General features: G+C 41.4%; 10 protein-coding genes across 22 annotated transcripts in view; 4 read left to right on the top strand and 6 right to left on the bottom strand.

Annotated features, from left to right (window-relative positions):
- TERB1 (telomere repeat binding bouquet formation protein 1) overlaps positions 1-29,432 on the top strand; it is a 50,849-nt gene extending 21,417 nt beyond the window's left edge. For 3 of the 9 annotated variants that reach the window (XM_075189015.1, XM_075189017.1, XM_075189023.1), the window contains 9 exons: positions 6,737-7,038; positions 10,410-10,459; positions 14,045-14,134; positions 16,329-16,508; positions 19,379-19,441; positions 25,591-25,665; positions 26,480-26,562; positions 27,765-27,842; positions 29,165-29,432. In XM_075189015.1, coding sequence (XP_075045116.1) covers positions 6,737-7,038; positions 10,410-10,459; positions 14,045-14,134; positions 16,329-16,508; positions 19,379-19,441; positions 25,591-25,665; positions 26,480-26,562; positions 27,765-27,842; positions 29,165-29,365 — 1,122 coding nt within the window. In that variant the 3' untranslated portion in view covers positions 29,366-29,432. Of the gene's footprint in view, positions 1-6,736; positions 7,039-10,409; positions 10,460-14,044; positions 14,135-16,328; positions 16,509-19,378; positions 19,442-25,590; positions 25,666-26,479; positions 26,564-27,764; positions 27,843-29,138 lie in introns of those variants that run through there. The other 6 variants (XM_075189016.1, XM_075189020.1, XM_075189018.1 and 3 more) reach the window with 6 other exon arrangements.
- A 3,150-nt stretch (positions 29,433-32,582) lies between these two features.
- On the bottom strand, positions 32,583-38,767 carry LOC142104385 (uncharacterized). Of its 4 annotated transcripts, none has more exons than XM_075189011.1 (2): positions 38,517-38,767; positions 32,583-34,914 (listed from the first exon to the last, which is right to left on the bottom strand). In XM_075189011.1, exon 2 carries the CDS (start codon positions 34,901-34,903, stop codon positions 33,023-33,025), a length of 1,881 nt encoding a protein of 626 aa, XP_075045112.1. In that variant the 5' UTR covers positions 34,904-34,914; positions 38,517-38,767; the 3' UTR covers positions 32,583-33,022. The 4 variants fall into 4 exon arrangements, with proteins under 4 accessions (XP_075045112.1, XP_075045113.1, XP_075045115.1 ...); XM_075189012.1 differs by having other exon boundaries at positions 32,583-34,911; XM_075189014.1 differs by lacking the exon at positions 38,517-38,767 and adding an exon at positions 38,190-38,319 and having other exon boundaries at positions 32,583-34,911.
- A 17,841-nt stretch (positions 38,768-56,608) lies between these two features.
- Positions 56,609-85,320, top strand: DYNC1LI2 (dynein cytoplasmic 1 light intermediate chain 2). Its single transcript, XM_075189010.1, has 13 exons — positions 56,609-56,712; positions 60,292-60,365; positions 60,735-60,851; positions 63,830-64,060; positions 70,722-70,891; positions 71,781-71,874; positions 72,297-72,432; positions 74,835-74,946; positions 75,027-75,086; positions 75,839-75,880; positions 77,495-77,612; positions 78,575-78,694; positions 79,759-85,320. Exons 1-13 carry the CDS (start codon positions 56,627-56,629, stop codon positions 79,860-79,862), a joined length of 1,464 nt encoding a protein of 487 aa, XP_075045111.1. The 5' UTR covers positions 56,609-56,626; the 3' UTR covers positions 79,863-85,320.
- A 4,784-nt stretch (positions 85,321-90,104) lies between these two features.
- Positions 90,105-218,331, top strand: CMTM4 (CKLF like MARVEL transmembrane domain containing 4). 2 transcript variants are annotated; one of them, XR_012679565.1, is made up of 5 exons: positions 90,105-90,705; positions 106,610-106,786; positions 110,810-110,908; positions 111,550-112,345; positions 218,317-218,331. XR_012679565.1 is itself a non-coding variant. In XM_075189007.1 (4 exons), exons 1-4 carry the CDS (start codon positions 90,520-90,522, stop codon positions 111,721-111,723), a joined length of 636 nt encoding a protein of 211 aa, XP_075045108.1. In that variant the 5' UTR covers positions 90,105-90,519; the 3' UTR covers positions 111,724-115,488. The 2 variants fall into 2 exon arrangements, 1 of the variants encoding a protein (XP_075045108.1); XM_075189007.1 differs by lacking the exon at positions 218,317-218,331 and having other exon boundaries at positions 111,550-115,488.
- Positions 116,327-133,910, bottom strand: CMTM3 (CKLF like MARVEL transmembrane domain containing 3). The gene is made up of 5 exons (XM_075189008.1): positions 133,723-133,910; positions 123,629-123,784; positions 122,326-122,421; positions 121,679-121,802; positions 116,327-117,849 (listed from the first exon to the last, which is right to left on the bottom strand). The coding sequence occupies exons 1-5, from the start codon at positions 133,837-133,839 to the stop codon at positions 117,821-117,823; spliced, it is 522 nt and encodes a 173-aa protein (XP_075045109.1). The 5' UTR covers positions 133,840-133,910; the 3' UTR covers positions 116,327-117,820.
- On the bottom strand, positions 159,673-165,548 carry CKLF (chemokine like factor). The gene is made up of 4 exons (XM_075189005.1): positions 165,329-165,548; positions 163,989-164,147; positions 162,031-162,126; positions 159,673-159,907 (listed from the first exon to the last, which is right to left on the bottom strand). Exons 1-4 carry the CDS (start codon positions 165,398-165,400, stop codon positions 159,833-159,835), a joined length of 402 nt encoding a protein of 133 aa, XP_075045106.1. The 5' UTR covers positions 165,401-165,548; the 3' UTR covers positions 159,673-159,832.
- On the top strand, positions 166,018-186,331 carry TK2 (thymidine kinase 2). Its single transcript, XM_075189003.1, has 10 exons — positions 166,018-166,225; positions 167,790-167,830; positions 171,110-171,184; positions 171,479-171,532; positions 171,986-172,075; positions 173,902-173,975; positions 181,342-181,430; positions 182,742-182,821; positions 184,233-184,313; positions 185,408-186,331. The coding sequence occupies exons 1-10, from the start codon at positions 166,126-166,128 to the stop codon at positions 185,483-185,485; spliced, it is 762 nt and encodes a 253-aa protein (XP_075045104.1). The 5' UTR covers positions 166,018-166,125; the 3' UTR covers positions 185,486-186,331.
- Positions 190,755-198,148, bottom strand: LOC142104378 (uncharacterized). Its single transcript, XM_075189004.1, has 2 exons — positions 197,816-198,148; positions 190,755-193,153 (listed from the first exon to the last, which is right to left on the bottom strand). The coding sequence occupies exons 1-2, from the start codon at positions 198,116-198,118 to the stop codon at positions 191,828-191,830; spliced, it is 1,629 nt and encodes a 542-aa protein (XP_075045105.1). The 5' UTR covers positions 198,119-198,148; the 3' UTR covers positions 190,755-191,827.
- Positions 204,164-224,606, bottom strand: BEAN1 (brain expressed associated with NEDD4 1). Its single transcript, XM_075189006.1, has 5 exons — positions 224,241-224,606; positions 221,141-221,273; positions 213,761-213,964; positions 212,120-212,243; positions 204,164-204,784 (listed from the first exon to the last, which is right to left on the bottom strand). The coding sequence occupies exons 2-5, from the start codon at positions 221,163-221,165 to the stop codon at positions 204,493-204,495; spliced, it is 645 nt and encodes a 214-aa protein (XP_075045107.1). The 5' UTR covers positions 221,166-221,273; positions 224,241-224,606; the 3' UTR covers positions 204,164-204,492.
- Positions 224,607-241,695: 17,089 nt separating this feature from the next.
- On the bottom strand, positions 241,696-285,874 carry CDH5 (cadherin 5). Its single transcript, XM_075189002.1, has 12 exons — positions 285,632-285,874; positions 257,245-257,449; positions 255,673-255,961; positions 255,442-255,561; positions 254,067-254,234; positions 252,364-252,551; positions 250,555-250,808; positions 249,799-249,926; positions 248,142-248,266; positions 246,383-246,491; positions 244,236-244,484; positions 241,696-243,591 (listed from the first exon to the last, which is right to left on the bottom strand). Exons 2-12 carry the CDS (start codon positions 257,428-257,430, stop codon positions 243,101-243,103), a joined length of 2,307 nt encoding a protein of 768 aa, XP_075045103.1. The 5' UTR covers positions 257,431-257,449; positions 285,632-285,874; the 3' UTR covers positions 241,696-243,100.
- Positions 285,875-288,358: the final 2,484 nt, after the last annotated feature.

Here is a 288,358-nt window from a genome sequence, read left to right as displayed (position 1 = left end):
GATTACATATCCTCTGTACGGTGCTGCATAATATGATTGGCACTATATTAAGAAATTATAATAAATAGGACACATTTAAAAATAAGGATAATCCCATACTCGAGGCATAATGGACCAATTAAATCGAATATGCAGCATTTGTGATTTTGGCTTTCATATGAAAAAAATATTTGGATTTCCAAATTCTGTTTCTCATGCAGATCAATTAAGCCTGTTTTTCTCTTTCATCCAGTCTGGGGGACACTGCTTTACCATGGGTTGTGGAGGGGAGCTGGGAGTTGGCACCTAACTAGTTAACTTTAGTGCTGCTGATAGACCCCTCCCCTCTACAATCCCCCTGCCTCTTCCTGTACAATCCAGTTTTTTTTTAGGTGCCCTGGAGTTGGGCAGCCTTTTTGTTTAGTGCTTAGTTTAATGTTAAGAAATTTTATTTTTTTCTTTTACTTTTTACTTTTTTCTTTCAGTTGGCAGCGCTGGAGTGTGTTCTACTATAGAGAACACACTCACAGCTTGGCAGCGCAGGCATTCCCCTGTCAGCTGAGAGCCAGTGGTTCTCACTGACAGGGACCAAAGTACAGAGTGCCTGATTGAAGGGAGTGACAAGCGGTCTCATGGACCGCTGCACTCCTACAGCCTCCCCGTTAACCGGCGCTGCCATTACAGGCATAGAGCGCCAGTTATCGGATAATGAAAATGGCGGCGGCCATCTTGGATTTCTGCAGCAGCGCTGAAAAGAGGAGAAGGAGGCTAAACCAAGATTCCCCCCTCAGACATAGGGGGGCGTCGGAAAGGTACCGCTGCGGAGACCTCTGTCCTGGGAAGAGGAACTAATAGAGGTCTCCACAAAATCTGCCACCAAAAGCCGTTTTTTCCTATGGATTTTAACAAGCAGGAACATAAACGGCATCAGGGAAGAGGGGGGAGCTAAAACATAGAGTTCCCCCCCTTCCTACAGAGAAAGAGAGAGATGGACTGTCCCAGGGTTCTGGCGCCAAAGCAGAAGCCCGGGAACAGGAACAGAGCGGAGGGAGAGCACAGACTGCTGTTGGACTTCTCCCTGTCTTGGTGGCCCTTGGGCTAAGTACAAGCTTCTTTAAACACATATTTGCTGTTTTATTACTGGCTTAGCAGGTTTACATTATAGTCTCCTGTTAGCCTAAAATATTATGGTGTTTAAAATATTCAAGTACAACTTTTTCAAAGACATTAGTTGATTACTTGTAATTTACTCTGTTCTTTTATATATATTTTTCTCTCTCTCTCTCTCTTCCTTTATCTCTATCTGTATATTCAGCTAGATTGATTTTGTGTGATTGGTGTGCCTTCCTTTATATAAAATGTCAGATAAGGGAAAGGGCCCTATTTCACATGTTCTAAATGTCATGTAAAATTACCGTGTGGGCAGAAGGACCCTTTGGCGCTCTGCGCTGCATGCGAAGCAGGGGCCCCCTCTGTGCAAAGCCAGCAGGTTACAGCCCTTTCGTCTGAGGAACCGGCCTGGGTAACCTCCCTAACACAGTCGGGTTACCTCCCTAGCCCAAATGGTTTTTCAATCAAATCAGTTGCTATCAACTGTGGCAACTTCGGTGGCTAGCAATACTAATACGCATTCAGACCCCCAGGCTTTCTCAGATGCCAGTGGATCGAGTTTGCCGGGAGCTTCCACATCACAGGCTGACCCAGCCCCTGCTAATACAGACCCGGCTTGGTCTACAGCCTTTTTGAAGGGATTAAACAAGCTTAACCAGTTGCTAGATTCCTCTAATACCCCGCCTGCTAAGAGAAGGAGGTTTAGAGCGGTAAATCCCCTTGTGGTCCTTTCAGATTCGGAGGAAGAGTCTGAGGAAGAGGGGGAAATCCATTCGGATGCTGACCATAGTCATTCCTCAGAGCAGGAAGTGTACCCTAGAAACCAATTTGTTAATGATTTGGTTTTAGCGGTTAGACAGGCGCTGGACTTCCCAGAGCCGGAGGAGGTTTCCCCCAGGGACAGAAATCTGTTCAAAAAAGGCCAAAACAAAAGCCAACCGTTTCCCTCCTTCTGCAGAACTCAAAGAAATTGCTGAAGGGGCTTGGAAACAACCTGAGAAAAGGTTTTTCATTCCCAAAAGGTTCGCCTCTCTGTATCCTCTTCAGGAGGAAGAGGCGACTCGCTGGGAGTGTATTCCCAGGGTAGACATTCCTATTGCTCGCCTGGCTAAACATACTCTACTCCCAGCCCCGGGTTCAGCGTCTCTCCCAGACGCCAATGACCGTAAGGTAGAATCCCAGCTCAAATCAATATTTGCGGCTGCGGGTTCTGGCTTTAGACCCACATTTGCTTCAGCCTGGGTAGCAAAAGCCATGGAAGCATGGGCAGACCAGCTGGCAGAAGCTTTACAGGACTCCGAGCTCCTTCCCCTTGCTTTGCATTTAAAGGAAGCTTCGGGGTATCTCTATGAGGCGGCCCAGAATTCAGCAGCGGTTTCCTCTGCTATTCAGGCGGCCTCCATTTCAGCAAGGAGAACACTATGGCTGAAATCCTGGGAACGTGACGCTGAGTCAAAGCGCTCTGTTGAAACCATCCCCTTTTCTGCAGCGGGCTTATTCGGCCCGGAATTGGATACCCTCATTTCCCAGGCTACGGGGGGCAAAAGCACCTCTTTGCCAGTATACGCTAACAGAAGCCGCGCTCAGAGGAATAGCTCCTTCCACCAGCCCTTTCGAGGGACTTCCTTCCAAAGGGGTCAGTCCTTTAGAGGAAGACAATCTAATTACCGAGGCTCCTCCTCTAGGGGAAGATCCTCGTTTACTACCAAGCGCCAGGCCGCTAAGACCCAGGAAAAGCCTGCGTCCTGACGACCAACCTGTACTACAGGGGGCGCCAGTGGGAGGACGTCTGTCCCTGTTTCAAAAACAATGGACAGCGTCTTCCCAAGATCCTTGGATTCGGAGAATAATTGCAGAGGGGTACAGAATAGACCTATTGGGCCCGGCTCCACAGCATTTCTTCCAGACCCCGCTACCTCAGGATCTTTTAAAAAGACGGGCTATACAGGATTGTGTCGCTTCTCTTTTACTCCAGCAGCTCATCTGCAGAGTGCCAGATGGGCAGAAAGGAAGGGGTTTTTTATTCAAACCTGTTCCTAGTCAAGAAGCCGGACGGCTCCTTTCGGCCCATCCTAAACTTAAAGGGCCTCAACGTTCACTTAAGGGTGGAAAAATTTCGGATGGAATCTCTGAGGTCAGTAATAAACGGCCTAGAGATAAATCAGTTCATGGCGTCCATAGATGTAAAGGACGCTTATCTCCACATTCCCATCTGGATCCACCACCAGTCTCTCCTCAGATTCTCGGTAGGATCTGCTCACTATCAGTTTCGGGCCCTCCCCTTTGGTCTCTCAACTGCCCCAAGGGTCTTCACAAAGATTATGTCAGTTATGGCAGCATGTCTTCACCTGCAGGGAGTTCAGGTCGTTCCTTACTTGGACGACCTACTCATCAAGGCTTCCTCAGAAGGTTGCCTGCGTTATCACCTGTCCCTCACCCAGGCAGTTCTCGAGGGCCACGGTTGGCTAATAAATTTAAAAAAATCCCAGTTGATCCCGTGTCAGCGCATGGTATTCCTGGGACTCATCATGGACACCAGGAGGCAGAGAGTGTTTCTCCCAGCAGAGAAAATCTCCTCTATTCAGTCGGTAACCTCCCAGGTTTTGTCTTACCCCAGACCCTCAATGCACTTGTGCATGAGGCTACTCGGAAAGATGGTGGCCTCTTTCGAGACCATTCCCTTCGGGCGAGCCCATTCTCGATGTTTCCAATGGGATCTGCTATCGAAGTGGTCAGGGTCACACCTACACCTGAAAAGTCAAAGGATCTCTCTATCTCAGAAAGCGAGAGAATCTCTTCAGTGGTGGATGTGTCTGCACAACATGAGCGTGGGAAAATCCTTTGCACAATGGTCATGGATCATAGCCACGCCAGACGCCAGCCTGAAGGGTTGGGGGGCGGTAATCCTTCACCTCCGACTCCAGGGAATTTGGTCGCCTCAGGAATCAACTCTACCGATAAATGTTTTGGAATTGAAGGCCATTCTCTTGGCTCTCCGGGGAGCCCAGTCTTTTCTTCAGGGCCAACCGGTCAGAATTCAGTCCGACAATGCCACGGCCGTGGCATATGTCAACAGACAAGGAGGAACCAGGAGTGCATCGGCTATGGAGATTGCAGCCCAAATATTTGTTTGGGCAGAGCAATATGTCCCAGCAATATCGGCGGTTTTCATTCCAGGAATAGAAAACTGGGAGGCGGACTATTTAAGTCGAAACCAGCTGATGCCGGGGGAGTGGTCTCTACACCCGGATGTCTTCCAGTCTCTGGTTCTCAGGTGGGGTCTTCCGGACATAGACCTCATGGCCTCCAGACACAACCGGAAGGTCCACAAGTTTTGCGCAAGGGCAAGGGATCCCTTAGCGGCGGCAGTGGACGTTTTGACGATGTCATGGGAGTTCAGGTTGGGATACCTGTTTCCCCCAATTCCCATGCTTCCTCGAGTACTCAGACGAGTTCGGCAGGGCCTTCTGCCAGTAATTCTAGTCGCTCCCTCTTGGCCGCGCCGAGTGTGGTACGCAGACATCATATCTATGGCGGAAGGGCCGGGGTTCCGCCTTCCATATCGAATCGACCTGCTTCTGCAAGGTCCATTCCATTTCCAGAATGTACCTCAGCTCAATTTAACGGCATGGCTGTTGAAGCCAGCCTCTGGAAGGCTAGAGGTTTTTCACCCAGTGTAATTCAGACCCTGATGCGAGCCAGGAAACCTGTCTCTTCTCGTATCTATCACCGGATTTGGAGGGCCTACATTAGATGGTGCGAAAATAGGACGTTCCACTCGTCCTCTTTTCGACTTTCCCGTCTATTTAACCTTCCTTCAAAATGGCCTGGAAACAGGCCTTAGGTTAGGTTCTCTAAAGGTCCAGGTTTCGGCACTTCTGTATTTTTTCATAAGAAATTAGCCGAATTGCCAGATATTAGGACTTTTTTCCAGGGAGTTTTACATATCCAACCTCCCTATGTCCCTCCTACTGCTCCATGGGATCTCAACATGGTCCTAGAGATGCTCAAGGGTCCCCCCTTGGAACCTTTGAGTAAGGCAGACCTAAAGTGGTTGACCTGGAAGGTCCTCTTTCTTTTGGCTATCGCTTCGGCTCGTAGAGTTTCCGAATTAGGAGCTCTGTCCTGTAGGGAACCATATTGGTTTTCCACAAGGACAGAGCGGTGTTAAGAACTCTCCCTTCTTTCGTACCAAAAGTCGTGTCTGCTTTTCATCTCAACCAGGAAATTGTAGTTCCGGTTTTCTCATCTTCTTCCCATACGGATCAGCAATCGATGGAAAAGTTAGATGTGGTTAGGGCTCTCCGCATTTATGTGAAGAGAACTTCCCAGATTAGACGTACAGATTCTCTATTTGTCCTTTATGACGCTAATAAGAGAGGCTGGCCAGCCTCAAAACAGTCCATTGCAAGATGGATTAGGTCTACCATCAGACAAGCTTATATAAGGGCTAGCCGTCCTGTGCCGGAGAGAATCACAGCCCATTCCACCAGATCGGTTGGGGCGTCGTGGGCAGCAAGGAATGGTGTTTCTGCGGACCAGCTTTGCAGGGCAGCCACTTGGTCCTCTGTCCATACGTTTACTAAATTTTATCAATTTAATGTCTTTGCATCAGCAGATGCAAATTTCGCTCGTAATGCTTTACGAGCGGGATTTTCAGAGTAGTCCCACCCTTTAGGGGCTGCTTTAGAACGTCCCCATGGTAAAGCAGTGTCCCCCAGACTGGATGAAAGAGAAAAGAGGATTTATGTACTTACGTTAAATCCGTTTCTCTGATTCCGTCTGGGGGACACTGCGATCCCTCCCTTCTGTTATTCTTCTGTGTGCTCTTGTTTGACTGCCCTTTTTTCTCCTGGGGCTTTTTAAAACTAACTGGATTGTACAGGAAGAGGCAGGGGGATTGTAGAGGGGAGGGGTCTATCAGCAGCACTAAAGTTAACTAGTTAGGTGCCAACTCCCAGCTCCCCTCCACAACCCATGGTAAAGCAGTGTCCCCCAGACGGAATCAGAGAAACGGATTTAACGTAAGTACATAAATCCTCTTTTTTTAGCTATGGGGTTACTTTGTGCTTCAGCACAGCACGTAAAGTGCCCATGTGTATGTAGACTAATGCAGGCCATAAAACCATAAACCATATTATCAGGCTTGTTTTAGTTTTACACATTCGGTGATATTGGGCCAATGTTCCATTTTCAGAGCAAAATCGCTCCCATGTGACCGGAGGAGCGCTCACCATTTACTACACCTGTCACCGTGGAGGTGATCGAACACCGGCTAGAAGGGGCTGGCATTTAAAGCAGCCGTGTGATATCATCCTAAGTCTGGTCATAATATCCCTTTATTTTGTGGGAGAGACTGAAACAGGATTTGCATTTTAAAGACCTCTTGTTTCTCACACCAAGCAATTAGATAATTTATAATATTTCTATTTATGTACACATTGTATTTACCTTGTATTTATGTGCACCTTGCAGCTAACAGCTGGTCGATATAGAATATGTGGCATCCTGTTGATCAAGCCTGTGAGCATTTATGTCCATCCCACCCTAGAGAATAGTTTTACAACACTGTATTACAGAATATATTAATGTTTACAGGTAGTATAGCTCAGTATGATTTTACATGAATGAATGTTTCTGTACATAGGAAAAAGTAAGAAGGCAGATTTTTACCGACCCGGCTACATTACACAAATCCTCAGCGTCAGGTTCCATCAATAAAACTTGCAGTAACGGCGGCACCACCTTACAGGAGACTTGTACAGATTTACCCTGCAGAGATCAGAACCTCATGTCAGACTCTTCCAGAAATAATCTATCTTCAAGGGATGCAGTCACTCAGACTGTACCAAACTGTGTGACAGAGAACTTGCGTGATGACTTGCTCCGGTCACAAGACGAGCCGTTAGAGGAGCAGACCTCTCAGTCATGTTCTGGCAGTAATTTAAGGTACAGTTCGCTGCATGTTAGACACTAACTGATACTAGATGTTAAGCACTGTAATGTCATATGTTTGTTCTTTATAATATAAAATTTGTTTTTTATAATATAATTGGTTGGTGATTTAGGATACAGTCCAATTTAAGGTCATAAACATTCTTTGCTTGTATTTCTTGGTTTCAGTCAACAATTCTTGTGCAGACCACCCTGACTGTTAATTTAGATAAGGAATACAATATCCAACTTACATTCAAGTTGCAGTGCTAATTTCTGGCAGTGTAGAAGTGCTACTCTCCCCTGGCTAAAAAACATGCAACAACCTATAGACTTATACCGAGAAACGGGCTATTTTGGCAAATGCACCACTGAGCTAAATCCAACAATATGTGTGACGACGTAAAAGTATAGAGTGTGATTTTACATATTTTTAGATGGTTTTGACGCATTTTCTTACACAGCTAAGAGCAGCTGACGGGGTGTGTCTGCAGTGAGCCCCTCCGTAAGGAAGTCCTGATGATGTCATTGTGTTTTCACAGCAACACGAAGTTACGTTGAACAATCATCTGGCCAGACACCAAATCAAATGTGCTGGACACGTACTGGAACCAGAGTCTATAAGTGCCAACCTTTATTCTAGCACTAGCATGATAACACATGCTGCATAGCCACCATTTCGCCAGGGTGCCTACCTTCTCTCTGTCAGACACAGTGAATTCTGACAATACATATATTTGCAAGTAGTTGACTAATTAAACTAAAATGGGTTTAGTTTGAAAATAATGCATGCGGTACAAATTTATTACAGTACTTAAAGTGCAATGAAAATTATTGAAATGTGTTTTTGTGGTAGCATTATAATTCTTGTGAATATGATGTCTGTCTTCAGAATTATGTAAATGGTTTATTAGTCAGACCAATTCTCAGCTGTCTTGAAAATGTAAAGTTACCTGCTGAGAAAGTAAATTAAGGAAGTAAAGGAAATAAATCATAGCAGTTAGAGATGTTTTACATGCAATAGTTCTAAGAAAAACATTTAGTGCCGAATTCATGTTCAGACATAAGTCTTTGTGTGCCATATACACAGGGCCGGATTAACCACAGGGCTTTATGGGCTATAGCCCAGGGGCCTCAGACAGCTGGGGGGCCCCTAAGAAAGACGTGCCGACAGATATATATATATATATATATATATATATATATATATATATATATATCATTTTTTTCATACTGCCAGCGATGACTGTCAGTGCACTGCTTAGTGAAGACGTCACGTGAGACTTTGATCTCACATGACCTGACCACACTAAGTACTGCTGGGCGCGTCATGCCCGCACTGACATCAAGAAGACAGAGGTGCCGCTGGAGCCTGCAGTGATGAGCCGGAGAGGAAGAAGACAGTAATTAAAATATATTCCAGCACTCCCTTATATATATATCAATATCTATGGATTAATGTACCTTATGTATGTTCAACAATTTGTAGGAGTGCTATAGTTTGAAAACAAATGATGGTTTATGTAAGGTTAAAACAATGCTAACTATTTATAATTATAACAACTATTTATTATTTACCTATGCTAAAACCAGTTAGCATTGTTTTAACCTTAATAAACCACCATTTGTTTTCAAACTATTGCACTCCTACAAATTGTTGAACATACACAAATAACATTAATCCATAGATATCTTTTTTTGCTTTTTCGAAAATACAGAGTAGGTATATTAAAATAAACATTTGACAAGCGACGTATGCCCAATCCGATATTACTGGGGGGCCCCCAGTAATTCTGGATTGGGCATACGTCGCTTGTCAAATGGAGGCCTCACAGTACCCTTAGCCCAGGGGACTACAGTGTCTTAATCCAGCCCTGTCTGTACAGGCTCAGAAATGGACATTACGCCAATGTATACAATTGCATGTAATTCATGTTTGAATGCAAATGACGCTTACGACTACCTACAACTTGAGAGGTGGAACAGGTTGGGGGAGGGGCTGACCATTTGCACTAAGATGCAGCCGATTCAAGTGCTGGGTTCTCGCGAGTACCCTTGGGTTCAGCCGTATCACTTGCACCTGGTACAGGGCAGATGTATGTGCCCATCGATAGTGATGACTGACACTGTATAGACTTTGAATTAAAAGCTACACACAGACCTGCCACTAGCTAGCAGTACAACGTGTATGCATGTAAGATAGACTTATAGAGATAGATGCATTGTATATACAGTACATGTTAAAAGTACCTTTATATATTTAAAAAAAAAAGTTTTTCATTTAAAATCCATTTTTTTTATTAATAATTATACTGTTAAGAGTTGTTCATTTAATTTATGTGTTCTGATGTGACCTTCTATTGAACAGACAGAGGCTTGTGCATATATTGCAGTCTGTTCTGTCTGTCTGCATATGGCGAGTAACATTTAGGCCGTGCGTACTTACGCCCAGATGCAAAACTGAAATTATCTTGAGATACACTTGTATTTGAACACGGTCGGAACTACGCTTTAGCTTTGTGTTCTTTTTTTAACACACAACTTGTGTGCAGGCTGTGTCCATACCTGAATCAGGCCCTTAGTCTGTTAGGCATGTATATGTGGGCTCAGGTATGGTGTATATGCCAAGGCTGCTATTCAATCTCATTCCGGCCCTTGCGTCTGCAGAGCTGTATCGCTCCCATGTGATGGGAGGAGTGTTCACCCTTCACTTTCAGCATGAGAGCATTTGACATTTTTGAACACTAGTGTTTTTCTAGCTGGTAAAGTGCAAGTGTTCAAAACATCTGTGTAATGCCACTCACAAAGTTCATGGGAGAGTGCAGACAAACCTTGGCAACATATTTACTAACATTATCATAGAAGCTATATAAAGTCCTAGAACAAGAATATTTTATACAATCATCCCTTATTTATTGGATAAAAGTACAAAGAGAAAATAATAAAACAATAGTGCTCTGTTCAACGTACATGAGTATACCCTATCCATTGACTAACTAAGCCACACAGTGGAAGCAGCCGTTTGGCAGGCTGAACCAATATTTCAGTGCTGTTTTGGATTCACTAGGAACCAATGACATCAATGAGGCAGCAAGGTAGCTGGTTCCTAGTGAATTAATAGACTGTCTTTTCATAAAAAAATGGTTGTCTCCATCGTTTGTAGGTGGCAGGTACACTTTAATGGCACAGGTTTCTTAAATAGTATTGTCATGTAAAAGACAAACTATCTCTAACCATTTGGTACATCACCAAATGAATATAGATGCCAAATCATTATGTAAGAAATGTATTTACATTGAAGTATGTTTAAAAAATAATTGAGATTAGCCTCAATCTCTTTCTGTATAAATATTTGTACTAGTAAATGTACGTTTTTTTCTCTACAGAGTAAACACAGCCAAACATTCAACTTCATATACTGGAGGAAACAATATAGGTAAGGTGGAAAATGGCTCTGATTCATATATTGTTAATTAAAAGCACTTTGTGCCTCCTTTCTTTTTACAGATACGTTTTATTGTATGTCCCTTTATTGTTTATACAGCATTTATTTCGAACAACAGGGTGTAAGGAATAAGGACCACCTCCCATTACAGTGTAATGTACTTCACTGTCCTGGACAGATTTTGCGCTTTGTGTTTGAAACCCAGTGACGTTGGGCAAGTTTTGTTTCAATGGGACTGTCTGAATGCGTCACCTATGAGTTTTACCTTTATGGATAGTAAGCATTGCGGAGCAGGCAAAAGGTGTGTCTTCAAACTAAAGGAACTAGGTAGCGCGTTTCATTTGCTTATTATACTGTCTTATTCAGATTACCATTCTACCCATCCTCTCATAGACAGCCATATAATACACCGCCCCTCTCAATTCTCCTGCTGTTATTAGTTATCAGTGATTGATACAGGAGCTGCAATTACTGATAGAAGCATCCTGCACTGTTATTAGTCAATAGTAAAGGTTGTTTCTTTATTATTGTACTCTGAACTGAAGGACACACTACAATGACCATTAATTAATAACACCACAGATTGCTGGCAGCAGTGTTATGTACTCTTAGAGCGCTAGGCCCAGTCTCAATACACTTATACCGCTAAGAGGGAGAACTCTTTACTCCCCGTTAATGCTTCCAAGTCTAGGGGTCCTAGGTTCTGGTCCTTTTACTTCCCAGGAAAAGCTAGTGCGTCTTATTCCAGAGGATCAACCTCCTGGTCCGTGTGGAGGGAAACAAGTGTGGTCTACTAAGCGTGGTCTTTCTGACTGGTGGGTTCAGATGTGCTGAGAAAAGCTGGCAAAAGTTTGTCACAGGGTATGGAAGATTTATATCTCTTGGTGTGAGAAGAAGGGGTTTCCTAGCTTTTCTTATAAATTTACCCAACTTCTACTGTTTTTGCAGGAGGGTTTTGACAGTGGTCTGTGACTTAGTTATTTGAATGTTCAGATCTCAGCCCTGTTGTTCTTCTTTCAAAAGTAAACTGTGCCAGAAGTACAGACTTTTGAAGTGCGTTCTGCATGTGCAACCGCCATACATTCCTCCTATAGCTCCTTGTGACCTAAAGTTAGTCTTGACAGCCTTACAACATCTTCCTTACAGTCTGTGGAGTTAAAATTTATCATATGGAAGACTTTTAGTGATCAATACGGTGAGAAAAGTTTTGAAACTAGGGGCTCTGATTTGCAGATCTCCATATATCATATTTCATGAAGATGGGGCTATTCTTCAGATAAAGACCTTTCAGCATAAGGTAGTGTCAAAAATTCATTACTCATAAATCATTCCGACTTTAGGTCATGATTGATCTTCTGATCCTTTCTCTTGTTGGATGTTGTCAGGGCTCTGGATAGGACTTTAAACAGATGACCTATTAGTCTTGTGTGATACACAAAACAGAGGTGGCTTGCATCTAGGAGACTATTTTTAGGTGATTATTTCTGTAATTCACTAGGTATATATTGGAGTGGAGACACCTGTTCCTGATAATAGGGCACATTCTACCAGATTGGTGGGTGCCTCCTGGGTGGCATGGGTCCTCAGCTCAGCAGCTGTGTCAGACAGCCACCTAGTCATCTGTCCATAGTTTTGGATGGAAGGTATTGCACACAACAACTTCAGGGCGTACCTGAAAAGTAGAGGTGGCTTTGGAACATCCCCATCCACCTTTTATGCTTGTTCTCCCCGTTTTATTTTAAGTTGCTTGTTGTAGGAGGACATTATCTTCATCTCTTTATTTATCTCTTTATTTCTGTGGAGCTTGGTTAGTGAAACAGCTGGCTCCGAGCAGACATGGGGGATATAGACGGGGAGGAGTTCAGACGTTGTGTGTCAGGTTCTTAGAGTGTCTGACTCCTGTCTCTGCTCTATATCCCCAAGGCCCCAGTGTTCCCCAGTGGATTGAGAGAAAGGGATTTAACATAAGTACAAAATGTTTTAAATCTTTTAAAAGTTTAAAGGAAATGTGACTGGATCACTGGTAAAGAACTTCTGGTATAAATGTATTCAAAGGAAATAGGGCAGGGCGCTTATTTATATTGCACATGCACTTATTTTTGATATTGTGTATATTTTGAGATAGGAAATCGTTATTTCTGAGACCAGGGTAGAAAATTTTTAAGGGCATCATCTGTGGGGGAAGGGGCCTGTCGGCAGCTTGTAAATTAACTATTTTAGTGTCAAACTCCTCCCTACCTACTCAACCTCATGGTTAAGCAGTGCCCCCCAGAGGGAATCAGAGAAACCGATTTATTGTAAGTATAAATCCTCTTTTCTAAAACCTGGGTAGAAAATTTGTTTCTCTGTTTTAACCTTTCTAGAGGAAATGCCTTTTTTCTGATGTATATACCTGATACAATAAGCCTTTGTTTTGAAAGCCTTTTGCATATCTTGGTGTAAGGAAATGCTTTGTTTGGGGGTTGTACCTGTCTTTGGGAATGTGTATTCTGCGACTGTCTAAAGAAAGGATTCATGTTGATTGGATCTTTTGATGTGTGAGGGTTCACTTGAAGACAAGAAGGTTTAATTAATAACGTGCTGCTAGATTTCCTGCGTCTAAAAACAAGATGCAGGACATCACAGCGTTTCTAGAATTTCACAGATAAGTGTAAATATTGTTAGTTTTGCAATGCATGTAAATCTATGTTTTGGTAAACAGGTTATATCCTGATTCTAAAAATAGCCTATGTCTAAACTGTATAAAAGGCACTGGCTTGTATTGAAACTTGTTCTTCTTGTTTCTGACCTTAGCACTGATATGTTCAACCAGTGCGAGAGCAAATAAACATCACTTGCTTCAAAGACCTGCTTGAAAACCTCTTCAATATTGCTGTATTCCTGTGACCTGCAGATTAGACCCTAAGGGGCATATTCAATTGTTGGCGGGTTCCGCTGCGGAAAAAGTATTACCGTTAGTACAGTAATACTAAGCCGGATTTCAGCTCGCAGCTCCCTGAGCCACGAGCTGAAATCCAGCGAGAAAAGTACCGTAGTAACGGTATTTATGCGCACTATTACCGTAATGACGGTAATAGTGCGCGCGCTTCGTTTCTTTAGGCAGTAACGCCAACAATTGAATATGCCCCTAAATGTAATCCGTTCTCCGTCTGTTTCTGAGGTTGGACCCAGCTTTTCCGGTACCACCCCTCTGCCTGCTACCCTGCAGCCCTGGTCAGTGTGATAGGACAGGGGGGATCCATCCACAGCATCCCTGATCCATAGTAAGAGGTCAGGAGTACCAGCCCAGGTACACCAGTAACGGGGAACACTAGCAGCGTCAGTTACCCAGAAGAAACCTGGTTCTGGATGCCGGTATAGGATTCCAGTGGTGGCAGCCTTTGTAAGCCCCTCCTACTGCGGCATGAGGGCACATTTGGGATAACGAAAGGGAACGGTGGCAAACTAAGCCCAGCCGGTTCCCAGCAACAGCAAACAGGGTGGCATAGACGGTCCATCCTGTGACAGGAACATTATAAAAACACAAAAAGTTAAGTTCTTAAAATTTTTGTTTTTCATTTTTCTGTTTACACTTAGATCCCCTGACCTTATGTGCTGATATAATCAACAAGGAGATAAGTAGCATTCTTGACACTCAAGGCCTATGGACTGAATTGCGGTGTTCAGGTAATTGCATTTATGACTGTAAGTTTGTGTCTTCAAAACAGAAACGGCAGATGCCAAGTAGTGATGCCTAGCATTGCTGTTTTTATTTAAATTCAGTGTTTTTTTTTATTAGTTTTGTAAATAACTTTACAAACATTGCAGCCTATATTACTGGCTGCAACACATTGCAAGTATTTGGAGTATTACATTTACAAGGTATCAGGATGCATATTAACCTGGTACAACACCACACATCAAAATGCAGAGCATTACTTTAAACATGAATTGTCATTTATCTAAGGATACTTTCTATGGATGTTTTGCTACGAGTTCCCATGTAATATTGTAATACAATCACAGGCAGACATCTAAAGTGTTTCTTTTTGAGAAGGCAGATAGGAAGAACAAAGAGTGATGCACTTGGGAAGAAGTATGAAAATCAGATGGGCTCTATATCTATGTAATGGCTAATACCACACACAACTCAGATAGGCTGCATTTTGTTTTGGGTGGAATTACATAACATCAATTAAACCATATAATCTACACTTCTGTAATTCTCTAGTTCGGTGGGTCCCTCTTCTTCTCCCTTCTCAGGTGGGCTTGATTTATACTGAATGGTTACATGAGAAGCTTAAACTGGTGTAGGAGATTGGGTGACATTAACCTGTAAAGAAAACAATGACTCTCTGTATCCTCAGTGTAGTCTATGCAGCCTGACCTAATGGTTCAACATATTAGACAATTTTATATAAATGTACAGACTGAGCATTTTTACTGACACATTGTTATTTTATATAAAAATGTGTCCACAACAGAACGTAGAACCAGTGTCTACTAAAAAAGTAAATATACTTAAATGAGGGTAGGCGGTATTATTTTTTATACTGAACTTTATTTTTGTGGGGGATACACAAACATGAATTTTATTTTAGGGGGAAGAAATGTAGCTCAATAGATTTAACACAAGGGGCTTTATTGAATGGAAAATACTTTATTGTAGTTAGTGAGGGTTCCCCTTCAAACACCCCAGTCTGGAGGTGCTGGTAATTGTGTCTTCCTATGCTTTCAATGGGACTTTTATTCCACAATCCAAGCACACTTAAACGAGAAAGTTCACTTTTATGCACCCAAATACCCATTGTTACGAGCCGCGGCAATGTCCATAGCCGCCGCGGCTCGCTCTCTGTACTGCCTGGCATCCCGGCCGTCTCCTTGACGACCGGGACGTCACTTCCGGTTCCGGCTCGTCCGTTGCTAGGACAACGGTCGGACGCCAAAACCTCTCCGCGCCGAGTCCCGGCAATACAGGGCACCTGGGCACGTGTGCGATAGTTACACAGCCTGTGGGCTAATTAATTTTATGGCATTCAGTAATCAGGCAGTGCCTGGGGGTAATTACAGGGTAAAACCGTCCAGTTTGTACTGTTGCTGACCTGCTCTGGATTCCTGTGTTGCTGATTTACTGTTGTGACCCTCTGCCTGTACATTGGACCTTGCCTGTGACCCTGACCCTTGGCGTGTTATCTGACCATTCTACCTTGCTGGTGACCCTTGACCTTGGCTAACGTCTGACCATCCGATACCATCTACTCAGCCTCCTCTGGTCTGCCACTGCGGTGTTGTATAACGAACTTGCACTACGCTAAGTATTAAGTCCTGGGGGCATCCGAGTACCTGTGAGCACATAAAGCTCTACGGGAAAGGAGGCTGCTAAAGGTGAAGACCTCTATCATCGGTTCTGCAAGTTAGTTATCAAACGGGCAGCCTAACACCCATGCAGCATAACAGAGTTTATACATAGAAATAATGGATGAAAGAGTACAAGCAATATCATAAAATTGTTCAATTCTACAGAATGGTTCTTAGCTAGGCAGTTATAGATAGCTTTCACCCTAGACCCAAGATCTATTGTTCATACTCATGTTCATCTTACTCTTTTCCCAATTCTTGGGTCTTCCTTTTCCTCTTGTTTGCTGTTTAAGAAGGAGGAAGGAGAAGAAAAGCAAGAAAACACAATACGCCAGTTTATTCATATGTTAATTGCCTTTATTTTATTTTATTTTGTACAATAACAAAAGTGATAAAAAAAAAGTAATCATTATGTTGATTTGTGTAAGTAATGAGAAGGACACTCATGTAGCAGATAGGGCCACATTCAAGACAGACTGGTGTAAATACAGAACACTGTACAATGTTTCCGTCTGTCTTGCAGGCTGCTTAGTGACAGGTTTTGTCATAAATAGCAGGAACTGCAACAAGATCTTGCAGGAATGTCCACATTTGTGTGATCGTCATAGAATCATTCTAAAGGCGGAGGAGCAGTATAAAAGGGAATTCAAGAAATTACTACATGGCGCCGGATACTCCACAGCACGGAACAGTAATGAAAAATGTATATTTCATTTAAAGCTATCGAAATGTGTTTTTAAATTCTATCTTTGATACAGCGCTGCTTGGAAGCAGTTTGTGAACAATTTAAGACAGTCTGCTTATTAGCACAATTTATGTTCATAACATGAGAAATACCATTCTGTAAACCTTAGCAAAGGAGTATATGTTGAATAAATATATCAGAAAGGCTGTATATTCATTATTAATCCACCCAAAGGATTATGTAATAAATTAACGCAGTGCAGCTGGAGGCCCAGAGGCTGCATCTGACCGCCACACTGTCCCTTGCAGCCAATGGCACAAATTCATTCATACTTTCACAATTGAAGCCACACAGATCACTTTAAATGTAACAAAGCTGATCAGTTTCACTCTCTGAAACCACAGCAATGTTACTGCCCACATCTCTGTTGTTTCATTGTTTGAACCTCCGCCCTTTAATTGTCTGAAACCAATGCAATGTCATTAGCTGCAATCTTTGCAGTTACCATGGCTGACCCCCAGCAATTTCATTGGTTGAAGCCTTTGCAATTGCATCAGCTGTAATTGTAGAGATTCCATTTTATTGGCCTGCGTGGAAGACAGGTGTATGTGCCACCCTATACAGTCAGGAATGGAGGAATAATTTGTAAATATAAAGCAAAGGGGTGGGAACTAGGGAAAGGGTCTAAAGTGAATACATTTTAAAAGAAAAAATAGTGATAAAAGGAAATTCTGAAAGTTTAAGAAAGCTGTTAAAGCACATTGATGTTAGAGTATTTTGGGTAGAAATGTTAATTGCCTAGAAAACTGCTGTGTAAATGTTCTTTTGTGATGTTATATGCCTACTTTTGTGCAAATAAACCCAGTTTTACGTGGAAGTGCATGGATTTAACAGGCCAAGCTGGAGACATCTACAGGGTTCTAAAACATTTCACTGGGCAGCGCAAGGAGCAGTTCTAATTTAATCCACTTTTTATTTGAATAAGCACTTACTTAAGTGGCATTTATGCTATAATTCCTCTATAGGCAATAAACATTGCCATTATTATAGGTGCGATTCACAACTGGTATTACAGCGCTATATGCGGTATAGTGTATACCTTATAACCATTTTCTGAAGAGACTGTGTCTCTTGGAATCAAATCCAGCTGTTCTTCTTTCCTTCTAAATGTATTTCCTGTTTGATCTAATGTATACACCTGTAAGCATAAAGTAACATTTTCCTCCAAATGTATGTGCACAGGTGAATCCATTTACACTAGGTGTGACAGTGGTCATAGACTATTACTGCACACACGTTGCATTCGCATTTATTGAAAAATAATTACGTTAATATTAAACGACCATTTCTCATATTATGAGTTCTACAGGTGATTGTATTAAATCTATTGTCACCCATACATCTTTTGATTTACTTCTAATTAGATCAAAACTAATCACATAACATGTATGGTCAGCTTAAGTGTCTTTCTTGGCCATTTTGTATTGTTAACCTTATCTCCAAAAGACAAGGTCAGCACTAATTTTAGATTTCTCTGTAAAAGTCATTGGTAAGGAACTATGTGTACTGTAGGCATACAGATTTCTAGCGCACAATGACTATGTACCGGTAGTTACTTACATCCAAATAACCATTAAGGAGGATTTAGAGGCCCAGCTATGAATGGTCAGAATTACTGTGTAATATTCACTTGTCAATACATCATTGCAGCCAGTTTCCATGGTTACTTATGGATGCTGGAAGGAATAAGTCTATAAACCCCAGCGGGAGCAGGCTCACCCTAAATACTTCCTGTCTAAGAGAACAAGCACTCAGTGCACATTGTCACTATATAATGTTCTATTCTATATCTATAATCTGATTTACCCTAAGGTCACCATAGGCAGGGTGTCATGGCCTCCCCTCCACGACTTCCTGCTATTCTTTATTCCAACCATATGGGGATTAGTTCATAATCCCCATCATGTTATACATAAAGGGACAACACAATACATCAACATTACTAGATAAATGCATAAAAATACGATTCAGGTAATTAATGTGGAAAATACGTACAGTCAGTATTAGGACATTAAAGAGAGGATTATGGTTTAACAGAGTAGTATCACAGAGACTCTATCAACAGTTGAATACAATTTCCAAATATAAAACCACTATGTATATACAATACGTAAGTTAATATATACCATTACAATCCCAACATGGGAAGATCATGATACATTTCTGTTGGTATGCATTCTGCAGGTCGTGTAAGACAAGGGCAGGAAGAAACAATGCAATTGTGTGAATGAGATTAGGGAGGCCAAAATTCTAAGGCTGATGTTACACAAGCGATAAATACACCCACGTCTTAAACAAGGTATTTAATCGCTTCTGTACTGACATATAGTGATGAATGAAATTTAAGAGCTAGTGCTTGTACACAGTACAAACAGTGAGTGCAGAGCAGATATGACTAAACTCTACATATAAAGGTAGACAGAATAACCACTTGCCTGACACTATACTAATCTAAAAATAAGGACTTTTTATGAAATTTGTAAAAACTGCAAAAACATTTTGAATTTACTACTTAGTAGACTCAAAGGGGTCTTTTTTTGTAAATAGAAGTTCCTTCCAAACCTGCATTGTTTCTTAGGTGTACTCTCTAGCAGAGCGAACAGTACTTGAATCTGATGATTCTCCTCTTTGGTGGGATGGGGATCTAAGGCCAGACACCCATCTTCTACTGGTTCATAATTACTGGAGCATATCTCAACAGCTTGGAAAGTAAATGCTGGGAAGAAGAAATAATGTTCACTGTAACACCTAAACCTCATGTTTTATATAACAATAAATGACAGTAAATCCCACTTAATAGAGTATATTTGTTCCTTAATATTTTACAGATAAGCAGTTGACACCTTTTAGAAGAGCAGGGACAATTCTTCAAAATGACACAAACTCCAGACGTGAGTAGTTTATTTCCACCACTTACAATTATATCACATACAATACTTTGTATAATCGAATTATTGCAGTGTTTTAAGTAACTCTGGGGCTGAAAGCATATAGGCATAAACTAAATATAGGGGGTACATGGTAAAATGTTTTGCAGTGGTTTTGTTATTACATACTACAAACTAAAAATCACGTGACTGCCAAACTGCATGAACACTTGAATTAAAAACTCCATGTCCTTCTAGTTTTGACTTCATTTCATAATTAACTGAACAGCCAGCTATGAGTGAATTCAAGAGAAATCAATTAATCAGTTAATTTATGTTTCCATCCTGTGTACTAGGAAACTCAAATTAACTGTGCATGCCGCCAGATTAATACATTTATCCAAGATTGGAGATCCCCTGTCACAGCTCACACTTTATAACTCAGGAGTCAATGGCTTAACCATATTCTGAACAAGAGGATGCATGTATTGCTGTAGAGGACACCGATTTACTGCCAATGCAATACCTGTAATCTCTTCCAACATAGCAGGATTTTACATTTGTGCTATCTGATGTGAGGCTGTTAGTAAGAGAGCAATTATCTGAAATGAAAGCAGAACAAACACAGATGACACTGCGAATAATGGAGCTGGAGAAAGAGACACACACTAACATTGACATGGTACATAAACTATACCGTCATGTGTCAGTTCAAGACAAACTAATACAATGCCTACATTCTTATATTGATGACACTGAACAGAGAGCACGTAAATGCCATTTGAGAATTAAGGGTCTTCCTAAACTATCACTGCAGGCACGTTCAAAAGACCTGATCACTTTATTTAAAGACGTGCTCTAGGGAACAATGAAGGATTTCTAGAGGGGAGTTTCCAATTGCTCCATTTCTGTAAAAGGGGTTGCTGTTAATAAGCAGCTGGAAGCACCCCCATCCCTAAATGTGCGTCTGTGATGTAGTGATTGGTATTGCTAACCATCCGACTCTGCTGTGGTCATACATCTTATACATGTGACTTTCTCTTAGCTTGTCAAACAGCTGACAGTGGCAAACAATTTTTTACAGCAATCAGCAACACAGTTAACAAATGATAGCCATTAGCATCAGCACTTAATGTGTGAGAGGCTTGCGTTGTATACATGAATCCAATTTAAATTATAGAATTAACCCAAGAACAGACTAGCAAACCATGAGGTCATGTGTTTTTTAGAGACATGCACGCAGGCGGTCTACAAGAGTCCAAGCTGCACTGAGCCGTTTGCCAAATGTTCTAAGGTCTGATCCAGCATACAGGAAACACGATTTAGGTGTTGGGGGGAAGTTTCTGGGCAACTGGAAACGCCCCTAAAGGCATGCATGTGTGCTCAACAAACAAACGTGGACCTGGGACTTGACAGGGCACATAGAATTTCTATCTTTAGAGACATTGGAACACATGCTGAGTTGGACGTATGTCCATTTGCTTAGTGTAAAATATGCAAATTTGAAACTGCACGCAGTAGTTATCACAGAAAAGCTAGACTACAGCTGACAGGACATAGATCCATAGTGATGGCTTCTCTATAGCTCCTAGCAGGGAAGAGTGTCAACCTAAAGTTTTTGTCAAAGACCAAAACCATCCCTATTCTGAATGCAGTGGAGCAGTTTTAAAATCTGTATTTGTGGCTGTCCGTTCTTAGACCCATTCTAAATTTGGCCTGGTTTAATGAAGTGGTCATTAAATCTGCTGAGCAGCTTTCAGAGGGTCTTTTCTCAGGTAGACCCAGAGCAGATTTGATGACCTTCGGGATCATATAAGGAAAGCTTCTGAACACCTAAGGAATGTGGCCTTGGATGCTGTCTTATTTCAGCCAGTATCTCAACTTCAGTTGTGGGAGCCAGGTGGAGTTTTGGCTCAAGGCATGGGAGGCTGATCCAGAATTAAAAAAAACTCTGGAGAGACTTTTGTTTTCAAATGTCATCCTCATTAGTCCTGATTTGGAAAAAATTATCACCCTGGCCATAGGGGGGAAGGAGCTCTTTTTTCCCCCATTCATGCACTCAATCCTAAGGTGACTAGGTTTTGGTCCTTTCGACCTTCAGGAACAATAAAAGGAGCCCTTCTCTTTGGCCCAGCAACAGCGCACATCATTTTTACAAAAATCATGACGGCAATGTCCGCTCTCTTGAGAGCCAGAGTACTGAATATCACACTTGCTTGGACAACCTTCTTTTTAAAGAAGATTATTTTGCAGTTCTCCAAGTCATCGGATGATGACCCAGATTTTAGAATCCCACGGTGTTCTTAGGTTAGCAAAACTCCAATCTGGCTCTATTTGCAGATGAATTTCCTAGGACTTCTATTTGATACTAACAAAGAGCATTCTTAGCAGAGAACAAGACCCTCTGTCCAAGAACAAGGGACCAAGAGTGTCTCGTGTAGACACCATGTCAGTTCCATGGAACTCTCGTATGCTTTACATCTTTATGCTGTCAAGGGTTCAAGAAAAGTTCAATAGACAAAGGGTCCGGATAACCAAAGAGGTCTTGGCATGCAGAAATAATAATGATGGCAAGAGGTTCGTCATGGCACATTCCACTAAGATGTGACTGTTATGCCAGGGTCCATTCCATTATCAGAATCTCCATCATCTGGCTTTAATGAAGTGGCTAGGGAGCCAAGATTTTGAAATCTAAAGGTCTATCTTATAGGGTAATAGAAGTTATGCTGAAAGCTAGAAGGCCATCTTCAGCCAAAAAGGAAAATGTACATCTCTTGGTGTGAGAACAAAGGTCTGCCTACTTCTTCCATGAAACTACCGAGATTGCTTTAGTTTTTAGAGGGGGGAATAGAGGATGTCTTAAGATTAAGACTTTGTTCCTTAAAAGTGCAGGCATGAGCCCAGTAAGTCTTTCTTCAGAGAAGATTGGCACTAGTCCCGGAGATTCAGACTTTTCTGCAGAGAGTTCTGCATGTCCAACTACTGTATTCCTTACATTCCGCCGTTGAATCTTAACCTAGTTCTAAAGGTCTTCTGGCATTCCTGGTTTGAACCTTTAGATTCCGTAGAACTACAGTTTCTTACTTGTAAGACTGTTTATACTAGCCATTCCCACTGAAAGAAGAGTCTGAGTTAGGTGGTCTCTCTTGCAAATCTGCTTTCATTGGTTTTCATGATGACAGGGCAGTTTTACGTGCTTAGCCCTCATTCCAACCAAAGGTGGTATCAAAATGTTATCTAAATCAGGATATAGTCATCCCTAGACTCAGGACTGAACAATTTTTAGATTAAGAATATTTTGTTTCTTCCTGTGCATGTGGTCAGATTCCTTGAAATGCATTTGTGTAGGACCTCTGGTTACAGTAAGACCTCCTGAACATCTATGATGCTCAAAAGAGAGGTTGGCCTGCAACCAGTCTATCACCAGATGGATTACATCAGTAATTCGGCAGACATACATAGAAGGACTGCCTGTTCCCAAAAATGGAAGAGCACATTCCACCAGGTCAGTGAGTGCCTTGTGGACAGTGTGGCATGGGGCCTCGGCGGAACAGTTGTGTCGGGTCGCTGGTCTTCTGTTCATGCATTCACTATGTTCTACAAATGTAATGTCTTTATCACTGCTACTGCTTTCCATACTACTAGCAGACCCTGTTCCTCATGGGTCAGCTACCTGGACCTTATTATTTACCTGTCCTGGTTCGTTTCATTCTCCGGCTGTTGCTACAGTTTTCCCAAGTACCTTCTGGACTCACAAGTTCGCAACTGTCATTCTATATATCTCTACCAGTCCTAACCTGTGCGGTCAGCTTATCAGGACCTCAGGATACTACTACTGCAGACCATCGCACTCTTCCTCACTCCAGTCCCCTTGTTTCCAGCACAGTCTGGACTCTCTTGTGCTAACTGCAGTTCTGTATCTCTCAACCCATTCGGCCTCCTGCTGTCACTATATCCGGACTCCAGTGCTGTTCCTGCTATTGGGTTATCTTCCTGTTGCTGTTGCATGGTCTTTACTTCTCCACTAGGATTCCCTGGCACCTACTTCAAGGGCCACGGTAACAGCTAAGCGCATATCCCCTTGCGGGGGTCACTGGTGAATACCTCCCGTGTTGTTAGACTCCGCTCTTCCCTGTAGGTGGCGCTAAGCTAGGCAAACCTAAGGATTCACCTGACCTTTGGCTGTGACATTTTCCTACTGGGGGATATAGAGGGGGAGGAGCTTACACTTCATCAAGTTTTCCTTAAAGTGCCCAAACTCCTGCACGCAACTCTACCCCATGGCTTCAGTGTTCCCCAATGGACTTTGAGAAAAGGATTTAACATGCCGACTATACATTATTGATTTTGACAGATGGGAGAAATAGAGATAATGGAGGAACAAACATATACATTGATAATGCCAGGTAAAGTGAATATTGTTTCATACTGTCTGATGTATTAGGCCATTAGTGATTGTAATGGGCTAATTTTCTATGGGATACCTGGGAATGGAGTTTGAAATGTGTTTGTGATCTACACTCATTTGTCGGTTGCTAATTATTATTATTGGTTGCACTTATCAGATAGATCTCGCAATGCACCCCGCTGCCCTAGGCTAATACGCTTATAGAGCCCTCTTACTTTTCACATCAGGCTAATATGTAAACATTAAAACCTCACTACATGTTTCTTTCATATTTTCTTTTTACTTTGGAGAACATCTATTTTCTTATATTTTAAACTGCATTTCAGTTTATACCTCTCGCTGTCACAATTTTGCACCACGCCCTAGTCAACCTTTTAGTTAATCAGATCCTGAATGCACCCGCTAATGACCTGACAATTCCTGTTAATATACATTGTTTTGTATTTGTGCTTTGAAAAATAAGAGTATATAAAAAAATAGTTGAATGGGGGAATAAACATAACTCTCTTTTTACAACAAATGATTTTGTAATTTACATACCCATTAGCAATTTACCCGTCCCCTAAAACACAATGGAAAAAACCAGTGTTCTGAACCAATACTGGTGCGAATGCAACCTATTAATTCACTAGAAGCAGTGACATCACTAAGGCACAGACGTCATACTGTTGCTGTGCTGCTTTGCTAGGCTTCCTCCGCTGTGAGTAGGTAACGTACACTTCCTGCTCTCCTACAGCTAAGGTTGCCGGGTGTCTTTCTCATTTTTTTTTATTTTTACCTAATAAAAGTATGTCTGTGGTACCGGATGTGGAGGGTATATTTATTGATAAGGCAAAAGTGGAACAGCTAATAGTAAAGACAGTTCTCTAATTTCCAGGAACATTCAATGTTTTTAAAGATTTGTCCCTGGTAATGTATCTGTTTTCAATATCCTTATTTTACAAATGTTATCAGTTGTTACTCCTGAAGAGGAGAATCTATAATGCAATAAAACTGGATTATAACAAAGTTTAGTAAAAGTGGCCTAATGAGGAGGCAGCATCACACATGACAGCCCAGCAGCACGGTGGCACTACTAATTATTTTAGTGTTGCATTTTTCGTTTATGAATTTAAATTCTCTTCTAAATTTTAAACTGCACTACCACCTAAGTGAGCGAATATTTAATATTGCTGCTTTAAATGCCTGTGGAGAGGGTGTAGGCAGGAGGACCAGCCAATCATCTTGGCTTCTGCTCGGTCCTTCCGTTCACACCTTTGTTTTGCAGCAGTTTTTGGCAGGGCCGGTGAGACTACCCATCGAGCCTCAGGAGAAATGGATGCATGGAGCAGCCCCCGGGGATCCTGGGAAGGGAAGGACCATTTATATATCTTAATGTAGCTTTTAGTATTCTTCATCACCTGTTAGATACCAGTAGGTGGCAGTATTTGACTAGAGGGAATCTTTCTGTTCCCTATTTACAACTTGTTACATCAGTGGATCTCAAACTTTCTCAGTTCGAGGCACCCTTAGGGTCTCCATATTTTTTTCAAGGCAACCCTAAATTAACTTAAACTATTAAGTTAATAGCTATTACATTTTAACCAAGTAGTCCCCCGGCTTGCTTACCACCGACCCTGGTCGCGGCACCCCAGGGAGCAGCAGTGCACAGTTTAGGAACCACTGTGGTATGTTCTTTAGCTGTTCGGACAAATCATTCAGTAAATAGCACTATGTGATACTTCTCCAGCTTGCCTAAGTAAAAGCTTCTATCTACATGTTACAGGTATCCTGCTGACTCCTATAAGGAAGGTAATTAAAGAGGGCGAGCTTCACAAAAAAACAGTGTGTTTCCGGCATTGTAAGTACTGTGATAAACATACAGTAAATGCACATCTAAAGCCATTCAATTATTTTTCTTTTGCATCATTAATTTATTGAATAACGCTTTATTTTTGCTTGTCTAGTTGATTTGAAGCTGAATTTTATCCTATTTTGCCCCTGTTTAGTATTTTAAACAGACTGTATTTTGCCCGGTAACAAAACAAGGCCCCATATACCTCACAAACTGTGTCTAACACATTTTCCTCATTCCAGTGGAGAACACAAGTATTAATAGAATATATAGAAAACAAAGAGGAAACAATACTGTGTGTTGTAAAAATATGTTTATTAGTATTTTGTATGCTATAAATCATAACAAAAACAAATCTGGGAAGCAAGGGGGATAATATAGGATGTATTTATTGTATGTGTCACTGGATCAGCTTATACTTGCATGTAGAACCTGGCACATAATCAGGGGTAATGAAATATAAAGCCTTTGCATTCTTGGCCACCTGTGCACTACGCACAGCTATCTTATCTCTATTATTACAGAAAAATTGCAAAATGTAAAATTCATAATCAATCGGTCTTTGTTTAACCAATTTGATAGATCAGGAAGACATGCCATCATGCATTGTTGTGGGAGGGACAGTTCTAAAAAAACAAAGATCACTGTAGTATTGTGTTGAAGGTGTAAACCACCTGCCTTATGTGTGTACACTGCAAGACATCCCTTTGTTAGTAACAATGCAGTAGAAATAACGATTTGCTGTAAGGCTGCCAGGACTTGACACATGAGAAAACTCTGCCGTTGTTTTAATTAGAATTTATTTTGATAATTAAATCAGGTTTAGAGAAGGCCCACGGCAAAGGATCACATGGAAAAAGACAAGAAACAATTAATGATACACCTCATTCTTTGAAAGTTCAGGTACAGTAAGTGTTTTATACTCAGTACATAGAATGATATCTCTGTAGATCAGGTTCAGTTATTTTACGTTATCCTGAACTATCTCTGATATAATTTTGGGTTTTAGAAAAATCGTTTAATGGGTTAGAATGTAGGATAACTGTAGACCTCTCTGCATAATGTAATGACTTGTGCACATGCCTCAACAATGTGGCATAATCGGCAGAAAACATGGAGATGATTATAGATGTACAAATGAGGAGACAGATCTCCTATTGGACAATTATAAATGGTGCTGATCACCTGTGCCCTCCACCCTATGGGTCTTAGCTGCCAATGGCTGCATGTCCCAGCTCCTCCATCACTGGATGTAGTGTACCACTGTGTAAGCCAATGCAGACCAGTTAGGCAATTCACAGTATCAAAGACTATCCAGTGACCTCACTAGGGATCTCCCTGTTGGATTCAGACAAATGTGACACAAATCAGGATCCTTCTGGCAGGCACAACTGATAGAACCATTTTTATGAGTTTGATTCACACTTTATTTTCTTTCTTTAAAATTACAGTAGTTTTACTACTATACTATAAAGGGTAACTCCACAAAGAGCTGAATTAGGTGGTGTTTTCTTAATTAATGATAAATGCTAGATATTACTTACCGGTATATCAGCGTGACATGCGCCGTCAGTTGATACTGTCCACACTGTAGCTGAGGTTTGTTTAACTAGGATCTGACCACTTTATTAAGTTGTGTTTGACTGGGGTCTGACCACCATACTGTATTCAATATTTATTTCCTGGCCCATGTGTATCCTGTTTATCAGGTTATGGGAGTGCTGGCAGCAGTAGACTGGGGCGGCAGGATCCTGGTTACATGTGGGAATAACTTATTGAGGACAGATGCAGTGTGATGATGTGAGGAGGGGAATGGTGTAAGAAGCCACAGACTGTGAGTTAGATAATGGGAGGAGCAGAGTCCCCCAACAGGACAGAATTGTCATGTGAGACTCCACACAGAAAGATTTATATCAGTGTTGGCTAACCTGTGACACTCCAGGTGTTGTGAAACTACAAGTCCCAGCATACCCTGCCAGCAATAAGCTGCTATATATTGGCAAAGCATGTTGGGACTTGTAGTTTCACAACACCTGGAGTGTCACAGGTTAGCCAACAATGATTTATATGAAGCACAGCTCAAACACCCAACTTGTTTCATACAGGCAGTATGTGGTCAGCAGGAACAAGGACAGACTTCCTTGATTGCAGCGGAGGGCGGGGAACCCCACACCAGAAGACAGGTAAATAATATTTAGGTTTACCTTCTAAGATTCCAAACCAAAAAATTAAAATGAGACTTCAAAAATTGATCATATTAATCTGAACGGAAAACCAATTTAACATAGAAGCTAGTTCAATAGCACAACAAATATTAAAGTGTAAAATAGATAAAGATAAATACAGAAAAACACTCATCAAGAATTACTGTCATTCTGTGCTAACGGTGCCTGTCTGACTGGTGATTAATCCCCAGCTGCCATGTCTTCACATACATCGCACACGGCTGCCTCTTTTTCTAAACAACATCATTTATTCCGATCACAATGTGTGGACAGCAGACTCTCTGATATTTGATCTCATGCCTCTTAAGATTTAAAAGCAATTTCCTTGGACGTTTTTGCTAGACGGGTGCAAGATGTTGCAGAAGGTGCAAGAAGTTACGCATTGTACAGTTATCACCACTAGCAAAACTTAACACATACGCACAATCACAACACACTTTTATTTAAAAAAATGTCAAATCCTGTCAATCATAATTTGCATATCACTCAGGCTATGAGAGGATAAGGTTGTAGAATACAGAAGAAGAAAAGGGTTATTTGGTGCTTGGTCGCTGCCTACACACAACTGTGCTGTGCTTTGGCACAACTACTAAACTACCAGATCACTAAGCAACTTTGTTGTTTCATGTGCAGCCAAGTTTCATTGATTTGGCTTCAAACAGTGAACCACACACTCAGAAATGTGTTTCATCGGTATCAATTTGTACTGAATCATTGCCAAACTGATCACCTTTTTATCGGGCATGGTGAGCCTAGGCATGGCCCGGTAGTTGGCCAATTTATTCAATTTGAAAATTGGTGCATGATAAATCCAAAAAACCTGAAGGATTACAGTACAAACACTGACATAACTGCTCCTGTGAACTATGTCCCCTATTTTTACATTATATCGATTGAAGATGTATTTACTCTTATTGAACTGATAAAAGAATTACCATGTTTACAAACCATTATTTTTCTGAATTTACCAGCTCACATCATTTCCCGCTGAGGGGGTGGATGTTTTAGTTCTCTGTACTTGGGTTTATTTACATTTGCGGAAACCTAAAAATTTGTAGACCCTGACTGCGGTATATAGAAAGCATTTAATTTGAGACGACATAAGCACCTAGCACAATCTTCAACGTTCCTGGTGTTATTTCAGACCCAACTGTGTAGCATCCCAGCATATTTTATGTTTTTGTTAAATCTAGTATTTCTAGAACACCAATATACAATGTATTTTATTTTCCTACAACAATTGCTTTTGTTAAGAAACCCTGATGACGTTATACATGCAGAATCCCCAGAGTCCTGACCAGAGCAGACTACAGAAAGGACCTCGCAGAGATTACACCCAGAGAGAGATTGCAGATCTATTGGACGGGGTAAAAAAGTTTGGCCGGCGCTGGAATGCTATTTTGTGGTCATACCCATTTCAGGAAGGAAGAAGAAATGTCGATTTAGCTAAAAAGTACAAACAGCTACAGTTGCAACAGTGATCTTTATTAACGTGAACATCGCTGGAGATATACTGCTGCACAGCCATAAATAAAGTATACAAAATAATGACGACTATTTTTTTTGCTTTGTGAGACAGGTGACGATGTGTCCCGAATGTGAGCTTTTTATTCAGATTTTATCAAACTAAAACACCAGTGGTCATTTTGTCTAGACTAATAGTTCAATAAATATAAATCATTGCTTGCGAGTTAAAGGCCAGTCACAGCCTATATTTGGTCTGTGAAGTCACTTACTGTAAAAGGCAATGACTGCAGAACAAAGGCTTGTAAGATCTATTGCTAATCTCTCCACGTTCTAAGCAAGAAATGAGATCAACAATATTTCAGTCACAAAGACGATCTGTTGTATATAATGTATGTCTGCATAAATACTATGGTACAATATGATTTGCTCTTTTTTTAAGCCAATAAAACTCCTCTAGTAAATACTAAATGTTATGAAGCTGCAATACATTATAGAAAATATTTATTATATTAAAGACCTCTTCACAATGTATTTTTTTTTTTAATAAGGCTTGTGAAGTGATGGGTTTAAGCTGGGTCCACACTGCAGGTTTGTCACCCAATTATCGTGCCAATCCCACGATTGACCATTAAGTTCAATATTGCGTTAGTGTTTATGTTCCCACGATCATGTTTTATGGTAGCAAAGCACATTGTATCGTTTGATTTTCCAAACGGACTAAAAATTTCTATAAAAGATGTTGGGTAAATTCTGCAGTGTGTACGCACTCACAACCAGCAGTGCAGGCAGATCTTCATAGAGTTTACAGAGGTCCGATCTTTTTCAGCAGATGGTTATGACAGATGAAGAGCACAGATCTGAAGGTAAATCTTGCACGTCGTGCATAGTGTGTACACATGAATCTCCATCCTGATTGGGACTTTCAGTCGCTGGTAAAATCATTAACTAAATCGCATCAGGAGAAATTTCCTGTAGTGTGTACCCAGCTTTAGTCTGCCCCCCTGACATGGGGAGAGGTTTTACAGATTTTTCTCGAGGTTCCTCTTAGTTTACATAACCTGACCGCACCTAGTGTCTGCAACACCTCTTTTCTGGTGACCGCTTAATCTGGATCAGTACTAGGCAGCGAGCAATGTATGGGCACAGTCCTGGTTCAGTCACTTCTCTTGCACATAAAGCAGCCCTGACCATGTCTTTCTTTAAATCTGCCAAACTAATCTTCCAGGGGACCTGCTTTGGGCTCTAGCACCTGCAGGATTCATTACAATCTTACCAGCTCTACGGGAGAGCTCTTCTGCCCTCTTGTGGGGAAACTTGCAGCACTGTGAATACTGCTGGGCCACTTCTCAGATTGTCTCCTGCAGGATTCAATCAAGCCCTGAATGACGGTACAGTGGTAGTTCCCAGTGCTGCTTCACCGATTCCCAACCATTGGGGAGTGTGTAAGGCCAGGACCCACACTGTACAGAACATGTCCATTGGGTTTGTAATAAACGAGTTTTTTTTTTTTAGAGGTTTTTTTTAGTGGATATGTAAATACAACAGCAGGCAGTTTGCTCTATCACAGCGTGTGTGTGTGTATATATATATATATATATATATATATATATATGACAAATATTAGTGCTGAAGTGAAGCCATTTAGTGTAAATGTTTTCCCAAACATAAATGTCTACAAATCTCATCAATTGGCAATATGAATGTGCATGTTTCTTGGCTAAATTCACAAAACTATGGTTAAGTGTGTCCAAATATATCCACTTATACCATGCACTGCTAAGGAGACGGCAGGCTGTATGAAAAGGATTTTTAACAGCACTTTACAGCAGAGGTGGAGATTTTTTTTTTTTGTAATGTCTCTGATCATCTCTACTTTGAATTCATTAATAAACTTTGCTGACTGCATTCTGTCCCTGCACCTCATAAAAGTCAGACTAAATAGATTTAAACTGCACCGTTAGCAGTGAATTGACCAAGGTGCTTTAATTATTCTGGTTTTGTTTCTTTTAGATTTAAAATATACTGTGGTTACCTCTTGATAATTATCTACCCAAAGATATTTCATGTTTATTGTCTAGTTTAGAAATGTACAAAAAGCACAGGATTTGATATGTGCATGTGTAATTTGGATGCCTTACTCTTTAATTCTCCTTACTGATGAACAAAAAGGATTAGATGTCAACGTGTGCGCAGATGAAGGGGGAGTGTGGACAGTGAACCTAAAATACCACCTATAAGTATATAATCACTCCACTCTAAGACCCCTTTTTACAAGCAGGTAAATGACTTATCCCACATTTATGGATACCTATACCTTACTGGTTAGCACAAATGGAAGCAGTAAGGATTATGGAGAAACACTCATATCTATTGTGATTGATACATTTACTACTCTGTAGTTTTCATGTTTTTCAAAGAATCCAATATATATAAATTAGTAATCTAGGAGAAAACAAACATTGTTTGCTTCAGTCTGATTTTAGAGTAGATTGCAGCGGATTCCCTTTCCCTTGAACACGAATATCAACATGGCCTTTGTAAGTTATCTATTGGAATAGTGATTGTGTTACTCTGTTTAGAATGTAGTATTTGTGTATATCAAGGACAAAACGTTATTAAATGTAAATAGTAGCTTTTCAAGATAATGCAAGTTGTTTTGAGTCTATTGGAATTCTCAGAACATTTGTGTTAAACTGTGTTAACCTCCTCAGTAACAACCACCCACTAGAGTAGTATTTTCAGAATCACTAGAACAGAAGCTCAACTTGAACAACCTTTGCACCCCAGCTTCCACAAGAACCACTGCATAATGTATTCAATAGGGTCATAATCTCATTTAGAACATCTATAGAGCCCTACCTGTGAAAATTTGGACAGCACTGCAGAAGAGCTTTAAAAGCTCCTTATCATGCTAGCCATTTGTTCCATAAAGACTGTCCTTATCTTGTAGCCAACAGCTCTTCATTTATGAAGGCGACACAAGGCGGAGACCAATTTTTTCAGGTTCTCAAGCACTTCAAAAAGGTTTTCTTTTTAAAGAAAGCACATTTAAAAAAAGAACCAATATAATTTTAATTTACAGTCATCTTGTGTCCAATGCAACAGAATATCCTTTTAAAAAAGTTGTAATTTTTACTTCAATCAATTTCCCTTTCTCAGATTATCTTAAAATAGCCCTTTAATCTAGACCACTTCATTGGTCAACATTAAACTTATGAATCCACAACCAACTTAAATATGACATTTTATTTGTGGAAAACATTGTGAAGTTCATGCGTTAAGACATTTTTAACATCGGGTTAAGCTCACATCAATTTTTTTTCATGGGCCTTGGTCACATTCTTACATTTGGCTTTTTGGAACATCAATAGTAAATAATTTTTGTCCAATGAGAAGATAGAAAACATTGATATAAATAAGACTCCTATGCGTAGGAGCTTAAAATTAATAAATTAAGCAATATTAATTTGGTAGCATCAAATGGTTCAAGTCAACAATAAAAAATTTGGCCTGGGTGATTAAATTTTACTTCCCAACTGTAAAAGTTTTTATGAAGGATTTGGTCACAGACAATGTATACAGTTCACCAGATTGTGGATATTTTGCATTATTTAACCTTTGATCCAGAGGAGGGGGAGGGGGGGGGTGGTGGAGAGGGAAACCTCATGCTTTTATTCATTGCATACTTGAATTTCATGACCTTCACCGTGACTGTTCAGCTCATGGAGGTCTTTATCAGAGCCATTCTCTAGATGCACCATAATTTCTTCTTTGAGAGGCAAGCCATTGCCGACAACATGTTTGTCAATGATCTGTGGAGCAGAGGACTCGTTCTCACTTTTCTGTTCTTCAGCAGGCGTTTCCTGGTTTTCAGTTTTATCTTCAGATTTACCATCTTGAGCTGGATCATGGATTTCTTTAGTATCTTTAAAGGTTGTTTGATCAGTCTCAGTCTTTGAGGTCTCCAAGATAACATCTGCTGGAGGCTTGCAATCATTCTCCCCCACCTGATCTGCCTGCTCTGTTGATTGTTGTTTATCCAAGACATTGTCCTCTTCTTTTGCTTCATTTTTTGCTCCCTCATCTTCTACCTCCTGCGCTGTGGAGATAGTGATCTGCACATTTTGTGCAAAGTGCTCAGAAGGTCCATTTTCCATTACAAAAGCCTCTTGATCGGCGTTTTGTTCAGCCAAGTTCACAGATGATGGCTGCTCTGTTGGTGCAGATTCAGTAGCATGGATTTCTACAGTATTTGTAACTTGATCATCACAGCCTAAAGATTCCTTATTCTCAGAATTTTCTTCAATTTCGGCAGTTTGGTCAGGCACTTCATTTGATGGCAGTCGTTCGGATGCGCATTCTTTCTCCTCCTTAGGTTCACTTACTTGCTCAGACTCAGGACAAGGTTCAGGGTTTGTCACTGGTCTTACATTCTCAGCCACAGGATCTGCAAGCTGTTCATTAACCACCGATTCTTTCACCAGCACAGACTCTGATAATGCAGGCTTCGTTGGCTCTGGCACCTGATCAGACTCCGACTTTACCAACTCTGTTCCTGGCAAAGGTGTTTCTACTGGTTCTGAATCAACTACCTCTGACTTTTTGACAGGCTCGGGCTCTGCCAATTCTAGTCCTGGCACAGACACAGACTCTTGCAATATAGGCTCTACCACCTCTATGCTAGGCACTGACACAGGCTCTTCCAGCTTTATATCCGGCACAGGCTCTTGCAGTGCAGGCTCTTCCAGCTTTACATCCGGTAGAGCCTGTGTCAGAACATTTTCAGAGCCAAATGGCTTCACCACCTCAGGCACTTTTTCAGATTGTTCTGGCTCTACCACAGAACTCACTGCCCGTGCAGCGTCTTTTGTTGCTTGCTCCGGAATTTGTTCTGTTTTCGGCACTAGCACCGGAGATTTCTCCACCTTCTCTACTTCCATCTTGGTCACTGACTCAACTACCTGTTCAGCCACAACTTCTTTCTCATCCGCTGCAGAGGCCGCTAGCTTGGTCACAGATTGGGTTGGCTGTATAATGCCTGGACCTTCCTGTTCCATTACTGGCAGGGATTCCTGAGTTTCCTTATCTTTAGCCACAGACTCTTTTTCCTTCAAGTCACAATCAGTTTGAGGCTTGTCACCAGACAGACTTTTAACATCTTTTGTCCCTTCACACGCCTGCTCCTGAGCGGTACTTGAACTCTCAACATGTTCTGGTTTATCTTGGGACTGATTACTCTCATCTGCCGCCTTTTGTTCTGTACTAGGGTTGCTCTCTGGCTTTTGGTCTTTGTTTGAATGGTCTTTGGTAGTGTCACCAGATGTAACATCCGCACTGGACCTTTTTTCATCTTGCAATTTTTGTTCCTCATTTACATCATTGTTCGGAGTTTGGTCAGTGGAAGGTTTTTCACCATTTGGTTCTGCTGCATCTTTTTGTCCCTCTTGAGTCCCTGTTTCCTTCTGTTCAACTTCCGTTGTTTCTGTAGACTCTCCATCTTTACCAGCACCAAGACAGTATCCCTTCTTCTTCTTACTTAGCTTCGCTCCCATTCTTATTACTGCTGGAGAAAAAAAAAAAAAAAGGGATGGACAATTGTAAGACTCATTTTTAGCTTAATATCTCTACATTATTAATCTTTTCTTTGACTGTAAAATAAAACTACTTTCACAAAGCTGGCTGCAAAAGCAGTCTTGCCTTATGTTCATTATATGGTCAGGGTGCCAAGTGCGTCTCTCAAGGTACCACAGGGTACAAGTCCTATAACGGGAAACAATCATAATGGAAACGCACACACCCACTCATTCAGATGTTAGTTTGCTTAATGAGCAATAAAAATGCCACAGATGGCCAGCTTTACTCTTCTAGATAGACAAGAAACTGCACTGGGACATTCTTGGCTGAGCAGCCCTTGGCAATCTGCAACAGAAGTATTCTCTTGATATTTGCTATGCATGTGATGTTCCAGACATTTTGTTGGACAATCTCAGAAGGATATGCTTTATTTATTTTTTTACCTAGTCCATCACCCAACGATAGTGGATTTCCCCTTTTGTTGGCTAAAGCAATAACCATGAGCATGCAACCTATCGATTCACCAAGAATTTGATATTACTAGTAAATTGATAAGTTACAGCATCAGGTAAACACACAAAATGTTTACCTCCGGGTGTGCAGTTACAGTCCATGGTTTTTTCAAACCATGAAGACCTCGCCCCAGGAGCAGACTATTTGGTGGGGTTTGTCAAATGATGGCCATGCATTAAGCATAAAATTTGCTTTTGGCAATAAGTAAAAAATGTGTATAGCCAGCAGGTGGCACTGTGGTGCTTGTGATCACTTGAGGGCATTTGTTATAAACTAAGGTTACTAGAAAGACCACCAGAAAGTCACCCCTGACCTAGCACAGGAAAAGGGCAAGAGTTCAAATATAAACATATTTAGCACAATAGAGATTAAATCTTGACTTGGATTCTAGATAACTAAATCCTCCCACCACATACACTCAAAGAAGCTACTCAACTATCTATAATAGGCACCTCACAAAGATGGAATACCCAGAGGAAGCACACTTCATAGAAGTATTCTGTACACCAGTTTTAATAAATGCTGTGAGCATTTGCATTGTGGTTGCTGAGGTCACTTAGTGACATCATCATGGACCACATCCAGCCAGGAGTGGCTAAGTCAGGGGAGAGCAGGTCTAATGCTAGGTCAGCTAGCATTAGATCATAATTATATGTGCTTTAGGGCACATGCACACAAGCCTTCAATACACATTGCCCCCATGATTAAAAAATTCTGTTGAATGGAATATATTTCAAACGGAATCATTAACCCTTTGGTTATCACAAAGATCGTTCACACATCCACTTAGATGGGAAAACGTGCTGCATCTATATTATGTTAAGAATTCACCCTATGTGCTGTAGAGCATTCAACCTACACTTGGGGCAATGGTGGATAAATGCTGGATGGACGATGGTCGCAGCTTTCTATCTATTCTCTGTGAAGCATTGCCCCAAGTGGCTGCATGAACATTTATTACGATCACAGTAACTTTTATCTGAATTGTATTTTGTTCTATGGAATGTAAGCTGAACAGAACACAGCTTCAAGCAGAGGGCAACACACACACACACACACTGACCACCAGAGTGCATGTACCCTCAATAATGCCCAGGTGCAGGGGGGGGGGCCTGGAGCAGAGCCTTCTGCACAGATCTGATGACTGCTGGTATTACATAAGTTTCCCCCAGGCCTAACACAGTCATACCATGCAGTTGCCATTGCTGTCAGACACATAATTAATAACCGCCACATTGAATGTGTGATGAAAAGGTTTTTGTTTGTTTTTTTAAATTCACCATTTTAACCCAAAATTTTGTATCCCCACATACATGCATTCTAAAGACTTGTGCACATAGGTATCAAACAAGATTATAACAAAAAAATATGTACATCTTTATTTCCCATCAACCCCTTGATTTAAAATAGATTTTAGCCCAAAAAATATGGTCATGAAGTTCATTTCTTCGTCTTTAGAAGCTTTTGTATTGCAAAGACCATTTAAAAAATAAAATAAATTTTTTTTTTATAATATATATATATATATATTATAGTATTTTATTCATGGCATGCTAGTTTGGGGATATTTCAGAATTAAGAGAGAAAACAAACAGAATATTATTGTATAATCAAATTGTGTTAGCATGGTAACAACTCCACACATCATTGGAAAGCTTTAAAAAAGTTTACTTTTTCCTTTAAGTATAATTCTGATTTATGGTACAACAAAGTGGATATATCACAAGTCCATTGTTTGTTGGATGTTCTTTGTTATGCAAAAGAATCTCCCTCCGGACCTATAATTATCTCAAACAGAAATGCTTTGATATGCGTCTGGATGCAGTGTTTAAAAGGTTGGGAAAATGAGATCAATACCCTTTTAAAATAGCCCAAGTAATGCTGTTCTTGGCTCTGCTTCATTTTAAATTTCACAGCCGATAAAAAAAAAAAAAAAAAAGTCTTGCATTGAAAGTCTTAACCTATTATTTGCCACAAAAGGCAACAGTGCCTTCTGAACAGTGTTACAGGCCCACACAGCACATCATTAGTTAATCCCTGAACAATAGACATTGAGACATCCCATGGTACATGTGCATTAGATACGCAGTGTTTAACCCTTCCATTGTCAAGACTGGGGCGGTGACCAACGGGAGATAAAGGGTTAAATTGCACTGTAACAAATTGGAAAAAAATTAGATATGCGGATACCAGATGCAAATTGACCCAATTATAATTATTGCATGTGGGGGAGTTAATTGTAGGTTTTAATGCTTTTTGTCACGAAACACATCTGCTCTGTGACTTACAATAAAGGAACAAAACTAGTGTTACCCAAAAAAACTTGTCATCTTAAAGATTAGACAATGTGCTAATCTGCAGCTGCACTACATTAACCCCCGATCCCCCGCATGCCTAGCTGCTTCCCTTTAAATCGGCAAACGCATTGCTACAGTCATATGGCAAAGCGTCACCTGTCGGTTTTATTGCACAGAATGCCACAAAGTAGCGATTACAATATTATTGGCTCTTTTTCACAGAGCTGACAATCTATGGGGGCGAGGGGTGGATTAAATATATCTAACGTGTAGTTAAGCATATAACAGCCTCTGATTGTAAGGCTATGGTGAATGGGAGAGCCGGGGGGGAGGGGGCGGCTATTAACCATTCAAAAAAGCTGGAATTTACAGATATTCAAAACAAAAACATTTTTATTTTAACATTTTAGACGTCACCAACAAGAAAAAAAAAAAAAAAAAGCATTTCTCCTACCTTATGCGTAAAATGAACAAGCAGCTGGGAATGCAGATGGCAATCAAAGCTTTAAAGTACAAGTGTACATAGGCTGGCTTCCATCAGCCTGTGAATATATTGACTATTGCACTTAGAGGTTGTGGTTTTGCTGCAGTGAGGTTAGCAGCAGTGTGAGAAAAAAAAAAAGGCAGCAGAGGGTACAGAACAAAGGAGCTAGCTGCAAGCTCTGCGCTCACTCAGCATCCCCTCCTATGCACACATGCTACAAGCCAGCTAACCACATACCCAGCCACCAGCTACATTCTCAGCTGAAACACAACGTGCAGCCAAAGCGGCATTACATACCTCAGAGCTGTAGCCAAGCTGGGAGTCGTAGATGCAGCAGAACCAGGAGTGGTTGGGCTAGTACTGAGAGCAAGATGGAGAGTGACAGATGCTCCCCTCTCAGAGGTACAATCTGGTGCTCACCATCCCCCCTCCTCCTCTCCTTTTACATTCACTCCCCTCCCTGCATCTGCTGTATTGAAGACCTGAAATGCATTGAGTCTACCCCCTTGTCTGTGGCTAGTCCATTTAAAGAGGCAACTGCTCTGTGTGTCACAGCCCCGGGGAATAAAATACATTTTGACTCTACACTGTCTATACTCTGCGGTGATATGTAATTTCCTGCGATTAAACATATACCATGTGACCTTCCAATATAACTGAGTATAAGTTTCCGTTTTGGTCTGTGTGTGGGTAGCCTCAATTTTACATTAAAATATGAGAAATGTGTATCATGATAGATCAATTAGCATTCATAGGGTTAATGCCCCATATCATTCTATCTAGCTCAACAATCCCAGCAGTCATTCGGTTTTAACTCTGTTATTGCCAAATGTATTCATATATTTGTTTGAAGCATACTGGTGTTAGTATTGGACGGAAGCCTTATAGAAGGGAGTTTGTATATCTGTCAAGTTTGATAATATTCTACCCCTGAGATTCGCCCTATTATTTTACAGATCTGCAGAATTAAGTATTTTAAACTTTAGGGGGGCATTGGTTAAGGGGTACATAGGCAATTCTGACCCAGGTCAGCCAAGCTGACTCCTTTCCACTGTGAGAAAATAGTCTACTTCTGCTTTTCACACTTGTTTTCCAGCTGCAGTTACTTGGGCTGAGTTAATTAAGGGAATTTTTAACACGTGTTTACCAATTCATCCCAGGTTATAGCAATTAGAAAATGAGTGTGAAAGGCAGGAACAGAGTATTATCTCACTGTGAAAAGGAGTCAGGTTGGAAGGTCTTCTGACTAGCAATCAATTACAGCTTATACATATGTCAGATTAGTAAGTGTAAAGGAGCACATGGGTGTAGATATAATGGATCAGAACTGCTGGTGTAGTCTATTCTACAGCAGTTCCTTTTACCCAGCTTGGCTGAATTATTTACTCCTACTGCTCAACCAGATTTTGAGAAAATTATAAAACAAAATTTGGTACATTTCTCTGAAACCCAGATAGAGAAGTTGTGTTAAAATTGACATATTTAGTATTTCACATCACAAATATTTATTTGAAATTTTTTTAAACATTGGACCACTCTTTCCTGGCAAGATAAATTCATACGTTGTATATTTCTGACGTTTCTCATGCATATATTACATACAGTGGCTAAGTGGTTAGCACTTCTGCCTCGCAGCACTGGGGTCATGAGTTCGATTCCCGACCATGGCCTTATCTGTGTGGAGTTTGTATGTTTGCCTGGGTTTCCTCCCGGTGCTCCGGTTTCCTCCCACACTCCAAAAACATACTGGTAGGTTAATTGGCTGCTATCAAAATTGACCCTAGTCTCTGCCTGTCTGTCTGTCTCCCTCTCTACCTGTCTGTCTCTGTGTGTGAGTGTGTGTCTATATTTGGGAATTTAGACTGTAAGCTCCAATGGGGCAGGGACTGATGTGAATGAGTTCTCTGTACAGCGCTGCAGAATTAGTGGCGCTATATAAATAAATGATGATGATATTGAGGAGGACTGAGGTACACACTACGGAAAATTTCTCCCGATGCGATATCATTAACGATTTTACCAACGACTGAATGTCCTGAACAGCAGCCGATTCATGTGTACACACTAGACACATTTTACATGATTTACCTTTAGACTGTGCTCTTCATCTGTCATAACCATTGACTGAAAAGATGGTCACTTTATATACTCCATAGAGATCTATGAACACTGCTGGTCCTGAGTGCATACACACTGCAGAATTGGAATGACATCATTCCATCATTGAACGAGATTTTTAGTGTGTTTATAAAATCAAATCAAACAATACAATGGGCTTTGGAACGATAATCGTTCATCATTGGAGTGTACACACTAATGCGGTATCGGACTGAACGGTCGTTTATTGTGTGACTGGCCTGATAATCGGGTGAAATACCTGTAGTGTGTACCCAGTCTAAGGGAAATGTAAGTCCTCTGACTTTCTAGATTACAGTAGGCTTAACACTAGACAAAAGTCTGTTTTTTTCATGCTACAATTCAATGCAGGTGACTGCATGAAAACCACATTGAAACAGTAAGTGGACGCAAAGACCTTTACTCCTTATAACCTCAATAAAAAACATCTGCCCTCAGGGGCAAACGCAGGATTTGTAGAGGGGGGTTTCCGCACCACGCCACCAGTGGGCGTGACCAGCATGTATGGGGGCATGACTATTATTTTAGACAGTGCTTGGCTGCTCTCCAACTCTCCCTATCCCAATAGTATACATGGGAAATGCTGCGTGCACTACTGTTAGGTGCACGCAGTTCTCCCTTTCAAAGCAGAGCCTTGTAAAGCTGGGGCAGGGTCCAGCCACCTGAATTATATAGTGCACCAGGCTTGGAGGGGGGTTTTCCAGGCACTAGGAAACCCCCTGGGTTTGCCTATGTGCCCTCTCTATACCCACTTGGGTCAGGTTAAATATATCCAAGTCAAAAACGCAACGTGCTACAACCACCTACATTTTCAATGTGACTTTTCATATGGTGATCTGCACGGCATGTAAACAGAATGAGCTGCAGCATAGCCCATTGGGTAAAAACCAACCTGAGCATATCTTCCTTGTATCCGATATTATCAAAGTGTATCTTCCTATAATATAATGTATGTATTATCCAGGACTGTCTAGTGATAATGCATTTATTATATACGATGAGTAAAATGCACATGATGTAATTAGCTAATTAGATTAAGCAGGAAATGAATGCAGTTAACATTTGCTGTGTACGTGAGATCCTCAATAGTTTCTTAAAAAAGATGTCCACCCATATCGAATGGTAAAACACTAACTAGCAGAAGAGCAGGAGACCAATGTCCTAGACCACTGGTGAGGAATATTCACACCCCCGCTGATGACCCAGAGAACTGATTGGGGGGCTGAAAGGGGCTTTTGCAATTCACTTTTCCCTGTCCTCAAAACCTTTTTCCATTAGCAAATGCATGTGGAAGCTGCCTCTGTTATATATATATATATATTTCCATAGAATGCCACTGCTAATACAAAAAGGCTGCCAGCAAAGAATAATACTGATATAAAATTAAGGGGTCAATTTATCGAAGGAAAATGTGAGTTTTTCGCCGGACTTAGGCCCCTATTTAATAAGGGAGAATCCTAGGTGAAGACTGTCGCAGGGTATTGCCAGCTTTGCATGGGAAGCCTATTTAAAAAGGATAGTCCTCCTATCACCATCTCAGGCTGGCGATACCCGCAGGTCAGCAAAGCAAAAAAAAAAATCCCTGTTTGTGTTTTTTTTTATGTTTAGTTTTTTGATTTGTTAAAATTTTTCTAAAAGTTATTTATTATTTACATTAGTTATTTTTTTGCAGGCCCCAAGTCCGGGCTTCCAGTTCCAGTGTGTATCTGTAAGCTGACTCATGCACAAGCAGCATACACTGGTCTGGTCAGCAGTAAGACTTCTTTTGCTGCTGCCAGCCAGTATGACGTGGACGTACCTGTTGGCCGAAGGTGTTATGAACACAATCAGATCAGCCATGCTTCTTAGTGCCTTAGCAATGGTCACTCAGTTATTGGCTACATGCACCATTCTCCTTTCCCTTTGGTCAACAATCCCATACTCTCTGTCTCCTATTGGTCGGTCTGGTTAGAGAGTGCCTGCCAATGATTAGTCTGACCTTCTCTGAGCTCAGCCATTGGCCGAAATGAGCATAACAAGAAGACACGGTCAGTAAAGGGTTGGTAGAGTAGTGCAGTGGATGAAGAAGTGGGAGTCTGAGAAGTGGGACACCAGATGGCTAACAGTGGGCAGTGTCACTCCCAGTGGCGGAGGGGGTGCCATCACGAACAACAAAACTATACATCATTTGTGTAGGAGTAATGTAAGGCTGGTCATAATATGTCTGTCTTTACTGTGCCATAGCTCCCAACAATCAGAATCCCGAAAGCGGGACAAAATAAGCCCCACCCCTGCCCATCCATACCACACTCTGTTACGACCAAACTCCGCCCACAAATGGCCATATTTGGTCAAGACCACACTCACTCTCCCATTAAGTCCCACCCCTTTTGTGGGCTGATAATCAGGATGTCACTTTCTCTTTGTGATTGCACCAATAACATGACATATTCTCCCATGCATATTACAGAATGTTTGATACCAGCTTGAGCACTTACAAGGGACTTCAATTCCCTGAGGTGTCTTTAATCATCACCAACCCTTGATTTTCCTGGGCTTCTCTACGGGGCGCGAGAAGAAATTGCGGAGTGTGCTTTCAGAGGCACTCCGCGGGGAATAAAATTCCCTCATTTAGAGTGTTGTTCAGTTCAATGCCTACAAGATAAATATTATATGAACGCGGTCTGCAAAAATATAAATACTGTAATATATAATCGTTGGATATTTTTATTGTTTGTGATCTATTGTGATAAAAGTCTGCTTCTTTTATTCTATACATTCTGCCGCCTGGCCACATCCCTTAAGTGGCGGCACATACATTATTTCATGGGCCCCTACCATTGCATTCCCCTGATAGGTCCTTCGTGGCCCAGTGTCGACACTGATTTGGGCTTTCAGTTCTGATAAAAAAAAAAAATTGCAAAACAATCTAAAAAACTAAAAAATAAATAAAAAAATTGAAAAAAGTAAAGACATTTCAACATTGAAATAATGCTTTATTTCAATAATAAAGCATATTTTCAATCATTTTCTTCTGTTACCACCATTCTGATATGGCAATAGGGTTTTTTGCCATTTGATAAATATACCCCATAAAATGGTAATTCCAGGGGGTAAATGTATCAAATAGTGATTTTTGCAAATCGCTGATATCTGGCGACTTTGCGTGGTAAATTTAATAGCTTTAAAGGCAAGTTTTGCCTAAAAGAGGAGGCCCAGAGGCAATGCATAGTTGCCTACATCTGAGTCTGCCCTGAATCTAGAAGAGCAGGACCCTCTTTCTTTATGTTCTCCATCTAATATTCCATCACCCCCTGTACCTCTTGGCCTGCTTCCTTAGCCCTGTTTTCTTAAGCTTAAGCCAACTTCCCACTGATTACTACCACCACTCTCACTCACTGTCCCTCATATAATCTGATCTACATTACTGTGTTACCTGCATTTTTATTCATTTATTCAGTATGTCTGTTCTTTGTATTTTGTTCTTTATGTATCATGTTATGTGTTATGGATCACTGCATTCTGTATATGTCATGTACGGCGCTGCGGACCCTTTGTGGTGCTTTATAAATAAAAGATAATAATAATAATAATATACTATTACATCTAAGGGGTAGATTCACTAAAGCTTCTAAAGAGAACAAGTGGAGGCGTTGCTCGTAGCAACCAGCCAGATTCTAGCTACCATGTTCTAGAATGTACTAGATACATGTTTGCTACAATCTGATTGGTTGCTAGGGGCAACAGCTCCATTTTTAGAAGCTTTAGTAAATTTCCCCCCCGAAAGCTGTTAAAATGAACATATATGGAAATATTCCTGATGTTATTGCCTTTCCTGCAGTTTAGGTTGAGAAAGGAGTGTAAATGGCTTATAAGCAGGATTAAGAGAACCTATGGCTTTCATGAGACAGGGTTCAGGACCAATCACAAGCTAGAATATTTCTTTGTCTCTTAGGGCTCTATGTGCAGTCAGAAGGAAATGTCAACTGACAACATTCATGACAGTCAACTCTCCTGGCTGTGCCTGGGTTATGTAATCCAGACTCTCCACGACAAGCCCTGCATCTCAATCCATCGTCCCCTGTAAAAATCCCTTCACTAAGAAGTCATGGCAATGCTGTGGCTGATCTGCAGGCTCTATGCCTGGATTCCACAGCCTGGCTCCATAAATCTGTATACGTGTGCCCAGTTCTCTAAATATTTATTCTATTGCGTAAAGGCTGTTTATACCACAGACTATGCCTGTGGTAAATATTAATGGCAGGTCCTTCACTCTCTCTGCCTGTCTGTGATTTTCTGTGTAGCCTGCAGGCAGTAAAAGGTTACAGGAAGGTCCCATAAATTGTTCTCATTTCACAAGCTGCGCCTTGTTAATGTATGAAATATATGCACCTCACATAACCTGCTTAGGTACTGATACTGTACACAGACAGCTCACAGAATTCATAGCTGTTTCCATAAAGCACAGCGAATGCAGCATACTTAAACATTGAAAACCTCCAAACCTCCCCTCTGGGGCAGTTGGCAAGTGTGGAGGAGGGGCATGATGGTTATATTGCATCACCGTAGCCCCACCCCCTGCAGTGCAATGCTGTGATTTGCTGCAGCGGGGGGTTGGGCTTTCATGGCGCGGATCACGTCACTAAGCCCCGCCTCCACCCACTTTATTAGTGAAGTGGATGGGATCCAGGAGGGAGGCCTGCTCCTCTGGAAGTCCAGGACACCACCCGAAATTCTGGGAAAGTAGGGAAGTATAGGAGGCAGCCATTTTGTGGGCGAGGCTATGAATTAACTAGTGAATACTTGCCAACTCTCCTGGAATGTCCGGGAGACTCCCGAAATTCTGGTAGGTCTCCCAGACTCTCGGGAGAGCAGGCAAGTATTCTGCATACTGCAACTTGCTCGTCAAAATGACGCGATTCACTGTGAATCGCGTCATTTTGGCTCCACTCCCGCAACAAAAACGGCATTTTGCCACGCCGGGCGGGGCCAAAAGATGCGATTCACCGCGCCCCGCCCCTCCCACCCTCCAATCAAAGGTTGGCAAGTATGAACTTGTGATATCATTATCAGTGAAACATTTCCATAAATGTTGCTTCATCCCACAAAACCGATGTCCCCACTGTGTGTAGGGGACAATGACACTTGAGACATTAACCAATGTTAAGCATAATTATTCCAAGGGCACAGAAGAGTTAAAGGAACAAAAACCTTCCATTTCTTTTTTATTCTACTCATCATCATCATGGTTTATTTTTATTGATTGCTATAAGAAACCAGAAACCAATATCAGTTACTCAAAATAAGAAGTTCACAGGAGGAGTGGCTTTGACAACCACAGGCAAGGCCAACCCAATCAGGAGAGAGAATTTCCTGCTTGGGCCATGACCAGCATTGGGTGACCTGCCAGATGCATGGAGCACAGTAGAGTAAAATTTATTAATTTACATGAACACACCTAATTCCACTTATTTATCTCTCAGGTAGCATGTCCTATTCAGGTCTCTGAAATATTGTGCATCCCAAAGATCCCAGATCCCTGCATCAGAGCCGTAACTTAAAATTTTTAGCGCCTGGGGCATGAAGAAAAAATTCCACCCCCCTAGACCTCAATTTTAACCAAATGGACCTAAAATATTAATAAGCTGCGCCTCCCTTCAGCGTTGCGTCCTGGGCGGTCATCTCTCTCGCGCAGCCCTAGTTACGGCCCTGTCCTGCATTACTCTCAACGCAAATGTTTAAATCATGGTATCTCTAAGGGGATCACTTCAGGAACACTATTGAATATGTATGTTTCAGCTATAAACCCCTACTAAAAACTATTATGTAAACACAGAGGTCCCAGGCATGGAGATTTAATGTACTGCAGAAGGTACATGCTGTCATTCTAGCTGATCCACAGCTTACTTTCAAAGTTTTACGGAGGCCGATAGGGCTTAGGTTCTGTCTACACACAAATCACTGGTTTTTGCTGGTTAAAGAGAGAGCGGTTTATTCAATTCTAAACATTTTCCATAGAAATCATCTTTAGGACACAGCTGCAATGTTTGATTTTAGTCAAAACCTTGTGGAAACACCTAGGATCCCAGCCTCCCGAAACATTTGAGAAAACAACGATTATTTATTTTCATTTTGAACCTTCTGTAAACGACGTTGGGGCTTATTTCTCAAAGAGCCCTATTGCCAGCGAAAATGGGTGGGCGATAACTGACTGCTGTAAGATTCGTCACTGAAGGCTTCCGCGTAACACCTTTTCTATTATCAACATTTCAGAATGTTTTAAAACATTTTAATTGTATACATATACTTAACTTTTTTTTTTAATGTTTAAAATAAATTTTTTTATTGATTTTTCATGCATGCGCACATCAGGAAAAAGTGGCCCATCGGAGTGGTACATTAGCCTTTACCTCCCCGGGGCAGAATCGCTGGGGCAGCTCTGACAATATTTTGTTTAATGGCGATGGTGACTGATATTTTTAAATTGCTATGATAAGCATCAATAAAAAAGAAAAGCACTTATCACCGCAATGGGGCGTGTCTTAAGCCTTTTTCGCGAGGCAGCTTGGATGACGGTTTATAGTCAGGAAACCTTGACTTGATAATCTAGGCTTGTATTATTAGTTATTCAATTGCCTATGTAAACTTTATCCTACCCATTAGTTCCAATGACTCCTTAAGCTGGGTACACACTACAGGGTTTTTGTCCAATAATCGGCTCAACCAGCCGACATACGACCGCTCGTTCAAAAGTTGGGTCAGTGTGTGCAGTGACACGATGGTCGAAAGTCTGCCCAAATGGACGATTGTCGCCTCATTTGGTTGGTCGTAGTGTTTATATACTTCCGACCGATCCATGATGAAATTGCAATTATTGCTCACGACAACATGGCTGTAAAAAGTCGCTAACGGGACAGCCGCTCTTCCCTTTATCGTCTAAAACAAGGCTAGTGTATATGCAGTCCATGGACCGAGCGATCAGACCATCGATCGAATGTAAAATTGATTGGTATAAAAAGTTGGTGGAAAACTCTGTAGTGTGTACCCAGCTTAACTCAGTTGCAATGTGACTTGTGTTTGACAGCTGTGCCGCAAGTTAAACACATTGGGACAGATTCAATTCGGCGCAAGGGCTCTTCGGAACAGTTCGCGGAGACACATTGTGTCTGAGTTTTTACACTAATTTTTCATTGTGTTCCCTAGAGGTGCGCAGAAAACTGAAAAGAGATTTCATACCCTAATAGCTGGTAATATGCGCATCTGTGAGAGTGAAAACTGCAAGTTAACAACCGCAAGGCAAAAATGGTTTTCTGATGTTTCATCTGGCGTTATTTAAATGACAGTGGGTACCTAGCCTTATAGCTAAATTACTGCTGCCATGAAGACCCTTTTACATACTAAAGTGTTAAAGCCTTCCTTGCAACCTATAGGGATGTCTCTGTCTATCTGCTAATGAATAGGTCGTTAAAGAACTTTCTGTATTGACCCTATGTGCAAGATAATTAAATCCCCTTATGGTTATATTATAAATATTTTTTTTTTACTTTAGTAGAGCAAACACTAAGCAGCTTCACGTACACGTTGTTGTAAATATGGACATACACCAATCGGTCACAACATTAAAACCACCTGCCTAATATTGTGTATGTTTCCCTCGTGCCGCCAAAACAGCTCTGACCTGTCGAGGCATGGACTCCACAGGACCTCTGGTGTCCTGTGATATCTGGCACCAGACGTTAGCAGCAGATCCTTTAAGACCTGGAAGTAGCAAGGTGGGGTCTCCATGAATGCCAGGACCCAAGGTTTCCCAGGAAAACATTACCCAGAGAAACACTCTGCCTCTGTCGGCTTGTCTTCGTCCCATAGTGCATCCTGGTGCCATCTCTTTCCCGGGTAAACAACGCACATGCACCCGGCTGTCCACATTATGTAAAAGTAAACGTGCGTCATTCATCAGACCAGGACACCTTCTTCTATTGCTTCATGGTCCATTTCTGGTCCTCACATGCCAGTTGTAGGCACTTTCGGTGGTGGACAGGGGTCAGCATGGTCTCTCTGACCGGTTGGCAGCTACGTAGCTCCATATGCAGCAAGCTGCAATGCACTGTGTGTTCTGACACCTTTCTATCATAGCCAGCATTAACTTTTTCAGCAATTTGTGTTACATTAGCTCTTCTGTGGGATTGTACCAGACGGACTAGCCTTCCCTCCCCACGCGCATAAATGAGCCTTGGGCGCCCATGACGTTGTCACTGGTTCACCGGTTGTCCTATCTTGGATGACTTTTGGTAGGTACTAACCACTGCATACCGGGAACACCCCACAAGACCTGCCGGTTTGAAGATACCCAGTCGTCTAACCATCATAATTTGGCTCTTGTGCTTGCCAATTTTTCCTGCTTCGAACACATCAACATCAAGAATTGACTGTTCACTTGCTGCCTAATATATCCCACCCCCCGACAGGTGCCATTGTAACGAGATCATCAATTCTATTCACCTCACTGTCAGTGATTTTAGTGTTGTGGCTGATCGGTGTATATTCTCCAATACCTATAATGTTTTCAGAATGTAGTTGTTTGTAAATCTTATCAACAATTCAATAAAGTTCTTAACTGCACTTGCAATAGACAGGAACAGTAATATGTAACTAAAGGGACAATTTATGAAAGGGCAAAAAGGTGATAGGGCTTTTTTAGCCTTGCCTTATATTTTAAGTGTGGTTGCTCCAGTGTTAAGTACAGATACAATACCTGCCCTGATAACCCTTCAGGGGGTAAATGTATTAATGTCCGGATTCTTCAACTCCGGCGTGTTCAGCGTCTTTGGCGATTAAATTTAAAACGGCGCTGCATTGTAAAGGGAAACTTCCCTTAACAATGCAGCGCCGCTTTAAATTTAATCGCCGAAGACGCTGAACACGCCGGAGTTGAAGAATTCGGACATTACTACATTTACCCCCAGGATGGCATTAACAGAGCAAGAGGATGGAAAATAATGTGTATATTACCTACTTGTCTAAAGAGGGGTGTGGTGAAATCGGGTGGGGCATGGCGAATCACATCATTTTCAACCCCGTGACAAAATCAGCATTTTGTCCCGGGGGCGGGGCGAAAATAATGCGATTCAACATAAATCGCGTCATTGAGGCCTGTTGGGGACAGGATCTGGGAGTTATACCCAGAATTCAGAAGTCTCCCGGACATTTCTGAAAAATAGGCAAGTTATTTTTATCACTCTGGACCAGCATCGTTGAGCTTCCCTGGTAATAAAATATGAATAAATTGCTGAATGAACAGCAGCTGCAAATAATTATACTGTTTGCGATGAAAAGAAGATTTGTAATTAATAGGCCTCTTAATTTGCTATAGAAAAGTCTGACAAGATTGCCCTGAGGCCTGAGAACAAGCCACAACTTGTCTGCTTATAGCCCTATACTATGATGCAAAGAGCACCCTCTATTAGAAAAGACACAGCGCCACCCGTTGGCAGATATAGGTCACTGAAGCCAGAACGAATTTCTGGAATAGTTGAAAACAAAAGTGAAACAGATTTAAATGTATGGGTTTACTGACAGTGTTGGATAGCTGACAATCCCTCAGATGCTCTAAATTTTGTTACGTAAAGACCTTACTAAAGCTGGGTACACACTACACGGTTTTCGTCCAGTAATTGGCTCAATCAGCCGACATACGACCGCTCGTTCAAAAGTCGGGTCAGTGTGTGTAGTGACACGATGGTCGAAAGTCTGCCCAAATGGACGATTGTCGCCTCATTTGGTTGGTCGTACCGTTAAATATTTTCGTTCCAATCTCGTTTCCGTTGTGTAGTGTGTATAAACTTCCGACCGATCCACGACAATCCTCCGATACTTCCTCGACCTGGGGGGCATGTGTATGTAAATTTTTGATGTCTGTCCCAGTCCCATGTGGTGCGGTATCTGCACATCACAGGCTTGTGTTTTGTATAGCTGTATATTGCACCTGTCTGGCTGCTCCTTGGCACCAGACAGGTTCCTCTGTCATTTTATACACTCATGGGCGTTCGTTTCTGCTGTGGACCAATCAGCGATGATGCACGCTGAGAATAGAGTATTCCATTACATACGAAGGGATTTTATTATTAGGGAATATTCATTGCATTCCACTTTACCACTTAAATGGTTTTCTAAATTTTATGTATGTTACTAAACTTATATTTAATATTAATGAATGAAGAGACAGTGTTGCCTTCTCTTTTTATGTGGCTTTGGGTGTTAACTATAGTGAAAGCTCTGTCCCTTTAGGCTAATGTCTTTGGTATATCGTTACATGCCCTACAAATGATGCTTCAGTGTGTACGAAATTTAAATTATTGCTCACGACAACATGGCTGTAAAAAGTCGCTAAAGGGACGTCCGCTCTTCCCTTTATCGTCTAAAACAAGGCTATTGTGTATGCAGTCCATGGACCGAGCGATCGGAACATTGATCGCATGTAAAATCGATCGGCATAAAAAGTTGGTGGAAAATTCTGTAGTGTGTACCCAGCTTAACACAGTAACGGATGTTAAAAAACATAGGTCTATCTATCCTCTATGCAAATTAGCTGCCCTTGTAACTTTAAGCTATTCTTGAAGAGTTTAAGTAAGGCTTGGGTACACACTGCAGTGTTTTCAGCCGATTATCGGCCCAATCAAACGATAAACGACCATTCAGCCCGATATCGCATTAGTGTGTACGCAACAGCGAAGAACGATTATCGTTGCATAGCACATCGTATATTTCATTTGATTTTTGAACCGGACTATAAATTTCGTTCAATGATGGAACAATGTCCTTCCAATCCTGCAGTGTGTATGCACTCAGGACCGGCAGTGTCCATAGATCTCTATGGAGTGTGCAGAGTCACAATATTTTCAGCTAATTGTTATGGCAGATGTAGAGCACAGATCTGAGGGTAAATCGTGTAAAACGTGTCTAGTGTGTACACATGAATCGGCTGCTGAAAGGGACTTTTATTTTCTTATCATTGGTAAAATCGTTAAAGATATCGCATTGGTAGATGTTTTGAATGGTGTGTACCCAGCCTAAGGCACTGCTGCTAGTTAACAATGTCTACGTATGTGTTCTGGTGTTATTTACTCAGTTCAGCTGCATGTGTGTATATATACACATTTGTCAAAGTGGAAATTTAGGAGAGGCGGTATGGAAAATGTAAGTGAATGGGATTTCATTCTGGCTGCCAGAATAAGGTTTTGAACATATTAACTATCCATTCTATTTGACATATGTGGCAAAGTCAATTAGAGTGCTGGGAGGAAGCGCTTTTGTAAAATACTCTTAACAAATAACCAATATCAGAAATATATCACTCTCACTTAGTACTTGCTGGAGGCATGAGGATATTTCGGGCTTATCGCAACATAGACACAAAATGGGGATGTGCGACAAGCAAATGCTTGGTAGGCCAATATATATATATATATTATATATATATATAATATATATATATATATATATATATATATGTATATATTATATATATAGAAGCAATATAATATGTGCAATATTGTGTGCCAAACATAGGTGAGATATATAACTTAGAAATACTACACACATTACTGAGAACATATCTCTGTAGCAGAACAGAATGAACTATACAGGGGGGGGGGGAGGGGGGTCACAGTAATGGGCCGGGTGCAAGGGGAATTACCCTTTGATCCTCCTGGTCAATGACAGCTATAGTAGAAACCTGACATTAGGTAAGAAGCAGTGAGAAGGCAAGCGTTCAAGCCTGCCCAGAGATGGGGTGCTAGCCTTGTAACCACTGTGCATCACCAATAAAGATTGTCCAATGCGATTAGCATGGTTCCAAAACACAAAGAGATTTAATAGCAAAATAAAACAACATGTAACCGATACATACGCTGAGCACTGGATCCAGTAACAGCTCATCAATCCTGAAGTCTGTGTAACGAGATAGACTTACTGTACCCAGTGACCTGTTTATATACAGTTTGAGTTGAAAGAAAACAGTGATCATGTCACAATGTACACAATAACACTAAGATTATTCTTAATTGGTTCAGGATTTAAGATCCAGTACAATGCAGGTCATAGGTCTGTTCAAATGATGCTTCTCCAATGGTGGGGGCAACTCACTCCAAGAGCTGCGTACGTGTCTTGCCTCAGGAAACCCGCCAAAATTCTAGTTTAAACTAACCTATTAACATATTCAGTACACAGCATTTTAAGTATTAATCATGTAATAATTATAACTAGCGATCACAATGTGCGATCGCTTAGCCGAAGATACCGGATTCCTGCTGGTAAAATGTAGGTTAATATAAGACCAAACACAATACATTTCCTATGACCTGAACTCTACATGTGTCAGTACCAGCAGTCTTAGACATTACTGGCCTACCTCCAACACTCAGCAGCCACTGATTGCTGGCCTTCCCAATTAGAATCCTTAACAGAACCCAGCTGGATTCAGCCTCAGACTACAGATGATATAACACCTCATCACCAATCAACCGGCCAGTATAAGAACCTGCTCGGTGCACTCCTCAGTGCCTGGTTATCAATTGTGTCCAACATCAATTCTCCCACTCCAGGACTATATTAGGAAGTAAAGCAGTTATTAGTGTTTATCCAACTTCTTTGTCCAACACATCTGTGTGCTTTAGTGCATGCTACGTGCTGTCCAATCTGTGCCAACACTTTCAGGTACCGTATTCCATGCTATATGCTGCCATGGCAGTGCCTACACACTGTGTACTCTGTTGCATGTTACCAAACCCAGAGAAAGTCCCCCAGCACACTGCTATAACCAGCAAAGGAGCTGCCATTTCTACTTGTACATAAAAATGAAAAAATTTCAGTTGCACACATTTGCAAACGTATGTTAAGCCACCCTCCACTCCACTGCGCTTTTGCTAATAGGGTGGTCCTAACTCTAAACAATGAGAGTCCCATATATTTGGGCCATACATATGTATTTTTAAATTGAGACCTAACTTACCAAGAGGTACCCCAGAAGCCTCCAAATGGCAATACAGCGCCAGTACTCCCCCTCAGCTACTGACACCAACATGCCTCTCAAACAAATACAGAAGTGGAAATTGCTCAATCAATTTATAGGCTCATAGCAGGTGCTTGAAAGAGTGGGGTCATCCTTAAAAACACATTTATGTATGGCCCAAATATATAGGACTCTCACTGTTTAGAGTTAGGACCACCCTATTAGCAAAAGCGCCGTGGAGTGGCGGGTGGCTTAACATGCATTTGGCTTATTGTATAAATTTATTTAAAGAAAATAGCGCAGGGCAAATGTACTTATTTTTGATATTGAGTGTATTTTGGTAAAGGAAATATCTTTATTTCTGAGACCATGGGAGGAAATTCATTTTTGTTTTAACTTTGCTAGAGGAAATGCATTATTTCTGAGGTGTATATCTGATGCATTGGTTGAGGAAGTATTTCGTGTATTTTGGTGTAGAGAAATTACTTGTTTGGGGTTTTGTAACTTTTCTTTGTGAATTCTCAAGTGGAGGAAACGTGTATTCTGCAACTGTCTAAAAAAAGACCCATGTTAATCTCATGTTAATTATACCTTTTGATGGGGGATGTCCAAACACACCTGGAGGCACAGAAAGGTTTACTTAGACTTGCTGTTAGATTTCTACTCTGTCTAAAACAAGATGCAGGAAATCACAGCAAGTTTTAGGATATCACAGATAAGTGTAAATATTGTTAGATTTCCTTTGCATGTAAATCCATGTTTGGGTAAACATATTGCATCCTGATTCTAAAAATAGCTCAGACCTCAGAGGGCTGGCTTACCCTGTGAGGCTGTGTCCAAAACTGTATAAAAAAGCACTGTTTTGTACTGGAAATTGTTCTTCTTGTTTCATCTGAGCTGCTCACTGGTACCTTCAACCAGTGTGAGAAAATAAACATTACTTGCTTCAAAGACCTGCTTGGAAACTTCTCTATCCCTGTGACCTACAGATTAGACCCAACTCTAATCCGTTCCCGGCTGTTTTGAGGTTTGGACCCATATTTACGGTATCACCGCTCTGCCTGTTACCCAGCAGCTCTGATCAGTGTGATAGGCCAGGGGGGATCCATCCACAGCAACCCTGATCCATAGGAAGAGTTCAAGGGTACCAGCCCAGGTACACCAGTAACAGGGTACACTAGCAGCGTCAGTTACCCAGAAGAAACCCGGTTCTGGATGCCAGTAAGGAGTCCAGTGGTGGCAGCATTTGTAAGTCCCTCCTACTGCGCAAAGAGGGCACATTTGGGATAACAAAAGGGAACGGTGGCAAAGTAAGCCGAGCCGGTTTCCAGCAACAACAGACAGGGTGGCATAGGCAGTCCATCCTGTCACAAGTATTATTATTATTAATTTTTATTTATAGGGCGCCACTAGGTGTCCGTGGCGCCGTACAGGGACAAACAAAATTACAATACAAGGTGAGACAGCACAGTACAGAAAACAATAATCACAGTAACTCAATGAGCTCAACGCTATGGTAGGGGGAGGGGAGAGTTCGCATACGACGGAGCCCAGGATGGAGGGCACGGGTGACAGGGAAACTCCCAGAGGGAGAGGAGGAAGTGAGAGGGGACGAGGGGGGAGGGAAGAGGGTCCTCGAGGAGGAGGGCTGATAGCTGGAGAGCAGAGTTAAAAGTGGTGGAGACAGGAGGAGAGATAACCCTGCTCAAAGGAGCGTACAATCTAAGGGAGTAAAAGTAAAAACTATCTTATAAAATTGTTATTGTAGGTTAGAGTAGGTTTTCCTGTTGATAATGAGAGAATATACTAACATCTGTGTGAAGGAAACATGAGTGGTTAAAACCTTTTGGGGCGTAGTTTTCTGTAATACGTGATTTTTGCTATATAGATAGGAACTTGTAACTAATAAAGCAGAGTTTATTGTACACTCAAACCATGCAGTGTATTTAATTCTCTCCAGCTGATGAGCTCATAACTGATAAACTGACACTTACAGGTGAACAATCTGATTTAGATTCGACAGTATTTAGACAAAACCCACTCTGCCTATAGCTGTCCCCCTTTTAGTGGGTCTGGTCTACTTCAAAATAATTGGATATATTTGTAAAATAATAACAAATATGTATATACTACTGCTGACTGGAAAAAAATTCTTAATTCAAATAACACTTTTTTTTTTTTTTTTTTTTCTGGACAAAGATTGCAGCAATACTTTTTAAAAAGGTTTCCCTGTGCTGTACAGTCACATTATGGAACCATAAAGCATCTTGATATAACTATATATTATATTCTCATTATGTGACTGCATGATGATATCATAGTGCTGTATCTACTATATAAATGCCTAGTGGCGTGTGTGAAAAAAAAAACCAAGCTGCAGCACCACCTGCTGGGCAGAGTTATACACTGACCTATATATTTCTTGAAGGAGAAGTGACAGTTGGGAGTGGTTGGTGGTTGCCGGGGGTGACAGTGGGGAGTTTTTAACACCTTAAGTAGCTTGATGAAGGATGTGGCGATGAAGATGAAGGATGAGGTGATGGAGAAAAATGATGAGGTGGTGACATGTGGACAAAACCACGTTAAAAAAGGTCGCTTGCGTCAGGAAGTAACGCTCTTCCCCTGAGGATGCCTGGGCTAGGCCCAAATGCATGACAAGAACCTTTTTAACACCTTAAGTAGCTTGATTTGACTAAAATGCATGAGTATCATGCACGGGTTAACTTGTATAATATATAATTGTACGATTCCTAATAAGCCTGGGAATATTCTCAATGTGATTGACAATGTGCAGTACATGAAAGTGGCTATGATGTACACTAAAATACATTGTTTTTGCTGTCACCCATGCTATTTACATATTTGCTCACTATAGCTTTCATTGTCCAAGGAAACGAGTTGTAACTTTACCTAAATATAAGTAATGACACATTTACAATATTGTCTTGACAATAGTTCATGCAGTGACACCAAGCTGCCAGCAGATGGCAATGTGTATGCAGGGCGTCTCCACCAGCCATGACCTCACCCCTGGCCGCAGGACCCAGACGTTTAGCTGTTTTCATTATTGCCTGACGGTAACTCCCGACACGTCTGATTAATATCCCGCATTTACCACACGGGGCAGCATCTTAACAGAGTCACCTGGGTTTTGTCCAGGTCGTTTTCTCTGGTTGTTGCTACGGGATGCTCCCGGGCTGGTCTCTGGCACATCCAAGGACACCTCAGGCCGGGGTCCTCGGGCGTGCCGGGTGATGTCATTCTTTGTGGTGGCCGCAGTGGCAAGATGGCGGCGGAGAGGAAGCTGCTGGGCGCTGACCGGGGGGAGGCACCGGGAGCGGGGGGCGATGAAGACGAGGGGCAGAGCTTGTGGTGAGGAGGATGCTCTGGTGGGAGCCGGCCTGAGGCCATGGTGCAGCTCTGTGGAAGGGACATGGGGGGGGTGGATGCTGTCAGCTGCCCCATGTCACTGTCTGATGGGTGATGACATTACCCACCCTGTGGCTGCTGGAGAGAGAGGGTGGTCTGGGGGGCATAGAAATGCTAATAGTGCCACAAGGAATACCATATGCATTGCTCTGGCACTTTGTGATTAATGACACCTGCTGGGCATGATGGGACTTGTAGTTCCCCAACACCTGGGAGCCACCTAATGCCCTCTTATGTGTTAGATTGATGGTACTGTCTGATCAGTGTACTTGTAGTTTGGCCAAGGCACTGCAGGAACATGCACAGTGAATGATAAGTCATTTATAACCTGGTGCTGTCACTTGTTTTATAAAGGGATTGTTTTATGTATTTATGTAACACATGGGTGTGATTATATATTGGTATGCTGAGACTAGCTTAAGCTGGGTACACACTACAGAAATTTCGACCAACTTTTTATGCCGAGCGATTTTACATGCGATCGATGGTCCAATCGCTCGGTCCATGGACTGCATACACACTAGCCTTGTTTAGGACGATAAAGGGAAGAGCGGACGTCCCTTTAGCGACTTTTTACAGCCATGTTGTCGTGAGCAATGACTGTAATTTCATACTCACTGTTGTGGATGGGTCGGAAGTTTATACACTACACAGCAGAAACGAGATTGGAGCGAAAATATTAAACGGTACGACCAACCAAATGAGGCGACAATCGTCCATTTGGGCAGACTTTCGACCATCGTGTCACTGCACACACTGACCCGACTTTTGAACGAGCGGTCGTATGTCGGCTGTTTGAGCCGATTATTGGATGAGAACAGCGTAGTGTGTACCCAGCTTTAGTATGCTCAGTGTGAGAATGTATTGTCCTGCATTCTTGCAATGTATGAAAGTGACAGGATAAATGAGTTGTGTCACATTATGCATGGATTTATAGTTCTTCTTTCATTGTGATGCTTGTTTCTTGCATATATTTACTAAGGTTGTCTTGTGCAGAAGCAAAAAAAAATAGCTTCTCCATTGTAAATATTTAGTATTATGTCAGACAATATTATTAAAATAGAATAATATAAAAGGACAACAAGTTTGGGGTTCCTTTTCCATTGCTGTAAATGTGTTCAATCTGATTTGTTCTTGGTGCAGCATAGTAAATCGTCATCTGAAGTTAAGGGGGGATTTATGACCTGCTGTCAACTTAGTAGTGCAGACTATTACAGAGTATTATCCCTACACATACCTCTCCCATCAGTGTGTCATCACCAGCTCCTGGTGCTGTTGAGAAACACATGGTTTGAACATTTGCTGACTTGTCTTGTATCCTAAGTTTATTCTGCACTGCAGACAATATGATCCCATAGTGTCAACACAGCAATCCGTATGTAACCGAGATGCCTCTACTGTCTGTGTCTGTTTGGAATGTGTTAAAATAAGAAGTGTCAATTTGTATGTTTTAAAATGTTTACATTTAGATGCTATAATAATACATTGCTGTTTAGATCTTTAAAGCAGTATATACTGTTGGGGATCAGTGGGTTTTAGAGCTATACAATATATGGGTAAACTCAGTCCTTTGTTTATCACAAAAGCACAAATTCTAGACTTGTATTAATCAAACTAGTCCTGACCATGTAGATGCCATCTGTGGTCTGAGAATAAACAGGGAGTGCGTTTTTATGCAGACTCTTGATTTGTCTTTACCCAACTTAGATTATAGTTCTGCATGGTTTTATTGGTGTTTCATGAACATTACAGAGCTCTTCACCATTTTCTGCCTTGGGAAATGCCACACCCTGGCTTGTCAAGCTGAGATGATCCTGCTATTGTTTTTTCATTATTTAGATTTTGTGTGATAGCTGTATGTGTGGAAGTGTTACTTTTATGTTTTAATTGCTCCATAATTTAATGCACTTTGTGTGTGTTTTGTGCAGTACAGCAGCTATCAAATAGTATTGCAGGACGTGAATGGCACAATGAAAAATTGTACTTTCTACTTCTTATAGTTTAATGTAAACTGCAGGCTTTATATGCAACACAAAATGTCTTAATATAATCTTGGGGTGTACGCAATCCACTATTTTATGATTTTGAACAATTCTATTCATTTGCCTATTTGTTTGTTAATATCCTTTCAAAGCGTGCATATATGTATGGAACAGCATAAGGCCATTATAATCAGCAGACATATATTGTATGGGGATAAATAATCAGTAGCAGCCACATATTTCAGAGACATCCACCAATCACCTTGCAAAACATGCTTTATAGAGAAATACCCCTCCCCAACATTGCAAAACATTTATTGAAGTGAAATCCCCCTCCCTACATTACAAACCAAACACAGAACCTCCCCCCCCCCCCCCCCCCATAACTGTTAGCCACCTGCTGCACAGAAATTCCCAACAACAGCAACTTTTCAATCGTCTTCTGAATCTCCATGTCATTTTGTACATTTTCAGAGGTCCTTCAGGGCTGAGTGAGAGCTCATTAGTCTTGAATGTGATGTGAAGTGTCGCTCTTGGGGTATATCACTCATATAGTACTTTCTTCTCAAACGCTCCGTCCTGCAGTCATCCTGCAATTCCTTAAATATTGATGTGATTGGCTCTTGTTCTCCTCCTATGGATCGCTGTTACCTTCTCTGGGTCCTCCGTTGCAGGTGTGCTCCTCTGTTCAACAGGAACTCTGCTCAGATTGGTCGGGCAGCACAGGGTTAATGCCCGTGTCAATGTTTTTGTTCAAACTTAGTTTTGTAGTTTACCCTGTAAACATGACTTGTATGTGAGTGTTTACTTATCATTCACAAATTCAGTTTTAATTAATTACTTCTAACCTTGCACCTGATTATATTTGGTATCTGTACAGTTGGAATAACATGTTTAGAAAATTGATTGTAATTAAATCTGACTGTAGTAGAATATCTGTATAACTACTATTCTCCCAATACATAACCATAAGCAAACTACATCAATTGAGGTATGTGATGAAGGGAATTGATTGCACCTACGATCATAATTCAGTGAATGCACCAATAAGATAATACTGCAATTGATTGAAGTGGTTATATACTCAGCCATGTTGGTATTGTCCTTTTATGCTAGTTGTGTTGCAATAGATTGGTGATGCTGTCTGTATCCTTCACATAGAAATTGGTGGGTACTTAGATTTTATTGTCTTCCTTTGAATATTTCCGTAAAAAATAAGAAATATACAAGGTTGTGTTTTTACTATACAGCAGTGAAATTACTCTGAGCAGCGTATTTGTACGGAATGCTGATCATTAAATGACATGTAGTAGTAATCTTAAGATTCAAAACTAAAAAAGTGCCATCCAATGTGTTTTATTTCATCTGATTTTCCAGAGTCCTCACCTGCAGAGACTAATGGTTTAGGTTTGGGAGAAAAAGCTTGTTATAGTAAAACATGATTAAATCCCCAAATGTCCAGTCCATTGCATATATCAATCCTGCTCCGTTTTATTATCTGGATTTACAGCGAAATAACCCGTCCTTGTCCTTTGTCTAGGTCATCGATTCTCAGCGATGTTTCTGTCAGGGCAAAAACCAAGTTACCATCTGGGAAAAACATCCTGGTATTCGGTGAGTAATCAGTAGCTGTAAAAATATGCAATATCTCTAGTGTTATGGTGTTAATTATTCGTCCTGTGCATTTTATTAACTTCCTTGCTATCATACATTTGTGTGATCATGAAGATCACTGATGATATTTTTTCTAATGGTTTATTTTGCTCTTTAATTTATTTAATGCATTTACTGCATAATCTGGTATAGACTTTAAAGTTTCTAGTAAATGGATGTTCTTCATTGGAGGTGGAACATTGGATGCCTCCATGGTGGGCTGACAAATCCTGTTTTTAAGACCATGTCTTCAGGCTGCATTTTCGTAATAGCCCCCAAATACATAATACTGTGATATTTGGTGTATTTACTGCTCTTCTGTCTGTGCAGGGGAGGACGGCTCAGGAAAGACGACTCTTATGGCAAAACTACAAGGAGCCGAGCACAACAAGAAAGGCCGAGGCCTGGAATATTTATATCTGACCATTCACGATGAGGACAGAGATGGTGAGCAATCAGATTACCAATACAACTCAACTCCCCAACTTTAAATGAGCTCTAAGCAGTTGGTTTTTTATTCCACACCCCCTTGTTGTGTATGGATTTTTTGAGGCCCTCCTGGGGTAACGCTGAGACCTCATAGTGACAATAGCCCCAACGTCCAATGAACCTGAGCTGACCAGGTTAATATGCTCGTCCCTCTTATAGACCAGATGGGTCATTGGAAACTACAGAGCAGCATGATTTCCTTGTGTGAGTAATGCAGGTCTCATTCAGAACATTTTATAACCTTATCACAGATGGGGCTTTCCACAAGTGTTCAATTAATGTTTAGTGGTTCAGTTGTATCCGCAGATTAAGATCTCTTCAGTTCTCTATCCATTTGTACAGTGCCAGAAAGCACATGTAGGGGTAGTTTGTTATTTCTGGGCTCCTCCTTACAGAAACCCCCACTGAGGTTTATATAAAGGGGAAGTAATAGTTCCCTGTGTGATTCATCCCACCCAGCTCCAAGATCTTCTTAGTAATATTTGTTTGAAGAGCCAGCATTAGTTAGTATGCAGTTTGCTCTTTTGCTTCAACTTTAATTTGTCCTCTTTGCTGTCAGAAACTGTGCTGACACAGGACGTGAAGCACATGAATTGTCCAATATAGCTCCCATTTTTTTCCAACTAGTCTGCCCCAGTCTTCTGTTTATTTTATTAATTTCTTTCCCTGTTCATCTCTGTCACTTCAGACTTGTAATGTCTAGGCACATTTTTTTATATAGCACGATGTAACATGGTACTTTATAAATACGGAACAATAATATATGAAACTGTCTGCAGCTGTCCTATGTCACCATTCCTAAATATATATTATATAATGGGCTAGCAGGTTGTAACAGAGGTGACCTGCCCCTTGTAATGGACCACTTACATAAAATACAACTTGATTTATAAAAGCAACTAGTATAGTACAAATGTATAAGGAAATATTTAGTATTATGTCAGACAATATTATTAAAATAGAATAATATAAAAGGACAACAAGTTTGGGGTTCCTTTTCCATTGCTGTAAATGTGTTCAATCTGATTTGTTCTTGGTGCAGCATAGTAAATTGTCATCTGACGTTAAGGGGGGATTTCAGGAGCGTGGTGGCTCAGTGGTTAGCATTTCTGCCTCATAGCACTGAGGTCATGAGTTTGATTCCCGACCATGGCCTTATCTGTGTGGAGTTTGTATGTTCTCCCCGTGTTTGCGTGGGTTTCCTCCGGGTGCTCTGGTCTCCCACACTCCAAAAAAACATACTGGTAGGTTAATTGGCTGCTATTAAATTGCCCTTAGTCTCTCTCGGTCTGTGTGTATGTTAGGGAATTTAGACTGTAAGCTCCAATGGGGCAGGGACAGATGTGAGGGAGTTCTCTGTACAGCGCTGAGGAATTAGTGGCGCTATATAAATAAATAGATAATGATGCAGAGGAGGAGCTGACGGGATGGGGTGAGGGGGTAATTTCCCTATGTATTCCTGGATTCCCTTACACTTGCTGGTTATTTAAAAAAAATAAAAATGATGACACATTGTCTTTGTAGGTGTGACTCAAACATCTGGAGTAGTTCAAACAAACTTATTATCAGCCACGCCGTGAATAAGCCAAAGCTTTTATGTCTCGTGTGTCTGAGCTATAGACGCTGGTTCAGAGGCGGTGAAAGACGGCAGGGAGGTGACAGTGCTTTCTGCATATATATCAGCAGTCATCCTGTTTGCATACATTTCAATAGCTTCTGTCACTGAAGCCGTTACTTAGCCAGCCTAGTGTATGTTTATCGCACTGTCGTAGCTGTCTATCCATAAATTAGTATTTCTTTTTCTTTTGACGAGACATTTACATAATCTAGCAGCATCAGGTCCTAGTTTAGTGAGCCAGACTATTTCTGTGGCTCTCCGCCTCTCCGCAGCAAATTGCCAGCTATTTACGACACCCGTTGGTGCCAAGCAGCAGCTGCGTGACAAATTATGGTCGATATTGTCCAAAAACAATGAGCTTTTATAGTAGGATCCAGCTCACGCTTGTGCGCCAGGCACATGAGCTACATGTTATTCTGTGTGCTTTCCATCTGTAGGATGCTGAGAGAAGAGCACATCAGGCAGCTTGTGTAGTGGTTTACAGGACTGTGTTGTAATATTCCGCTAATCTCTCTGCTACCATTGTGAGTCATGACATCACCACGTACTTATAAAGGGAAGTGCTGACCCCTCCCTTTAATGTACCAGTCTTCTCCACAAATTCTGTGTACTGAACCCACGTTCATGAGAATTCAGTAGGGACCAGTCACATTGCTGAGGCATGAGGCATTTGTGCCTCATTGATTATTATTGTTACTCATTGAGATAATGGGCTTCCTTTTCAGCTCGCAAAATTGCTCCTTCCATGTGTGGAGGCAGGGGGTGGGTATACTTAAAGAAACACGCTTAAACATATAGATATGTTTCCTTTAAACTTATATACCGTCTAGTTAATCAAACTGGTTACTATAAATTAAGTTATAGGTAGAGTAGATTCACTGCGTTTACCCAAGAAAAGAAAACTAATATCTTGAAATATGAATCTCATCTGGTGTGGAATTTGCGGCTCCCTAGCTGTTCCTGAACTACAAGTCCCAGAGTGCCCTCCCATGTCACTTGCTGATTGTGCATGATGGGACATGTAGTTTAACAGCATCTGAGGAGCCACAGAGTTTGTCATCCCCAGCAGGTTTGTGGCTGGCTGGCATCGTCCCTGGCAGGTTTGTGGCCATCCCCGGCAGGTTTGTGGCTGGCTGGCGCCATCCCCGGCAGGTTTGTGGCTGGCTGGCGCCATCCCCGGGAGGTTTGTGGCTGGCTGGCGCCATCCCCGGCAGGTTTGTGCCTGGCTGGCGCCCTTAGTGGGTAACATTCAGCCTTGCCTATAGACATAGAGTTTGTGAAGGAACTAATGGTGATATCATTGTGCTTTTGTTTTCAGATCATACGCGCTGTAATGTGTGGATTTTGGATGGAGACTTGTACCACAAAGGCCTTTTAAAGTTTGCCCTGTCTCTGGAAACAATCCGGGACACACTGGCTGTGTTTGTGGGGGACATGTCCAGGCCCTGGACTATAATGGAATCATTGCTGAAGTGGGCCAGCGTCTTACGAGAGCATATAGACAAGCTGAAGATCCCACCCGAGGAGATCCGAGACCTGGAACAGAAGAGTAAGTGATATAGGAAGTGTCTGGTGTGTGCAGACATTATATTGGTGGGGAGGACAAAGTAATGGAGAGATTCTTTACTAAACAAGAATGTTATATAATAATAATAATAATAATACCCTGCTTAAGAAACAAGATATGGACAGAACTTTTGCTGTGTAGCGAACATCTCGTACATATTTATAATGAGCCTTTCTGATTGTGAAAAGAACACTATACTGTGTGTATATATCCTCGCAGTCTCTAGCAGAAGTACGAGAGGACTGCAGGGTAACGGGCTGCAGAAAGAAAGAGAGATAGTAACGGAGAACTGCAGAGGAGGAGGAGAAGGAGGACTGTGGTTTTCGTTCTTGTTTTTGTTCTGTATTTTACATTACCGCCCCTCAATCAAAAGTCAGGTTTAATCAGTGTTGTTCTGCTGCCCAGACGAAGATAACCAGCTGCCGAAACGTTGGCACTGTCTGCCTGACACTTTTGTTGATTCAACCGTACTTGGGGTTTAAATAAAATTTAATATTTTATTGTGGTTTTTAACTCAATATATTTCTTAGTAATGTTATAGTTTGGATAGTTTTGTGACTGCTTACCTTCTCATTCCTTCTTGCTGGGGTTGTGTTATATATATTGCTATACACTCTGGTATCCGTATAGCTATATACACTACATTGCACTAACCGCTCAGCGGCTTTATGTCAAGCTGCTGGAGATGTGTAGAGGACGGTACCAGGACCTGCAACTTTGTGCTGTTTGACTGAAGCAAACGGGATTTCTCTTCCAGTATTCCCAATAAATAGGCCCTTCAGGGCACTGCCACTTTGTAGTCTATTGATTGTATTTAAAAAGACACAGTCCTCAAAATTGTATCTTTTTTAATTGCTTTACATGTATGTAAAGGAGGTAATAGTTGCTTATTTTGTGTACATAAAGTCTTCCATTGGAGTCTCAATGTTTCTCTTGTACGTCTCAGCATGGTGGTGTTATTTCAGTAGGCTCCAAACACTCAGTTTCTATGGCCTGTTACTTTAGGTTGGCTACCCATGATAGGTAGCTATATTACTGCTAATTATGCAATAGTGGTGTCTTTAGCTTAATGATTTATCCCGAGGGCAGCACGGTGGCTAAGTGGTTAGCACTTCTGCCTCACAGCACTGGGGTCATGAGTTCAATCCACGACCATGGCCTTATCTGTGGGGAGTTTGTGTGTTCTCCCCGTGTTTGCGTGGGTTTCCTACGGATGCTCCAGTTTCCTCCCACACTCCAAAAACATACTAGTAGGTTAAGTGGCTGCTTTCAAATTGACCCTAGTCTGTGTGTGTGTCTGTGTATGTTAGGGAATTTAGACTGTAAGCTCCAATAGGAGAGGGATTGATGTTAGTGAGTTCTCTGTGCAGCGCTGCGGAATTAGTGGCGCTATATAAATAGATAGTGATGATGATGACCCCTGGCCCGGACGCCTGTACACACAAATGGTGTCCAGATTGGTGACCTCCAGCTACACCAGGGCCTCTTAGTACAGTCAGGAAATGACCCCAAACACTGACGGATAGGAGTCTTCTTCCAACCGTATTTACAAAGATGAGGTGATGACTTCCTATCTGATTATTATTAGGGATCCTTCTTGCTTTGGGTTTGACCAGTTGTTGCCTAAATCGCAGTAGGCGAGGCCAGCTTTAGTCTGACAAGCCCAATGAGTGTAGGGCCACTGACCACTGAGCCACTGTAAGAGATATCGGTGAGACTTTATTGCTGTGTAAGGCTCTTGTAGACTCACGGTTGTGGTTACAAATCAACAAAACCAGGCTAAAAAGACACATTGAATATTTTGTGTACTAATCCTTTCAGGGCAGATATTTAAAAGAATACAATCTATTTTTTTTTTTATGATATTGTCCCCTTTATGTTTAATAGAAAATAAATGTGTAAAAATAAGGCCTTGTGTCCTGGTGCTGATTGGACGGATCAGGTGACTTATGAGGTCATTAGTTTAGGTGTTTTGTACCTGTAGGGAAGTGACCTGATATATTCGAGCGGGGTTTCTCTCTATCCTGGCGGGATCTGTCTCTCTAGTTACTAGGTATTTACAAAGGGAGATTACATTACAGGTGTAAATATTACGCCCTTATAATAGAAAGACTGACGGCTTCCTCTTCAGTGCAAACTTAGATCTTCTGCTGACCTAAACCAGAGGAAGGAAAAGGCTGGCTTTCCTGTTGCTGTGGAACTACAAGTCCCAGGACATCTAGTTCCAAAGCAGTCGGGAAGCTCAGGGATGTCTAAACCTGCCTAAATAGCATCTTCATATAGTGGGGTCTATTCCGTTTGTGTGTGTGTGTGTTACCATACATTGAGCAATGTTTATGTAACCAGCGTGGCTAATGAAATTGAATGAAAAATATTAAACTGCTAACCAGTGTAACATGTTGCAAAGTGCAATATACATAATGCACAGCACTGAAATACACATACATGAGTTTTCTTAAAAGTAAAAAGTAGAATACAAAAACCATACAATGGGGGTGCGAGGGAGATAATGAGCAGATGATTCAGCCCCACCATCGTCGTGACGTGTCCCTGTGGTCTGATCCAGTATTGCAGGAGTTAACGTGTTTTGTATTCTGCTCCAAGGCGTGACACCTCTTGTAACATGACATGGCTCCCGTCCAGGGCTTACACGTCCAGGGCTTACACGGATGGTTTTACTCTTGAAGTGCTTGATAACATCATTTAGAGACTGGATTGTAGACTATAAACCTCAGCCATTGTGGGTGCGCAGGCGATGTGTGTCTGGGAGTGGCGGGTGTTACGTGATCGTGATGTGTCTGTGTGCAGGGACACGCGTGTTTGTGCTGGCTGTCAGTATGATGTGTAGTAGATGGAACAGTCCTCACTGATTCTGTTTAATCCCATAGAAGTCAGTGAGACTCTTTCACTACCATGTCACAGACCTACATGTGTCTACTAGAACACTATGTGTGTGGATGTCTGGAGTGGATTGTCCACCGTTTAAAGCCTTTACTAGAAACCGTCCTTCCCGTCCTCTGGATCATGACAAATGTTATACTTGTGTGCGATTAGCAAACTATAACAGCTGCAAGCGACTCTGTTATGGGCATTTATTGCTGTAAAATAAACAGAAGATCATCTAAAAAACAAATATTTATAGAACAAATTATATATATATACTTTTTAAAATAATATTTATTATGGGAGCGCAATATCCACACTGATTACGCTACACTGAGATCTTTCTGGGGCGCTCTGTTCCCTGTGGTTATGGGAGAATATTGATCACAAGGAACCATCTGATCTTCTTCTTCAATAGAGTTATTGTCTGATCATCTGCGGTGAACGGATTACAAAAAAACAAAACTGGGGAAAGAAAAAAGTCCCATCACGCAGCTCTATTAAAGCATTATATCAAATATCGAAATCCTGTTTTGTTTTTGAAATTCATACTTTTTGTGAATTTTGTCCTTAGGTCTTTCATGTGAATTAAGTTACAATTAATTTGATGTAATGTTCTCTCTATATAACAATACAATGACGCAGCTGCGTTGAAGTAAATCTGGTAGTTTTAGCTGTTTCTGAAGATAACTGACTTGAATACTATCTTGGACACTGGTGGAATCTGTAGTTTCCTTCCTGGGTCTGTTATCAGTTGAACTTGGAGCCTATTTTGGGCACTGTATTATTTTTCTGTTTGCCTTTCGCATGTTAGTCTTTCGCTCTTCATAGGTCTCCCATCTATTTGCTCCCGAGTTTATTTCCCGAGCTGTCGGGTCTCTGAGTAGCTGAATTAATGCATGCACTTGATGCGGGAACGTAAAATGTGTTCTTCACCTTCAGATTGGTTCTATAAATCCCAATCCCAAATATTTGAAGAAGAAATAAGATGTATAAGATACTGTGTAAATATTGCAGTTACAGGACCTGTCTGTGCAGACATACAGGGTATTTGTCTGTTATTCCTAGGGGTTAATAACCCATGCAGCGCAAGCTGCAGTCCTGTGTTTCTTTGGTCTCCCAGCCTGTAACACAGGAAGATCAGGTGTCCGTAGTTTATTTACAACCCCGGCTTCAGTCTGTTCTAGAATGTGATTTATAAATAAAGGGATTTCCTGATTGTGTTTTGGGATGATGTTGCCACCAGGAATTACAATACCTGTAGGCTGTTGTACACCATGTGTTGTCACGTAATACATTTCTCCCCAACTACTACACTATGGGTTCCCTTGTCAGAATTATCTATACTGACAACCTGCATCCGCTGAAATTTACCTCCAGACTCCAGGCTTGTGAGAATCAGGTGACTACATGCACTACTGGGGGGATAATGTCAACATTAGACGACAACTTCTGACATTAACTGTAACATGTATACTGTAATTAATTGTCCCTCCCTGGAAAGTAATTTCCCATACCTTCCCCTATAATTAATGTAGAATCATTCTCTCCTACAGTCCTCTCCTGTAATTCATTCTCCCTCATATACAAGCAGCCGGCAGAGAGAGAGGATGTCGCTGGTATCGCACGCCATGCTGCTGCGTCAGACCATCGATAGGCTGTGAGCACAGGCAGCTTGGTGGTGATGTTGGGACATTGCTGAGAGGCAATAAAACGGTATTACGGTAACTGACTTGGGGTAGGCTGTTGTTTTCTGCTCTGGAACTGATGCAAATTTGCTAGTTGGGTTTACTGCAGACATTTTTGCATATGGTAATTCTTCTTTAAAGTGAAATGTACTTGGTCGGCCAGTAAAGGACATGAAGACTCTCCAGCCTAACCAATAAGACCCCTGCAGCAGGGCATGGTGTTTATGTAGCCAGTGAGGGAGAAAAGATTCAGGGACTTATGTTATTTCTATCTTGAGATTATTTAGATTAGTTTCTCTGCCTGGCCCTTCCTTGTATGTATGCTGCTCTGTTTTCTCAGCTACTCGGGAGTTACATAATGCACGCTGCCATATTTCTGTGTGAACTTGTCACCTATTCTTAATCACTGATTCAGATCTATATATGAACTGTTCTGTTAGCAGCAGCGGTTTGTTGTGTTTTGTAACCTCTTTTACCTGTTTACATCCATACTCTGTAAAAAAAAAAAAAGAACCCCCAAAAAACCAAAGGGGGACATATGTTTACCATTATATCATCTTCCTTGTTCTCAGTAGATACAACACAGAACCACTCACTTTATAACTGGTCAGACAACAAGATTAATGTCCAGGTTGACTACACATGCAGGTGTAGTAGTCTGTGTGGCCATAAGACGGCTATACACAAATCAATACGAGCCACCTGTGGTCACATGATATAGGCTGTGATATTATATATGACCAGCATAAGGCTGGGGTCACACGGGTGTTTAAATGCTAGCACTTACACGGCTAGAAAAGTGTCTGCGTTCCTATTACTCAGATGTTCCTGTGCTGACACATGAAAGTGAGGAAGGAACATTTCCCCTGTCACATAGGAGCAAATAAGCTCGGAAAACGCTGCATGCAGCTTAAAAAGAGCTAGTGTGCAAAGTGCTCATCTGACACCAGCCATTGTCATGGCAGCTCCCTGTCAACAAAAGCGCCACTAATTCTGCAGCGATGTACAGAGAACTCGCATCAGTCCCTTTCCCATTGGGACATAGTCTAAATTCCCTAACATGCACACACAGACTAGGGTCAATATGATAACAGCCAATTAACCTACTAGTATGATTTTGGAGTGTGGGAGGAAACCTGAGCACCCAGAGGAAACCCACACAAACACGGGGAGAACATATAAACTTCACACAGATAAGGCCATGGTCGGGAACTGAACTCATGACCCCAGCGCTGTGAGGCAGAAGTGCTAACCACTGAGCCACCTATATATATCAGCACAAGTTTTCACTAGTAGATAAAGCTGTATTAACAGATAATGGTTAATGACTGTGCAAATAAGTAAATTGGAGATTGTTTTTTTTGTGCTATTGGAGGCTTTGAGATTTTCTGTATCGTATATTAACATGGATAGCCTCATTGTGTATATGTAATGCACCATAAAACTCTGCAGTTACAAGTCATACATAATAATACAACAGCACATAGAATGAGAACAAGCACAGAGACAGATGAGGAAGGAGATACAGACATGAGACAGAGGGTAGAGAGGACCCTGCTTGTCCTGTGTGATTCCCAGTGTGAATGGTCTTCATCCATGTAATCATACTGGCATTTCTTGAACTCCTCTTGTCCGTGGTGAAGGTTTGTGGATCACACTGGTCGTTAGCTGGACACACTCTGCTGGAATTCCGTTTCCCTTTGATGTGCGGTGGAGTGCCCCAGGTGTGGTGCTGTAGGCTCACCGTGTCTTTGTAACTGATATATCTTCACGTCCCATAGAGGAGGGCAGGAAAATCAATGTTGTTCTGTTACTGTAGTAATCCATGTGATGTCCAGCAGCTCATTGCAAGGAATGGGATTCCCCTGCGGTGTCCTTACTTGTATTACTTACATGTGACCGAGATGTCAGCAATACTGTTAGAAGAGCAAAGTGTTGTTACAACAAAAATGCAATAATAATGGCGGACTGCAGTGACGGTGGTGCGCGTTGGTGGGCTGTAATCCCTATAATAACACATGGTTCAGCAGCTATGACTTTGAGTCACTGACACAATTTATTTTTCCTTGCAGTTGTTAAAGACTTCCAGGAATACATGGAACCTGAAGACCCGTCCTCCGCATCCCCGCAGAGAAGAGGGCCCACAGCGTCCGGCCCCGAGGATGACAATATCATTCTGCCACTAGGGGACAATATTCTGACTCACAATCTTGGCATTCCTGTGCTAGTTGTTTGTACTAAGGTCAGTTCTGTGATGTTAGATCTGGACTTGCAGTAATTAATGTACTTCTTCTAGTTCTAGGGTAGGTGATGATTACTGCGATCAGGTAGAAGGTCTTACTTACCTTTTGTAAAAATGCTTTTAAAAGTACCCCCACTATTTATTGATGTCCCCAAATTATAATACCTCTTATATCCCTCCCTGTTTACAGGACCTCTGCTATAGTTAATATTATACTGCTGCTGCTCCAGGTTCTGTTGTCGCATTATATTCATACGTCGCATTATATTCATACGTCGCATTATATTCATACGGCGCATTATATTCATGCGTCGCATTATATTCATACGTCACATTATATTCATACGTCGCATTATATCCATACATCGCATTATATTCATACGTCGCATTATATTCATACGTCGCATTATATTTATACGCCGCATTATATTTATGCGCCGCATTATATTTATGCGTCGCATTATATTCATGTGTCACATTATATCCATGCGTCGCATTATATTTATACGTCGCATTATATTTATACGTCGCATTATATTCGTGCGTCGCATTATATTTATGCGTCGCATTATACCCATGCGTCACATTATATCCATGCGGCACATTATATTCATACGTCGCATTATATTCATACGCCGCATTATATTCATGCGTCGCATTATATTCATGCGTCGCATTATATTTATGCGTCACATTATATTCATGCGTCACATTATATCCATGTGTCGCATTATATTTGTACGTCGCATTGTATCCGTACGCCGCATTGTATTCATACGACGCATTATATGCATACGACGCATTATATTCATACGTCGCAGAGGCTCTTATAGTAAAACATTGGTGTTTGTCCATGGACCTAATCTGTCTCTGTCTTGTTGTGTGTCAGTGTGATGCAGTAAGTGTCCTGGAGAAAGAACACGACTACAGAGACGAACACTTTGACTTCATCCAGTCTCACATCCGGAGCTTCTGCCTGCAGTGTATCCTTCTCATCTAGTGACACAAGTGCTGAGACGTATTGACACATCACAGTCTGGACATAGTTTCCCAGATGTGTTTTATGTTCTCTGTGTCAGAGGTTTAGTGCAGGTTATCCAGCTAAAGTCACATCTAGAGGCTGCTCAGTGCATACAGTGCTCATGTGTCTGAACTGTAGGCTGGAATGTAGGTCATATAGATATAAGTAACTGCTCTCCTGTATCATTGGCCATCAGTCACTAATGTGCAAGATCCTAGATGAGACTAGTTTATTATTATTACTATTTTAGACTATTTAGAGTTTGTGTAAATGATTTCCTGTCTTAGAATCTCTGTATGTATTTCACACTGATACATTGTGTGTGTTTTGATTGCACATTTTTATATTCTATTCTCCATTGATTTCCTTAATTAAACATGACAGACGGAGCTGCCTTAATTTATACTTCTGTAAAGGAAGAGAAAAACCTGGATCTGTTGTACAAGTACATTCTGCATAAAACCTATGGATCCCACTTTAACACCGCCGCCCTGGTGGTAGAGAAAGATGCTGTGTTTATGTAAGATCGATGTCTGCTTCTTTTTTGTGTGTATTTTACAGTGTAGAACTAAAGACTATTGTGCGTAATCCCTCAGCTTCCCAATGTGTGTCCTCTGCTGCGGCAGAAAGTCTTCATATAAAGCATAATATTACATGTACTCTGCTGGCATTCTTATATATTCCTATAAGATGTTGTAATGAATAAGAAATTGTTGTAGTATACGTATTGTAAAGGTTTCCTTACTTTGTGTAACAGTATTGCAAAACAAAGAGCTTCACAAAGAAAAGCAAAGTTGGTTCATTTGATTCCATCTCCTCTAATTATTTCAGGCAGGTGCCGGGATCCTGAATATACTTAAAAGGTTAGATTGTTAGACAGAGGAACCTAAACTATGTCTGGACAGTGTAGTGTGAAGATAGATTCCCTCACCCCATACACCCAAGGGTCCTTATGGAGTTAAACTCAGAAATAGCTAGATCGCTATTCTTAATTTTCAGAGATTCAATCTCATCAGGCTCCGTACCAAGGGATTGGCGAATAGCAGATGTGGTGCCGTTGTTTAAAAAGGGGACGAGATCACAACCAGAGAATTATAGACCTGTAAGCCTGACATCAATAGTGGGGAAACTACTGGAAGGTATTTTAAGGGACAGTATTCAGGATTACTTGGTACGCAATAAAATTATTAGTGGGAATCAACATGGATTTGGTCATGTCAAACTAATCTAATTAGTTTCTACGAGGAAGTTAGTGGGAACTTAGACCAGGGCAGGACAGTAGATGTGGTCTACTTAGATTTTGCAAAGGCCTTTGATACAGTGCCACACAAGAGGTTGATTTACAAAATAAGGGAACTGGGTCTAGGAATCAAAATTTGTACTTGGATCGAAAACTGGTTAGAGAATAGGGAACAAAGAGTTGTGATAAATGGAACATTTTCTAATTGGTCAAAAGTCTTAAGTGGAGTACCTCAAGGTTCCATGCTGGGACCACTCCTTTTTAATATATTTATTAATGACCTTGGTGATGGTTTAGAGAGTAAAGTTTCTATTTTTGCAGATGACACTAAACTCTGTAAGGTAATAAAATCAGAGCAAGATGTAGCTTCTCTACAGAGGGACTTAAATAAACTGAAGGATTGGGCGGCCAAATGGAATATGAGGTTTAACACAGATAAATGTAAGGTTATGCATTCAGGGATCAAAAACAAGAACGCAATCTATAAATTAAATGGAATTAATTTAGGAGAATCTATAATGGAAAAGGATTTGGGAGTGCTCGTAGACAGTAGACTTAGCAATAGTGCTCAATGTCAAGCAGCAGCTGCAAGGGCAAACAAAGTATTGGCATGCATAAAAAGGGGCATAGATGCAAGGGAAGACAGTGTAATTTTTCCACTGTATAACTCGTTGGTAAGACCTCATCTTGAATATGCAGTACAGTTCTGGGCACCACTCTATAAAAAAGATGATTTGGAACTAGAAAGGGTTCAGAGAAGGGCGACAAAATTGATAAAGGGTATGGAGTCATTAAGTTATGAGGAAAGGTTAGCCAGTTTAGGCATGTTTACTTTAGAAAAGAGGCGTCTAAGGGGAGATATGATTACTATGTACAAATACATTAGGGGTCAATACAGAGAGCTTTCAGGGAACTTTTTACCCCAAGGACCATACACAGGACACGTGGTCACCCTCTAAGGTTAGAGGAGAGGAAATTTCACAACCAGCAAAGGAAGGGGTTCTTTACAGTAAGGGCAGTCAAGATATGGAATTCATTGCCAGGGAAGGTTGTGATGGCAGATTCAATAGATATGTTTAAGAAAGGGTTAGACAAATTTTTAGCGGAAAGGTGTATCCAGGGATTCGACCGTTAATTTAAAATGAAGGATAGTAGTGGATATAGGGTAAAAATAGGACTGCAATATTGAGTCTGGGGAGATTTTCACAATTGAAACAGATTGGCGGTTGCTTACTCTGGATTAATTTCAAATATAAGTGCAGGATCGCAGGAGATCCAAAATAGGTTGAACTTGATGGACTGGTGTCTTTTTTCAACCTCTTCAACTATGTTACTATGTTACCCCAATGTCACTGATCCTAATATACAAGTTGAGCCTTTGTCAAAAGCATCTTGTAACATTTACCAATATATACGGAAAGGTGTCTGGAGTTTACAGATATATTTGCCATAAATCTGTGGGGGAAGACTTTTTCCTATGCAGACCTCTTGTCTTTTAGGTTTATTGAAGACCAATTTTTAGTTTAGGTTTAGTGGTTCTTCAATTCTGATTACAGTTTTTACAAACATATTTCTGGATGTTATGAATCCCTCGTATATATGAAACAATTAGCATCTTAGGGTTAATGTTTCGTTCAGGTTCAGTGGTCTAATAACAGTCCGTCTTGTCACTCTTCCATTAGTCCTGCTGGATGGGACAACGAGAAGAAAATAGGGATTTTACATGAAAATTTCTCTAGCATCAAACCTGAAGACACCTTTGAGGATTTTATTGTAAAGCCGCCTGTCAGGAAGGTGGGTGTCCTGTGTTCACTGTCAGACAGGAGAGACGTGAGGATGATTATCCATTGTGACCCATGTCATTCTTCTTACAGCTGGTCCATGACAAGGAGGTGGCCGCAGAAGATGAGCAGGTCTTCCTGATGAAGCAGCAGGTACCGCAGGAACCTCTGACATTGACATATTTGCAGGGTGTCACTTTTAAGATCTCGGCAATGATCTTAAATTGTTTTGTTTTTTTAAGGGGCGTGGGTTGTAAAATATTGCACTTGTCTCCTCCTCACTGATAAATCAGTGAGTGACCCCACCAGGTCCCCCATTGTTTGCTCAGTATCACAATCTATCATATTATTGGGGACCACCAGGCTTTATGGCTGATGTATCAACAAAGAAGGTTCCATATATGTGTATATAATAAATGTTGCTGGAGATTATCAGAATAAATAATAAATATTTCTCCATCATCCACTCTGGGGACACTGCTACTATGGGGTTGTCTGAGGGCGCTCGGAGTTGGCACTTAAATAGTTAACAACTAAACTTGCTGCTGACTCCTCCCCTCTGCAACCCCATAGACCTCCGTTATGTTAAAGTGCCCAAGGAGTTGGGCTGTGTTTGATACTGCTTGCTGTTTAGTTTAGATTTTATTGTTTTTTTTTTTGTTTTTTTTTTAGTACTTTTTGTGTTGAGTGTAGGTGGGGATAAATGTTTATTAACATCTTCCTACCTTTACCAGACCTCCTGTCTTTAAGCCTTTTGAAAGACACAGTACAAAGGCTCTTGTAGCCTTAAATAGCTGACCAAGAACATAACAACTGGTGCTCAGCTCCCCAGAAAAAATAAAATATTTTTTCAACTGCTGGTTTGTAAACCAATTTTAACACTTGCTTTTTTTTCATCTATATAGTCTTACTTGGCAAAGCAGCCAGCCACTCCAACCAGGGCCTCGGTGAGTAGACCCGACCATTACCGCTACAGGTGTCAAGCGTTGGGAGCAATACTGAGACAATATTGGGACTATAGTTGGTAGAACACCCAGAGATGATAGTATCAGGTTGGGGTAAGATGGGCTATAGTACAGAGGTGGCTTTTGAGAGTACGTTTGACATACTGAAGGTTGGCTGAACATCTGGTCAGGAGGTTCCATAAGTGTGGAGAAGTTTTGGAAGTGAGTGAGAGGTATTTATAAGATAAGAGTGTGAGAGCATCATGTGAAGAGCGTTAGAGTTGTATGTGGGGTGGTCTTGGTGAGAGTGAGTAGGTTGAATTGATCCTAGAGGATATGGGGTTTGCAGAGTTGTGCAGCAGATGTGGAGCGGTCAGATATAAAGAAACTGTCTGGCTGCAGCATTTAGTATGGATTATAGGGGGAATAGACAGGTGAGGGGAAGGCCAGATACTAGGACAAATGTTATAAGAGAGGAGGTAACATGACTACGGGCAGAGGCTGCATGTGTGTGGTGAAGCGGAGGGTGGAGTCACCATGGGGCAGAGGGGGCGAGTGTGACGTTGGCATTGAGGGGGGGGGGGGGGGGTAGTGATACTCAGAGGGAAGATGAGCTCCGTTATGAAGATGTTTAGCTGTAAGTAGCACTGGGGGATCCAAGGGATGATCTGGAAGAGGCCGTTTTCCACAAGGAGTAAAAGAGAAAGTCACAAGGACAAGTTAGAGAGCTCAGAAGAGGAGATGTCCTTAATATTAACACCATAAATGCCAGCGCTGTGTCCATTATATAGTTCCTGTATATTTTACCCAGTGTTATTTTTGGAAATCATTAGAATTATAGGTCAGATCTGTATTATACTAGATCTTGCTCGTTTGCTCGTCATTTTTAGCTACTTTTACTGTACCCCTCCCCTGGCTATTTTTGGGCATTTGGCCCCAGGCTAGTCTCATGTAGACACAGCAACGCTTCAGATCTCACATCTTGTGTGTTCCTGGCTGTCTGTCAGCAGAGCCCCAATAGCCTGAGCACAGAGCAGCGTGTTGGTCACAAGCTGTGGGGTGTGAGACTAAACCTTTATACAACATCCCTATTCACTGCATAAAGCTGAGGAGGTCCGATCCTTTTTACTGCTAGTGGTGAGGATCCGACTCTACGTTACTGCACCCTGCTCACCTCTCGTTATAAAGTTGCCCTTTAAAAGGTTCATACACTTTGTAAAGGGAGATATATTGTTTGCAATAAACAAAGAATGTTATTTTAATACTAGACACTAGTCCTAGTTGACTTCTAATCATGGTCCGGCACTGATCAACACTAGTGCCATGGCGGTAGAGGTCCTTATAGTCACTTACAGGTGCAGGAGAGCCAAGGGAAGCTACACCCGGGAACTTGTGCACCTGGGAATTGTGTAGAAGTATGACGACTATTTGAGTAACCTGAGGAGGGATATATAATAGATAACAAAACAAACATATGGGGGAAAACCTTTTAAATGTTGAATTGGCATCACCTATACATGGTCTAGCTAAGTGCTACACACCTGTATTTCTCCTGATTGGGGGTGGGACTTGCCCACCAACAAGAATTCTAGATGTCTTTGTTTCCTTGTCTTTCAGGAGTCTCCAGCCAGAGCCCCAACAGGTTCCCCTCGAACCCCTGGTCGTACTGGTCCCACTACTGTGCCCAGCTCCTCCCCTATGGTGGCCGTCAAGAAACCAGACCCCAATATTAAGAGTAAGTGTTGCACTATGTTCAGATCTCCCACCCCGGGCTGTTGAGTCACCAGAGGGAAAATCTCTGCATCCTGTGACTAAGAGGCTTATGTTAGGCTTATAATACCTTAACTTTGTTAGTGGTAAAACCAAATCTGATTTGCAGAGGATTACCAATGCTGTTTAGCGCATGGGAAACACATTACAAATAGGACACATTACAGGTAAAGTCGTAGTATAACTCGTAGTATAGGTCATTCCGTTGCATTCTGAAACCTCTGTGACTTTTTCCACACTAATCCAGGCTAAATGCATGTGAAAAATGTATTCTAAACATCCAGGTTTTTAGTGCTTCAAATTTCTAGTTTTATTCTGTATTATAGCTTCTAATAAGAAGAATAATAATGCAAACCACATTGATGGTTTGTTTTGGTTCTTTTACACCTGATTTCAATGCGTCTTATATAGAGATAGATATTCCATAATAAAATGAATGCGCATTAAAGTAGTTTGGAAAGTGGTTTAGAATCTTTAAATAACTTTTTACTGAAAGCTACTCTTGTAGTATACACAACGAAATCATAACAATAAGTGGAAACCTTTGATAAATAGATGACATTCAGTGATCAGAGAATAGCATACAAGATAGTCCCTAAAGGTTGAATGATACTTAGAAGTTTAGAATGAATAATTCAACTAATTATCACTTATTACATGGAGCCCCAGTGAACTCCAGGTAAGTGGTTTAGAATCTTAACTGCAGGGCCGTGATTGTTAGACACACTGCTGTGTAAGGTACCTTTTTTTTTTTTTTAGACCAATTAATACAATCTGTAAAGCCCATTTACCCTGGATCAGTGTGAACGAGCTCTCAGAAGCTCCTGCTTGTTGCTTCTGCCAGCTGATATATTAACACGCTCACCCCCCCCAGGGTTATTTTTACATGTTAGTGATTTAACAATGAATCGTTGTTCTCTGTTACAGATGCCGCAGCTAGTGAAGGCGTACTGGCAAGCTTCTTCAATAGTCTTCTGAGTAAAAAAACAGGATCTCCTGGAAGTCCAGGGGGGCCGGGGTCTGCACCGAACTCTGGCAAGAAGCCAGGTAAGCAAACCGTGGTTGCCTTGCAGAATATACATGTTCAGAGAGTCGCTAAACCCAAAAATGTACATTTACAGACATGAAGCTTAAATGTAAAATACACTGTTCAGTGTTACTCTGACCACTACTTTGAGGTCCACAGCTAGAGCCACATGTTTAGGATCCTCTGATCTGGCATAAAGGTCATTATCTTAAAATATAAGAGAAGCTGCTGGCATGGCCTGTCCTGTCCTTTTAGTATGAATGTACCAATCTACTCAGGTGCACTTCTGCAGAGCAAGTGTCCAAACCGGTCAGTCACTCTCTGCCTGCTCAGATAGAAAAGCTTTTCCATCATAGCCTGCTGCAAAGGGGTCAAGCGAACATAATGTTAATATATACACTTCAGGTCTTTCATGCCTATTGTTGGCAAAGCCTTTGATAGATATCTATGTCAAAATTGTGGTTTACCAGAGCATCCAACCTTTTTAAACAAGTAGCATTTCAGTAAAATGTATTTTTTTTTTTTTTAAAAAAAAATTTTGTCTAAATATTATTACTTTAAACAATAAAGAGAAAAATCTCAAATGTATACAAATTAAAGCCATTCACTCACACCAGCCTTGCAAGGTAAATATGTCATGTTTCTCCCATTTCTCCTACCTCACCCCTTCACCCATAGACACCAGATTTGCTCATATGTGGTTATAAAATCTTATACAATGGTAATACGGAGTTACAGTAGGAGTATTAGATCATTTCAATTTGTAAGCAAAATACATCTTTAAAGACATTTTGCGCCTGAAGTGTGTTTCTTAGCTGCAGTTTTCTGTTGAAAAATTAATAGAAAAGGGGAAGACGTTTTAAAACAAGTGTGTTTTATTCGTCCATATCACAGAAATAAAATGATTTTACAAGCATGATTTACAGAGTATTTAATTTCTTAAATTGTTGAGGCACATGAAGGCCAAGTCCATGTTTTGCGTAACAAAAACATCCACAAAGATCTACTTCTCCTTTATATTTAAGATATTTTGTCCACTGTTTAAGTATTAATAAATATGATGTATTTCTCTCTCCCCGCACAGGACAGAAGCCCGTACTGACCAACGTCCAGGAGGAACTGGACAGAATGACCCGCCAGCCCGACACTGTGTTAGCGAATTCCTCCCTGACGGAGAATGAGGCCTAATCCGCCCACAAAGCAAACTATTACACAACATTTATGTAAATGACCAAATAATAACAATGTATATTGGACTTGTGATACAAAGGCTGCTCTGGCAGGGAATACCGTAGGTTGCGTCGTGGGAAAGAGGCAGGCCGGCTAGCTTGTCCCGAGTGTTGCGTGCCCCCCTTACGGGAACCTTGCCTTTCAAATGTTCCACCTGATTAGCCCCTGAAGTGCAGAACGTTGCTGACGTCTCTGGTTTCTGCACCAATAAGCACTTAAACCGTTTGCAATCTCTTTAAGGGTCAGGAGTTAAGTTTATCATGTATTGGCGGCGTTTTCCTGTGTTAGCTGTAAACAGAATCTTGCATTTGCCTCACGCGGCCGGCCCTGCAGGTGGAAGAGGGTGCTTGCAGGGTGGATCTTAGGCTGAAACAAGTAAGTGCTCCTGTTTTTGGAGAAGGAAGGCTCCACTGTAAGTTTGGCTAAGAGCGAGTAGCAGACTGACCTCCCGCTTGTGCATTTAATGCCCTTATTTTCTCTGGGATGCTTTTGTGGATGGGTATATAGAAACTTCTGTACATTTAGCGCTGCCAGAGAACCCCTGGCCTTACCCCAAGCAAACTGCAGCAAGGGAATCTCGGGTAGAATTTGTCATCCCTTTAGAAGTTGTGGGAATTATACGCGGTGGTGGCCATCACATGGGACAAACAAAATCATGTTTGGTTATTTCCAAGTGCCTAGAAAGGTTCGGGATGTGCCACTAGGAGGCGCTTGGTGGAATTATGCACTGTATTAACAGTCACTTTTATATATAAATATATAAATATTATTTGCAAATGCTCTAACAGCAACCTTTTGTTATCTGTTCTTACATCCAGTTTTTTTTCACTGTGCATTCACCCCGTCTCTGGATCTGCCATAGACCTTGACTTACAGGGGTTTTAATGCAGGCCTGCCGTTTATGTTTATTTTATTTTATTTTTTTAGATTATTTTTTTAATATTGTTGTTATTGCCATGGACTTTTTATTTAGGTGTCTGGTAATCCAAGCCGGAATCTTCGGCGTGTTCTATTGCGGTCAGTGATATGGAGAATGCTTCTCCCTTTAATGTCTGAGGCACAAGGAGCAACTGTAAATGGTTTTATGGGTAATTCAGCAAAGGACTATGGGAATATATTGCAGGACAGACGAGCTTTTCCCTGGCTTTCTTTAAAACTGCCTTGTTTTAGCCAACCGTAAGCATTTTACATGAACTTATTTATTTTTTTACCATCTATAATGGCGGGCCACTCAGCACATTAATTACAGTTTGAATAAACCTTAACAACAAATTGTATATTTACTGTTTAATGTGTACAAATCTACCACAGTGTGTACCAGAAGTAACTCCTGTGTTATGTAACCCCAGTCAATATTTCCGTCTCGTGTTATGAAGTTGCCTCTGTTTTTTTTCTTGTTTTACATATGTTGCATTATATTCGGTATATTTTCTCCGAAAAATTGGCCACTTTTCCTAATCTTTGCTACAAGTTAGCAAAGTTCTCTGTAAAGTCAGTGACGGCTGGATTATACTGCTTGGGGGAAGGAAAATATTTAAAAGTTTGTAGACTATAGTTTCTTTTTATTTTAAAAATGTTTTTTTTGTTTTATTTTTTCCTGAGCAGGGTAATCCAGATGAAAGTATTATGTATTTGTTAGAAATATGCTTCTCTTTACCACTAGAGTTTCTCATCTGTTTTTTTGTGTCCTGTTAATATAATCAAAAACACTATTAACTTGTTACAAGTATGTACTTACCTCGGAGTGATATCTGCTTTAGATTCCATATTAATTGAAGCTTATAAGTGTTCTAACTTAAGGGTTAAGTGTAGATACTTGTGAATATGAACCGTACGGACTTAGAATGCAGTTATGTCTACACCCAGTGGCGGAGGAATGCTTCAATTACGTCTCTAGTTCTCGGTGAACTTATAGGCGGAATATTGGTGCAGCCAACAAACTGTCTGTGGTCACTGCGTTAACTGTAAATGGTTTTATGGGTAATTCAGCAAAGGACTATGGGAATATATTGCACCTGAGCAATAGCGGCAAGGTCTTGTCACATGAATGTTTTAGCTGCGGTGTTGGTCAGTGTAAATAAATAACCGTTGTCCTCAGAACATACTCGCAGGTCCTGGTTTTAAATGGATTTTAAAATAAAACAAAAATAATATTTTGCAGCGCACCTGAAAGTTTTTTCATATCCAGCGGATGTATGTTTGATGGCCCCCAAAAACTGCTCCCCCAGAATCTCAGATGGTGACGGCAGACGCACTTTAGTGGATGCACACAGTGGATACAATTAGTTTGCGATCACTAGTGGATTTGATTGGCTGTATTCTGATGAGTAGAGACTCCACCCGCAACATTTCTGCTGTTTAAGAAAGGATTTCATAAACATTATTCAGTTTTAAAGCTTTAAAAGAATAAGTAACTACGGCGTTTAGTTATTAAGCGTCGATGAGGCTGAATTTTTTTTTTGTAATCAGTACTTATCGCAGACATTGCAAAAAATCAGGTGGCACTGCAGTTTTATCAAAAATATACCCAGTTGCCTCTGCCACACCTGCCCCTAGCAGTAAAATGTCTATTTTAAAAATATTGATCATTAACAAATGCTTTATATACTGAATAAAGTTTTTTTTTTTTTTTTTTTAATTTATTTTCTTCTGTTAATGTCGTTCTGAGACGGTGATAACAGAACAAGCATTGCGACCGAATATGTCTTGACACAATGCTTTTTAAACAGGAGGCAGCTTATCTAAATAAGCACCAATCCCAGCCTCTGATTGGGAGTGTAAGAAACCGCAGAGGGGTGATGAGTGTGATCTGGGCCCCATCCATTCTGAGTGCCACGCTGCCAGATCTGTCCAATTTGGTTGTGTGATCTGGGGCCCATCCAATTTGAGTGCCACGCTGCCAAATCTGTACAATTTTTGGTTGTGTGATCTGCCTGTGTAAGAGCAGTTTAGGCTAATTGCACGAGTAAAGCAATTAAAGTCACCAGCTGGGGCCTAGATGCTTTATAATACTCAATAAAACAAAGTTTAATGCAACATTTAAATAATCCATTTTCTATTTTTCAATTGTGTCCAGTTGAGCCCTTTGTTATGGGCTCTGCCGTCGCCCCCTAATTGACGTATATTTTATAGGACATCTGTTGTGTTTAGTGATTGCAGTGTTGACCGTACACTAAGCCAGGCTGTAAGTGGTTCTGAGGACGGGTTTGGTTACCACTACTTCATATCCCTGTTTTGCTTATCTGAACTTTTCTATCAGTATAAGGAGTGTTTTGCTAGTTTCTGCCCAGTAAAACATTAGTTTTCGTATGACTAGAATCTCAGACCGAGCTGCAATTTGCGTTCAGTCACCATCATCTCAATCTGCACCAGCAGCAGTTTCCCCAGACCTAGAGTTCCCTATCCTGGTGCGTCTGTTGCTGCTCTTGTTGGGATTTAATGGTGACTTCTGGTGCAAACAAAACATAATAAATAAATAAAATCGCCTTTTAAAACGGGAGGAGTTGTTTGTTACTGCAAATTCTATTCACAATGTTTGATCCACAGACTAAACCACTCTGTCTGCATCTAATAAACGGCGCTGCTACGTGTCGGAATGAAGAGAGAAGGTGTGCAGTGTTACTGTCTTATAACTTGTAGCATCTACGTATTCAGGACAAGGGGGTTGGAAAGCTCTAGTGATCTGAGGTGACTCGATAGATGACATTAGGCTCTCATTTAGAGCTAAAAGGTGCAAATTTGCCCCTGGGCAAACTACGTTGCACCCTAAGGAGATGTCCCAACATCTTACATTTGCCGACACTTTTTTTTTTTTTTAAGCTAAGGAGCAATATTACTCCTTCTAGCTGCATCATTTTTGCTCACACCTCATACTGCGGTCACCATCGCCTCACATGGGGTACCTAAGGCATTTGGCTTGAATCTGCCCCTAAATGAGGTCCTAAAAGTTTAACATGAATTTTGGCTCTGGATTAAGACCGTCCGTATTGATTAAATTGCGCCCATCACTGGCACACAATGCATGCAGCCATTTTGTGTCCTGTTAATGTGATCTGCAGATGGCTACACCCAAGGGCTGTCAGTGGCCACCTGCCGGTCAGACTTTCAGGCATACTCAAAATGATGAGTTCCATTTCTGTTGAGTCGTGTTTGGGTATCGGCCATCTTGTATCACTCTGTGATGAGTATAATGCCCAGAAGACTGACCAACTCCAGTATGTGATTGGTTGGTGAGGTATCTGCATCATGGTATGGAGTGGGCCGTTTAGGGGTATAGGTACAGGACAGTTACCTCGCTCCTCCTATGTGGAAAGTATTGGTTGAGAAACCAGCCACCATTTTTAATACTGGCAGCAGATGCTGGCATGGGACATCATAGAGCCAGTGATCTATACCAGTATCTATAGTAAAAAGTCTTATCAGTCGCTCCCACGATCATGCTCTCCTTTGTTGAGCCACAATGGAGTTTGACTCTGAAACACCATACTGAGACGTGTGAGCAAAATATCTAACCCTTCCCAATACTGTGTAAACCTACAAATATTATCTAACCTAATGAATGTTACTTACTGCTCCTTATGTCATTTTACCCTCTTTTTTTTTTTTTTTTTTAAATCCAATTCGTGCTAAAGTGCTGTCTTCTATTTTTACATCAGTATCAAACATGACAAACGTGTATTGTTGTGCTCGGATGTCCTCTTTCCAGAATACCAATTTTCTGTTGTGTTTAAAACAACTATTGACTAAAGGCGGCTGTGCTTTATGGTAAGATACCCTATAAGGCTCTGAGCACTAGTGAGGAGCTGTCACTTAATACTGTGCTTTACTAGAGAATAAGAGGTTCTGCAGTGACTGCTGATGTGTAGAGTTTTGGAACCTATAAAAGCCTTGTTTATGCCTATATAATACTGATACACTCATTCCAGTCTGTATAAGAACAGATAGAGACGTATCAGAGGTATGACACAAGAAGTGTTACTATGTCTGTATATACAGAATGAGAACAAATACTAGAAACTACATCATGTTTCATTTTCTAATACAGTTTAGAAAGTGAGTGTAGAAATCTTATTGGTTGCTGTATTTTGCAGTTTAAAAAATAGTTTTTGCCATTACCAATTTTCATGAATGATCTCCATTCTGCACCAGGTGAATAAGAATACAAAGTTTCAGTGGGAAGTGTCATGCTTTGTATGTTTACAGATGGATGTAAATACTATTAATGCTTTTATTTTGAAAGCCCTTTGCTTCCAAAGATCTTTAATCCGGCCCTTAAGAACCACACTAAATTATGTTCTTCTGTGTAACACTGACTTAATATTTCCTATGTTCTTAGTTCTGTTTCACCACTGTAACCAGGTATGGATAATATATGTGAACGTTTCTTAATATCGGTAAATAAAAAGGATGCACAGTATGTCTGGCTCTTACACATCCCATTACAGAACACATGTATTTAATGTATTTGTATGGAAGTAGCGCCATCTTGTGTCAGAAATTGATAAATACCTAAGACAAAAGAGCAGCATTCACAACAGTATCTCATCTAGAAATGTGAAGAATGCAAATTGATATTTTCTATAGTATATAGCAGTGTTGGCTAACCTGTGACACTCCAGGTGTTTGTGAAACTACAAGTCCCAGCATACCCTTCCAGCAATAAGCTGCTATATATTTGCAAAGCATGCTGGGACTTTACAACACCTGGAGTGTCACGGGTTAGCCAACACTGGTATATAGCATGAACCATAGCATGGATGTTTACTAGGAAGCGGATAAGGAAAGATACTACTTTACCTGTATCTGATAGTGATGTGATGACTAGAATACACTGATCTGTCATACATAGAAGCAACAATAATCCTTCAATTCAAAGCATCTGTTGTTTTTGCTAGTATGTAAAGAATTGTCTGTACCATGAATGTTGGGAATGGAGATAATTTAAATTCTACCCTGTCTAAGAAGTTTGTAGAGACACTTTAGTATTTCATTTGCCTTAAAAAGCATGTTTTGCTGACACATAATTCTGATGAAACTTGGATAAGTCTGCACTGGTTCCTAGTAACTTTAAGGTTCATACTGATTAAGTAAATAAAATGACTGCCTCCTCACTGTACATAAGTGACAGGTTTTATATAACACAAGAGCACGAGAACCTTATTTCTCAATACATTTAGCTTAATCACGAGTGGAGACACCATATATTTTCGCTCATTAGATGTAAAGTGAAATATCTGTAGACTCCAATGTAGCCCTGGGGGTAAATGTATCAAGCTGAGAGTTTTCCGGCGGGTTTGAAAAGTGGAGATGTTGCCTATAGCAACCAATCAGATTCTAGCTTTCATTTTGTAGAATGTACTAAATAAATGGCAGCTAGAATCTGATTGGCTTTTCAAACCCGCAAGAAATCTCTCAGATTGATACATTTACCCCCTGGTCTCCAAATTATCATAAAGTTATTTTTCAGTGTAATATATCAAAATGTTTATTTTTTAATAAGGGAGATCACAATGGCTACAAGTTATGTTACCTAGTTAGCACCAAAGCCAATTCTGTGTTGTGCCATCCTTGCCATAGCTTCACTGCTTACGGACCGCCAGCTCAGGCTTTGTTAATCCCAGGTCAGTGCTTTGCCACAGTGAAAGCTACTTACACACATGGGGACCTTTTTCACCAGCCAGACGCAAAGCTGCAAAATGCTAAGAGCTCATCTATCTGGGCAATTCTAAAAATAGGAACGTTTCCTTGTTAAGCACGAGGTGGACAGTTTGCAGTAGTAGGAAAGTGTTACGCCCTGGTGTATTTTGCAGTTAATAAATAACATTTAATATATTGGTGTGTGTGTGGTCTTCTAAACGTAGTATAAATGTAATCATTGTATCCGCTGTCTGTACTACATCTGTCACGTTTCTGGAATACAAAGTCCACCTACTTTACGGCATAAAACAAAATAAACATTTACCCAGAATTTTATTGTGCAACAAGAAGTTAAACATTGGAAACAACAGGATATTGAGAACTTCTTGCTATGTCATTCAGACGTACAACCCTGGGGTTTTTCAAAAAGAACAGAAGGCTGCTGTAGATTTAGCCTCAAAAGTGACATTATCACGTTTTATTTGCCATACTTTAATCTTGCATAAAAATAGTTTATTCCAATTTATTTATTTTTATATTGGCACAGCATGCCTGGGGTATGCTGTTGTACATACATAAAGTGTGTTGATTTCTAAGGTAGTATGCCAACAGTATGGCTCGTACAACAATTTGAAACAGTAGGGGCTAAGTTAATAACATCTCTCCTGACTCAGATCAGGTGGAAGGTATCAACCTGACAACTGCATTCCAACAGGTGCTGCAGCAGCAGCTATGCCAATCACCCTTAAATAAGTGGTTGCGGTGAAGGAGACTAGTGGTGGCAGCGACTGTTCTCCCAGAAATAATGCACAGTTGGCACTCGAATGGTGCCCAAGTAGCACTACTTGGAGTGGTTGGTAACAGCAGGTTCCTAATGGTACAAGGGAACTCCAAGACCATTCAGTAAAATCATGAATTAATTGGCAAGAGAAATACAGTGTGGTACTACATATTTACACCACTTATATTTTTTTTTTTATATTTTTTTTTACTGTGTACCAGATGTTCAGAAATGCCCCATTGTTATTTCTGTATCATGAATTATAAATGCTTTGGCGCAGTGGTTTCCAATTTGGGTGGTGTCTCTAGAGATGCTGGAAATATTTTAAGCCAGTTCAAAATTTGTTCAAACCAGACCAGTTTGACAACATCAAACTTTTGCATGAACCAATTTAAAAAATATTAATATAAATCTGTTTTCGTATAGACCACCCCGGTGTTTATAACAGCTTAGCTATTAACCTGGAGTTTGAGTTAAACAGTGGTTCCCAAAGTGTGTGCTGTGGTGAACTGACAGGGGTGCAGGGCTGCTGGTAACCAAGGCAGTGGACTACTTGGTAATTATTTTGGCTTACGGGTGCCTTGGGAAAATAAATGGAGACCCTAAGGGTGCCTCGAATGTAGAAAGTTTGGGATCCACTAAGTTACCAGCTTGCAGTTAAAATAAATGATAAAAAGTATGGGTTTGACCATGTTTGAGCATAAATATCTTCATTTTATGGTATTTTAATTATTGCTTTTTTTTTTAAATAATGAATATGAACAGTGAATATTAAATTCATCTAATTTCAGTTTAAAATTGACACGTGCATGTAAAAATTTTAAAAACACTAAAATGTAGCCATTTAAGTTCCCACGTGAGAGCAGCTCAATTTTTTTGTGTACATAAAGTTCAACAAACAGTAAAAAAAAACAACAACAAAAACATTAAAATTGTCCAATGATAAACAATGACTGGTAACTAATCATGTTCAATAAACACACATCTCAAGCCCATCTTGTGCCCCCTACCCACTTCTCCTCCCCCCCCCCCCCCCCCCCCCCAGCTTTAGCATGTGGGACATCACAACACAGTACAACACTCCGAGGTAAGAAGTTGCCAGCTTCTCCATGTCAGCGGGCGACAACCACAGTGGAGGTACCGTTAAAAACACAGTGATATTGTGTTATTTAGTGTTTTAGGCACCCCCTAAACACTAGCTCCCCAGGAGATCGCCCAGGTTCTCATAATGGTAGCCCCAGCCCTGGTGTTGAACCTGGACTGTTACTGCCAGCTGGTTCCAATGGTGCATCGTGTCTGTATCATTTCCTGGCCACCCAGTTAACAAAAGCAATCAATGAAAGCTCTGTGTATGATGGCAGAGGCTGCTACTTCACTGGCGATGCCATGGGACCAGGCCTGGTGATGTCGTGGGGACGCCCTATAGAACAGTGATGGGCAACAGGTGGCCCTAGGGGTGGATGTGGTCCTCCGAGCCTTCACCTGCGGCCCCAGCTCATTCCTGCTTTATTGTCAGATGTGTTTATTACACCTTGTAACACTTGCTTAAAACCTCTGCTGATATATTATTACAGATAAGTGTCTCTCTGATTAAATGTGTTGGTTTAACTTATTACTGAGATTAATGGTACTGTGTGGCCCTTTTGAAGGATAGAGGGCCACACCCTCCGGCCCCTGAAGTACATCAGGTTGCCCAATCCTGCTCTAGAAGGAGCTGACCACAGCAGGGCATTGAAAGCAATGGATATCTGTGGGCAGCACGGTGGCATAGTGGTTAGCACTTCTGCCTTACAGCACTGGGGTCATGAGTTTAATTCCCGCCCATGGTCTTATCTGTAAGGAGTCTGTATGTTCTCACCGTGTTTGTGTGGCTTTCCTTCTGGTGCTCCGGTTTCCTCCCACACTCCAAAAACATACTGGTAGGTTAATTGGCTGCTAACAAATTGACCCTAGTCTGTGTGTGTGTGTATGTTAGGGAATTTAGACTGTAAGCTCCACTGGGGCAGGGACTGATGTGAGTGAGTTCTCTGTACAGGGCTGTGGAATTAGTGGTGCTATATAAATAAATGATGATGATATCTGCCCTGCACCTTTGGAGAAATCACTGGTATTACAAAAATGTTAGTACTGAATTAATTCCTCATTATCAATAGTAATTATTTATGAACTGGTGACATCACTGTGCCAGTGAACTGTCACTCTAAATATTAGTTTACTGATCTAACATTGCTGAAGTGCAGAGGGGACCTCGTAAATAAAACATACAAATAATTATGTTTAAGCCACAATACGAAAAACTGTGCATGTTATTTATTTTATTATTTATTTTATTTTGCTACCAAAATAAAACTAGTTTGTTTTTAATAAATGGAGACAGTCATGAATAAAAGTTATTGCAGGTGAAATCGATGCTTTGTAATGAAAGAAACATGTGCCAGGTCATGTAGGGCGACACCTCCTTATATGTGGTTTAATAAAAGTAATTATGTTTTCATCTTCATGTCTGCACATGCTTTCCCCACGGATTGCTACAAGATGCATGTGTCTAATAGTATATTATATTGTGATTAAATTGTAGGGTTGCTGAACAGACTTGTGCACTACAAATGACAGCATACCAGGCAAGGCATGCAGGGTATTGTAGTTCTACAGCAGCTAGAGAGCAGAACAGGTTGCCTAAAACTGGGGTAACCTAGATCCACGGGAAAGGAACGGGTTAAATTCAGGGCGTATGGGCGGAGAGAGCGCTATGACCTTACGCGTGAAGTCACAAAGAGCCGAGTCTGCGATTGGTTTGGACGCAGCGAGTCAGCGCAGATTATCTGCAGAGCGCGTCAGTCCCTTGGTGCGCGAACGCGCGCTCAGTGCACAGGACCGGAGACCGGAGCGGGGGGCCCAGCGCGTCTAGGAGTCCCGTGGTGTCTGCAGGGGGCTGGTTGGAGCCCCAGGACCCGGGGGCTGTGCCATAGGACTGCCTGAGGGTGGCACTGCAACAGCTTGATGGGTGATTGCGATGTGGGGTTTATCCAAGTGGCTCTAACAAGGCTCAAGGCATAAAGTGCCCACTCCACGGTCTGGGAAAGTGCCCATCCCACTTCAGAGGCTGGTGGTGCCATCACCAGTGTCATGCATTCTGCAAACTGTGGCCCCCATCCCTGGTGATCTGCCCCCACTCAGTGCTGCCCCCTCCCCCTAGGCATGAGAGTGGCTGAGGACATGGATGGGTTTGAGGCAGAAGCGTCCACCGCCTCCATGGTCTCAGGGGCCAGCAGTCCTTACCAGCCCACCACGGAGCCCGTCAGACAGAACCAGGGCTGGAGGGGCATCAGCTGTGACATGGACTACATCCGCTCACTCTTTGGGGTCCTGAAATGCAGCCAAGTGGTGAGTGATGGGGAGGGGGGCGCATGCATTGCTTAGATTAAGTTCATGTCAGTACCCCATGACCCAACTTTCTATTAAATATCAATATGAATGCTGTGTAGCCGGTGTGAACTTTGTCAGATGTTGTAATAAGACTGGATAGGTGTGGTTATTTCTGCTTAGCCTGTCAAATATCTGTAAATATTATGCACACTGCTCTGGTAGCTTGTCCTTCACTGTTCATTGACCCCATTTAATAATATACACAACGTGCCCAGAAGCTGGTAGGATGGTGCACTTAGAAGAATATACAAAGTTAGTCTCCTACAAGTCCAGCTATTACTCTCCATAGTGTATATGATGCATCTCGTTCTCATTATTCCTGCAGTATGTTTTTTTTTTTTGCCATTTTATTGTATAATAGGGCAGCACGGTGGTGAAGTGGTTAGCACTTCTGCCTCACAGCACTGGGGTATTGAGTTAAATTCCCAACCATGGCCTAATCTGTGTGGAGTTTGTATGTTCTCCCCGTGTTTGTGTGGGTTTCCTCCGGGTGCTCCGGTTTCCTCCCACACTCCAAAAACATAGGTTAATCGGCTGCTATCAAAAATTGACCCTAGTCTGTGTGTGTATGTTAGGGAATTTAGACTGTAAGCTCCAATGGGGCAGGGACTGATGTGAATGGGTTCTCTGTACAGCGCTGCGGAATCAGTGGCGCTATATAAATAAATGGTGATGATGATAATATAATATTTTGCTGTGCAGTAAGTGTGTGTGTTAAATTTAAAATACTGATGAGAAATGGGTTTAATTACGCTGACAGTGCAAATCGTCCTTCAAGTCAGAAACAAATTAAAGATGTTCTGGGGAGATTTCCTTGCTCAGAATTCTAAATTTTGCATTTCCCAAGTATCCACTAAACCAGAATAAAGTGTATTATATAGCAGGAAATAGGTTTTTAATTTTGTCCAAGAAACATTTAGTGCTCTCTCCCTTAATAGATGCTGTCTACATGTTACGTGAATAAGTTGTGCGGTGTTTGTAGAAGAAAGATTGTATGTTGGTCACATGTGCAGCGACCTGGTTGTTGGCAGGACTGTAGATCAGGAAGTGATGTCAATAAACGTGAGGTTGAATTGCACTGACCTTCTTAGTTGGGTGCGCTCATATTATTGTAGTATTGCCTTAAGGTGTAAAGATGACCCCACACACAGGGCAATGGCATTATTTGACCGCTTTTACCTGCTATGTCTGATCCAGTCAAATCACATCTTGATTGGCCAGGTTGTGCCCCACATTGGTGATTGGTCATTTTAAATCAAATTGACCAACCAAAGTCTTACTGTGTGGGCAGTCTGAACTTGTCACACTGATTAAGATGGCATAATCACTGAACCTTTGGACCTGTGTCGTATTTTGCCATAGACGTGGGTGGTCATAAAGGACTAGCTTGGCTTAGTGGCCTTCATCTGCTGACAGAATTTGCATGATTCAAATCCAAGGTAGTTTTTGCTGTTGGTGGAGGACCACACATTGTAGTGGCCATCTTTTAACACATTTACCTATGCAGATCACCTTATCTCGCTGTGGATTTCACAAAAAAAAGTTGTGTGCCAGTCAATTTTAGAACAAAGAACATTTTACTACTAGCGTATTAACTTATAACTCATTGTTACAACTGTGCAATAAGTTGACTTTTGAATAGCACTATGTGTTACAATATACATTATAAATTATACCTCCTTCCCCTTCTCAAAGGTCGTTTCTGTGCAAAAGCGAAACCCATACAGCTTACACTACTGATTATGTCTCATGGTGAATAAATATACTGTGGATTAAGCCCAGTGGTTCCCTGGTTACAATATGTGAGGAAAACAATTAGTTTATGTAGAGAGCAAATTCCTTTCTGCATCAGAGATTGTCTGGAAAGCAGAATACTCAGTGAGTGCCTTTTTGTCGTCGGAATTACACAGAACACACAGCGACTCACAATAGTTTAGGAACGGATGAGCAGTGAGTGAGAGGTGTTTATTGGAAGGGAGCAAAACATTGAGAACACAATTGTTTTTATGTCGACCCTAAGAGCCAAATTCTACAGGCTTGTTGAGGATTTTTTTTTAGCAATGAACTGACAGGATGGGAAGATGGAGACTTAGATGGTCTACTTACCGTCTTTTCCCTTTAATCATTTTGTGCATCGTGGTGATTTACAATCTTTGAGCCAAATGTGAATCGTCCACTAAAAGCAATACTTTAGTGGGGTCATTTGCAGAGCTGGCACAATGGAGAGGTCTTTGGTCCTGGTTTATTCACTTTAACTGTTTTAATTAAAGGCTATTTGAAGAAATATCAAAAGTGAAGATGAGAAACAAAAGCAATTCACAAAGTGGTTCTTATAAGCTACAACCAAAAGTATCAACATTTTTTTGGAAGAGAACTGGGGAAGGAGGGGGATGGGGGGCAGTCTGATAGGTTCAGTAGGGGCTGACTGTGGAAGGCGTTCCGAGGTGCCCAAATCTTATGGAAGGACTCAGAAGTTCCTCAGTTTTACATTTCATAAACCTGACAAATGTGGGTACAGATCATGGATAGTGTGGGGGGATTGGGTCTTTCTCAGGACTCAACTATATGGCAGGTAGTTGCTCTATAAAAATATTTGATCATTTTTTGTGTGTCTAGGGGTGTCTGGAGTTAGCAGGGGACGTAAAATTTTGAGTTATGGGGAATGATAATGCCCGTAATGATGGGAATCAAATCTATAATATCCGTCCACAGTGGTTGGATTTTGGGATAGCTCCACCAGATGTGCTGTAAAGACACCCGTCGGCCACAGTTTCACGAAAGTGTCCGAAGCATTGGATCATCATCATCATTTATTTATCTAGCACCACTAATTCCGCAGCGCTGTACAGAGAACTCGCATCAGTCCCTGCCCCATTGGAACTTAGTCTAAATTTCCTAATGTAGACATACACTCACACACAGACACAGGGAGACTAGGGTCAATTTTTTTGATAGCAGCGAATTAACCTACCAGTATGTTTTTGGAGTGTGGGAGGAAACCGGAGCACCCGTAGGAAACCCAGGCAAACACAGGGAGAACATACAAACTCCACTCAGATAAGGCCATGGTTGGGAATCGAACTCAATACCCCAGTGCAGTAAGGCAGAAGTGCTAACCATTAGGCCACTGTGTGCAGAGCCTAGTTGGGACGTTATACCATTTAAAAAAATGTAGTATTTAATGGATCCTGGAATGTTAGACCGGTCCTTTTGGATCTAAATTATTGCCCACACCTAGGCAGGAATAAGGGAGTTGTAAAGAATTGATATGATGCTTGCGGCATCAGACCTTCTGTGGCGAGTGACCTACTGGAGATACGATTGTGAACAGTTTGCTCGGCGTGTCTGCAGACACTGGTACAACTGTCCCTTTGAAAGTTCCGCACAGCCTCTTAAGTTGGAGAACTGGGGGATACCACTAATCTAACAAACTCTCTTAGCAAGAGAAACAGTCTATAGTAGTGTTAATTCTGTTTGTCAATTGAAATGTATAATGAGGCAAAAAATGCTTATACAGTATAGCCACTTAGATTTTCAAGGTCTCTTTAGGGGTTATCCAGTTTCGGACAATCTCTGCTAGATATGGCATTGGACCTAGCCTGCTGGATTAGTGCATTGATCGTTTCCTACAGAGGGATCACAATCCCAGTACACATAGCTGAAAATCTTAGGGACATTTATACCAGTTGCATACATAACACAAGCATGTTCACAATGCAGATGAATACGAAATGCAAACTTTTGCAAGGTGCTTAATTTTTTCATTTGTTTCACATATACAGGTGCTGTTCTTGCTTGTTATAATTGACCTGAACTTTGAAGGCCGGCTCCACTCATAAATAGTTGCTCAGCCAAAAAGTCTGCCTCCACTGTAGTTGACCATTGTACTGTAGTACAAAGCAACATCCTCTTCTCTTGCAATAAAAATATACTTCTTGGCCCTATAAAGCTTTAGGGTATTGTCAAATAATATGTTCGGTCTTAAAAACATTTATTTACTCATTAATATATTTTAATGCAACTTGTGAAAAATATACATTGGATAATAACTTCCCTTTTCTGTAAATAGAAATTGTAATTCCCATGTGCATCTCTTTACACAGCCTCAAGATATGTGTCAACAGGTAATTTACCCAGGAGCCAAGTTTGCCTCTTGCCAAATGTTTCTGTGCCAGAATACATTAAGCAAATGTTGCAGGGAGCGTTCTCCTGAGTCGTTGGTATTTTGTGGCTTCTTTTTCTATTCATTTTTTTAAAATTTATTGAGCAAGTGTGATATTCACTGTAATAGTCACCAAACCGCTGTCCCTAACTACTGTGACAGGAAGCTGCTGTCTGCACACTGGAGATACGGAGAAGTCGGCCCTAAATACTCTAGCAGCTGTAGGAGAAAAAAACCGCTCTGCCGTTCCAGGAATAAATGGGCTTGTGGTTGAACGAGGGAAAGAACAGCCCAGACTGAGGAATGTGGTGTTGGATCCATCTTTGAGCGAGCGCCCTGTTTCCTTCTGTGCACTAATCTTGTGCTGAATTATGTCTGCATATGTTATGGGCAAAGCCAGAAGCCGGGTAATGTCTGCCTCATCCAGGCAGAGGTCGGTGGTCTTCTCTACGAGCATGTTGGTAGCATTTGAAACTGTGGGAAGATAGTTAGTTTGAACCTGCACTTCTGTAAGGCCTCTGTGCTCAGTATTTCATCGTACATCCTTAAACCGTAGGAAAAACTGCTTTGACACAATCCGAAAATTTATGTGAATAAATGGACCTGTTGCATCTATATTTTAAGCAGTGTTTTTCACTGTCCGTGTGTTAAAGCTTTAAATCAAAATTCAAAATGCTGCCTCTGAGCCTACACCTGAAGCCAATCTCTGCTTCAGATCTGCAAAGGAGAAAATACCCTCAGGATGTGTAACTATAATATCAAAATCTTTTGTCCTTGTATATAACAAGTACATGGGAATTGGGTATACATTTGTAGGTTGGGGAAAAAACAAACGCATTTATAAAGTTCGACCTGGTGTCCTCAAAATCCCAAATCGGATCAAATTCTTGTAGTTCATTTCATAGTTCTACTGCTCTTACTGTAAAGATCCCTTTTCACAATGATGTCGTCTATTCCTCTAACTTCAAGGGTTGGTGATATCACTGTAGACCAGATGCTCAGTGGGTGGCCAAAGAGCTTCCTATGCGGGCCAAAAATGTATTTATACACTTTGCTTGTGTTACGTCTCAAACATCTCTTCTCTAGTGTAAATAAAACTAGTTCTTATTTAGTCGTCCTTATTTGCACTTTGTTCAGAAAATAATTTAAAAATGATGGCACGTGTTGCTTTAGAATGGAAGAGTCTGTAATCTTTATTTTTGAAGACCAATGCCTGTTTGCTTTAAAGATGGGATTTGCATTTGTTCCCATTGCCGTCCCCATTTTTTTTTCCTATTTTGTGGAACTAAATACAGCCAGATCAGATCACTAGGAATTAAGGATAACGCTGAGATGCGAGGAACAAAGTGTTGCACTAATTCCTAGTGAATTGATAGGGTGCATTCTCCTTAAAAAAACTAAAATCCATCCTCTGCTGGGTGTAGTAAACAGTACATTTTAAGTGTTCTGCGCGATAATTTCTCCTTTAGATTAGAGGGCAGGAGAGGACAAAACATAGAATTCAGGAGCCGGCGGGATATTTCCCCACTCTTGGAACAATATGTCAGACATATTTTATTGTAAGCAGGACCAGAAGCCGTGAATATCCTTCTTTCCTCTCAAAAGATTTGTATACTTTGGAGTCTGAAAATCTTTGGAAACCGTTTTCATGCTGCAGAAATAAACCGTTCTGTCTCGTAAATTTAAATCCCTTGTATTTAAACACCATTGGCAAATTTACATTGGCGTTGGGAAAGGCGGGCTCTGTAATTAACCCCTCCACTTCCAAAGGAGTGATGCACACTGGTTAGGAAAGTCGTCCTGGGTAAAAAATTCAGCAGCTCGTCCAGTATGTTACCAAGTCTTTAAAAACAGAACGAAAAAAACAGAAAAAGTTAAAGTTGACTCGATGGACCCCAAAAACGAAATTTTTCCAAAAAAACCCTGGCTAGCAGTATTTGTTGGTTACATGCACTCTCGAGCAGAGCGTATCTAACGTTACCTGCAGCTGAAGGAGAGGAGGGGGATGCTGTTATCTGCATAGGCCTTCTCCAACAGCTGCATAATTGCAGTGGCTTTGAAAATACCAGGACATAAAGCTACTTTTGCTGGTCATTTAAAATCCTGGGTGTCATGTGAGTATGGCCATATCACTCAGGATTAATGTTGCCCAAACCCATTACAAAGGAGCCAACACCCCAAGTTTTGTTCACCCACAACAAGCGCACTCTTCCCTTCCTCCCATCAGATGCAGTTGTAGAATATTGTAATTTTATTTTAAATGAAGCCATGTACCTACCTCTATAACTGCATCACGACTTGTGTAAAGTACACGTTTGGTACTGCTACACCCAGGAGAACGAGTGGACTATATTTTGGGGTGAATGTCTTGTGTTACACTAATTGCATCAAAGTATTGGAAGAATCCTGGAACAATGTGGCTCAGGGTTTATCCCCTATACAATGGGCATAAATTAAAAAATATTTACACTACTATACTACAAAAAAAAGCTCCTTGTCAGTCCCCCAAACATACATATGCAATTCACTAGGGTAGACTACAGTATATCCGGCATACAAACATTATGTTAATAATAATTTATAGGGCACCACAGATTCCGTAGCGCTGGCGGTTTGTACAAATACAGAGAAGACGTAACCAATAACAAAACATGAAAACTGTTCAGGTAGGGGGGGGAAAAAAGTCCACAAAGGGCAACTTTTAGTTATAACATGGCCTAGTGATGTTTTGTGTGCACATTTGGTTAGGATATAAACTACGTACAGGGTTTACCATAGTACGGATGATGTAATGCCGGGAAAGTAAATATTCTGTAAATATAAACCAGTGTTCGCACTTGGCGCGTTTCTCCATAGCGATCGTCAGTCCCCGTGTTCATCTCTACTGCGTCCAGCGGTCAGTTTTGCCCAAGCCTGGCGTATAACGTCTATCAGAGGAGACTGGTTTTGAACATTGTTGCTATAGATAACAAACAATTACTATTTACAGCTATGTTATTATCTGAGTAGGAAGGAAACTAGTAATTATCTTATCATAACCTTCACACTTGTTTTCTGGTTTACAGATCTCTGCTTGTCTAACTTACTGCCGCTCCTCTGAATATCCGTTTATAAGAACTGGCGCCACTTGCGTAAATTTGGCAGCTTTGTATGTACAAAAACAAATGCCGTTTTCTAAATTAAGGAATATCGACTTTTGCACCAGAATCTGAAACCTTAAGGAGGCAGCGGGAAATTGCAGTTGTGATATGTTTTGACCATGCTTGCCAAATTTTTAAAAATAATTTCTGAGAGGTTATGTAAACCACACCTTTTTGGTGGGGTGTGTCCTGCCCCGCCCAAGGGACGTGTGTTATTTATATGGTCAACTATAATTCCGACAACTCCTGTCATCTAGGTAGTGTTCTGTTTTTAATCACACGGTTTTCTTCTCTCGTCCTCTTTTTGCAGATATTGATCTTGTGCACATGTATCCCCTATTTTGCAGCAATATGCCCCATTTGCACAGAAAAATCTCTACTAAACACCCCCTGTAGAGACCTTTTTCCTTCTCCCCCCCCCCCCCCCCCCCCTCCTTCTGTAAGGATTAACTTCAGGCTCAAGAGTTTCTCTTTCACAGATATCCCTACCCCATTTTGTTAACATGAAGCACTACGCTCCTTCACCCATCTTGGTAGCGGTGTCCCCTATGGTCTAGTGAAGACAGGAAGTGGGGCAACCGTCCGCATTGTTCTACTGAGCATGCACAGACAGGAAGTTGTGCTCTCAGCTGGTTCTTCCAGTGACGGTTGAACTGTAAAGATGTCATAACTGGAGCATGCATCCTTTTTGTGTTAAACTTAAATATAGATAAAGTGACCAGAGGCACAAAAATATATATATAAGCAACCTGTTGTCTGACATTGTCCACAATATAAGCTTACCAGCTGCATATGTTAATGTACTATAATAGTGTTAAGTACATCAACTGCATAATGTTGTCATAATGCCTGTCTATTGCAGTCAGTATCAACTGTGAGCAACTGTATATGTGTATATATCATCTGTTACAAGTTCTGAAATGAAACCAGCAAATTGGTTAAGTCTAAAAGCTTCTTGTAGTTTAATATCTATCACCAACGCCGCTGACACCTATTACATATAACGGCACAAGTGCCCTGATAATAGGTTTCTGCCAATACATTTAACACACAGATCTTCCTTTTCTGACTGATCTAGTCATCACCTGCATGCACAGCTAGCGTTTTTGGGTGGGTCCTCTGAACAAGAACAGGGCCTTTGTCTTCTCTCCTGAGTTGCAGCAAAATTCCAGGGGTTTCCCGGACATTCCGGGGCGTAGGCAATTATGATGGTGACCAATGTTTATTATCATCCTAGATATTTTTAGATTTTTCAAAAATGCCGCTGTTTGTTCTAAGACCAGGCAGTGTGTACTCCAAGGCAGAACTTGCTGCTTTTCTAGATCTGCCCTCCTGTAAATAGCAATAACTCTTCACATGGGGGAAAAAATGGAGCCTCTTCAAATAGTTTCAAAGTTGTTCTTTTTTTAATTTACCAGTGGAGCCAGTTTGTTCTTTGACACCAGATGTCTTGTGTCATTGTCATTCTGTCAACAAGTCATTGTGTTGAAACTATTGTATAAGATTACAGTGTGATCCTGACTTTTGTGGCTGCCGTAAATGTTTAAGGTAAAAGTTTGTTTTTTACTCTTATATAAACGGTCCATAAAACTTAACCGTGCATTTTTTAAATTTTCATACAGTTTGATTGGATGATAACATAAAATATCCATCATCTGATGGCCACACATATTGGTAAGTGTCATGTGACTTCCACGGCAACCACAGTCCCGTGACATAATGTAGTGAGCAGAGAAGTTTTGAGCTGCCCCTTGTTTCAGCTTGCGTGTTCATGGCACAAACCCCCCCCCCTCCCTTTTCTCCCTTTGCCATAATGTACAGGGAGGGCACTTACTCAGAGATCAGATAATCTCCTCTCCTATCAACAACCTTAAGCGCTGTAATACAAATGTGTATATGGCAGGGCCAAATATGGTCCTGCCATATAATTACAGTCATACTAGTCTCCCCAACAGAGAGATTTTGCAAAGGGAGTCTACATTTATTTGTTGTTGGCATTGTTGACATACTATTCATTACATGTCAGAACCACAGTCATTGCTTCTATTCATTTATCTTAATGTCCTGTCACCTTTTACTGTGATGCAAAACTAAACGTTCTGTAGCTGCCCTACAACTAACGGTGCAGTCTGGCAGATGACGTGACTGGATAGATCAAGTGAGACTGACTGACTGCTGCATATAACACGCTATTCGTTTAGTTTAATATTTTGCTAGTTTGAGGCTATTTTCTTCTTAGGCGGAATACAAACATTTTAATACATTAATAAAATGATGACTTACATTGGATTGCAGAGTGTCCCTATACAGATTACTTTTCTATTTCTGTCCCATCTAGCAGGAGTAGGGTGTACATACTTATATCGCTATGTCTTTGGAATTCCAGAATTTCTCCCTTCAGACAATGGTCCACAATTTAGATCAAAGGAATGTTGAGCTCTTTCTCTGGGATTGGGGGTTTTGCAATATCATATTAATCCCCATTATCCTTCGCCTAACGGGATAATGCAGAGAGGGGAACAGACTGTTTAATGCTAAAGAAAGCAGAGGCTGACAGGAAAAACCCCATACCTGTCTCAGTGGAACTGGATATAGACCCCAATTGAAGATATTGGATCAGCTCCAGCCCAGTTACTTTTGGGAAGACTCCAACATCACCTCAGCTTTTATTCTACAAGACAACGGTTATCCCAGTACCACTGCTGCTGGCACAGGTAAACCGGGAAAAAAAATAATTTTTTTTGACTATGAGCTAAACCTTATACAGCCATTTCAGGGTGGTGAAAATGTGATTTTATGGTGTGAAGGAACATGGAATCCAGCCAAGGATACAGCACTTGCTGAACAGTCAAGTCCTACACAGCGATGGACAGAAAACAAACAGACTAGCAGGTTCCTAATGGAGGAAAAGGGTTAATGAACCCTAAAACGACTGTAGCCAAAAAACTTCCTGAGGGAACTGTTTCACCACGAGACACGAGATTGTCATTGACTCACCTGGGAGACACATCAATGCCGTGGGGGCTCAAACGTCTCCTGATGAGGCCGCAAGCAGAAGAATCTTTAGAGACTTACTGAACAGTGATTCCTGAGACTGATTGTAATCATTGTTGAGAAGTTTGGTTTGTGTTATGACCATTTGGTGGCAGGTGGGAGATAAAACATGAATCCACCATTCTGGTCTATGCTGCTTTGGTAGTTTTTAGCGGTACGGTGAGAGCATAGAACAGTTATAGGTTGGTTAATACAAAAGTCAATATTTCAGCACCACTGTTGACATAACTACCTGTAAGTTATAAATACTATCTGATGTCCCACTCTTTCCTCCATATTGACCACCTCCTCCGTTGCTTTGCACGGATGTCCGCTGGAGGCATGCCCAATCGCGGAGTGTTGGTGTAGCTAGATTGGCCAAGGTCGCCTCTGCTCCGTTATTGAAAGGAACTTTGTTCAACAAAGTGGGGGCTGCACTGCGACTCTGTACGTTCTTCTATTGCATAGGGGCTGCACGGTGGCTAAGTGGTTAGCACTTCTGCCTCACAGCACTGGGCCATGAGTTTGATTCCCAACCATGGCCTTACCTGTGAGGAGTTTGTATGTTCTCCCCGTGTTTGCATAGGTTTCCTCCGGGTGCTCTGGTTTCTTCCCACACTCCAAAAACATAATGGTAGGTTAATTGGCTGCAAACAAAATTGACCCTTGTGTGTCTGTGTAGGGAATTTAGATTGTAAGCTCCAATGGGGCAGGGACTGATGTGAATGAGTTCTCTGTACAGCGCTGCGGAATTAGTGGCGCTATAGAAATAAATGGTGATGATTATAGTTTCCAATTATGCCTAATTTTGACGGGCCAGTCCGACGACCTATATAGGTGTGGCTCTAAATGTCCCTATTTTGTATTCTTGACCAAGTGCACAGTATAATTACTCTAAGTGTTAGATGTGATTATCACTATCTTCTTGTTCTGTGCTCTATACATGTATTGAGAACAGTATGTAAACCGGTAGATGGGGATTGCAGTAGCCCAGGGTCTGACTAAGCAGTATCGCACATGTTGTGCTTAGATGCCTCTTCCCAGCAGCAATTCATCTAAAATGTTAGCAGCTATGCAGGATGTCTCCTGAGGAGAGTGTACATTTCTGTTCAGCGTTTGATGTTTGGGCTGGAAATGTTTATTGGAGCTAAAAATACTTTTGTGGGCAGACTGAACTCGTGACATCCTAGTTTGCAGCAATGTGCTCTTCTCCGTTCTGATCCTCAAAGTTTATTTGTCCCCAACTCACAATGGATGCAGCCGTTTCCATGCACTAGGAAAATCAATGAGTGCCTATGTACTAATTTCCTGCGAGTTGATTGACTGCTTTTTCATGAATGTGTACAGTCCACAAAATGTCTGCCTCCAGTGCGAGTAGGCAGTGGGTATATTTTTATTTATTTTTAAATCTATTTTAAATATTTGGTATTTTGGCTGCAAACGTCCAGCGGGTGTATTTTCTCTGCGCACATTCCCCTAAGGGGGAATTTAATTGACCGCGTTACTTGTGGGAGTTTTCACCTTATATGGGTAGCCTGCAGAATAACCGTGAGCATCCAAAATGCAGGTATCTGTTAGAGCAGTAATGGGCCACAGAGGCCTCTGAGCCAACATGTCTTCACCTGCGGCTCCCCAGACGTGCCCCATTGGGTTCTTTCTCCCCGTCGGTCTTGGGGCAAAAGGGCAGGGGTTGTGATAAAATCAGGGCGGGGCTTAAAGTGATGAGTGGAAAGTTTTAGGGAGACCTCTTTGTTATATGCAATAATCGTTAAGTGCAGTCGCTTGTGAATGTGCTCCATTAATACCCCCCATGTATACAAATATACTCTGTTCAAAACTGTATAGTGTTTACCTAGTAAAATATACTTTAAGCAAGATTTAAAAATCTTCCACATCTCTGCACATACAGTGATGTCATTGAGGGCAGGTGGTGGATGAGATGAGATGTTTCAGGTACTTGTGGAGGCGGCCATTTTGTAAGCTGACCTAATAGTCCTGAGGATGTGGCATACTTGCCTACTTTTGGCAAGTTGTATTCGGGAAAAGGGTGTGTCTAGAGGGAGGGGGCGGGGCGCAGCCAAATGCGTTGTTTTGGGTCCCGCAGCAACAAATTCGCAGTTTTGGGGCAGGGCCAAAATGACACAATTCACCTGGAATCGCGTCATTTTAGCCCTGCAATTGCGGGATGCAGGAGACTTGCCAGCTATCCCGGGAGCCCGTGAGATCGACCCGAATTTCGGGAGTCTCCCGGACATTCCTGGAGAGTTGGCAAGTATGGGATATGGCCTATGAGCTCACTAGGAGCCTGTACGTCATGAACATTGGGGAGTGCCTCAGTGATGTCACTGGTTTTTGGCACGTTGGCTGCTTAATGGTTCAGCCTACAAAAGCCATATCTCCATCCGGGGGTCTTCTCCAAAAGTGGGGGAAGCATAAAATAGTGGCGTATAAGTGGCAACCATACATACAATGCCATTATAAAATCTTACATGGAACTGTGAGTTTTGCAAGATACCGCTTTATATTCTCATTTTGGGTTGTGACCCCCTAAATTGATTTACTGTGTGTACACAATTTTGATAACTTAGACCGACGTTTTGTGGTAAGTTCCGTTTCCACTGCAGACCCTCAGTCATGTGTCCTCTGGACACAAAATACTTCATTAAATGACTTGTGGGATAAAGAATGTGACTCCATCCCATCTGTAACATGAAGCAATACAATAAACAGTCGAGCTGATTTTGACGCCTCTTTGTTTTGAAGCGGTTCCCTTGAAGTCCCCATCGCCTCATCCCGTATAAAGCTGTCATGAATTTTAAATGATTTTATACTTCAAAGAACTCCCCGGTTACCAGAGGTGTCTGCTGATGCCGAGTGGGCGTCTGTGTCTCTATCCTTGTGATTTATTGTTTTGACACTCTGAAAAGGAAATTTTAACTTCTCCGCTTCCCTCATTTGGGAGCCTTAATTCTTTGTGACTGCTCTTCCTCGGGGATGGATCTCTTAAATGGAAGCTGTCTAGTTACAAGGAGAAACCTTGTTCTCAATAATATTTTTTGTTTATGAATCTACACTGGTGTCTTAAACATAATTTATAACTTAATCTAATTGTGCTACGAGCAGAACTTTTTCTAGTCACTCTTTAAGGTGCATGTGACAAGGGTCCTTATTGTATTTAATGTTCAGCTCCTGCTCGCCTGGGATGACCTCTGTTTAAAAGTGGGTGGGGATAGAACAACCTGAAGCCAATAGGGATGTGCAAAGCAGCAGACACTGAGCTGTGTGTGTGACAGGGCAGTGTTCTGATGTGAAGAGGAAATTAGCAAAAGCCACAGACTGAGAGTTAGATAGTAGAAGGAACGGGGTCCTCCCACAGCACAGTGGTGTATAGTGGTGTATATGGTGCATTTATGAAACCATTTTAGGAATACTGTGGTGTCGGCTCTGTATGAAACAAACTTCATAAATCTCCCTTGATTTCCAAGTAATGCCATTATTTGACATTAATGTATGTGAAAGGCTGCTTATTACTGAGCTAAATTAGATATATGAAATAAATGGAGTGTCTTAAATGTAAATATGCCATGAATTGGAGGCTTCTTTTAACAGGGCACACAAAGTGACTGACAACTGGGCAGGTTTGTTGGCAGAATTGCGTTGCTCGGATTGGTGGACTCAAACACTGAGGCGGGGCCAGTGATGTCACAGTAGCTGAAATTACTGCATTATCTTAGGACAATGCGAGTTGTGGGAGGAGGTTTAACTCTTAAACGCTGAACAGTGTATTGTACTATTCTGGTTCATACCTGGACTGCTTTTAGTACTTGTAACCTTCCCTCTGATCAGCACGATAAGTGCTTGTAAAACTATATGAACACACAACCATTCCTGTCCCAGCACATTGTCTGCTAGTGACCAAAATTTCAGGCGTGTCTGTCATGTTAGAGGGTGTGGCCACAGTGCAATAGGCGTGATTACACAACCTGGGGCTGTGTCCTGCGCTCTTAAGCGCTAGGCTATCCCCAACACCCCTCCCATCCCCAAAAATCCCCTTTCGCTTGCCGCAGGCACCAGAGACACCGGCTCACCGTGGCATACCACCCAGCTTTCCCATCTATTGGGACAAATCTGTCTTGATGGGGATGGAGGGACAAGAGCCCTCAAATCGGGACTGTCCCACCTAAACCGGGAAAGTTGGAAGGTATGCATTTATATAGCGCCACTAATTCCGCAGCGCTGTACAGAGAACCCACTCACATCAGTCCCTGCCCCATTGGGGCTTACAATCTAAATTCCCTAACATCAGGGCCGTATCTAGGGCTGTTCGATAGAGGCGACCGCCCAGGGTGAAATACTGAAGGGGAGAGCAGTTTATGAATATTTTATGCTCGTTTGGATAAATTTGAGACCTGGGGGGCACCATTTTTTCTCGCACAGATCAAGAGAGACTAAGGTCAATTTGATAGCAGCCAGTTAACCTACCAGTATGTTTTTGGAGTGTGGGAGGAAACTGAAGGAAACCCACGCAAACCCGGGGAGAACATACAAACTCCTCACAGATAAGGCCATGGTCGGGAATCTACATACAATTATCCTCCAACTACACGGTTACAGAATGATCCTCTATAGAGAAACCTTCCAAGATTGTAACCTGAGAACTACATAGAACAAGTTGACCACAGTTGCTTATCCAAAAAGAGGCTCATGTTCTGTGACGGAATGTAGAGATACTTTTATATGTTGATGATCTTGCATTTATAAGAGGCTTAATTAATAGAATCATTATGGATAGGCTGAATTACTATAAGCTCTACTAGTGGATAAATTCCAGCTTTATGTTCTTTCTAAGATTTAGAATAGAGTATTTGAAATGGGACTGACATATGATGAATATAGTAAGCTATTAAAGATCAATGCTATAACTGTTAATTACTGTAGTGGTTGTACTGTGTATTCTAATAATTTGTGTTCACACTCTCTATCTTGAACACTTCTGTCTCTCTAATTTAATATAGGATATTATAATCAAGTTGTTCTCACTAACTAAGAATACCAATAAAAATTTAAGTTTTAATAGTATCCCCTTGTGTATCATAAAAATTACCAACTTTTTTTTTCTTTCTTCATCTTTAATGTGTTTACTAGGTGGTCATGACTGGTAGCACCACCAGAATATCATGATATGAATAGATATGCCTAAAGAAAGGGGTGATGGTTATTCAAATGCACCAGTGTGGTTGGTATTCTCTTCTAAATCTTTTGTGTAGATTAAAATCAAAAGTTATTCCCTGCCAAAAAAAAATGCATTGTGAAAATGGGAAACTTGGTTTGGACTTGGATATCCTAAAGCGAGTGACAAAAAGTGCATTATATGGGGGGTTACTTTATCTTTGTATCATTTATCCACTTACATGTCCTGTTACCATTGCTACAAACGCTCTTGTAGAATTCTCGTTAACTGTGTACCTCTATTCTTAGCGACTGTTCCACGTTGTCGATAACCAATGTATGTCTTTATCTGACACAGATCCTGGCTCTGCTGGCATTTATCTGCATTGAGACCATCATGGAGTGCTCGCCCTGCGAAGGATTGTATTTCTTTGAATTTGTCAGCTGTAGCGCCTTTGTGGTGACCGGCGTCCTCCTGCTCATGTTCAGCCTGTCCCTGCACGAACGGGTCCCTCACATCAACTGGAACCTGACGGTGAGTCCCGAAGCCGCCCTGACCGCTGTACGTCGCATCTTGCGTTAGTTTAGCCCCGATTTTAACTTTATTTTTTATGCTGTCAACCGCTACCTTTTTGCGCGCTGAGAAAATACTTATATGGACAATGTTTTCTTATTTTGAATACTGCTTGGTATTACTTTAAGGGTTTGCCCATGTCAGAGTATTGCCTTTGTTTGTGTCACTTTACCATAATCCCTTTCTCTCTTTCCTGACAGTGGTGTTCTGATGTACAGATTATTTCGCCATACAATGGTTCATTGGCAGTGGGCGAGTCTGTTATTGGTGGATTGTAATATAACTTATTGGGGTGTGGTCCGAAAATGTCATGCAAAGACAGATACGAAGTGATCCTTATGCTCATAGCCTGCACTGAGAGAGTGTAAATCCATAGCTAAAATATTCATTCTCTCCCCCCCCATGTTAGAGGTTGGAATATCTTTAATACAGGTAGTAAATAGTCCACTATAATTAGGTCCCTTTGCCCGGTTTCTTATACAGCGAGCAGTGTAGAAGCTGCTGGTTTGGTTAGTAAATGCAAATTTGCAGATGACTATTGTTCTGGATGCAGAGTGGATTGTGATCACGTGTCCTCTACAGGGACAGTAATCCCTGCTATGTAGATGGTGGAATGCAGAGGAGTATAATTTCCTTTTTAATATAAACTCTCTAATGCAGCTATTGGCTGTTACTCCCCCCCCAAACTGCTTAATTGCTCCAGATTACAAAGTGTTTGTTAATTCCCCTGTCTAGTTTCATGTGGAGTAAGATAAATTAATATTCTTTATATTGGAGGAAGCTATAGATGAAATTTATATAAAATTAGGACATTTTAAGTAAAGTCTTGTGGAGTACACGTCTCATACGGACCCGTGATTTCCTGTCCTGACGATCAGAATGGAAGAGATGTACTTGGATGACCATCTTGTTTACGGTTTGTGACATTGGCAATCTATCAAGATATGGAAACGTTTACATATTTAATGGGTCATTTTATGCTTTATCTATAGTTTCCTAATAACATACCATGGGCTCCATCCTTCAGTCACCAGCAGCCAGTGCTGTTAATATATCAAACGAACAACCTTTGTGTCTGTCAGTGCCCCCTAGACCTCTCCAGATCTGCAACCTGTCAGTAGATATAGTGGTAGGTCAGTAGCTGTCTTTGCAGTCCGAGAGTAGAAATGTCACAAGACTCTGTGACCGTGTTCTGTGATTGGTGGAGATATGAGAATGATCTCATACGAGCGAATCCCTTTTACCCCAAAATAGGGGTACTTAATTTGTACTTTGGAAGATGCATTCATTTTAATGTCTGAGTGTTGCAATCGGCAATAATCCTTGTGAAAAGGGCTGGTACCTTATACAATGTACCACCATTCAATTATCAGACATTGTAGTAAAGTAGTGTTAGTTTCCTTAGCATTCTTGCCAGGGGGATTAAAATAAAATTGCGTCCTACCCCCAAGATAATATCCGTCCCATGATTGTGTAATGACTGTGAGGAAATTCTGTTGAAACTCTACATCACATGATATTTGCCACTTCTTCTTCTCTTTGAACTTTATATTTATGTTATGAATAAGTGATGTATATAATATGTGCATTAGGGCACATTGTTCAATCCGTTCCATGTGAAAGAGATTGTCTGTCCTGAATGGATATTGCGGTCTGAACCAACACATTCTTATCCTTCTCGACTTTCTTTTCTAATCGTCAGCCGACAAGGCTGTCTCGTGGTCACTCCGTTACACTGTGACGCTCTATATAAAATCTATAATAGCGTATTGGCTTCTCGTTCTGACATTGCGTTCAGCATCATGATTGCTAGGTAAAAATACATTCTTCTCCTGCAGAGACTCTTGGTGCACTAGTGACTGAGTTTCCAATACCCTTCTACTTAAGCTGCTGTGACATCACCTGCCCCGCCCCCTAACGCCACTAGTACACACAGCGCATCTCTATATAACCGGGGGAGAAGCGGCTGTGATATGGGCTCTATTTAGACGCTTCTACTGAGACGTCTGTATCTTATACCCGTCTCTTTTGCTCACAGTGACCCCTATTGCTCTTTGTTTCGGCCTACACCCCCTCTGCTACCCCTTGCCTTGGTGCGCACCTCTCTGTATAATGATTCATTTGAAGTGTGCTCCTTATAAATACCGGCCATGACTTTGTTGTAGGCCTGCCCGGAGTTTATTGTCGCTGAGCGTTAATGACAGTGATGGAAGACACATGTCTTCTCTGGGGGCCTCACAGATAACTCTACACAGGAGCTGACAGTAAATAGCTGGATTTCGGTAGTGTGGAATTTAATGACGTGTAAACACAGCTTGCGTTGTGCAATAGACCTATTTTCACTCTCGTATTTTCTCCTCACACTCTGTCTTTTCGTTAATTCTATGGAGGTCATTTATGAAATAGGAACTGGGAACGAATACTGTACTTCTGTGCCTACGGCAGAATACCCCCCAGCCCCTCTACCAACACATCTTGGTGTTGACTGTCATTAGGCCATGTTTCCTTTTTACCGGCAGAACCTGAATTCTTTTAAATTCAGTCTTTGTGCAGAAAAAACTTAAAATGTTTGAAATTATAATTGTTGCACCTTGTATTAAAAATCCCTTTCACTATATGTCCCCCTGTGTGTCTCGTGCTTTCTCCATCTTCTCCATGGACAGTAGCAATTAGACATTACTTGGATGTGTTGTAGTACGTTGGTGCTGTATAAATGATGATACATAGTGGAAGGAGCAGGGTCCTCCGGCAGCACCTAGTCAGGTGAGGCTCCTCTATATAAAATGAAGATCATGTAATATCCGTCTTTGCTGTAACTTTCCTGTTTTTGTTTTGAGATTTGTCACAAGCCGCTTAAGAATGGGAAGGCTGGCGAGTTGTCACAAAATCCAGTGCAATGCTACAGAGATCCCGCAGGCTGTGATGCACTAATAGTGCCGCAGATTTGCTGGTAGTGATTTGTCTGCGTGATAAATCACTGGTGTAACTTGGTCTTTACTCACCTGTGCACGATTCAGAAATATCCAAACTGTGGCCGGGGGGGGGGGGGATATTTTAGGACTGGGCTGGTAATTTTAATTTGCACATTCCCCGGTAGAAGAGGAGCTCATATAGGGCATGGCACATCTATTACAGGGTAGTTCCATGAAAGACCTCCTGTATAAAGCTAATCTTCCCCCTATAAACGTATGTAGTGTTTTGTGAGTCCCAGGAATACCGTTTTATAGGAGCATCTGGGGATCCCATTAAAGTTTGTTGTTTTTTTTTTGTTTTTTTTTTTTTTGTTTTTTTTTTACAGTCCTCTTGGGAGATCGGTACCATACAGACACATCACACCACTGCGTACTGATTGTGGCTGTAAACTACAACTTCTATCATCCTTCACACGCATCCTTTTATTATGACTAAGCAATATCTGTCTGTGACATCACCGAGCTCCCGGTAGCCTGATTGGTGCAGCTAGTGTTGGCTCGGTGGTAAAGTTTCTAGTGGAAGGGGGCGGATACACATCTGTTACCCCCGGGAAACCAAACTACCCCGGATTACTAGACAGTCTTCTGAACTAATGCTTGCACATACCTGGTCATATAGGCAAATGTTGATGTTTGGGCCGAATACGTTTAGTTTGTTAAGTTCATTCTTGAAGGACAAGTAACACTCTTCTATTTGGAGGTTGAAGTCTGTACCTCTGTCGAGAGAATAAATTTACAGACTGATCATTTTAAAATGTAGCAAAGGCGCATAGAACTAGTTTCACTATTATACTTGGTGTAAAAGATCAATAAAGAAATGTGTGTAATGGTTTGCACAGCTAGCGGGGGCTATCTCTGGCCCAATACATTTCCAGGCGGATTCCGAGGCCGCTGTATTCCCGCGCTGCCACGTGAACACTCATATACAGTTTAGAGATCGCTGTAAGACAGGGCCGGTCAATACGCTGGGTACATATGATTGTCATTGTCTGTTATGTGCTTGTGTTTTTAGGACTTGGTGAACACAGGGCTGAGCTCTCTGTTTTTCTTCATCGCCTCTGTAATTTTGGCCTCGCTGAACCACAAATCTGGGGCGGAAATTTCTGCAGCGGTAAGAAAATGGCTTTCTGTATTTTTTTGTTTTATTTTTTTTTTCCCATTGAAAAGGGAATGTGTGTTTTTTAACCCATCTAGTGCTGTGTTGTCTTCTGATCCAAACCCCGTCCTCTTTCTTGCTGTCTCATTGAATCTAGAATAGATGCATCTTTCCATCCAGATTTTCTTAAACCACAACGCAAATCGTGATCTGCTGATGTCTGTTCTGACCACATTTGCCAGCATTGCCGGCTCGGCTTCTAGATGTCAAAACGGAGCTCTTATTTTAAACAAAGTGATTTATTGCTGATGAGTTCATAGACTAAAGGGTTAACTAGAAGTATTCTGTTACTTGGCAACAGTTGCTGCAGTGGATTTCCGGAGTAACAGCTGCATTCTAATGTGCTGTATACCATGATCTGTGCTGCCCCCTAGTGTTCATATGGGCTACCTACTGCACTGAGCATCAATATCAAAGTAAATAATAATAATAATATTAATAGTAAATATTGTCTGACTAAAATGATGTTATGACTTAACATATTTATGTATATTTTATTTGTTTGTGCTATTTAAAAATAATACTCCTTACCCTTTCTATGAATATAGTCTAGTGAAAATGAGATTACTGATATATAATTTTATTTTTATATGTAGGTTTTTGGATTTTTGGCCACGGTTTCCTATTCTGTGAACACCTACCTGGCACTTAGGAAGTGGAAATTTGGCAGGCGGTCCCAGAACATGCGTCAGTCGAGCGACTACGTGAGGGCACGCAGCGAATCCCGCGACGTAGACTGCCGTCCCGAGATTCAGCGTTTGGATGCATAAGTGACCGGGGAAAAAATAGGGATTTTATTTTTGTAAAAGGCTGTGCTTGATCTAAAAGCGGCTCATGGCAGGAAAGCTGAGCGTTGTTTTGGCTCGTTCCAGGTAATCTGAAAGTGGTTTGAACAAAAAAATGAGATTTCGGGACCTTGAAAAGTTCCAGTATTCCTGTACCCATCTTTACATTCCTGATTTTTTTTATTTGTAAGGAGATTTAGGGTGCAAACGTTTGCAGAGGATCCACCTCCAGAAGTGAGTGTCGTATATATTCTGCTATGGAATGCTTTTTTTTCTTTTAAAACATAATTGACCAAAAACTTGGGATCAAACAGGATTTATGAAGTGATAATGACTTTGGTTCTATGAAGAGATACATTACGTAGCACACTAATGATTCCCCCAGAGGTACAAATGTAGTTGTTGTTGGTTTTCGGAGGTTTGTAAAATTATTTAAAAAATGTTTTTAATCTTTCATTTAATCTTCTATTATTATTATTTAACTGATTTACGTTTAAGAAAACAACATTTTTTTTGTTTTTTTCATTAATTTTATTAATTGAAAAATGTTCTTGGTGTTTTTTTGTTAAATCTGGACATTTATGAAATCTGGAGATTGTGGCAAGAAGTGATTTGATAATCTTATCAATTGTTTAATGAAGTAAAAACTGATAAATCAGCTGGTTTTAACATTTAATATTTAAATTATTTTAAATTCTTTGAAAATCATAGCTGGGTTGTGTATAATCAAATGTGTTTTTGTTTTTTTTGTTGATGGAAATGTAATTGTGTTCACATCTACGAAGTAGTTCTTGTAACAATGATCCTAGCAATATGACACCACTATAAGTATGCAATATATAACACTATGGACTGATAATCTAAGGCTATGTTTTATTTGAAGCAATATTTTAACAATATTTTATCTTGCTGAAGGGAATCGTTCATTGAAATTAATCTAATCTAATCTAAAACGTGATGTTATAATGCTTCTCTTCAGTCTTTCCCCAACGCCACTGTTTTGTTTCCAGGTAAAGTGTAATGGAGTATTTCCTCCCCTATCCTTCACAAACCACAAAATCCATTTTTTTTTTTAGACAATGGATATTTATTGACCATATAAATAATTTACGCTGTGCAGTGTATCTTTATTTGCGCACAGATCTTATAGCTCTGCAGCATTCTGTAGCGTCAAATCTCACTTCACACATACAGAATCGAAACCCATAGACATTCATTTAATAGACCTCCAGATGTAACACTGCCACCTACCCTTGTTGAGGGGCATTACCGGGGTAACTTTGTGACCTCGTCAACACTTGGCGCCTTCACAATCATGTACAGAGTATTCCTGTTAGCTAGGAGACTGCAAAACATTCAAATTTTTTATTATTTTTTTTAAATAATACGGCAACTCCCAGCAAAGAAAGGGGTAGGGATAGCTTTAGTTTGTCATGGTTGGTGCCTATCTTTCTATCTGTAGTATGGGTACACCAGTCATCCTGTACAGCTATATGTTTAGGCTCTATTGCTACATGTAAACACTAAACCTGTTGTATTTATGACCATTATGTACAAAAAAGTTTGTGCAGTTGAAACGGCATGAAGGATTGCCCATTCTGTATCATGGTCGCCTTACGCACGAGAAGGGAATCCTTGTTTTGGGGTCTGTACCTCTGCCTCAATCCACTCTTTTACTCCAAGTCTACTTTAACCGTTTCCAGATGTAGTACAATACGAGTGTATCTTTAAGCAGTTTGGCTTTAGTTCACTAATATCCCCTTATGATCACTTAAGAGCTAATGCTCGGACCACATTCCCTGCTATCTGTAGAAATGCTGCACATCCCCTCTCTCCCCCATAGATGGCGCTGCCTCCAGCTTCCGTATCATTGCCTGTATACAACATACACCCACTGGGCCTTTCCTAGATCAATATGGTGTCTTCAGTTCTATAATATGATCCAACAGCTGATAGTAACTAAATAGCGGAAAATGTGGAATAATCTGATATTTTGGCTGTAAATCCTGAGCTGGGGTCAGACTGAGAGCTCTTGCGTACGCTAACTTCTCTCAGTAGAGGGCAGGTATTCACACGCTCCATGAGACACATCAAGAATAGAACGTTATGATTGTTACATGACCATACACCGGCTGCGGTCAGTGCGTGGCCTCTGTCAACTGACCACTATTTCTGTGGATTTAAGGGCGTTTTTTCAGTAGGCATATGACATTGCGTTTAGTTGTATGTATTCCTGTGGGGAGAGTCATTTTAGCGCGATGATCTCCGGAACGTCAGACACTTCACGCCAACGTTATATCGGGGATCTCTTTCCTTGCCGCCCTTAGAGCTGCGCAGTAAAATGAGCAGCTTCCTACTGTAATGGCTGACGACTTGCGCAGCCGGAGATCGCGGTGATATCCACGCGGCACATCGACAGCAAGTGAATCTCTAACTTAGACATTTCCCATTCAGCTTGCCCAGCACCTACCCTATGTTATACCACTTCCACCATAACACTAACCAATCATCTTATGTCACCCACATTTACACTACGCATTCACACTGCTACACACATTGTGATCTTGGCCTCCTGGACCAAGGCAGACATTGGGGGCTCTCCTTGCTGCTTTTGGGGCGGTGCATATAGATGCAATCATCATTTGTATAGCACCTGCAAACTCCGTAGCGCTGTACAATTGGGAACAAATCCGGTAGTAAAACAGTACTGGGTAATACAGGCAGAGAGGTAAGAATCCCTGCCCGCAAGCTTACAATCTAGAGATACCATGTTATCCATCAACCTGTATATAAATATCAATTTGTTTTTTTGTTTTTTTATGCCAGTGACAGACTGTTAATCCAGCCCACGGACATGTAATCTGTTCCTCACAGGGATCAATTATCTATATTTAGGTGCTTCCTTGATACAATCAGTGTACAGTTCTAAGGAACCGGTCTGTGTGAGCCCCTATGATACAATGCTGACATCACAGTAATCCTTTCCAGAGAGAGAGTATGTTTGGCTGTTACAATTCCCTATTTATTCCATTTTCTTAATTCTTTGACGTGTTTTCCCTTCCCACCAGTGATCTCCGTCGGTCTTTGGTCTGTTCAGTGTAGTACGTAATCGCTACGCTCTGTACAACAGACATGTCTGCTAACACGGAGACACTAGGCCGTAACGCGGGCTGTGTGAAAGAGGCAGCTGTATAGGGTACCAGTCTGAGGTGGGGGGCTGGGAAATTTAATGTGTTTAATTTGGTTACAGTTGTGGACTAGAGGAAGTCGGATTTCATTACAATCCCAGGCACTGTTCTCTCTAGTTACGGCTCTGTTAAGACCAGACGTAATCGGACCCGAGCATTATCTCCCAGGAATGGTAATAGTACGAATACTCCTCCGTGTTGGCTATCAGATCGTGTCCTGTTTATATGAAGGAGAATACAGCAGCATTTTACACGGTGCTTTTACATAAAAGACTTGTTTTGTTTTAATCAAATGTTTTTGTATGGAGGTATTGTCTCTTGGAGGTATTCGTTAAGCTCCGTGTCGATCTTTGTTCTTCTTACCTTGGATTTTTGTAACCGTCTCACTCGTGTGCCTTTTGTATCGATCTGCACTTGTCAATCATCACAGATTTGTGTCTGTATTGTACATTTCTTAAGACGATGTGTGTGTGCTGTTCCTTGTGTACTACAATAGAGACTTGTATTCATCAGAATCTATAATGTACTAAATAACATGGAATAAAAGATCAAATACGTTTTATTTCTGTGAAAATGGTGACATGTTTTGGGTGTTAACGTTTCCTGTTACAATGTTATACTGTCGGGTTGGATGATGTGTTGGGTTTGAGCATTGTTTCCATGAAAATAATCAATTTGCTGACTTTTTTTTTTTCTCAAACTGTGTCCCCTTTGCCCACAAAGAATTCCAGGTCTGAGAGGGGGAAGAGAAGGCAGCCAATTAAATCACTAGGAACCGGTGACATCACCGAGTCGTGCGGCTTTGTCTCCGTCTTATCTTAGTGATTTCGCTAGTTCATAGAGATCGGCTGAACGAAGGATCTGACCTAAAAATAGTAGCAATCCCACACACACATTTTTTTTCTCATGGGATTGATGCTTTAACTAATGTATTTTTAATTAACAGCTTTGTGAAAACAATTGTCAAAGTGTCCCTATTTACTACCAAGTAAGATTGTGCGTGGCCACATACAATCAATTTATTTTTGTAAATCTGATTATCATCAGGAATCTGGGTGACCTGAGATCCACACGCATATTGGACCAATTGTGCAGTATTGCTGCAGATATATGGCAGTGTGCGAGGCCAGTTTAGGAATGGCCACGTTGGTGTACTAGTAACTGCAACCAAAGTAACAATTGTCTAACTTATATTCTTTTTTGTCTTAACAACCTCCTAAGTGTAAATGATAACATTAGCTGGAGCAGCATTTGATGGCACTTTCGTCTAATGGTTTATGTTTTTAAATGTTTAAAATCTGTATTTTTGTATCTTACAAGACCTTCCGAATCACCAATATTTACAGGCTTTTTTTTTTTTTTTCCAAGTGCATATTGTTTAATAAATGGATACTGTAAAATTGTGTGCAGCTTTTTTATTTTATTTTGTAAATAATTATACAAATACGAAAGTCACACAATAAACAATGGAAGTAATACAAACAAGGCACTTACTGCTAAATAAATGTATGTTCTTCTCCAAAGAATAAGTCACATTCCCTCCCTTACGTCTTCAGTGCTTTCCTCTTGGAGCTCTAAAACTTTTAATATTGATTTTCCTCGTAGATGACTAAGTGACACCTCTTGTGTTGCTTCATTTTCCTGGCCACATTGAAGAGCCATAAGCTAAAAGTTTTAGGAGTACACACATTCATATTCCAAATCATCTTTTCTGATCTCCCAAAGCTAACTAGGTGCCCGACATGAAACCAAACCTACATATGAGGACATCTTCTGTTGTTTGTGAGCACAACTGTCTGTAGTGTTAAGGATCTGTCTTTGTCTTCCTACCACTGCCATCCGATCTACAACATTCTAGATCTTAGTACCCTACAACTTCTTTTTGTGGCTGTTTTTAAGGACACTGTATCTGGCTATGTACACTATATATTGTTTGTCTGTGCATTGGCAATGGTAAAAGTCACCTTTTGCACGTGTGAGTCGGCTATTTGTGTAATTGGCAAGCTGTGCACATGTACCAGCAAAGGATAAAGATATTAGCAGTATGAAATCGACTGTTCTCCAGGTAACGGTGTAGAAAAGATTATAACTGTCATTTTTATGTAAATGTCTGGTTGCTATAGACAACACCACTTTTTCTACACTGCTACTTCATCAATGTTTATATAGTGCCAGCAAATTCCGTAGCGCTTTACAATTGGGAACAAACAGTTCTAAAACAATATTTTCCTATTGATGGTCAAGAGATATTCCAGTTTGCTTTCGTCTTAATATCTTCATACCTTATTGGTCTCATAATTAAACATTTACAATTGCAGTCATATACACAGATTTGTTCAGTAAACTGCTTCTGTATACTTACATGCTTAATATCACAAGTTTGGGGACTGGTAGTTTTATTTAAGATCTTCCCACTTACTATTCTAAATAAGTTTCAATCTTTTATCATTCTTTATAACAGCCTAGCCACCATATAGCTAGGGGGGGGGAAAGTGATGTACAGATCATATCCACAAGAGGACTCTACTGCAATTTTTTCATGAGCCCACAAGAGGGCGCTGCTACATGTAATTCTGTTAAGTCTCTGCTTTGTCAGTCTTCAAGGATTTGCTGTACGTTCACTTGCAGGAATAAAAACGAAGGACGTCCACAGTCTTATACTGGTAGAGTTCTGTCCCCTCATCATAACACAAGTCTCCATTCTTTACCAAGTCGAAAATGTTTTTTTTCTTTTTTATAGAAAGTAAGAACAAAGTTTTCACTCTTCCCAGAAATGGTATCATAAACTGGTTCCTATGGGGGGTTCACAGTTTAACAACAAGTATCCAGAGGGGAGGACGTGACGGATATCTGCTCATCTCTTCTTGTCCTGAGGAAAGGACGTTGGCTTCTCATCAGTCTGAATCGGAGTCAAAATCTTCGGCTGGGAAGTAAACGCAATGTCAGTCAATGGTTTAGCAATGGAAACATGGGACAAAAAATTGGGGCTGAACAAAATGAAAGAGCAGCTGTCATCCGATTTTAGCTTTCACATTAAAGTTTAGGATTAGGACTAGGCCATGTTCCATATATGTACCTCAGTGCCGTAACTAGACATTTTAGTGCCCTGGGCGAGACAGGGCACCGGCGCCCCCCATCTAAAAGGGAGTGACATTTGCCAAGTGGGTGTGGCCAACCTAATGTGGGGGTGTGGCTAGCACTTTACTGAATGAATTCTTTTGTATTGCTGTGTAGTTGGTAGCTTCAAAAATACAGGTGTAACCTATACAAATTTCTCTCACTATAGGGAAAAAATATAAGAGCCCTTGGCTACACCTGTATTTTTTGCAATAGACACTATGTGGAGGAAAATAGAAATCATAGATTATGAATATGAAAATGACAAATTTTCTATTTCCTGTACTTTACACGACATACACTATATAAATTTGGATTTTTAAATACATATAAACCCAGTGCTGGAAGTGGGCTGCAGGATGACAAGTAAGAGGAATAGGGGAGAAGATGGTGCAAGGGGGTAGATGAGGGACAGGGGAGAAGGTGGGCCTGGGGACAAGGTGGCACAGAGGGGGTAGTAGATGAAAGGGCCTGGGGACAAGGTGGCACAGAGGGGGTAGTAGATGAGAGAGCCTGGGGACAAGGTGGCACAGAGGGGGTAGTAGATGAGAGGGCCTGGGGACAAGGTGGCACAGAGGGGGTAGTAGATGAGAGGGCCTGGGGACAAGGTGGCACATGGGGGGGGAGTAGATGAGAGGAACTGGGGAGAAGGTGGCACAGGGGGGTAGATGAGAGGGACTGTGGAGAAGGTGGGACAGGGGGGTAGATGAGAGGAACTGAGAAGGTGGGACAGGGGGGTAGATGAGAAGGACTGGGGAGAAGGTGGCACAGGGGGGTAGATGAGAGGGACTGTGGAGAAGGTGGGACAGGGGGGTAGATGAGAGGAACTGAGAAGGTGGGACAGGGGGGTAGATGAGAAGGACTGGGGAGAAGGTGGTACAGGGGGGTAGATGAGAGGGACTGTGGAGAAGGTGGGACAGGGGGGTAGATGAGAGGGACTGGGGAGAAGGTGGCACAGATGGGGTAGATGAGAGGGACAGGGGAGAATACATAAATGCAAAATACCAAAAAATACAATACCAAAAAATAATCATTATACATTTTCATGTCCCCTGCCCCCATAGATTTTGCTTCCCCACTACACTCCCTCAGTTTTTGCTCCTGGATGGAGCACCCTATTTCCTATTTTTTTTTTTTTAAATATATATTTTAATTACAATATAACATTTACTTACCTATTTTTCTTCCCTCCTGGATGGTCAGCATAGCAGTCAGCAGTAGATGCAGGGGACTCACTCTCTCTGCTCAGCAATGGCCGCTCCTCACTTTCTTTTCAGAGGGGGGGGTGGAGCGGAGCACAGCATCCTGGAAGGGGAGGGGGCGGGGCCTGACAAATAACTTTATACACACTGTCTGACAGACAGTGTGATCATTCTTTGACCAGCCACCACACTAGCCCCTCCCCCGACTCGCGGCACCCGACCCCCCCCCTCCCCCGACTCGCGGTAACCGACCCCCCCTCCCCCGACTCGCGGTAACCGACCCCCCCTCCCCCGACTCGCGGCACACCCCCCCTGCATGAGTCGCGGGGGGGGGCAATATTTTTTTATTTTATTTTATTTTTTTTAGATATTTTTTTTTTACTTTGAGCCACAGAGGGGAAGGTAGCGGGCGGCTGCTGCGCCCCCTCGGGCTTGCGCTCGGGGCGACGGCACCGCCCGCACCACCCTAGTTACGGCTCTGATGTACCTGTCAAGATTTTACAAAGCAGGATCCCAGCAGGCACAGACTACTCCATGCATCTCTACCAACATTTATCCAGGAAAAATCAGGGTGACATAAGCCCCGCCCCCTGACTCACAGTCCCCCAGTTTCCTAGTGATCATGTGTCCTGACCTTAGTGAATGCCCTCTAGTTAGATGCCCCCTTTAGGTAAAAATCATTTTAGTGGCTGACTTTTGCATAGCAAAATTATTTTTGCTTCTTTTAGGAGCAAGTCCTAAAGAACCAAAACTAAGCTAATGTTTGTATGTACTTTATAACAAGTATATATGTGTATGTTCTGTGACAGAGCTCTTATAATGAAATATGCTTTGCTGGGGGAGGCATTTTTCCCCCATCATGGCTTGTTGGGTGCATTGCAACACTTTCTTATAATGGTATTATCTAGGGCCGTGATGGCTAACCGGTGAAACTACAAGCCCCAGCATACTTTACCAGCTAGTTATCTACTGGCAAAGCATGCTGGGGCTTGCAGTTTCACAATACCTGGAGTGCCACCGGTTAGCCATCACTGATCTAGGAGGAAGTCTGGAAACTCACACAAAAAAAATGCAATATTCACTAAAAATGTACCATGTACAGACTACAGAAACCTAATAGCCCACTCCAAACACCTCAGTGAGGCACAAGCTCATGAATATGGCTCCAGCCTGCACGTTGGCCTCTTCCTCTGTGTGTAGAGGACGAGCACAGTAGAAATCTCGTAGAGAGATGATGATCGGTGACAGAACCTGTCTTTATCATGTAACACTTCCTGATTTCCTGTTTATTCTCTGCAATGGTTTTCAGCTTGACCTCGTTTCCTGAACAGATACTTCTGTCCTCATATTAAACTAGCAGAGACTGGACAGAGGAGTCACGTTACTCGTGTTAGAGTATAACGGACCGCTCCCATAATATAATCTCCAGAGGGGGAGAGAAGCAGAAGGTCTCAAACGCTAATAATACACAGAGCAGAGATTGTATCGCATACACGATTAACATTTATGGCGGCGACTATTGTAAATTATACGGTTATAATACACAGGTGATGGAAAAAATATCAGTATAAAGTTCTGATCAAAATGTGTATTAAGGAATGATGCACCCACTTCAGTGAATTATTACAGATATTAGAAGTCACCTCGGGTGTCTGTGTCCTGTAATACAGCCGTGCGCTATTATATGGTCACTGACTTCCTCGGTGACTTGTAATATCCCTATACAGTATTTTACAGTAGGAAGTTCACTGTCCCATATATAATCAAACAATTGTTTATATATGGGATAATGTGGTTCGGACTCTAGATTAGAAGTTACACATTATATATCGGCCAGAGAGCAGTAAGATAACCGCTAATATCCACAGTGTCTTCATCAGGGAAACGTTATCTCTGTAATAAAACTAGTGACTTCTGATTATGTCACTTATCTTTTTTTTATATTTACAGAACGAGGTGCGGATATTATTACTCTGTGCATTATAACCACCTGATCTCCATACTAAAAGGACCAGATTTGCATTTTATGCATTGCCAATCCCACTACTCTGACAGAAATCCCCCCTCAAATACTCTGAAACATAATCTATGCAGAATAAGAAGAGAGACTTTCTTCCAACATTCCATCTAGCGTTAGGGCAGCGTTCTGATAAACACTGGGGCTGCATAACACTATATATAGCATAATACTTATACAGACAATCCTTCATGAGAGAATCGTTCCCAGTTACTCATAAAACCAACAAACAATCGATCACCGGGCTGATTCCACGTGATCGTTTCAATCTGTCTTCCAGGGGATCTGCTGATTCTGGGCCCTCATCCCTTAGCCAGAGGGGGGATTAGGTCTATGTTTAGGCTCTGGGAGCACTGCAGGCTGGAATGGAGTGGGGGGGGGGGGGAGACAATGGGTCCTCACCATAATATACATACCATCTGATTCTTGCTTTGGAGGCTCATTCGCCTCGGATTCCCCCTTCTTTAGGAACTGGATTAGGTCATTGAAGATCAGGTAGAAATCTATAGCATACACAATTGTTGCAATAAATCCTAACACCTGAAAATAGAGAAAAGGTAATATAAGAACTTGATGCAACAAGAGAACCTAAGACTGGTAATAATGGCATATTTAATCCTTAGGGCTCGGTCAGTAATTGATCTAAGTGAGTGACCTGGGCTATGGGGAGGACTTTCATAGTAATATGGCAGCAGGCAGCGAACAACATATGTTATAAAGAAAAATTAAAAGTAATTAAAATAAGGGAGCTAATACTCATGTCACGCAGAGTTCAAGATTTCTCACCCAAGTTGTTATACTATGTATTAGTGGATTTAACAGCCCTGACTGATGTTTATCCTGTGTTGCCAATTGAACCCATCTGAAGAGGAGACGCGGTATATGGACCGCTCTGGGGATCCAAACAACCAATGGTAAAAGCTCTCTGATCGTGTGAACCCAGCTGCCCTTCCACCTTGTATATGTTACAAATCATTTCTATTCTGTTCCTGTAGGGGGCGGTATCACACATGGCCACACACAGAACACAGGACTCTGACAGACGGGTACATTTAGCGCTCACCGCAGCAGCTTTAGACGCCCCGCAGGAATATTTTGACAAAGCCACAAGTGATATCACAAAATAGATGATGGCGGCGGAGACACAGCGAATGAAGTCCTGTGAGAGGGAAGAGACAGAACAAATTACACCGTAATTCAGCCAGGAAGGAGGAGGTTGTTCCATAGAGATCATCACTCCTAGGGCTAGATTTACTAAACTGCGGGTTTGAAAAAGTGGAGATGTTGCCTATAGCAACCAATCAGATTCTAGCTTTAATTTATTTAGTGCATTCTACAAAATGACAGCTAGAATCTGAGTGGTTGCTATAGGCAACATCTCCACTTTTTCAAACCCCCAGTTTAGTAAATATACCCCCTAATGTCACCTGTAATGCGTGCTAACAGTAATATTTAGGGGTCTATTTATCAAAGTATTATGAAGATTTTCTATTTCTGCCAATCACAGCGATAGAAAATCTGTGCCCGTCCCAGTTTATCAATAAAATGTTTCCAGGGTGGCGGAGATATGTTCACCTGGTAGCGGCAATAGGACTCTTACCACTCGCCAGCAGAGTGCGGGGTCTCCCTGTGCGTACTGACCCGGCCATGCAGCCTTTGTATGTCATACGCTTCCCATACCGCCCAAATGTCCCGGTTTAGGCTGGATAGTCTCAACTGTAACTCACCAGAGCGCCGGTTAGCCAGTGCCGCATGTGCTCCCAATGTGAGGGTGTTTCTAGGGGGAAAGAGGTGCAGCACAATGTGGCAACACCCCCAGGGTACAGTGACCACACACCTCCTTTTTGGCATCTTGTATTGTCTCAAGGAACACACAAAATATTACAGTAACCCTATATGTAGTCCACACACTACCCATAACCATACTTGTCTACTCTCCCGGTATGTCAGGTAGACTACCGAATTCCGGGTAGGTCTCCTGGACCCCCTGGGAGAGCAGGCCACCCTCCCGCATCCTGAATTGGTTGTAATGGGGGGGACTCAATGACGTGGTTTGTTGAAAATCGCATCATTTTGACCACGTGCCGCAATTATTGTGATTTGTGGTACAGCGTGTCCCCTGACTTGAAAGTGGCCAAACGTCTATTTCGTCACTTAACCATAGGTCAATCAGATCCTCCTAGAGGCGACTTAAGAACAAAGCCCGCAGGAGGAATCCACAGACGGGTGGCTGGTATGTACCGTTAATGTAAAATACTTTTTCCTCCAGAGTCACAGATTCGGAAGCAGATATTAACTTGTTGCTGACTTGTTAACAGATTGCATGATGGGAACTCTCAGGTGCCACAAATGACTAAGCCACTTACCAGCAGAGGCCACAAAATTCCCTTCAGCTGTTCATTCAGTTTTGTGGAATACGCAAAAAACGTAAAGAGAGCCCAGAGGAATTCTATGAGCGGTACGGTCATCAGACTGGCGGCGGATGAGGCCACATAACAGATAAATGTGATTAATGACACCACCTGCAAATCACACGGGAAACGTTACCTGCTTGGAAAATATACCAGAAGACAACACATTTGACAGACACTCAACACTATTGCTCTTATAATGTATGCTCAGGCTGTATACGGAGGACCACGGATGGTTTTATATCATACCACCCTAAACATGTTCATCATCATCATCATCATCATTTATTTATATAGCGCCAGCAAATTCCGTAGCGCCTCCGAGTGTGGTAATATCTGAACTAGAAGCACTCGGCACTGTAAAACCTAACTATATTCAGAATAAAAGTACAAGTGTTTGTTCCATCCAGCTAAGACTTCCGCTTTTATTACTCTAGAGGAAGGTTTTAAATGAGGGATGTTTTGCTTACAACTTCTGCTTTTAATATGATTTTAACGGGAAAGTTTAATTTGGATCTGTGCTGGTCGGAAGCTAAAGGCCGATCAGGTCTGTTCTTTCCAGCTGTAATGAGCCCAACATCTTATTGCGTCTTTTACCAGTTAGGAATCAATTGAGCAACTTTTTGATTTTGCCTATCTGAAAAAACTCTCGGGGGCATCCTATTAGGAACACTTTAAAAGAAAAAAAATTGTTGGTGGTCCTGTGATCCAGCCCAAGGTAGCAGACTATGGGACCGGCTTGGGGAGGCAGATGCCCGCTCTGCCCCCCTGCCCAGCACCCATCCAAGGCAGAGCTGGCATCACACACTCTGTAAAGCCCATTAAAATGCAGGGGCTTAATTTAGGAATAAAATCGCTATGTACTAGATTAGAGTTTGCCCAATTAATTCACAATTTTATAATGGTGCAATTTGATAGAGTTGCTACAGAAATATCCCCCCACCCACTCTTGGCAGGGCTTGACAAACCCCAGGTGACAGGGCGCCATGGTGCCCAACTCCCGGTGAGCTGTGACATGGGAGGATCATGTCACCTGTCCATCCCTGAGTGCTGCGGTGGGTGATGGAGGCATCTCTGGGATCGCTTTGGGACCAGACTTTAGTTATGATGTTACAATTAAAAAAATGATTTTCAGTTATGGATGGAATTAATCTGTCCAACTAAATAATACACAATAACAGTTTTATGGTGGTGTCTCTTTAAAACAAGGCACATCAGCATTACTGAGATGCCCCTAGTCAGCTGTTAGCAGGCATCTGAATGAAATACAAGGCTGCTCATTTCTTTAAAGTATCTACTTTATCTGTACATCCAGAATTTATTGCACCATTTCACAGAATGCACTATACAAATATCCCGTATAGAAGCTGTTTACTGCTAAAATATGTATTTGGCTGTGGCAAGACATTTACTGCAATAAAACCTGCTCTATCTGTACATAACTAACAGCTACAGGATGCTCTGATAGGAAAAGCAGATACTAATTAGTCAGCTATAGAGGAGATCATACAGGTAGCGTGGGTAGCGTGACGTGTTTACGTCACAGACCCGGAACTAGGGAGCCGGTCAGCAGGATTGTCCTGCGATCGTGCCGTGGACCAAGTCCATTACAAACTATATTTAGTAGGTTCATTTGAAAATGCTATAATCCTGTTAGACGATAGGAACGATAGACCACATGCCGGTCAAATCCCGGCGAATTTTATAAGGAGTTCCGCATAGTGTATATGTGTCAATTAGACTAAGGTGGGACACTGTATCCATATAGGAATCGCATAATAGGGACAAGGTTACCAGTACCTCTTGCTACTATTATACAAATAGCAAGGATACCCCCTTTTAATATCATAGTGATCAATAGCTGGTGTCTCCCTATACTCCGATTTAGAACCTAACAATAACGGAGATTACACACTGCAGATATACCTCTCATGTGACAGGGCAATCTTAGTGTCAATCAGTTACAATTCGTGTCTTTAATGTTATGTGTAGAGATGGTCACTGACCCCCGTGTTTTGGTTTTGGATTCGGTTTTGGATCTGGATTACCGTCGTGTTTTGGTTTTGGTTTTGGTTTTGCAAAACCTCCATTGCGTGTTTTGGTTTTGGTTTTGGTTTTGTTTGGTTTTGTTTTGCTATTTTTTGGGAAAATCCATGTTTTTGGGCCTAAATTAACCCAATTTAGTGCTCCAACTGTTTTAGAGACAAGTAATCTAATTGTTGAGGTAATAAATCATCCCAAAAAACAGTTTAATTCTTCGTTGGTAGGCCTATTCTACACACAAAACAGATTGTCTTCCTCTCCATCTATGCATATTGGCAAGGCAGCCATCGTCTTTGAATGTATATTACACCCTACACTTATAGTTAAATATGTAAAGAAATGGAAAAAGCCAGTTTGGTTTCTGTCTCTCAAGGCCCCCCTCCACTTGTATAAAATACCAAAAAATTCAGCCATTATAGACTGTACAATATTAATTGACATGGAGAAAGCCAGTTTGGTTTCTGTCTCTCAAGGCCCCCCTCCACTTGTATAAAATACCCAAAAATTCAGCCATTATAGACTGTACAATATTAATTGACATGGAGAAAGCCAGTTTGGTTTCTGTCTCTCTAGGCCCCCCTCCACTTGTATAAAATACTAAAAAATTCAGCCATTATAGACTGTACAATATTAATTGACATGGAGAAAGCCAGTTTGGTTTCTGTCTCTCTAGGCCCCCCTCCACTTGTATAAAATACTAAAAAATTCAGCCATTATAGACTGTACAATATTAATTGACATGGAGAAAGCCAGTTTGGTTTCTGTCTCTCTAGGCCCCCCTCCACTTGTATAAAATACTAAAAAATTCAGCCATTATAGACTGTACAATATTAATTGACATGGAGAAAGCCAGTTTGGTTTCTGTCTCTCTAGGCCCCCCTCCACTTGTATAAAATACTAAAAAATTCAGCCATTATAGACTGTACAATATTATGAAAAATGGACAAAGCCAGTTTAGGGTCACTCTGTCTATGACACCCTACCCTTAAGGATAAATTGCCCTAACAGCAGCCTTTCAAGATGGTATGTGATATGGAAATGCCACAAGTCCCTTTCCTCTTTGGGGGTAGATTGCACCCTACACTTACATAGAAAGTTTTAAAAAGATGTTATCGGCATCATCTTCAGCTTCATCCTCACCCTCATCAGTGTTATCGTCATCATCACAGACTATCAATTCATCGCCGCTTGAATCCGCCATTAGAGAACAGTCAGTGCTTGCATGTCTTGGATGGTGAAGGCCTTCCTCGTGGAAGATGTAGTTCATTTTTATAAACATCATTTTCTCCACATTTTTGGGAAGTAACCTTCTACGGCGATCACTGACTAAGTTCCCTGCTGTGCTGAACACTCGTTCAGAGTACACACTGGAGGGTGGGCAGCTTAGGTATTGCAAAGCAAGTTTGTACATGGGTTTCCAAATAGCTTGCTTTTCTTCCCAGTAAGGAAAGGGACTGTCTGACATTTCCATATCAACTACCTCTTGAAAGTAATCCTCCACCATCCTTTGCATGTTTATACTCATATTGGATGGACTTATGGGCAAAGTGACACTTTTTTTTGAAAAATCCTTCAAACCAGCCCAGATGTTAAATTGTTCTCGTCTGCCCCCTGTGTCTTCCCTGCTTCTTTTTTGGAAATTTAATTTTTTACGAGCAACAGCTTGAGAAAGTGAAGGAGGACACGTCGTCAAGCCGAGGCCCAGTTCAGCGGCCAACTTGCTGAGCAATAGCTCCTTGCAAAAGTTCACATCTCGCTCATTTACAAGTAAAGACTCAATGTAGGTTTTAAACCTTGGATCAAGCACAGTGGCCAAAACGTACTGATCCGAGTTCAAGATCTTAATAACTCGAGGATCATTGTGAAGCGAATTAAGTACTTGATCGACAAGGCCAACATACTTTGCTGAATTGCTTGCTTTCAGCTCCTCCTTCATTTTCTCAAGCTGCTTTTCCAATAGTCTAATTAAAGGAATGACTTGGCTCAAACTAGCAGAGTCTGCACTGACCTCACATGTCACAACTTCAAATGGTTTCAGCACCTTGCACAGCACTGAAAGGATTCCCCACTGTGCAAGAGTGAAATACATCCCCCCTCCTTTCCCAATGTCATGACTTGTGCAATATGCTTGGATGGCTTTGCGCTGTTCCTCCATCCTCTGAAGCATGTACAGGGTGGAATTCCACCGAGTTACCACCTCTTGCTTAAGTTGGTGGCAGGGCAAGTTAAACTGCTCTTGGAGCTGCTGTAATCTCCTACATGCTGTGGCTGAATGCCTGAAATGGCCTGAAATTTTACGGGCCACCGAAAGCATCTCCTGCACCTCACGGTTGTTTCGTAGGAAGCTCTGCACCACCAAGTTGATGGTGTGAGCAAAACAGGGAATATGTTGGAAATCACCCAGCTGTAATGCTCGCACTATATTGTTGGCGTTATCTGAAATGACATACCCTGGGGAGAGTCCGAGTGGTATAAGCCATGCATCAATCACATCTCTCAGTTTGCGTAACAAATTGTCAGCCGTATGCCTGTTAGTGAAGCCGGTGATACAAAGAGTGGCCTGCCTGTGACAAATGTTACGTAGTGGTGTACATGCTGCTGCTGTTCCTGCTGGTGAAGGTGAATGACCAACCCAGTGGGCTGTCACAGTCATATAGTCTTTGGTTTGGCCACTTCCACTTGTCCACATATCTGTGGTTAAGTGAACAGTGGGCAGAATGGCATTTTTCAGCGCAATCTCTACATTTTTACACACTTTTTGGTATAGTTGTGGAATAGCTTTACGGGAGAAATGGTGTCGCGATGGAATTCTGTAACGCGGACACAAAACCTCAATTAACTGTGAAAAACCAGCTGCGTTTATGGTGGAGATTGGACGCAGATCTAACACTAACATTGCAGCCATGGCGTCTGTGATTCGCTTGGCGACTGGGTGACTGCTGTCATATTTGCTTCCCCTCGCAAAGGATTGTTTCACAGTTAATTGCTGAAATGTAGGACTGCTCATTTTATTCACCTGCCTCTGGGATGACGATTCACCCCCAGCAGCAGCAACAGCAGCAGCAGGACTAACGCTTTCTTCAGAGGAATCAATAATAGTGCCGGAGTCATCCAGCCTTAAGTGGGATGCCGGGCTAACTCCGAGCGCTACTGAGGATATTGATGAGGATGGTGTGGTGGGTGTATTTTGTGGCCGTCGGTATGTCGGTGAGCGGAGGGTCTTAGCTGATGAGGGAGTGCTTGTATTCTTTTGGGAAGAACTTTCAGCTTTTCCCAACACTTTGCCATGAACTCTCGTTAAATGGCGTAACATAGACGAGGTTCCAAGATGGTTAAGGTCCCTCCCTCGACTGACTGTGGCTTCACATACACTACAAATGGCTATACAATTGTTGTCTGGATTTGGGTAGAAATAATTCCACACATAAGAAGTGGATTTTTTTGTTTTATGCCCAGGCATGACAATGGCCTTTTTCTTGTCACGTGCCAGAACTGCTGCCACTGGTGCAGGACTTACACAAACAACCTCATCCTCATCAACATCCTCATTAGCGCCCTCGTCGCCTACACAAATCTCCCCCTCATCCTCTTCTAATTCCAAAGTGGCATCCTCAATTTGGGTATCACCGGCTACACTCGGGCTATTAAGGCACACATCAGCAGAATGCTCACGATTAGACATCCCACTGTTGGATGGACTCTCCACAGGGATTGTTGTCATTTGTGAATCAGAGCAAATATTCTCCTGTAATGCCTCACTGGTATCTTGCAGCTCAGCTTTGACGCGTAACAGTAGTTGTGCACCAATTGTAGGCTGGGTAACTTTTTGGGATCTGCCACTAATAGCCAAAGGTGAAGGCCTCATTCTCTCTTTGCCACTGCGTGTGTAGAATGGCATGCTTGCAATTTTTTTTTTATCGTCACTTAACTTTTGCTCAGTTACACTTCGTTTTCGCTTCAATACAGTAAATTTTTTTTTGGTTTTTGTTTTTTGCACTAATTTGAAAACACTCTGTTGTTTGACATCGCCTTGGCCAGATGACGTACTGGGAACACTAACATCAGGACTGGTGACAGAACCTGGTTGCTCATTTAGATCATATGTGGACTGCTTTGAATCCATTGCGTAGATACTGCTGACAGATATGACTTTTGACAGCCAGAAATATTAATGCACAATTAGGGAGGACACCCCAAAAACACTGAGGAGTGCTAAAATTTATTGAGTAGATACTGCTGACAGATATGACTTTTGACAGCCAGAAATATTAATGCACAATTAGAGAGGACACCCCAAAAACACTGAGGAGTGCTAACATTTATTGAGTAGATACTGCTGACAGATATGACTTTTGACAGCCAGAAATATTAATGCACAATTAGAGAGGACACCCCAAAAACACTGAGGAGTGCTAACATTTATTGAGTAGATACTGCTGACAGATATGACTTTTGACAGCCAGAAATATTAATGCACAATTAGGGAGGACACCCCAAAAACACTGAGGAGTGCTAAAATTTATTGAGTAGATACTGCTGACAGATATGACTTTTGACAGCCAGAAATATTAATGCACAATTAGAGAGGACACCCCAAAAACACTGAGGAGTGCTAACATTTATTGAGTAGATACTGCTGACAGATATGACTTTTGACAGCCAGAAATATTAATGCACAATTAGAGAGGACACCCCAAAAACACTGAGGAGTGCTAACATTTATTGAGTAGATACTGCTGACAGATATGACTTTTGACAGCCAGAAATATTAATGCACAATTAGGGAGGACACCCCAAAAACACAGAGGAGTGCTAAAATTTATTGAGTAGATACTGCTGACAGATATGACTTTTGACAGCCAGAAATATTAATGCACAATTAGAGAGGACACCCCAAAAACACTGAGGAGTGCTAAAATTTATTGAGTAGATACTGCTGACAGATATGACTTTTGACAGCCAGAAATATTAATGCACAATTAGAGAGGACACCCCAAAAACACTGAGGAGTGCTAACATTTATTGAGTAGATACTGCTGACAGATATGACTTTTGACAGCCAGAAATATTAATGCACAATTAGAGAGGACACCCCAAAAACACTGAGGAGTGCTAACATTTATTGAGTAGATACTGCTGACAGATATGACTTTTGACAGCCAGAAATATTAATGCACAATTAGGGAGGACACCCCAAAAACACAGAGGAGTGCTAAAATTTATTGAGTAGATACTGCTGACAGATATGACTTTTGACAGCCAGAAATATTAATGCACAATTAGAGAGGACACCCCAAAAACACTGAGGAGTGCTAAAATTTATTGAGTAGATACTGCTGACAGATATGACTTTTGACAGCCAGAAATATTAATGCACAATTAGAGAGGACACCCCAAAAACACTGAGGAGTGCTAACATTTATTGAGTAGATACTGCTGACAGATATGACTTTTGACAGCCAGAAATATTAATGCACAATTAGGGAGGACACCCCAAAAACACAGAGGAGTGCTAAAATTTATTGAGTAGATACTGCTGACAGATATGACTTTTGACAGCCAGAAATATTAATGCACAATTAGAGAGGACACCCCAAAAACACTGAGGAGTGCTAACATTTATTGAGTAGATACTGCTGACAGATATGACTTTTGACAGCCAGAAATATTAATGCACAATTAGAGAGGACACCCCAAAAACACTGAGGAGTGCTTAAAATTATTGAGTAGATACTGCTGACAGATATGACTTTTGACAGCCAGAAATATTAATGCACAATTAGAGAGGACACCCCAAAAACACTGAGGAGTGCTAACATTTATTGAGTAGATACTGCTGACAGATATGACTTTTGACAGCCAGAAATATTAATGCACAATTATGGGGGACAACCCAAAAGCGCTGGGGAGTGCCAAATATGAAGAAAAAATAATAAACCTCTATCCTCCTCTCTGCACTAGCGATTTTGGTTAGAGCAATTGCAAGAACAATATTGTATTCTTTCTCTGTCCCTGCTCTAATTAGCCTATGACTACACCCTGCTCTCTCCCTCTGTCAAATGGCGATGGATTGCTGTGGAGGCGTGTATTTATAAAGTTGAAGTATCGCGAGAACCGAGTCCCGAGATCCGACGACGTCACAATGACGTTCGGCCTCGATTTGGATTCGGAATTGGCGGGAGAGTACCGAGCTGCTCAGCTCGGTACTCGGATACCCAAAGTTCGGGTGGGTTCGGTTCTCGGAGAACCGGACCCGCCCATCTCTAGTTATGTGTGACAGAACAATAAAATATCTGTGTAATAAACCAATAACATACCTAAGGGTAATCATACCCTAACTGAACACTATTTAACAACTTTTTATTTTGTACCCTGTCTTAATAACAACAAGTCTATCCTTTCTCTCTATCTAATGAAGGAAGTAATAATTAAAATATAATAAATAATAATAAATATGAATAAACCTTATATATGCACATACACTGATATTTAGATCGGTGGGAAGTGATCCCTAAGTGATATAATAGTATTTGCATATATTGAAAGAAATACATGAGCCAATCTTGGTTCACAGTGCACGATTCTGTTAATTGACAAATCAGAACAAATCAATTACCACTGACCTAGAGATATTTTCAGCCAATATATGAAGTAATTGATTAACAACTATCCTAACCGGCTCTTCCTAGGGGTCTATTTTATCATTCTCATTACACCATTTTCTAATCTTTTTCACTTCTATATTTTTAATAATTCGCCTAGTCTGACATTGGATATTTGTCCGAATTTTTAACTATATTTACTAATAAAGTTGATTTTATTTTATTTCTATGGACAGGAGTGCCCCATATACTACTCTTTTCAGTTGATGTCTACTATCAATTGAATTTTCCTATATTCTCATACAGGAGCTCACAGTCCCTCTAGTAAGTAACTATAATTATCAGCTCTGCTGCTTTAAACTGAGCATCCCGACATTCACAATGTACCAGCCCTGGGTGTGGTTATGTGTTATCTAGTCCCCAGATCCCTGATGTCCTGGAGTAACCAACAGGATGATAAGTGAAAAGACATGTTCCATCTGGAAGCAGTAATCACCCCCAGGCTCACCCCTCCCCTGGACATGATGATTGCATTATGTGGCTGGGGGATAATATGAGCAGAGAGAAGAAGAGGGTGCAGACCAGAGAAAGGGCTGATATAGAAACCAAAAGCAAAACAGGGTTTTGTGCAGAGACGTTGGGGTGTATGAGGAAGCGGGTGTATGAGGATCTGGGTAAGACCAGGGACACATGAGACAGAGATTGAGGGTACTCCAGACAGTGGGAGTAGTTCTGTAGGTCCGAGGCACCGTTAATGAGACAGTTATACAGGGTGATCCTGTAGGTGCAGGGTCCCTGGATAATGGACAGATACAGGGGGGCACAATTTAGTAGAGTGCTGGAGACAGGGTGATCCAGTAGGTGTGCAGGGTCCCTGGATAATGGACAGGGGTTGTGGAGATAAAGGGGGAACAGATTAGTAGAGTGCTGGAGACAGGGTGATCCTGTAGGTGTGTAGGGTCCCTGGATAATGGACAGGGGGTTGTGGAGGTACAGGGGGGCACAGTTTTGTAAAGTGCCGGAGACAGGGTGATCCGGTAGGTGTGCAGGGTCCCTGGATAATGGACAGATACAGGGGGGCACAGTTTAGTAGAGTGCTGGAGACAGGGTGACACTGTAGGTGTGCAGGGTCCCTGGATAATGGACAGAGGGTTGTGGAGGTATAGGGGGGCACAGTTTAGTAGAGTGCAGGGGACAGGGTGATCCTGTAGGTCTGCAGGGTCCCTGGATAATGGACAGATACAGGGGGCACAGTTTAGCAGTTTGCCCCTATAGATCATGTGATGGGTACATAGATAAAGCGCCCTATGCTGCACAGATAAGAGGCGCAGTAACGCACAGACTCTATCAGACAAGTGGATGGAGAGATCAGGAGGCTGGACCACCACTGATGGGGGCTCTTACCCACTCTGCCAGCAGCAGCTGCCCTTTGCGTGAGCTCAGGAATTCCTTCCCCGGGATGATGGCGCTGAGGGCGGATTGGGGCGCTCGGGGCTGTTCCGCTACTTCGGGGTCATCCATGGTCGGAGGAGCAGGCTGAGGAGTGGAGTTTGTGTTTTTTTGGAAAGGGAAGGGGGAGCGGAAATGGTGACAACGCGGAAATGTGCAAAAAGTTTAACATGTGTGAAAGTGGCTAGCATTAACCCCTGCGGCCCCGGGGCCCACTTCCTGCACACTCCACACTAACCCGGGTCACATGCTGCCAACCCTGCATTATACCACCCTGGTCTCATCACACAACCAGCTGCTAGGTGCCCCCTCCATGCTGCATTCTGCTGCACAGGCAGGGAAGGGGTTAATGAGCCTGGTCAGCGCTATATGGAAACTACATTTGCATATTGCAGTGTGATTTGAATTTGCAGCAGTGAGAGAGTTAAACCTTTCTGGGCGCACTTGGCAGCTGATTGCAGATCGCACTTATCCCTCTGACACTGAGAAGAGGAACTCACAGTAAAGGAACCTAAATGTTTATAGCAGAAGAGAAGCTGAAGTATTTGGGACATCTGCACCCTCTTACTATTCATCTTGTACCCATAAGAGATGTCAGTAAGACCTGGATATGGGGTTGTTTCCATAAACCTAGGTCTAGAGATTACATGGATAGGACCCATTAATCAACATATAGTTTATACATAAGTTATTTGACAGTCTCTAACATATTTACTGTAGGAGGGTAGGGGGGCATCTTCCCCTCCCCCCCCATACTGGGCTACCTTGGGCTGGGTCACTAGGCCACCTGCATTTTTTTTCCATTTAAAATAGGCTGCCGAGTCCAGTCTTGCCCCCGGCTAACATTTGCCAGCCTTTCCCTTGTTATATATATTAATAAGTGTATAACTGTTTTAATGGCTTCTAAATTTAAATACTAATTGGCTTCTACTACACAGCTGCTAATAACACAACAGTAACGCCCAACAAGTTGCCTAGTGGTAGTAGCAGCCAATAACATGCACATGCCGATGATGTCCAATAAGATACCCATTATTATTACTAATGCCCATTAGCTTGCCCAGTAGTAGAAGAACCTAACACTAAGCAGAGCGTTGCTGTCCCCTCTGGTCACCTCTGATCCTACTCTCCATGATACCCGCACATGACATCATCATTATGGCACCGACATATTACACAGCGCTGTACATTGAGGAGATCATAATACAAATGACCTACAGTGACATGCGGCAGAAGATAATGCTGGCCCTGCACCACATGAGCTTACAATCTAAAAGGTGTGGGGATCATTTGAAACATGAGGTGGTAGAATAAGAATTGTAGCTGTGATGGGGAATGTGCATGCGGCTACTGTAACAATTATCAGCCACCAATAAGGCAAGTGACTGACATTTCTGTGGTGTGGTATGATTGGAATGAGAAGAGACAGCAGTAGGTGGAGACGTAAAGGATGAACTAGTCATTATAGCAATCTTAAGTCAGGTAGCTGCTGGCACCCGTGACTGTCCTTCAACATTTACATTTACTTCCTTCCTCTTCTGGTTCTGGAGAAGGTTTTGACTTTGTGCTGCACGGGCACCCTGCCGTTATCCGTCAGCACCAACTAGCCGCGTGCTCAGAATATATGTTAGGTCAGACTCAGAGCCAGGACACAGACCCAAGAGATCACCGTGAGAGCAGCGGAGATGGCACCAGCCTGTATTTGTAATCTGGCCACGTTCCAGAGTTACGGAGCCAAGCATTGGGAGAGGATGGTGTGAAGTCTCCTTAAGTGTCTCCAGCCAGTTGATGTTATGATTTCACTATTTTAGAACAAGTCTGCCATTTAAATGCAGGAGGATGAACCTAGAATTGAAATGATAGATTTATTAGAGCAAAACTTTTTTTTTATTCTGATAATTCTTCATTGTCACAAACTGAGAAACATATAAATAGGACTTTACTATAAACTCTGCATATTACTGTGCTTAGTAGTCAGATGAGTCAGTTGCTGGAGTCAGATCTTCTCTCACTCAGAAAAGAACATTTAATAACCACAGAAGAGCTTGTTTCTGTTGTCATGAGCTATGTTTTGCAGAATTACACCTTGTTTTGCAGTGTAATGCATTAGTCTGCTGGACCAAGACTTTTCAGGGGTGCAGACGTTTAGCCGATGGGAGGTGTTGGTTGCAAATGATACACAAGTTATAAAGTCGTCCTGATTGTCGCTTTAATTATAGCCATTGGGAGCTAATCTGATACATATGTTCTAATAACCTGATCCTGTAAAGTGAAATACCAATATCTGTTAATCATACGGTAGAATGGATCATGTTGTGTACTACTTCCTAACACGACTTCCCTTGAATCCACATTTTTTGTGTTTTAATTGTTCTGCTTGTTATTGTGAACAGAAACAATATACAGACTACACTCCAAATAAATAATGGAGACTAGGGATGGGGGAAGACTAAGATCCTCAGGGGTAAGTGTATCAATTTTTGACAATTTGCAGGTGTTATTTAAAACGGCAATTTTATTAAAGTCAAAGTCCAGCAGATTTAGCCTTTAATATAATTGCCGCTTTAAATACCAATGGCAAGTCGATGAAATCGACGATTCATACAATTCAGTCTCGCTTATCCTGGTTCTTCTTTAAAAAGAGGGGAGTTTATAGACAATATATCACCTACATTACAGCAAATGAAAAAGAGTCAATACTTACAAATATGCTTACTAAATAAGAACGTAAAAAAAATATAGAAAAATTGTAGCAATCTTTTCAGAAGACCTTCAGCGACTTATCTAAATATTTACAAAATTTCAGTTTGGTAGATGTTTGAAAAACATAATATCTTCTGCTATTGTGCCACCTTCTGGAAATTACTGAGCATTGCAGTCTTAGGTTATAAAAAGTGGGTGTCCCCTAATTTAATGTGAGAGGATGCTAGTGCCACCTTCTGGAAATTTCAGAGCATTGCAGTCTTAGGTGAGTGTCCTCTAATTTAATGTGGTTGTATGTCTAGTGCCACCTTGTGGATATACTGAGCATTGCAAGCTTAGGTGATAAAAGGTGAGTGTCCCTTAATTTAATGTGGTAGAATGCTAGTGCCACCTTCTGGAAATGACTGAGCATTGCAGTCTTAGGTTATAAAAGGTGAGTGTCCCCTAATTTAATGTGGTAGTATGTCCAGTGCCACCTTGTGGATATTACTGAGCATTGCAGTCTTAGGTTATAAAAAGTGAGTATCCCCTAATTTAATGTGGTAGGAAGCTAGTGCCACCTTCTGGAAATTTCAGAGCATTGCAGTCTTAGGTAAGTGTCCCTTAATTTACTGTGTAGGATGTCTAGTGCCACCTTCTGGAAATTACTGAGCATTGCAGTCTTAGGTTATAAAAAGTGAGTGTCCCCTAATTTAATGTGGTAGGATGCTAGTGCCACCTTGTGGATATTACTGAGCATTGCAAGCTTAGGTGATAAAAAGTTAGTGTCCCCTAATTAAATGTGGTAGGATGTCTTTGCCACCTTCTAGAAATTACAGAGCATTGCAGTCTTAGGTGAGTGTCCCTTAATTTACTGTGTAGGATGTCCAGTGCCACCTTCTGGAAATTACTGAGCATTACAGTCTTAGGTGATAAAAAGTTAGTGTCCCCTAATTAAATGTGGTAGGATGTCTTTGCCACCTTCTAGAAATTACAGAGCATTGCAGTCGTTGGTGATTGTCCCCTGATTTAATGTGGTAGGATGTCTAGTGCCACCTTGTGGATATTACTGAGCATTGCAAGTTTAGGTGATAAAAAGTTAGTATCCCCTAATTAAATGTGGTAGAATGTCTTTGCCACCTTCTAGAAATTACAGAGCATTGCAGTCGTAGGTGATTGTCCCCTGATTTAATGTGGTAGGATGTCTAGTGCCACCTTCTGGATATTACTGAGCATTGCAAGCTTAGGTGATAAAAAGTGAGTGTCCCTTAATTTAATGTGGTAGGATGCTAGTGCCACCTTCTGGAAACTACTGAGCATTGTAGTCTTAGGTTATAAAAGGTGAGTGTCCCCTTATTTAATGTAGTTGTATGTCTAGTGCCACCTTGTGGATATAACTGAGCATTGCAAGCTTAGGTGATAAAAAGTGTCCCCTAATTAAATGTGGTAGGATGTCTTTGCCACCTTCTAGAAATTACAGAGCATTGCAGTCGTAGGTGATTGTCCCCTGATTTAATGTGGTAGGATGTCTAGTGCCACCTTCTGGATATTACTGAGCATTGCAGTCTTAGGTTATAAAAAGTGAGTGTCCCCTAATTTATTATGGTAGGATGCTAGTGCCACCTTCTGGAAATTACAGAGCATTGCAGTCGTAGGTGAGTGTCCCCTAATTTAATGTGGTAGGATGTCTAGTGCCACCTTCTGGAAATTAATAAGCATTGTAGTCTTAGTTTATAAAAGGTGAGTGTCCCCTAATTTAATGTGGTAGTATGTATAGTGCCACCTTCTGGATATTACTGAGCATTGCAAGCTTAGGTGATAAAAGGTGAGTGTCCCTTAATTTACTGTGTAGGATGTCTAGTGCCACCTTCTGGAAATTAATGAGCATTGCAGTCTTAAAAGGTGAGTGTCCCCTAAGTTAATGTGGTAGGATGTCTACTGCCACCTTCTGGAAATTACTGAGCATTGCAGTCTTAGGTTATAAATGGTTTGTGTCCCCTAATTTAATGTGGTAGGATGTCTAGTGCCACCTTCTGGATATTACTGAGAATTGCACGCTTAGGTGATAAAAGGTGAATGTCCCCTAATTTAATGTAGTAAGATGTCTAGTGCCATCTTCTGCAAATTACTGTGCATTGCAGTCTTAGGTTATATATTTTTTCCTATATGGTGTGCCTTGGTGGCCTACAGATTTCTCCCCTCATTTTCAATTGTTGATTTTATTATGAACAAGTGGGTATAATCCTGATTTTCGTATTTTTTTAAAAAATAAAATCAGTAATTAATGTTTCTTCATTGAATTTTGCAAGAAAAACAAACACCCACACTTTTACAGCTTTTTCTCATTCTAATTAAAAACACAGCACTGTTTGGCAATTTGGGGTAGAGGTTTGCTTTTTTTTTTTTTTTTTTTAAATGGTATTTTTGAAAACATATACAGTGGGCCGTAAAAAAAAACCCAAGGTTTGATTTGTGTTGAAAGTAAAATGACTAATATTGATGCTAGAACTAGCCCAAAAAGGCTAGTATGGGTGGAAAAGAAGCCTCAGCAGAGAAAAGGTTAATAAACTTTCCCAAATGGGAAACAGACATAGGTCTATATAGGTATAATCTGATTCCAATTTTTAAAGTACTCTACTAAAACAGCCAAACCCAAACTTCTATAAACGTTTATTAAGTGATGGCAGATGAATCATGTCCTGACCTATCACTGTATATATACAGTTCTGACCTGCAAGACTTTACTGTAGCATCTGGAAAATCTCGTCCTCACCCATGGAGCTGAAAGCAGGTTGTCAGTGTCAGCTTCTGCCCGCAGAGGTAGTTGCCACGTCCTGTGCTTGTACCTAGTCTGCAGTATTACAGAGACCAGGTGGTTTGCTGCAGCTGTCTTGCTCTCTTCTGCGCAGCTTTGGGTCTGGGATTTGCTTACTGACTAGCTGCCGGCAGTAAATTGTGAACAACTACTGTCTGTTCCCTTAGTCCAGGCCTATATAAACTGCTTCTTGTATAGCAGCTGTTTTCCTATCACTGTTTGTCCTGTGATGGAGGGCCAGATTGGTAGAGGTAAGATACAATCCACGCAACTCAGACGCGTTGGCTTACTTGTCATGGTGTGTATTATTATTTATATATAAGTTTATGTCCTGCAAAATATGTGTTTGACCATGCGTGGAGCCGCTTCTTGGTCCTCCTCATGAACATATAAGACAGGACCCTTCATGACACATAAGCTAACTCATTTTACATAGATGTTTTACAGCTATTTCACACCCTGACATTATATACTTAAAATAATTTTTGTTAGAATAGCTTTTGAAATGTTGTCTCATACTGTATCTGAGCCCACTCTCCCCAAACCTTCCCCTTCTTCCCTCCATTAGTTTTAAACAAAAAACAAAGCAAAGGAAAAACTCTGTCTAACTTTGTGCTGAAAAAGTTAATGCTGACTATGATAGGAAGGTTACAGAACACACAGTGCATCGCAGGTTGCTGTGTATGGGCTGCGTAGCAGCAGACCGGTCAGAGTGCCCATGCTGACCCCTGTCCACCACTAAAAGTGCCTACAACTGGCTTGTGAGTGCCAGAACTGGACCATGGAGCAATGGAAGAAGGTGGCCTGGTCTAGTGAATCATGTTTTCTTTTACATCATATGGACAGCGGGATGTGTGTGTGTTGTTTACCTGGGGAAGAGACGGCACCAGGATGCACTATGGGAAGAAGATAAGCCGGCGGAGACAGTGTGATTCTCTGGGTAATGTTCTGCTGGGAAACCTTAGGTCATGACATTCATGTGGATGTTACTTTGATACATACCACCTACCTAAACATTGTACAGACCAAGCACACCCCTTCATGACAATGGTATCCCCTGATGTCAGTGGCCTCATTCACCAGGACAATGCGCTCTGCTACACTGCAAAAAATGTTCATTAATTGTATGAGGAACATGACAAAGAGATCAAGCTGTTCAATTTGTCTCTCGATGTATCATCTGGTTCCGTATAACTGGGGCACCCTTGTTCTTCATATTCAGCTCAGTGAACTGTACCTGAGACAGCTGTATCTCTGCTGGGGATTGGAGAGCTACTAGCTGAGTAGCAGAAAGGAGTAAGATAACTCTGTCCAGGTTTGAATACACAGGTAGTTTTAGGGGCTCTGGTTTGATTTTACAGGTAAACTTCCTTTTATTAGTATCTTGGATGTTACACTAGTCTCTGATGACATTGAGAAGATAGGCTCATTGATGCCATTTAGAAAAGTCTTACCTCCTAAACTGGGCCTGATTCATTAAGGAAAGTAAGTCACAAAAATGAGTGTTTTCTTCTGAACAAAACCATGTTATCATCATCATCACCATTTATTTATATATATCATCACCATTTATGTTACAATGCAAGGGGTTAAATTAGTTTATTATTTTGCACATAGGTTAAATATTGGCTGTTTTTTCATGTAGCACACAAATACTGGATAGCTTTATGAAATGTATAGTTGATCTAGGACATGCCCTACCCCAACTATAAACCTGTCCTCACATTTTAAATTTACACCCCCACTCCAATGCAACATGGTTTTGCCAACGTGCAAAGTTAGCCATTTTTTGGGCTTTCCTTTCCTTACTTAATCAAGCCCACTGTGCTGGGTCACTGGACTAGTACCCATGTGCTCTACTAACAGATGTTGAAGTCCTGGTTTATGTTCCTCAGACAGCATTCTGTTAGTACCTTGGATGTTGCTACAGGCTGATTGATGACATTGAGCATAATCTCACCTGCCCATACCTAGCAAGCAAGGTGGCTCTGTGGACTTGTGTCTGGACTCTCTGTCCACAGCTGATGATGGAGTCTCTGGTTTGAACCCTGAGACAGGCTTCTTTTAACTAAACTTGCTGGATGCACCAGGATGAATTAAGAGACTGAGGACAAACACTTACATAAGCTTAAGCTGGCTCAGAGGACTAGTAACCTGGTTCCCTGTGTGTTTCAGATCTTAGTTTAAATCCACAAGTAGGTGTAGTTTTTGTGCTTTGGATTTTACACCTGGATTGTTGAAGACATTGAGAAAATCCTCAACAGTTACTTACACCATGTGTTGGCTCAGATGACTAGTAACCAGGTGCTTTATTGACATTAGATGGCTGTGGTCCTGGTTCAAATCCCCCTTTGTACATGGGTTTGTGCACCTGGCTGGTTCATGATTTTGAGAAAAGTCTTCCTGAAGTGCAGTCTGTCTATATTCACATTGAGGGCATAAGTTACTGGGTGATCAGTAAAGTGCTCAACTGAGAGCAGAGTTCCCATCAATATTGATAAAAGAGTAGTCTAGTGACAAATTAATAATGTATGAAGAGTACCATTTTCATTAGTTGGCTGTTAGTTCTTTAAGACCCACCAACTTAAATAATGCTAGACAAGTACTTTAACAACACATCATCACAAGGAGAGAACCCACTGAGCAGTTTGATGACCGAGAAAGACCATCAAGCCTGTCTGGGGATTCAAACCAGGACCTCCCACATCACAGTCAGCAATCTTGCTATTAGTCAGCTGAGCCATCCGAGCCAGTACATAATGTGAGTAGCAGTGAGACCTTTATCAATGGCATCAAGAGGTCTGGAGCCAAATCAAAATAATTGTAAATGTTATCTGGTTAGGGATTCAAACCATGGTATCCACGTAAACTATAAACAGGTCACTTATCTTCTGCACCACCAAGCTGGTACATCTGTTGTTGATATGGAGAGACTTTTCTCATGGACTTCATCAAACCTGTTGCAATATGAAATGTGCTAATAAGGAAGCAACTCGGAATTCAAAGCAGGGCCTCTACTATGACTGTCCATGGGCACCTCACTACTGTCTACTGAAAATTCTTACCTCCTAAATATACTGTGCTGGATCAACATCTCTACTAGCAGAGATGTTGAAGTCCTGGTTTATGTTTCCCCAGACAACATTCTGTTAGTAGCTTGGATGTTGCTCCAGGTTGGTTGATGACATTGAGCATAATCTCCCCTTCATATCTAGCAAGATGGCTCTGTTGACTTGTGTCCAGGTTCTCTGTTTGCAGCTAATGGTGGTGTCTCAGGTTTGAACCCCAAGCCAGGTTTCTTTCAGCTATCTTAGTCTTAGTTTAACTCCACAAACAGCTGTAGCTTTTGTACCTGGATTTTACACCTGACTTGTTGAAGACATCGAGATAAGTTTCCGTATTTTCTTTCACCATATGTGGGCAGTATGGTGGCTAGGTGGCTAGCACCTCTGTCTCACAGTGCTGGGGCCATGAGTTCAGTTCCTGAACAGGGCCTTATCTGTGTAGAGTGTGTGCTCACTGATGTGAGTGTGTTGTCTGTGCAGTGCTGTGGAAATAGAGGTGCTATATAAATGATGATGTTGGCTCAGATGAGCAAGATCTAGGTAATGTCAATATGTCTCAATGTCAATATGTCTCAATGTCAATATGTCTCAATGTCAATATGTCTCAATGTCAATATGTCTCAATGTCAATATGTCTCAATGTCAATATGTGTTTGTCTTTGCTGGGTGGACTTGTCTGACTCATGACATTTAGGAGTCTTTGTGAAAGATGGTCTTTAGTCATATAAGTTAGTGGGCAAGTAGTAAAGTGCTCATTGGATAGAAGAGTTCCATCAATATTGAGAAAAGTGTAGTCTAGTGAGAGAAGAGTAGTGGAAAGTTAATAATGTAAGAAAAGTGTAGTATTTTTTTATAAAGTGGCTGTTAATTCTTTTAGAACCCCACAGCCATGTTTATTTAATAATGCTGGACAAACACTTCCCATCACTTACAAGGAGAGACCCCACTGAGCAGGATGATGACAGAGAAACCATCAAGCCTGTCTGGGGATTCAAACCAGGACCTCCATCATCACAGTCAGCAATCTGGCTACTAGTCAACTGAGCCATCCAAGCCAGTACATGATAAAGAGCAGCAGTGGGTCTTTTATCAATGTCATCAAGGGGCCTGGAGCAAAATCAAAAGAGCTGCAAATGATACCAGGTTAGGGATTTGAACCAGGGACTACATATCAACTATCAACAGATGTCCTGTCTACTGGGCCACCAAGTTAGAACATTCATTGAAGATATGGAGAGACTTTTCTCAATGTCTTCAATCAGCTGCAACATTCAATTTACTAAAATAGATGCAGACAGGGGATTCAAACCCAAGCCTCTTCCACCACTGTAAGTAAAGGACATGGATATTAGCCTGCTGAGCTATTTCCTTTCGTAGGAAAACTTCTGTCCAGATTCTCTGTTCACAGCTAATGATGGAGCCTCTTGTTTGAACCCCAAGACAGGCTCCTTTCAACTACCTTGCCTGATACAGCAAAACAAATCACTTGCTTAAGCTGGCACAGAGGAATAGTAACCTGGTTCTCTGCTTGTAGAGTTGGTTGAGGTCTTAGTTCAAATCCACAAACAGCTGTAACTTTTGGACCTTGAATTTTACACCTGGTTTGTTGAAGACATTCAGAAAAGCCTCCCCACTTACTTGCACCATGTGTTGGCTCAGATAACTAGTAGCCTGAGGTCCTGGTTCAAATTCCCTTTATACATCGGTTGGTGCACCTGGCTGGTTCATTACATTGTGAAGAGCCCTACTTACCTAATGGATGGTCTGGCCTCATTTACATAAGGGCATAAGTTTGTGGGCAATCAGTAAAATGCTCAACTGACAGCGGAGTTCTGATCAATAGAGGGAGTAAAGAGTAGTTTAGTTTAGTATTTTAGAAAGTTGGCTGCTAGTTCTGTAGAATCACAGCCAACTTTATTAAAGAATGCTAGACAAACAATTTAACACACCATCACTAGGAGAGAACCCAATAACCACCCAACTGAGCAGGTTGATGAGAGAGGAAAGACCATCAAGCCTGTCTGGGGATTTGAACTGGGAACTCCACCATCACAGTGCAGCAACCTGGCTACTAGCCTACAAAGCCAGTACATGATACCTAGGCAGCAGTGAGACTTTTATCAATGCCATCAAGGGGCCTGGAGCAAAATCAACAGAGCTGTAAAAGTGACCTGCTTTGGGGTTCACACCAAGGAATACATATAAACTATAAACAGATCACCTACCTACTGCACCACCAAGCTGGAAAATCAGTTGACGATATGGAGAGACTCTTATCTTGGCCTTCCTCATGCCTGTTGTAATATAAAATGTGCTAAAGAGGAAGCCAAGTGGAATTCAAAGCAGGACCTATGACTGTCCATGGGCACCTCACTACTGTCTACTGAGCTAACTTATACTTTTCACAATGTCCTCAGTCAGCTGCTGCAACATTCAATTTACCGGGAAAAAACAGACAGGGGATTCAAACCAGAGATTCCTCTATAACTGTAAGTAAAGAACCTGGATACTAACCTTTTCAGCCGATTACTTCTATAAGCAAAGAGAGACGTTTCTCATTGTCTTCAATCAGTAACTTTGTATCAGTAATGGGCCATGTCTCTGAACTACAAGTCCCAGCAAACTCAATAAGCCTCAGTTTGACCATCAGTGGAGAGAGTCCAGCCACAAGTGGAGTCCTCTATTTCTCTGACTGTAAAAACCTTTGGTATCTGATTATCTTATATTTCTACATAGGTGCCTTTAGATGTTTAAAACAATGGTGTCAAATCATTCTACTCTGTGGTGGGGTTTGTACATGACAAGGACTATAGGAAGGGGAAGGTGACAAGTGATATGTGGAGTGATGATGATGATTTTGGTGTGGTCACCTCTCCAACAGGTAAATCGTGGCTGGGGGCAGTTTGTGGTAGTGGTTAAAAAGAGACCTTTGGGGCCTCCTCACACTTGGGGCAGTTAGTGTGAGAGAGAAATATTTAAGTCAGGTACAATGAAGTTATAACTAAGTTAGATACAAACCTGAAAATACCTTACTGTGTGATGAACTTCAGATATTACTCTATAAGATAGACACAAAGGATCTGATTCATTAAGGAACGTCAATGCCAATACGTGACGTATTTTGCATAAAATCATTCTGCACATGTCCAGAAACAAACCATACGTCAGAGAGTGCAGCAATATCAATTCATCTTAAAGTACAAAAGACCCTACTACAGACTACAATTTCAGGGGCGGATCGGGAAGGGGAAGGGGCGAATGCATGTAGTCATTGTACAGTATGGACGTGCCAAGCTCAAGTGCAATCAGCAGCATTTGATTCAAGCTTTGGGCATCTCCCCTCCTCCCCGAGAGCCTTATCTATCTGGCTAGTATCAAAAGACTCTTAATTTCACCGGCCCCCTAGGCCAGTCAGCAGAACACATTTTGAGAGGTTGCATAAAACATACATTGTCATACATGAATTCAACAGAATATAACAATCAGTCCTTAGATATACTAAATAATCATCACACCATGTAGTATGTATTTCCGGTTTTCGGCAAGTTAGATGAAACGCACACTGTATTTATCCAAGCCTCATTATGAGGAGCGCATTTCCGGTCTTTGTAAGATAGATGGTTTGTCTGGTTCTCAAGCCTCTTTTTGATATATGGACTTCCGGGAGACGTACTTCCGATCCCGGAGGAACGCAGATGGAACATTGATGGCCCCGCGGACGGGCACCGCGTTGTTACCTCTCTCCTATAAGCGGTGATCAGGGTATCCTGAATTACAGCCCTGGATCAAATAGCCACTATCTGGTCTCTTGTTCTGCGCATGTGTTACCTACCCCCCTCTCTTATGACCTCCTACATGTTCCCATTGGTCTTGGCAATTTGAAGCGCTATTTAAACCTCCCATTTCCTTCTATCCGATGCCTGTTCTTCGAGTTACTCACTCTCAGGAAGGATTTGGCTTCCTTCAGTCTGACTCACCTGCTGTTGCTCTGCATTACTTTCCTTGGATCAGCTGAAGCTTCTTTCCGTTGTCTCTATTAGGACTACTGTGCACCTGTATTCCCCGGCCATGTCCTGTTTTTCCATCTTCGGTTCAGCTAAGTTCTACTCCGCTACTACGTTAATTGGAACTGCCGCTTTACCAGGAACTCACCGCTGCTGCTCGGTTACCATCTACAGATCAGCTAAATTCTACTCTGCTACTGCCTCTATTTTAACTGCTGCTGTACCAGTAATTCACCTGCCATGCTCTGAGTTACCATCTACGGATTAGCCCAGTTCTATTCCGTTATTGACTCTGTTTGAACTACCACTGTACCCGTATTCACGTGCGGTGTCCTGAGTTTCCATCCTAGAATCTGCCAGTTCTTCTCTATATAGCTCTGCTACTCACCTCAGCTCAGCATTACAATTAGACCGGCTTCCCTGCCTATACCTTCAATATTTCTCTGACCTACCGTCACTCTTCCTCTATATCAGGCTCTGCCACCACTCCTTCTGGGAACCGCGACCTGCGGAATAGGTGCAGCAAATTCCATACCCTCTTGCAGGGGGTCACTGGTGAACACCACCTCCGCGCCCCTGAATGAGCCTCACTAGTTGGCAGCTACAAGGGATCCACTAAATATTTATCAGTTTCCATGACAGATGGGATTGGATATATTTGGATATAAAAACAATGCCTGATACTAAGCAATATTCTTTGCCTTAAAAAAAACTGCAGTAAGGAGTAGAACCGCGTTGGGATTATACTACAAGACCCAATACCAGCCAGCATCACGAGTAGGATGAAGACCTGCAATAACATCTTGAGTGTATTCCTTACGTGCTAGTGTTGATCTGGATTTCTGGTACGGGCATTATCCTCATTTATTAGGGATTTTATTCATCTATGTATGTTTTTAATATGGCTTTATTCCGGATTTGGAATACAATTATGGGGGCCCTTCTGACCTTAAGAAAAGAAGACTGCAAGCAACAAGGGGCCCTACTGGCCAGAAGAACAGAAGATATTTACAGGCATGGACATTTGGAATTACAAATTATTTGGGAAATGATTTTTAAACACATTTGGATTAAAAGCTGCTGACAACAGATGAAAACATCAAATTGGTGAGTATATTGGGGCTTTATAATTTTTAATAAATTTATGTGGTATAATTGAGGGTGTTTAGTGTATTTTTGGGGGTTTTATTTTTTATTATTGTGGTTTTAAACAGGGAGCTGTGTTTTTTTTTTTTAACATTTTGTTTTGTGGAACTACAGGTCTCAGTTAGCCATGGGTGTCAGGTCATGTTGGCACTTGCGGTTTTCCAAGTGCCAGCATGACCTGGCTGCCATGGGTATGTTGGTGTTTGTAGTTATACAAGCATCAGCATGCCCACACTGTTTATGGCACCCTGACCCTGGCATGGCTGGGACTTATAGTTCCACAAATCAAAATAGTCATCTGTTTTTTTAACATTATAATCGTCGATATTACCCTACACCCACCGCCCAGGGGTGTAGGAAGAGCCCTAGTTCTTTCAGCACAGGGCTGGTTATTCCTAGAGGGGGGGGGGGTTGCTTGTTTTTTCGGCGGATCTCACTCCCTAGGGAATCCAGCCCAGCGCTGAACAGCCTGGGGTTGGTTTGTCATTATGGCAGAGAGACCCCTGCCTCGTGTCCCCCTGCTATAGTGCCAACCACCCTGGCTTGTTTGCCTAGTGCTGGTAATGTGATAATCGGGGGGACCCCACGCAGTTTTCCCCGATTTTCACACAACCAGCAGTAGGCTGGCAGCACTAGGGTTAATAGTGCTCGTACTGGAGGACCCCACACATTTTTTTTTTAACATTTCTCTATTTTTAAACTTCTGACAGATGGTTCCACAACGTCTGAGCTATTTTTAGTAGCAGGATACAATATGTTTCCCAAACATGGATTTACATGCAATGCAAAGCTTATAATATTTACACTTATCTGTGATATCCTAAAACTTGCTTTGATTTCCTGCATACTGTTTTAGACACAGAGGAAATCTAACAGCAAGTCTAATTAAACCTTCCTGTGCCTTGAGGGGTCTTGGACACTCACACATCAAAAGGTCTAATTAACATGAGATTTACATGGGCCCTTTCTTCAGACAGTTGCAGAATACACATCTCCTCCACACTATTGCTAACTTGAGAATTCCCGAAGAAAAGTTACAAAACCCCAAACGAGTAATTTCCCTACATAACACATTCCAATGTAACACGATAAGTACATTGGTGCTTGCACCTCTGTATGAAATACACTTCTAGAATAAATTATTTCGACATGATCCAGCCACAAATAAGTTTGTCCCGCTCCAATCCCGCTTGCGAGCACCTCTGCCTTTACCTTCTCCTCACAGGCGGTGATGTCGGCATATCCTGGCCTTAGTCTCTTAACAGGCACCATCTTGAAGTCTGGTCTGTGCATGTGCAGAATCGCAGTCCTCCTTTGAAAACCTCCTCTCTTCCCTCATTGGCCGCGGGATCGTGGAGCACTATTTAAACCTTCCGTGTTCACCTGCCTATTCCTCAAGCTCACTTCCTGTAGCTCTAGGATCTGGCTCCTGTCTTCCTGTGTGGTGTGGTATCAGCCTGCTCTCCTCCAGCATTGAACCCCGCTGTTCAATGCTGGAGGAGAGTGACTCCTCTACCACTACCTGAGTTACCTGTATCGTATAAGCCTCGTTTCTCTCACTCCGCTGCCTCTCAGAGCTACCGCTGTTTCGTGACTCATCTGCGGCCGTTGCGAGTTACCTCTGTGGCATCAGCCTGCTCTCCTCCAGCATTGAACCCTGTTGTTCCAGTGACTCCTCTACCACTTACCTGAGTTACCTGTATCGTGTCAGCCTCGGTTCTCTCACTCCGCTGCCTCTCAGAGCTACCGCTGTTCCGTGACTCCTCTGCAGCCGTCCCGAGTTACCTCTGTGGTATCAGCCTGCTCTCATACAGCATTGAACCCTGTTGTTCCAGTGACTCCTCTACCACTACCTGAGTTACCTGTATCGTGTCAGCCTCAGTTCTCTCACTCCGCTGCCTCTCAGAGCTACCTCTGTTCTGTGACTCCTCTGCAGCCGCTGCGAGTTACCTCTGTTGTATCAGCCTGCTCTCATCCAGCATTGAACCCCGTTGTTCCAGTGAGTCTCCTACCCCCTTCTGGCTCCTCCTCACCTCTGTGCTGTACACTCTCTCGTGGGGCCGCAACCTGCAGAATAGGTGCAGCTAAGTCCACACTCCCTTGTGGGGGTTACTAGTGAAAACCACCTACCCGTTAGACTCCGCGCCCGTGAGAGAGCTCAGTCATATTCAGCAGAGTCCGGGTATCCATAGTTTTGCCGAGACAACCGTGACAAAGCTATTTATAAGAGATCCAGCCACAGTAGCCGTGAGACCTCCACACAATACAGAGAGCAAAATATGATTTTTATTGATACAAACAAACTGTGCAGTTAGTGTTTGAGAACGTGATTATCAGCTGTTGGTCATTTCCATACCTTCTAACACCTCAAATGGTCAAACGGGAATGTACAAGATTTGTGATATATAACTATTCCTTTTACATCTGAGCAGACTTCAAAATACAAACAGTCAAACACAGTTACCTGTCATTGTTACCAAGGTATAATCTCCATTTAATAGAGTGGGTAATTTTTCTTGTAAGAAATGGAAGAGATCCCTATGCTAATACACATGGGGCATTCACACATGCATATTATATTTTTACATATCCCCTGTTGTCACATGTGACAGACTTGGTTCTAACCCCGGTGTCCTCACATCACATATCCCCTGTTAAAAATAATTTGTTCCTCCCTGTTGTGTTGAGCGCCGCTGACCTCCATCTGGGACTGGATGGAAGTTGGTGCAGCACGAGTCACACAGCATGAGTCACACAGCATGAGTCACACAGCATGAGTCACACAGCATGAGTCACACACAGCCTCTGTAGGCACAGACCCTACTCCTCAGCAACAGGCAGCCTCGCGATTGGCTGCTTGTTGCACACCATTACAGGACCCGCCCCCCTGGCCTCCATGGAAGCCACCAGCGGTCCACATCACACTTCCACCCCTCTGCGCCGGGTGTTCTCACAAAAATATATATTTTTTTCTTTCCTCCTGACTGGCCTGGGCCTATATCTGTGTAGAGGCCTGTGACTGCAGCATCATCAGGCCCATTGTTAATCCGGCCCTGGAATTAAAACGATGATGGAAATAAAATGATGGAACAGACACACACAGTGGTCCTATCTGCCTCTCAGGGACCATCTTTGTTCGCACATCCTACTCCAACCACTCTTCCCTTCGGCCCTGTGCGCTGATGTGATGGACTCCTCAATCCTACAACGGAGTATATTGCATGACAGGTAGCACAGGAACCAACAAGAGCACGTAGATCAGTATGATATGTACCCATGACCACCTCACAAATGATCAGAGGCTACCTCACCTGATAATACGGAGTATGCGCACAGCAATCGGATCCTCTTACTACCCTAAATCATCAACTTCTGTCGGAGTACCTAATTACCCCACAAGCCTCTGCCCGCTGCCTAGGTTCCTGATTTCCATCAGCTCACTTAGGGGACTCAGAAATTTTGTGTGCCCTTCTAGACTGGAGAGAGGGGCCTCGTATGGCACTCCCAACAGCCTACAACTACACTATTCCAAAAGGGATCCAATGTCACCCTTAATCAAGTGTCTAGCGCCCTCCGACACTAACTAGGGCCTAGCGCCCTCCAACACTAACTAGGGCCTAGCGCCCTTATAACAACAAAGGCTTAGTGCCCAGCTAAGAGCTATGCACCCTACTTCACGAAAGGGCCTAGTGCCCAGCAAAACTAAACTATTGGACCACCTGCCCAAGAATTAACTATTGGGCCTTGCGCCCAGAAACTAAACTATTGGGCCACCTAAACTAAGGGACTTAGTGACAGAATAACTAAAGGAGCCTAGTGCTCCGCTACTCGATTGGGCTCAGTGCCAAACCTATACCCTAGCTGCAGCGTGCCCGCAGGACCGAATGCTCGAATTGTGGCAGGGCCTTGTGCCCTCTAGTGAAAAGGAGAGGAAAGAGGGGTGAAGGCATGGACCCGGAAGAAGGGGTGCCCACAGGGGCCTTACTTGTCTCCGGTGTCTTTGGGGGTCTTCTCCAAGGATCCCCCCCACTCTGCCATCCTCAATGCTCTGCCGCTGGGTCCCCGGAGTCTTCTGTGCTTGATCCAGGTGATTCTTCAGGATGCACAGTAGCTCTCTGCATCCACTATCTCTGTCGACTGCTTACTTCTTTTTCCGGCGTCTTCTCTATTCTCCAGTTGCGCGCGGCTTCTCTCTCTTGGTCCAGCGTCTTCTCCGCACCAACAGTCATGCTTCCTCCGTCTCCTCTGCTCTCTGTCAGTGACTTAAGAAACGACGGCGTGCCATCTTCACACGCCGTTGTTCTGACACCGCATAGCGAAACGGTGAGCCCTGATTGGCTCGCTGAGACACCAAACATCTAAACGGCTGGGAGATGAGCCCTGATTAGTTCACCAACCCGGAAATTAGCGGCACAGAGGCATCGATCCGTAGGGGTCCACCAGACTGCAGGCCGCCCGATGAGCCCCTCGGTATCAGGTAAGACATATGGCCTCCTGGGTAAATAAGTGTGTCACACACATGCATTATTCTGGATCCGGCTCAACACCCTCTTCTTTCTGGTTTGTCAGACGGCTAGTTTGTATTCATGAGCAATCATGGTACAGTACTGTCTACTACTGGTGTAAGACCTTGGATATGTCACGACATTCACTAGAATAGGGAGCACCTGCTAAATCTGACGCTACTGACCTACGAGGCGCAGAGTCTAACACATCACTGGGGCCCCCACAAGGAGGTATGGGTTTGGCTGGGTGGGAGGTATAGGTGAACGGAACATACTGATCAAGCAGTTGCAGGGCCTATCCCATTGCTGGGCAATGGGCACGTTGGCTGGGGGAGAGAAGGCATAGGCTCCTGCTAGTGCAGGTAAGAGCAGGGACGGGGCCTGACAGGGTAAAGTACACCTGTTTAATAACACTACAGTAAGGAACCTAGCTGATTATATTTATGGGTGAATTTGTATGAAGGTAACTATGACAAGAATCATAATAATCATGTAACAGTGTAGTTTGTGTCCTATTTTATCTTACTTCACTCTAAGGCAGTGGATCCCAAACTTTCTCAGTTCAAGGCACCCTTAGGGTCTCCATAATTTTTCCAAGGCACCCCTAAGCCAAAATAATTATCAAGTAGTCCCCCGGCTTGCTTACGACCGGCCTTGGGCGCAGCCCCCCTGTGAGAACGCTGCGGCACCCCAGGGAGCCACGGCACCCAGTTTGGGAACCACTGCTCTAAGGTCTAAATAAATATATATTGTAGAACTTCTGCCACCTTGCCACCTTGATACACCCCACAGATATCAGTTACAGACAGCTTCTTCCTTGAAATCAAACATACTTTTATTGTGTGCATCATAATAAACAGCAACACTTCTTGTCAGGGTGACACCAGTAAACAATATCAGCTTCCCTACACCTCCTGGTGACCCTAATACTAACTAACCACAGTCCAGCTCCCTTATAACTGGCCGTCTTGCTCAGCATCAGTTACCAACACAAATGTACAATTCTGGTTTACACAAGTCTCCTCCCTTTAGTCTATTTACCCCATTAGACCACCTGTGTGTGTGCATGCTAGAAGTTTGATTGTGTAAGGTTTAAACCCCATATGCAGTTTACCCCTGCAGGCTCCCCGGGGCCTCACCTGTCCCTATGCAGGAGAAGTGTGAGCCGAATAGGCCTCTTTGTTACAATATTTATTACAAAATCTTACCAAAAGAAACAACCTATTTCTCCAAAAATGTATTTACTTTGGGGGAACAAAGAAATGAAACAGTTAATCCTGTGAAACATGAAAAATACATGAAAATTGTTCTGGTCATGAAGCTGAAAATCTGAGGGTCAGTAAGTAGTTAATGATTTGCTGATAATAATAAAAATTATAATAATCAATAACATAGTTCCTAGTACTAAGATAACAAAATAACATCTGTCATAATAGGGAGTATGTGTTCCTTATGATGGGTGGAGCTGGATATGCTCTATATCTGCATTCAAGTGTCTGATTCAAAGTTTTAATGCTAAAATTACAGGTTGATGTATACAGGCGGAAAAAAACGATCTAAATAAAAAGTAAAAACATGAAGTTGTAATGCTGGACATAAAAGCAGCTCGCTGTCCCCTGATAGACTAGCAGCATTTTAGAGGACAAAAAGAAAAATGACATATTCATTATAGAGTACCCATCGTGTAGCTGTGAACAATCTGACACCTTTCAAAGGTCACTGTCACTAACGCCCAGCCTGTCTCCGATACAGCAATCTGAAACAGCTGGCTGTGATTGGAGTTACCTTGGTAACTTACCAAAAAATACACCTTTTCTGCCACCGCAAAGGATTTACTATGGTGTCCTTAAGTTCACCAAAACCACTTATTAATCTTACACACGTCAATCACATACAACTGTAGCATGAGCCTTAGTTGGCTTTGTAAGTTCACAAAGAATCACGGAGAACATGCTAGATTAAATTTATTTAATCCAAAAAATATTTCCAAGGCTTAATTACAAAACAGTTAATAACAAGACATACAAGAAAAGTTGCACAAATAAGTTTCAGAGATACAATAGGAAATAAAACCAGAGTCACTAACTTACTAGACTTGGCGTGTAGAAGTACACTTTGGGACCAATGGCACATTTCAATCTAGATAGATCACCTCATGAAAATGCACACGTTATTGTCTAAGACAGAAGATTTTAAACCTTTTTCACATAGCTCTCACCCCCACCTGAGGAATAACATTTTAAATTAGGTCAGATTATTCCCAAGATGACACAGGGCGTTCAAAGTGAGTTAGGGATGTCCTGAGATCTGGAATGTTCACAGGGCCTGAGTTCTCACCTCTGCTCATTCTGCTTGGTCGGTCAGGTCCACATCCTCTACATACAAAAAAACTCCTCAGAGATGCTTATCTGTCCCTGGGCCTGACTAATTTCAAAAGACTATTGACACTTGACACTTGTTCAGACTTATGTCATTTAGCAAAGCACACGTTGAGATTACATTACAAGGTTACATACAATATACATTGTCATACCTGAATATTAAGGGAACATAACAATAACAAATAATCCTCACAGTCACATACAAGTATTGGAAAGCATAATAAAGCACATGACCACATTCTTCTGCACAGCAAAACACCACAAATCGCTTATCCAGCAAATAAGACATCGTGATCAGACTTACACTGCACAGGGATAATCATTGGCAGTCACTTCGAGTATTCCTGGTAAGTATTCACAGCTGCCCCGATGGTGAACTTCATGGAAGCATGTAAGGTGATTATACAGTCTACTCTTTACACTTATATGTTTAGTTATGAGCTTCCAGCTCAGACAGGTGATTAATATGCTGTTGTGTAGGGGTGACAGATACTCCTTAAGTTGTTGAGCTTGTTGGATAGAGGCTTCCCCATCATCTTGCCAATCCCAATGCCCCCACGTTGCTCCATCATTGATCAGCACTCACAAGCAGAGTGAAGGTGCAAGGACAATGCACTTGGTGGTCATAAGACCCTGATGACTGCACTCTGCGCGGTTCACTGACAGCAAAGGTATTGGCAAGTGCGCCCATCACCTCTACTCTCAGCAGACAGAGGCCAGTGTGTGGAAACTTTGGATCTGTGCTCGGATTCCGTTTGGTGTTGGAAAAAGATTTGTCTGGTGCCGAATCTTTTGAAAAAGTCTAAATTCAGCCTATTCCTCATGAACAGCTGCCTAGAAGATGGGGAACTTCATGACATAGAAAAGGTTGAATATAAAGGAAAATTATACAGAAATGTGAACATAAAGGCACTTGTTGTGGGTGCTTGTTATTAACACTGTATATCTGTGTGTATCTAGCAAAACGAAAAACATGAGGTATTGGTTCATATTTTAATCAAAACATGTAAGCCTGAATCCCAACATCAAATGTAACTCGTTGTATGCAGATCCTACACTGACCATTAAAATGGTATCAATATTAACTTTTTGTTTTGTATACATATAGGGCATTTATATTGCCATGCAGCTGGTACCGTGTATAATATGGGCTTATTTCTTCTATAGTAATATAAACATATTTAGTTATGTGCTCAGTTACCTCTTTAATGTACAGTTGTGTGTGGGTGACAGATATGTTTTAACGGGGTGGACCGAATATAATATACAGTATTCTGAGGTAACAATTCTGCAGGTGGTGGTAATCGGATTACCGATTATCAGTATTCCGACAACTGGGATTCCTACATAAAAAACCCGATGGCAGAAGACAAGTGAAAAAGAAGCAGGCTTACCTGAAAGACGAAGAGGGAGATGTCCGATGGCAGCGCAGGCTGACAGGCGGTGATTCCGACTGGAGACCTGTCCGGTACTGCAGTGTGACGTGAGCGCGACTTACTTCAATGGTAATATAAAGCGGCAATGTCCGGACCCCGCAGGATAAGTGTTGAAGCACTTAGCCTGAGCTACCTGAGCACTCCCTACCCTCAGCACACCTGGGCACTCCCTACCTCAGTACACCTGGGCACTCCCTACCTCAATACACCTGGGCACTCCCTACCCTCAGCATACTTGGGCACTCCCTACCCTCAGCACACCTGGGCACTCCCTACCTCAGTACACCTGGGCACTCCCTACCTCAATACACCTGGGCACTCCCTACCCTCAGCATACCTGGGCACTCCCTACCTCAGTACACCTGGACACTCCCTACCCTCAGCATACCTGGGCACTCCATGACCTAAGCATACCTCGAAAAAAATATACTTCTCAGCAGTTGCTTTGGTGGTGGTTGAGAAACATAATATCATCATCTACTTATTTATGTAGCACCATTAATTCTGCAGCACTGTACAGAGAACTCACTCACATCAGTCCCTGTCCCATTGGGGCTTACAGTCTAAATTCCCTAACATACACACACATACTTGTTTTTATTGCATCGTGAGTACCCACCCATGTCTGGAACATGGCGTATAGGGACACCCCGTTCCTAATGCCCTGTCGACAGAACAATCATAGGGGTATGTGTAGGATCGGTTTGTCACCAGAGTTACCACATGAGATTTACACTTTGACTTTGCATAAAGTACTGACACGGTGCAAGATGGGGAAAGTGTCATGTATTTTGACTGTCTGAGGACATCCGCATGCCCGCTTACACCGGCACCTAGCCATGGGGGCTACAGCCCTGTTCAACCACTTTGCATCATTTCAACAAGTTTGATCCCTCTTTAAAGCTGTTATACGGTTCTTTATGTAGAATTTTACCCCCGACCAGTTCCGATCTTTCAGTATGGATGGCTCAGCCATGAGGCACACAACACAGTCTCTCTTTCTGGGCACCCGGCATGTCTGTATAAACCTCATCAGGTGTTTCTCCACAGCTTGGACCTCTTCTCTGTCCCAGGATTTCCTCCGCACTTCTTTGCAACCTGAAAGGAAGTAGCATGGTCCATTATGGCTCTGCAAAATACAGAGAAGGCAAAGTTCTACTGCCTAGCAAAACTGTGTGCTACACCTACCTGTGGAAGCCCTGGCTGGGCACTGGTCCCGCGTTGCCAGGTCCATACACCGCCTCTCTTCTGACGTGGAAGTGTCGGCTAAACACTTGGCCACTTGTCCCTCTGTCACGGGGGATTGCTCATCATCCGACATGTCGCTCTGTAGCTGGACCGGTTCTGAAACAGATATGTAAATGACCGAGGTAAAAGTCAAAAGCATACATCAGACACCAGATTTTCCACTTACCGTCCGGATCAATGGGCATCTCGCACAAATTCTTTCCATTGAATTCAGCCAGTCTGCCACTTTTAAGAGCCATTAACAGTCTAGTTGGAGGGTACCTTTGGGGAGGCGGTAATACTGCCGGTGCACCCTGATGTCATGCCGAAGGAAGTCTGCCAACTGATCCAGTTCTGTGTCGTTTGGGTTGAGGAACTTCGAGAGAGTGGCAATGTGCTTTCGAAGCTTTGTGGAAGACAGCGTGTGGGGATGTTTGGCCCCACACTCTCTGGCAAACAGTCGTATGCAATCGGAGCCTCTGAAGTGTGAAAAGGCAGCTGGTCTGGCGAACATGTAGACATTTTGGCTATCCTCTCCACATTTGTCACACTTTTCTGCAAGAAGTTCCATTGCAGCTTACATAGCTGGTGTCAGCAGGATGTGAACTTTTCTCCCTCGTTTTCCTCAGATTTCAATGCAAGTGAAGTGCTGGCAAAGCTTCCTCTCAACCTCGGAAAGCGCTAGGGACACATCTTCGTGGAGATCTGAGGGTACCTCTTGAGGAGAAAGTAGTCAGCAACAATTTTGAAGCTTCCCCTTCCCTTCTTCAATTGAATAAGATCACCTGTGCCAGGGTGACTTTTGCAAGTAGTGCCCAGTGGTTAACCGTAGGCTTGGTGGATAGGTCACTTTGGTAGGCTTGCAGCTTCTCATCGAGGTACAAGTGCATCTTTTTCACATCTTCCGTGAAAGGTAAGAGCTGACGCATGTTCCACTTGGACTCCTTAAGAGTTTTCAAGGCAGCCGATGAGATCAAATCGTTCTATCTCATCTCATATAGCTTCCTGAAATTTCATGTGTTTTCAACCGCAGCAGTGCAGCCCTCCATCATGGCTCGGCACTCCACAATGCTCACAATCTTTTGCAGGCCGTGCCAGATCTTGAGTGCCAGTGAGGGCTTCTTAGATGTACCTGTCTCCTCGTCATAGCCAGCTACCAGCTTCACAGCATCTACTACGTGCAGAAAGTTTGATGGGGTGGTAAGGTCTTCAATCCTCTCCAAAGGGGTAGCTCTTGTGGCCTGTAGCAGTAACCTGCCCATTTCTCTAAGCTTCTGACAGATGTACTCGTGCCTGCCAGCATCTGATCTGACCCGGTTGAACAGATGCTGTCCCATCTGCATGATACATCGATCATTTTTGACTGCATATAAGACTTCATCCTGAGTCATGTCTCTCGAGAGCTTCCAAAAGCCATCACTGATGTCAGTTGGAACAGGCCAAGCAAAGGCGCACAGGGACTGTACTCTGTTCTTGCCAGGTGTGAGCTTGTTGCCCCTTCGGTTTAGCTTACATCTCTTCATGTGTCGCCACAGGTATTTCCTTGCAAACAAGCCCTGGCAGGCTACACAGTGCATAAAGCCTTCAGCATCCATCTCTTTGTCTGGAAGTTTGCACGGGAGCAGAACGCCATGGTCTGCCCTCATTGCCTCAGCATTGTCTGCAAAGCTGCCCCTTTTGTGAAGATGTGCTATTTGCATGCACCTTTCTTTTGAGTGCCTAGGGAATTTCAGGGCCCAGGCTACTTCAGTCTCATTACGGTGAACATGCTCCATGTGTCTGGCAATTTTTAAGAGTGGCTTCTCACAGTGCAGGCAGTACTGCTTTTTGTTATATGCCCTGGAGCCATGATTGTTTCTGGATAGCGTTTGGACAGACACTGCGTCGTCTCTCCGACCATCTGTGTTTAAAACATGGCTAGCAGAAGGTCGAGAATGGTCGTACATAGATCTCATCTCTGGGTGCCTGCACTCTGCTGCGCTGGTGGGCAACGGGGCATCACCGCTGGTGTCTGAACCGCTCTCCTCCCAAGTGTCAGGGGCGTACTCATCTCCCCTGCTCTCTGGGCTATAGTCGGAGCTACCGGTGGGCTCTGTCATGCTTCACTGTCCCTGGTTTACCGTCAGCAGCAGACAGATTTGACTGTGGCTTTATCCGCTTGGTGTACAAAGCGCATCAGGATGAAGTCACTTCTGTTTCCTGCTCCTGCTGTGCATTTGGATGGAATACTATCGGTGGAATGCTCACACACTTTTCCCCCTCCCCATTGGACACACGCACACTTTTGTTCCGACAAATGTGACTCGCGGGGACATAGCAGATTTTTATGTTGAGCATATCAGCAAGGTCCCCTTCTTTGCTTAGCCTTGAGAAGCTTTGAGGTGACCTCAATTTTTGTCCCCGTTACGACTCAGGTCCCCACAGTGTTGGTGTGTAAATAGGTCAATGTCCCCACAAGCATATGAATGCAGGTACACACACACACACACACACACACACACACACACTAAGGTCAATTTAATAGCAACCAATGAAGCTACTAGTATGTTTTTGGAGAGTGGGAGAAAACTGCAGCACACGGAGGAAACCCACACAGATAAGGCCATGGTTTGTAATCCAATCAAGAGAGATCAATACATAAATGAACTTTTTGAACACTTTATTTAATTGCTACCACGCATTCCAGTCCTCAACTTAGGACTTTATCTCAACAATCTAGTTCATATTCACAACTAAAAATTAAGTTCATGTTTAAAGTTAACAAAATAACTTTTAAGTTATAACTTCAATTTGAGTGTCATCGGCTAGTTAATCTTTACTGATCGAAATATGAACAAGGCGTCGCCAATGTGTAAAAAAGCAGCAACAGAAGCCAATGCCTGGAAAAAATAAAATAAAATGAACATAAATGGAAAATTACATAAACAACAAACAAACACCAAAAACCAACTTCTATCATGAACGCTGAAGATATGTACAGTTAGCAGTTGGGCAACTAAAGATATTAAATGGAAGTTCTCTTATGTTCACAGAAATAACTGTAAAGTTATGTAAAGCGCTACGGAATTTGCTGGCGCTATATAAATAAATGTTGATGATGATAGCACATTTTTTTAAGATATAAGGAAATGTTTACATAGGACAATTATTTAAATACTCTTTTACAGGAAGGGGACAATATGAGGAAGCTACATGAATTTCTGCTTTTCCCACTGTGTTGGATTCTCTTTGAATAACAGTTTTGTTTTTTATCCCTATCAAAGAGAATTTAGTACTGTGTTTTTTTTAGAGATTGATAGAAACATCTTTCTAATTTATGGGGATTTTTTTTTATACACTTTTTCGTGATTCTTCCCTTATCTTTCATTACATTAACTCAACTCATGGAATATACTCCTTATTTATGAATATATAAACTTCCATGGAGTTGTGTTCTTCAGTTTGCGCCTTATAATATATATGTGATTGTGCGTTTATTTTCCTTACATTCTAAATCAGTGGTCAGAGTACAGGGGTAAATTATCCCAAATGGGGTAAAAATGAAATTCCTGGGGGTAATGCTGCCGATTCATATGCTGTCAGTTGGATTGTAGACCCCTTTAAATGTGAAATTGCTGTTGTACCAGAAGAGCCACAAGGGTTGGCAGAGGCACTTCTTGAACTTCTATGCAATAATGAAGCACGTATTGCATTTGAAAACAAAGCAGATCTGTCATATTTTTGGATGTCAACAGCTGCAAAGGCATTCAAAACTGCACATGAGGAGGCAGTCAAAAAGTTGCTGCTTTTTGCAACAACCTACCTTTGCAAACAAGGATTTTCCACTCTAACGAACATAAAAACAAAGCAGAGAAATTGATTGGACGAAGACTGTATCCAAATTGCTCTGACATCAAAATGCCCCAATATTAATGCTCTCGTATCAAAAATTAAGCAACATCATTTCTCCAAAACCTGAAGTTTTGAAGTTGAAGCTTTCAAAGAAATATTGAATAGATTCAACAAAATTTTGAATTCCAATAATTAATAATATATGATTTCCTTCCTTTCAAATAAAGGGGGTAACGTCTGCATATCTAAATATATTTTGGGGTAAAAGGTAAAAAAGTTCCCTGAACACTGTTCTAAATATATTATTCTTTGGCCATTGATTTATTTTTTACCATTTTTTTTTGTATGTATTAAAATGCAATACATAGATTTGGACGCCATAGGCATATGCTCTAACACTATGAGCACACTAGCAGATATTTTATGGGCCTTACTAGACCCAGATCACCTCTTACACAGAGGAAGCAGCAGTGAGCACTTCATCTATTCTCTGTGCCTGTCATTGGGACACCATCATGACATATAGGGATAGTATACCTCCCAAACGTCCCGATATAGGAGGGACAGTTTCGATTTGAGGACTCTCTCCTGCTCTCCCGATTGGGGCATCTTTGTCCTGTGGGTGGGAAATTTGGGAGGTGCCGCATGCACTGGTACGCACAGCAATGGAGGTGTTTGGAGGGGAAGGGAAGAGAGTACAGGGCGACCTAGCACTTCAAAAGCACTAGGCACACCCCCCACCCTGTCCCAACGCAAGATACCCAAATGTTGGGAGGATAATGTAGTGACCTCTATTACACTGCATTCCCTATGTGTCTAGGTAGCCAGCAAATGTTCAGGACACCTGATCACTGTTTACGTGTTAGACGTCTTCCTCCCAGCTCACCATGCTTCTATGTTGCAGCCAAGAGCGGCCTCCTAAGTGTAGGACAAGGACCAACAAAGATTCTATGTCACTGACTATGGGTATTAACTTCCCGAAACAGTGAAAATTAGAAGAAGAAGCTTATCCTGCCGTATTGCTTCTGCTACCAAAGGAGAAAGGTGCCATATGGAACTTAAAACTTCAAGACTTAAACAATAAACACACAACTCCATTGTATTTGTGTGCGGCGCTGCGGATACCTTGTGGCGCCTAACAAATAAACGATAATAATAACAAAATACTTACAACGGCACTACAGATTTTGGTGTCTCCTACAGAAAAGTGTGCCATAACTCCAATGATTGCCATGGAAATTGCTCCAATCACAGCATTCATAAAATCCTTAAGAGAGAAATACAGAAAATATTTGTTGTTTACCTTACATAAGTGACACAAGTAATGGGTACAATAACACAGAGTAGCAGGTAGCAGATTATGTGATATACCACAGTCGCAGTATATAAAGGGGTAGGAGGTATTCTCTATCTACTAAAGGGGTATTCTCTATCTACACCACTTCTCTTGGAAAACTAATAAGCTCCTTTGGATTTCAGTATCATCTCTATGCGGATGATACACAAATTTATCTATCCTCTCCTGATCTTTCACCATCTGTGTTGTCTCGCGTTACTGACTGTCTTTCTGCCATTTCATCTTGGATGTCTTCTCGCCAACTCAAACTCAATCTTTCAAAAACTGAATTAATAATTCTCCCACCCAAGAACAGAAGCTTCCTGCCTGACATTTCTATTTCTGTTGATAACATGACCATAAATCCCACCCCGCAAGCTCGTTGCCTAGGTGTAATCCTTGATTCACAACTGTTGTTTATTCCCCACATCAACTCTATATCTAAATCATGTTACATACACCTAAAGAACATTTCCAGAATACGCACATATCTAACACAAGACACTGCAAAAACATTAATTCATGCACTCATCATCTCCAGCATCGACTATTGCAATTCTCTCCTTACTGGTCTTCCCAAAGTCAGACTTGAACCCCTACAATCTATTTTGCACGCAGCGGCTAGACTGATTTTCCTTACAAACCGTTATTCCTCTGCTAATCCACTCTGTCAGTCTCTACATTGGCTGCCTGTATTTCAACGAATCCAATATAAAATTCTTCTACTAACATACAAGGCCATCAACAAAATTGCACCGACATACATTTCCTCACTTGTCTCGAAATATCTCCCTACTCGACACCTCCGTTCTGCACAAGATCTACGTCTCTCCTCCACTCTCATCACATCCTCCCATTCTTGGTTACAGGATTTTTTCCGGGCTGCACCCACGTTGTGGAATTCCCTCCCACGCACAATAAGACTTTCCTCTAGTCTTCAAACCTTCAAGCGTTCACTGAAAACCCACCACTTCAGACAAGGTTATGAGATTCCTCAACCATCATCTTAATTTCCCTAGATTACCCTATTGCCATCCTCTACACTGCTAACGCAAGACAACAACCTTCTGACCAACATTGCAACACACACAGCCCACTCAGTACTTTTACCTTTGCAGTCTGGCTGGTCCATTGTGCAATATGATGTAGCACATGCCCCTGTGTTTCTAACTCCCATTGTCCTATAGACTGTAAGCTTTCGAGCAGGGTTCTCTTACCTCTCTGTCTGTATGTATTACCCAGTATTGTCTTATTAATGTTTGTTCCCAATTGTAAAGTGCTACGGAATTTGCTGGCGCTATATAAATAAATGTTGATGATGATGATGATAGGAGGCTGGACATGCCTAACTTTACAGAGGTATCTCCTGAGAGAAGAACATGCGTTCACTTTGAAATATTCTGAGCGAACAATCTAAACACACTAGTGCAAATTGAGGCGGGACTAAAATGACGCGATTCTCTGTGCATCTAGTCATGGAGGCGCCAATCCTGTCCACTTCACTAACAAGAAGGAGATGCAGGGGAATGGTCTGCTCTTCCGGGGGTCTGGGAGACCAACCTGGAATTCGTGAGCCTCCCGGACATTCCAGGAGAGTGGGCATGTATGGTACATATATATTTTGGTGCATTATTCTGAGTCCCCAGCGTCTTATATATAAGGTAAGTGGTCAATAAGTGGATATGTGATCTTTGGTATCACACTGTAGGCATCCAAAGCTGTTGTGTGCTTTTACCATTGTTGTCATAACTTGAGACAAAAATGAAATGTGATACAAAAAAGTGGGTACTCACAATGATCGGCCAGAAGAAGAAGGTGATCTTTCTGTTCAATTTGGTGAAATATAAAAAGAAAAAGAAGGCTGAGACAACGATTTGCAAAGCAAGCTGGAAAATATAAAAGCCATCGCCCGTCAAGATGCCAAAAGCAACACAAGCTGCGGACATCACTACCTGTAAAGGGACATGAAATTGGAAAATAGGATTAACCTTTACATATATATCTGAATGTGTAGAGAAGACACAGCCGTCAGATGCAAATGCTGGATACTAGGAACAAACACAGTATTAGGGAGCAGGGGACTTATATATTGTCATCTGATTGGCTGGCATGAGCCTGGAAAAACAAATATGCATGATTGACATGGGACTAATGGTGGCGATCTTACTAGTGTGCATGAGGCTGGTATACTGGCTACTGGTTTATATATGGTGGCAATGAAAGTGATTAAATTCTAGAAAGGGACTGTAAGTGGAATGGAGGAGACCCAGAACAAATAGGCTGCATGTAACAGCCTCTGAGAGACTCCAGCTACAGCAAGGCCGTAACTAGGGCTGTGCGATAGGGGCGACAGCCCAGGGCGCAACACTGAATGGGGGCGCAGTTTAGGAATGTTTTAGGTTCATTTGGTTAAAATTGACGGCTAGGGGGGCGGCATTTGTCTTTCTCACCCCAGGCGCTAGAATTCTAAGGTACGGCTCTGAGCTACAGAGAGGGAATGTTAGTAAAATCTTTTATGTTGATGATAGTGCAGCTTTAAAGGTACTTAAAAATCAACAAACAAGTGTGGAAACACGCTAACCGCTCCTTAAATGCCAGTGTAAATATATAGGCGGTACAAAGCGCATTCCATGTACACTGCAAAATCCATCAACCAAAATCTAAAGCAGTAAACTGGTCAGTATAACCCAGTTGTGCATGAACAGATGCTTCGGTACTTGTTAATTATACAGGCGCCACAGCATTTAAAATGGAGTAGAAGCTCTGACAGATGCTGTGTCGACTTCATGAGAGAGTGAGGAGAATGAAGTGGGGGGCGAACACCGGATAACAGTGGAGGACACAAGACAGGATCCTGCACAGCTCAACCTGTGTCAAATGCAGCATCAGTATTGTAAAGTGCTGCACCCATATAATTAACAACTACCAATACTCTTTATAATGTAGTTTAACAACTTTTATTTATTTTACATTTTTTGTTAAGTTTCATTTCTCTTTATGCTTTTTAAATAACTCTTAATAAATGCCACTGTTATCAGACTATATATATGTCTACTCTATAACTTATTGGGTGCCTGTGTCACACACATCCTGACCCAATAGGCACATGGGAAAAAAACAATCCCTCTCTCACCAGACGTAAGATTTTTAAGATGCCAAAAATACTCTTCAAATACTGCAAGTCGAGCTTGTCTGCAATCGGCATTGCTGCCCTCCTGGTAACAAGTCAGTGACCAAAATATCGAATAACGGGAAACAGTCCCAATAGCTGAAAGCATCAACTAGTACTCCAGGAGCGCATGCGCAGTGGGAGGAGTGAAGCCGGCGACACCTGGGTGTACGTAGCAGAACGCTGAGGTCTCTGACACTTATTTCAGTCCAGGAGCACTAACTACATCTACCAGAATAACAATATTGTCACACCTAAAGCTTTGTTCAATGCAGCCGTGATAAGTGATCAAGTTACAAACAAAAGATTAGATAGGATCTACTTTATATTATATCATGATTTAACAATGCCAATCAAAGAGTGATAAACTACTAGATTTTGTACTATAACCTCACATATGTGATAGTATAATAAGATGTGCAAAACAATAGGGGTTGAGGTATATAATACAACATGAAATAAACTATATTTTACAACCAAGAAAACAGTATCCAATAAAAAAAAACAAAAAATAAATATATATATATATATATATATATATATATATGCATATGCATGTAAGGGGAGTTGTACTGTGTATCTGACTGTACAGAATAGATACATAGACATGAGAATTGCTCAAGGCTCTCTATGCACTTGCACAGCGATGCTGCTGCCGATCTCCTCCCGCTGGGTGTGACCATCTTGGGGGAGTTTCCTGTCTGACTGCCGGCCCCGGTTACGTACATGTGTGCCGGCTATGTGTAGGCCTGGTCCCCGGTATGTCAGTGAGAGCAGTATCCCGGGTGTGCAGCAGGTTATGGGCTGGGATAAAGGGACAACGATCCACCACCAACCGGGGATTTAGCTCCGGCAGCCAAGGTACAAACACTGTGCATATGTTTTATTCTGTGTAACTATTACATGGTGCATCTGAATGTATTTTAATACATCTCGTGTATTCTCACTGCAACCCTAAGCATGGTGCAGTGCTTGTACCTCTCATCTGGTCCACAGGTAGGCAGCCTGTGGCTATCCAGATGCTGTGGAACTACAAGTCCCAGCTTGTCTTGTTTGTGGATGGGTGTAGCTGCCTGCGGCAGGCCTTGCTGGGATTTGTAGTTCCACTGCAACTGCAGAGCCATAGCTTACCTACCTTTACTCTAGTCTGCAGAGCAACTGTTTTATACACAGCTGTCAGAAATTATGTGTTGTCCATGTGTATTCTGTATTACTCCTGGTCTAATTTACTTGTGCATTTAAAAATCTGTGTATTCTACTTCAATTCCTTGCATTGTTCTTGATTCTAATAAATAGTATTATAGTTCTCTATCCACCACATTACCTTTCTCTTTGTATTCATTGATCCCATTTCTTCTTTATTTCCATTGTCAAAATCTGTTTTTATATAGTATTGATTGTCATTGGTTCTTAAATTGATACATTGAATATTGGTTCTTTACCCACAAAATGGCACAAAATTATAAGTACATTTCCCATTTAAAATGTATGTGAGTAGGCAACACATATGCTTTAAATGGGACATGTACTTCTTTTAATTTTTAATTTAGAAACTGCTTATCATGTTGCAGTAAAAAGTTGCTTTGTTTTTCCATTTATATATTTTGGAATTAAAGTTAAATTTTAGGCATATGGTATACATACAGTAAACTCTGTAAATCTTATGAGTTATTATGAGGAGACCCTTTTCCTGCTCACATAAGATTATAACCCTCAGCTCAGTTTTGAAAGACACATGTTGTAGACAAACTAACAGTTGTGCTATATTCCATCCAATTCTTCATGATGGACTTGACAGAAATCCATGGAATATTTGAAATTATTTTACATTTTTTTTTCTGTTTTTCAATAACCGTTTCTCTTTTCCAACTGCGGCACTGTCTGTCCCTCACAGACCGGAGTATTTATATTGAAATCAATTGGAATATTTTAATTGTGGATACTCCAGTTAAAGAATTATGTTCCATCTGATGACAATTGATTGCATCAGGGTTTATTTATCTATCTCGGCATAAGGGTAAATAGTTATGTAATAAATAGTTGTTTTTATATAATTTAGCTTTAGAGATTTTTGTTTTTGCATTTGACATTGCAGAGTATTTTTGTGTTGATCAACAGTGAGAATTTCTGAATTAAATCACTGTTATTCCTGAGTGTAATAAAATAAAATGCCGGGGGGGGGGGGGGGGGGGGTGATACATTATAGAGCAACTGTACATATGCTACAGAGCTCTATCTTCATACCACAAGCTTAAAATACAAGCTAAAACTGGCATTGGGACAAGGTTGGGGATATAAAGAGGTTGACATTTTATTCCATATATATATATATATATATATATATATATATATATATATATATACACTAATTTTCTTCATTTTTCTGTTAGTGTATATTATAAAACCTATTTATTTTCTATTTCAGCTCAACATAACATTTTAAAAAACAACAAAGCAAAAAGCACAGTAAGTATTTGCTACCGTCCCTGTGTGTACTTTTACACAGATTTGTTTAAATAATAACAAATTTAAAATAAAAAATCCTTGTGTTTCACTTATCACCCTTAAAATATGCTACTTTTGGTGCATTTTTTTGTATTTACCACAGGTAAACCCCCTGCGATTTATTGGTCAGGCCTTGTAAACATGACTCATTTTTCAACCATGTGACTCCTGGGATTTTCGTTAATTTTTCAGTTGCAGTGACTTGGGCTGAATTAGTAGATGTGAAGGGCAGCATAGGCAAACCAAGGGGTTTTTCTAATGCCTGGAAACCCCCTCCAAGCCTGGGGCACTGTATAATTAAGGTGGCTGGACCCTGCCCCTGCTTCACACGGCTCTGCTTGAAAAGGGAGAGCTGCGTGCACCTAACAGTAGTGCATGCAGCATTGCCCATGTACATTATAGGGATAGGAAGAGTTGGAGAGCAGCCAAGCACTGTCTAAAATTATAGCCACACCCCCATGCATGTTGGTCACGCCCACTGGTGGCGTGGTGTGGAAACCCTCCTCTACAAATTCTGCATTTGCCCCTAGGCAGGCTTAGATGGGCATTTTGGAGCCCAGCAAATCTCTGCCCAGGAAAACTTGTCGGAGTCACAGCGTTAAAAAAAAAAATGTCTGTCTGACAGTGACCGAAAGGTATTTTTTGGGTATTTTTTTTGTTATATAAATAAGAACTTCACTCAGAATTAATTTCCCTCAAGAGTACCCCTCTCCCCTTAACTTGCAGTACCAAGGGGATTTCAGAACCATGTTCACGGCCATTGCACCAGGTATTAGTAAGGAGACCTGTTCTACACATTTTAACAAGGAAGGGGCCCTCAGTGGAAAATTCATCTTTGGTAGACCTTTTCTTTTGTTTTGGCTTATTAACTGTTTTTACTTATTATTTATACTTTTCTTTATTGTAGTGACTGGCAAAAAGGTTACTATATTTTACTGACAGTAAATGTGAGCACACCAGATTTAAATTTGCTTAGCTCAGGGTTTTCCAACCCCAGTCCTCAGAGAGCCCTAGCAGTGCAGGTTTTCCAGGTCACAAGTGAAATAATTACCTGGTGATCTTTAAAAAGGTCTGCGATGTACATACCTGTGCTCCAACAAGGAGATGTGGAAAACATGCACTGTTAGGGCTCCCTGAGGACTGGGTTTGGGAAACCCTGGATTTCATGCCTGGGGAGGAAGAGTGATCTTAGTTTTTGTCCAACTTCCTGGAGGCCGGGCCTATAACACTGTGTCTGTGTGTGTCATCTCCAGGGCCGGATTAACCCTAGGGCTAACTAGGCTACAGCCCAGGGGCCTCGGGCATCCAGGGGGCCCTTGAAAGTGCTCAGCAACATTATTGATCGGTCGGGGGCGTGGGACCCGATCAATGCCGCTGAACACTTTACCTGCGGTCCTTCCCCGGCGCGCTGTAGTCTCCTTACTGAGGTAATCTCGTGAGTCTCACTCTCACGAGATCTCCTCAGTAAAGAGCGCCCAGCGCACGGGGAAGGACTGCAATGCCGGGAGAAGGAGGTAAGTGCCTTGGGGGCGGCTCGGCTCACCGGGGTGGGGGGGGGGCTCAGATCACGGGGGGGGGGCCCTCACGGGGGAATGGAGGCCCTCACGGGGGAATGGAGGCCCCCTTAGCCCAGGGGCCTCCATTCCCTTAATCCGGCCCTGGTCATCTCTAGTCTTGGCCGCCTGGTAAAGGTAGAGGATGTGAGAGACCGGGGGGTAAATGTATGAGCATGCGGGTTCTTCAACACCCGCGTGTTCGGCGATTAAATTTCAAGCGGCACTGCATTGTAAAGGGAAACTTCCCTTTACAATGCAGCACCGCTTGAAATTTAATCGCTGAACACGCGGGTGTTGAAGAACCCGCATGTTCATACATTTACCCCCAGATTACTATCTTATCAAAGTGACTTGATACATGCAGATGAACTTTCCAGGTCGCAAGCAGTCTGTTTAGGAAATACTGTAATATATGTTTGTTTGGTTTTTTTTCTGCAGCAAAAAAGTTAATAATTTGCAAATCATCTTATCAATTGGGTGATATGAATTTTTAGTAAAGAAAGTTATCATTTATTTATATAGCGCCAATAATTCCGCAGCGCTGTACAGAGAACTCGCTCACATCAGTCCCTGCCCCATTGGAGTCTAAATTCCCTAATATAGACACACACTCACACACAGAGAGGGAGAGACTAGGGTCAATTTTGATAGCAGCCAATTATCCTACCAGTATGTTTTTTTGTTTTTTTTTGGAGTGTGGGAGGAAACCCACGCACACACAGGGAGAACATACAAACTCCACACAGATAAGACCATGGTCGGGAATCAAACTCATGACCCCAGTGGTGCTAACCACTAGGCCACTCTGCTGGCCAAAATTATGAGCCGTTCCCTTTTTAATTTGCTAAAAATGAACTACGAGTACAGAGGGATTTTTACCCCCAGCGATTTCAACTCCCATTCCCTCCCCTGCGCACTTCTTTAACTCCCCTCCTTCCCACAGCTAAACATCCAATCAGCATCTTACTTCAGTCTATCTGGGCAGCTGTGAACCAGTAGCCTTGTTCAGTCTCGCACTGGGGGTGAACACTGGAAAGAGCATACTAGTAGGTCAATTGGCTAATATTAAATTGACCTTAGTCTCTCTCGGTCTGTGTGTGTGTGTATGTTAGGGAATTTAGATTGTAAGCTCCAATGGAGCAGGGACTGATGTGAGTGAGTTCTCTGTACAGCGCTGCGGAATTAGTGGCGCTATACAGATAGCTAATAATGATAGTGTATTTTTCCAGAAGGGAGTAAGGCAAATCTAAATATATTTTTATATTAAAATAATAATTTTAATAGTCCATGTTGTACATCTGAGACGGCCACCTGAAATATGTTTTAAGTTAGAAAGTGGAATTGCAAAGTGTTCATTATGTTGGTTTGTTTTATCATACCATAATTAAGTTATATAGGTATTGTATACTTTATAAGCTAAAGCCATACTGCAGAGCTGCCATCGATCGGGGTTTGTTATTCGAAGCAACTTGTGCATATACTATTACAATTAAGCGTAGGGCCTTTTCCATTCTATGTAACTGTTTTATATATCGCTTAATGGAAATTTTTTGCCCACTTCTTTTTTTAAATCAAATCTTTATTGCACAGTGCTACCCACGCTGCTGTAATTTGTATGTATGTTCTGTACTTGTCTAATCATTGGCATGTATAATTTGGTGTTGTTCAATTTTTGTTTTTTTAGATCTGTGTGGAAGGAAACATAGCAAGTGGAAAGACCAGCTGTCTTGAATATTTCTCTAATACTGCAAATCTTGAGGTATCCCTGTCTATATGAAGCGATCGGTTATCTTTATCCTGCTTGGCAGATGCGTTCGCAGACAATGTCTGATTCTGTAGCCTTGACAAGCTCCGATGGCGTAAACTAGGGGCGTGAGAGTAATTCAGTTCAGTGGCGGAAGAGAAGGTCCAACAGGCTCCCATACCAAAAACTGTGATTCTTTCCAAGTGCCTACCAATGACTGTCCCTATTAATATAATTAACTATTGTCTACATTGAGTTATGAAGGGAGGTGCTTTGAAGTATCATTTATAATGTCATTTGTTTTTTAAGGTCTTGACGGAACCTGTAGCGAAATGGAGGAATGTCCACAATCACAATCCGCTGGTAAGTAGCAGGGAAAACAAAACACAACGTTCTATCTATAGATCTAGAGGTATATTAAATGCAGAGTTCTTGAATAGGAGCACCTAGGCCTAGATCATTGGTAATCAGATGTTCTTGGAATACTCCCATGATGTTTGACTGGATTAATCATGAGTGTGTTTAGTGCTGCTTTCACTAATGCGTTTTCCTCTCTGATATTAACCTGCTCCTTACCAGCCACAGTACTTTGACAACATGGCGGGGGCTGTGTTTCTCTAACACAACATTAATTAACATGGTGTTAACGGGTTCATGTCCCCTTTGATTGCCAGCACACTTTGTTCACAGCGAGTCCGCATACTCTTTAACTTGAAAATTTTATTCAGACCTATGTCCTTCTTTATTCAAATAAGCAAATAAATTATACAATTCTAAATGTGTGTGTATTTATTGTACGTTTCTTTCTTTGTGCAGGGTTTAATGTACCTGGATCCTTGCAGATGGGGGTTAACGCTACAGACCTACGTTCAGCTCACTATGCTTGATATGCACACCAGACCATCGGTAATTACAGAACGTCTCTTTAGAACATTACCACCCCCTCCCTCTCCTCAACCAATACAGCCATATAATTCTATGTCTGGGTCACACGCAGTCCAGGAGATTCTCACTGATGCTGTAGCTGACAGCCCGGGCAAGTTTATAAGGGATTGTGGTTAAGGTTGTTGTTGAGTTTGATTTGGCAAGCAGGAGCAACCGTCCAATCCGTATCAGCGATGATTCTATTGCAAACGTCTCCTGGCAAGCATTAGGGTCTGTGACTGCGATCATCACTCCTGGATCCTGTTCATGGAAGTCCTACATTTCCAGTTGTGGTGGGAGCTTCATTCATTTAAAGGCGTTCTCCTAATATCAGAGGAGCTAATAATGAAACAACAGAGCCTAAACTATCTTGTTAGTAAAGGTGTGATCCATTTTAGCATTGCTAAAGATTCAGTAGATGGCATGTCGCAGTCATTCCCTAAGTGGAATCAACATGTACTGTGTCCAGAGAGGCTTCACCTCGACGGAGTATGACTGACACTATTGGATAAAGCTGGGTACACACTACAGAAAATAACTGCAGATGTGATTTTTGCAACGATTTCACCAACGCATGAAAGCCCCGATGAGCATGCAGATTCATGTGTACACACCTACACGAATTACCTTCAGATCTGTGCTCCTCATCTGTCATAACCATCGGCTGAAAAGATAGTGACACTGCATACTTTATAAAGATATATGGATACTGCCAGTCGTGAGTGCTTGCTACACACTTCCATATTTGCCTGACATTGTTCCGATGTTGATTGTGATTTTTAGGAAGTTTATAAAATCAAAGGATACAGTGTGTTTTGTTGAGATAAAACATGATGGTGGAAGCGTACACCCTAATGCGTTATCTGTCGTTTATCGTGTGATCGGCACGATGATTGGATGGAAACCCTATAGGGCTAGATTTACGAAACTGCGGGTTTGAAGAAGTGGAGATGTTGCCTATAGCAACCAATCAGATTCTAGCTTTCATTTTGTAGAATGCACTAAATAAATGATAGCTAGAATCTTATTGGTTGCTATAAGCAACATCTCCACTTTTTCAAACCCGCCGTTTAGTAAATATACCCCATAGTGTGTACCCAGCTTTACTGATGGATTTTACTGCTGATCCATTTAAAAACCCAGGAAGGGAATGTTCTGCTTAGCGGCTGGTCGCATGTCATATAATACTCAGAATGCCACATCAGAACCAGGTTTGACACCTTTTGTGAGGCTGACAGTAATATAGTCAATTGAACAACATTTTGTGCATAGGTCGAATCGCCATCTACCCTACCGCTCTGATATTCTCTGTACTTAGTCACTGCCTGTCTCCTTCATGTTCAGTGGGGGAAGCAGGTTTCCTATGCACACCGCTCTCTCTGTTGTAAGGTTATTGAACAATACATAAAGGAGACACTTATGATTGTGTAGCGACATCTGCTGCTCTCTTTTACATTACAGTAGTTCCCGCAGTTTCAAATATCTTCTGTTTGTAACCTAAATACGGTATTTGTGGGGTAACTGACACATGCTATTGGCTAAAAAATGTGTTTTAAGTTTTAATGGTCTGGTGAAGGATCGGTAATGAAATTGGATTTACGTTACACATGTGGTCTACCCACAGTGAGAGTAGATTTTGTTGTTGCTGTAAAGATGTACCAGACTGTCTTCTGAACCAGCTGTCCCTTGAATAAGGTGTCTGTGTGGATGGCTTTGTATGGTACATTGTCTGTAACTGCAGTTTGTCGCTGCTACAAGCGTTGCCTGTGTGAACGCACTCTGACTTGTACCTGTGTGATTCATTGCAGATCGCTGCTGTTAGAATGATGGAGAGGTCCATCCACAGTGCAAAGTACATATTTGTAGAAAACCTTTACCGAAGGTACAGTATTTTTTTTTTTTTATATAACTTAACTGTTTAACTTTAGTTTAAAGTAGACCATGGATTTTATCTTATTACATGAGCTTCTTAATCCAGTTGGGAGACGCCTCTCTCTCTCCACCGAGGGAGGAGGGGTTGTTTGTTTTTTTTGAGCTGCAAACATTTTTGCTGGAGTTTGCCCTGAAAAGCAAAAGTCTTTCCACTACGTGATCATTCTTGGCTCATACAGCTTATCCTTTGTCATGCCAATCATTCTTATTCCATAGACTGTGTCTTATCTTTATCCTCTCCCTTTAAATGCCTCTTTAATAACTCTTTAATAACTTCCAATCTATTCTTGGTCCAACAAATGCCCCCATATTGATTTCACAAAGACTGGTGATTCCCAACCAGGGATTCGGGAACCCCTAGGGGTATTTGAAGTGTTCCCTGGGGGTTCTCAGAAATAAATCGGTAATGGCTGCGCTATTGTGGATGGATCTAGTTGTGATGTATCTCCTGTCAGGTGACATATCCAGTCCGGCCAAGGAGCCATGAAAGGAGGCGTTAGAATGATCAGAATGGCCTGTCACCCTCTAGACCAGTGTTGGCTAACATGTGACATTCCAGGTGTTGTGAAACTACAAGTCCCAGCATGCTTCGCCAGTATATAGCAGCTTATTGCTGGTAGGGTATGCTGGGACTTGTAGTTTCACAACACCTGGAGTGTCACAGGTTAGCCAACACTGCTCTAGACAGCTGCAGGTTGCCGTAGTTCTACAGTATCTGGAGATTAACTTTACTGTAGTGAAATTGGAGTCTATTTCTTTTTGCAGCATTTCAGTGGGCTAGATAGCGTTTTGCTTATCTTTGAATATGTGTGAATTTTGTTCGGGGGGGGGGACCCAATGACATACACAGGCCCAGTAATTTCTTAAAATGCCCCTGTCCGGAGGGCTACAGATCACTGCCTCCTCCTGAAGGGCATGCTTCCGCTAACCAGAAAAAGGCACACTTCTTAAAACAAGAATAAAGCCATGTTTCCTACCTAGTTAATAACAATACATAAACGCAGAGCGCCAAGCACCTCTTTCTGGCTACGATAGACAATGGGTGGTTGTTTAAACAAGGGAAGTAAAAACAATCACAAAATGCAGCAGCAAGGACTTCTGAATCTGACCAGCCATGTACTGAATTGCTACCACCAGCCCCTACAAAACATCTTTATAACCAACGAAAAGATAATCTCTCAAAATGCAAGATAATAAAAAGATGATGGTTACATCAAAATTGGTTTTACATATATTGGGCATCAAGAGCAACCAGAACCACAGTGTGTTTGTGTTCAAGTGCTGCAAAACATTTGGAGGTTCCCAGGGGTAAAAATAAAATCTGTAGGGGGTTCCCAATGTAAATAGGTTAGGAACCGACTGCTCTTGACCAACAATGGATGGTGAACACTTGAGCAAAGTCACCAGCAGAGGGAGCTCTGTGAATAGGCATTATGCAGCTATGAGATACTCATTGTACATTTCTCCTGTCAATCCATTTATGATATGATGGACATCTCTATATGCCTGTTATTTCACCTTTATTCTCAGCAAATCCTGTACATTTATTTTCTTTAAAATAAGCTATCTTAACAGAAATGGTGCAAATCGGTCAACAAGTTTGTATAAGCCTATCAACACGTGTGGTTGGTTTGTAGAGATGATACATATAGTATTTTATTTCTATACTTGGTTTTTATATTCATAGTTTAACATTACAATGAATGACATGTTCAGAATCTTTCTGCAAAATATTGGCCTCATTAGGCATTTGGCTGCGAAATATCGTTCCTTTCACTGGTAGAATTTGGAATGTCACTCGGCAGGACGCAAAGATTGCATTAGGAGAACTTAACACCTCTGCAAAACTCCAATCTCTCTAATATCATATACACATACACAACATGGACTGCCAACATTAGGGCACCCCTGTTTAAATTGCATGTTTCCCTGAATCTGTAAGCGTACACAGTCTCTCCAGGGTACAGACGTAAATATTAAATTTTAATGCACATTTACTATTTATTTGCTGAATTTAACAGATTTTTTTTTATTTTTTTTCAATGAACGTGGCATTGTGCAGAAGTTTGGGCACCCTGTCTGTTGGTACTTCAGTAACACCCCCTTTGGCAGAAATAGCAGCTTCCAAAAATGTTTGTATCCAGCTACAAGCCTTTCTGTTCATGCTTTAGGGAATTTGAGATCACTGATTTTCAATAATATTGAATTCTGAGGACTATGAGGGGCCGTTCCAATACATTAATCTTTTGTTCCTGCAAGCACTTCATGGTTGATTTGAAAGTACGTTTTTGGATTGTTGCTGAAATATCCAACCTCTTTTCAGTTTCTTCACTGGAACGTTGGCTTCTAGGATTTGCAGATATGTAGTTACATTCGTTCTTCTTTCCACCCGGACAATATTCCCTGTTCCATTGGCTGCCACACAACCCCTGAGCATAGTAGATCGACTCGCATGCTCAAAGGTTGGCAGGGTGTTTTTTCTTCAAAGGCTTCAACTGGTTTTCTCCAATGTATCTTTTGTGGCTGTGGCCAAAAACCTATTTTATTTATTTTTGTTTAATTAGCCCAAAGCACTTTGTTTGTTGCACTTTTGTTTTCTAAGTATTGTTTTGTAAACTTCAGAAGTTGACTTTTGCCATGAGGTCGTAGGAAATGTTTCCTCATACTTACCAACCTTTTTAAAGTTCCTTCCGGGAGATCTCAGGTAGGGGGGGGCGTGGTTGGAGGGCGGGAGGGGCGGGGCTCTGTGAATCGCGTCATTTTTGCCCCCCCCTCCCCACTACAAAATGCAGTTTTTTTTGTTGCGGGCCAAAATGACGCGATTCAATCGAATTGCGTAATTTTGCCAGTAAGAGGCCGTTTGCGGGATATTTGCCTGCTCTCCCAGGAGTCCGGGAGATCTACCCGAATTTCGGGAATCTCCCGGACACTCCGGGAGAGTTGGCAAGTATGTGTTTCCTGCTGACAACTCGTCCATACAAATCCCGTTTTTGGAAGCAACGCTGTTTTGTGGACTGCTATCCTGCCGTCAGCAGAAACTTTCTGCGCGTCATTTGTATAAGCCGTCAGATCGGCGGGGAAAAATAAATATATTACTGAATTCACTGGGAGGGTGCCCAAAATTTTGCAAATCCCACCTTCACTGCAAAGGTTGTGTTAACTTCTTTTCACTCACAGGTTTAGTGAAACATAACTTTTCCCTGATAAAATTTCATAAAACATTTTTTATAAAATAATGTGTATGTTCATCATGGAGATATAAAAACATAGAGCTATAGGGAAAGTTTTTTTTTTTATTTTGTTTTGTTTTGTTTTGTTTTGTTTTTTTTGCATTTTGCAGTAATGTGAGTTCATATTTCTGTTGTGTTATTTATAACAAGGGGAATTCCCTCCCGTCTCAGCTGCGGCGGGTGGTGTGACTGATATGTGGCCATCTGGCTGTGCATGGGTTGAATAGATGAAAGGTTTAAAACCCATCACTACTTGCTTAAATCCATCATTTAATGATTGTCCTGCAAAATATCAGTCAATGTCTGTGAGTAAATGAGGCCACGCATGTATATTGTGCAGCATATGGGCAATATTGTGAGGATTGGAAAACTGGTTACAAATGATTAAAACCACATAAAGGCATACTGATTGTTCTTCTGCTGCAAAACCGTTGCTATACATTTTATATAACAGTTCTCCCGCCCTGTGCTGCCTGGGCCCTGTGCTGCCTGGGCCCTGTGCTGCCTGGGCCCTGTGCTGCCTGGGCCCTGTGCTGCCTGGGCCCTGTGCTGCCTGGGCCCTGTGCTGCCTGGGCCCTGTGCTGCCTGGGCCCTGTGCTGCCTGGGCCCTGTGCTGTCGCTGCCTGGTCATTGTGCTGTCGCTGCCTGGTCATTGTGCTGTCTCTGCCTGGTCATTGTGCTGTCTCTGCCTGGTCATTGTGCTGTCTCTGCCTGGTCATTGTGCTGTCTCTGCCTGGTCATTGTGCTGTCTCTGCCTGGTCATTGTGCTGTCTCTGCCTGGTCATTGTGCTGTCTCTGCCTGGTCATTGTGCTGTCTCTGCCTGGTCATTGTGCTGTCTCTGCCTGGTCATTGTGCTGTCTCTGCCTGGGCATTGTGCTGTCTCTGCCTGGGCATTGTGCTGTCTCTGCCTGGGCATTGTGCTGTCCGGGCCCTGACTGTCTCTGCCTGGCCATTGTGCTGTCTGGGCATTGTGCTGTCCGGGCCCTGACTGTCTCTGCCTGGCCATTGTGCTGTCCGGGCCCTGACTGTCTCTGCCTGGCCATTGTGCTGTCCGGACCCTGACTGTCTCTGCCTGGCCATTGTGCTGTCTGGGCCTTGACTTGACTGTCTCTGCCTGGCCATTGTGCTGTTCTGGGCCCTGACTTGACTGTCTCTGCCTGGCCATTGTGCTGTCTGGGCCCTGACTTGACTGTCTCTGCCTGGCCATTGTGCTGTCTGGGCCCTGACTTGACTGTCTCTGCCTGGCCATTGTGCTGTCCGGGCCCTGACTGTCTCTGCCTGGCCATTGTGCTGTCTGGGCATTGTGCTGTCCGGGCCCTGACTGTCTCTGCCTGGCCATTGTGCTGTCCGGGCCCTGACTGTCTCTGCCTGGCCATTGTGCTGTCCGGACCCTGACTGTCTCTGCCTGGCCATTGTGCTGTCTGGGCCTTGACTTGACTGTCTCTGCCTGGCCATTGTGCTGTTCTGGGCCCTGACTTGACTGTCTCTGCCTGGCCATTGTGCTGTCTGGGCCCTGACTTGACTGTCTCTGCCTGGCCATTGTGCTGTCTGGGCCCTGACTTGACTGTCTCTGCCTGGCCATTGTACTGTCCGGGCCCTGACTGTCTCTGCCTGGGCCCTGTGCTGCCTGGGCCTGGGCATTGTGCTGTCTGGGCCCTGACTGTCTCTGCCTGGGCATTGTGCTGTCTGGGCCCTGACTGTCTCTGCCTGGGCATTGTGCTGTCTGGGCCCTGCTGCATTCTTCAGAAGCTGCTTACAAATCCTTAATATCTCTAAAATGCAAGTTCATCCAATGTGAATAGACATCTTGTATTCATGTAACCTATAGAAGACTAAAAGTTCACACACCCCGTCAGACCTTAAGATGAAATTGTATGTAAAATTGTTATCCGTAACCACAACTATTCCATTTACTGTAGGACAGGGAGAAAATAAAATAAGTGGTCGGGTAGCTCTATGCTACGCCTGGGTAGTGGTACCACTCCTACACCTAGAGCAAAATGTAAATACTCTATTAATATGCATATGGCTCAGTCCTGCTCCCCCCTTTAAAACTAGGTATTATCTTTTATTTATAAAGCACCAAATGACTTCCGCAGCCCCGTACATAGGTTATAACATAAGTACATACAGATGAGAACAATGGGAACAGATATGTAGTATAATAAATGCGTGGATGCAATTATTCGGACAAATCACGTAGCATACAGAAACTATTCAGCATAAAACAAAACAGGTACTTACAAGAGGACGGAGAGTGAGGAGACACAAGACTTAGAGCAGAGGACGCTGCCCACGAGAGCTTACATTCTAAAGGGCGGCGATAATGAGTGACCCTTTATTATATTATTGTATTGTGTACAAATAGTGTAATGTGACCTTAGCATTCATCAATAATTCAAGCCACATCATTACACTATCTTAAGGTTTTCAAATGGACGGAGATATCTGTCAAATACTCCGCCACAAGGGGTCTCACGGACATTTCGGAGACACCTTGCCTGTGATTAAATCTCTCCCTATATTTTCCTGGGTTTGAAAGAGAACAACTTAAGAATTTTCAATCAAAGACTTTGTACGAGAGAACTCGCTGTCAGGCTGAAAGCAAAATATGTAAATTCTGTACTATACCAGTTTAGTTTAGTGGGCCAAAGTCCCCCACTGTCACACTGCGGTGTTATCTTGTCGATGTTTGTGCAAATCGGACATGCAACATACAGCTGGTCGGCACGTTTGGGACCTACTCTCCCATTAATTACCAATCTGTTAGTGATCAGGATTTTTTTGTGGATTTGGGACCACATTGTAATGTATGAATATCTTAATACTTCTCTGCACATTTGAATGTATTCACGTCAGCAGCTGTATTGCCTTGTTGGACAAAGTTAAATGTGACATTGATGTCTCAATCCAAAATAACTTGGAAAATGATAAAATTATTGTTTAGCCTTTAGCAAGGATTATTATAAAAGAGTATATCTGATATGGGAGTATATTATTTATATTCAACAGAAAAGCGGTATAAGACTTTTCTGTTGTTTTTAAATTAAAAGCAAATCTTAATTTGAATGTTGACGCAATCTATAAAGAATTGTGTGTAATTGGGAAAACCCTAGCGTGACATGGTGGAAATATGTACGATTTGGTGTTTGCTTTTTCAAATAACTTCCCTTTTTGAAAGAAAATACCACTATTGTCCTCTTTTACTGTGCAATGAGGAACAAGTGTTGTATTACATGACATAGCATGTCTCATTTACCAAATGTTATTTCTGTTATAACTAGAATCACTTTCATATCCAGCTGGTTTTTGTATTCTTGTAAAAAGAGGAATCAATCTCCGTAGACCACAAAGCGATACCCAGTTAATAGCCTAAACTGGTTTTAGGGCCACTCGAATTAGCCTAGTTTCTAGTCCCACTTGCTTAACTGTATTTTATTATTTCAAAGGATTACTTTAATTTAGGATTTTTGTAGCTCTACTCTTCATATATCACGGTTTTGGGCAAAGGGATGTAAGTGGAGTGGGTTGTAGAGTCAGAGTAACAATTGGTGAGAGAATTGAATGTAGTTTGTAATGCATAGGAGGAGGTCAGGTGACGAGTGCGGGAGGTGGCGTGGTAACACCATCCCTTCACCATGACCCAGCCCTCGGCTATGTAATGCCTAGCTTCACGGCATTACATTGCGGGTGGCAGGACCTGATGTAAATCGCATCATTAAGCTCCACCTATGGGATGTGGAGGGGTGCCTACCATTCCAGGAGGACTTCCTGAAATTGGGGAGCCTCCAGGAAATTCCAGGAGAGTAGGCAAGCATGTTTATAATGTAATTTTGTTTCCAGCCATCTGCATGCATCTCTGTTTGCAGTGTCCTATCCCTATCGCCAATAACCAATTACCTAGCCTTCTAAGCACCCTATAGCGACCGCGCTAAGCTGCAGTGATGATACATTCACCATAACAAATGTCATTTTCCAGCACTGATAAATCGTCATTTTTTTTGGTGTCGTTTAATACCCTGTCGCATTGACACTTCTCAGACTGTGACATCTCCATTAACTCCTCTGCCCTCTGTGCTTTGCAGTGGGAAGATGCCTGAAGTGGATTATGTGGTGTTAACGGAGTGGTTTAACTGGATCACAAAGAACATTGACATCTCTGTCGACTTGATAGGTAAAATAACTACGTTTTTCTAATACTTTGTTTGTGCGGTTTTAAGTGCAGATTAGACTAGGGCATTTTGTGGTTTTTCCAAATGTACCGTTAACCCTGAAATTTTATGTTGTTGCTCAACAGCGCTTAAAAAAACAACAACCTGTAATTGTAGCATGCAAGTCATAGTTCCTCCCTAATGCCAGTGGCATTTTATGCAGGACGAGACAAAATTAGCAGTCATTCTTCTAGTTTAGAAGATGACACCGCCCACTGTAGATCTGAAAAACACCATGATGTTCCTTGTGTGTTTTTAACACAGTTTTGCACCCCCATCTTAGCATAACCTATTGTAAGTTGTATTTTCCTAGAGAGCAACAAGTCTAATTTACTTAGGATATGTTCATGGGAAAAAATAGCTACATGTACTTATTTTAAAGTCTGTAATTATTCAATATTTCAGAGATTAACCCAGGAACCATTTCATTAGGTTACTGTTAACCCGATAGTAGCGAGCAAAGTTAACACTGAATTCCGTGGGGTTGAAATGCTGTTTAAACTGTACAGATGTGCCTTGTATTCTCTACAAGGGGTATACAGTTGTTGTCATCATTGTGTAATAGGCTACATCCATATTTTGTCCTTTAGCAACATATACATGTCTTCCTACACACACTTCCTATTTTGTCATCCTAAAAATATATATCCCTTTTTTACTTAATGGACATTCATGTAGTATTGCACAGGGGCAGCAGAGATGTAGATAAGACCCCATCGTTCATCCCAACCTATACATCTTTGCTAAACGGCTATCAATCCCACACAACCTGTACACAACTGGCAACAGTCATGCCTGCCAATCACATGGGTATTTGTTATCAAACACAATATTACAAAACACTCCTAGTTCAATTTTTAGAGAGAAGTACAAAAGCCAGTCTAACTGGTTATCTGACATGCCAGGAAAAAAAATGTTCTTTAGTATTTGTTCTGAGCACTCCTTTCTCTGTAAAAAATACTTATAGTTTGTGTACAAAACGACGTACTGTATAGTCCAATCATCTGGAACAGTTGTCAGTCTGAGCTTCTTGCACTGTCTGGTTACTGCGTAATATAGAGGGGGGAAATCTGTGGCCACAGGAGCCCATCAGTCCTACACCGAGCAGCTTTTTGTTGCTGGTAAATAGAATTGATTTTGTGTTTCCTGTACAGAGATCCACTGGGAGAACCTGCTGCGGGAAATTCTAAGTCTTTTCTTGTACTTTGCACTGAGTGTCAACAAATGGCTATAAATAGCGAATAACTATGCCTGATGGCTTTCCCCTCTTACAGTGTATCTGCGGACATCGCCTGAAACCTGTTACCAGAGATTAAAGATGAGGTGTAGAGAGGAAGAGCGGGTGATACCTTTGGTAAGACCTTCTGATGCCTGATCTTCATCATCAGCATCATCATTTATATATTTATATATATATATATATATATATATATATATATATATATATATATATATATATATATATATATATATATAGCGTCACTACTTCCGCAGCGCTGTACAGAGAACTCACTCACGTCAGTCCCTGCCCCATTGGAACTTAGTCTAAATTCCCTAACACAGACTAGGGTCAATTTGTTAGCAGCCAATTAACCTACCAGTATGTTTTTGGAGTCTGGGAGGAAACCGGAGCAACTGGAGGAAACCCACGCAAACACATAGAGAACATACAAACTCCACACAGATAAGGTCATGGTCGGGAATCGAACTCATGACCCCAGTGCTGTGAGGCAGAAGTGCTAACCACTAGGCCACTGTGCTGATCTTGACCAATACATTGCCAATCAACTGAATGAGTAGGAATATATGCATCTGAATAAATAAATAAAAAATACAACACCTTTAAAAAACAAAACAAAACGCTGCTATGGGGTTACGTTGATAATCAACACCAAAATAGTCAGTGTGCTTAAAAAGTAGGAAAAGTGAATGATAAATTCTAAGGTGTGTTATACTTTTCAGTGGTTACTTCAAAGACTTCTTTTGCTTTGATCTTGTTATGATAGGATTACTCCAAATTAAACATATTGATATGTTTTAAAACACCAAATGAAGCCATTTCTGTGTGGAAGTTAAAGAAAATTGTAATTCCTGTCCCCAAAATGCAGCATTGGGAATGGTGCTTTTTTTTACTGCAGCAACAGTCATTTTACAATTATTTATATTTTACAAACATGCCAATGTCCATTGATGTCCGCATTCACACATATATTGGTCCCAGATATGTAAGGAGCGTTCAGTGCTCTAGTATTGAATGGCAGAAGTAGACTATTGAAATGCTTGGCGTTCATGTTGGCACAAATGATCGTGTGTAATGTGTTTGCAAGACCTATAACAAGCATAAGTCTGCTATTCATAAGGCTAGGAGAGCCCCATTATTACCCAGAAGGCAGTGCAGTAACGGCGTGTTGATCCTTCTACGCACTGCCATGAATACAAAGGGGTCAGACGCTCTTTTGAGAACAGTAATGGAGCAGGTAGTCGCTGTGTAAGTTAGATCAGAGTGACAGACTGGTACAGGCAGCTGCACTTAATAATAGAGAATTGTATAATAGGAACAGGGGAAGACTGGTCTAGGGATCGGTACAGGTCAGTCAACTCCGACAGGAATTGTTTAGTCAATGAACAATAGGATGTTAGGAGAAGAGAGGGTTGGTGCCTCTGCTGATGCTTGTTATTAAATGTGGATGTGAACACAGGTAACGTTACAAAAATGTTTTTGATTATGAGCCTCTAAGGAAAAAATACATCATTTTATCTTTCAGGAATACTTGTACGCGATTCATGGACTCTACGAAGAGTGGCTCGTTAAGCAGACCTCGTTTTCCGTGCCTGCACCTGTTCTTGTAAGCATTGTGTAACGTAGCGTTTTGTTCTCTCCCTGTGCTCCTTTGTAAGACTCCAACAATTCGCCTAATGGAAGAGTATTCTGCGCTCAGCTGCGTACCTGTAGCTCTGCTGTGCATCTGTGGAATGCTGCTAGCTGATCACAGGAAGTCAGACAGGACTGATTGTCCTCTATGGAGATGAAGCCACGCAATTCTGTGTTCTCTGGATACGTTTCCATAGAGGAAGTGTGTCCTATTTGACTTGGGTCGAGCAGTGTTGTGCTACTGGCTGAACGCAGTGTAAAGTTAGCATTGCACAGACGTATAGCAATGCAGTGTTTCCAGGCTCACAGAAGAAAACGCTGTACGTTTGATAATGGAGAGACGTTTACTTACAAGTGGACAGTTACCAGGGCAAAGCGAAAATAAAAAACACTAAAGCTCAGTACTTTTATTACTAGACTGTACTTTCCCTTTAGATCGAAGTGATACAAATAGCTCCGTTAACCCCCTAATATTGAAATCAGGCTGACGTGTTTTTGAAAGCTCTATTTCTCTATGCAGATATCTGCAAATCCTCTTCATGCAGATTGAGAGATATGCAATAAAGGACATCTTGACATAATTACCTCTTTAGTAGTAGACTTGTATTGATACACATTAATGTTCAGTGGTGAGTTTACTCATTACTGAAAGAACATTTGCTCTTTACACATTGTGAAGATTTCCATGTTGTGGGCAGGATCAATATTCATTATATTGAATCCTAGCAATGGACTGGACATCACTAAAGTACTATATGACCAATAAAGAGGTTAAAGGCTGCATTCTTACAGATGTTTGTTCAGCCTTGTAACAAAAACAACATTATTTTTTGTATTCTATTCTTTCCTATGCACCAATAGTGCTACTCTCACACTTATCCCATTGGCTGGAAAGAACCTAATAGAGACCAGTGCCAAATACTGATAACCGAATGTAAGAGGGAAAGTTTAATTCATATAGTAAAATACTGTATTTACATTCCTCCTTGATTAAAGTGTATTTAAGTTTCACGTTCTCTGTTGGTGTGTATGAGGAAAGTCTACTTACTTTGGCTCTTCTTTGCGCAGGTCATAGATGCGGATAAAGATCTGGAAGAGATGAATCGGCACTATGAAGCCAATCGCGGGAAGATCCTTTCAGCTTGACAAAAGAACCTGTTGTACTTTAGAATGTTCCAAACAGCCATCATGTACATCAGTGTTTCCCAAACCCAGTCCTCAAGTACCCTTAACAGTGCAGGTTTTCCATATCTCTGCTGGATAGGTGTAGTCATTACCGACTGACACACTGTAACAGATCCATAGGTGGTATAATTATTTCACTTGTCGTCTGAAAAACTTACACTGCTAGGGGTCCCTGAGGACTGGGTTTGGGAAACACTGGTGTACACTTTGCCGTCACACATTGGAAGCGGACACTGTTGGTGATCATGCAGCCTCTCCATTGGCTGTGTCCAGTGATGTGTAGGTAACAATTGTGCTTTATATCTTACCCTGTGGGGAGACCCAATCGGACCATTATTTAGGGACCAAGCATTTGTAGAGGCGGGCTGCTTTCAGTGTCAGATTGTCCTGTAAGGCTGTTAGTGGATACTGCAATATTTATTTATTTATTTTCTCAATTTTATGTTTTGTTGTTTTTTCTTTTAATTATAAATGTGTTCTTTAAGGGGCCAGTAGCTCTCCCCCCCCCCTCTCTCCTACATTTGTTGTACTTCCTAGTTTACTATAGATGTGCATAAAGCAGAGCTTGATTTATAACCTAATTGACGAGGAAATATTTTATATGCCAGACAGCTCACTCTTGAATTCCACTTTTCTGTATTGTCTTTTGATCACACACAAGTGTATATATGTAACGAATATCAGCAATTCTCTAGATAAATCCGGTCACATAGGCAGGAACTAGACAACTGCTCTCTAACCAATGATCTGTTTGAGCGAATAAATATTACACAACTCCAGTGAAATAAAGGCACCCATTATACTGTATGATTTTTCACTTAATGCTATTTTGCATATGTGGTAAGTCTACCTAAGGATCACTGATGTCCCAGAAATAGAAAACTTAATTTTTATATTTATTGAAAGCACAAGACAGCGCTGCATAACATGTATAATTGAATACATTTTATGTAAAATGTATTTAAATAGCAAATAAACATATAAATTAGAAGTAGCTGAGAGAGAGAGAGAGAAAAATAATACAACTATTCCCTCTCATTGATAATTGCTGGATTATAATAGATAGTCTATGCCAGCTAAAATGTCTTGGTGGAACCCTATGATAGGCAGTTCCTTAGTAATTAGCATTTGCTACTGAGAATGAATATTCATCTTATTTAATTCTGCTAGTGGTTGATCTGTATCATGTCTGTGGAGAATGTTTGTTATGGAACGAAGTCTATATTCCTTCAGGAGATTTAAATCCTGGTTTAGTCAACGCCTCATTCCACAAAGACAAGTAATGGATTCTCTAGGTAACCTTTGGGCCGATGTTGGATCTCTAGCCATAGAAAGTCAAGCCAAGCATCTTTGGAAGGAGACAATATCTGAAGATCTGGTGTGAAATGGTTAGCAATCTGAATACTATAAAATAAGCAAGGTTTTGGCTGCATTAATGCTGCCCAGCCAAAAGAGTTGGGCATCTTTTTGGAGTAAATATAATGGCATATCATTATTTGGGGTGGCATGGACACCAACGATAATGTAAAGAGGATTTTTGCCATCTGAATTTTAAAGTTGATTTCCATCGACCTAGCATATGGCTTGGAATAGATTTTCTGAACGCCTCTGATTTTGTAAAGTTTATTTTGAAACCTGAAGCTTTAGGGAAGACATTGAACAGTTGTATGCTAACAACATCAAATCACGGTGGTCATTGTACTAGCGCCATGTGAATATCATGATCTGATCAGCCTTGGCCATCATAAGAATAGTTTGAGAAAGTGGATCTCTGTACCCAACCTAAGAGTTCCTGATTTTTCCCCACCTTTTCTCTATTTGGATCTGAGCCAGCTTTGATTAAACATACCCTTATGATTGCCTTGTAGGCCACCTACAATGTTGAGACTACCACCCCTGTGTCTTAATTGCCAACAAAGTAGTAGTCTGTCGGCTCCAGGACTTCCTGGTGGGTAATAAGGTCAAGAAGAAGTCTCCAGGGCACCATCTAGTCGGACATACTTGAACCATACCATGGTCCAACCATGTAAAGAGATGTAACTTAGCATTCTTGAGAGAGGGGACTCGTTAGGCATTCAGGAACAAGTAATCAATACAACTGTATGAGTGATGGGTGAAATAAAATGTACATTCCCTGATGTCTGGTTATGCGAGTCTCCAAGCATCAATGTACAGTATGTTAAGGCTTTCAGGGCCGTTGAGCAGACACCAGTAATAGGCCGTGAACATTTGTCAAGCAAACGGTTCAGCTGAGTGTTGAATTTCATTCCTAGAACTAAAGGAGCCACCAGTGTAAGATCCAGGGCTGTCCTATCAGAAGGGTTACTTGCTCAGTCCTGTGCACTATGCCTATAGACATTCTGATTGTGGAGGAACAATAACCCAGCTTACCCAACAGGTCAGCACATAGTCAGCCCCAGCCAAAGTATTTGCCTTGTAAACAACTTTTGTGAAAACTGCTATGGAGAAATCAATTATGACCAACTTGATGATGATGGGTGATTTAAATATGCATAAACCCTGTTATAGTGACTTATCCCCACACTGACACAGTATTAAATAATTTTCGACTAAGTGGCTCCTATTAATGCATTACTAAGAAGATGACTAATCCTGTAGTGATCTTCTATGGCACTGGCAGCCTTCTGGTCCTTGAAACCAGCCTTCAGTACAGGTTCTGGTCTTCAACACTCTGACAAGTCACTCGTCATTATTAAGGTAGATACATAAAACGGTCCTGGAGCAGTTCTCTCCCAAAATTCTAATTAGAATAATAAGTTACATACTTTTTCCTTTCTTTTTTTTTTTTGAGAGAATTTTCTTTGGCAGAGATTAATTATGATGTCGGGAATCGTGAATTATTGGCTATTAACGGGCTCCGGAAGAATGGAGACATTGGCTGGTTCTTTGTGAATTTGTGTATATATAGTGATATGGATGGAAACATTTTAGAAACCACTATAAAAGTGCTGGCTACGTATGTACAATGATTGGTCAGTTTTGTAGTGTTTGCAAACCACAATTGCAAAAGAGTGTAGGCTCACCATAAACTGAATTATAGTAAAATGGAAAAATAAGTTATTTTTTCCCCCACCATTTAGGACAATACAATTGTTTGACCTGGTGCTTAAACAACAGAATCAGTGCAATTTGTTCACAAACATGGCCAAATTATTCAGTGATCTGGCTATTCAGAGGTTTTGCAGAACAGGAAGATCCAAATGTGGGAGATGGATTAAATAGAATCCCTACAGGCATTATCCATTTACAGAATTGCAAGTTAATAGTAGTGGTATAGAGATTGAATGGGTGGAGCATCAACATGATGGGTGGGGCCATCAACATGATGGGTGGAGCTATCAATACAATGGTTGAATACCATCATTCTACGAGGGGCTGATACGGACGTATTGATAGCCTCTCTCCAGGATGGATCTACAGTGCTTACGTTGTAAATATTACTCTAGCTTTGGAGCTCTTAACATTAGTATAAACGATTAATTCAGTCTCTTCTAGAGAAGATGCAGATGTCAGTAGGTATTACATACTATCGAGAAAAGAAAATGTAGTGTGGTAAATGCCCTGGGAGAGGGAAGAAGATGAAAAGACCTTTAACCTTTATTAGTGTAAGACAATAACGGCCATAGGCAGTGTTAAAGGACTGCACGATAGAACGTAACATACAGTGAACAGCTGATATTTCCAGCCTTGAGTTTGACGTTTGGCACGAGGTGCAGAACTTTGAGATAAAATAATCAATACTTCATAACTACATTGATCCAACGAATAGAGAATTCTAGTAAAAATAACACTTAGAAGTTATACATTTCAATGTTGAAAATCTGGACCCGCGTGAGCCGGTGTCTGCTACCACAACCGCCACCGCAAGCCAGGAAGTTAAGCAGTGGGCGCTGGAAATATCAGGGGTGCAGGCATTATATACTTCAATTCTGGCACAATGATTAAAAACACAAGTTTATTTACAAGTCTTTCATTCGTCAGTACCAGCTATCTTATCGTCTATTAAATTATTTATATTTTATGATCAAAGTGTAGACAGGTAATAATTCTCTTTATAAAGTGTCTATCTCAACCATCTTCTGACTGGTGCATCCCTTTCAAATCTCATATATTATATATGTATATATATATATATATATATATATATATATATATATATATATATGTTAACCCGTGCATGATACTCATGCATTCTAGTCAAATCAAGCTACTTAAGGTCTTAAAAAGGTTCTTGTCATGCATTTGGGCCTAGCCCAGGCCTCCTCAGGGGAAGAGCGTTACTTCCCGACGCAAGCGCCCTTTTTAATGTGTGTTCATGAGGTAAAATGACCTCACAAAAATGAGTTTGACCCCTCAACTCGTAAATTTAGCCTCTACTACCCCTCCCACTGGGGGAAGGGGGGATGATGGAAGTTAACTGACTTGACTATTCTAATTTTTTTGTCAAATAATGTCAGTATACCAAATTTCAGGTCAATTGGATGAGCCCTTTCAGAGAAAATAGTTTTTTCCACACACACACACACTAACACACACCTCTACACATGTGTGTTCATGAGGTAAAATTACCTCACGGAAATGAGTTTGAGCCCTACCAAATTTCAGCCCTTTTTGAATTTTTTTTCCCACACACACTAAGAATTTAGTAGGTCAGTGTATAACTCCCCCCAGCAGGTGGCGCTGCAACTTGGTTTTTTTTTCACACACACACAGACAGACAGACGCCACTAAGCATTTATATATTAGATATATATATATATATATATATATATATATATATATATATGGGGCCTGATTCATCTGTGGGTGCAAGTCCCTTTGCGTGCCATACCTTGTGAGAAATAGCTCTGAGCGTGCTCAGAAACTAACCTTACGCTAATATAAGGAATTCCTATTTGGACGCAAATGAAACAACTGCCTACAAGGGTGGAACGGCGGAGGGAGGGGGCGAATGAACGCAGGCAGTGCACATTAATGGCGTGCCAATGCAGATGCGGCCAATTCAAGTCCTGGGTTTCCCCTAAGTACGTATTTGTTAGCAGGTACAGGACAGGTGTAAATGCCAACTGATAGTGCCACTAGCTAGCACACAACATGTGTATGCAAGTAAGATAGACTATGAAAAGGAATTGTATTTACAGTACGCATTAAGAACATCCAGATTTATGTATTTACTATGAATGGAAAAAAAAACCACCAATTTTAATGATTATAGTATTGTGCATTGTTCATTTATTTTATAATTTTTTTTGTTGCATGCGTCCTGATGGGACTTTTATATTGCATATATGCATGTGCGTGTCCTGCAGTCTGTCCGTCTACATACGACAAGTAATGTATAGCCAGAGCCTAATTATACCCAAATTCAATTGGAAACGTATCTTGAGATTCGCGTATCTGAACTAAGCTCAAGTTCCGTGCTAGTTCTTTAAATGCAGGTTTCGTGAATGTTGCAGCCGAAGATAATTCTGGCCCATATTATATATACATATCGAATTTTTATGCTACATGCATATGGACGATTATAATCTGCCTCATCTCATTTTTCTACTAGTAGATGAGAGAATAATTGTCACATAACCCAGGACAAGCACTGACCTGAAGGAAAAGGACGAGTCCTTATTTCTGTGTCGTCCTAAGTCCTGAATTATGTAAAGACGCGTGGAACTTTTCTCTTAGGCTCAATAATCTCTAGAAAGTTGATGTTAGCCAATCGTCTCTCTCTCCTTCCAAAAACAGGATAGTATGAGTGGATTAGACCCATCCATGTGCACTCGCCCTTACACTTTGGTTAACTATTCACATCTATTACCTCTGTATCACCGTTCAATGAACACCAATTGTCAATCAGAAAAGGTCTTCTCGCAATAAAAACTGCTTAAGTGTCACAACAGCCACAGATTAGTGATTGTGTCATAAACATATAAAAACAATTTTATAAAATGTTGCGTAAATAGAAAAATGTGCCCCTTCTCTTCTTCATATTTACTTTGTAGGTGAGCTTCTGTCGTCCTCGTTAAAGACCTTTTTTCCGCCAACAAAATGCTGTCCAGTGAATGAAAAGTACACAACGCCACCTATAGGCTGTAGGAAAGTCCTGCATGCTGATAGAAATGCCGCCAAATGCCTTTTGCTTGGACTATAACTTTTGAGAGCTTCATCTCATCCATATCAGCAGGTAAAAACCTATTAAACAAAATATGTGATACTCCCCTTTGTGAAGGTTCTGATTTTTAATGAATCATAGCATGATATGTTCTTAGTGTATAATAAGACCATCATTCAGTTTTGGAGAGGATCTTTCTTTGTGATCATCACAAAGTCTTCCCTGGTATCTTCGTTCATGTCATACAAACTCTCGTTGACCAGAACCATGTCTGCTGATGGAGACGGTGACTCTAAGTGATTTTCTTCTGGCTGTAGATCAGTGATTCTTAAACATTGTCTTTCTGCCACTCCTGGTGGAATGTAGGTGGAGTTGGGAGGTTCTCGGAGTCTGTTTAAATACTCTGTAAATGCACTACCCTCTGTCACCTTGTTCATTATGGAGAAACCAGATGTAGACGCCGGACTGGTGGCGCCATCCACCACGTCTTTGCTTTTGCGGAATGTCCACGTTGGCTTCCACTGGCACAGATTATTGCTATTTGAAAAGTCCACTGGATCTGGAGGTAATGTTTCTTCAACAGGGCAAGTCAATGGCTCATCGACCATTGTTTCCATCTTTAGTTTATTCACTAAACGCTCAGATTGTCCCTGTTTATTTGGCATGTTTAATTCGACAGGAGACTCGCTGAGCACAGGAGGCCTCTTAGCGTCCGATCTACTCTGACCATCCGCTGATGTCCTCACGTCAATGTTTTCACATTTGTGGTCGCAATTTGGGTCTTGAGCAAGTTCTCCGCCTTTAGAAGTGCCCGGTTCCGATTCTTTAGCAAAGGATTCTGGGTGATGTGGTTTGACAATGTTTGGTTCGGCGTACGCTAGCTGTACCCACTCTTCTTTCAACTCCTTGAGATTTATATTGATTTGTCTGTTATGTAAAGGGAAAATTGGCTGCTGGGCCAAATTGAGGTCACTGTATTTATTGAGGAACTCGTCGTTTTCAAAATGTTTATTATAACAGTAGTTTAAGCGCTTGGTAGAAGTTTCGCAGACAGAGTCTTCACCGTTTTTCTGAGCGGCAGCTAGGGTGAAATTGTCAGACTGCTTTTTAGAGTTCTTAAAATTGATTTGCTCAGATTTTTTACGTTTAGAATTTAAATTATTTATGTCTTCAGTTTCTCGGTCGTCAGCAACTTTATAGTTACTTTTAACAGCCAGTCCTGAATTTTCCATTTCATTCTTTCTTTCAGTGCTGGGTCCGTTAATAAAGAGATTTACACAGTCAGTCCTACCTTCATTTATTAGCAAAATCAGCTCTTCACACTGAATTCTAGAGAGGTATAATTCAAAGGCGGCCAGTTTTGCCTCTTCTGCATCTACTGTTCTTCCCATTATATATTCCGTGTCTGTGACGATGGAGTACCCCACTCTTTGCAGAATCTGCCTGATGGTCTCCTTTGGAATTACAGGTTCAACAAAATAGATAAAATTCCCTGTAAATTTCTGCAAGAAAACAATAGATCACATTTTAACCAAAATTCCTTTTTTTTTCATTAGCATTTAGAATGAAATTGGTGAGAAAACAACAGATTGATATCAGAGAAAATATAATATTCCATATATATATGGCTGTTGTAACGAAAGTGTTGTGAGTTTTGGGGGTTCGTCCAGACATTAGTTTTTCACGATAGGGGCAAACACAGGATTTGTAGAGGGGAATTTCCACACCATGCCGCCAGTGGGCGTGACAAGCATGCATGGGGGTGTAGCTATAATTTTAGACAGCGCTTGGCTGCTCTCCAACTCTTCCTATCCCCATAATACACATGGGCAATGCTGCGTGCACTACTGTTAGGCGCACTCAGCTCTCCCTTTTCAAGCAGAGCCGTGTGAAGCAGGGGCAGGGTCCAGTCACCTCAATTATACAGTGCCCCAAGCTTGGAGGGGGGTTTCCAGGCACTAGGAAACCCCCACCCCCCTCGGTTTGCCTATGCACGGAGCGTGAGATGTTAGTCAGTGCTACTTCTCCACCACTCTTCCTGGTGTTTTCTCATTTATTAGTCAAATACACTTAGGAAAAAAAATATCTGGACGTAGCCCAAGTAAATGTGTTTTATCTATATGAAATCTGTGCCACAGTTGTAAACAACTCGCTCTCTGTTACACCCCCCTACAGCCTCTCTGCTGCCTGGCTTTAAAATATGCAGAAACTGGTTGACTACATTGACGGGGGGGGGGAATCTACCTGTCCGTTTTCTGGGGGTCCTGTGAGGTGTGTGAAAAAAAATTAAAATGTTTTACATTACGCCTTGTGGATTACGTGTTTAAAAACCAAACAAAAAAAAAACAGTTCCCCTATGTTTCTTCCACCTGACAGAGCATGATATGTTAATACATCTTCACATGATACATGCAAATTGTGACTTCAAAGTCAGAACAATATTCTCTCGGGCGGATTCTTCCTAGAGCACAAAGGGCCTGTGCAAGGGAGCCGCCTGACAGCGAGCAGGACTATGATTGTGAAGCCAGCATACAGCATTTGTATACAGCATTCCAATACAGTCATGTGAGAGAGAGAATATCTGTCGTTTTACATATACAGGACATTACAAACAATCATTTAGTCCTCACCAAGTACTAAAATGTAATCATTGGGGTGTACTTACTTTGTCACACATGGCTTCCTGCAGTATTCTTTTTAGTTCAATAAATAATGACTAATCATAATTAGGGTTAGGGGAGAAATTTTCCCGGGCCTCAGACTAACAGGAGACCTCAAAATGTTCTGACCTATTGTTTTTGTGTTCCGACTTTTTAACTTTTTTTATTTATTCATTTGTTCATTTGGCAATTTCCAAGTAAATAAGTCATTTTATACCTAGCGCCAAAACATGTTAATGGGTTAAATCGGTATAACGAGCAACACCTTATGGGCTTAATGCTCTCTCTGTGCACGAAATGCATAAATTCAATTTACAATACATTTTAAATGCATGTTTAATGTTTTTTTCTTTAAGAAAGAGGGGGTAGGTGGGCTCTTAATTTGGGTTTCCCCTCGGCCTCTATGAACCTCTAATGGCCTGGTCATGGTGGTTCGAATTACACAATGCCGCGATCACATCAGCGAGGGGCGGGGCCAAAATGACACTGTTCGGATCTAATCACTTCATCAAGGTTCCAGTCCCGCCCAATTCGGGAGTCTCCTGGACATTCCGGGAGAGTGGACATGTGTGGTATAATATGTTATGTGATATTTTTCATATGACAATAGACTGATCAAATTTCGGAAGCTGGTGAGGACTAGATGATTGTTAATTATGTCCTTTATACGTAAAAATACAGCTTTGGAAGAGGGTGTACTTTATCCCATAATTTGCTGGGAAGAGTGAGCAGAGGGATTGTTTTTATTTTCCAACAAATACATAAAGCACAAGGCACTATGTAAAACAATCGTTTCACAAGCCTGCTAGGTTCTCAGTAAAAGATAACTCCGCCCAAAACTAAATTCATCCCCAGGGGAGGGGACTTGACAACTCTGCTAGGATTTTGAAGAAAAAAAACGTTCCCATCTGAAGCTATAATCTCCTTTTTAGACTGTAATTTTATTCTTATTTTATTTATCCTGGCGTTACTCAAAACTAGTTTACATTTTGGGTGAAGTTATCCTTTAATGTAGGTTCATGTATTTATCTATGTTAAAAAATATATACCAGAGCACCTACAAGATGTCGGTCAGAACCAGGAAACGTCTCTATTTTATTTTTGCTTTTCTATGCATTAGTAGTACATTTATTTATGAGTTGATTGCTGGGTGTGTATTTGCACTGTTTTGCATTATTTTTAATAATAGCAGCACTGTGTGCTGTTTTTACAGTATCTGCTAAATTCTGTGATAACCAATATAGAAATTTAAAGTATGACGCGCCCTGCCCAATCTGCAACACATCTAGGGCTAGATTTACTAAACTGCAGGTTTGAAAAAGTGGAGCAACCAATCAGATTCTAGCTTTCATTTATTTAGTACATTCTACAAAATGACAGCTAGAATCTGATTGGTTGCTATAGGTAACATCTCCAATTTTTCACACCCGCAGTTTAGTAGATATACCCCTCGGACTGACAGTGGTGTAGCCGGTTCTTTTGGCAGATTTGGTTATACACAAACACACACGTGTGTGTGTGTTCTTATCGGAAAGATCAGCAGTGTAAGCGCTCAGTCTAAAGGTCTAATCCAACAGGACACCGCAAGAGTGGTCAGACGCAGCGAGACAAGGCCACAGGCTGTCCACCGATACCTCGTAGATACCTCGTAGATCTTACATCAGATATTACATTATATAAATGCCGCAATTTGCAGCCGATTCGATCTACAATGGCCCTAATTAGTCATCAAAATGGCAACATGCAAAGTAAATAGGATGTGAAATATGATACGGGAACTTTTATTATATCTCTACATCCTGCATTTAATGTTCAGTGGCACTTTAGTTGGCAAATTAGTCTGTATGACTACAAACCGTGTTGAATGCCCCATTGATTTCTTCTATCTGCTTTGTACTGAGTACTGTTCTGGAAATGATTGTTTTGCTAATTAATAGTGCATGATTACAGCAATAAATATCGCTTTTCACTTCCCTCTAGTGTTTAAAGAGGAAAAAGAAAATTCTAGCTAAAAATATCTGTTTTGTCGTAGCAGCAAACAGTGCCCCAATTAGGGTCACATGGGCCCTTAGCAGTAAATTATAATAATCTTACCCTGACTTTGCATTGTTTAATTAGTTTTAGTCTCAGGGGTTTAGAGACAAACTTTTATTTGTAGCTTCAAAATGCCATAATTGTTGTTTGTTTTCTCTTTCTGATTCATTAAGGATCTTAACTTGATAAACTTCTTATTTCAGCCTCCTGGACAAAACCATGTTACAATGCAAGGGGTGCAAATTAGTATTCTGTTTTGCAGATACGTTAAATACTGCCTGTTTTTTCATGTAGCACACAAATACTTGATAGCTTATTTGTACACTGAAATTTAAAGTTGATATTTGTGCGTTAAATGAAAAAACAGTCAGTATTTAACTTATGTGCAAAACAGAATACTAATTTGCACCCCTTGCATTGTAACATTGTTTTGTCTAGGAGACTGAAATAAGAAGTTTCTCAAGTTAAGATCCTTAATGAATCAGGCCCCTAATCACTATCTAGTAGTCCTAATTTTTAGGAGAAGGGCCTGGAAAAGCAGCTCTTTCCCTGTTAAAGGCACCTGTCGTCTACACGCAATGGAGGCAGCCATTTTGTGCGCAGAACCAATTTTCAGGAGAATGTATTCTTCCACACTACACAGAAGCAATACCTCATGAATATTGATCAGACCTAAAAAATATTAATCATGAGGCGTCTCACTGACGACACAGGTTCCTAGTGTGTTGATAGGCTGCCATCTCATTAACGTTTGATTGACCCACAAACATGGCCGACTACTGTGATGACAGATGCTCTTTAACATGTCCCTGAAAATAAAATTATCTGAGTAACAGGAAATTGAGTTGCTATAATTTTTTTAGGATGGCGTTAGCCGGGGGTCACTGCCAAAAAAATAATGCTATATTAGCGAAATTTGACAGTCAGCCTCAGTGACAAGACAACCATGTTTGATTACCTGGTGGAATCAATAACTTTTTGAAGAAGTCAAAAATCGATTTTTGACAAATATCCAGATCACCTCATTTTTATAAAAGCAAAGTGCCATATGCCAAATCTCATATTTATTTTAATGGGGGACTCCATACAAATCTAAATTTTGGAGGTGTCTGCAGCAGTATCTCCCCTGAACCACAGAAATTGAGGGTACAGGACCTCACAGTTGTACTAGGGTAGAGAAGAGCAAAAATAAAATCTTGCCTGGAGTTCCCCCCTTAACATATATAAGTTTCAATTTGGAACAAGGCAAGTTCGTTCTATGAGATGATTCTGATAGCTGTCATATCTCTGCTTTGTTTTCACAAGGCATATTTTTGTGGCAAGGGATTGCCACAAAAATATTTTGATACATTTTTAAGAAGTTGCAACAGTAATGGTAAAAATGGAAAATATTATATCTATTTTGTCTCTTGCCTTATCAGGGATCTGCCAGTCGCAGATCGGAACTGAGTGGTGCGATTTTGCCCTTACCTTCAGTGTCCTGATCTCTTTCCTCCAGGGATACAGAAACAGATTGACACAGATAAGCTCAAGGATTGCAAAACCCTTCATCGTGCGCCTCAGCACCTCAGCCCTGTGCTCCTCTTTACTCCGCACAAAGTTCTCTCTAATAGGCTGGGAGTAGAAGCTTCCCGGAGTCGCAAGGGAATCGCACGCCGACAGTAGCTGGCCGTCCAGCTTGTCGCACAGTGAAATATTCCCTTCATGGCTCCGATCTTCATAATAGGAGATATATTCCTCGTACAGCTTCAGTCTCTCTGCAGTCCCCTTCATGTTACTGGAGCTGGATGCTTCCCCCTTGGCTTTGCATGAGGAAGTCACAAGTCAGTCATTGGCTCCCGCAGTCGGATTGGCTGCCTTTGGCTACAGTGCAGAGATCCATTGGCCAACATCTGTGTTCATCAAACAGACTTTTCAACCAGATGCCAGGAAGTCTGAAACAAAACTGAAAGTGAAGTTGTCCCAGGGATTATATGCAAGAAAATGCATTGCTCTTTATAGAATATTGTTGCAAAAAATAATTGCACTTTGCAAACTAATGTAACAACTGTGTTTTTAAAAATACCCGTTTATCTCCATTCCAAAAGTTGTATGTCAGTGTAATAGCTTAATATGCGGGAAATATATGCTGATGTCACTTTCTAAGGGTGATTTAGGAGTAAGGGGAAATGCAGCACGTTTCTTTTTGCAGGGGTGCAGGGACCCATTCCTCATTTTTAGGTTTGTCCGCACAGATGCTTTGCACAGCACTGTGTGAGCTGCAGGCCTGGTAGGAATGCACGTGTTGGCATGCTTGTACATACAGCTGCTGAGCCAGTATGTAAGCACAATACGTCAGTACTGTCTAAGGCGAGCTCATAATGTAATCTATACTATACTTCATCATAACAGATTTACATGTAAAGCCAAGAGAATAAGAAATACATGCTAAGAATTGCATCAAACCTCCGGATAAATGGGAATTTTCGTCAATCCATATTGAAAAATAAGGACATTTATACAGTGACAAATGTTTAAAAAATGTGACTGTCCCTGCAAATTAGGGACAGTTGTCAACTATGCATATTGAGAATGATAAAAACACATTTTAATCACCTGCTTTATACAATACACGCTTTCCTCTTTTTTTCCTAATATATTGCTTCATAACTTCTATTAGGATTTGCAAACTGTGAAAGTGGGTTTGGATCAGGGGCAGGGATTATTGTTCCAATGTTGCTATGTCTATGTTAAGTCTTGTTGATATGGGGACATTGGGCTGTAGAATTTCTTTTAGGAGTGGAAAATCTATAGCCATGTAGCCCCTGTAGTTGTTATAGGGCTTGCAGGCTGGTACCTCCAACTACATATCTTATGGTTATTACCAGACATTTCCAAGGACAGTGCCTCCTTTGGGGGATTGTGTCTGTCCTGTGCAATTATTGGCCTCTGGAGGGGTCTGTAGTGCTGGGGGCCAGGCTCCACAAGTAAGGCTCATGGTCGCATACTATTGTGGTCCCTGTGCACAGATGGTAAGCACTGGTCACTGACTGGCGTCACCCACACTTGCTGTCACCAATTTGTGGATCCAGGATCATTGCTATGACATATAACTTTGAATGCATACTTGCCTACACTTTGGACCTATATATTTTGTTTTTGGGTGGGGGGAGGGAGGAGTATGGACCACTTCAGATGTTGCTATGGGTTCCAGCAATTTGTAGTTTTGCCTGTGATTGTCTGGCTCCAGCTCTTACCATCATAGATGTAGTCCCCTGTCACTGTGTGCAGTGTTGAGGTGCACAGTTTCAGCAGTGCAGCTACTTCTTTAGCCCTGGCTCGCTCCTGGCATGGACGTAGATAACCAGACGGTACCCACACATGAAGATGTTGGGACACAGGTGATACAACTGGGTGGTGCAGTGCATTCAGATGTCTCAATAATTTGGGCGCCAGACCATCTCTATATTGCAAAATAAACTTTATTTACATGCCTTCTTCACTCCACCACTTTCTTAAATGGTTGCAGTGATAAAATAAATATGTACAGTTCCTATATACATCTCCTGTCTCCTCCTGCACAGTTCTTAAGGGCTACATGGACAGAATATTAATGGGGCAGTCACATCCAAAATGGTGGCTCTCTAGCTCACTCTCCTCTCTCTCACAGCAGTGTTCACTCACCCCTCCTCTGCAGGGGTAATATCCCTCTCCCGTGCTCTGTGGGGGTATTATATCTCTCCTTTCCTCTGTGGGGGTATTATATCTCTCACCCCTTCTGTGGGGGTATTATATCTCTCAGCCCCTCCTCTTTGGGGGTATTATATATCTCACTCCTCTGTGTTGGGTATTATCTCTCTCACCCCTCCTCTGTAGGGGGTATTATATCTCTCACTCCTCCTCTGTGGGGTATTATATCTCTCACCCCTCCTCTGCTTGCTGCCTCTCCTTTCTATCATCCTGTCACATTCTGAGGTAATTTATCCCTGAAATCTGCCCCATGTCACTAGTATTATGTCAGTCATGTTATACTATGACCCTCTGTGGCAGCAGGCGATGGAGCAGCCCCCAGATTACACAGAGGGGTCCCAGCACCTCCTCCCCTCTGTCCAGGGTCCCTGGCTGTCCCTCTCCACGCAGATACCCTAATTATGTAGTGTCCCGACTCTAGGATCGCTGATCCTGTCTTCTGAGGTTGTTGGGCGGTATGACCTGGCCACCACCGCTTGGCATTGCCCACCTTATGCTGGTACGTGTGGCTGTTCCATCCTTTTTATATGGAAGGTCATGGGGATGACGTAGCACTTGTCACAAGATTAGAAGACTGGTAGTTGCCTTCTGGTATTAGTGCTGCTCGCGAGAGTGAGGTGCAGAGTCTAACGCTCGTCCGGTCTTCCACCAGGGACCCCAGCAATGGGGGTTTGGATTTCGCTGCGGGAGACGCTCAGTCCTGCGGGAGTCGCGGTCCTCAAACTGAGCCACCAGCGAGGCAACGGAGAGTGGTAACAGACTAAGACGGGTCAATATGGTTCGGTAAGCACAGTACACTGGGAAATCCAAAGAGAATGGTCACAGGAAACAGCAGAGCCGGACTGGGACTAAAAATCATCCCTGACATTTAAAGCACACAGGCCCACCTCTGTTCCAGATAATAATAATAATAATAATAGTAGTACTTTTTGCAAAGTTCATTGTTATACAGTGTCCCGTAAGATACAAACAAATGTATTACGCGCAGCTTGACTCTCTATTTGCAGCATAGTATCAGACAATGGTATGTACAGTGAGCTTTGGGGCCCCCTTCATGGATGAGTAGGAGAGACTGTGCCGCCGCGCTGCAGGGGCACTAAAAAAGGGCATGACCACATTGTGCTGGGGGCGTGGTCAACATGGGGCATTGATACCTACATTATAATAAAACCACATCACGCTATCCCCGCAGGCACATTATGACACCACCAGCCCACTGTACTTAGCTATGCTTCGGGTGCTGCTGACATCCATCAGGGTGGGAACTTCCTGTAAAGTGAGCAGGAAAGCTCGCCCTGGCACGTGACGTGGGCTAACTCACAATTTTGCCTACGAAAACAGCCATGAATAAAGAATGGTACCAAAACATCCTCCAAGAGCAACTTCTCCCAACCATCCAAGAACAGTTTGGTGACAAACAATGCCTTTTCCAGCATGATGGAGCACCTTGCCAAAAGGCAAAAGTGATAACTAAGTGGCTCGGAGATCAAAACTTCGAAATTTTGGGTCCATGACCAGGAAACTCCAGACCTTAATCCCACTCAGAACTTGTGGTCGATCCTAAAGAGGCGGGTGGACAAACAAAAACCAACAAATTCTGACAAACTCCAAGCATTGATTAGGCAAGAATGGGCGGCCATCAGTCAGTATGTGGCCCAGAAGTTGATTGACAGCATGCCAGGGCGAATTGCAGAGGTCTTCAAAAAGAAGGGTCAACACTGCAAATATTGACTCTTTGCATAAACTTAATGTAATTGTCAATAAAAGCCTTTGACACTTATGAAATGCTTGTAAACTTACTTCAGTATACCATAGCAACATCTGACAAAAAGGTATAAAACACTGAAGCAGCAAACTTTGTGAAAACCAATACTTGTGTCATTCTCAAACCTTTTGGCCATGACTGTATATTGCAATAGTACCCCCAATTCATATTTTGACATACAGTAGTGCCCCAGTTCATATTATGCCACAATAGTGTCCCTAACTCATATTAGGCCATACAGTAGTGCCCCCAAATCACATCATACCAGAGAGTAGTGCCCCGAGTTCAAGAAAGAATTTTTAAAAAGAAATGAAAAATACATTGCAGCACAAGAAAATACATTAACATACCTGATTATGGCGTCTAATCACCTGTGTTCTGTCCTCCTACTGTGTGCTCACCGGGAGCAGGGAACGGGACAGAGGAGGTAAGGATTAGCATGGGGGAGGGAGCAAAGTTGGGCAGATCCGTGCGGCATATTTAGTAAGGTGGCCGGTACCTGGGGAGGAGACGGCCACCAAGAAGCCACTGGTAGGCTAGTTCTGGCCCTATTAGCTTGGGACTGCAGTGCCGGGACTAGGGAAGAGATATAGCCAACGCTCTCCTGCTTGGGCTGGTCCTTGCACTGGCCCATCTAACCATCGGCCCTTCTGGCATTTGCCAGATAGCCAGTCCGAGCCCTGGCAGTAGGGTCAAACACTGGAAGGCAATCAGAACAAAGGAAGCAGGTCAGGAACAAGCCAGGGTCATGCACAGGAAATCAGACTTATAGGAAAAAGTAAGTAATGCTGGATCCGGGGGACCCAATACTCTGGCACCATACTGCCAAAAGCATCCTTAAATAGTGTGAGGTCCCAGCTGATTAGCACTGGTGGCGCAGCATCACAGGACGCCACCGGAGCCCCCTGTAGCATCTCGTTGCCTAGAAACCGGACGCGCAGACGTACTTATCTTGGCGTGATAGCCTGAAGAGCCGCGTCTAGCTAAATAAGCTGAAGTGAAATTTACGATGCCACCACTTATAACAATGTTGGTGTATGTTGTTTCTTTATCTAGAGGAAGCCAATGTTTATTAGAAACTTCGTTAGCATATTAGGAAACCGTAAATAAGAGTAAAGATTATTACATTGTATAACGGATGTTAAAATGTATAAAAGCTTGTACTTGTATACACAAGGACATAGTTCTCTCGCCTGAGAAGTATCCACATCTGATGTGAAAGGAATAAAGGCTTCATATTTAGGTCAGAAGACTTTGTACGTGTTTATGCCTAATCACCTGATTAGTCGGATGATTTGGTAACCTGATTTTAACAAATTTGTTATCTATATATTTCCATTATTTCTGCAAAATGTCTGTGCTCCTTGTTCATCTTAAGGAATTTTGGGACAACTAGATAAAGGCGATTATTTTATGTGAACTGTACAGAATAGAGAGTGTAGCTAATTCTATTAGTATCAGCCGTACGTATTCCTCACGCTATAACTGTACGTGTACGACTCAAATATGTCCAATAGTTTACCTCTTGGGATATACAATATCTAGTGCAAAAATCTCAATGTGTGTGTGTGTAAATATAATTCATCCTTTGAGTATTTCAGTAAGAAGAAACCAACTTGTATAGACATGAGACTTCTTATAGTTGTTCAAACTGATCACTTTTCATCCATCTTTTCACCCTGATTCATTAAGGATCTTAACTTAAGGAACTTCTTATTCCAGTCTCCTGGACAAAACCATGTTACAATGCAAGGGGTGCAAATTAGTATTCTGTTTTGCACATAAGTTAAATACTGACTGTTTTTTTCATGTAGCACACAAATATCAACTTTAAATTTCAGTGTACAAATAAGCTATCAAGTATTTGTGTGCTACATGACAAAACAGTCAGTATTTAACTTATGTGCAAAACAGAAAACTAACCTGCACCCCTTGCATTGTAACATGGTTTTGTCCAGGAGACTGAAATAAGAAGTTTCTCGAGTTAAGATCCTTAATGAATCAGTCCCCTTGTTCTTAAGTTCCTAAAAATATATTGACAGGTATTTTAAAATGATAATCTTCATAAATGGAATATTGAAGACCACACATTAAAATCACTGGATTAGCGACATTATATCACTTATTCTGGGATTTATGTGCCCACTAACAATTGGCGCTTTAGGCAACAGCCTGGGTTCAACAAGCCTGCTGAACTGTTCTAATCAAGGAGAGCAGAGTACATAATTCTCTGTCAATGATCCTTATACACTTATCCTAATTTTACCAAGCAAGAAGAGCCATACAAATTTTGTATTGTTTTTTTAAAAAAAGCGTTTTCAGTATAATGTCCGTCTAGTTATTAATTGCTTTATTCATCATTACTCATTATTTTATTATCCAGAAAACACACACATTTAGAAGAGAACTCTTTGTTAGGTGGCAAACAAATTTGGTTACCAGTAACCCTCAAGGATGGCAATGACGATTCCATATAAAACTATTGCAGCTATTTATTGCTAGATATAAACTAATTGCACTTCTTAATTGTAACACTTATCACCACAGTCTTACACAAACATACATTTCAGTTGAATGTGAAAAAAAACAAACAATGACCTGTTTTGCAAAGTATAGAAAAGACAGAATGCTACTTAGTGTCGGGTCATATCACTTAAACGTTTTCACGTGCCACAAGACTGTGCGCTGTTGAGATATCTTTCAACGTGTCCATTGGTATTACAGGAATCTTTGTCATAGCTTGGCTTGGTGGAACAACATGGTGATCGACCATAGCCAAGGGTGTAGAGGACGGGAAATGTTCCATGTTGTCTGGTGGTCTCAATGTTGTCCCTTCGTTGCTGACGCCGAGTGACGGCTTATGTGGGTCTTCCACCGAGTACGGTGGAGGATTGTCTGCAGGAAGGTAGGTTTGCAAGTCTCCTGGCCCAACACAATCATTGTAGCTGGAAGAATAAAAGGCAGAAACACAGATTACTTCTTGAAAATGTTTAGTCTTACTAGGCATTGACCTTAAAAAAAAAGTTTTATAAGTGTCCCTGTCCTTCCCAAGGCTCAGAAAAGAGTCTTCAAATTAATTGACCACTTGTGTTGTAGATAGATAATCTTCTCGGTCACCCCAGGGTAGAACACATCATTTCAGAGTGGAAATTAATTTTGCAGTAAGAACATTCACAGACCTTAAAAGAATGAAATTTGTTTTAGGTCCTGCGCTATTCCTTTACGGAGAAGGAGTAGCCCAGGGGTTAAACACACTGATAGAGCAGCAGTGATATTGAAAGACTTGCTGGTGACCATGATTTGAAGCTTAATGTTGGCACATATTGACCTTGATCAAGTCAATTCCTCTCCTTGCATTTCAGGCACCCAAAATAGGCGTTAAGCTAGAAAAAAGTGCGTGTACAGCGCTGTGTAAAACTGGAAGCGGAATATAGAAAATAATAAATGTATATTTATTTATTTCAGTGACTACTGTTTAGATGTTAACTAAATCAACAGGCCCAGATTTGTGAAAGACTCTCTAGACTTCGGTTTATGCTGGCAGAACTACAGGGGTGTCTGGTTCCCCGTTTCATTAATTTACCACATTTCTTCTAACAGCATTACAATCAATAATCATTTTTAAACACATTTATTTCCACTGTTATTTTACATTAATAATGTACATTCTAGAATAAATAATATTAAGATTGAAGGTGCCCATACACACTGTGGGCCTGAGTCATTAAGGAGAGCAAAGCATAAAAAAGAAGTAACTTTGCACCTGGGCAAAACCATGTTGCATGGGGGATGGGGAGGAGGTAAATTTAAAATGCCCGGACAGATTTATAGTTGGGCTAGGGGATTTTCTAGATCAACTTTAAATTTCAGTGTAAAAATAAAGCTATCAAGTATTTTTGTGAAAACACAGCCGGTATTTAACTTATGTGCAAAATAAGGGCAGCACAGTGGCCTAGTGGTTAGCACTTCTGCCTCACAGCACTGGGTCATGAGTTTGATTCCCGACCATGGCCTTATCTGTGTGGAGTTTGTATGTTCTCCCTGTGTTTGCGTGGGTTTCCTCCGGGTGCTCCGGTTTTCTCCCACACTCCAAAAAACATACTGCTAGGTTAATTGGCTGCTATCAAAAATTGACCCTATTCTCCGTCTGTTTATCTCCCTCTGTCTTTGTGTATGTTAGGGAATTTAGACTGTAAGCTCCAATGGGGCAGGGACTGATGTGAATGAGTTCTCTGTACAGTGCTGCGGAATTAGTGGCGCTATATAAATGATGATGATGATGATGTGCAAAATAATAAACTAATTTGCACCCCTTGCATGGTAACATGGTTTGTCCCAGAGAACATTTTTTTGCCTTACTTTCCTTAAACTCAGGCCAATGACTTTGACAGACAGACTGAACATGGACTCCTTTAGAGAATCCTAACCACGTGTTAACGAAAAGAACTAAACAGAAAATCTTCTCATACTTTATTTCTTAGGGTATATGGGGGTCTTATTGATTAACAGAATGGACACAGATACTCATTCTGCGTCCTGCTTTTGCTATGTAAATGGCCTCATATTCATCTCTTAGTGTTTGCCCGGCACTGCGATGGGGTCAGTCACTCTGTATGCTGCCTGCTTTTCATTTGTTACACAGCCCCTTCCCCTCTGTCCGCCAATGAGAAGAGAGTGGGTGTGGTACTATAATATGCTGCAGGCGATAACACCGAGGGCCATTGCCATATCTGCTCAGCTGCGAGGCAGTCTCCCACCTGAGCAGGAAAACCCTGGTTGCAGCCCCCACATCTTGCGTCTGAAGCGAGCTCTCCGTTCCCTCATTAGAAATTCTGAATTTTTTACATGAATTCTCTACAATCAAAGAGGGTGAGGCTCCTGAGGAAAGGGAGGTGTCTAGAAGGCTTCCGCTGGCCATGAGAGGTTCAAAAGGGGGTCAAATTAAAGTAACAAATATAATAAAAAAAAAAAAAAAAAAAAAAAAAAGTAGAATACTAGCTTCAACCTGTTTAAGTCCTACCCCAAACTTTTCTGCGCAGCGAAAAAACTTGATTCACATTTAGTAAACTATAAATTGTTTGTTACCCCAAATGCTTTGCAATGGGACCCAGGGGCCCACTGATGTGATTTATTTTTTGAGCTCACTAAAGCAGCCCTGGCACTGCCCCATAAAACAAAGATTATTTTTACCTGTATAACATATATATATATATATATATATATATATATATATATATATATATATATATATATATATATATATATATATATAGCTAGAGCATAACCCTTCCTATGGCAGACAGACCGCTCTCACCTCATCTGCTCAGGGTCTTGGTGTAAGCATCTCTCTCTCTCTCTCCAGCCTCCGGCAGATGGACAGTAAATTCAAAACTGAAACTATCAAGGACGGGAAACTAAAAGCAATTAGAATGTTGTGTGTCTAAAATATGCTGCAGGATAATGCGGGAGATGATTGCTTTATAGCAGCAGATGCTGCATAGATCCAGGAAAACTAATAAAGACTCTTGCTCTGTGTAAATAAATCTCTGCTGCACAAACAGCAGCTCACATCAAACTGATGGAGTGCAGGCGATTCCGGCACTGATGATTATGCCTTGGCTTTGCCACGTAATGGATCAAAAACAGTTATAGCAAAATGTTATCTTGTACTGGAGCAAGTGAACTTCTATGGCGACTTTATCAAGCTGCAAGTTTCTGTCGGATTTGAAAAGCGGAGGTGATGCCTATAGCAACCAATCAGATTCTAGCTGTCATTTTGTAGAATGTACTAAATAAATGATAGCTAGAATCTGATTGGTTGCAATAGACAACATCTCCACTTTTCAAACCCGCCGGAAACTCGCCGCTTGATAAATTTACCCCCCCCCTGGTCTTAGTGCTTCTCTTTGATGCTGAGGGCAGGTAGGTGTTTACATTTATCTTGAAGTAAATCTTGGAGTTGACCCTCTAAACCTGAACCATCAATTTCTCCCAAACTTCCCACAGCAATAGAACATGAATTAATTGTGGTTTAAATCACCCTTCTCCTTATTTCATTAATTCAGTTCTTGCCAGGTCACTGTGCGATGGAAAAATAAATGGGAAATTCGGGAGCAGACGACTTTCGACCAGGTGAAATTGGTCCTGTCGGATACCTGCTGTAGATACTTCGCCTACTCTCGCAGAATGTCAGGGAGGCCTCAGAATTTTGTGGAGTTCTCCCGGTTGAGCAGGCAGGGCTTAATGAATTGCGACTTTAAGCCCCGCCCTCCACACCGTCCCCTCTTAAACTTGCCACCTGACCTCCTCACACCTACTGGAAGTCTCAAAATTTCTAACCCTTTAAATTGATAAAATCGCTGCTCAGCACTGGCTTAAACTCTTTAAATAAAAACTAGTTTCATTATATATTTTTCTACTATACTATTTAAAATTAAACATGATTGAAATTTGAAAAATACGCTGTTTTTGATATATTTTTTTATCTTGTTATGTTTTTTGTTTTGTTTTTTTGCATTTGGCTAGTCTGTTTTTATAAACCGCAGATGTCACTGTTGCTACTAGGCTTCAATGAAGAGAAATCTTCCGTAAATATCAACATACTACAGGACCATCAAAGTAAAACACTAATGTAACAAAAACGATGTATATTTCTACAATTACTGTAAATGAAATATGTTATATTGTTGTATTATATTTTTGTTTACCAACATTTTACAACGTTTTTTTTTCTGGGAGAGATAGGGTTATGTTTTTGTATCATACTGGAATAAATATTTTTTATACAGGGAAAAAAACAAAACAAAAAAACAGTCAAACATTAGGTAATAAATACACATCTCCAAAGATTCAGCTGAATGTGATTTTCACACATTTAGGACAAGCTCAATATTTACATATCCCAATTGAAATGTGCTACAGAATATGCTGGTGCTATATAAATATTATTAATAATAATAAAAAATGGGTAATCACATTGGTGTTGCGAGTTTGAGTTACCATACAATACTAAGTATGTGCTATTTATTTTAAATATGAAGGAAAGGTACATCTGTGGGTACAAGCATCTCAGGACGGCGATAGGAGATATTTAAATAAATATTTTTTTCACTTGAGAATAATTGCAAAATAATTTTTACATTAGATTGCAACTATGCTCAAGCCGGGTCACGGATGCACAGATTCGCCAAGACCGACCTGGCGAGGCGATAAGACTACTCTTACTGCTGCCAGTCAGTGTTTCAGGGCAATGGTGATATTTTCTTGGTAAATCATGGTGATAGGAGGTTTTCTATTTGTTTATAGTATACCAGACCAATCGCCACTTTTTAATAAATAGAAAGAGACAGTTGTCAGCGCTTATCCTTAACATTGCATATCTGTGTGTATCTAGCAAAATCAAAACATAAGGTATTGGTCCATATTTTGATCAAAATATTTAAGCCTGCATCTCAGCATCATTGTATGCAGGTTCTACACTGACCTATATGCTTCAAACACCATTAAAATGCAGTTAAAATGCACGGCTGATTTTTTCTCTAGGTTTGTCTCAAAATATTGACTTATGCTGCCTTAGCAGCTGTCCAGCAAGCCTATTTAAGGCTCATTCGGGTGTGGCCCACAAGCCAGCCCCTGCTAGATGTAAGCCGCTATACCTGGGAGGTGAGTGCATCTGATTTTAACGGCATTTTAATGGTGTTTGAAGCATAAAGATCAGTGTAGGACAGTGTTGGCTAACCTGTGGCACTCCAGGTGTTGTGAAACTACAAGTCCCAGCATGCTTTGCTAATATATAGCAGCTTATTGCTGGAAGGGTATGCTGGGACTTGTAGTTTCACAAACACTTGGAGTGCCACAGCTTAGTCAACACTGGTGTAGGACCTGCATACAATGAGGTGCCCTTGATGCTGGGATGCAGGTTTAAAAGTTTTGATCAAAATATGAACCAATAATTCATGTTTTGATTTTGCTAGATACACACAGACATGCAGTGTTAAGGATAAGCACTGACAACAGCTGTTTTTTAGTTTTGTATACATATATGGGCATTTATATTGCCATGCAGCTGTTATTATATATAAAATGGGATATACGATGCGCAGGCTTATTTCTTATCTGGTTTTAATAAATAGACCTGTCTGTATTTAAAAACCCAGACAAACAATGGAACTGTTGTCCACTTGTAGACCATTTCAATTTCATTATAACTCATTTTTGCTTTGCTTTTTGTGATCAATTTCAACTGCATCTATGCTGCAAGAACGACCTTCAACACACCAGCTGCAGTGTTTACAAGGTCGCCCTGCCTGCCAATCCTTCTGAGGGCATACATTCACCCTGTCATTAGGTTAATGTGATCACCATACCCAGCTAAAACAACTCATATATTAAATTGCCTGACCTCTTAATTTAAACTAAATTCACCATGAAGGGCAACACGAAATCTCCTCTCTCAGCCTCTCATATTTCCCTATCTGCTGTACATTAAATAATGCAGATGGGTGCTAGAATATAAACCACACCAGGATTTCATTCATTCTCCTAATAGGGCATATTAGAGCTATGTCCATTTATCCTGGCTGTCAACTATGATTTACTTAAATGCTCTCTTCCCCTGACTCGCCAACTGATAAAAGAAATCTAATGCGGTATTTATGAAAAATCTAATTTGAAACCCCACCATTTTTTATCTTTAAAAAATGGGCTAAACTCGTCGACCAGCAAATTGAGTAGAGGTTAAGTAAATTAAATGATTAGCGTCCCGGCATCTACCACCAATCAACGTCTTATTGAGAGACTGCGTATTACGCGGAAAAACTACAGATGATGTAGATGGAGAAAGTCATTCACTAGAGAGCTGGCAAGCAAATCTGCCATTGAGTCATACTATACGTATATTACATTATAGAAGAGATATGTAGGGGCACCAGTTTAATTTCTACCTCAGGCATAACAAATAAAAAATACAATTCTTATAACAAAATCTAATAAAAAAAATGGGCACCCGCCAGATAAGAAAATACAACTTGAATTACTACTTGAAAACTATTTCTCAGGTACGTGTGTAGTACAAACGGTGTTGCTGATAGCAACCAATCAGATGTTTGCTCTTATCTTGTAAACTGTGCTAGAAAAAGGACTTAGAATCTGATTGGTTGCTGATTTTCCACACAGATACCTGCCGGACAGGTTTCATAAATGCCATTTTGTTTTTGTAGCAATGTGCCTGTAGATTAAAATCCATATCAGATATTTCACTTGAAAAAGCATCTCCCCATATTTACTGTGGACTTAATATAGAGTCGTTCTGTAGGCAGAATTTATTGTCTAGAAACTAGTGAAGTCTGTGAAGCATGATATAGAAATAAAACAGCTGAAGAAGGTGGCAGGTGATTGGAGGTGAGCAGTAGAATGTGTTGCATGATTGGCTCATACCCATTTGGTTTATCCTTTGTAGCTGCTGAACTGGAAGTTGCCCTTAGAGAAGTGTTAATCTTGAATGGCTGAGCCCCCTTTAGGCCAGACCCCAGAGCATTATATGGTTTCCATCTCAAAAGGGGCCTTTGTGAACATGTCACAGCTACTTAGTGTCTGTGGTTTTGAAGACGTCTTTATCAGCCCTGCTGCCTTTTTGGGTTATATTTACTGAACTAAGGGTTTGAAAAAGCGGAGATGTTGCTTATAGCAACCAATCAGACTCTAGCTGTCATTTATTCAGTGCATTCTACAAAATGACAGCTAGAATTTGATTGGCTGCTATAGGCAACATCTCCACTTTTTGAAACCCACAGTTTAGTAAATATACCCCTTTGTCTTTTTTCAATTCACGTCCATTTTTCTCATAGAAACATCTTATCCCTGCTAGATTTTCAATAAATGGAAAAAATGCATCATCTTTTAAAAACTCAAAGTCACAATGAAACCGACTAGGAGAAGACATAAATATTTATATCAGCAGAGAGGAATTGCATTCCCCAAATTCCTGAATGTACCACTTCTTAGCTCTCCTTCCAAATTGTGAGCTCAAAGAAGCAAAGCATTCTCATAAGACAGAATATAGTGAAACAAAATTGAAGTTAGCAACATGGCTTTAATAGTTAAAATAGGGGCCCTATTGACCAGCGGGCCCCTTGGCAGTCAAACCTTTTGGCTTGGTAGTTTGGCTTTGGAATAACATGGTAACACTACAACATATTTGTAATTGTTTCCATATTTATTGTGGGGGAAGGTAGTTTAATTCTGCTTTATATATATTGGGTTATACCATTACAAGTTCTTACCATGGGGGGAAATCCATATAGGAAGCACTAAGCTCTAAATAGGAGCCAAACTCTAAGGCTGGAGAAATGTCCCCCGTGCAGACAGATCTCAGGTCTCCAAAGGAAGGTGCATAGGAGATTCCATCTGCAGATAGATGACAAAGAGTAAAGATGTAGCTAGAGGTTCCTGAGCCCCAATGCAAAATCTGAGCTGGGACCCCCTTAGATATACCCCAGATCCTTGTACACAGAACACCCCCAGCACAGACACAGCCTACTATACATGTACCAAAATGCCCCTGCACAGATCCTGCTTGCAGAGATTCCCACAGCCTAAACCAGAGGTGTCCAAGTTCAGTCCTCAAGTGCTACCAACAGTTCATGTTTTCAGGATTTCTGCCTGTAGAAACATGTGTGATAATTACAGATATATTAACACACCTGTGCATGATTAAAGACATCCTGCACAAGTGAGTTGGTCTATTTGGCTGGGTCAGTAATTGAGGATTGAACTTGGACACCTCTGGCCTAGAGTCCACCATAATGCACAGACAGCCCACCCTGCACAGAAACATTCCCACTCACAGAGGAACTTACTCCAGCATTCCCATGTACTGGTTCTGTTCTGCAAACACCAGCATACCTAAGCAGTTTATGGCTACCAGGGCTTGCTGGGGCCAGTAGTTCCACATATAAAAAAAAAATTACATTTTCTTTACTTTTTACTACGGAGTTCAAACCTGTGCTGAACAGGCTGGAACTGTATCCTATGACACACTGCGGGTTTAATAATTCTTATCGTGTGATCAGTACAACTGATACTGTGCATTCTCATCCAATACTAACTAATGCTAATACGCATGTGTAATGGTTCAGACAGCAAATGTCATCATGTTGTGTAGACGAAAGCTGCACTACCACCTACATAAAAGATTTTACATGCAGCAGTGTTTTTCCCAGGGCTCTCCTGGTCCTGCAATACAGATCCGGCAAATTAACTTAAGTTACCCAACATTAAATTGTGATGGAGGGGTGCGGGAAGACCAATCTCCTGATAGTGGATTGCGATTTGGTTTTTAAAAGGTGACAGTCGGAGTTTACAACACAAAACTTCCCAAACGCCATTGTGAGACATGGTAGGTCTGTATTCTGACAGGAAATATATATATATATATATATATATAGTGTTTCTGTGAACTTGTGAGACTTTGTCATGAAAAGATAGGTATGAAAGGTCTTTGTGCCCATTCAGAAACTAGCCAAGCAGGGCCTGATTATCCAATGGACTGGCTAGTCTGCAGCCTAGGACGCAAGGCGCTTTTTTTGGGGGGGGGGGGAGGGGAGAGTACATTTTTGGGTTGCAAAACTGTGACATGTCGGGGAACTGAAATTCATTTTACAATATAAAATACAAAATAGTTGTTCTTCAAAGTTAAAAGAAAACGTGAAAAAATGTAATACGGTTTAAACTGAGTTTCAAAAAACCGGGAACATGAACATCGGTGAGGGGTTTGATATGGAAGGTGAGGGGGCGCTAGGACAGTACTAGTCTAGGGCGACCTAACCCTTCAATCAGGCCCTGCAGCCAACAAGTGCGACCCTAAAGAAACATATGTATTGTTACGTGTTGACGTGTAGGGTTAATGAGAGAGGGCTTCATACCGTAGCTCGGATTCTCAAGGCGCTGGTCTCTTCTCCGATCTTTCCTCAGGCTTCCAATGATGATGGTGATACAGGATAGGAAGAGAACAAGTCCAATTACAATACCAGCCACGGCCAGCGGGGACACCAGCAGGGTGGGGTCATGGCTGCTCCGGATGTAGCCAAAATACTCAGGAAAATGGTTACTCTGGTTTAAGTGAATTTCTGCAGGGAAAAACCAAAAAACAAAATTATCAATGTGCATAGAACTGAAAATTCGATTTAATGTCCATTAATGTGTACCTGGTGCGTACACACAGTGGGTATACCTGCTTTTTTTTTTTGTTATACATCCCTTTTAGCCCTACTCCAGCAGTTTATGCGGATACGCCCATAGATTAGTGCATTGAGATGGCGCTGACTGTGAGCCACGAAACGTTGTTACTTTTTAAGGAAGGAGCATGGTGAATCCGTGTTGAATGCAGCCTAGGTGCAGGAATGCCGCTGTGTATTTCGCTCACGTGCAAAAACAAGATCTCAGTCTCTTTCCCCTTACAAAACCACCTGATTAATATGCGTCCTCTTAGGTCACACTTGTCCGCTCTCCCGGAATTTCCGGGAGACTCAGGAACTCTGGGTTAGTCTCCCAGACTCCTGGGAGAGGAGGCCATCCCCCCGCATCCAGGGCTCTTCCTAGTGAAGTGGGAGATAGGTCTGAGGGTGAAGATGTAAGGAGGGAGGGGGCTGTCACGCCTGCGCCTTTCGTCGTCCTTGTCTTTCCTACTCGCTTATCCTCAAGCGCCCGCCCAAGGATGACTCATTGTCTTCTGCCTTTACCACGGGAATACGTCACAATCAAAACCCTACTACATTTCTCTTTCATTTTTTCTTTTTACTTTGTAGAACAAACACTCTCTTATATTTTAAAATTAATGTAAGTTTGTACCTATCCCTGTCACAATTTTGCACCCCAAAAAATGTTGCCCCCCCCCCAAAAGCCTTGCACCCCCAGGCTGCAGCCTAGTCCGCCTATAGGATAATCAAGCCCTGTTTACAGATAGGATTATAGTCATTTATTTCAATGAAAATTACTCTTGTTTGTCTTGACAGCTATATATATCTATCTATCTATCTATCTATCTATCTATCTATCTATATATATATATATATATATATATATATATATATATATACACACACACACACACACACACACACACACACACCCTTTGTAGTAACTTAGGGCCTGATTCATTAAGGATCTTAACTTGAGAAGCTTCTTATTTCAGTCTCCTGGACAAAACCATGTTACAATGCAAGGGGTGCAAATTAGTATTCTGTTTTGCACATAAGTTAAATACTGACTGTTTTTTTATGTAGCACACAAATACTTGATAGCTTATTTGTACACTGAAATTTAAAGTTGATATTTGTGTGCTACATGAAAAAACAGTCAGTATTTAACTTATGTGCAAAATAGAAAACTAATTTGCACCTCTTGCATTGTAACATGGTTTTGTCCAGGAGACTGAAATAAGAAGTTTCTCAAGTTAAGATCCTTAATGAATCAGGCCCTTAGACCATTTACCACTGTTGGATTTTTCTATGAGAACGGAGGCTGTGATATAGCTTTTTCCCCCTCTATCTATATACACATAGTTTCTGCTCCAGGCACCACCGGAAGATTGTATTATCTGATCTACAAATGTGTCCATCAGGCTGAGATTAGAGGGAACTTGAGTGTTGGCTTTACACAGCGGAGTTATTGTGTGTGACATTGGAAATATATAATTGCTCCTTCTGGCATTGTGATAACCTTTCAAACTATTCATTCAAAAAGATACCATCAGTTAAGATTCAGACAAGTCCTATGCAGCGCAGGTAGGCAGCGATAAGTTGCTGGACTATGACTCGTCCGCACAAAACTGCTCATGGCTCATTTTCTTATGGCAAACTCAAGAGTTGCGTATATTGCTGCTGTCTGTCTGAACAGCAGAGGCGGTACACCATGGAGGTCAATGGACCCGAGAGCCGCGCTATTTCTCTGGTGACTTTCTCGTGTTGTGTTCCGTGTAAAGCCCTTAGGGATGGCTCCATTCTTTGTGATCACTTCCATGTCACGTATGTGTGGGCCCGGATACGCCACACGGCACAGGGATCAGTAGATACTTTGCCAACCTTATTTACCTAAAACAAGTGCACTTATGAGAATCCCAGGTCTTGAATTGGCTGCATCTGCGTGAGAGCAGGAGCAAACGCAGGATTTGCAGAGGGGGGGTTCCCACACCACGCCACTAGTGGGCGTGACCAGCATGCATGGGGGCGTGGCTATAATTTTAGACAGTGCTTGGCTGCTCTCCAGCTCTTTCTATCCCCATAATATACATGGTCAACACTGCGTGCACTACTGTTAGGTGCATGCGTCTCTCTCTTTTCGAGCAGAGCTGTATGAAGCGGGGGCAGGGTCCAGCTATCTCAATTATACAGTGCCCCAGGCTTGGAGGGGGGGTTTCCAGGCACTAGAAAACCCCCCTCAGTTTGCCTATGCAGAGAGCGCCCTGTCATGTCTGACATCTAACGAGGTTCTCAAAATCTGAATGTTTGGTTCTCTGGCAATCCTGCCCTTTATTCATACCACAACTTTTTCCCTTTGAAAGGGTTGTGTCTGCAATTATTTTTCTTGTAAAGCAATTTATTTTCATTTTATAAGCCTATTTGGACGTTACAAGTCATAGATAACGTAAATCCTTACACTTGTAATTTTTTCTTGGCAGCTGCTAAGTGCTGCCATTAATTAATTCCATTATAAAATTACCCTGCTAATTACGTGAAAAAAATAGCTTTTCTTGCTAGTAATACTCTACGGGCTTAGTCGGCATCTGCTGTCTTCTATACCAGGGGAATTATCACATTAAGCTCCCAAACAAGTTTTAGCACAAAACCGGTGTCACTGTTACTGAGGGATTCGATGTGCAGTCTGAGAGTATAGGGGATATACTCTGTTTATTGTGTGTTGTTCAAAGTACTGTCATGTTTCACACTTCATTCTACTGACATTGTTGAAAAGTGATTATGGTTACCCAAAAAACAAAGTATTACATGGATAGGATTAATGTGAATAACGCAAGACACACGAAAGTTACATTAAACTTTGAAGTTTTGTATCCATGGGGCCGATTCAGATTTCTTTATGCAGGGGCAAACGCAGGATTTGTAGAGGGGGGTTTTGACACCACGCCACAAGTGGGCGTGACCAGCATGCATGGGGGAGTGGCTATAATATTAGACAGTGCTTGGCTGCTCTCCAACTCTTCCTATCCCTATAATATACATGGGCAATGCTGCGTGCACTACTGTTAGGTGCATGCAGCTCTCCCTTTTCAAGCAGAGTCGTGTGAAGCGGGGGCAGGGTCCAGCCACCTCAATTATACAGTGCGCCAGGCTTGGAGGGGGGTTTCCGGGCACTAGGACCCCCCCCCCCTCGGGGGCAGCATTGCCCAAGTATATTATGGGGATAGGAAGAGTCGGAGAGCAGCCACGCACTGTCTAAAATTATAGCTACGCCCCGAAGCATGCTGGTCACGCCCACTGGTGGCGTGGTGTGGAAACCCCCCTCTACAAATCCTGCATTTGCCCCTGATATTAGTACGAGGATGGCCTACACCGTTACTCTTCCTTGATGGTCAAATTAGTTTAACTTGTATTTGATCCATGACAGCAGTGTTTGTAGTCAGGCCCGTATTTATAGGAAAGCTGGATGGGTTCAGGACTAAGGCTAGGTACACACTGCCCGATTATGTCAGTCACACGATCATGTTTTATCGTTCCAAAGCACATCGTATGGTTTCATTTGATTTTATAAACAGACTACAAATCTCGTTCATTGATGGAACAATGTCGGGCAAATTCTGCAGTGTGTACGCACTCAGGACCGGCAGTGTTGGCAGATCTCCGAAGAGTTTACAGAGTCACAATCTTTTCAGCCGATGGTTATGACGGATGAAGAGCACAGATCTGACGACATAGCTTGTAAAACGTGTCTAGTGTGTACACAGGAATCGGCATGCTGATTGGGACTTTCAGTCGTTGATGAAAACGTTAACAATATCGCATCTGTAGTGTGTACCCAGCAATTTTGCAGGGGTTGCAAACACAATAACTCCACGAAAAAAAAAAAATGTGAACCAACTTCCACCTACCCCATCTAGCAGAACCCTACCAGCGCTGTAATGACTATTTGCCCACCAGTTGATAGTAGTGTTGATTTCGAATCCAGATGCTGTGACAAAACTCATTACAGTGCTGGTAGCTGTGAGTTCTCTGAAACAGAGAGCTATTGTTTATTTATACTAGAAGGAAGAGACATCAGGGTAAATGTATTAACCTACCGATTCGTCAAATAGACGATTTTCCGCAATAGTGACGACCGTATTTAAAACGGCAATTTTATTTAAGGCAAAAAACCTGACAAGTTTTGCTTTTAATTAAATTTTCGTTTTAAATATGGCCATCACTATTGCGGAATATCAGCAGATCCGCAAGTTTATACTTTTACCCCCTGGTGTTTGGCCGTGGAGCTGTGTGGCAAGAAGGGCTTTTTGCCCTTTGTTAAATGGGTCCCTGAGGTCTATATATAAAGATGGGCAGCACGGTGGCTTAGTGGTTAGCACTTCTGTCTAACAGCACTGGGGTCATGAGTTCAATTCCCGACCATGGCCTTATCTGTGTGGAGTTTGTATGTTCTCCCCGTGTTTCCGTGGGTTTCCTCCCACACTCCAAAAACATACTGGTAGGTTAATTGGCTGCTATCAAAACAGGGCCCTCTTAACAACATTTTGGGCCCCCGGGCAAAGCAGTGCACCGGGGCCCCTATATATACATATATATATATATATATATATATATATATATATATATATATATATATATATATAAAAAATGATTATATATATGGGCCCTGCAGCCCAAGGGGGCCCGTTGGAGGCAGCAAAAAAAAAAAGAAGACAATACTTACCTTGCGGTCAGCTGGCGATCCGGCTCCCTCCCTGGTCTCATCCTCAGTCGCGCTCCGCAATGGATGTCGGGCGGGCGTGATGACGTCACGCCCAACATGCACTGCAAGCGCCGCACGGAGGAGGAGTCCAGGGAGGGAGCCGGATCGCCAGCTGACTGCAAGGTAATTGTATTGTCTTCTTTTTTTTTTGCTGCCTCCGATGGGCCCCCCTGGGCTGCAAGGCCCCAGGGCACCTGCCCATTGTGCCAAATTGGAAAGACAGCCCTGTATCAAAATTGACCTTAGTCTCTCCCTCTCTGTCTGTGTGTATGTGTCTATATTAGGGAATTTAGACTGGAAGATCCAATAGGGCAGGGACTGATGTGAGCGAGTTCTCTGTACAGCGCTGCGGAATCAGTGGCGCTATAAAAATAAAATGATCTTTTAAGGCTGGGTCTCTGCTCATGGGCCAGTGGTGTAGACTTGTCCCCAATGGCTAAAATTTACTAGCCAGCCTCTGATTAAGAGTGTTGCCAGGTAACGGAGTATTGCTCAACTGTCTCAGTTAAAAATATTTGATTGATTGCAGCGATAAGTCAGATTTGTTTATTGCGGTGATGAAAATATTTATGTAGTTAACTTACCATTTCTCTAGGCCAATCTCTCCTTTGCTGAGATGGCGATGACAGACAGTTATCGTGGCTGTACAAAGGCTTTTACAAAGTAATTTTCATTTTGCTAGATATACACAGATATGCAGTGTTAAGGATGAGCGCTGAAAACAACTGTCTTTTTGTTTTGAATACACATATGGGCATTTATATTGCCATGCAGCTGGTACCATATTAAGGGGCAAACGCAGGATTTGCAGAGGGGAGGTTTCCACACCACGCCACTAGTGGGCGTGACCAGCATGCATGGGGGCGTGGCTATAATTTTAGAGAGTGCTTGACTGCTCTCCAACTCTTCCTATCCCCATAATATACACGGGCAATGCTGCGTGCACTACTGTTAGGGGCACACAGCTCTCCCTTTTCGAGCAGAGCCGTGTGAAGCAGGATATACCTCCCAACTGTCCCTACAATCAAGTCCTGACTGAGTGTGTTAGAAGAGAGCAGGACAGTCTGTCATCTGTTCTACCTGTTCTTGTTGCTTACAATACAACAGTGCACTACTGTTAGGTGCACGCTGCTCTCTCTTTTCAAGCATAGCTGTGTGAAGCGGGGTCAGGGTCCAGCCACCTTAATTATACAGTGCCCCAGGCTTGGAGGAGAGGGGGGTTTCCAGGCACTAGGAAAACCCCCTCAGTTTGCCTATGATATACAATATGGGATATACCGAGCGCAGGCTTATTTTTTTCTATGGTTTTGTCTCAAAATATTGCCTTATGTTAGCAGCTGTCTATCAAGCCTATATAAGGCTCATTTGTGTGTGGCTCACATGCCAGCCCTTGCTAGAAGTAAACCCCTATACCTGGGAGGTGAGTGCATCTGATTTTAACTGCATTTTAATGGTGTTTTAAAGCACATAGGTCAATGTGGGACCTGCATACAATGAGGTGCCCTTGACGCTGGGATGCAGGTTTAAAGTTTTGATCAAAATATGAACCAATACCTCATATTTTCCTTTTGCTAGATACACACAGACATGCAGTGTTAAGGATAAGCTCTGATAAACAACTGTCTTTTCTGATAACAACTGTTCTCTTGCAAAGTTATCGCTGACAGTAACCCCTTTCTTGTATTGGGCGAATAAAAAATCAGCCCCATTGATGGGGAAAACACCCATTTTTTATGGCAACAGGGCTCTTGGCCATTTGATAATTATGGCCAACAGTTATGTTTAATTAGCCTAACATGAGACAGTCAGAAATATTCCTCTAAGGCAGTGTTGGCTAACCTGTGACTCCAGGTGTTCTAAAACTACAAGTCCCAGCATGCTTTGCCAATATATAGCAGATTATTACTGAAAGGGTATGCTGGGACTTGTAGTTTCACAACACCTGGGGTGTCACAGGTTAGCCAACACTGCTCTAAGGGGTAATCTGGAGAGTCATTATCTGAAACATGTCATTCACCAAGTTTCAGGGAAAGCATTATGAAGGCACGAAAGCAGCTGGAATAACTATAACTACACTTGACCTCCACTTGCAGATTACGCAGGGATCTCCCAATAAGGTTCAATCCCAATGTTAAAAATAATGCAAAGAACTCCCACCTGGAGAATGATGAACCAAGTTTATTAGGTTCAGGTATTTCACATCTATTATTTAGCCTAGTTTCGTGCAGGCCTTTGTGTAGTAAATGACCTGTAGTGGGTTTATATGGCGTTTATAGCCCCTTGAGAACAACAACACGTACACATACGTACCACGTAACGCAGACTGGAGAACATGTAACTGTACTTACTTGTGCATGCCACTTTGATTGACATGTAATCTGTCCACTAGAACGGAGAGGGAAAGTTCACTCAATGTCTGTGGCTCAGATATAGAAGCCTCCTCCTTTCTGTCAGGCTGGTTTTCTCTATTAGTGGTGAGGGCTGAAAAACATAGAACGAACAATACCTAGTTAAAGAGCAAGTAAAGCCACTATTTGACATTAATATATATAACTGACTGTGTATTACTGAGCTTTACAATATATATGAAATAACTGAATGGTTTTTACTTCAATTTATATAGCTATTATGCTCTTTTTCTCTCCTCTGCCACAAGTTGCTGTGTTAAGAGGAAAGTGATTCTCTAACAGAGCAGACACAGAGTGACTGACATCCTGACAGACTTGATTTTGATGTCACAGTAGCTCAAGTGACTGTATTTTGTTACCTGTATGAAATCCCATTACACTCTAAAGAGCTCTATTGTATGGATTGAGTCCTTCAGTGGTGGAAACCATTGTTGGAGCCCTCTGTGGGATCCATATAGAATAGGGAGGGAATTTATATTTGATTAAGAATGGATTATATATAATGGACCACCCCTTTAAGTTGTTTTCAACCTACATGAAAAGAATATAATGATAATATAGACCACGGACAAAATCTGCTAATTCAATTTGTTCAGAGACTGTGTTATGAGTAAAAACTTAGGGGTTTGTTTATTAAAGGGAGAAAAGCCCTAAGTCTATCAAAAACGGAAGTTTACGCCGGATTTGGGGTTTTGTCTTATTTATTAAAGCCCCCTGGCCGGAGATGACTAACGCTGTCCATTGCCGTTGTTGGGGGCCTCCGGCAAAGCTTCCTTATGCAAAGCATTAGGAAGCCTATTTATCACTTGCAGTGGTGGTACTGCTTATAGCTATCGCCATCTCAGGTTGGTGATAGCTGAGTACAGAAAAAAGAAAAAAAAAAGAGTTACTATTTAGCTCTCTAATGAGCAGGGTCCTTAATACCCTTTGTTTTCATGTCTGCATTTATTTTGTCTACCTTGTATGTCCCTATTTTATTTTTTATTGTTTCTCTTTTATTATTTTTTGTATATTTTTACTTAAAAAAAAACAAAAAAACCCCCAACTATTATTAACGTAGACAGGATTGATAGTAACTGCAGAGCAGAGAGTGGTTTTGATGTGATAGTATTATTGTGTAATGACAGGTGTGGATCATAGCTAATCGCTGCTATGTATGCCCAGCTGTCAGTCACCTGACATTGATTAGGTCAAGCAATACTGACCAAGGGTCTCTATTAGTCAGAACTGTTGTTCGCTCTTCACTAATAGTTGGATTTTACAAATCAGAATAAAATCTACATCCTTCTCTCATCCCATGAGGGCAAAATATGGGCAGATTCTGGTGATTGCTAGATTACGGTGAGTAGTTAAAAATAAATATTCCTATTTGATAAGAGGATATACAAACTTTTTTTTTTACAATATAGTTAAATGTGAACAATATGCAAAGATTTTTTATAATTATTTAATGCTGCTGTATGGATAAAACCATTTGAATGTATGTTATGTTTTTTTTAAAAAAAATATTATTCTGAAAAAACCTCTATAAATACATTACTCTGTATGAGAGATGTTTACAATGTATTTATTTGGGAAGGCAGAAGGTGTGTTATGATGAGCAAATATGTATTTTTATATCTATATAATCCTATATGTGGTCATCATCTGGCTAACGGTGCCACGTTGGATCACATACGTGTATGGCGGAACCTGACTCGGTGGTGGTCATTTACCCAAGATTATGACTTGGGTACGTGTTATGTGTAAGGTTACAAATTGGTGTGGATTCAGATTTTGGACTACTCTTGGGGCTGTACAAGTTAGGGTCCTTGCCCTTAAAATCTGCACAAAACTGACTCTATCGCAGGATTATAGCAATTTTAAATATCGCGGCTTTTTATTAAAATTATATTGCCGCAAATATTGGAGATATGCACGGAAATACAGGACATTGGAGATATCTGCAGCATATCCTTTACGTACCATTTGCAGAGAATACGGAAGGAAATGATTTTTGCACTGCAAACGGCAAGAGGCAAAAGCGAACACTAGAGTTTAATCGTCGCCGCTTATGGATTAACAGTCCCCGCGATGGCTATAATGATAAATAACTCAGAAATAGCAAGTCTTATCGCTGCGAAAACTGGTAATAGGAGATACTACGTAACAGGCAAAAGTGTAGAGTTATTAAACCTTCTATAAAGGCATAGAGGTGTTGCCCCTAGCAACCATCAGATTCTAGCTATCACATTCTAGAATGTACAAGATAAGTGATAGCTAGAATCTGGTTGCTAGAATCTGATTGGTTGCTAGGGGCAACACCTCCACTTTTCTTTTTAGAAGGCTTTGATAAATCTGCCCCTAAATATTAGGTCTCTTAGGATTAAGGGGCATATTAAACAGAAAAAAACCTTTTTCTCCATAGCATTGCCGTTGGCATACATCGCCAGAGAAAAAAATCTTCAGGGTCTATCTTGTGAAAGCTTCCCCATGGGATAGTTTATTTAACAAGCATTGCCCGGTGTTCCTTCTGCTATGTATGTATGTATGAATGTATGTTTTTATTTTCTATTTTCTATTTTAAAATTATTTATTTATTTTTAAATGCTAATATGCTTTCTACAAAAAGTATTTAGCGGTCGTTTATTTATTATTGGCAGATCATGATTCATACACCACTGCTGAAAATTGAGTGGTAACTCCTTTAAAAGGGCATCAAATATAATATATCAACACTGTCATGCTATAAATCAGAGACGACTAATATATACTGCAAATTATAAATATTTTTCCCTATTTGTTTAACCAACCCCAAATAAAAACAACAAAAAACTGTATACACTATAACAGAAGGGGTTGAAAAGAACAACAAAATAATCACTCATTCTGCTGCATAAGATCCCTGGAATCCGGGAACAGTTGTGTCTGCAATCATTCCGGCCTGTGCATAAGAAGACAGCACACCAGGCCTGATAAGGGTTAATCCCCGGCATCATGACAAGGCCTGGGACACCAATGCTGAATGCACATACATGAAATAATGTAGCATATTGCTTACCACTGGGGTACTGCAGACTGTCTCCTGTCCCCATGTAGCTTAGTCCCAGATTGTGGATGGAAGGGTCTGCATCTGCCATAGAAAGAAATGACAGCAGCCGGCAGAAGAGAGGGATTTGTTTCCTTTGTCAGAATCCAGGATAAACATGGAATGAATCCCGCCTGCTGGGCAAACTCAATGTAGACAGCGCCCTCCCGGGAGCAGCAGGGGAGGACAGGGAGTCTGTGTAGGTGAGAGCAGACCCCGGCTGGATGTGATGAGAGAGGAAGGGGGGAGATGTGACCACAGAGCTCACTGCTGCTCCCTGTAAAACACCTCTTTACATGACATCAATAGGAAGAGATGAAAGAGGCCCCAGCATCTGTTATCAATGACATCCATCATCTGTCATCTGCTTCAAAGGCAGACCAGAAACTGGCTTCATTAAAAGGGAAACTTAGCTGAAACAATTATACAGTTCATTTACCAACATTGTAAAAATAATTCCCAGGGATTAAAAAAAGGAGTAACTTTGCACCTGGGATAAACCATGTTGCATTGGAGTAGGAGGTATTTTTTTTTTTTTTTGTGGGGATAGATTTATAGTTGGGGTAGGGCTTTTTCTAGATCAACTTTAAATTTCAGTGTAAAAATAAAGCGTTGAAGTATGTGTGTGCTAGAAAGCAGCCAGTAGTTTCCTTACATGCAAAATAATAAACTAATTTGCACCCCTTTGCATTGTAACATGGTTTGTCCAGGAACAAACTTAATGACTCAGATCCAAGGTGTAGTAGACCAGTTTGCCCAGGGCCACCTTAACTACTTTATGGGCCCCCGGGCAATACAGTGTACCGGGCCCCTAAAAAAATAAATAAATATATATATATATATCACTTTTTTTTTACATATATATATATATATATATGGGCCCCCTTAACTATCCTTAAGTCCGATCCTCTTCTTTTTTCCACGCCGCTGAGTCTCTTCTGCCCTCTTCCGTGCTGTGGTTGCAGTGAATGCTGCGCGTGACATCACACCCAGCATTCACTGCGAGCACAGCACGGAAGAGGGGACCAGGGAGGGAGCCGGATCACCGCTGATGTGACCGCAGGGTAAGTATTTAAAAAAAATACTTTTTTTTTTAGGATTCGGACGGGCCCCCGGGCACCTGCCCATCGTGCCCAATGGAAGAGACGGCCCTGAGTTTGCCTAGTAATATTTCACCTGAAATCGCTCCTGTCCAGTCATTTGCCGGTGGTGAAGGGCTGGCGCAAATAGCCGATGATTGTAACGACCGCCACCAACGATAGAGAACAGCTTGTGATTGGCTGTGAGTTCCCCGCCAGTTCCCCGCTAGTGTACGTGCATATACTACACCAGGCTTTTTTGCGTGCGTTTTGAGCAAACTTTTTTCCGCGTACGCAGAGCGGGGACTTGTTTCTTCTAATTTAGAGAGGTTTCTGAAGTTTTATTGATAGCAAATATTTACTTTGCAGACAAAACAAATGGGTGTAAGTGTATGTGACGTATGCTGTGTTGTAAACCAGGCTCATATGCTGCTGCTGCAGACCTGCAGGTATCTTATCTTTGCATATGCCCGAAATTACAGCATTTTTTAGTGAATACAATTAGCAACAACGATTTGGGGCGCGGTTGCATTGAACTCTACATCAGCTCCTCTGAATCTAAGCTTGTCAGAAGCGTAATGGACCTTGGAGGACTACAATACCCATCATAACAAGTTCACCAAATTCTAATGTAGTTTTTGTGCATTTGAAATGCTCGTTTTCCAATAAATATTAACTTAAAAAGCCTATAGGGTAAGGAGGCATTGGGTTCAAGTAGAGCGAGATGCGTTGGCTCCCCAAACATAAGCAAGAAAGGATGCACACGTGGAAGAATGCGTTTTCGTAAGACGTATCGCACGATGTACCGACTAATATATGCCCCAAGTATCTATACCACAATAGCGGCACCACCATAGCGTAGAGATACAGCTCGACAGTCTTAGAAATTAATGTGAAATTTGGATTTCCCTATTTATACAAGCAGCGCCAAATTCAAATGGCCAACGGAGAGCCATGATTGGCTCACTGCCCTGTCCGCTGATTAGCTGACACCAGTGCCAGGGAGCACTGGGGGAGGAGCGGACTCGCCTGCACTGGATCGACGTTCTGGCGCGTTGCATCTTCTTTTCTTCGCTCCCGCTACAGTAAAACATCTCCCATGACCTCCGTGATATCGCATTATACCTTGGAAAACGGTGGCCTGCTACTAGATCGCAAACCAAATAACAAAATTTAGCTGGAGCCGGAGTGCAGGGTCCTACAAAGCGCTATGGAATATGTTGGCGCTATATAAATAAATGATGATTCAGACTGACGCGACTGTTTTTTTTTTTCTTCTATTGCGGCTTTTTGCATCCAGATTTGGACTTTCGCTTCCACTAATGTAGAAAAAATTTGTTATTTTTTTATTGAAACTTTTTTCTACAAATATCTGAAAACGTTATTTTTTTTTAAACTAAATGCTTTATTCTAGGAATAAAACATGATTTTTCAAAATGATAATTATCTGTTATTACCACCCTGAGATCGTGATAACAGTATAGGTGTTGCAGCAGTATAAGTACCGCTGTGATACTTGTACCACCCCAATACTTGTTCACATTAGCTTTCCTCATGCAGAGAATGTAATGAGAATGAAACACATGAGATAGTATAGAAATGGAAGAAATATTCTAATAAAAAAATATTGTCTTCTTAAATTCTAAATTCTAATTGTTTTTCCATGCACTGTGTAAGCAAATATATAATAATTAGTAAATTCTGCTGTGAGACAATTTGCTTATTAGAATTCACTTATTGCTTCAGGGTATAGAATCTTTGCTTGTGATTGACAAATTAGAAAATCCTAGACTTGTGCCTTCATATGTATATTTGGGATGTAATGCCATCTACTGGTCGTTGTGGAGTAATGCATATAATACTGTATGTGACACTATTATGATCATTGTTTTTTTTAATGCTAGTAAAAACATGTAAATGGGTTTCAGGTGTAAACGATTTGTTCCAATGACAACACACCCACTTGCGCTAACTCCTGTGTTTACATATTTTAGATGCTGCACACACCATTAACTCGCATTCAATGAAAGTGAATGCAAAGTGTCCTTAACTGGCCCACATTCCCCACCGACTGTATGGCAAAGCGCTAGTTACCACTTTATTGGAAACGCAGCGTCACTTGGTAACTGGCTTTGGAAGTGTACAAAATGCTTCAGATCTGCTAAAGAAACGTACTCTTGGCCTGTCCGTTATCGGCTCCAAAAGAGTACAACTAAAAAGACACAGAATTACATAAGCTCACTGTACTCTTCTATTTTATACACCATCATCATCATCAACATTTATTTATATAGCACCAGCAAATTCCGTAGCGCTTTACACTATGAACCCAAAAGTTTATTAAATAGAATTTCTTATTACAGAATATCCAAGAAAGACTGCAATGGTTTTAGATACTTTATCCAACATATATGCAATGTTTACCGGAATGTCTGCCTAAGGCCAGTGTCAGGTGCGCATTTTAGAACGCTGCAATCTTCTGATCAGGAAACCGCTGTGTTCTAAGCTCTGTCAGCATTAAAGTAAAGGGGAACGCAGTTCCCCCAACATGCCATAGTGACTCCGCTGTTGAGGCACTGCCATGCGGTGTGTTGACAGGCAGAACAGTATTTCTCATTTACTGTAATGTTATGCTGACTGTAATCACATTAAAACGCAGTGATGTTCTAGTGAGAAAGTTGCAGTGTTCTTAAACACCCAGAAAATTCTGCTATTGGTTTGTCTTATTCTGAATTACTGAGCAGTTGGATTCGGTGCATTAACATATGACAGCTAATAGGTAGGGACAGTATGCCTTACTATCCATATTGGGGGTGCACAAACTTCTTTGGTCTGAGGGCCGCATTGGGAGATAGTACTCACTTGAAGGAGCCACAATGAAACTTGGCTTGAAGTAGCAATTTTCCCTTGTCTTCTTCTTCTTCAGACTGCTATTAATGAGTTATAATTCTGTATTACCATGACAACCACAGTCACATAGCATTTTATGCAGCGAGCAGAGACTTTGGAACACCCCTTTGAGCTCTGTCTGCACTATGACATCCTCCTTCCCTCCCTTCTGTAATACAGAAAGCAACTATGAAATATAGAAATGTTACACTGTTATATGTTATAACTATGGACAAATTAACTGACACTGTCATTCTCAAGTATGTTTGATAACCAAATACATAAGTGTTAAACGCATGAATAATGATCTATAAATGTATAACAATTAAGATGGTGGTTCGCCAATTAGCCTACGTGATCTGTAACTTTGATCAGTTCAAAGAAGATAAAACATATAATGAAATGTTACTGATAAAATCTACACCTGATGGGACTTATAACACAAACATTTATTACAACCATTCACTAAAGATATAGAATGAAGCTGTATGTCACCCGTAACAATATGGGTGAGTGTATAAAAAGGCTCTTGTTTACGGCAAAAATCAAGATAGATGAAAACCAAAATTAACGCACCAATCCACATAGCAGGTTGTTTTTTTTTTTTTTGTTTTTTTTTTCTTAAATAGCATTTAAGTACCTTTTATGCATACATTTGATACTTTTTTTTTTTTTTTTTTTAGCTCTCCTCAAAATCTCTCTGGAGGTTGCAAAGTATGGATTTGTTACACTGGCTCACAGCTCTCAGCATGTCATGTAAAGGCAGAGGGAATATTTTACATTTACTTACTACCCAATACAGACAGAGCTCAGAGGAGCGTTCCCAAGCCACTCTGCTTACTACCATGTCATGTGACTGTGGCTGCCATGGTAGTCACATGACACTGCACAGTATTATAAATCATTCATAGCAGCCTGAACAAACAAAAAACCAAACATAAATGGTAAATAACATTTTTCTTATAGCTTGCCACAGTGATTTATGTTTTAAAAAACAACAACATAAATTGACTCATCCATTGGATTGCCCTTTAAATGTCCATTATGGTGTTAACAGAGGATGTAAAGAGATGTACAGAAACTGGGCATTGTAGATGCAAAATGTCAGAAGGAGGAATACAAAAATGTGTGAAGAAACCCCCCCAAAAAGCGGGAAATTAAGTATAGAGATTATTCTTACCTACTCCAGGAGAGCCCAGGGGGAAGGTCACGTGACAGCTGCAGGAGGGGCTTGATGACGTCATCACATCATCATTGCCCTGCTCCCTGCTATGAAATGCCAAAATTCAGGGCATTACATAGGGGGGGGTGGAGTTTAATCACACGATCGCATCATTAAGCCTCGCCTCCACAAGGATCCGGGAGACTGCCTACTCTTCCTGGGAGTTCGGGAATCTCCCGGAAATTCCGGGAGAGTAGGCGAGTATGATAGAGACATAATACAAGGTGCAAAGTTAAATAGAGAAATTGTGCTTTTTTTTCCCCACCTCTAATGAAAATAAAAACTACAATACCCTGATGGATTAAGTGTACACCCCTAAACTAATACTTACATGTTTTGCTTTTACTATAGCAGTGAGTCTCTATCAACTTCACACAAATGCATTTTATCATTGGAGTTTGGTAAGAAAAGACACAAAACCAACACTGACTTACAAAGAGACACAAGCATTGGAAGACTTATCAAAAAATACAACTGTTGTCATAAAACCAGCGGACAAAGGTGGAGGCCTAGGATAGAGGATAGAGAAGAATATGTATCGGAGTCCATTCATCTTTTAAGTGATATGGAAACATATAAACAACTTAAGGGAGATCCCACGTTAGAGTACCAACGAGAACTATTCTCCCTTTTGAGAGAAGGATTAGATCGGGGAATTCTTACTGAAAAAGAATATCACTTTCTGAGGGTGGAAAATTCACGACTGCCAGTGTTTTACTAAGTTCCGAAGATCCATAAAGATACACAGAAACCACCTGGCCGACCAATCATCTCAGGGATCGACTCCCTTACCTTGCCATTATCATGACATCTATCTTCAGGATTTGGTCAAAAAACAGCTATCGTATCTTAGGGATACGACACAAATACTCAATTTGTTGGACCAGGTGATTTGGGAGGAACATTATATACTAGCCACTAGTGAAGTTCGGACACTATATACATATGTGGTGGTCAAGTACTGATGGGAAATCCTTCCCTTACCTTGTGCTCCAGACATGAGTCAGGTTCTTTTCTGTTCGGATATCCGCTGGTCAGGAAATAAATACTTCAATGAAAGGGACAAGGATTGGTCAAACAACTTGGGTTTATTGAGAATGCGGTAAGGATAGTTTTGGTAAGACACCGCGCCACTGACCCCCTCAGCTCAATAGTAATGACAAAATAATGCGTCTGGTCAGCATAGAGCACAATAGCATTTAACATATCACATACACCTGGTGAGTATAAGGCACAATAGCGATAACATCTTCTATAATATTTATCTTTATTGAAGTTTTTAAGGCAGTTTCAACAGAGATTCACAAGAACAGATAAGTGGGTAACAAAACCACCTCATTAATACAAAAAACATCTTCAATGCACATTGTCTAATAAGGCACACTGGTAATCTCAGTTACTACTTTAAAGTTTACAATATCTGACTGGTGATGATGCAAGAACCATCAGTAATAACCCATCAAGACTCTTACGGTCACTACCGCGCCCACTAGAGGGCTCCTTCTTATTCAGGTGTTTGGGGTACCGTGCTATTCCCTATGGGTCAGGCGCCCCACTTTTAGCATCTACTGCTGCGTTAACTTGAATTGCAGCGGTACCACTAACACTGAATGTCACACCTTCAATATTAATAAATCAATTCTTAGGTAAATCACATAACATTAACATCCATCTAAAACATTTGGTGCACCAATATTATCCCTGGTAACGTTACCATATTTTCCACTCAGTCCTGGGCTGACCTGTGCACAGGAATTTTGTAGTGTTCAAATGTCCTGCAGAGGTTTCCAGAAGGGTTAACAATCCCGATTAAGTCCCTGTACTTTCTTTCAAAAGGGTAGATGTTAAACTGTAGGCTGGGTTAAAGATTATAGCAAAACACAGGACTGTTGCTCAATTCAGTCACAAGATGGCGCTGTTCTCTCATAAATCAATGCATCTCTAATAGCACATGTACTCTGCACGGAGAATAGAGTTCAGATATCAGCCCACACAGGATTTAGCTCAAACGACAGTCTTAATGGTTCCCTGCAGCCTGTGTGAAGGTATGATCTGAGGGAAAAGCTCCCAAGGAGGGCACAATATTCTTCCTTGTACAGGAATGCAATGTCAGTTTGGATAGATTCTCTCAACACTCTTCCCTCTGATGCTGGAGTGTGTGCAGTACACTGCAGGCTAGGATTTTACCTTGAGAAGGTTCTGTAGTTAGTCAAGACTGTCCTGGACACCCCACTGCGTGTCCCCAGCCGTTCTCTAGCCGTGTTTGCTGGCAATGTCACCTCTTCCAGCAGCAGATCAGTCTCTCTGCCCAGCTGCATGTCAGCTTCCCCTTTCTTCTACCATGCCACACACTCCTCCTTCCTGCACATCCTCTTCCTGTTACTCCCCCAGCCAATCAGGGCCTTCAACCTCCTCCTGTCAATCACTCTTGGGTACGTCTTCAGAGCACAATTAACCCCTTGTAGTTCTGCATTTTAAAAGCATTTATGCACTCCTCTGTGCTGTTCAACAGGGCTTTGGGGCACCACACATGCATTGATCATATCCAGGGTTTAGATAGTGTAAGAACTTTCCTGGAACAAGACCAAACTATTCCCTCAGAGCAGGTTAAGTTTTTATCACTAAGGGCATCCAGTTCATTCTTACGCATAACAATTTCTGGTTTGAAAATGTCTATTACTTCCAAACGAGAGGCACAGCTATGGGGACCAAGTTTGCACCAAGCTATGCAAACCTTTTTATGAGACGATTGGAAGAGGAGACCATCTGGTCCAATTCTAGCTTGGTTGCAAACTGAGCTCTCTGGAAGCGCTTCATCGATGATATTATTTTCATTTGAAGGGGCGGTCATGATTCCCTGTCAGAATTCATTCAAAATATGAATACCCCAAGCAAGAATTTATAGTTCGTTACCAACATAAGTAAAGAACGAGTCACCTTTTTGGATTTAGAAATATATATCCGGAAAGGAAAAATAGAGACACAGACACATTTCAAGCCAGTTGATTGCAGTAGCTTCATATCCACTACAAGTCATCATTATCCTAACTGGCTGGAGAATATCCTTCAAGGCCAATTTACCCGTATAAGAAGAAACTGTACAGACATGTGATTACAGACAACAGGGAGAAATCCTCAAGTTCTGTTTTTATGATAAGGGTTATAAAAAGGCCAAAGTGGATAAAATTTTTGGAGGAAGTAAGTGAAATAAATAGGGAGAAACTACTGGAATACAAAGACAGGCAAACAATCTCTATCCCCTTCATAACACAATACTCTGAAGCAGCAAGGGAGATTAAAAGGATTGTACAAAATCATTGGCATCTCCTTCAAAAGGATGATGTTCTCTCTCAATTCATTCCCAAAAATCCTACGATTACTTTTAGAAAACCTTAAGAAAAAAAATGGTAAATAGCCATTTACCAATAGGGAACAAAAGTACAGGGAATTGGCTTGGTGATCACTGACAGACAAATGGTTGCTTCCACTGCACAAAAAGTAATGCCTGTAAGACTATGAACAATATGAGCACAAAACCAATTATTCAATTTGAATCCAAAATAACGTCTAATTCATATCGAATAAAGGACCATCTCACATGTGACTCCATGGGAGTCATTTATCTCATAAAATGTCCATGTGGTCTTCAGTACGTGGGCCGGACATTTAGAAAGTTGAAAATACGGATTAATGAACGTATTAGAAATATTAAAATTGGCTTGGAGACCCACAACTTGTCAAACCATTTCAAAATGTATCATAAGAATGATCCAATAGGACTAAAATTTCTGATTAAAGCAGTCCTAAACACTGGAGGGGAGGGGGCTACAATAGAACTTTGAACCAAGAAGAATCAAAATGGATATATACCTTGGGCACTCTAACACCTTCAGGGCTCAATGTAGATTTTGGATTCCAAGCCTTTTTATAGTTATTTAAGTAGTGACTGTTACTACGTCTTTGCAGTACTGTCTATATTTTTTTATGTTCCTCATTATGTAGGATTATATAAGTCCTAGTGAAAGTTTACATCGTTACATACTTATTAAACTTGCCTCCACTAGTGACCCATATATTCATATATTATTTCTACTCTGCTATCACTAGTAATTAACTAGCTTTATACTAGCCACCCATATATTTTCTTATTTGCACCTTAACAAGTTTGACAGCATATTATATTCTCTATTTTATGTTACTGTCAATGATTCATTATTTTTCAAAGGTGATTCATATGCATGAATATAATGTTTTAATAGAGTGGCTTTAGGGATTTTAATTAGTTTTCTTTTTTTTTATTGGAAGTTATCTTTTAGATGTTTTGTGCCGTGTTCAATGATTAGCAGCCGTGCACTTTAGGATTGATACGCTATATAAGGGACTTAAGAATGCTCATTGGTAATCCCCTGATGAAGTCCTACTGCGAAACGCGTAGGTGATAATGAGAGCCAATGACTGTTGCCTAGTAACAACAATTCAGAAGTAGCTGAGACGTCAGGCAGTGAGGGAGACCACTGACGAGTGTGTGAGATTCAACCCTGAAATATCAGCGTCGGCGCCGGATAGCTAAAAAAGATACCTTTATATGCACAACAGTACTTACTAAATGTAAGTTTATTCAAATTGTCGTTGGCATAAGTGTTTTGATTTTACTGCACCATTGGAGCCCCTGTTTCTCTTTTCTCTCCCTTTCCTTTCTGTGGGACATTGTGGAGAGACTGGGAGGCTTTCGAGAACACGCTATCACGTCACATATGGGATATTGGACTAATTTTTACAGCACTTTCAAATGACTTTATAAACCTATTGATGGTTACAATATTGTTAATTACCATTGTTTTGCATATTCAAAGCCTACTGCATATCACCCATTATATATTGCGTTATATTGTGTTATTATGTATATATAATTTTATTGGCACAGGTTCTTCTCCTTTTTTCCCCTGTCAGATCCTATTTATTGCGCCATTCCCCCTTATTTTGGATGTTTACAATTACGTGGGGAACTGTAGGCAACCCCAAGGGACATACGGCTGCATTCCATCTTCCCCTTCCCTACGCCTGGAGGAGCGCGGGTTAAGCACTCTTCTAATCTAGAGATTATACTTCCCTACTTTGAAAACTTTTGGTCCGGGAGATCCCGGAAGGAAGGTCACATGACATCTGCAGGAGGGGGCTTGATGACGCCATCGCATCACCATTGCCCTGCTCCCTGCTATGAAATGGCGAAATTCACGGCATTGCATAGCAGGGGGCGGAGCTTAATCACAAGATTGCATCATTAAGCCTCGCCTCCACAAGGATCCGGGAGACTGCCTACTCTTCCGGGGAGTCTGGGAATCTCCCAGAAATTCCGGGAGAGTAGGCGAGTATGATAGAGATATGATACAAGGTGCAAAGTTAAATAGAGAAATTGTGCTTTTTTCCACCTCTAATGTTCAATGAAAAAAACCAACTACAATAACCTGATGGAACAAGTGTACACCCCTAAACTAATACTTACATGTTTTGCTTTTACTATAGCAGTGAGTCTCTATCAACTGCACACAAATGCACTTTGCAATTTTATCCCAATCTTCCCTACAAAACAGTTCAAGGTCCATTAATTTGCCAGGGGATCGCCTGTGCAGAGCCCTGTGTTCTGGGTGTTCTGCACGTTTTCAATGGAATATAGGTTTGGTCTCTGACTGACTCATTCCAAGGGGTAATTTTATCAAGCTGCGGGTTTGAAAAGTGGTTATGTTGCCTATAGCAACCAATCAGATTCTAGGGGGCGTATTCAATTGTTCCTCCGGCCACCGGAAAAACGAGCGCTCTAAAACTATTACCGTTAATACGGTAATTACTCGCTGAATTTCATCTCGCAGCTCCCTGAGCTGCGAGATGAAAATCAGCGAGTAAACTACCGTATTAACGGTTTTTACGCGCAATATTGCCGTATAAATGGTAATAATTTTAACGTGCTCGTTTTTCCGGCGGCCGGAGGAACAATTGAATACGCCCCTAGCTGTCATCTTGTAGAATGCACTAAATAAATGACAGCTAGAATCTGATTGGTTGCTATAGGCAACATCTCTACTTTTCGGAAACTAGCAGCTTGGTAAATTTACCCCTAAGACTTCGCTCTTGTACCCTGCAATTTCAGTAAGGGTATGTAGACTTTTTATATCCACTTTTTGCTGTTAAACTACATGGCAACAATATTCATAGTGATAACTTGGTTTGCTATTCATAAATATGTACAAATGCAAAGGTTCAGTAGACTGATAGTGAACTTGGTAAATCAACGTGAAACAGAGTCAATGCCCCTATTTAAGCTGTTTTTATATACAAATTAAATTTGCTTCCTATATATCAGACTCTAGACCTAGATTTAGATCTAAACTTCTTTTCGAAAGGTCTAATCCGGTTGCATATCCAGTGGGGAACATTTGGAATTAAAGGGATAGCATTCATTGGCCAAATATTGTTACGATGGAGGATATTTGGCAATACTTGTCAATAAACACCTGTATTTTAATCTGAGCATCCCTTTAAATCTATGCCAGGAAAATGTAATTATTTCAATATACAGCAAGCAAGAATTGCAATCCATAGCAGTTAATTGTTCTGTGGTGGTTAATTCCTGCTCTACATTTGATCAGAGGAATATCATATTTCAATGACTTCTAAATAACAATAGAAGCACCAAGTGACAGCAGACATATAGAGCACGCTGCCACCAAGTGTTGATTTATGGACATGACATACAGCGATGACATTAAAAATGTTAGGCGAATTCTCCTCAGACGAGGCTGCCAGTCAGGTTTGATTTAAATGTCAATCAGTGGAATTGCAGCATATGTTAATTGCTTTACCTTGTATGATTGCACTGTCAGTGCTGTACTCTAGAAAATAGAATCTTGCCGTCGGCTTCATTTCACACGAATAAATGGCAGCTTTTTTTTTTTTTTCTCAAACTGGCAATTCCGAATAATAATTGATGACATTCATTGAGTATGGATTGCACAGATATGCTTAGTTTTGCCAAGCATTATTAGTGAACTGCAATAAAGGATTGGAGAGGGGGTATTTACAGTAAGGGGGCTGCCTTGCTATGTGGATGGGGCACACGGCTTCATCTAGTCTGCAATAGGAACTGAATTTTGCTCAGAGCTGGTTGTCATCGGGTCTCAACCTATATTTTTAATGGGATCTGTGTGGCACTTCAGCAGAGAAGCACAATTATTGCCACTCTACGAGCATTATGTATAAAGTTACACAGATAAACAAAAATGCCACATGTAATAAAAGGAATTCCAATAGTCCCTCGCTCTTGTGATTAATATAAGCAATACACAAGGCTAATCTAAGCAGTATTTTGGGATAAAAGTGGAAACATTTAATAAAAGTGGTGGAAGGAGGTTATCGTTTACAGGTTTGCGCGTCTCTTGAGGGGAATCGGCCTCTGCGCTTACCTAGACCAGGGGTAGGTAACCTGTGGCTCTCCATGTGTTGTGAAACTACAAGTTCCAGCATCCTTTGCCAGTAGATAACCAGCAGATAGGTGGCAAGTCATGCTGGGATTTGTAGTTTCACAACACCTGGAGACCCGCAGGTTGCCTACCCCTGACCAAGACGCACTTGTAGATTGCACAGGCCTCACTTGAGAGTGAAGAGTAGGCATACACCTTGATGTGTGCTGAGTGAACACAAAACTTAGCAGCTTAGAGCATACTTGCCTACTTCCAGTAGGCGATGTCTGGGAGAGGGGCGTGGCTAGAGGACGGAGGGGGTGGGGCCAAAATGACGCGATTCAAGGTGCCCCGCCCCCTCCCGCCCTCTAGCCACGCCCCTCTCCCAAACTCAGCGCACATCAAGGTGTATGCCTACTCTTCACTCTCAAGTGAGGCCTGTGCCAGTAGGTGACGTCCGGGAGAGGGGCGTGGCTAGAGGGCGGGAGGAGGCGGGTCGCCTTGAGTCGCATCATTTGGCCCATCCCCTTGAGGAAAATGTCGTTTTTTTCCCCGCAGAGAGCAGGGCCAAAATGACGCGATTCACCATGAATTGCGTCATTTTAGCAAGTTAATTTTGGGATGAGGGAGAAATGCCAGCTCTCTCGGGAGTTCAGGAGACTGACCCGAATTTCGTGAGTCTCCCGGACTTTCTGGGAGAGTTGGCAAAGTATGTCTTAGAGTTTAATCTCTAAGAAGCTACAAGGTAGACAGAGGGCTGTGACTGGTGTCAAGCCTTGTATAGTGGTTCATCATAATCATCATCAAGGTCTTTCTCAAGAACTGTCATAGGCTATAAATATACCCTCAGTGCCCACTTTATTAGGTACAGTGTTCTAGTACAGGGTAGGACCCCAGAGCAGCCTGAATACATTGTGACATGGAATGAACAAGGTGCTGGAAATATTCCTTAGAGATTCTGGTCCATGTTGACATGATATTGTCACATCAGATTTGTCGGCTGCGCGTTCATGTTGCAAATCTCACCATATCCTAACGGTGCTCTATTGGATTGAGATCAGGTGACTGTGGAGGTCATTGGAGTACACTGCACTCATTGTCATGTCAGTGGAACCAGCTTGAGATGACCAGGGGATGATCGTGGCAATCGCCCCCCCCCCCCCCTAGCAGGGGCTTGCTGCCGGCGGCCCCCCCCCCCCCCCCCTAAATCGCCCCCAATATAACAGTTTCCTAGATCCGTCCCTGGAGATGACGTGTGTTATGTGTCATGGGGCGTTATCCTGCGAGAGGTTGCTATTAGAAGATGAGTAGACTGTGGCCATAAAGGGATGCACATGGTCAGTAACAATACTCAGGTAGGCTGTGGCATTTAAACAATTCTCAATTGGTATTAAGGGGCTTAATGTGTGCCAAGAAAACATTCCCCCCCACACCATTACACCACCACCAACCTGCACCATTGGCACAAGACAGGATGGATCCATAGATTCATGTTTACGATAAATTCTGACTGTACCATCTGCATGCTGCAGCAGAAATCGTGATTCATCAGACCAGGCAACGTTTTAATGATCTTTAACTGTCCATTTTTGGTGAGCCTATGCCCACCGTAGCCTTAGTTTCATGTGGGTAAATGTATCAAGGTGAGTGTTTTCCGGCGGGTTTGACTATCATTAATTTAGTATGTTCTACAAAATGATAGCTAGAATCTGATTGGTTGCTATAGGCAACATCTCCACTTTTCAAACCTGCCGGAAAACTCTCAGCTTGATACATCTACCCCCTGGTCTTAGATGACAGGAGATGACCCTGGTGAGGTCTTCTGCTGCTATAGCCCATCCACTTCAATGTCTAATGCGCTGGGCATTCAAAGATGCTCTTCTGCATACTACCCCTCGTTAATTACATTACTGTCGCCTTCCTATCAGCGTGAACCAGGCTGGCCACTCTCTTCTGACCTCTCTCATTAACAAGATGTTCTCAAATAGAACTTCTGCTCACTGGATGTTTTTTTGCTTTGTGCATCATTTTTTGCAACCTGTAGAGACTGATGTGTGTGAAAATCCCAGGAGATCAGTAGTTTCATACTCAAACCACCCCACCTGACCCCAATGATGATTCCACGGTCAACGTTGCTTAGATCACACTTTTTCCCCATTTTGGTGATTGGTCTGAACAACAACTGAACCTCTTGACCATGTCTGCATGCTTTTATGTATGGAGTTGCTGCCACGTGATTGGCTGATAAGATATTTACATTAACGGGCAGGTGTACAGCTGTATAAAATAAAATAACCACTGAGCTTATGTTATACTCTAAATTGATTTCTGTTTTTATTCTGCTCGTTCAGCACTGGGCATTCTGCATGTTCTGATCTGTCTGAGAGACATTCATGAAACCTTCAGCACAAGAAAAAATACTGGCCCTGATTCATTAAGTAAAAGTAAGTAAGGCAAAACCATGTTTCACTGGAGGGTGAGGTACATTTAAAATGTGGGGACAGATTTATATTTGAGGTAGAGCATGTCTCCTAGATAAACTTTAAATTTCAGTGTACAAATAAGCTATCAAGAATTTGTGTGCCACATGAAAAAACAGACAGGATTTTCTTTATGTGCAAAATAATAAACTAATTTGCACCCTTTGCATTGCAACATGGTTTTGTCCAGAAAACTTGAGTAAGAAAACTTACTCATTTTTTTGCTTCACTTTCCTTAATGAATTGCTCTGAAATTTTACAGGAACCGAACTTTGAGGCTGGAACAAGCCATTTGCTGAACGTCCGGCCATACAATCTTCAGGTTCTGCTCCACATGGTATTTGCCAAATTCATAGTCTATATATAGCAATCTGTGCCTCTCATGTGTTGTGAAACTACAGCTCCCAGCAAGCTATCGACTGGCTTTCTGCTGGTAGAGCATTCTGGGGTTTGTAGTTTCACAACACCTGGAGAGCCACAGGTTGGCCAGGCCTGAGGTCTAGAGTTCGGATAACAGCGGTCAATTTATTCTACTGTGTGGTGTGTATGTGTTGGGGAACACTTTAGGGAAAAGTCCGCCCAGCGAAACGTGCAAGATTTTGCAGCTCAATTTCGCAGCCAAACAGCACAACAAAAATAACGGAATCTGATTGGTTAACTGGTCCTAACCATTCTTTTCCGTGTCAATCTTGCGTCCTTTTTACTCCACTTTACATTTGATATAATGATGTTTTAAAAATGAAGTTTTCAGAATATTTTGTATACATTGTTTTATTATTTTAATACAAATGATATAAAAAAAGCCCAAAACAAAAACCCTGTTCCTGAACAAATATAGTAAAAATACAATAAACAATACCAACAGTAAATGTATGAAAACATATTTGAAAACGTTTTTAGAATAAAAATGGTTAACGTGGAAACAACGTGTAAAATTCTAATAACTGGAAATTAATGAAGAAAGTTAATTAAAACTGTTTTAAACTGCGCTGTATAAAGCATTGTGCCGGAGCATGGCTATATGTTACGTCCTGTAGTCAGACAAAATATCTAATCTCTGCACCGGTTACATGTTGGGAGACCCTGGTTAGAGGAAGCTATATTCAAGTAATTATTCACAATAATAATCCCTGAGGGAGAGGAGATGAATACATGATAGTGTTAATAGTCTTCAGCAGATTGACAATTGCTTAGTGAAAAACTAATATAACACACAAAGAAATAGACGCTGCAGATCATTAATGTTGGAAAGATTTAATTAAGGTGCCCCTAAATGGGACTAATATTTGATTTAATGAGATTTTTGGTATGTCGTAAACCATCAGGGACAAGCACATGATTTTTGCAGAGGGGTACTGCAACTTTCTTCAAAATGTTCCTAATCCATGTAAAAACGTACTCTTACGACATACAGTGCACATACCAAAGCTACATGTCCATTCTGCTCTAGAGTAGCCTATAAATTACACTTCTCTGCAAATACAAGTATAGTGTTGTAGATGGCTGTGTAACGGCTTGTGTTCTCAGTTTACACAGTAAGTCAGGTTGGTTTGCCACCCCAAAACCTCCCTCCCCCTCCTCGCGCTCGCTTGTGACTCTCAATCCACATTTCACAGTTTTTGTTCCAGTTGGGTATACCACAATTAGTGGTAAAGGGGAACCGATGTGGCTCTACAATTCCTCTCAAAGGCACACTAAGGGCTAGATTTACTTAACTGCGGGTTTGAAGAAGTGGAGATGTTGCCTATAGCAACCAATCAGATTCTAGCTTTCATTTTGTAAAATGCACTAAATAAATGATAGCTAGAATATGATTGGTTGCTATAGGCAACATCTCCACTTTTTCAAACCCGCAGTTTAGTAAATATACCCCTAAATGTATAATGTAAGTTGTGTTATATGAAAGTGCTGTTATGTCACTCAAGGCAAAAATGCCAAATTTGACCATTTGATGGGATGCAGTGACCACTCCCAGCCTGCAGGTGGTGCTATAGATCAATGTTGGACCAATAAGCCCATTGCTACCCAACTCTAGTCCTCAAGCCTTTGCGCTCCAGGTTTTCTGGATATCCATGTTTGAGCGCAGGTGACTTTATAGTTCCTCAGTCATTTTGATTCAACCACCCCTGTGCTCAATCATGGATAACCTTAAAACCTGGACTGTTGCAAGGGGAGGACTGGTGCTGGGAACCACCGACTTAGCGGTTAGCGAAACCTATCCAAAAGACTGAGAAAAAAATAAACCATTTTGTTGTACTCGCCTCAAATTTCCTGGTGAGAGTTATACACCGTACATGCATTAGGTTAAAAATAATATTGTAAATTGTTTATAGATTTACTCAAACATTTGGACAATCAAAATCCTAACAAACAATCTAAATGAGCAAAAAAGTAAAACACTCAGCATATATACAAATTAAGATAATTAAGAATTTGAAATACTGGTCATAGTAATAATAACATTGTACTTAAACTTGCAGTGATGGCTAACCTCTGATACTCCAGGTGTTGTGAAACTACAAGTCCCAGCATGCTCTGCCAGCTATCAGCTAGTTATCTACTGGCAAAGCATGCTGGGGCTTGTAGTTTCACAACGCCTGGAGTGTCACAAGTTAGCCATCACTGCTCTATTGGCTTGTTTTGCTTAAAATGACACAAACCTTGGGATATAAAGTGTACCTGTTGCCTACAGACACAGTGGAGGCAGCCATTTTGTGGGCTGAACCAATATTCATGAAGATGCCGCCACAAATTGTCTCATACTCAGTGATGTCACTGTTTCTTAATGAACTGATTGGCTACATTCTTATTTTGGTTTCCCCCACAAAATGGCCGATGTCCACTGTGTATTGGTGACAGGTTCATCGTATCATCACTTTCCAGTGTTTCATCAAACTTTGTTTTTTTTGAGCGTTACAGTATCAGATTAAAATGTTGATTTATAATGATTTTTGCTGTGTTGAAGATGTTCTTTTCAGTTAGTTATGTGCTGGAAATAAATATATGTACCTTAATTTTTTTATTTTTTATTTTAAGAGGGTGAATTGGAGAAGTTCTTCTTAGTTCAGCAGTTACAAAAAAATCTGAGTATGATGTTTCCTGTTAAATGGAAGCTGCAGGAGTTTGATAATCCAGAAGGAAAATGCATAGTTGGTGACATTCCCAAATGTCCAGGAATGCAAGGTGGGCGGGATGCGTCTTGATTATGCAAATTGCACCGTCAAACCCCGTCCTGTGAATGCTTAAGGGGCAGGGTTGTTATGTTGCAATTAGCATTATCATACACCTTCCCCCGCACATTATATGACACTACTGATGTCATCGAGCTGCTTTCACCTCTCATTTTTATAATTCATCTCCTTGGATGAAGGTATAAAAAGCAAGTATAAGTAAATGCATGTAGTCTAGAATAAATCTACCTACACTCACATTTACTATATAGACCAACTTAGGAGAACATGTTACATGTTACCTGTTACATTCATTACTCAACAAATAATAATACTGTCTGGAATAACACAAATGGTGCATTGGATGTGGTCAGAGTGTGGGGTACATATATGCATTAAAATAAAAATGAAAAAGAAAAAAAAAACCCTTTAAGGGACATAAAAATATGGTTCCGAGGACAAATTGATATATTTTTTTTTTAGTAATTCAAGTGTGATGATGATCTTGAATATTTGTGTGTGCGTTTAGGGGAGCTGTGTTAATAAGAAAACTCTTCCAGCTGTTCTAGACCGTACAGATCAGCCAGCATCTTAAATCTAGGACCCCAATCATTCAATACGTCATAGTCAATTTCAGAATCTGATGATCCAGATTCCAGGGAGCTGAGGGATTCTACAGTAGATTCCGACCCTTCATAGCCAAATATGTGAAGAGTATCGTAGGGGAGCCCTTCACCGTCGTTGTCTGCTTCATCCTTCTTGGCTTCGATGACGGAGAACATTTCTCCGTTTCTGGATGGTTTCTGGACTTGGGCATATAGGATGGGACCGGGGTCCACCTCTCTCTTTGGTCGAACCACATTTCTACGCACTGAATTGAGCACGGACACATCATAACTGTTGGTGTCCATTTCTCCACCACCTTCCTCGTCGTAGGTGACCAACTGCTCGTGGATTTCCGCTGGGTTCTTTCCTAAAATAATGGGTCTTCTGTTCTGCATTCTTTTCAGGATCAGCAATACTGTGACAACTGCAAGGAGAAGATGAAGATTAACTAAATAATCCATTTGTCCAATGTTAGTTTTGTCACAATAACTCCAACTGTTTGTTGTCCTACAAAAACGCCTCTTGATGCATCTTAGCAGGACTAGGGGGTATATTTACTAAACTGTGGGTTTGAATAAGTGCAGATGTTGCCTATAGCAACCAATCAGATTCTAGTTATCATTTGTTTAGTACATTCTACAAAATGATAGTTGAAATCTGATTGGTTGCTATAGGCAACATCACCACTTTTTCAAATCTGCAATTTAGTAAATATACCCCTAGGTCTTTGTAACCTAAAGGTGACAGATGCTGGTATAAAGTATTAACCTTTAAATGTTTTTTTCTATATCTATTTGCAAAGGTATTCCACTGTCTTATTTATTTAACTGGTCACATAAACATTATCACTATCTGTCTGTGATATTATATTAATTATGTGTTTATTTACTAAACTCTAAGGCTTGGCCTAGATCTCAGTAGATTTTTTTTTTAATAAGAGCAACTTTTGTGAAAATTACAATATATACAGTATAATTCTCTCTAGCCATGGTCTTGAGTAGACCAAAAAAAATCCTATCTATGTGAAGAACATCTCTCGGGGTCACCAAACCTGACACCGGAACTTACCCAGAAGGATGAGGAATATAGAGATGAAAACGATGATGAGAGTTGGAACGGATACAGCAACGAGCTTTGCGGCCTCTTCGCAGAAGGTAAATTCCCCTTTCTCGTTACACTTGCAGACGGTTATGGTAAGAGTGTTGGTGCTGCTCTGCTCCGGTGAGCCATTGTCGGAGATCACGATCGGCAAGTAATAGAACTTGGCCACATCACGATTAAACGCTCCATTTTTCACTATGATGCTGGCTGTGTTATCTGGAAAAGATAAAATAACTTTGGTTGAAACTCTTTACTCAATGTATTCAGTTGTGTTGCTATTACTGGTAAATCGTTGCTTGTTAACAATATTGTGGCAATAAGTATTTTCTGACACTTCTTATACAATTGGCAGCTTTCATATTTGGAGTCTTGTTGGTTGTTCCCGCACAGGGTTGGTTACCTGGAAGACATCCAACCCATGGAGGGGTCTGGACCACTGTAACCCATTTTTGTATGTTTTTTCTGAAAATCAAAGAGCGGAAGAGGCTCCAAAACAGCATATTGCCAAGGGCCCCTTGGGGTCTTAAGTTGTATTTATTGGCCAGGTCTTTTAGCGGTACCCATCCATCCTCCCAGTCATGGCGGTGTTTATTCAGATGCCTTGATGGCGTTGTGTTCTCTGGAATAGGGCTTTCTTTTTATAGTGGTTACTAGTAAGCGCTGTGTTTTGCATAGTCGTCATTATATAATGCATTCTGTATTGCATACTACTATGCTCTCTATACTGTATATTAGTCACTAGAATTCTCTCTGTGTTGTATAGTTGACACTAGAATTCTCTGTGTTGTATAGATGATACTAGAATTCTCTCTGTGTTGTATAGATGATACTAGAATGCTCTCTGTGTTGTATAGATGATACTAGAATGCTCTCTGTGTTGTATAGATGATACTAGAATGCTCTCTGTGTTGTATAGATGATACTAGAATGCTCTCTGTGTTGTATAGATATTAGAATGCTCCCGGTGTTGTATAGATGCTACTAGAATGCTCTCTGTGTTGTATAGATATTAGAATGCTCTCATGTTGTATAGATGATGCTAGAATGCTCTCTGTGGGGTATAGATGATACTAGAATGCTCTCTGTGTTGTATAGATGACACTATTATGCTCTCGGTGTTGTATAGATGACCCTAGATTGCTCTCTGTGTTGTATAGATGACCCTAGATTGCTCTCGGTGTTGTCTAGATGACCCTAGAATGCTCTCTGTGTTGTCTAGATGACCCTAGAATGCTCTCTGTGTTGTCTAGATGACCCTAGAATGCTCTCTGTGTTGTCTAGATGACCCTAGAATGCTCTGTGTTGTATAGATGACCCTAGAATGCTCTCTGTGTTGTATAGAGGTACCTAGATTATTCTCTGTAATGTGTAGAGGTCACTAGAACGCTCTCTCTACTGCACAGAGATCATTGGAATTCTCTCTGTATTGTATAGAATTCTATTTATATTTGGCCACTAGAATGCTCACTGCACTGCACATATGTCACTAGAGTGCTTTATGTAAACCTGTCACTAATAAGCTGTACATTAAAGGTTTTCTCCATGCATCTATGTGCTGCCCTCATTGTTCCTTCAAACACTGGAGCAAAGAGAAGACAAAGATCCACAAAGCAACTTGGCAAATAAGTATCCCCCTCTCTGGACATAATGTAGTCCCTATTTTTAGCAAAGTGATATTAACTGGGTACTCCACTGGGTCAAGAACCAATAATGTGCATTAAGTTCTCTGATTGTACACCTCTGCAGTATATGTTGGTGCTGTATAAATAGCAATATTTTTTTATACAATCTTTATTTTGTGTAAGTCCGGCTCAGTATAATATGTTTATCTAATATAAATTATTGTCACTGTTCCATCCCCTCTTTCTCGTTTATAAGGAACTCTAGAAAAGTTAAATTTCTGTATCTGTCGAGCTCTGTTTTGCTGGAACGTGAAGAATATGTATTACAAAGAGAAACGCTTGTTGCTTCACACCGGGATAGCATTCAGCAGGTCCTCCGCCCCCCACTGAGATTCCATTGAAGTATAGGAAACAAAATTATAGGTTTACTAACACACATTCCGACATTTCTGTTTGTAAACTGATGCTAAGCTGGTAAGAACAGTACAATACCGTGATTATCCAGGACTGTGAAATTGTTTTCTTTTTCCGCTGAATAATAGGTAAACTTCACCCCCGGGGTCATTTCATCCTTATCGGTGGAAGAGATCCTTAAAATCACCTAAAATGAAACACCTGGAGTTACAATTTTATAGCGTAACTATTTGATGTGGGGACCTACAGCAACAGAGGTAACGGAATACAGCGAGAGGGTGGAATTCTGGGGCTGAGTATGGCGGGAATAATGGGGGCTTATTTCTCCTTTAAATCTTGTTCCTAAGTTATTTTTTATCAACTTTATTTTAAATACCTTCATTTAATCATAATTGCCTACTCTCCCCCCTAATAGAGGACCCTACTGGACATTCCGGGAGAACCCCTTGGGAAAGCCGGTATTTCTCCAGCAAGGTGTCTGGGGAAGTGACTGAACTCTTTAGGGTCAAAGTGCAGTTTTGTGGTTACAAAGATGGGACTCATAACTTTTTTTTGTGTGGCCCTCTGACACAGTGGAAAGCCAACTGCAGTGTGTTGAGTTTCCTCTAGAGGGCAGTCCAGCGACGTCTTCATGCGACATCACCAAGGACACCATTTTGGGGCAGACCTATATAGACGTGTGGGAGACTTGAATCGGGCCACCCATACAAATCCACGTCCCTTGCAAACCTGAACTGCTACATTAATCAATAAAGGGAGTATTTAAAGCAGTCAAATTAAGTATCCAGTAGTTTGTATTAGTATCTCCTCAGGTTCATTGAACTTAAACTGGGACTAAATCCGACCCTGGTGCTTGGGGTGGGGGTACAGAGTACTCTGTACCAAATCCACACATTATCTTATTTTTATTTTATTTTTTTATCACTCATTTTACAATAGGAGTACTTGCAACTTTATTTTTCTGTTGGTGGAAAAAGAAACATATATGAAAGTTGTTTCCAACCTATCTACCTGGGAGCTGGATATTTATATTTCACCTGATGTGTATCAAGTGAGTTTCCCCTTATATTTTCCCCTTATATTCTACAATAAGTTTTTTTCCAGCAAATGACAGCTGACGTTGGCTTTTAATTTTTGGCACCATGTAGATACCCTCTGCCATCTAGATAACCCTGTACTTCAGCAGAGGAACTGACCAGATTAAATGTTGAGTGAGCAACCCCTTCAGGTTAAAATTAACAGATTAAATCAAAAATAAAAAGCAGCCGTTTAAATTTAGTTTCAATACCTTCGCACCAGCTGTAAGTGATTGGCTGTTCTTCTACTAAGTCCTAGAAACTATAGGGTGGAGGAATCGCCCTTCGCACTAGGGTTTAGGTGCAGTCATTAGAATAAGTCTGCCGTGATGTTAGGCCCAACAGAATAATGATGCTGCATCAGAGTGTGAAGTTCTGTTGACAGACTGTGACAAGTCTGACCGATCCTAATAGAAACGTCAACTCCAGTCTTTGCATCCATTCTATGTCTGCAAACAGTATTATCGCTGACACTTAACTAAACCTTTAAAAATAACTTCTTCATTTGATAATATAACAGTGATAGTTTGAAAACCACTTCCTCATTTGATGCGTTTTCATTTCCCCATGTTCCATCTATTTCTCATAACCCCATTACCAGAAAGTGATTGGAATTGTGTTATCTAGATTAATGTCCGCTACAGAAATCGCTTCCTCTTCCCGCTGAGAATAAGTCAATAAGTCTGGCGAAGGGAGAATGCCGCAGCCCAGGGAAAGGCCTGCGAGCAAATAGCGGCGCTGGAGACCCCAGGATCACTTACGTGCTCATTGGCCGTATTCTCGCACACTTTGGGGGTATACGGCTCGGCAAACTCGGGAGCGTTGTCATTCACATCAAGCACTTGTATGTAAACGTTGACCGACGACGCTTTCTTAGTGGGAGAGTCTGCAATGCACAATTATTTAGAGTTGTTATCAAGTTTAAGGAACCAAAATACAGTAACAGTAAAAAGTAAACCATATCGTATCATGTTGTTATTTAATTGACCAAGGAAGGCAAATAAAATAAATAGCAGATATTGTTGCTGTGCATTCCTGGTCACCCAGCATGCTTTGTGGTGGCTGGATCATACCATTAATCTAAAAGACTGCTGGTCCATCTGTCTGTGCTCTATTTGTCTGTACATAGCGGGTAATCTCAAACATTATCCCATTGGCAAGCTGTTGAGACTACATAGGCACTATTTTATTTTGTACTTATTTAACTTGACACTAGCACTTATTTTTTTACTATGCACCTTTTTTCTATGTTTTCTGTGTGTGTGTCACATTTCCTCGAGGGATTTGGATATAGATCCTTATGGGCAACTCTCTCCCCAAGTTTTCTTTAGCTCCCCTCTTATGGGGGGAGCTAAAGAGTCAGTCACCCTGGGGAAAACTTCATCCTACCTAGGGAAGAAAGGGGCAAGTCTGAACCTTGCAGCAGAGGTCTGAAGACCCTCGCCTCGTAAGGGGCCTTTTGGATATCAAGGGGCCCTCCCTAGCTTCGGCTGAGGTGGGCCAGAAGACCCTTGCCTCCTAAGAGGCTTTTTGGCTCCTGAGGGATGGGGAGGAATGGGGCCCTTTCCCTTTAGGGAAGAGTTCCAAGCCCCCAGAAAAGTCACTGCACTGCACTGGGAGATTCGGAGCACACACCTTGGCTTCAATAAAAAAACAAGAACAAAAAACATTTACGAAGCATTTCTTTGCTGTCTCATGCAGTGATTGATAGGTTGATAACGCCTAGATGCTGTTCTACCAGGAAACAGTGGATGCTAGCGGTTTATGAGATCACTTTGTCTTATTAATATATAGGATAAGTTCATAAGACCATTGGAGTTAACAAGGGATCCACCAGTGGGTCTCACTCAATCATCCAAGAAAAATGTGAGAAAAGTAAGCAGCATCCAGGAATAAAGTTCTCACATCTCGATACAGTTCCCAAACATTGGAACATTGCATAAGATTGTGTAGTAGAAGCGTTTTGTGGTGTATATTGGGTGCGTACAAACACCCGCAAATGGATCAATATCAGATTCTAATTGGTCTACCTTGATAATCTGATGGGTTGATGATTCCACCAACTGCACTGAAGGGTCTTGACCAAACAACCGGATCTGTGCAATTTGGCCCTCCAAATGCTTGGCCACATTTACCACAAATCTGGTAGCTCCATGGTTGAGTGGACCAATCAGATCTCCTCTAGACTATCAAGCTTCCATTGAGCAACATATCCAAGAAAAGCAGCCAATGGGCTTTAAGATATTACACTCCAGTTCCCAGCATGCTCTGCAAAGCAAATGCTGCTAAAACATTTTAGGAGTTTACTTAAAAAAACAAAACAAAAAAAAAAAAACGACAACTGGAGGACCACAAGTTGTTTAACATTACATGAACCTTTCATGGAGTACATAAAATAATCACCAACTTTCTACTTACCAACTTCCTCAGCTATTACTGTGAGGTTGTGCCAAGCGTTGGTCTCTCTGTCAAGAGACTTCTCAATATAAATGCTTCCTGTGTTTGACACCCTGATAGGGTCATCTCTGTTAACGTTGGCCGAATATCTATAAAATAACCAGGGAAGTTATGCAGTGAAGCAGAATGCCTATAAAGATTAGTACTTTGTGACCTTTTTATTACTTTTTATTAAAAGTCTACATGACTTATTTAACAAAATGGTGCCATGTTTGCATGCGTGCTGTGTCCCATAGCAGCCAATCACATTCTAACTCTCATTTTTCTAGTGCAGTTTAGAAAATGAAAGCAGACATTATTATTATTATTATTATTATTATTGTTTATTTGTAAGGTGCCACAAGGTTTCCGCAGCGCCGTACATGGTACAAACAGTAGACTATACAGGGTAAGACAGTACAGAACAATATCAGACATCAGACATCTGGTTGCTATGGGTTACAGAATATATCTGCACATTACTCTAAAATAAAGCACACACATTATAACTACAGAGAAGTGAAACAATCAAATATTGGTAATGTCATGGCTTCAGTGTGTATGAGATCGAAGGACGTCCATTTATAGGGAATTGCTATATGGATTAATTAGTCATTTTTGAATGAGTAATTATATACAACTAACTAATATAACAACACATTGAAAACATTTTGTTTCCATGTGCGGAGGAGGATTCGCTCCTCTGAAATTCTATCTGACAAACACTTCTGTCCCCACCTCACGCTTCTTTTGGCCGCATCGGGGTCTGTAGCCGAAACGTAGCCAATGCTTTTCAGTTTGACGTCCTCTTTAACCTTGAAGTGGTAGAACGGGCTGCTGAATTCGGGGGGCTCGTCCACATCTAAGACTTTTACCACAACTTCCGCCGTGCTTTTGAGCTTTTCCTGTTTTGCCACTCGTAAATCGATAGAGGGGTCTGTAGCTTCAATGTTCATGCTAAATACATTGTCCTTACTCTCAAAGTTCAAAGGCTGGAATGAAAGAAGCCCAGGTAACAATGAGCAAAAATCAAAACAAATAATTTGCTTATCCTGCAAGTTACAGATATGAATACCTTCCAATCTCGGCGGCCCAGTCCCGATCTGACTGGACTGTCCCACTGTCACGTGGTCAGCCCAAATCGCAGGAAGTTGGGTGGGCAACACGGTGTCTAAGTGGCTTGCACTTATGCCTTACAGCACTGGGGTCATAAGTTCAATTCCTGACCATGGCCTTATCTGTAAGGAGTTTGTATGTTCTCCCCGTGTTTGTGTGGGTTTCATCCGGGTGCTCTGGTTTCCTCCCACACTCCAAAAACATACTGGTAGGTTAATTGGCTGCTAACAAATTGACGCTAGTCTCTCTCTCTCTCTGTCTGTGTGTGTATATTAGGGAATTTAGACTGTAAGCCCCAATGGGGCAGGGACTGATGTGAGCGAGTTCTCTGTACAGCGCTGTGGAATTAGTGGCGCTATATAAATAAATGGTGATGATGATGGTATGTCAAAACTTACCAGGGTGAGGGGGTGCCTCTTGCAGCAGAGGCAGATGTCTCTGGTGCCCGTGGCTATCAAAGGGTGATTTGACGGGAGGGGTTTTGGGAGAGGCCTAGCGCTTTGGAAGAGCTAGACACGCCCCCAGCTGTGACCAAGCCCATTTGCGACTTGACCACACCCCTAACGGAAATGGACAGTCATGATTCCCAGCACCTGACAATCTTGACATTTCTACAGTGACACCTTCCACGGTCTCTCCTCAATCCAAGCGTACCAAAACCCCAGTAGCTGTGCAGAAATGCCAGTCGCCAATGGCTGCTTTATTATAGTGGTTGATATTGCTGCTGCCTTACAGTATCCACAGACACTTCACCCACCACCAGCTACAATTGTTGTTCTGCTGTCTTATGTATTGGTTGTTCTCCACATTGCTTAGATTGTAAGCATTTTAGTTTAAGCTAACCTCTAAATGCTGAGTTCAAAAACTGCTGCTTAGGGCAACCCTACATAATGTTTTTTTTTTCCTACCTAGTTTAGTTATTAACACTATAATTTCCAGATTGCACTTCATAAAGAGCACAGTGGTGGCCAGCAGATGCCAATGTAGAACCATCCAATTTTTCCTATTTAGTGTACACTGAGGGCAATAGATGCATATATCATAGAAGTGCTTTGTGCACTTTATTTTTAAATTTTTGTAGTTATAGTACATGTAAATTAGCTGTGCGGTAGCTCTATTCTGCTCACTCTCATGCTCCCCAATATTCATAAATAAATAATTGGGATACAACTGTCCAGTTCCCCAAACTATTCAAGACTTGACCCAAAACATCCCAGTCGTAGCCTCAGTTAGCTGAGGCCACACCCCCGACCAATGACCACACCTCTGTTTTATGAAAAATGGAATGTTGCTAAATATACACCCGGGTTAGGAAGTGTACAAAATAAAACCGCATCAGTAACAGTTATACTTATCTTCAAAGATCCACTAAAACTTTAATGAATCAGTTACTCAATATAAAGAGGCAAAACTATTTAATTATTTTTTAACCTTTTTCAAAATGAGGATTCCTTCATTGGTCTGTGCATTGGTTCTTATTTGGAACCATTCTTGGAAACGTTCCTTCAGGAAGGTATACTTGGTGTTTCTGTTCTGCGGCTCATCGAGATCTTGTACTGAAATCTTTCCCACCACATCCCCGACTCTGCGATCCTCGGGAACATTGAAAGTGAACAGTTCTGCCGGCAAAAGAATAATTATTTCTATACTGAATACTAGTTAGAGGGAAAACAATAAATGTGTAATAAAATCAAGTAGTACAAGGGTGATGCCTTGATTAAAAACAGGAGCTTTTATTGTTAAGTCCTCCAACTGATTATTTGGTGCTTTCTGTTTTCTATGGGATATTTGATTAAAAAAGTGAAATCTGATTGACTTCATGTTAAGTGTAATCATGGATCACAATAAAAGAAGCATTGTAAACTTTTATTTGAGGTACATAATGTAATGATAAAATAATACTTGAGATGAGGCTCTACTCCGGTCCTGCCAAAGGTTCCTCCCAAAGTATCCATTTGTCCCGGTTACAGGACTTTTTTCGGGCTGTACCCACTCTATGGAATTCTTTCCCTCGCACAATAAAACTCTCCTCTGGTCTACAAACTTTCAAACGTTCTCTGAAAACCCACCTCTTCAGACAAGCTTATAATATTCCTCAACCACCCTCTTAACTTCACTACCTTACCCTATTACCACCCGTTACACAATTTCACACAACTACCCCCTGACCAACATTGTTGTGTGACAGGATCATTTAGCTTACGAGCCACTTTTACCTTTGCAGCCTGGCTGGGCCGAAATGCAAAATGTAGACTTAGCCTTGGCCTCATGTGTCAAACTCCCATTGTCCCATAGATTGTAAGCTTGCAAGCACGGCCTTCTCACCTCTTTGTCTGTTGTACCCATTTTGTTTATTAGTTTACTATGTTTGTCCAAATTGTAAAGTGCTACGGAATATGTTGGCGCTATATAAATAAATGATGATGATGACGCCTCCTGCTACCGGTTTTGGCATGTTTAAAATACACAGCTGCGTTGACAATGCTCTTCCGCCAATTAACTTCCTATTACACTAAATAAATGGTTCATGCTGGAGGGTCATTGAAAGCAGGAAAGTAAGCAGAAGTAGCAGAGGAAAGCAAAGATGGACCGTTCAAAGGATCTGCTAGATTGGCGGAATGCTGAAATCCAGTTAAGTAGATCTTTGTATTTTATAATGATATAGTGAACTCCATCCAAATCTAAATATTAAGTTTTGGGTGGATTTCCCCTTTAAATATTCAATATCCGGTATCATTGAATTCTATATTTTAATGTCTAATATTGAACTGTGTGACTTGTATTCCCAAGCTGAGCTTCTCATTTTATTATTGCGCCAGTCGAGAGGGGTGAAATAGTTTTGCCGCGTTAAGGACTAAGTTCCCAGAGTTCTAACAGTACAATCTCAGAGTTCCGCTTGTGTAATTCTATTCTACGAATGTTCCATTCCACAATCTACAGAATTAATATTGCCAGGACGACAACGGAATGTTGCAGCCAGATGCATAATGAGGTGAATATTTTGCGGCACAAGTTTGCCCATCTCTGTGCACCGGTCTGTTTTCGCTACTACTATATGTACGTGTACTCTATTCATCTTTGTGAAATGTACATTTTAAAAATCATTAATGAATAAAGACATACTGTATACTCACTTTCTGTGAACGTTGGGAAGTTATCATTGATATCCTTTAAATGGATGGTAACCGTGACTGTACTGGAGAAACCCCCTACAAGTCCTGGACTATCCTTGGCCTGCACTATGACTTCGTAGCTTGCCTGTGTCTCTCTGTCTAAGTTGGACACCACTGTAAAAATTTCTCCTAAAGATAAGAAAAATGCAAAAGCCATGTTAAGAAACATTATACTATATAGAAAAAAAGGATTATTTTTGTACTTTAGGAATGGACTATTTTTTTTTTTTCATTTATTTGTAGATACTGAAGAGGGACTGTCATGTTTTAGTGAAAGCATGTTCTACATAAAGACTATTGATTTATGTATGTCCTGAAGAGAACAGATGACATGGAGAGAGTATGAAATATCTCTGTGTCCTATACGCAAATGCTAGTTTTGGTGTTTTCGTTGGCAATAGGTCTTTTTGACCCTTAATAATTCGGCCTCTGAGGGGGTGGGGGGGGGGATTAATTTAGCCGCGAAGTTCCCGAGACACTTTGCGGCAGAAATCTTTGCTCATTTTTCCTCGCACCATTATGGAGATTTCTACCGTAATTCCCGGCAATGTGCGCAGCGCGATGTCCGTACGCCGGATCGCCAGCAATTGAATTCTCCCTTAGAGTCATATGGGTTTCAGCAAAGCACTTTGGGCCTACTTTTAGAATGAAAACTACAATTATAGACCTAACATTTGTATTGTGTTTTTATTATCGTATACCTCCCAAATTTGGAGACACGTAAATCGGGGAAAGTTGCGTGGCCATAGTAGGGTGGGGGCGTGATCCTACCACAATGGCATACCTCCTAAACTGCATATCCCCGGCTGGCAGGACAGGGGGAGTGTCAAGTCATGATGGGGACGTGGCCACATCACAATAGCACTGTAAAGCGCTAGGCTTTTGAGTTACAACACAATCAGAGCGGCCAGACCGGATTCTCTGCCTCCTTGTCAGCCGCTGGCAACAGGAATACAGTGAGCTGCCGCTGGATGCCCACTGCTGTTATGGGGGGATCCCCCCGGTCCACCACTGTCCCTGCTGGTAGCAGTGGACAGGAGATACTTTACAACTTTCCCACCTGTGGGACAAGGCAGTCTAAATCGGGATGGCCGGGCATCAAATCGGAACCGAACCCCCTAAATGGGCAGAGTTGGAAGCTATGGAGCTATGGTACTGAGATGTTAAAGATTAGCACATGATGTCGCAGATTTTTACCTATTCTTACACTGCATTTAGTACATAGTTCCAAATTCTATACCCCTTTTGTAGCATTCCTTTCAGATCAAATAACTATACACACCACATAGGGTTTTTCTCTATTCACAATCCGATAATAACTCTTGTATTTACTCACCAGTGTTTTCATTGATGCTGAAGTTTTCTTGCCCTTGAATAATTTTGTATCTTACTGTGGCATGTCCAGCTACAGTGGGGTCATCTGCATCCACCGCAGAGACCACCGTCACCGAGACACCTGCAATCGGCAAAAATACAGGTCATCAGTAACTTTTTACATAAATAAGAATTGCTGTACTGTTATGTGTGTTAGAGAGTGAATGTATCGCAAGATATGTCCTATACGTACTGTGCGACGACATCTCTGGCACTGACGCATTATACGCCTCTTGCGTGAAGATAGGAGCGTTGTCGTTAATGTCAATGAGTCTAATGACAAAGACCTCTGGACGCTCCAAAGTTTTATTGGTGTTCCTGTCCACGAACAGAGCTGTGAGCTCATACTGCGACTTCTTCTCACGGTCCAGTCTTTCGAAGCCGTAGATATCGCCTGTGTCTTCCTTCACTCTGAAAATGCTGTTGGCGTACTCTCCCTGAAGGGCGAACCTGCTATTTGGCTTAATTTGGCTGGTCTTGAGCTGTGGAAAAATATAACCGGGGTGAATAAATATCATTGAATTGTTATTATTAATATGCACATATAGTATAATCCATTAGTCGTCGTCACTGATAATCGGGGAGATGTGACATCATTTCAACAGCTGTGTTATACTTCCTTGATTATTAGAAATGAGATGTAAGGGTATCTTTATCAACCCTTCTGAAAAGGAACAGTGGAGGTGTTGCCCATAGCAACCAATCACATTCTAGCTCTCATTTATCTAGTACACTCTAGAAAATGACAGCTAGAATTTGATTGGTTGCTAAGGACAATACCTCCACTTTTTTCCTTTTTTGGAAGTTTTGATAAATCTACTCCATATGGATTGCTACTTTTAGTAACCAATATGTAATATAATAATAATAATAATAATAATATAATAATAATAATAATAATAATAATAATAATATAATAATAATAATACAGGCCTAATGGTGATTATGTAATCATTATATGTTATATTTTTATAGTTGATGGTTTGTGATATCATCATCATCCTTATTTCATACCCAACAAAAGGAGCATCTAAAGTTATAATAGCAGTCAGGACCTCATAATATCTTAAGTAAGAGTAATATAGATGATCTGAAAGGACAATTGTCTGTCGCTTATGACAACTTTAATATTTGTGGTTGTACAGCCGTGACTCTAGCTACAGAATACGGGAATGCAGTATGGTGGAACTAAATTCTAGTTATGGGATCTTCTGAGGTGAAGAACCTTTTTAAGGCCACACTTTTCCAGACGATCTTGTTTAATGACCCCACATGACTACAAACTTAAAGTCAGAAGGTCTCTAACTAGCAGAAATTGTTGCCTAACTATCACACAATAGATATGAAATGATGGATAATGTGGATAGAAACAGTCGTAAGCCCGTCCCCACATTATGCAGATTGGCTGCTGAACAACCGAATGGCTGTTTAAAGCATCGGCCACCAATTTTCAGGTCAACCAATGTCCTTTCCTGTATGCCAGAAGAGGCCATCGGTCTACCTGATTTCCATTTTTAATTATCATCCCCTATAGAATCTTTATGGTTGAGGACGTTCATTTGGGGCAGAGTCGGATAAACTTTGACCTCATCCATTTCCTGAGTCATAATACCTATCTGAGGAATCTACTGATGAACAGAAGATAAAGTAACTTACAGCTACCAATCAGATGTGTACTTTTGTAGTCTAGTTTTGCAAACTTTTATTATAACCCCCATGGTGTCACTCTTTAACCACGTGTATTCCAGTTGCCTCTTTATCTTACCTTTCCTATGTAAAATGGCAGCTTAGTTTGCTCCTCGTGAACGGACATCTCGTTCCATACCCAGTCCCTCTTCACACGTCTGTTGTCCTTGACGTGATGTCTGTCTTGGTGTCTACGTTCCTTCGTACACAGGACCAGAGGCCCAGAGAGAGTGACCAGCAGATGAAGCCACAGCAACTTCATCATAGCTGGGTTTCCAGCAAGTCTGTAAACGAGAGCAAGTCATTAATTTTTGGGGATGACAGAGAGGAATAAGCCACAGAAGACTTTTTTTGGGGTTGGATATATAATGAGAATGGCGTCTGTCACTTAACTCGTAACCATTGACGTTGACATTACCAAGTCCGTCGTTTTATAGGCCGAACCAATATTCAATTTACTAGGAACCTGTGAAACCACTGAATCACGGGGCCTTTTGAGGTCACTAACTCCTGAATAGGGTACGTTCTCGTAAATAAAGATGCTTGAACTGGCCACATATCCATTCTTGAACTGGTTTGATGAATCGGTTCTAAAATTTGAACAGGTTCCACCATAGTAGAGCTAATTTGAGCTTGGTAGTCTAAGTTGGAATGGTTTGGACATGATACATTTTGCTCTTTTTTAATTGGGAACAGCGAATGATGAATTGTTGAACTTTGAGCACAGTAGTGTTCCAGGTTCAACTAAAAAATCAAATGTATTGGTTAAAAATATTGTTTAGATATTATTAAAAAAATCACACATTTTAATGCAAACCGTGAAAGTGGACAGTGGGCCTTGGGGCTAGATTTACTAAATTGCAGGTTTGAAAAAGTGGGGATGTTACCTATAGCAACCAATCAGATTCTAGCTGTCATTTTGTAGAATGTACTAAATAAATGAAAGCTAGAATCTGATTGGTTGCTATAGGCAACATCTCCACTTTTTCAAACCCGCCATTTAGTAAATATACCCCTTAGACTCAATTGGAAAACCTCAAACGAGAACAGAAAACACGAGACTCAAATTTTGAACCACACCTAATTTAGATCAGAGTCTATTGACAATTGTCCTGCGTACATGTTCGTGGCCATCTAACTGGTGAAATTCAATCGAATTTCAAACCGGATCAAAATTTTCTAGCACTGTACACCTGTATATTGATGTAGCCAACAAAATGGCTGCCTTTGCTCAGTGTTGGCTACAGGTAAACTTTACGTTCGCAAATTCTGAATTTATTGTTGGCCCGTCACTCAGCCAATATTGTCACGTACTTGAAAACCCTCTAAAGTAATTTATCTCTCATGAACACCATTGACAAAACTGGCTACTCTCTACTTTAGTAGTTATATACTAATGTAATTAATGCCTTTTTTTTTTTAAATTTGAGGCATCATAATGGGGACAGAACTTGCTTAAAAGAAACGCAAGTGCATTATTTCCATAGACAGGTATAGCACCAGCCCTTTTACCTCATTATATTGGACATAGCATATTCAGTTTATATAAAGGCAAATATTATATCTTTTTGCTGGATATAGCTGTTCCTTAATAACGTAGGAAGTGAAAGCAAAAAACGTCCAGAGAAGTAAACCTACTCATTTTCTAAGAGGTTGCAATATATTGACTACTAAATGGTAATAAGATATATTTCTGTCATACACTAAGCAGATTATGTCGTATGTCAGCTTTCTTTAGAGAGAAAATGGCGGGAACACCCGGGTCTGTTGTGAGTACGAATAGAACATTGATTTACCTCTATGTTATGTGCCTCTAGAGTATTTACAAAAATAATGATGAAATAATGATGGCATTTTTGTTGAAAGACATTTAATTTACAACTCCTGGTGGAGACTATTGGGTTGTATAAAGCCGACTCAATCATATGAAACCCATCTTCATAAAACCTGAAAGTATTGGCTTCTAGATTTTTCTATGCAAGGTTAATGGAAGGTTAAGCATACACTAATATCGAGTGGTTATTGCAGTCAATGGGAGGAATTGTTGGCTGCAGACATTAAGATTTTATTAGTCCATTCGTTTATTATATTACTATGGGCTGACAACGACTGGTCAATTAATAAATGTACCATTTTTAGAAGTGAAATCTAGGATTAGCCATTTCTAAAAGTGTATTTTGGAACCAACACAGATTTGTTTTGCTTTAATAACTGGTTCTCAGGATTCTAGATTGCGCTTTTTTTTTACCTCATATATTTTATAGAAAATAAAGGGTATATTTGTGGAATTTATTAAACGTGGCAGTAATCCATTTCTTTTTCTGTCAGATAACATTTATAATATGTAGTTTCTCATCATAGTGTTGGGTTTTTATTATTTAATTCCTGGGAAAGTGGGCTAGGAAAAATGTTCCTGTAATTTCTCTGGAGCTTTGAAACATAACATTACAACAGAGATAAAATTACTATTATTAATATAATGAAGAGTAAAGAAACCGCAGTGGTAGTTGGGGAATATACTTTCTTAGCCACTCTGTCAGTCTCTACATTGGTTGCCTGTTTTTCACTGAATCCAGCATAAAATACTTCTAATAACATACAAGGCCGTCAGGGGAGGGGCTGCCAAATTTTAGTTTGGGGAGCAAGACTCGACTCGGCAGCCTATTAGGATGCTTTAAAAGGAAAAAGAATGCAAGTGGCCCAGTGACCCAGCCCAAGGTAGCCAACTATGGGACCGGCCCTGGGCACAGGTCCCCACCTGCCCCCCAGCTCAGCCTGCCCCCAAAGGCCATCAACAAAACTGCACCAACACACATCTCCTCACTTATCTCAAAAAATCTTCCAAATCGACACCTCCGTTCTGCACAAGATCATCTTGTGCGTCTCTCACCACATGCTCCCATTCTCAGTTACAGTACGTTTTTCGGGCTGCACCCACATTGTGAAATGCCCTCCCTTCTACAATAAGACTTTCCTCTGGTCTACAAACCTTCAAGCGTTCTCTGAAAACCCACCTCTTCAGGCAAGCTTATAATATTCCTCAACCACCCTCTTATCCTCCCTAGGTTACCCTATTGCCACCCTTTACACAGTTAGCATAAGACAACAACCGTTTGACCAACATTGCTGTGTGACTGGATCATACAGCCCACTAAGCACTTTTTACTTTGCATTCTGTAGCACTTACCCTCATGTATCAAACTCCCATTGTCCCATAGACTGTAAGCTTGCGATCAGGGCCCTCTTAGCTCTCTGTCTGTCTGTATTACCCAGTATTGTTTTATTACTGTGTTTATTCCCAATTGTAAAGTGGAATTTGCTGCTGCTATATAAATAAATGATGATGATGATGATCCTTTCTTCTATGATAGTAGTTTTAACAACTCTTATACTTAGTTATATAACATGAATAACAAACTTATATTAATAACTTTATGACAGAAACATGTGCGGTTTTGCTAGTGTCACTATTTCTAGCATAGATATATGGCCAGTAAGCAGGAAATATAACAGAGCACAGACATAGAGGAGGCAGACGCAGATCCAGTAGTCTGCACAGAGGGATAACCTGAAACTACCAGCAAGTACGTTTCCTTGTGCACAATCCCTGTTGCTAGGCTCAATTAAGACCAGAAAACTTTGGAGGTTAGTGTCACTTTAAAAAAAGCCGCAATGTAGTTAGGGAGCGGTGTGGAAAGAAAACGGGAACGGGGAGGGCAAATGGGAGAGAGAAGGTTTTTGTAACCGCCCCCTTAGAGATTGGCACACTGTGCTCCGATACCTAAATGCAGCCATTCTGAGAAGAATGTTTATAAATGAATGAAGCTGATGCTCGAAATATGACGAAAATAAAACAAAATGCATTTTCTTAGCTTTGATTGGATGTTACAACTGAAATCTTTCCCTATTGGATCAACTATGAAAAAGTCCATCTCCCTTGAAATTATTTGATTTAATACGCTACTCTGATATTGTGTGTTTACATCATACCACCCACCATTTTAGTAATCAATAATATAAATGAAGCATGTTAAGCATATCACTGTATCCTATTAACAGCACACGCTGTTACTGACAGTTGTACTTGCCAACCTTAGCCAAAGGGGGAAGAAACCAGAGTGGATGTCAAATGTCCAGTGTGGAGGAGATCGGTCCTGTCCAGTCCCACACACTTCACTAGAAATTGGGCTGGATGAGGGAGGATCGACTACTTTCCCGGGCGTCCGGGAGGACTCCCCGACATTCCGGAGCCTCCTGGACATTCCGTAAGAGTAGGTAAGTATGCTGAAAGAGCACCTTGTTACTGACAGAGCACCGTGTTACTGACGGCACACCTTGAGGGTAGGGAAGAGGCCACGGGTTATATATGTACTGGAAGTATAGCCCAAGTGTCCTGCAAGTACTATTGTGATGGACCGTAAGCCTTCTTCTACGGAATGTGAATATGATTGTGCAAGGCAAATTGGAGCAAGAATAGTATAGGACCTGGGTTTTCTATTCATATGTGAGGGTTGTCAGGATTCCCAATATATAGACCACAGAGAGAATGTGAATGAAACATAGTTTGGCAGATTTAAGCTGGGAAGCTGGTGACTCTGGTTTTCCAAGATTGACAGATAACTGCAAGCATAAGATGTCAGGAGGCACAGGAAGATCCATGGGAGACTCAGGCAAAAGGAGGGTCAGGAAAGCCAGGGGTCAGAAGCTGGAAAAAGCCAAAATAATATCAGGGAGTAAGCAGGAGCAATGTCAAACAAAGCCTGGGTCTGGGTCACAGGAGGAGGTGCAAAACATAGGAACAGGCAAAGGTTCAAATACCAGGGAGGAAGTCAAGATCAGATCACAGACGTTTTCACGCACCTGGGGAATGCGGCATACCCCAACATGACGTGGGCACACACCCATGTGGCATAACGTTCCCCTGTTCTGGTTGGGGAAAAAGTAAAAGTTGGGAGGCATTGTTTAAGATATAAATAAGGCTAAACTGGTATTTGTGCCGGAAAATGGGAAAGTTGAAACTTGATGTGATGCTTTCCACCATACGTATTTCCAGTCGGATCTACATTCCCACATAATAGTCTGAATTTCACAGGGCAGTTCCCAAAACCAGGATGTGAGTATGCACCAATGAATGAGCCAGGCGCACAAGCAGGCACGTTTGCGCTAATTGTAAAGCTCTGTGCACCAAGCTGATTTGCTTGTTCTAAAATTCCCTTCGCCCTGCTTTTACCCTCTAAGACAGTGTTGGCTTATCTGTGACACTCTAGGTGTTGTGAAACTGCAAGTCCCAGCATGCTTTGCCAATATACAGCAGCTTATTGCTGGAAAGGTATGCTGGGACTTGTAGTTTCACAACACCTGGCGTGTCACAGGTTAGCCAACACTGACCTAAGAGAATCGGTTCTCACAAAATCTTCGTATGAGTTCCAGTTATCCTGAACGCCTTGATGGACCTTCTTGAAGACAGGGGTAGTTAATCTCTAGTTTAGAAACCAGGAAAGACAGGCTATATACGTACAGCAATATAATGAAACAGTATGGATCAGGAGACAAGAGATGAATTGTTGCAAACATACGCTGCTTAGCTTTGCCTTCTCTGGGCTTAAATCTGATTTTGCTTCTTAAAAACAAATGGTTTGTCAACTTTAGGTTTCTTTAATTAATTGTGAGATTCATAAGTCAACGGGCTTGTGACATTTACAGATTGAAGGCTCCAAATTGGTTTGATCTGAAAGGGACGATATTACAGCTGCTTTATTGTGAGCATTCAATCTACCACAAACATGTTGGAACTGTATCCCCCGGGCTGAGTAAACAAGCCGTTAACGGTGCGCGGCCTCCATCTGATCAAAGATAACTGCTGTGCAATAAATGCCAGGATTAGGGAGCCCGTTGCATCCTGATGCGGGTGTATTTTAGGAAGGTCGTTATAAACCGCAAACAGTTTGTACTACCCCACATGTGATTTGCCTTTTTTATACCACCACGGATTAGATGCAATTTTACACAACCCGCAGATAAATAAATAATGGCTGAATAATTGAAAACCGTATTGATTTATTTAAATTGGTATAATAAACTGCACTTTGATACATTTCCTCTTAAGTGTTTAAGTGACCCAAATTATGCCACTAACATACCCATCAGTATGAATATGTCACCAATATGCCCATTAATAATAAAAATAATAATAATAATAATGTACATGTCCAGCAAGGGCTGGCTAGGGTGGGGGGCATTTATTATTATAATGATAATAATAAATAATATAACACTGTATGATACTTTAGACATGTATGGGTCTGATTCATTAAGAAAAGTAAAGCAAAAAAATGAGTAACTTTTCACCTTGGCAAAACCATGTTGCATTGGAGGGGAGGTAAATTTAAAATGGGATGGCAGATTTATAGTTTGGATAGGGCATATCCTAGATCAGTAGTTAACTTATGAAAAATAATAAACTATTTTGCACCCCTTGCATTGTAAAATGGTTTTGTCCAGGAGATTATTAATATTATTATTATTATTATTATTATAATTATTTATTGCAAAAATACTTCTCTATAATACTATTTAAGCCTGAAAAGTGAGATATGATCACATGAGGAGCCAACATTTACTGTTTCATAAAAAGATCCATTTTCAATAAAGCGAGCACCTTTTAACACCTTTGACTCATTTTGCTCTTTCTTGACACAAAACAAGTAGATAGACCTTTATAGATAAAGGTTGCTTTAATTATAAAATACGGTAAACAGAGAGTTCTGTTTTTCAATAAAAATGTGTTAAAAGGTCAACAAAGCATATTAAAACCACTCTAGATTTTTGTCTAATGAACCCAGTAAAGGTATTGTTATCAAGATTTATCAAACATTCTAAAAAGGAACAATGGAGATGTTGTCCATTCTAGAATGTACTGGATAAATGATAGCTAGAATCTGATTGGTTGCTGTGGGCAACACCTCCACTTTACCTATTGAGAAGGTTTGATCAGTCTACCCCTAAATGTACATGAAAATACAATAACGCTGTTTGCTGTTTTCTGATTTGTGTTGATAACACTCCCTCAGTTGGGAATAACTGCATGGCAGAGGTGAACCCGCGACTTCTGTATCTTTACTTAGCGCTGTTCTGTCGCATCCGAAGAGAGTGGGCGGAGGACTGGCAGCATTTCAGGTCTATATAATTATGCAAAGTGAAATTTCCCTGTGAGCATTAGCTAATCCAGGACATTTCCTTCAGTGTGACTGCTAATTTCAAGAGCGAAGATAATTCTCTGAAGAAATTATTCTCTCCCAGCTATTATACAGTCTGTGCTTAATAAGATTCACCTTTTTAATTACTGTTCTGAACCTGAAATGTTAAATATGATGCAGAGTTATCAATCAGCTGAGCAGACTGCCAAGAGCCGACAGCTTCCACACACAGGAAAAAACCTTTTAATAGTTGGCCAGTGGGGGCTTGCTTAATATTACACCACTAGCATTTCTTAACACTGTACTGTGCAAAGAGCCTCTGTTATAGTCTAATGAGGATACCAGTGTAATTCCCAGCCACAAATCTCTCAACTATCCCTATTTTCGCTCTCTCTATTTCAGGAGCCTGAAGGGGCGGGGCTTGTCGGAAAAGGTGTTTAACTATTTATGTGGGTGTCGTGGCTTTAGTTTAGATTTTTCAGTCAGGGCCTGGTTCATTCATAAATGTCCAGGAGACTCCCGAATTTCTGGGAGTCCTCACGGACTCCTGGGAGAGCAAGGCAACCTCCCGGTTCCTACTATAGTTAAGTGGTAGAGGGTGGGGCTTAGGACGCGAATCTAGCATTATCGTGGCCCTGCCCCCTGCTGTAATTGGCCGGAAGCCGTGATTGATGTTTTGGGGGCGGGGTCAATATTGTTGTGACCTGTAAGTGCCAATCGGTAGTGATGGCGGTCCTGTAGACATGCCAGAGCATGTGTTTGCAATCGAGTAACCGTAAAAATGCATTTTATGTACAGTAGGCATTAGTGACATACTGATTAATGTATTTCATGTAAAAATATTTTTAAATATTATGCTTTTTTACTAAGAAGTATATTATTAACAGCTGTTAATGTATTTAAGAATAATTTTTTTTTATCTGGGTTTTATATGTATAAAATATATATATATATATATATATATATATATATATATATATATATATATACCGCAACTACCATATAGGCAGAGCTGATTTAGCGTGTACTTGAACACGGGAGTGCCGCAATTTCTGTCCAATTTATAGACGTGCAAATTGCATTCACTTTGTGCTGTATAAGGAATTAAGCCTAAAGTATCAGTCATGATATACTTTTGTTTCTTAATCAATAGACCCTTTGACGTTATTTATGCTCAGGAAAAAGGTTATGCAACAAATAAGGGCCAATGAGATGGCTGTTTTCATATCCTAAACCACTGCAGCAAAAAGAAAACTGGAATCTGATTGGTTGCTGCGGGTGACATCACCTTTCTGCAACATTTGTACAGATGCCCCACAAACAGTCCCTTGCAATGAATCACAACCTTGTTCTAAATCTCTAGTGACAAATGATTGAAATGTTACATAACTATGCTACTAACTGCTTTTCCATATGATGTCATTGACGTTTCCTATCGCTCATGTCAATGGCGTTACTGAATGGCGCCTGGCACAAAATGGTTAATCCTAGGACCAGTTATCATGTGCTACCTGTCTAATCTCTCCACGACTGAAATGGTCATTAATATCCTAACATATCTTGTCTTGTAATTACCTTTTCCAAATTACTTGCTATCGGTTTTCATCTCCTGTTTCACATATTGTTATGTGTGCGAGGTATCACCGGACTCACTGTTTCCTAATGGGATGCAAATAAGAGGTGTTCGAAATGCAGATTAATTAAAATAAAGCCCTAGTAATTAAAAGGGCAATCATGGAGGGGGGGTCTTGTGCTTTGATTAAGATGCATATCATTTTGAGATTGGACTGGGAGTACATATTTTAAAATTCACATTATCTTTTCCTATTTTCTTTAATTTGCATCTGATTAAACTGACTTCAATGCAGCTTCGGATTTAGTGATTATATGTTTGAAATGACAGGTGAATGCATTAAATTGTTCTGAAGGAATAAAAAAGAGAGAACACTACTTATCTATTATCAGCAATCTTAGACTCTTTCCCAGCATACAATATTTAAATATACTGTATTGTTCCCAAGGCCAGATTTACAATTGATATTGCCCTAAGGATTGTTGGTGAATACACCCTAAACTAGTCAATATGCCCCACAACCCACAAATTTAATCCAAACTTGTCAACTCTCCCTGAGTGTCAGGGAGACTCCCTGAAATAGGGGTGATCTCCCTCACTCCCTGAAGAGTCTGGCATTCTCCCTGATGCTGAGCCAATACAAGATGTGGTTGGCTTCACCATCTGTGGCATGATGACACAGTTCAGAAATTGTGTCCTATGTCCATGTATTGATGCCTATGGAGGTGGCCATTTTCATGGAGACCAAGATTTAATCAAAGACTGACAGGTAAAACAACATGACTTCAGTAATGGATACAGAAATGTAAAAGACACTTCAGTCTCTAGAGATTCATTAGCTGCTTTTCTTTAACGCATAGTTGCCTACTCTCCTGGAATGTCCGGGAGACTCCCACATTTCTGGGAGACCTCCTGGGAGAGCAGGGCAACCTCCCGGTTCTCGCACCCACAATAGATAAGTGGTGGAGGGTGGGGCTTAATGACGCAAATATAGTGTCATCTTAGCCCCACCCTCTGCTGTAATTGGCCAAAATTGTGACAGTCGTTCAGGGGGTGGAGCCAAAATGATGCAACTCATAAAGCCCCGCCCCCGCATGCCCACCTCCCCCAGATCTCCCTAAAGCCAATGAGTAAAAGTTGTCAAGTTTGGTTTAATCCCCTCAATACAATTCTACCCCCTTTATTGCTTATAATAGGAAAGTATGTGGTGATAAAAGTAATGAAAAAAAGTAAATAGCATTAAAGAACTATGTAAATTTAAATTTAGTAAATTTAGCCCTGATTGTGTCTACTTCATGGAAAAGAGAATTCTATAGAAAATGATTTTGTGACTGTGAATTATTATAATATGTAGTAGATCAGTGATGGGCAACCACAGGCCCTAGAGCGGTAAGTGGCCCTCAGAGCTTTACTGCGGCGCCCAGCTCCATCCTGCTTTATTGGCAGATGTGCTTGTTGCAGCTTGTAACACTTGTTAAAAATGGCTGCTAATGTTATTACTAATAGGTGTCTCTTTCTCTGATTAAATGTTTTGTTTTACCTTATTACTGAGATTAAGGATAATGTGTGACCATTTTGATGTTTAGAGGGCCGCCCATGTAGAAGATGATGGTTGTTCCTAATTTGAACTTGCTTCGATTTGTTTACTGAACTAGCATACTTGCCTGCTCTCCCTGAATTTTCGGAAGTCCTCCCGCACTCCGGGAAGAGTAGGCAAGCCGCCCGGACCCTGTAAAATGCCGAAGTTCACGTCATTGAAGAAGCGGGGGCGGTGCTTAATTGCGTCATCAAGCTCCACCCACCCCCACTATGAAATACCTTGAATTTCTGTATTTTATGGTAGGGGCGGGGCTATAGTGACATAATTATGTCGTCATGCCCCCTTCTACCCTCTGTCACATGATCTGTACTCCGATATCCCGGAATCAGGCAGGTATGTGAATTAGTCATTGGCCCAGTAATTCTATTTAATTCAAATCCTTTGCTCCAATATATTTGTTTTTGTTCTGTTCATCAAAACAAAGCCACAACTCTAAATTTTTGGAAGGACTTCTCATTTCCTGCTGTGTACAGACTTCCCTGGAAGCGGTTTTTTTTCACACATTACACACACTTCCTCCTGTTGGGTTTAAGTGGGGCTATAAAAACAGGGAGGCACACATTTATGTCACATAATGAGTTCATATTCCATGAGATCTTGAAATGATGGCCATGCGTGTCCGTGTGGTGCACAACAGATTTTTTTTTTTATTGAAAGGTGTTTTCAATCTTCAGTCATATTTGGTCCATTGGTTTGAAGAAGTCCTCCTTTTACTTTTACTGCATATTTAGCTCTCTTGGCATCTGTATATACATCAAAGCCTTTATAAGATCAAGGCAGCGCTGTTGTTGATGTTTTTGCCTTGCCCTTGGATACGGCACAAAACTGCTCTGCGGATACATTTGCATCCAATGCGCACAGCAGGGCTTCCTTGTCTTGTATCCAAGGGCAGAAAAAAATAAACAGCTTTGCCTAGAGGATATAAAGATTTTTATTGAAAAACACAGAGTGAAGTTTGAAAGGTGATTGTAGTAGAAGTTGCAATCGTTAAATTGGCTGACGCTTGTGTCCTCCCCTTTCTTTATAATCAACTGACATGTCTATTTATTATAGGGCGAAAACCCTATTCCTGGCAACAACTGATGTTTTCAACATTAGAGGGGTTGGGTGCGATTAGCCGATACTTAGAACACCGACACTTGATTTAACGACATAAAATGTCCAATGGTGACATGTCCTACAGTAACTAAATCTAGACTCCCCTCAATAATGAGAGGTCAAGTATCTGACACTGTTATGCTAAATTCCGAAGACAAGTAATCACGGAACGGTGTTTTTACGTCAATTAAAATAGCGACCCTAACCCGATCCCTAACCCTAACCCGATCCCTAACCCGATCCCTATACGTAAACCTAACCCTGGGCCTGATTCATTAAGGATCTTAACTTGAGAAACTTCTTATTTCAGTCTCCTGGACAAAACCATGGTACAATGCAAGGGGTGCAAATTAGTATTTTGTTTTGCACATAAGTTAAATACTGACTGTTTCTTCATGTAGCACACAAATACTTGATAGCTTATTTGTACACTGACATTTAAAGTTGATATTTGTGTGCTACATGAAGAAACAGTCAGTATTTAACTTATGTGCAAAACAGAATACTAATTTGCACCCCTTGCATTGTAACATGGTTTTGTCCAGGAGACTGAAATAAGAAGTTTCTCAAGTTAAGATCCTTAATGAATCAGGCCCCCAACCCCTAACCCTAACCCGATCCCTAACCCGATCCCTAAACCCAACCCGATCCCTAACCATAAACCTAACACTTAGCTTAGATGAGACCCGGCATTGCCACTTTAAAAGCGATAATTTGACGGTCGCCATTTTAAATGACAGTACATCAATAGGTCACTGCCTCTCTCCCTGCTTCTTACCTTGTGTCGCTGAGTTAGCTGAGCATCGCTCGATTTTATCAATAAATTATGGCGATAAGTGATTTTTCTATCGCCACATATTGATCAATAGGCCCGCTTAGTCCTAAAGTTCTACTTACTATAGTGGGTTGCTAGGCAACAGCTGTTCAACAAAGATAAATGGTTGTTTTGCACACAGGAAAGGAAACTAAAAGCACACATAATCTTATCATAGGGAAAACAAATACTTAATGTAACAGCAAAGCTATTTTCAAATGGGACAGCTGTTATAAGTGATTGCACGGCTACATCATTATTATGATTATTATTATTTGCATAAGTGCATTGGAAATAAACTTGACAGCTATCCTAAATCATCTGAATAAGCACAAAAGACTAATCTCTCCGAGCCCGTGAATCAATTAGTGGGTGCAGTTTGGGATAAAAGCACGCACCTATCTGCATTTTATACCAGGGACTCAGCATGGCTTGTAAGTTAAAGAACTCATTTTATGGGATCTCATGAAGCCATCTGTCTCAGGAGACAGATACGCACACACAGCTATTAGAGTGCTGCTGTATAATGAGGTCAGTTCAAATTATATCCCGTCTCCTTCTGCATGCAGACCATGTACGGCAGCAGCTGCTCGGCCCTTTATGCAGCTACCAGCCTGCAGGAGCGTCTCGGCATTCGGGAACAAAGGTGTACAGTATATGCAGAGAGGGTTTCACTGCTTGTGGACTGTGCAGGCTATTGTGCTTTATAGTGACCAGGCCGGGTGTTACCATTAGGCAAACCTAGGCTGACGTCAGTGTTACACTGGGAGTGTGGCGCTTGGTTATGATGTCAGATCTGAGCGTCACACTCCCAGTCTGAGCTGCAGAGGATGCCTCCCCATAGGGTAAGAAGCTGAGTGTGTGTGTGTATGTATGGGTGGTATGTGGTGTCGGGGGCAAACGCAAGATTTTTAAGCCCCCCCCCCCAAAAAAAATATATAGAGTGAGCTGCTACGCATGCGGCCGCGCATGCGCAGTAGCTCCATTTGCGCGATTCTGAATTGTACAGCAGCCGTGGCGCTGTCAAAGAAGCGTCCGTGGCAGTGCTGTATTGTAGTACAACGCAGCATCGCCCCGGACGCTTCTTTGACAGCGCCGCAGCTGCTGTACAGTACCGTTCGTTCGCGGAGGGGAGGGGTTTCTGGAGAACCAGAACCCCCCCCCCCCCCCCCGTGAGAGCGCCCCTGGCTGTGAGGTAAGCTCTTCACATACACCTATCTCCCCACATTCAGAATTCCCAAAGCGGGAAAAAATAAGCCCCACCCCTGTTCTGACCAAACTTTGTCCACAAATGGGTATATTTATACAAAGCTCCACCTACTTTCCTGTTAAGCCCCACCCTTTTTTAGCTGCCCTAGAAATCGGGATGTCCCACCAAAATCTGTGCAGTTGGAAGGTATGACATACAGCAGGCCTGGCCAACCTGTGGCTCTCCAGCTGTTGGGAAACTACAAGCACCAGCATGCTTTGCCAGTAGATAGTCAGCCAATAGCTGGCAGGGGCATGCTTGTAGTTTCACAAACACCTGGAGAGCCACAGGTTGGCCAGACCTGACATATATCATATGTAATGTGTGTTGGTTTTGTATCTTGGAAAGTGTAGCCTTTGCTCAAGCCTGCATTTCCAATTTTTGTCACCCCCTAGATTATTTTATTGTGTCGCCCATACCCTCCACCATTGTCACCGGGCCTGAGTCATTAAGGAGAGCAAAGCATAAAAAAGGAGTAACTTTGAATCTGGACAAAACCATGTTGCATTTGAGGGGGAGGTAAATTTAAAATGTGGGGACAGATTTATAGTTGGGATAGGGCATGTCCTAGATCAACTTTAAATTCCAGTGTAAAAATAAATCTATCAAGTATTTGTGTGCTAGATAAAAAATCAGCCAGTATTTAACTTTTGTGCAAAATAATAAATTAATTTTCACCCCTTGTATTGTAACATGGTTTGACCCTGAGAACATTTACTCCTTTTTCTTGCCTTACTTTCATTAATGACTCAGGCCCAACGTCTTGCCGGCATGATCCGTCTCATTGGTATAAAAAGAAATTTAATGGAGTTAATTGCTTCAAACCAAGTCCTTAGTAAAATGATTTAATTGTTGGTAGTGTGTAAACAATTCAGAATTAATATACAAAATACAAACATAAAAGTGACTAGAATGATGCCCTTGACCCTCTGCCCCCTTAGGCGCGGTCAGCGTTGCGTGCATTTTTTTTGCCTGCCATCTGTTTGGCAATGTGGCTGGGGGGCACGCTAGACCTGTATTTCCACAACAGCGGAGGGGCATTAATTGTTCAGATTTGGTTTACACTGTACCATACCAACACTTAGTGAAGGGAGATGTTTGGCTGAACTAACATTCTATTGAACGCATTATGCTGCAGTGATTTCACCAATTCCTAATAAACTGATGGACTGAATATTAGTTGAGTCCTCAAAATAGTTACCTCCACTGTGTGTAGATGAGCGAACAATGTGAATGGTTTGACAGTTTAATGTTGCAGTACAATACCCAGCCACTAGGGGGAGCCGAAAGAGGTGCACTGGTAACGGCTCCTTCATCCTGCAAGACCCACAGGGCTAGCTAAATTTACTGAAAGCTCATAATATATCTGTTTATATGTCATATCTAAACACCCCCTATCTGGGTTTCGTCCACCTCCCTCATAAAGCAAACATTTAAATGGCAGTGCTATTGTAACGTTCACTATTACCTCCATCATCATCATTTATTTATATAGCACCAACATATTCCGTAACGCTTTACAATTAGGGACAAACACAGTAAACTAATAAACAAACTGGGTAAAACAGACAAGCAGGTGAGAAGGCCCTGCTCGCAAGCTTATAATCTATGGGAAAATGGGAATTTGATACATGAGGTTAAATCTACATTTTGCCTTTCGGCCCAGCCAGACTGCAAAGGTAAAAGTGATTCATAAGCTAAATGATCCTGTCACACAACAATGTTGGTCAGGGGGTAGTTGTCTTGTGTGAAATTGTGTAACGGTTGGTAATAGGGTAATGTAGTGAGGTTAAAAGGGTGGTTGAGGAATATTATAAGCTTGTCTGAAGAGGTGGGTTTTCAGAGAATGTTTGTAGACCAGAGGAGAGTCTAATTGTGCGAGGGAGAGAATTCCATAGAGTGGGTGCAGCCCGAAAAAAAGTCCTGTAACCGGGAATGGGAGGATGTGATGAGGGTGGATGAGAGACGCAGATCTTGTGCAGAACGGAGTTGCAGAGTTGGGAGATATTTTGAGACAGGAGAGGAGATGTATGTTGTGGTAATGGACAATCTGTTAAGTAAATACATTTTAAGGAAATATTGTTTGGCTTAGTCAGTGTCAGAGCCGTAACGACGGCGGTGCGGGCGGTGCGACCGCCCAGGGCGCGAGCCCAAGGGTGGCGCAGCCGCCCGTTACCTGCCTATGTGCCCAGAAGAAACCACGCTCTAATCCAAGCAACAATTCATTCAGGGCATCAGAAGCAGTTCAGTGGAACGCATGTGCGTTCCACCGAAAGCAGGAAGTTCGGCATTTGGAACGCATTTGCGTTCCAAATGCCGAACTTCCTGTTTTCGGTGGAACGCACATGCGTTCCACTGCTTCTGATGCCCTGAATGAATTGTAACCTCCCGGATACACAACTTACTGACAATTCCCAGATACACAACTTACCAAAGTGTCCCCTGTATATCCTGCACGGTAAGGTTGTGACTTTTGTAGATCTTTGTTACAGATCAGTGATAGGAAACGGAGGGTAGTGGAGGGGGCTGTATGTGCCTGGGATCTCCCCTCCAGACAGGATTTAGTGAGAATAATATGAAGTTGCACTGACTTTCTTATAGAGAATTTATCTCTAATGCTTGCTACTGATAGTAAATGTAGAATTTAGCAGATTATATACATCCAATATGATTCAGATTGTTTTGGTGAAAGGGAAAGTTGATTTCCACCTCTATAAAAATCATGTATTCTCCCCTATAAAATATCCTGTTTTTGCTTCTGTCAGTGCCTTTATGATTAAGATCTCTCATGAGACAATGTCCCTTTGATTTTCCGGCTGTCTTCTAATATCAATAATTTGGTTTGTACTTTAATATAGAACCAGTGCCATATATCTATATAGATATAAATATATATACAAGCATTTAGTTTTCATGCATTTGCAAATATGTGTAACAGAATTTTTTCAGTAAAGTGCTAACCACACCCCCACATTAGGCTGGCCACACCCACTCGGTAAATGTCACGCCCACTTAGATGGGGGCGCCGGTGCCCTGTCTCGCCCAGGGCACTAAAATGTCTAGTTACGGCACTGGTCAGTGTACAATGTTATTAAATGCGTTCATAAAATCAACTATTATAACTCCGTCCTATGGTCACAATTATAGATGATAACAAAAGATACTGTTTAATGTCCATATGCAAATTCTGCAGCAAACCTGCCGTACAAAGACCATGTCATCAGAGCTGCGATTAGGATAAATGTAATGCATCGGGATGCGACCAAAATGCAGGTCTCAGGTCTTCTCTGGTTACACATGTTTTAATTGTCCGATTTCTTTCCAACACAGTACAGTAGATGAAAGAGGAAAGTTCAGTGGATCAGCAGGAGGGAGACGGTTTATTACAAATCAGGGGAGGTAGATTGTTGGAGATGTTGTAGGGGGTCCTGGAAAGTTTTCTTAAAGTAAATTTTCAAGGATTTCAAATCTGACATCACAGAATTTCCAGCTGCGGGATATGAGTCAAGGAAAGTTATGGGCATGAGATAAGAGGGACAAGAGGAGAGAACTTGGTCTGGAAGGAGAGAGCCTGTGTGGGGAGATATTTGTAGAGATGACGTGAGAACCGGTCTAGAGCACTATGTCACTTTTACAGTAAGGCCGTGCGTCATGCAAACATCTAGCGATGACTAAGTATGACTACACCCTCTGTAATCAGTACAATAAGATGGGATTATACTGCCATTATACAAATATATATTTACTTGATTTATAAATTGTTTCTTTTTTTAAAAAATATTGATGGAGAGACAAACAGCCAGAGTTGTCAACCCGTCCCTTTAGTTACTGACACATAACAATTACATAGATTTGGTGGGGCAGACCACTTCTGGCATCTCTGGGGCATTTTAGTAGTCAGGATATAATCACACACAATGGGGGGGTATTCAATTAGGTTTTCAGTCCGCGGTAACGTACCGGAACGGGCCGTGAAGGCAATCCACGGTACCGCAATAACGTGGATTTTTCGTGCGCACCCCATAGGGTTACAAAGGAAAATCTGCGTTGTTGAAGTACCGCATTATTGTCAGTACTGTGCACTTTTCACAGTATTGCGCGTTACCGCAAACGGGAAAGCTAATTGAATATGTCCCGATGTTTCTACTCATTTGCACAATGTATGGTAACAACGCACCAGGCTGGACGTGGAAGGCCATGCTTTCCAGTCACGGATGTTGTCCAGACAGTTAGAGACCCACACCAAAGGATTGCAGGGTCTGCACTAAGGCATACAAACCCTTTAATACTAGCCAGGGTTTATCATTGGTCCAAACATTCCATAAGATCAGAAGCACTTAAAGGACGACTATCACAAAATGTAATATAATGTCCTGATGTACCCTTCGCTATTTCCATTCACAGTGTCTGTCTCTGGTGGGTTGAGTTAGAACTATTCCGTTCCTAAAACAGTTTTTGTTTTTTTTACTTGTAAATAACATTTCAGGCTCCAAAATTCTTTGCAGTGTTGCCCTGCTCAGCATTTCTCAGTTCCAGTACATTGTGTTAGCTGTTGGTTACAACATAACTCTTTGAAAGCATCCTGTGTGTGTGTACGTGTGTGTACGTGTGTGTGCGTGTGTATTTAGACTGTAAGCTCCAATGGCGCAACAACTGGTGTGAAGGGAGTAACGTGAATCATTACATGTTTTCTGTACAGTGCTGTGTAATTTGATTGGCGGTAAATAAATAAATAAAATAATAATCATAATAATAATCTCCCATGTAAATGATAAAGATTTTATACAGAGCGAGGGGGTATAGATATCCATTACTACCAATGAGTATAACAGGTCAATTTGCAAAAGTCATATTTTAATAAGGTCTTGCTAAAGTTAGAAGCATCAACATTGTGCATTCACCAGTCAAGAAAAACTTCAATGTCTCTGGGTGGGGATATCTATTAGGCTGTTGCTGCCCGTTCATCTCTCCCTCATCAGGTGCTAGTAGAAGGGCAATGTCACAGCATAATGACACTCACGGGCTGCATCCTGTTTTCATTTTCCTATGTTGAAAAACAGGATCCCCCGAATCAGTCCCAGCCTTCCATTACATCCTGCTCCTTTGTTGTGTGTTTAGCTGAATTCTATACACAGCCTTTTATTGTCTGTGTAGAATGTGAGATTCATAAAGGTTCTGAGGTTGTTGTTTAAATCTACCACATTCCATTGGAGCCAAGTTTATATTAGTGATATTGTAATATTCAAAAGATGTCGTTATTGAACATGTGGACAGTGCGATAAGATAAATCAACTAATCAGATATAGGCTTTAATGGTTTTTACGAAACTAGTTGCTAAAAGCTGATATCTGATAGCTTAGTATGAGATATAATACATCACTGCTCTTTAAATCATGTTAATAATTAAGCCCAATGAACCTGTATTACACGCCCTGGGTCTGATTCATCAAGCAATAGATTCTGAGCGCAACTTTCGTTTACTATTATATAAAAAAAAAGTGTTGTTTTTTTTGCCATGAAATACATTTATTAGATTGTATTTATGCTCAGTAGACATTAACTAAATTTTTACAGTTGCCCGTGACTGCAAACACATGTTATATTATGCATTAAAGACTGTCATTACTATTGATCAGGACTTAGACTAGCCCTGTAGCTGGAGCAAGAGATACGGCAGAGAAACAAGTAACTTTCAGATGCTCAAAACTTGATTCGGACTTGGCTGCGTGCGCATAAGTTTGACACGCCTCTACCGTAAATTCACTATGGCAAAACGTCCCTTCCTAGCCCAGTTCCCTCACGGAAATCGTAGGCTGTAGTAAGTGTCCTTTGCGTACGAAGACGCAGTGGACAGGACTGCGTTCGGGGACGTATTTCTTGGTATTGGGCTTGCGCAGAGTGATTTTGTGGACAAAATCTGCAGATATGGGCCTTGAAGGTTGGGCGTGCAGTGGATGAAGAACTAGTTTCACTGAATGGGCAATTGTCCAATTTGGTGACTCATGTCAGTAGCCAGACTGAACCAGAGAAAGAGGAAAGTGCAGGGTATTGATAGGAGTAAGACATTATATTAAAGAAAGGAGGCGGTGGATATCCGGAGATGTTGGAGAGTTTTCTTAAAGTAACTTCCAAGTATTTCATACCTGACATCATAGAAATTCCAGCAACGGGATATGAGTCAAGGAAAGTTATGGGCATGTGATACGAAGGACAATAACGGAGGTCCGGAAGAGAGAGCCTATGTGGGGAGATATTTGTAGAGATGACGTGAGAACCGTTCTATAACACTTTATATCACTACGTTTAGAGAACGGCTGATACCGGAATATGTGCACCGTACAAACGTGTAGCACTTTGTATGATCTCTAATCAGTACAATAAGACAGAATTGTACTAATATACTAATTATATGGGAATTACTCTAATATTTTAAATATTTTCATAGAGGTGAGATTGTGATTAAATCTTTTTTTGCAATTTTATTTTTAAATGGATTTCTTATAATTTATATGACGGAATAACATGCAGGAATATCAGCTCATTCCTTTAATTACCAATATATGGAAATTACACAGGCTAATTAAATGCAAGAATCTTGTCACTCAAAGCTCAAGCCAAGTGGCAGAACCGGTCTATGTGGGTCCAGCATTAAGGAGCCATACTGCACCTCTATAAGAGAGATATATTTCATGACGGGTCAGCTGAAAAGCCCCGCCCAGTTCAGAGGTCAGAAGTGTCATTTTTTTTTTCCCGGTCAGAAAACGAAAGTAAGGGTGTATCGTTACAAGGGGGAACCATTGCCCAACAACAACAAGGGGGGCATTTATTTTTATAAACTGTGGTTTTTCACCTTTCAACCTTTTTATTTGGGCAATTTTGAAAATCTCAGCTGTATGGCAGTGCAATCTGACGGCAAAACGCCACGTTCAAAATCGTCGTCCCAATTTTTGCACAACAAAACAATATGAAGGACAAGATTTTTGAATTGGCGTTTGTACACCCTGACACAAATCCGCCGGAAAGAGGCCTAACAAAAAAGAGGTTGTTCATATGAGGCAGCTCAGACCACCTACAGTTTGAATCATCATCATCATCATCACCATCATCATTTATTTATATAGCGCCAACATATTCCGTAGCGCATGTTAAAAAAAATGTTAATTTTAAAAAGAGAACACTACCTTCCTGTCCTAACCGGGTTGGTCCTTTAGAGGGGGCCCGAACAAACATTAGGACCCCCAGACCTAAGGATGTCCTTCTGGCACCCCTGGTCAGTGGGTAACAGGGCAAAAAATAAAAAATTGCTCCCTTAAATTGTACCCTGCTATGATTATCTAAACATACTGTGCCCCCTTTATAATTAACTAAATAATGAATGCCCCCTTTAGTATAATAATAATAAATGTCCCTTTAGTCTATTAATAATATATGCCCCATTTAGTTGAGTAATACATTATATATGTCATCTTTATTAAATTAATAAATAATATATGGCCATTTTTTGTGTAGTATAGTGGAAATAATACTTCATATTCTTTTCTTGAATTGGTTGGTAGAAGAAAAGACCCCAATCCCGACGCTAATGAGTTAAAGTCCGGCAAACCCGCCTACTTAATACTTAGCCAATCAGAAGTGGTCTCTCAGCCGCCATAATGTGTGTGTATATATGTATATATATATATATATATATATATATATATATATATATATATATATATATATATATATATATATATATATATATATATATAATTTGCATTTACACAGCAGATAAACGACTGTGTGTATTTCTATTGTTTTGGGCCCTCATATTTTGCACATGGGATAGGACAAAGAGCCATTTAATATTTAAGTTACAAACTTTTTCTTAAAATTAAAGTATATAGTAGATTAGTTGCGGTTTGCTGATGATGAATTCCAGATGGCTGTAAGAGAATATTCCCACTAAATATCCAATGTGCATTGCATAAAAACATTTCAATTATTGCTAGACAGATGTAAATTACTACTTGACACTGTTATACAATATTAGGAAAAGATTGTTACAAATTTGCCACCAAAATCATCCATTTGCTTATTGTGCTGATAATGGCAAACTACTAATTATTATCTCCTCAGTGATAAATATGAGATATTACACCCGTCACAGGGACAGACAGAAGAATTAGGTTCATAATCAGAAACCGTGCAAATAGTGTTTACAGATTCAGAAATTAACTGAAATCCATGATACACAAAGTGAGAACTTGTTTAAAAACACCTATAGATGTCAATTATTTTCTTATACAGAATGTAACAAGTTGATAATTGAGCTGCTGTTCATTGTCTAAGACGTCATCCAAGCTTTTTGCAGACAAGGAAAGGAGGTGAGATGGAGGGGGAAGAGGGGGGGGGGGGGGGTTCTTCAGATTTTAACTTTTACCCTGTTCCATTAACTCAGGGAACTTTCCCTGTTCCAAAACAAATTGCATTATTTACTGAAAGTGACATAGAAGTGCATCATCAATACACTTTTATTAACCGAGCGCAAATAATGTTGGCCACACACACACTGCGGTGCCGCAGGTGGTGTCTAGCACTTAGCCAGTTATTGACAAATGATTAGCTCCAAAGTGACTGCGATGCTTGATAAGATCATTATTGGACATGTTTGTAAAAGTGGTGGGTAGATCACTGCTGTAGGCCAAGGTCGGACCAGGAGTGAGGCCAGATTGGGCAGTCATTCAGTTGTTTGGCTCTTGGGTTGAGCGGCCAGATTACCGCATGTGTGGCCAGTTTGGGAATTGGTTGCTATGGGTTACTGCACTAAAGTATTCTTACACCAACCTATCATCATCATCATCATCACCATTTATTTATAACCTATGCTAGTAAGCAACCTACAGAGGCTCTCATTTACAAAGTGCATCCAAGGCACACCACAAAGTACCTTGGTTTTGCACCATTGCGGCTTGGTCAGCGCACACCAAGCTGCAACTCATCTGGCAGAGCGGGGGAAATCCTTAGGAGGTGCACTGTGCAAAAGTGTCACGTCAAAGTCCCCTCCTACTGCTTTAGTATCAACCATTTCAAATAAATAATCTTTTCTATTTCTCTCCTAAAACACTGCTTGGTTTAGTCTTATTTATGTCGTAACTAAATCAAATGAGGGGACATCAGAACTACTTTTATTACATACGTAACCTTTGTGTGTGCAACGTTGCCTAGTACATTGTTTGGAGTGTACCTAGGATTGGGATTCTCGGCCAAAGGCTAGATCAGCTATCATCCTGTATTTCTAATGTTCGGCAGAGAAGTACATTTGCAGGTGGACTCCAAGTAATATAAAATTACCCCCTGCAATAAAACAGTATCACTGTTTAAATAATACTTTTAGAACAGCAGCGTGCTTCTATTCCCCCCCCCCAAAACAAACAAACAAATAAAAAAACTCAACTAGCTGCATGCAATGTTAGCCAGGCTAATGCTAGTATTAACTGACCAACCTGTGACTGGTTAGTGCAGACCATTGTGCCTCTATGAGGGCTGTTGGTGATTGGCTGCCCTTCACGAGACAGTTAGCCAGTTGTAGCAATGCATTTCCCTTCTCCCACCTCATAGCAGCACATTATTCCCCTAATAGCAGCATATTCTCTCTACCCCTGCAACAATAAAATAAGCCACTACAATCCTCCCAGATCCCATCCAGATCCGCCCCAAAACTGACACCTTTTGGTGAAGCTCCACCCCTTTTGAGGCCCAATAATCAGGGCTGTGCTGCTAGAATCGGGAGAGTTCGGAGAGATGACCCAAAGTGACCTCACTGACCTCTGCCTGATCTCACTGTAGCTGCGGAAGTAGGGGCACTGGGAGCCCCACCCCTCCCAATCACAATCAGCCTGGTGCAATGCGGGACAGATACATGGGTGAAGTGTGACGTCAGGACAGATATTACACTGGTATCCCGGGTGTCCCTGTGTCCGTACTGCTTCTCACGTGCTGCAAGAAAAGACCTTGGGGGCCCCACGTGGGCTGCATTTTGTGCACCAGCGAATAATTAAATGCTAATTCCCAAGAATGTAAAAATCAGTTTTATGTATAATATCCTAACACCCAGTCCTGAAAGATTTGTTTTCTAGGTCCCCCAATATTGTACACCCCCTTCTGCTGTTCTGTCACACTCCCGATGGCAGTGTGAAGTTGCTGCCCGTCTGAGAAACAACTGGATTGGCAGTGGGGGATGAGAGGCGGAAGAATGCGTCGGGTAATCATTCCTGTCGTCATGCAGCGTGTTGTCCACTAGCGGGAAGCAGCCAGTCCGGAGACTGGACACTAGCGGGTTCTCGTCTACTGGTGTAAGTTGCAAACTGATAGTGATGACAATTAGCTTAGATGCGTCTGGTCCGTCACACCCGTGTAAGAGGTGTGTTATTTGGAATTTAATTTCCATCTGCGTCTTAGACGAATATTGCATCCAACATGAGGCCCCAGATGAGTAACCTTTTGGGACCGGGTTGTACGTGGAATATTCCATCCAAAACTGAACTCTCAGTATTGAGTGAAATTATCCTTTAATGATGGTACAATCACTTATTTCTACCCCACTGGTAAAAACGATCTGAAATCTGTAAAACCTTATTGAAAACTAGCTTGGAAAAAATAATTACAAAGCACATTATACATAAATAACTATGACAGCAGCTAAAAGCACATGTAAAATAAATGCACAAATCATCTCTTTTCACAAACCGGATAACTGTGATTTTTCTTTTTTTTTATATAGAAATGAAGCCTGTTGACCCAGTCTGTGGAAGGTCTGTTGTATTAAGTATCCTGTTTCCTATTCTTTTCAAACAAAAGCAGGATGTGTTTCAGGCCTTGGCTATGATTTTGTATATAATTGGCATTGTGTTCCTAGTCCTACTCCAGATACAACACAAAGCAGAATGAGCTGATTTTGTTGGTTTCACCTCTATTCATTCCAATAAATGCAAGTATAGAAAAACGGTGCAGACTGGTGAGACAAAACCGGCACTCGTATCACTGGAACATCGCACCTCTGCGGACTGTTCTGATCTTTTAACAATTCCAGCAATCTTATTGATTCTCTTATACTTTTGAGAACCTCTCAGTACTCTAATTACTAGCAAAGTAGCAGAAGAAAATACCAATGTGTATTTAATAACATGGAACAAGCACCCCAACTCCTAACAGATAACAACCAATCAAATGTAATAGCTTTTATTAATTTAACTGGCTAGGCCAGAGGACGGCAACTTCTCAGGTGGACGAGGAACTACAAATTCCAGGATGCTCTGCAAGGCTGGCAGGGCATACTTGGGCTTGTAGTCAGTTCTACGGCAGCTGAAGTGACACAGGTTGTCGGAACCTGAACTAAACTAAGAGAACCTGCATTCTGATTGGCTGATGGATTTTCCAGCATATCTGTGCTAGTTGTGGTTTGTTATTAAATAGCCTGGTAGTTTAATCGGTGTTTATTTGCATGGAAATTAAAGGGCCGGTTGTATTCACAACTTTCTCACTATTTTTTAACAGAATGAGACATCTGATTAGTATGCTTTGGCCCTGATTCATTAAGGATCTTAACTTGAGAAACTTCTTATTTCAGCCTCCTGGACAAAACCATGTTACAATGCAAGGGGTGCAAATTAGGATTTTGTTTTGCACATAAGTTAAATACTGACTAATTTGCACCCCTTGCATTGTAACATGGTTTTGTCCAGGAGGCTGAAATAAGAAGTTTCTCAAGTTAAGATCCTTAATGAATCAGGCCCTTTATTTGTAAATCATCAATACAGGTTCCGACTGACCTCTAAAGGACCATTTTTTTGACAATCCCTCCTTAACAAAACCTCTCGTATAGTAATTAGATGGGGCCTATTGAAGGGGGCTGAAAGTAATGAAGTTATTAGTGTGAGCAAGGTGTTCAGGGTGACATGGCTCTTGGTAACAGATTGGGATCCTGGGTACCCCCTTCCTTATTTGCTATACGATCGGTTGGACAACCCTTTTAAGTTCTCGTTGAATCTTCAGATTTGCTCCAATACTAAGTGGCTCTCTATAGCATATTTCATAAAGGCTTAATGTGGCAAAATAACATTGCTGACCTCAGGTATTACATCATAAACCAATACCATATTGCCCTCATTGTAGATTACTGAGTGTGTGGGTATGTATAACTCATACTTGCCTACTTTCAGTAGGCGACGTCCAGGAGAGGGGCATGACTAATGGGTGGGAGGGGGCAGGGCGCATAGAATCGTGTCATTTTGGCCCCACCCCCACAAGTAAAATGTAATTTTGTTGCTGGTCCAAAATGAAGTGATTCTCTGTGAATCGCGTCATTTTAACAAGGGAATTTGCGGGATGCGGGAGAAATGCCAGCTCTCGTGGGAGTCCTGGAGACCGACCCGAATTTCGGGAGTCTCCCAGACTTTCCGGGAGAGTTGGCAAGTATGGTATAACTTATGTGTGCAACATAAAACTTATTATTTTTAATCTTATGTTGAGTCCTAGTAATTCTAGAACTCAACCAGTGGGCCGTTCGCATCCCAGTATGACACGGCACCAACATATTCCACAATTCTGACAATTAGCTTTTTCTTTTTTTTTTATTGAAAGTTTTCCATTTGTTGAAGCCAACATTGAATCTTATTATTTTCCTACATTTGTCATTATTTTATTAGTAGATATCACATCATGTTGTACAGCTATCAGTGAGGCGCAAAATCCCACTGGGGCCGAGTGTGTATATAATAACAGAAATAAAAAGAGGCGCTCATTGACTGTGACAGTATTTTTGTGTTCAGTATAGTGCCTTAGAGTAAAATAATGAGACTGGATATCTCTAGTGATCACCAATGTTATAAAGGCACCAAATCTCCTCTGTTATTTATTAAAATTATTTCTGTTTATTTTAGGTAATAAAACAAATACAATGATTCTACATTAAACCCTAAAATGGAAATTAAAATTAAAACATACTTCCTAAGGCTCCTAAAATCAACACATAAAGCTTTCAGTAATAAGTGCCTACAAATCACTAAAAAAAAAAGTACATTCGATGTACTACAAAACAAGATGCCTAATGTAACAAAACACATCCAGATTTCAACAGCTGATTACGTTCGATATATTGTCCGTTTTATGACAATAAAATGTTCGTTCGGTGCTTGCTGATTGGTCCCATAATTTTGACCATTATCCTAAAGTCGATGTAAGATTGTATCAATATGTACCATGCCACACTGAAATAGATGATATGGTGAGTTCCAATGCAGTCCCATGGTTTTGGTGTCCAAAATAGGGAATCAGTTGCCAGTTTACTTATAAATATATTGGAAATATCTGCTGTTTGTGGTCCATATAATAAGTATCGTTGGGTACCCAGTACTTTTAAGCTGCTGCGGGATGTGTTGAAGAAAATCTGCCGCTATGCGTTCCACAGTGGAGCGCACGGGCTCTGCCGTATTTCCTGTACAGGTGGGCGTGCCTCAACGCGTTCACCTGTAGTTCAGACTTTCTCAAGAGGATGATATGTACAGAGTTTCCCTTAGGTGGCATTATTAGTGCAAGCTCAAGTCAGATTGGCTTTCAAGTATGTCTATTATCCTGGGGTAACCAATCATGGGCCTCTAGGTTCCAAAGAGTTCATCAAACTACTCGTATCTTAATTCTAATTACTTAAAATTATGGATATAACAATAATAATAATAATAATAAAGGTAATTTTAATTTCCCTTTTAGGGTTTATTGTGGAATCACTGTATTTGTTGTATTTATTACCTAAAATAAAAAAATAATTTTAATATAATAACAGTGGTGCATTTGGGTAGGTTATTATCACCATCCAACTGTAGCCTTTATAACATTGGTGATCACTAGAGATATCCAATCTCATTATTTTACTCTAAGGCACTATACTGAACACAAAAATACTGTCATAGTCAATGAGCGCCTATTTTTAGTTATGTTATTACGTTTGAAGGGAGGGACCCCTATTAAATAGAGCTGCTCTTGCAACCTAAGAGGGAGCCCAGTCCCTGAATTTGTTTAGAGTGTGTATATAGTCTTTCATTTTCTTTGTTCTTCACCTCTAAGAGGGTGGTCCTTTATTATATCCATATACGGTATAGTGCAGAATAGAAGCGTTTTAGCAGCGCAACCCGGCTTCATTCTGATATTCAAAGCAACTATATATGTTCTCGGTTTATTACGTGTTTTGTATGACAACACCTCTGTAGAGCTACTGCCAAAACTCAAATATGGGAACTCTACATCAAGTAAAGAGAAGGAAGGAAGACGAAATATGTATGTAGGATTTTCAGCAGATGTTTAGATTGCCCACAACACTGATTTCTACTAAGCTAGAGATAAGAATTTTAAACAACAAAATCCCCAATTGACCAGGAAGTGCATGCTGGGATATAAAGTGTTGCCACAAATGTACCTAATCCTGCCACAAAACCCGTCCCCTTCATCAGCAGCTAGGACTTTGTCCTCTTACAGGGAAGACATGCTGGGACATGTAGTTCCGCAGGTTGGCTACTCCAGACCCCATTGGTGGATTGTCATAGTCAATTAGGATCCTTTGTCTCCAGCTAATGGGTTACACTGGGACTTGTAGTCCCACAACAGCTGGAGCACCACAGGTTGACAATGACTGATTTAGTTGTTCCTAACAGAATATCACACCTTCAGTTTAACCTTTAAAGGTTATTCCAAACATATGACACCATATAGATATTAAGAAGGCGTCAAAATACTAAACATTTTTCCTAGATTCACAATGTTAAGTCACAAGCAGCGTTGTAGCATTGGTGTACTCTATGTACAGAAGGTGATTTTCAGAGAATTCTGGGAGTTGCAATTTACAATTAGAACCCAATTAGAACATTCAGTAATCAGCAATAAGAGACTTGTAATGTTCCACTTACCTGTATAATAGGAGCAGAAAGGTCCCAATCCACGTAAATATAAATAAAAATAATCCACTAGTCGCCGGATCACCAAGGAACCAAAGAGAATGTTGTTAGGAGCGAAGTCAGTTCAGGAGTTTGCGACTTCCCAGAGTCTCTCCTCTCTATTCCACTTTGGGAAAGAGCTGGACTCCCACCCAACAAACTTCCTTCCTGCGATTGTCCTTGGCGTTAGCCAGGCTTCAAGCCACTGAATTCATGGAGGAAACTAGATAAACTTATTTCAGATTTTTTTTTTTCTTTTCAAATTTGTTACTGAGATCTGGGCTCTGCGACCTTCTAAGGAAAGCAGAAGCAATGAACTTTCTGCTGTCCTCGGTTAAAAACTGTACAGTGATGACCAAGGGTATTGGAAAATGACGACGGCAAGGCTTTTTTTTTGTTGTTGTTAATAGGTCCAGGGGTTAAATGTATCAAGCTGAGAGTTTTTCCGGTGGGTTTAAAAAGCCAATCAGATTCTAGCTATCATTTATTTGGTACATTCTACAAAATGACAGCTAGAATCTGATTGGTTGCTATAGGCAACATCTCCACTTTTCAGACTCAACGGAAAACTGTCAGCTTGATACATTTATGTCCAGGAGTTGGAAGTAATTCTTGTGCTTTATTGAAAGTCTGTGGGAAGACACAAGTAGGGGTGACCTGGAATGGATGGAATATAGGCAAAATTGGCCTGGAGTGGGACAGTACTCGTATGGCTAGATGTGAGCTTTTTGAGACAGGTAGATAGTGAGGTTTAAAAAAAAGTCCATCAAGTCCAACCTAATATTATAGGTTCTAGCAATGTTGATCCAGAAGAAGTCAAAACAAAACCGCTGCCAATTTATCTTCACAGTGGGGAAAGTACATTCCTGACCACAATGGCGACCACTTTAGTTCCTTGGATCAATCACTACAATAAATTGTTCTAATAATTATACCTGGAGATGTCATTTCTTGTAAGATAATAACACTGGCAGCTTTTGCGTAAATACTGAGCAGATTTATTTTTCCGCTGCCATTTAGAGTTCCGCTAGGACACGCCCACTACCAACTCTAAATCTCTCTGCACATTTTAAATTTTCTCTCCTGCAGTGTAACATTGTTTTACCAAAGTGCAAACATGTTCCTTTTATTTGCTTTACTCCAAATGAGGCCTTTGATGTGGATTTCTGATAGGTTCAAATATCCACATTCTGCTTTAACTTAAGCTAAGTACACACTACAAAAAAATTCAATTGCGATATCGGTCAAACGGTCGTTAATCGTGTGATTGGCACGACAATCAGGTGAAAAACCTACAGTGTGTACCCAGCTTTACTGTTATGGAGAATTTTCCAGTAAACCACATTCTGTAAGGTTATTGCTAAAAATAATAACTTCGAAATAGAATAAGTGAATTAAAATAAGTTCCAGCTAGCAATTTTAGCTGTTTGCTTGTAATAAAATAAGGGAAGTACAACCATCCACAGGAATTGTGTACATATATTATTATTAGCTGAACGAATATCTAAATGTTATTAGTTACTAATGTCGCAGTGTAAAATGTGCCTATATAAGATATCTCACACCTTCTGCTTTTGATGTTCTGCCACAGTGGGCTGTATTCTATGCTAAATAAAGATATATGTTTTAACTACATTATCTTCCTCCTTGGAATTTATATTCCTGTGATAAAGTATTCAGCAATAGACTCTACAATGTCACACGTGTGTCACAGCAAGTCAAGATGTTTATTTTGTGAAAAATGGGATTGGCAAAGTCATAGCTCCTGAAATCCAGTTAAAACAATAAAAAATATTATTTTCTTTATATAGCACAGACATATGAACATATTCTGCAGGGCCGTACAGTCCGAGAGCTTTATTCAGGTACATCATCGTTCCTGCTCCAGTAGAGCTTACAATCTAACTTCACTACAACAGGCAGAGAACACACACTCCAAGGCCAATTTAGTTAGAAGCTAATGAAGTTACCAGCATTTCTTTGTACTGAAGGAGGGAACTGAAACATTTGGCCAAAACATTTGGGGAACCAAATGTTCCCGCCACTGTACCTTGGCACAGTGGCGGGACTACCATGGGTACAGCCTCTATGTTGCCCAGTGGTGAGGGGGCCCAGCAATCATGGGTTCCACTCCCCACCTTCCCCCTAGATCAGAAGTAGATTCCTCTTTCAGCGGTGTTGACCGCGCATGCTCAGGAGAGGCACCATATCTGCTCTTTTCGGAGCAGAGCAGTGGCGCCGGGAGGCTACAGTGGCATGGCTGGGTTCTTACCCAAGTTTGCCATGACGCACAGTGATGCAATGTTCTGCCCCTGATTTGGTACCTACCTCTGCAACTCCTCCCAAACAGCTTCCCCTGTGCTAGCTCAGTCCCGATCATATGACAGCCAAATCCAGCTGTGGTTGCTTGGCTCCTCACGGAGCATACTATTGGCTATATGCGCCTACATTAGTGAACCCAGCTACACTTTCACTGTCCATGATTGGTGCAGTTTTCATTCATTACACGATTCACTGTTGGTGTTACTGGTATTCCAGCTACTGGTATTCTGGTTGTTTTGGACCATTCTGTTTTCTGGCTGACCTCTGCCTGAACTCTGACTATTCATACTAGCCGCCTTCCTTGACTTCCGCTTGTGAGTTTGGACTTTGTTTTGTATTTTTGCTTGGGCCTGTGTTTTTACCTGCTTTATTCCTCAA

Source organism: Mixophyes fleayi, chromosome 10 (assembly GCF_038048845.1).
Source record: "Mixophyes fleayi isolate aMixFle1 chromosome 10, aMixFle1.hap1, whole genome shotgun sequence".
Taxonomy (NCBI): domain Eukaryota; kingdom Metazoa; phylum Chordata; class Amphibia; order Anura; family Limnodynastidae; genus Mixophyes; species Mixophyes fleayi.
Note: the sequence above shows the minus strand (reverse complement) of the source record. Positions and strands in the feature narration are given on the sequence as shown.

Bases quoted from the DNA above. Each gene is read 5' to 3' on its own strand.
- LOC142104385 (XM_075189011.1), bottom strand. From the start codon at position 34,903: ATGGGAGCGAAGCTAAGTAAGAAGAAGAAGGGATACTGTCTTGGTGCT.
- DYNC1LI2 (XM_075189010.1), top strand. From the start codon at position 56,627: ATGGCGGCGGAGAGGAAGCTGCTGGGCGCTGACCGGGGGGAGGCACCG. The intron at 70,892-71,780 runs GTCAGTTCTGTG...GTTGTGTGTCAG, and splicing joins TGCTAGTTGTTTGTACTAAG to TGTGATGCAGTAAGTGTCCT. The intron at 78,695-79,758 runs GTAAGCAAACCG...CTCCCCGCACAG, and splicing joins GAACTCTGGCAAGAAGCCAG to GACAGAAGCCCGTACTGACC.
- CMTM4 (XM_075189007.1), top strand. From the start codon at position 90,520: ATGAGAGTGGCTGAGGACATGGATGGGTTTGAGGCAGAAGCGTCCACC. The intron at 90,706-106,609 runs GTGAGTGATGGG...TATCTGACACAG, and splicing joins TCCTGAAATGCAGCCAAGTG to ATCCTGGCTCTGCTGGCATT. The intron at 110,909-111,549 runs GTAAGAAAATGG...TTTTATATGTAG, and splicing joins GGGCGGAAATTTCTGCAGCG to GTTTTTGGATTTTTGGCCAC.
- CMTM3 (XM_075189008.1), bottom strand. From the start codon at position 133,839: ATGGATGACCCCGAAGTAGCGGAACAGCCCCGAGCGCCCCAATCCGCC. The intron at 123,785-133,722 runs GTAAGAGCCCCC...TGTGATTTGCAG, and splicing joins AGCTGCTGCTGGCAGAGTGG to GTGGTGTCATTAATCACATT. The intron at 122,422-123,628 runs GTAAGTGGCTTA...TCCCTCTCACAG, and splicing joins GAATTTTGTGGCCTCTGCTG to GACTTCATTCGCTGTGTCTC.
- CKLF (XM_075189005.1), bottom strand. From the start codon at position 165,400: ATGCCGATTGCAGACAAGCTCGACTTGCAGTATTTGAAGAGTATTTTT. The intron at 164,148-165,328 runs GTGAGAGAGGGA...GTCCCTTTACAG, and splicing joins TCTTAAAAATCTTACGTCTG to GTAGTGATGTCCGCAGCTTG. The intron at 162,127-163,988 runs GTGAGTACCCAC...TTCTCTCTTAAG, and splicing joins TCTTCTTCTGGCCGATCATT to GATTTTATGAATGCTGTGAT.
- TK2 (XM_075189003.1), top strand. From the start codon at position 166,126: ATGTCAGTGAGAGCAGTATCCCGGGTGTGCAGCAGGTTATGGGCTGGG. The intron at 171,185-171,478 runs GTATCCCTGTCT...TTGTTTTTTAAG, and splicing joins CTAATACTGCAAATCTTGAG to GTCTTGACGGAACCTGTAGC. The intron at 173,976-181,341 runs GTACAGTATTTT...TGTGCTTTGCAG, and splicing joins GTAGAAAACCTTTACCGAAG to TGGGAAGATGCCTGAAGTGG.
- LOC142104378 (XM_075189004.1), bottom strand. From the start codon at position 198,118: ATGAAGGGGACTGCAGAGAGACTGAAGCTGTACGAGGAATATATCTCC. The intron at 193,154-197,815 runs GTAAGGGCAAAA...GTTTTCTTGCAG, and splicing joins AAGAGATCAGGACACTGAAG to AAATTTACAGGGAATTTTAT.
- BEAN1 (XM_075189006.1), bottom strand. From the start codon at position 221,165: ATGTCAATCAAAGTGGCATGCACAA. The intron at 212,244-213,760 runs GTATGAAGCCCT...ATCTATCTGCAG, and splicing joins CCTTGAGAATCCGAGCTACG to ATGGAATCTCCTATGCACCT. The intron at 204,785-212,119 runs GTAAGAACTTGT...TTATTCTTCCAG, and splicing joins TATATGGATTTCCCCCCATG to CTACAATGATTGTGTTGGGC.
- CDH5 (XM_075189002.1), bottom strand. From the start codon at position 257,430: ATGATGAAGTTGCTGTGGCTTCATCTGCTGGTCACTCTCTCTGGGCCT. The intron at 255,962-257,244 runs GTAAGATAAAGA...ATTTTTCCACAG, and splicing joins TGCCATTTTACATAGGAAAG to CTCAAGACCAGCCAAATTAA. The intron at 246,492-248,141 runs GTAAGTGATCCT...GTTTCATTTTAG, and splicing joins AGAATACGGCCAATGAGCAC to GTGATTTTAAGGATCTCTTC.